General features: G+C 46.2%; 3 protein-coding genes across 3 annotated transcripts; all 3 read left to right on the plus strand.

Moving 5' to 3' along the window:
* The first annotated feature begins 2,264 nt into the window (after window positions 1–2,264).
* On the plus strand, window positions 2,265–29,693 carry LOC146019755 (guanylate-binding protein 1-like). Its single transcript, XM_083152287.1, has 13 exons — window positions 2,265–2,356; window positions 4,834–5,026; window positions 6,913–7,043; window positions 7,115–7,224; window positions 8,141–8,334; window positions 8,853–9,101; window positions 11,346–11,623; window positions 21,267–21,479; window positions 22,103–22,184; window positions 23,307–23,642; window positions 24,024–24,147; window positions 26,515–26,588; window positions 29,277–29,693. Exons 2-13 carry the CDS (start codon window positions 4,837–4,839, stop codon window positions 29,558–29,560), a joined length of 2,265 nt encoding a protein of 754 aa, XP_083008413.1. The 5' UTR covers window positions 2,265–2,356; window positions 4,834–4,836; the 3' UTR covers window positions 29,561–29,693.
* Window positions 29,694–39,212: 9,519 nt separating this feature from the next.
* LOC146019754 (maltase-glucoamylase-like) lies at window positions 39,213–185,470 on the plus strand. Its single transcript, XM_083152286.1, has 48 exons — window positions 39,213–39,305; window positions 43,592–43,712; window positions 47,953–48,032; window positions 59,371–59,491; window positions 65,400–65,509; window positions 69,090–69,244; window positions 73,883–74,054; window positions 74,742–74,841; window positions 75,036–75,148; window positions 77,553–77,678; window positions 79,558–79,689; window positions 81,015–81,131; window positions 98,136–98,249; window positions 99,073–99,157; window positions 102,774–102,891; window positions 107,408–107,579; window positions 111,781–111,897; window positions 117,667–117,821; window positions 118,235–118,319; window positions 118,975–119,031; window positions 119,690–119,814; window positions 120,696–120,784; window positions 121,524–121,573; window positions 123,305–123,472; window positions 125,993–126,154; window positions 126,767–126,970; window positions 128,440–128,597; window positions 129,625–129,793; window positions 130,652–130,748; window positions 131,745–131,857; window positions 131,946–132,071; window positions 135,293–135,421; window positions 135,785–135,895; window positions 136,533–136,595; window positions 138,047–138,163; window positions 152,934–153,018; window positions 153,539–153,677; window positions 154,562–154,695; window positions 160,874–160,908; window positions 161,967–162,083; window positions 166,002–166,150; window positions 173,771–173,855; window positions 175,219–175,275; window positions 177,918–178,042; window positions 179,249–179,337; window positions 180,760–180,809; window positions 182,702–182,872; window positions 184,951–185,470. The coding sequence occupies exons 2-48, from the start codon at window positions 43,592–43,594 to the stop codon at window positions 185,059–185,061; spliced, it is 5,478 nt and encodes a 1,825-aa protein (XP_083008412.1). The 5' UTR covers window positions 39,213–39,305; the 3' UTR covers window positions 185,062–185,470.
* Window positions 185,471–221,313: 35,843 nt separating this feature from the next.
* LOC146019756 (RING finger protein 112-like) lies at window positions 221,314–285,492 on the plus strand. The gene is made up of 12 exons (XM_083152288.1): window positions 221,314–221,592; window positions 225,621–225,815; window positions 228,503–228,640; window positions 231,254–231,358; window positions 234,543–234,593; window positions 249,559–249,615; window positions 251,497–251,583; window positions 257,468–257,591; window positions 259,139–259,269; window positions 266,947–267,000; window positions 267,382–267,477; window positions 284,297–285,492. The coding sequence occupies exons 1-12, from the start codon at window positions 221,317–221,319 to the stop codon at window positions 284,780–284,782; spliced, it is 1,800 nt and encodes a 599-aa protein (XP_083008414.1). The 5' UTR covers window positions 221,314–221,316; the 3' UTR covers window positions 284,783–285,492.
* The last annotated feature ends 2,866 nt before the right edge of the window (window positions 285,493–288,358 follow it).

The following is a 288,358-nucleotide window of genomic DNA, read 5'->3' on the forward strand; positions in this document are numbered from 1 at the left end:
CCACAGCCGGGGGGAGACTTTTTTTTTTTTCAAATTTTTATTAATTTTTACACACATAATGCAAGCACAATACAAACATTATAGACATTTAGACCACAAAAAATGAAACATATAGGGGGGATGCAGAGTAAAATACAGTTTTCCTATATACATCCCTCTATTTTACAATGATTACTTTTCCAGTTTAAAAAGGAGGAAAGGGGAGAAAAAAAAAAAAAAAAAACACAGTCCTGGGTAATATGTGCACAGTAGGAACCATAACGACAAAGGGAAAAGGGGGGGGAAAGTAAATAAAGAAAGGGATAGGGCTCCCAAAACGAACACCCGAAACCAGGGCTATTTTTGTGCAGGCTCCAGCAGGAACTGTGGCCCTTATTCTAGTTCACTCTTTCTGACAAAATATTTCTTAGATGGACAAAACCATGTGCACTGCAGGTGAGGCAGGTGTAAAACCCCACCCAAATCTAATTATCTCTGCACAAGTAACACCTGCCTCACCTGCAGTGCACATGGTTTTGTCCATCTGAGAAATATTTTGTCAGAAAGAGTGAACTAGAATAACGGCCACAGTTCCTGCTGGAGCCTGCACAAAAATAGCCCTGCCCGAAACCAGCCGGACACGGAGACGCACGGTACTGTGTGTACATCGTGCGGCTCCGCCTCCCGAATGCCGCTATTGGCCGCCTTGCGGCCTAGCGGCTCCTGATTGGCCGCTAGGCCGCAAGGCGGCCAATAGCGGCATTCGGGAGGCGGAGCCGCACGATGTAAACAAACACCGTGCGTCTCCGTGTCCGGCTGGTTTCGGTGTTCGTTTTGTTTTTTTGCCAAGACACTTACCTGGACTACGTCGCGCTGGGACAGGTGAGTATGGTTTCCTTCCACAGCTTCCCAAATGGATTTCGTCGGATCCGGACGGCGACAGCGACGGTCAACATGGAGGAAGAAGACGACACAGGACCAGAAGACGCCGACACAGGACATCAGGGCTACCTACGGAAAGAAGATCGGTAAGTATTAGTATGTGTGGGCTTTGTATGTAATAAAGTTTTATTTTAAAAGTGTATCAGTGTGTTTTGTGCACTATTTTTTTAACTGTAGAACTACAAGTGCCAGCGGGCCCTTTAATGCCCAGCAGGCTGGGACTTGTGGTTCTCCAAGTCCCAGCTTGCTGGGGAGGCTTGCTGGCACTTGTAGTGCCACAGTAAAAAACAATAGTTTAACCTTATTTTTACACCATTTATCAGCTCAATGCCCACCGCCCAGGGGCATCGAGGACAGTACCAGGCTTCAGCCTGGTCAGGTAAGTCCTGGAGGGGGGGGACCCCTTTATTGGGGGGGTCCCCACTCCCCCAGGGCCCCTGGCCAGGCTGACTGGTCGGTAGGGTTAATGCTTTGGCCGGGGGGACTTGCATAAAAAGTCTCCCCCCGGCTGTGGCATTACCCTGCCGGCTGGTTGTGCCTGGGACTGGTTCTTGAAATACGGGGGACCCCTAGTCATTTTGTCCCCTGTATTTTGGGAACCAGCCCCGGACCTGGAGCCTGGGGCTGGTTGTTAAAAATCGGGGAGCCCCTATTTGTCGGGTTCCCTGATTTTTAATTACCGGCTCCAGGCTCTGTCAGCCTGGTGCTGGTTTCGGCTGTGGGGGGGACCCCACGCCGTTTTTTTATTTATTTATTTTTCTATTTTTTTACACTGTAGCCTGCACGGATCTGACTGATCCGTGCAGGCTAAAACGCAAATAGAACAGGAAAATGGTGTTCTATTTTCCTGTCGTATTTGCGTGGGTGTTTCACACCACTTAGCAGCCGTATTGTCAGTATGGCTGCTTAGTAAATCAGAAACCACCATTCTTTTGAATGGTGATTTCTGTCGTATCCTATCGATGGTGTAGGACATTCGTATTTGTAAATACAAATACGAATGTTCCATCTTTAGGACTACGAATTGTTGTATTTTTGGGATTGTAAATCCCAAAAATACAAATTCGTAAAAAAAAGGTGTATTTCTGCCTACAAATACACCTTTTTTCTACGAATCCATTTTGGTAAATGTCCCCCGTACTATCTCGTCTCCTCTCCGGGCTCCTACCTGGAGAAGAGGAAAAAAACAGGAGGCAAGTATAGTATCTCTTAATAATTATCTGAATCTGGTAATAGGAGACCTGGCAGGTTATATGGTTATATGGTGTCAGCTATGTGTTTGTACTGTGCTCCTTCCTTTCACTTTCGCTATCTGAGAAATACAGGGTGGAACTGACGGTAAGAGACAGGCTGCTGTATTACAGTAACACATAGTAGCACAGGTCTGCTGGGAGAGAGGCACAGGACAGACGCTCATACATCTCATAGGAGACAGGTAAGGAATAATTTCATATACCCTGCAATGCAGACCTGGGGTCCCAGCAGCTGTGTGCTGTGTAATGTACAGTATAAAGCAGGGGTGTGCTGTGTAATGTACAGTATACAGCAGGGGTGTCCTGTGTAATGTATACAGCAGGGGTGTCCTGTGTAATGTATACAGCAGCAGTGTTCTGTGTGGTCAGTGGCTGGGGTGGCACTGACTAGTGTCAGAGCCTGATGTACACACACACATACCCAATATGTTGCAGAAGCAGCCTGTAATCTGTTGGGCACTGTCTGCTTCCTCCTCATGGCAGTGGGGTATGTTGGGGTATGAGTGGGCGGGATGCCGTTATTTGGTCTACAGTATGATGGTAGACAGTCATTAGGTCAACACCACTAAGTCGACATGGTTCTAGGTTAAAAGGTCATTAGTTCACCAGGTCGTTAGTTCGACAGTGTCTAGGTCGACAGTCAAAAGGTCCACACGGGGATTTCTCACTGTTTTTTGAGCCGACATGTGCCGACAGGCGGTGTTTCATGCCCTACCATCCACTAGGGCATGGTGGGAGAATAAAATAGTGTGCTGAGCGCAGCCAGGCACTGTTCCCAATGCATTGCGAGCGCAAGGGGATGTGATGCACTTTAAACTGTGTCCATGTTGACTGTGTTGACATTCAGGTAAAAATAAATAAAACCCCCATGTCGACCTTTTGACTGTTGACCTAGACATTGTCGAACTAATAACCTGTCGAACTAACGACCTGTCGAACTAGTGGCCTTTCGACCTAGACCCATGTAGACCTTTTCCAATGTCGACCTAGACCCATGTAGACCTTTTCCAATGTCGACCTAATGGTGTCGAACTAATGACTGTTGACCATCATGCTGTAGACCAAATGATCCCAACCCGAGTGGGCGCGCCATGTGCCCCCCTTGCCCTGCCCCAGCTTCTGCTTCATGTTGGCTGCTCCCAGTTGATATGTATAAGATAGAGATATGTTCTATGTGTTACTGTAATCATTTCCTGAAGCACAGTATACTGGAGTAGCACAGGTGAGGACATACCTCCCCACATTCGGGAATGCTCCAATCGGGGTTCACAGTATTGCAGCTACCGAGAGCCACACCCCCCATTTACCGGCACATTGGGGGCATTCCCAGCACTCAGCTAAGCAAAATAGCGAGTGACAGTGAAAGCTGTGGGGGCTTTTAAGGTTCGAAGAGGGGAATGTGTTCTTATTACCAGAGCCCACCCCCAGTATACTTACCTTGGTCCGGGAGGTGGGTCTCTCTTCCTCCTCAGCACCATCTTCCCAGTGACAACACTGAGTTATGGTGACAGGAGCTTTCTCAGTGACTTATTATTTAATGACCATAATGGGGCTTATTGCACCTGCCCCATCATAAGGCATTAGTGTATCTGTGTCCCATTGAGCTCACACCACACAACCTGCACCCATTAGCTGGCACTGCAGAACAGCAGGATTCACTGGGAATCACAGCGGCAGCCATTTTCCTGGTGATTTCCACATGCACGCGGGCACCATGTTCTCGGAGACCTGCCAATGTGCAGTAGAATCCAGCTTACTGTGCTGCCAGAGAGCAGGGGTCCTGTACACTGGCCCTCACCTCTCTTACAGCAGCAATGCTATAGAGTTGATTAACATCCCTCACCTCAGAGCACCATCGCACATCACAACTAGGGTGGCCAATCCCGGGATCGGGATTGGCGGGATCTCGGGATTTGGCCTAAAAAACGCTGGGACTTGAATCCCGGGATTGGACCTTCCAATCCCGGGATTCCGGGATTGGCTGTTTATGTGCATATCAAAGCCGGGCAGCGTCTGAGCGTGCGCTCAGACGCTGCCCAGGAGTTCCCGATCCCCGGCCTGCAGTCTGGAGCGGGTATGGGCAGTCCAACCTGCGCAGCATGACCTCTGAGGGTCACGCTGCGCAGGCCGCACCGCCCATATCTGCTCCAGAGTGACCTCTCAGCCCTCACCATAGTCCTCAAGTTGCAGCTTCGGCTGCCACCGACGCCGTCACCCGCCTGCTCCTCTCGTTCCCGCTGCCTGCACCCGCTGATGTCTGCCCTGTTTCTGGCCTCCCGCCCTCCCATGCTCTCATGTAAGTAAATATGTGTGGGGCGGCCAGAGTGGGGGGGGGGCAGGGCTCCTTTTTTGCCTATTCTACCCGTGCATACCGCTTGGAGATTCCCGGGATTGAGAAAATGCCCCGGGATTGGCATCCCTAATCACAACCAATCAGCATATACCTTTCCTTTATCGAGCACAGACTTTATATGGACAGTTAGAAGCTGATTGGTTCCACATCGCCTCCAGTCTATTTCGGTATAAGGATTGATACGGTATATCTCCCCCATTGTAAAATAACTCTGAGGTGACGGATCCTGTAATAGAACAATGGGCTGTCAGAACATAATTGTGTTACATCCGAAATGTGTCATCTTAGTGTTACGTTATCCCATAGGCCATGACGTCTACCATTCCAAAGATGGCCGCCCCCATCTGTTTAATTGAGAATCCTGCTGGTAAGAAGTTGAAAGTGAATCCTGAAGCCTTACAGATACTGCAGAGGATTTCCCAGCCACTGGTTGTGGTGTCCATCATAGGACCGTACCGAACGGGAAAGTCTTATTTGATGAACAAGTTATCAGGACGAGGTCAGTATATTACCATATTGTTACAGTTATTGTTATATATATATATATATAGGGGATGTGATGCGGTCAGCATCCTGGCAGTGGGGATGCTGCATTCTCAATACCAACATCGGTATCTCAGCTACCGACAGAAGACCAGCGCCAGAACCACCCGACTATGAGTATACCGGCGCCAGAATACCGACCCCCACTAACGAGCCGGTGTTCCATCTGACTGGGACGCGCATCTAAATTTTCTGGTGGCAGGGGACGCTTCAGGGAGACGGGCAGGGTTAGGGTGGAGCAGGGAGGTGAGATCGGGTGGCAGGGAACTCTGTAGTAAGGAAACGCACGCGAGTCTTGTGTGTACGTGTCCCCATCTGGCGGCTGGTGGGAGCTGGCAGCTGGCGAATCCACCGCCAGCCCACTGTAAGAATGAAGGGCGCTCCATCTGCAGGTGGGACTTAGATTAGGCTGCGCGGGAGGGAGGTTAGGGTTAGGCTGTGGGGATGGAGGGGTAGGCACTTAGAAAGGGAGGTTAGGGTTAGGACAGGGGGTTGGGGGGCAGGTTTAGGTAGGGTATGACGATAAGGGTTAGGCTAGGGATGGCCATCGTTGCCATTGCCATCGATGGTTGCCATTGATGGCAATTCTGCAACAGGCCATCGATAGTGGTAAACTATGCAATGGCTGACCAACAATATTTTTAAATATCGATGGTCATCCATTGTGTTTGATTGATTGGCCTGTGGGCCAATCAAAACACGGGGGCGGGGCTTCACGGGTGTCGGAGCTATGCTCCGTGTCCCGGCACTTTGGAAAAAAAAAAAAAGCAAAACATCGTTTTGCTCTTCCATCGATGGAGGGAAACCATCTGGTTCTCCCCCATCGATGGCAAAAGTATTCGTCATCGGCCATGAACCATCGATGATTTCGAATCATTGATGGTCGATGGCCATCCCTAGGTTAGGCTTAGGGGGGAGGGGGGGGGGGGCAAGCAGAGGGTACGTTTACCTATCTGACCCTGTATCCCATATTTATGTAGCATGTGCTATAGTGGGGATTGTATTACAGATACGTAACATTCCATAGTAGCAGAGAGAAGGTATATATGAGCCTAGAATCCAAGATATTTGGGGTCCAACTGTTACATAATAGACTGGATGCTAACAAATGTAGGTGTCTGTGTCATTATTTCTATGGAGCTACAAGGTGTCTGCAGCGCCGTACAGAAATTATACATCAATACATACATCAATACATAGAACATTAATAAGCACAGCAATACATAGGACATCAATACATAAATCAATACATAGCACATCAATACATACATCAATACATAGGACATCAATAAGCACAGCAATACATAGGACATCAATACATAGGGCATCAATACATAGCACATCAATACATACATCAATACATAGGACATTAATAAGCACAGCAATACATAGGACATCAATACATAAATCAATACATAGCACATCAATACATACATCAATACATAGGACATCAATAGAACCAAAGGTTATGTTTTACATGTACATGGATAACGAGCAGGACCCTTTTTCCTCTATATGACTGTTTCACTCCTTTCAGCAGCACCTAACCCCAGGTCTCTGCCCCCCTAATGATGACTTCAGTATCCTGTCCCCTGATGTATCATTGTGTTGTACTGTGAGCCGTTTCCTTGTTTTCCCTCATTTCTGTATTGCCAGGCGCTGTGGAACCCCTTTGGCGCCATATACATGACAATACTAAGACAATAGAACAAGATGAAATGTTTCCTTTCCTGTATTCTCCATTATTAGCAGTAATATTATTATATTAGGGTCAGGGCTTCTGCCACATGATCTGGGTTATGTCCTTGCCGGGAATGTCTCTTGTACTGCGCTCTTCCATAGGCGGCTTCTCTTTGGGACACACGGTTAAAGCCAATACAAAGGGCATCTGGATGCAGTCAGTTCCGCACCCCAAGCAGCGCGGCCACACCCTGGTACTGCTGGACACAGAAGGGCTGGGCGATGTGGACAAGGTAACCCACGAACCTACGTGAGGTGTAAGCTCTTGGGTCTCTCAGCGATGTCATCAGTATTTGTCTTGCAGGGGGACAAGCAAAATGACCGTGTTATCATGTCTCTGGCGCTGCTGATGAGCAGCGCTGTCATCTATAACAGCCGGGATGTAATAAACCAGGACGCCGTGGAGAAGCTGCAGTATCCTTTATTACGTATTCTGGTTAAAGCCTGTCAATATGACGGCTTGCACAATGTCATTTCACTTTGAGCTGTGACAGTTTTTAGCCACAAACTCTCCACTACCCCCCCCCCCATCTGCTCCTACCTCCAATCTCCCAAGCTCCCTCTCTCTATATCCAACAAATTTGAAACAGATCAGTGTCCCTGCAAAAATAGTTTTCGCTTTCTGTTATGACATCTTTCAGCACACAAAGGAGTCATTTGGTCCGTCGAATGGCCTCTAGTGGTCACTGGTAATATTTCACCTCATAGTGGTGATGAATAGCTAGCGATAGATAGATAGATAGATAGATAGATAGATAGATAGATAGATAGATAGATAGCAGGGGCGTAACTAACTATTTAGCGCCCCCCGCCGCACGTTTATTTGGCGCCCCCCACCTAACCTGCCCCCCCTTCTTTCCTGCGGTCTGCGTTTCGCCCGGCTCTCTGTCGGGACCTTCCTGACGTCACGGCTCCGGCCGGCTCCTGCTGCTACAATAAAAACAGACTCTTAGAAAATGGCTGCCCCCATACTGCAGACAGAAAACTGTCTGCAGTATGGGGGCAGCCATTTTCTAATTGTCAGTTTTCATTGCAGCAGGAGCCGGCCGGGACCGACAGAGCCGGGCGAGACGCAGACCGCGGGTAACTATAGCCCCGCAGCCCCCCTGGCGGCGCCCCCAATTTCTCTGCGCCCCCCCACCACCGCGGGGGCTGCGGAGCTATTGTTACGCCACTGATAGATAGATAGAGATGAGACTACAACTGCGATTCCCAAGGCCTGTTATGTGCAGACAAACACAGTGAGGGAACATTGACTATAACACCCCCCTATATCCACAGGAGGGTGCTCAGGACAGAAGACCAGTGTCTTTCCTTGACAATCTCGCAGCTCTGTTACTGAGCTACATCAGCGCATTCTGCAGAGTGCAAATGTCCAGGAGGACGAGGATCAGGAGAAGTCAGAAGACAGGGCGGCCCCGTACTTTCTCTGGGTCGTGCGAGATTTTACCCTGAGATCAGAGCTGGGAGGCCGTGCAGTCAGCTCTGATGAATATCTGGAGGAATGTCTTAAGGATTTACCGTGTATGTACCGGACACTAACACCAGTGATAGCTCAGTGTCGCTGTGTGATATGATGTGATTGATCTTTTATCATCATTTTGAAAAAAATCTTATTTAATTTGAAATCATTATTTTCCATATCAAATCCATAATGCTCATTCCCTCAGTATTCCTGGACACGGTAAGTCATGACTCCCGGTTGGTTGGTTTTTAACCACTTGGCGGCATGGTCACAATGTTTTCCACCACACCAGGCAAGGCGTTATCTGATCTGGTCACTAACGATGTAACCAGACAGATACACAAGTACTGCTCTAAGAGAGGTCTCCCAGGATCCTCTGCTTCCCTGCACCCTCCCACTGTGGCTGCCATGCCGCCAATCACAGCTGATTGGTCAGCGTGGTAGGACCACCCACCCAGCGCCTGCAGACACCTACGAAATTTAAATCCCTCCCAAAGTTTTCTTGGATTCTGTGTTGTGCTGGATTAGCTGAGTTTGTAAAACTTGCTAATTGTTTGTGTTTTGTGCTTTATTGCAGCTGTTAAAACCCTGAAGGCAAGAAGCAAGAATGATATGCGAAGCGCCATCCGATCCCATTTTCCCAAGCGCAAATGTTTCTTATTTGAGCTTCCCTCCTCGGACAAAGAAGTCCTGAATCGCATGGACCGCGTGCCTGACACACAGCTCCAACCAGCGTTCATCAAAGAGACCAAGGCCTTCTGCAAGTTCATCCTGGAGGAAGTGCCGGCAAAAAGACTACGACCAGGAGAACCCATCAATGGACCCAGTGAGTCTACAGCAGGTCTAGGAGCACCTTGGCGGTGATCCCGAGTGAGGGGTGATCTGGGTCAGAACATTACCATACCACTCACCTCTGGCTAGTTGTCTGGCCAGAAGGCCTGGTTCATGTATTCTTTTCAAAGTCAGTCCAAAGTAACATAGTAACATAGGGCCTTATTCTGGAGATACAAGCACTTAAGGCGCTAGAATCTGATAGGAGTATTTCCAGACAGCAGCGGAGGCAGTGTGTGACCCCCGTCCAACCTCCATACTGACCACAGGATGCTGCGGTCCGGAGGCTGGGCTTCCCCCATTGATGTAAACAGGAGCTGAGTCAGATGAATGTGACAGGTAGCAGGTGGGATGAAAAAGACGTTAGTCCATCGAGTTCAACCTATCTGACTTGTAACTACTGACGTGTAAGTCATATCTATAGGATTCCCTTAGTGGGCAATAATGTATCCAGTTTTGATGTAAATTCATTAACAGTAGTCACTGTAACCACCCCACCGGCAATGAGTTCCAGAATGTTACTGCTCTAATGGTGAAGAATCCTCTTCTTAATTCAGTATGGAATTTCTTTTCCTCGAGCCTCAGTACATGCCCGCGTGTCCTAAGTATAGGCCTGTTAGTGACCAATCATCTCCCAGTTCCATATGATTCCCAGTCCTGTATGTGAACATACTAATCATATCTCCTCTCAACCTCCGTTTCTCCAGTGAAAACATATTCAGCCTGGTTATCCTATCTTTGTATTCTAGTGATTCAAGACTTTTTACTAGCTTAGTCGCCCTTCTCTGTACCTGTTCCAATTCATTTATGTCCTTTTTAAGGTGCAGTGCCCAGAACTGGACATAGTAATCTGAGTGTGGTCTCACCAATGCCTTGTCATCCCTTGTCATCCCTGAGTGTGGTCTCACCAAGGCACTATCACATTGGCATCCCATGAATCCATTCCCCTATTAATGCATGCAGCGTCCGGTTTGCTTTTGCTGCTGCACTGGAGCACTGTGCACTATTACCCAATTTTTCATCTATGATGACCCCCAGTCCTTCTCCACTGCAGAATTCCCTATAATAACTCCATTTAGCCTATAAGTAGCTTGTTCATTTTTGTTCCCATAATGAATAACTTTACATTTATCAACGTTAAACGGCATTTTCCACCTTTCCGTCCATCTTTCCTGTTTAATTAAGTCACATTGTAGTGTATCCACGTCCTCAAATTAGTTAATTTCCTTACTCAATTTCATGTCATCCGCAAATATTGCAAATTTACTTGCAATGTCACTTCCTATATCATTAATGAATATATTAAACAAGGTGGGTCATAATATTGAACCTTGGGGGACTCTACTTTGGACCTTACCCGATTGTGCAACCAGTTTTTAATTAATTTCCACATTTTATCTCCTAACCCTAAGTTGCCTAGTTTTATTAATAACCTTTTGTGAGACATCGTGTCAAAAGCTTTAGTGAAATCAAGAAGTATTACAACAACAGATTTCCCTAAGTCCAGCCCCCTACTGACTTCCTCATAGAAGCTTATTAAATTAGTCTGACATGATCTATTTTTGAGGAACTCATGCAGAGCCTTACTTATCACTTTCTCCTGTTCTAAGAAATTTTGGATACTATCTCTTATTATTCCTTCTAATATTTTCCCCACAATGGATGTAAGGCTGACCAGCCTACAATTTTCAGGGTTAGTTTTGCTGCCTTTCTTCCATATTGGTACTATGGTAGTTCATTAGCGCCAGTAGCGCCAGTCCCTCGGTACCGTCCCAGAGTTTAACGATTCATCGAATATCAGATATAATGGTAGTGCTATGACAGAAGTCATGCAATAGAGTGTGGTGGTGGTGTTGCCACAATTGCAACATGTATTAATGGATTATTTCTACTACTTGCTAGGTTGTTTTAAAACACTGATATGGCATCCCATTTATCTATTTGTTCTAGCTCTTTGCTCAACCCAGCTCATAAATGTCATTTTCCGAATGCATGGCAGTTATGAGCTGATTAGCTCCTCATTTCTGATGTGTATTAAATAGCTAAAGCTCTTTGATAAATAGGCCCGCATAGTATTATAGTGTTCTTGTTGGCCAGTCATCATTAGTCAGTAATGATCTATTTATCACAGTGTCTTGGAGGTATATCAACACATACTGTATAACGGACACACAAAAACAATCATTGACTGAACATCCGTATTGTACATAGTAATTGTGTATCTCTCTTTGCGTCTCAGCTTTTGCGCACCTGATGACATCCTACATTAATGTGGTAACTACAGCTGATATTTCCTGTCTGGAGCGATCTGTGTCCCAGCTGTCACTGGAGGAGAACACAAAGGCGTTACACAGATCTTCTGATCTCTATAGCAATAGGATGAAGGATCAGTTTGTGAACACTGAGCGAGAATTCCAGCAGTTACATGAAGCGTCACTAGAGGGCGCTGTCCAGGAGTTTAGGAATCTGTATGTGAAACATGAGAAGACACTGGCGGCATATGAGGAGCAGCTCAAGGTGAAGCATTGTAGCGCTTGTGAAAAGTTGACATGGGCAAGGTTGACAGTCAAAAGGTACAGTCGACATGGACACCGTATCGCCATGCTTTGGGCATAGTGCCTCGCTATGGTCAGCACACTACTATATTCTCCCGCCACACCCTAGGGGTGGGCTCAAATAAATGTCAGCTCAAAATAAGGTAAAAAAACCCATGTTGACCTTTTGACTGTCAACCTAGCCCATGTCGACCTAATGCTTGTTTTGTCCTAATGACCTGTTGACCAAAGCCCATGTTGACCTTTCCATGTGTCGATCTTGGACCAAGTTGACCTTCAGTGGTTGACACAATGCATGTCGACCTTAGTGCTGTCGACCTAATGACCGTATACCGGAGCTGACATCACACACCCTCCCCTCACACACTCAGACACTCCCAGCGTTCCGGACACTCCCAGCATTTACCCTGACACTACCAGCATTTTCCCTGACACTACCAGCATTTACCCTGACACTCCCAGCATTTCCCCTGACACTACCAGCATTTACCGGGACACTCTCAGCATTTCCCGGGACACTCTCAGCATTTACCGGGACACTCTCAGCATTTACCGGGACACTACCAGCATTTACCCTGACACTCCCAGCATTTCCCCTGACACTACCAGCATTTACCGGGACACTCTCAGCATTTACCGGGACACTCTCAGCATTTACCGGGACACTCTCAGCATTTACCGGGACACTACCAGCATTTACCCTGACACTCCCAGCATTTACCCTGACACTACCAGCATTTACCGGGACACTCTCAGCATTTACCGAGACACTCTCAGCATTTACGTGGACACACAGCATTTCTTCTGAGAATTCCAGCGTTTCCCACAGACACTCCCAGCATTTCCCCTGGACACTCCCAGCATTTCCCCTGGACACTCCCAGCGTTTCCCACAGACACTCCCAGCATTTCCCCTGGACACTCCCAGCTTTCCCCCAGACACTCCCAGCATTTCCCTGGACACTCACAGCATTTCTGTGGATACTCCCAGTGTTTCCCGGAGAATTCCAGCGTTTCCTCAGAGAATTCCAGCATTTCCCCCGGACACTCTCAGCGTTTCCCCGGACACTCCCAGTGTTTCCCCCAGGCACTCCCTGCATTCCCCTGACACTCCCAGCATTTCCTCAGACCCTCCCAGCATTTCCCCTGGACACTCCCAGCGTTTCCTCCAGGCACTCCCAGCGTTTCCCTGGACACTCCCAGGATTTCCCCCAGGCACTCCCTGCATTTCCCCCAGGCACTCCCTGCATTTCACAGTGGATGCACACCAAGAGAAGGGAATATTTCATAGAGAAGAAATATTCTGTTTTGATTTTTAAAATTTAAACTTTTATTGATAAATTCAAGGTAAAAAAAGGAGGAGACAGCTATCCTGTGCAGATTTTTTAACAAACAGAACCCACAAGATGATCTCCTTCTATTGCTTGTGACATTTTTTGGAGAGGTTAAAATTGAACATACATACATACAGCATATAGGGGGAAATTTACTAAGAATACGAATGCAAAAAGTTGCATTCGTCTCTTAATACAAATTAATACGACAGCATACTTCGTATGCAAAGTCGTGTTCCGGAGGGGGATTTACAAAGCGGTCATATACGACTGCTTTGTAACCCTCCGATGTCGTATTAATTCGTATTAGCTGGCCGTATATACGGCCGCTAATACGAATTAGTGTAGGCAGCCTGCACGGATCAGTCAGATCCGTGCAGGCTTCAAGGTGTAACAAGCACCAGGTTGAAAGAGCCGGGGCCGGTAATTAAAAATCAGGAAACCCGACAAATAGGGGTTCCCCGATTTTTAACAACCAGCCCCAGGCTCCAGGTCCCGGCTGGTTCCCAAAATACGGGGAACAAAATGAGTAGGGGTCCCCCGTATTTTAAGAACCAGCCCCAGGCCAAACCAGCCAGCAGGGTAATGCCACAGCCGGGGGACACTTATGATATAAGGTCCCGCGGCCAAAACATCCCTACTGACCAGTCAGCCTGGCCAGGGGCCCTGGGGGAGTGGGGACCCCCCCCAATGAAGGGGTCTCCCCCCCTCCAGGACTTACCTGACCAGGCTGAAGCTTGGTGCTGTCCCCGGTGACCCTGGAGCGGAGGTCACCGGGCTGATGGCAGTGTAAAAAAAAGAATAAACTATTGTCTAATACTGGGGAACTATGAGTCCCAGCAAGCCTCCCCCGCAAGCTGGGACTTGGAGAACCACAAGTCCCAGCCTGCGGGGCATTAAAGGGCCCACTGGCACTTGTAGTTCCACAGTATTAAAAATAGTAAAATAAAACACACTGACACACACTTAAAATAAAACTTTAATACATCCAAAGCCGTCGCTGTCGCCGTCCGGGTCCGACGAAATCCATGGAGGAACCTATGGAAGAAAACCATACTCACCTCTCCCAGGGCGACTTAGTCCAAGGGGGTCTTTGCAAAATAACAAACCGAAAAGCCGATCCACACCGAACAGCTGAGCCGCACGGTACTGTGTACATCATGCGGCTCCGCCCCCGAATGCCGCTATTGGCCACCTTGCGGCCTAGCGGCTCCTGATTGGCCGCTAGGCAGCCAATAGCGGCATTCGGGGGCGGAGCCGCACATGTACACAGAGTACCGTGCGGCTCAGCTGTTCGGTATGGATCGGCTTCTCGGTTTGTTATTTTGCAAAGACCCCCTTGGACTACGTCGCCCTGGGACAGGTGAGTATGGTTTTCTGCCATAGGTTCCTCCATGGATTTTGTCGGACCCGGACGGCGACGGCAACAGCAACAGCAACGGTCGACATGGAGCCAGAAGACGACACAGGACCAGAAGACCAGGACATCAGGACCAGGGCTACCTACGGGCTCAAGATAGGTAAGTATCAGTATGTACGGGCTTTGGATGTATTAAAGTTTTATTTTAAGTGTGTCAGTGTGTTTTATTTTACTATTTTTAATACTGTGGAACTACAAGTGCCAGCGGGCCCTTTAATGCCCCGCAGGCTGGGACTTGTGGTTCTCCAAGTCCCAGCTTGCGGGGGAGGCTTGCTGGGACTCATAGTTCCCCAGTATTAGACAATAGTTTATTCTTTTTTTTAGACTGCCATCAGCCCGGTGACCACCGCTCCAGGGTCACCGGGGACAGCACCAGGCTTCAGCCTGGTCAGGTAAGTCCTGGAGGGGGGGGGGACCCCTTCATTGGGGGGGTCCCCACTCCCCCAGGGCACCTGGCCAGGCTGACTGGTCAGTAGGGATAATGTTTTGGCCGCAGGACCTTATATCATAAGTGTCCCCCGGCTGTGACATTACCCTGCTGGCTGGTTTGGCCTTGAGCTGGTTCTTAAAATACGGGGGGACGCCTACTCATTTTGTCCCCAGTATTTTGGGAACCAGCCCCGGCCATGGAGCCTGGGGCTGGTTGTAAAAAACCGGGAAACCCCTATTTGCGGGGTTCCCGGATTTTTTATTACCGGCCCCGGCTCCTTCAGCCTGGTGCTGGTTACAGCCGTGGGGGAGACCCCACGCTGTTTTTTTTGTCTTTAATTTATTTATTTTTCTATTTTTTTACACTGAAGCCTGCACGGATCTGACTGATATGATGGATCTGACTGATATGATGGATCTGACTGATATGATGGATCTGACTGATCCGTGCAGGCTTCTGCCGAATAGGACAGGAAAATAAGTTGTATTTTCCTATCCTATTTGGCCGGGCATTTCACGCCAATTAGCAGCCGTATTATCAATACGGACACTTAGTAAATCAGGAACCACCATTCTTTTGAATGGTGATTCCTGTGGTATTCTATCGATGGTGTAAACATTCGTATTTGTAAATTCAAATACGAATGTCCCATCAATATGAATACGAATATTTGTATTTTTTGGCATAGTAAATGCCAAAAATACGAATACACCCAAACAATTCGTATTTTCCTAGGAAAATACGATTTTTTTTTTTTTCACAAATTCATGTTAGTAAATTCCCCCCATAATGTAACGTGCAAATGCACGAAAGAAAGAAAATGGTGTTTTTAGGGATTTAAAAGGGGTTTCCCTTAGGCTGGTTACAAGATGACACTGTGTTTGCGTTAGGTTCTTTGTGAGAGAAAAAATACAATTTATTTTATTCCGTCCTTTTCATAGGGTGGGTTTTACTGGGATTCTGGCCCTCTCTCACAGGGCTGTTAGTACTGCTAGTGGTGTGTAGTGCAGGTTTTTCCCAGTTTCCCGTTTATTTGGGATTTTTTATCACCGGATGGTTATATTGTTACAAGTTAAATCACCTTTAATTTGTTTATCAGGTATTCGGAGTAGAATTCACCAGACAGTTGTCTTGTCACTGTTTTTCTGGCCTCCTTTCTCCTAATATATTTAGGTGATTTATTGCCGTCTACTGGATATTTTTAATAGTACATGTCAATAAGTATACTTCTGAGTGTCTTTGAATATTGCTTATAATATACTGCACCACGTCTCCTGGGCTTTTTGATGTATTTCTTATATGCAGATGATATGGGATTGCTGAACGGAAATAGTAAAATAAATTAAATTAAATCCACGATTTAAACCGAAAGTTATATGAGATACAGAGTCCGGGGCAGACACAGTAAACCCCGAACTTTCGGGTTGCGGCCAAAAAGAGCCGCAATTGGCCGGAAAACACTATGTGACCGGTGTGATGACGTCATGCGCCGGTCACATGGGCGGGAGGCCGGAAGAAAGGGCGGAAACAGCATCACCAGTAAGGGCAAGACTGGTGAATGCCCATTGGAGGAGCGGCGCCATGTGATATTCAGCTAGTAAATGATTGGCCACCCTATACCAATAAATATAACAAGCAGGAGACACTCGGCTTGCAGCTTTGAGGAAGCAAAACTTGTGAAACACATGTTAGCCTGACCGCTGGCTACATAGTTGCTAAACATATGAAATGTATCAATAATGACATTATGACAGTATGATGTGTTTGTAGTTAGATACAACGTTCTGTGAGAGATAGTCAAAGTATACTAGGAGTGAATACCACCCTGGCTCTGCTCAATGCAGAGAATATTCTCACCAACCACTAGATGGCAATAAACAACAACAATTATTGAACTGGTGAAAATAAAACTAACACCCAACAACATAGCTTTGAATAATTGAATATTTAACCCAGGGCAAATGAATGTCAACATAAGTGGGTAAATTTAATGTACTTATATGGCAGAATACATGATCATTTAAAGGTGTTAGCCTAACTGTTTAATTAACATCATCAGTAATAGCTCAGTGAGAGAGAGCTATACCGCAACAAATACCGATATTTTTTGCAAATATTTTTGCATATAAGAAAATATTATAGGGCAGAGCCCATTATCCAGCTTACTCCAGCAGCAATAATAGCTCAGCAATCCAGTGTCATCTGCATATAAGAAATACATCAAAAAGCCCAGGAGACGTGGTGCAGTATATTATAAGCAATATTCAAAGACACTCAGAAGTATACTTATTGACATGTACTATTAAAAATATCCAGTAGACTGCAATAAATCACCTAAATATATTAGGATAAAGGAGGCCAGAAAAACAGTGACAAGACAACTGTCTGGTGAATTCTACTCCGAATATCTGATACAGTGTCGGACTGGGGCATGAAGGGCCCACCAGGGAAATGCACTCACAGGGGCCCACCAAGGGGCGTGGTCTTTTTGAAGGGGTGTAGCCACCTGACCAGAGAGTAGTGGCTATACACTATGCGATTTTGGGCAAATTTCATCCGATTTCTGCACTTTGGGATGATAATCAGGCAAAATCGGCCCAAAATCACAAGTGTGTGACATCTGATCCATAAATCCCCCACCCTGATAATAATGCACATAGGTCCCACAGATAATACAGCAAATAGCCCCCCCAGATAGTACAGGTGACGGATGGCTTCCCGACAGTCGGGATCCCGACTGTCGGAGCCCCATTCCACTCCCGATAATACAGCACATAGGTCCTCCACACACAGATAATAGTACAGTACATAGGTCCCCCCGGCGGGGTACTGGATGCGGCTGGAATAGCTGACACGCTGCTCAGAGTTAAGCAGCATGTCAGCTCTTCAAGCTACTGTACATCCAGCCCCGTTAGCATTACTGCCTCACAGTGCTGAGGTCATGGGTTTGATTCCCACCATGGCTCTAACTGTGCGGAGTTTGTATATTCTCCCCGTACTTGCATGGGTTTCCTCCGGGTATTCTCTGTAAAGCGCTGCAGAATATGGGTGCGCTATATACAGTAAGAAACTGTTAATAAATAATAAATAAATAAACTGAACCCTTCAATAGGGCCATATAATACCTTTTTGAAACCAGTGGACAGCACCAAGTAATTGTAGTGATAATACACACATGTGGATAGTTTAAACCTTTGAGTGCTAAGTGAATGTGTCAAAATTGGTGTGAAAATTGCCAAGCAAACATTTGTATTCATCATAATGACCTGTAAAGTCACCTTATATAGGAAATACAATCTATTTTTACACAATTATTTATTTTAATTTATATAACAAATGTGAGCGATGCTGGTATTTTTAGCAGATATTTTGTGCATCTCGTATAGAGATGTCAGCACTCAAAGAGTTAAATTTCATCCTAGTGCTGGAATCCTCTTCCTGTATTTTGATATTAGGGTAAAAAGGCAAGACAATAAGGAGGGAATTGGTACTTGTTTCCTAGCACGGCGCCCACTAAGCAAATAGCTTAGTGGGCTATTCTGCGTCGGAAAATCGCATCACATTGCATTGCATGCCGCTTTTGCATGTGATTGGATCGCATGCGATGCGATTTTCCTATGTAATTTCAGCACTCCTATTTTTAATGGACGGACAATGCGATCGCATGCGATCGCATGGTACCGCAAAATCGCATGCGAATGTATAGGGTACTATACCATTTAATGTACTATACAGTTGTATGAGATGCAATGACATTTACCCCCCCCCACCACCACTATCCACGCCACCCCGAAGTGTGGGGCGAGGGGCGGCGGAACGCGTCCTCCCGACCTTTTCATACCCCCACTATCCACGTCGGCGTGAATTTGATCTTATATAGTGTGGCGAGCGCAGTGAGCGGACACTGATTACGTTACATGTATTTGCTGCGCTCGCCACGCTTCAGGCTCGGTGGCTCTCTGCGCTCGCCACACTATATAAAATCAACTCCACGTCCACGTGGATAGTGGGGGCATGAAAAGGTCGGGAGGATGCAGTCCACTGCCCCTCGCGGGGCTCGCTGTGCTCCCCACGCTTCGGGGTGGCGTAGATAGTGGTGGGGGGCCTAAATGTCATTACGGGGGAAATTTACTAAGATGTGAGTTGTATTTCACATGGGAGGTTGCTATGGGCAACCAATCAGATGTTATCTTTTATCTTCTAGAAGGTGCTAAAATAATGAGAAGTAGTTTCTGATTGGTTGCCCATAGCAACATCCCATGTGAAATACAACTCACATCTTAGTAAATTCCCCCCCTACATCTCATACAACTGTATAGTACATTAAATGGCACCTTATACAATCTCATGCGATCACATGCAATTTTGCGGTACCATGCGATGCGATTTCACTACGGTAACGTACATAGGAAATCGTAATGCGACAGGCATCAGTCCTTAATTTCCTTACACGTGTTTTGCGTTAAGCTTGAGCACAGGCAAAACCTTAATGCGAAACACGTGTGGGGAAATTAAGGAAATGGTGTCTCCTCCAGCAGCAGCAGAGGAGATCTGACAAAATCAGCTTTGAACTTGGCTGTACAGATGACTGACAGTGTATACTATGACAGTTAACCAACTAGCTCTCCTGCTGGGACACGCAAGTAACATTTATCTACACAACACTGCAGATATCACTGTTACTAATATATATTTTCAGTACCTCAATTAGCTTAGTCATAATTTGAGTTCTTTGTGTATAGAGTGCTGCAGCTTTTCTCACTTCCTGTTTAATTGAAACTAAAAGGATTTTTGTTACATGCTTGATTAATGTGGAGTAGATCAGACTTATTTATACAGCAGCCAGAGACAAAATAGAATCATTATATATTTGATGCTTAAAAAAAAACCTGACATTTGATGTGTGTCTATATTTATGCATGTGAATGTTATTTTTAATAATAAATGGCTAATTTGCATATTTAATATCGGTGAATAACTTATGCTCTGTTTCCCAGGGACTTTATGCCCGACAGTTCTCTCTAATTTGTGGTCTAATAAATGGATTACCATGAAAACCAGAAGGTTGTGATAGCATACCCCTGATTTTTGTTTTCTTGTATCCATTTCTGTACTCTCTCATTCGACACCCCAGTGTTATTATTATTATTATTATATTTTTATTTATAAGGCGCTACAAGTGGTACGCAGCGCCGTACATATAGATACATTAAGTATAATTTGAATTCTCTGCAATGCTTAAACAGTAACAGGGATACTGGTATTCAAGTGTGGAAAAGCAGAAGTACCCTGTATCTGGATCCCATCTGTTCTCTCATTTGTGCTAATAAAAGGCAGTATTTTCAAACTTCACTGGGTTGCCAGAATTGTATCTGCTCTTTGAAGCCGAAAAGTGAAAGGCCCTGCCAGTACCTAGGAGGGTGACCTCTAGGGAATACTGGGTACAGTACTAAGCCAGAGCGGTATTGCACAAAAAGTAGAAACAAACGGATCTCTGTTTTATCTATACTTCCATCTTGGAATTCACCATAAATTAGTCGATTTATCTGCTATGAGTCCGCAGAGCGGATTAATGCTTTATACTGTATTTCTCCATTATTGAAGGTATTTGACCCTTCTCCCCACTAGTACTCAGAGGGTAAAGGAGATTCTGTTCACCTAATTTCCGCCTGATTACTCAGAGCTTGTGTTTGTATAAAGTATTTGTTGTTTGTTTGCCTCAAATTATCTTAAACTTAAGCCGTATTAAAAGTTATATTTTAAATGAACAATATTACAATAAGAGTGTCCCAGCAAGGATTTCTGTCTTCTGTGCCTTCCGAACTTTTTTTGCTCATAGTTCTTAGTAACTGAAATGTGGGAGCACCACCAACCCTTCATTTAAACTATTTCAATAAGTTCTTATATATGTTACAAGTTGGTATTCTCTATGATAAATACGCAGTTTGTGCAGCTCCATTTCCTGCTGCATTTTCACGGCAATTAGCAGCCGTATATTGCATAGGCCACTTAGTAAATTAGGTCTCACCATTCAACTGAATAGTGTTTCCTATTTGTATTCTTCCGATGGAATATAAATGCGTGTTTGTGAATACAAATATGAATGTGCCATAAATAGGAATACAATTAGGCGTATGTGCGGCATAGTAATTGCCCAAAATATGTGTAGGTATTCGTATTTGCATATGACTGCCTACGTATATGCCTAAAATAGGTGTATTGTTGTTGGTAAATCCCCCCCCCCCCCCCTGTGGCTTGCACAGGGCACCGCTAGGTAAATGTGACCCCTAGTATCACTCTGCTTATGGGTCTACGTCGGCCCCCAGCCCTGAGCTCTTGGCTTGATAACCGATAGGAGGTCGCAGCCGATGGTTTCTCACTTCCTGTTTTTCTCTATTATACTTTCCCATTTCTGGAAGCAGGACGACGTGATGAAACTTAGAGATGAGATCTGGAAGAACCATGAAGATTCCTCCAGGGAAAAATGCAAAGCTGTCCTTGAGAAGCTCAAGTCTGGCATGGATAAGTGTCTTAAAGCAGAAAAATACCACGTTCGAGATGGGCATAGCAAGTTTGTCACAGACAAGAACCGAATGGTAAAGAAATATAACCAAGAACCCAACAAAGGCGTAAAGGTAAAAATAGGATCCAGTCTTACATATATGGGGCTCTGTAGCTCTGGTTATGGGTCACTCATTAGTCCGATCTCACTATGCAGCCGGCTCCTCATCCAACACTCGGATCAGTCTCAGCTGCACATAACAATGTGCTGTGGGTGAAGGGGAATAGCCTGCCTGGGCGCAGGGTGGCTGTCTGGGTGTAGGGTGGCTGCCTGGGTGTAGGGTGGCTGTCTGGGCGCAGGGTGGCTGTCTGGGCGCAGGTTGGCTGCCTGGGTGTAGGGTGGCTGTCTGGGTGTAGGGTGGCTGTCTGGGTGTAGGGTCACTGCCTGGGCGCAGGGTGGCTGCCTGGGCGCAGGGTGGCTGCCTGGGCGCAGGGTGGCTGCCTGGGCGCAGGGTGGCTGTCTGGGTGTAGGGTCGCTGCCTGGGCGCAGGGTGGCTGCCTGGGTGTAGGGTGGCTGCCTGGGCGTAGGGTGTCTTCCTCTGCATCCATCGTGCAGGGTCCACTCCACCATCCAGGGTCCCGACACCTGTACAACTGAGAAATGTATTATGGGAGATTCTAGGCACTGCTAATGCTGCCTAATATTTACTATGTATAATAACATCTAATACTAATAATAAATGTTTTCTGTGTGAAGGCTGAAGACGTTCTTCAGGAGTATTTGAAGGAGTTAGAGGACATAGAAACTATAATCCGACAGACAGACAACACTCTATCAGGTGAGACGGTGTCATATATTCTCCTAATTCTCCACAACAAAGCAATTACTGTAGGTCCAGGCTGAACCTACCATTAGGCAGCTGCCTAGGGCGCTGGGATCTGGGGGGGGGGTTGGAGTACCAAGTTCACCTAGCGCAAATGTAAGGATGTTGATAAGGAAGACATCATGGTTGTACTTAATGAAGGTGGCGGCTGTGAACTTTTGAGACTCCGCCTCCACCCTTTATCTCGGGGTGCTGGAGAGTGGGTATTGGTTGCAGTGTGGGGTTGTGGGGGGGTTCAGTAGGTTGAAGTTTTGCTGGGGTGCCAAAAATCCTTACAGCAGCTGTAACTGGGGGAGTCTAAGTATTACTTGGGAATGGATCATTAGATCACCAGCATTATGGTCAACAAACATTTGGTCTACACCATAAAGTCGACATGCATTTAGGTCGACATGAGTTAAGGTAGACATGCAGGATGATCGACATGACATTAGTTCAACAGGGTCATTAAGTGGACATGGGTAAGGTCGACATTGTCATTAGGTCGACATGGGTAATGTCGACATTGAAAAAGTCGATTTTTTTTTTTAACCGGAATGTCAAAACAGTCAACACAAACTCGCTGCACTCGCCATGCTCCAGGCACGGTGCCTCGCTACACTCGGCACACTATTTTATTCTCCCACCACGCCCTAGTGGATGGTAGGGCATGAAATACTGGCTCTTGGCATATTTTGGCTCAAAAAACAGTAATAAACTAAGAACTAATGACCCTGTCGACCTTACCCATGTCGACCTTCCAGCATGTCGACCTTAAGTCATGTCGACCTAATGCTTGTCGACTGCTGGTGACCCAATGACTGTGTCCCATATTACTTATGGCACTGCCATGATTATTCACAGTGATAACCGCTGTCAGTGCGAATTAGATCCTGGACGTAAGTCTTTTACATGTGGGGACGACTAGCACATTGTCAGATTCTGGAGCCGCCGGGGACTGCGGCCTGCAATAGGCTGTTAGACCAAGCTATAAAAAAGTTCATTAATAGGCCCCTTAGACCGTACTGACAGCTTGCGATATAGAGAATACAGCAGGGTGTAATATCTGCTGTTATGTGTTCATCTCTCTGCTTCCAGCTAAAAAGCCCAAACTAACCCATGTGACCGACCCACATGACTGCACCCAGCTGACGCAGTATATTCAGAGTTATCAGCTGCCGACTGGGCGCTTCCGCCGTGTCCTCATACAACTCTTCGGCTACGCTGGCCATGGGAAGTCCTCTTTTGTTAACTCCTGCCTCTACGTGGTGGGCCACAACAGCTACAAGGACCAGGCCGGAGAAGCCACTTCATATGGAGGGAAAACCATAGACCGGAGAAGGTATGAGCTGACGGATAGTATCACCGTCGTAGACAATCGTGGATTTGCCAAGTTGGACTCCCCCGAAGCCTGGGAGATCTATGCCCAGCTCTGTAAGTTCTTTCTTCTCGAGCATTAGATATGGAAGACTATTTACTGTATGATGGTAAGAAGAGCTTGTCTGTGAGGCTCTCACCGGAGAAAGACAAGGCCAACACTGGAGGAATCAGGGAGTTCTCCAGAGCTCAACTTTATGCACTGAGGTTATGGGTTAAATTCCCCCCATGGCCATAACTGTGCGGAATTTGTATATTCTTCCTGTGCTTGCGTGGGTTTGCTCCGAGTACTCCCTTGCCTGCCACTTTCAAAATATATAATAGTAAGTTAATTGTGTCTCTTCCATCTGGCCATGTGGACCTCTATGGGCATAGTGGCTCAACCATATGTGAGAGGAGTTGAAAAATGTCTGACCGATGTTGTTTTCTTTCCCCAAGGTAATTTTGTGCCTTTTGATGAGATTGTTTTGTGGAAGAAGAGTCTAAAGGAGAGGATCGACGTGTTGACACAGGAAGGAAGTGAGGACACCACTGATGTGATCGTGCCCGCTCTGATATACAGGTACATTTGTAAGCCAGCGTTGCCCATCCCCTGCACTTTATAGCAATGGGCCCTTCCTGGTGCCGCTGGCAGGTAGGTGTCACAAATAATGCATTGTCCATTTAAGGCCTAATTACATGTTTGGAAATAATGTCCGGGAGATGATAGCAGTAAAATCAAAGCCCAGCGCCTATGGGGTGCTGTCGTATGGTTGACCGTAAAATGTTTAACCACTATTGGTTGACAGGTCAAAGGTTGACACACCAAATAGGTCGACATGAATTAGGTTGACATAGGCAAAAGGTCGACACAATCACAAACGTGTTTTTAACAATTTTTTTTTTAGGAAAGGACTTGTTCACACGAGGCACCATGCCCGAAGGGACATGGCTCACTTATACTGTGTCCATGTCTACATAGAGACTAAAAAACTCATGCCGACCCTTCCCAATTTGACCTTTTTTGTGTGTCGACGTTTTTCTATGTCAATCTTTTTGATTAGTCGACCTTTGACCTGTAGTCGACCTAATGACTGTCAACCCTTCTTACTGTTGACAGGTTGACCCATACCTGCACCTACCACATCACAAGGGGGTGTGTCCTGCTCTACACAATAAGTGTGTCCAGCGCCACCCATGAGGTATAGCTATTGTTGCTCAGAGGAGATGCCAGCGCCACCCATGAAGTATAGCTATTGTTGCTCAGAGGTGTGTCCAGCGCCACCCATGAGGTATAGCTATTGTTGCTCAGAGGAGTGTCCAGCTCCACCCATGAGGTATAGCTATTGTTGCGCAGCTATTGTTGCACAGCTATTGTTCACAGAATGCTACAAGAGGGGTTGTGTATGGGTGGCACAACGCTGACACAATGTCGACATTCCACATGTTGACAGTTGGTATGTCAACAATGCAGTATTCTATAGTCTGATCTATTAACCCTAATCCTAACCACAGTCTAACTGTAATTCTAAGCCTAATAGTAAAAGTAGGGTGTTTACATTCTGTCTGTCAGCATTCACAATGTCAGCATTATAACAATATCGCCATTCAGACAGTGTTTATATTCTGAAAGTCGACATTTAGAGTCCACATATTGAATTTATAAACCTTAAGTGGGAACTCTTTATTAACATTGGCCCTTATTCAGATCCGATCACAGTGCAAATTTGTTCTTAAAATTGGAAAAACCATGTGCACTGCAGGGGGCCAGATGTAACAGGTGCAGATAGAATTAGATTTGGGGTGAGTTATTTTGTTTCTGTGCAGGGTAAATACTGACTGTTGTTTCAAATTGGTCCACTCCTTTGTAACCCTGAAAGGGGCTGGCAAATAATAATAATAATAATGATAATTATTATTATTAGTCTAAATATAAATTATAATAATCAATTATTATTATTATTATTATTATTATTATTATTATTATTATTATTATTATTGGTACTCTTTACCTAGAAGGGCGCCCACGATTTTGATCATAGGCATCGCAGGTAAAGAAATTGCGTCGGTCGCATCGCATGCGGGCCCAAAATCGCATGCGATGCGACAGACGCGATGACCGCGATTTTGCATAGGGAACAATGTTAAATGGCCCACAGACCCCAAATAGGCACCCTGAAGTGTGAAATGGCCCCCCCAATTGTTAACGCCACCCCACGATTAACGTGAACCCGAAGCGTGGCGAGCGCAGCGAGCCCGCGAGGGGCGGCGGTACGCGTCCTCCGACCTTTTCACACACCCACTATCCACGTCGGCGTGGAGTTGAGAATAGAAAGTGTGGCGAGCGCAGCGAGCCACCGAGCCCGAAGCGTGGAGAGCGCAGCGAGTCCCGCGAGGGGACGCGGATACCTTCACAGGTATCCGCGTCCCTTTGCGGGCTTCACAGGTGTCCGCGTCCCCTCGCGGGGCTCGCTACACGGACACCTGTGAAGCCCGCGAGGGGACGCGTATAACTGTGAAGGTAACCGCGTCCCCTCGCCACGCTTCGGGCTCGGTGGCTCGCTGCGCTCGCCACACTTTCTATTCTCAACTCCACGCTGACGTGGATAGTGGGGGTATGAAAAGGTCGGAGGATGCGTACCGCCGCCCCTCGTGGGCTCTTTGCGCTCCCCACGCTTCGGGTTCACGTTGATCGTGGGGTGGCGTTAACAATTGGGGGGGCCATTTCACACTTCAGGGTGCCTATTTGGTGTCTGTGGGCCATTTAACATTGTTCCCGATGTAAAATCGGGTCAATTGGGCCATTTAACATTGTTTCCTATGCAAAATCGCGGTCATCGCGTCGGTCGCAACGCATGCGATTTTTGGCCGCATGCGATGTACACGCGATGCCCGGGATGGGCTCCCTTCTAGGTAAAGAGTACCTTATTATTTGTCCACTTTTTTGCAGTTCAGAACAATCCCTCAGTGAGCAGGAACACGACAGCATTAAAGATTTCCTAAAACAAGCCCAAAAACTGACTGGTAAGTAAGTGCCCGTTACTGTGATCTTATCCTGTAATACAGTAGCTGCAAACAGGAGCTCGCTTGTAATTCATTTGTTAAGGATACAGAGAATTACTAACGATGGGTCCACGTTTGTTCCCTGTGAGATCGCTGCCAATAAGCACTGATATCATTCTCCCAGACAGGAAAAAAATCCAGGGGGGGAATTTACTAAGCTGAAATGGCTACGAATACACCTATTAGTAGCCTGTTATGGCCGTATATGGCCGTAAATTCGTATATTTTTCTAATTTACTGTGGCGATATATACGCCCATTCGTATCCGTATTCCAGGCATAGTTGTATTCCTATTAAGGAATACGAATGCAGACGCGATTGTAAGAATACGAACCACCATTCATTCGAATGGTGATTCCAAATTACTGACCAATCAAACTGGCCATCCTGTATTGTGACCCGAAAATTCGGCTGAAAAATACTCCTAGTTTTCCAGCTGTATTTGGGTGAACTGCTAATTCCCCGTACAGTTTGCACCTATCAGATGTCAGCTGTCCGGTCTGTTCCCGTATAGGGAACAAGCAAAGCTAAGACACCAGAGAGTGTGTTCATTTTGGGTGTAGCTTCCTAATCATTCAATGGTCAGCGACCCAAGGCTGCGAATTGATGTTTATTCAAAACATCCATTCACAGGCGTGCGGGCGACTTGGCGAGCGGGGGGGGGGGGGGGGAGCAGGCGGCTGTGTGGGTGGTGGGTGGCATTTAATCCAATTTGCAGCGGTGGGTGTGGACCAGAATAAGGTCCTTACTGGGAACCACAAAGTAAAACAACACCACGACTGGTACTGTAAATGTATGAGCAATATATGAGTACTTTAGCTTTATTCAGTAAATCTTATATCATTTAGTATATTTGGATCATTTATTTTCTTATGTAAAAGACGATATATCTTCACTTTGTGTAAATGTCTTGTATGTCCTTGAGCTATACAGCCAATATATCCTATTCAGATTGGAATTAAAAGTTACATTTTAAATCTTGGATCTTGGATCGAAATACATACAAAATCCCGGCGGTCAAAATCCAAGCGTTCAAAATCCCGACGCCGGAATCCCGACTGCCGAAATCCTGACAAGGGGTGGACGTGGATCGCCCCCCGCTTGCGGCGTTGGGATTTCAACTGCATCCCCTCGGATCTTTATCCAACCTGATAAAAGTGTGCCTCCAACAATCTCGTTGGTAATGGATAATTGCCTTTTGCAATTTCTTTTGTGAGTACTAGATTATTTGATTTCCTGGGGCACCTCCAGCACCAATAGACGGTCTCTTATATAGAGAATTAGATTTTTGTGACTGCTGGTTTCTACATAAAGAAATATAATCCGTCCTCGTCCTGTGCAGGATACTTCATTTCTAGTGATCACCAAAGGTCAACAGGTGACACAAGAAATAGGCTGACATGGCGAAGGTCCTCAGGGTCGGAAGCATTATGTCGACAATAGTAAGGTTGACAGTCAAAAGATTGACATGAGTTTTTCACATTTTTTTCACCCAAAACAGGCGGTATTTTATATCCTGCCGACGAATAGGGCGTGGAGGGATAATATATTAGTGTGCCCAGTGCAGCGAGGCACCGTGCCCGAATCCTGGTGAGAGCAGGGAGCCGTACGGGGGGGACACGGTACACTGATACGGAGTCCATGTCTACTTACGTCGATAATCGGGACGCAATTTTTTTATTTTTTTTTAAACTCATCTTGACCTTTTGATGTTCCCATTGTTGACCTAATGCATGTGTCAACCTTCCAAACGTGTCAATCTTAGTCACGTCGACCCATTTCATGAGTCCTCCTGAGCCCTGTTGACCTTTAGCTGTTGACCTAATGTTTGTCGACCTTCATAGTGTCGACCAATTGACCAGTGCCAAATTAAGCCTTCGGGGGGGCCCGGGGTACTTTAGACAGGGGGGCCCCCTTGCACTTGTCATTACTGGCTGCAAACTGCATGGGGGAATATTACACTGTCAAAACACAGAGTACAGGCAGAATAAACTTCAATGGTCAACTGCAGGGGGGGGGGGGGATATATATATATATACACACACACACACACACACACACACACACACATACATACCACATGAAAAGCCTGTGTTTGTCCCTCTGCAACTTACTCTGTATGCTGTAGGACTGTAGGAGACCTAACAGTCCCAGTACTGCCTCTGATTAAAAACCGTCCCATGACTAGGCTGCTGCTGCTGTGCTCCATGGGCCTGAGAAGCATGTAATGAGCTCCACCAATCAGAGCTCAGCACAAACCTCTCAGCCTCTGCCCTCTTGTGCAAAGTGTCATGGGACTTAGTCAACTCCCAGTAATGCACTGCACACTTGTGCAGTCAGTGTGCCTTGGCTCCCGATGCTCAGCACCATTAATCATTGTCACATTGGTAGATAGGTGAAGCTGCAGCACTACCCCACTACCATGCACAAAACCTTTAGCTAGCTAGAGGGGGGCCCAGGTATACTGACTCCTTTTGCCCCTGCTTTAATCCAGCCCTGTCTGTGACCCATACCCGTTCTCTGTGTGGCTGAGCAGAGGACCGGGAAATAGGAGCGCAATACTCGGTGATAGGCACATGGTATTGCATAATGAAGGCAATCATCACCATCATGACAAATGCACTGTAATAATGTGTCCTCCTCTGCCAGGGATCCTGCCCTTCATCATCCTCACCAGGAGCGCGAGCGGAGCTGCGTCCAGTTTACAGGAAACTTTCACCCAGATGGGGATGGAAAACATCTACTGTGTAGAGAACTACCTCCAGTCTGACCCCAACGCCCTGCGGTCGAAACATCTCAACTTTCTGACTTTTCTCAAAGACGTGCTGGACTGCGTTGATTTCCACCTGCAGCAGTGCGCCCGCTTCCAGACTCAGCGCCGTAATTGGATGCGCATCCTTATGGAGATGGCCGGTACCATGAAAGATGACTAGCAGTTCGAGAAACCTTTTGTACCTATCAACCTAACTCTTGTTGACCATTTGGCCGATTGACTGTCTACCCAGACAACTGAAATTTTTTTAAAAATACCCTGAATTGTCAAGGTTTTTATTTTCCCTTTATTGATGAGTGTTATATTTTCAAAAATATTTACAATAAATAATATTTTTGAATTTCTACTGTATGTGATCGATCCCGGACTCATCAATAATAGACCAGTAACATGCAAAATTCATATTCGTATTCTTAATACGAATGAACACGACTGGCATAAACAAATTCGTATTCTGGAGGGAAATTTACAAAGCAGCCATATTTGACTGCTTCGTATTTTACGATGGCGTATGGATTTGGATTTTTGCTGATACAAATTTGTATCAGGAGCCTGCACGGATCAGTCCGATCTGTGCAGGCTGCAGTGTAAAATAAAAGCCTGTCATGGTTTAAAAAAATCAGGAAACAATTGAAATAGGGTTCCCCTTATTTTTTTAAATCAGCACCAGGCCCAAGGGACGGTCCTGGTTCCCAAAATACGGAGGACAAAATGAGTAGGGATCCCACATATTTCAAGAACCAGCCCCAGGCCAAACCAGCCAGCAGGGTAATGCCAGAGCCGGGGGGAGACTTTTTATACAAGTCCCCCCAGCCAAAGCATTTACCCCCTGACTGGTCAGCATGTGCAGGGGTCCTGGGGAAGTGGGGACCACCCAATGAAGGCCTCCTCCAGAACTTAACTGCCCAGGCTGAAGCCTGGGGCTGTCCCCGGTACCCTGGCCTGTGGGTACCTGGCTGATAGTGGTGTAAAATTAGAATAAAACCATTGGGTTCTGCTGTGGAACTATGATCCCAGCAAGCCTGGACTGCATACTGGAACTTGGAGAACCACAAGTCCCAGCATGCAGCCCATTAATGGGCTTTCTGGAAGTCTTCGTTCCATAGCAGAGCCAATAGTTAAAAACACACTGACACCTGTTAAATAAAACTTTATTACATTCTGAGCTCTTTCATACAGATACTTACCTATCTTGACCCCATAGGTAGATCTACCTCAGTCCGTCAGCTGGTCCTGAAGAAATCCAAGGGGTATCTGTGGAAGGAAATTATACTTACAAGGGTCCTCCGGCATAGATCGGGTCCTCTTCTGTCCATGTAGCATCCAGGGGACTTGGCGAAACAACAACCCGCCATACATGAACCCCACAGACTGAGGTGGAGCCGCCCTATGAGTTTGTTTACATCGTCCGGCTTCTCCTCCCGAATACCGCTATTGGCCGCCTAGTGGCCTAGTAACTCCTGATTGGCCGCTAGGTGGCCAATAGCACTATTAGGGAGGAGGAGCCGCACGATCTAAACAAACTCATCGTGCACCCCCTCCTCAGTCCGTGTGGTTCGCGTATGCCTAGACAGGTAAGTTTTGGAGGGGTTGTGGAGTGGGTTTAACCGCACAAGATCAGGTGGTTGTCACATTCAATTTCGGGAAATGTATAGACCCCCCCCCCCTTTTTAAGTACTCTTTCTGTGACCTAGTCACAATTTTAGAGGTTATTGGGGTGTGCTACCACTGGACAAAGGTTATCAAGGAAGAAAAGAAGAGATGTGTCACTATGTGGTGCACCAAGGAAAGTACTCCTAAAATTTAACTTTTATCAGATTAATAAAAAAAAAAAGTGACAATAACAAAACAGACGTACTGTACATTCATTAATGGAACAAACATGTTACAAAAATTAATAAAAAAGCTGATGTGGGTGTTTCCGTGCACTAATATTTGTTTTATATTAGTCTCTTGTTTTGTGCATGTATGGATAGTGAAAATGCTATGCTTTCCAGCACGGTCACTGATACATGTAATAACATATTGGGGAATCCCTTCTTTTTATGTGACTGTCATAAGCCTGTGTAATTATAGGTCTCTTCATACTCAGCCTGACCTCTGTATAGATTTCAGCATGTAAAATTTAACAAATCGTCGACAGTCGGGTAAAAAAACAGTGAAAAAGACCATGTCGACCTTTTGACTGTCGACCATGCCCATGTCGACCTAATGCTTGTGTCCAACTAATGTCCTGTCGACCTAGACCCATGTTGACCTTACTGCCTGTCAACCTAGTGGTGTCGACCCAATGATTGTCGACCTAGTTGCTATAGACCCAATGATCCCAACCCCTCTCACCAATTAGCGAGCTACGGATACCCATAGGACTGCATATACGGAGATTTCCACCTCTAATGCATACAGTATGTAGCAGTACTTGATTAAATGACTAAGCTGACAGGGAGTGATATATCACCAGTGTGTAACACGTCAGGTTGTCAGTGTAGGTCCGTATCACTAGTGTTTAAGACGTTAGGTTGTCAGTGTAGGTCCGTATCACTAGTGTGTAAGACGTTAGGTTGTCAGTGTAGGTCCGTATCACTAGTGTGTTATACCTTAGGTTGTCAGTGTAAGTCCATATCACTAGTGTGTAAGACCTTAGGTTGTCAGTGTAAGTCCGTATCACTAGTGTGTAAGTCGTTAGGTTGTCAGTGTAGGTCCGTATCACTAGTGTGTAAGACCTTAGGTTGTCAGTGTAAGTCCGTATCACTAGTGTGTAAGGCGTTAGGTTGCCAGTGTAGGTCCGTATCACTAGTGTGTAAGACGTCAGGTTGTCAGTGTAGATATGTATCACTAGTGTGTAAGACATTAGGTTGTCAGTGTAGGTCCGTATCACTAGTGTGTAAGACGTTAGGTTGTCAGTGTAGGTCCGTATCACTAGTGTGTAAGACGTCAGGTTGTCAGTGTAAGTCCGAATCACTAGTGTGTAAGGTGTTAGGTTGTCAGTGTAGATCCGTATCACTAGTGTGTAAGACATCAGGTTGTCAGTGTAGGTCCGTATCACTAGTGTGTCAGACGTTAGGTTGTCAGTGTAGATCCGTATCACTAGTGTGTAAGACGTTAGGTTGTCAGTGTAGGTCCGTATCACTAGTGTGTAAGACATCAGGTTGTCAGTGTAGGTCCGTATCACTAGTGTGTAAGACATTAGGTTGTCAGTGTAGGTCCGTATCACTAGTGTGTAAGACGTTAGGTTGTCAGTGTAGATCCGTATCACTAGTGTGTAAGACGTTAGGTTGTCAGTGTAGGTCCGTATCACTAGTGTGTAAGACGTTAGGTTGTCAGTGTAGATCCGTATCACTAGTGTGTAAGACTTTAGGTTGTCAGTGTAGGTCCGTATCACTAGTGTGTAAGGCGTTAGGTTGCCAGTGTAGGTCCATATCACTAGTGTGTAAGACGTTAGGTTGTCAGTGTAGGTCCGTATCACTAGTGTGTAAGATGTCAGGTTGTCAGTGTAGGTCCGTATCACTAGTGTGTAAGACATTAGGTTGTCAGTGTAGGTCCGTATCACTAGTGTGTAAGACGTTAGGTTGTCAGAGTAGATCCGTATCACTAGTGTGTAAGACGTTAGGTTGTCAGTGTAGGTCCGTATCACTAGTGTGTAAGACGTCAGGTTGTCAGTGTAGGTCCATATCACTAGTGTGTAAGACATTAGGTTGTCAGTGTAGGTCCGTATCACTAGTGTGTAAGACGTTAGGTTGTCAGTGTAGATCCGTATCACTAGTGTGTAAGACGTTAGGTTGTCAGTGTAGGTCTGTATCACTAGTGTGTAAGACGTTAGGTTGTCAGTGTAGATCCGTATCACTAGTGTGTAAGACGTTAGGTTGTCAGTGTAGGTCCATATCACTAGTGTGTAAGACGTTAGGTTGTCAGTGTAGGTCCGTATCACTAGTGTGTAAGACGTTAGGTTGTCAGTGTAGATCCGTATCACTAGTGTGTAAGACGTTATGTTGTCAGTGTAGGTCCGTATCACTAGTGTGTAAGGCATTAGGTTGCCAGTGTAGGTCCATAACACTAGTGTGTAAGACGTTAGGTTGTCAGTGTAAGTCCGTATCACTAGTGTGTAAGACGTCAGGTTGTCAGTGTAGGTCCGTATCACTAGTGTGTAAGACGTTAGGTTGTCAGTGTAGGTCCGTATCACTAGTGTGTAAGGCGTTAGGTTGCCAGTGTAGGTCCATATCACTAGTGTGTAAGACGTTAGGTTGTCAGTGTAAGTCCGTATCACTAGTGTGTAAGACGTCAGGTTGTCAGTGTAGGTCCGTATCACTAGTGTGTAAGGCGTTAGGTTGCCAGTGTAGGTCCATATCACTAGTGTGTAAGACGTTAGGTTGTCAGTGTAAGTCCGTATCACTAGTGTGTAAGACGTCAGGTTGTCAGTGTAGGTCCGTATCACTAGTGTGTAAGACATTAGGTTGTCAGTGTAGGTCCGTATCACTAGTGTGTAAGACATTAGGTTGTCAGTGTAGGTCCGTATCACTAGTGTGTAAGACGTTAGGTTGTCAGTGTAGATCCATATCACTAGTGTGTAAAACGTTAGGTTGTCAGTGTAGGTCTGTATCACTAGTGTGTAAGGCGTTAGGTTGTCAGTGTAGGTCCGTATCACTAGTGTGTAAGACGTTAGGTTGTCAGTGTAGGTCCGTATCACTAGTGTGTAAGACATTAGGTTGTCAGTGTAGGTCCGTATCACTAGTGTGTAAGACGTTAGGTTGTCAGTGTAGGTCCGTATCACTAGTGTGTAAGGCGTTAGGTTGTCAGTGTAGGTCCGTATCACTAGTGTGTAAGACGTTAGGTTGTTAGAGTAGGTCCGTATATGTTTTAAGGCATATAAGCTATGTGTCTGTGAATATTCTCCTAATCCAGATACACTGTATCACTGAAGTGTGCTATCTCATAATATGCACAACTTGCTATCAGAGTCTATTCTGGGTGTAGTATAATACCACCCCTCCTGTAGGTATTATCAATTTCTAGCAAAACATTTTGACTATACACAATCTAGGCTAATAGACATCTCTAGGACAGGCACATTTTTGGCCTCTTCTCTATCTGTCTACAGCAGAGATGGGGAACCTGGGCACTCCAGCTGTTGTTAAACTACACATCCCAGCATGCCCTGAAACTGTTTTAACAGTAAATGCGGGAGAATTCACAGAAATCACCAAGGCTAATCTTTTGTGGTAAAACTGTAGCAGAGCATGCTGGGATTTGTAGTTCCACAACAGATGTTAGTAATTTGCCCATAGTGTTTCTTACCTAGGACAATAAACTTGTAACACACGTATCTCCCAGTGATATATCTTATTAATATTTCTATAAAGTAGTAACTAAATATAGTAAACAACCAATGATGTACGACACCCTTCAATATATAATCAGAGTACATTTCGCATATAATTCCTAATTCAGACCTACAATGGACGTCTTGACGAAATTACAAGACGATAGTAGTCAATCCTAGAAAATGTCTGGCAACATACAATGCTTACATTGGTAAAGAGAGAAAGCATGTGTAAGTGGCGCACTTTAGATAATAGTAAATAAAATATAGCTTTTAATATATTTGGATGAAATAATATTATTTAAAAACTTGAACTTTTCTACACCTTTGACGCGCCTTGACAAAGTGGCTATAGGCACCAAAACGTTGGCCATACATGTGACCATCTTAATACACTACTTTGATCACGTAGTTGTTGAGTGCTGAATTTTTCTTTCTCAGATAGAAACAGGGTGATCGGGGCTGGAGCTGACATCACAGGACGTCTCCTTCTCTGAAACTCCCAGAAAACATCCAGTTACCCCCCCCCCCCCAAACACCATCTTCCTGTCAATCACTCCACGTATGCCTACCATAAAAAAGTAGTAGGGTTTAATTGCACATACGTACTATGGGTCATACAGATATCGATAATCGCTCAGCTTGCGACTTCACAGCCTTGTGATCAGGTCTGAATAACCCCATAGATTTGTGTAGCAGCTAAGTACTGTGTGTGACCTTCATATGCAGCCAGTACACAGCTAACTATAACTTGCTGTTTACATCGTTGCACGCCAGATAATGAACTAAGAGATATTATCCATGACAACTATTTTCCATGCTATTGATCTGTACCGTTCGTCCTGCAGATATTATATGGCTTACTGATTGTCCAGCGCATACAGCGGCCTTAGGAGTATATATAGCGTCTCTTACAGTGTAAACGTCTCTTCAGTTAGCTTAGTAACAGAAAGGAGGAGAAGAGACCTAGAAGCAAGGTTAGTACATAGCATATGTTATTTATGTATATGTACATACTGCATTTATGCTGAGTACCATTAATGTACATAAATAGACAATAATATAAAATCTAACGAGGCAGCAACGTGTCAGTAATGCAGAACCTGTAATAGAGCAGAACTTCCTATGCAGAAACTGGCTGAATAACGCTTTGTATAGAAGATATTAGCAATATAGAGAAAAGCTGGTATATATAGTATATATTATATACTATACTTGGTGATCCCTTGTCAGCTGAGTCCAGAAAAACAACACAACATACGCACTTAGGGGGTCATTCTAGTCTGTTCGGTCCCCGGTGTTGTGCTCAGCGCATGTGCAGGGCTGCTGTGCGAATGCCTTCAATGATTTGCATAGTCACCAAGGCATTCCCACCGGGGGGGGGTGGGGGGGGTTGGTGGATCCAGGCAGACAGGGGGCTGGTTGTGCCCATGCTGACATCGGCCTCCCGCCCCATTCTCGGACCGGACAGCACAAATCTAACTGCTTGCCCCCATACATTAGTCCGACTTGTCCTAAGGACTAGTCGGACCTGATTCCCCCCTGCAGCTCCCCGGGAGGGCGACATACGATTTGGCACTTGATGTGCCAAGTTTTGCAAATGATACATTGCATGCGATGTATCATTTGCAACTCCCGGGAAACTGCAAGGTGGGGGGAGCAGGGGGGTGGGGGACATTGGGGTGGTGGGCGGGGGATGCTGCGAGGCAGCTTGGGGGGGGGGGGGAGGCGGACGCTGCAAGCGGTGCAGGGGCAGCGGACGCTGCGGGGGACCCAGGGGTAGATTTATTATAGCGGCGCCTATCGAGCCGCTATAACAGTTCCTGCTTCGCCTCATTAGCGAGGCGAAGCAGGAGGGGACACTGACAAGATTTATTAAGATCTTGCCGCCGGAGTGGGGGAGCGCTAACTCCCCCCTCCGGCGATGTCCCTCCTGGAGACAGTGCATCAGTTAATACTGATGCGCCGTCTCCTTCCCCCCCGGCCGGCCGCACTGGGCATGCGCAGGATCTCGCTAGTGTCGCGAGATCCCAGCGCAGCTCAGCGCCAGCAGCTGGGACAGAGCTGTCCCTGCTGTTAGGTATAGTTCATCGCCGCCTGCAGCTGGCGAAGTCGCCAGCTGCAGGCGGTGGAACGGTCAGCGATGCTGACCGTTCATAAATCTGGCAGGAGGCAGGGGTGCAGTGCAAAATATCGCCCCTGCGCTATGCCTACTGCCCCACACCGCCGGCGTTAGAGTAAACGCTCGGCGGGTGTGATAGATCAGGGGAAGCGCTATCCCCTGCTATAACGCACGGTAATAGCGCAGATTCGGGCAGGGGGAGCCGGAGCAGGGAGCTGTCAATGCTCCATCCGGGCAGGGGGGGTGGGGGACACAGACGGCAGTAACATCATAGAGCCGGGCAGGGGGAGCCGGGAGCTGTCAGTAGTGGAGAAAAAAAAAAAAGCCCATGGGCAGCCTGTGATTGGCTGAGCGCTCTCTCAGCCAGTCAGCAATTGGTTGAGAGAGAGCTCAGCCAATCACATTCATTCATTGTATGGGCTTTTTTTTTCAGTACTGACAGCTCCCGGCTCCCCCCGCCTGGCTCTCTGGGGTAGATTTATGAAGTGGCGCTGTGGGCTAAATGCGCTATCCCCGTGCGCTGAAGCAGGGGATAGCGCATCTCCTAATCTATCATACCTGTGGTGTGGGTGTTCTAACGGCGGCGATGGGAGGGCGGGGAGATAGCGCATGTACTATTTCTAGTACAGCGCTCACCATTGAAACCTAATTTATGAACGGTCAGCATCGCTGACCGTTCCGCCGCCTGCAGCTGTCGACTTCGACAGATGCAAACGGCGATGCCCTATGCCTACAGCAGGGACAGCGCTGTCCCTACTGCTGGCGCTGAGCTGCGCTGGGATCTCGCGTGAGTAGCGAGATCCCGCGCATGCGCAGTGAGCCGGCTGGGGGGAAAGGAGACAGCGCATCAGTGTTAACTGATGCACTGTCTCCAGGAGGGACATCGCCGGAGGGTGGCGTTAGCGCTCCCCCGCTTCGGCGACAAGATCTTAGTAGATCTTGTCGGTGTCCCCTCCTGCTTCGCCTCGCTAATGAGGCGAAGCAGGAACTGTTATAGCGGCGCTCTTAGCGCCGCTATAATAAATCTACCCCTATGTCACTGCCGCCTGTGTCCCCCGCAGCGTCCGCACTACTAGCGCTGTGTCCCCCCCCTACCCGGACGGAGCATGACAGCTCCCTGCTCCGGCTCCCCCTGCCGCCTTCCTTGCCGGCGTCTCCCGCCCCCTCCCTCGCCGGCGTCCTTAGAGTCCCCACGGCTGCACATAAGATTTATCTTATGTGCAGCCGGTCCGACGTCCCGACTCTGACCCGATGCGCACGGGACCGCGCATCGGGTCGGACCGGGTGTCAATACATGCGATTTGGCCCGATTTAACTGCCCGATCCATCTGGATCGGGTGAAATCGGGGCCAAATCGTATAATGTATGGCGGCCTATGCACATCGTGAGCGGGTCGTCAGTGGCTCGTCCGACCCGCTCACGGTGACGCGGGGGGGGCACGACCCGCTCACGATGTGCACCGTGAGCGGGTCCGATCCGATGGCGACCCGCACCCGGCTGTATGGTCGTCATTGAGATCCTACCTGCAGCAGGTAGGATCTCAATAACGACGACCGACCCGCGGGACCGCGCATCGGATCGGTATCGGTCCACACCAGGACAGAAAAGGGCCCAATCAGCACACAATCTACATCCAATTGGTCGGAATTGGATCTAGATTGAGGGGATCGGGCCCTAGTCGTCCTGGTGTGTACCCAGCATAAGTCAGTCAAGACTTGCGAGCAGGGGGAAAAAATCAGTCAATCGACCATCTAATGATGAAGTAGTACAAAACAAAAAGAAGAACAAAAGAACAAAGTGGTGGTAGGCATGAAAAAGAAAAATAATTGAATAATCCAGTAAGATTAATATTTGAGTGTGGTAATAATAGCTTTCAACATAATTCGTTCCCAGACACTCCAGGTGAGGAGAAACAGCTTGTTCTCTTTAGGAAAAAAGTTCCTTTATTCCTGTAAGGTGTAGATACAGTACTGTACATAATAAGTGGTACAGATATAGATATAGATGTAAGGTAATAAATGTACCACTTATTATGTATATCTACACCTTATAGGAATAAAGGAACTTTTTTCCTAAAGATAAAAAGCTGTTTCTCCTCACCTGGAGTGTCTGGGAATTAATTATGTTGAAAGGTTTTATTACCACACTCAAATATTAATTTTACCGGATTCTTCAATAATTTTTCTTTTCTTCTCCCCCATCCACACAGCAACTAGTGTGCGGTGCATGATAGCTATAGCTGGACAGTGTGGTACAGTAGTAGTAGTAGTAGTAGTAGTAGGTACAGTAGTCAGCTGGCTATAGGCTATTGGACCCCGCCACTATATCAGGAGTAAACTTTGCACACTGCTATTTATTGACCTGGCCAAACAAATCTCAGACGCGTCCAAAGTCTGTGCCTCTGATCTCACTCAGGTGAGAACATAACCCAAAACATTATTCCACACACCCATTCCTGACACCCAGGTAAGAACCTATTACAGAGACATTATTATATTTATTATATGTTATTATATTGGTTCTTCCAGGATACCGTGGTCAGGCTGAGAATCGCTCTGGTTGTGTCTTTTCCAACTGACCCCGGGTTAAATATTTTCAAAACATAATGCTATTATCAGGTAATCAGTGGCAGAGAGAACGGGTGACCTGGGCGCCCTCATCTCTGCTACATTAGCGCATGACATTCATCCTGTATTTCACAGCGTAATTAAATACACCTCTAATATTTTATCTTCTGCTTTGGAGCACATTTATATTATACTTTAGAGATATAGAGATCAGTAATGAGTGGTGGTAATTCGCTAGTCTACAGTTATAGTACAGGGGTACCCTTTCCCGGCACCCCTCCTTCTCCTGCTGTCCCTCTCTATTATCACACCCACACTCTGCTGTGTTTCTCTGAAACAGGTGGGAGGAGTCAGAACTCAGACTGCCCTTATATGGCAACATGATGACATCATTTTTTTTATCAGCAGCTGATGTTGTTATTATTATAACTGTTGTTGCTGTTATTACTATTATTATTATTATTATTATTATTATTATTATTATTATTATATGGGTCTGGAGCTGCACCTTGTCCTGGCTCCCTGGGGATAGGCGTAAACTGCATAATCAATATATCAGAATTAAATGCTAGAACATTAACACAGATGGTAAAAATAGACCTGGATCAAAATTGATGGACTCCGGTAACCCCCACTAATCTCTTTCCTGTTGGATATTCCATCCCCTTTTAATGCTATAGCTTTACCCAATGGGGTCATTCTGGTTTGTTCACTCCCCCGCACGTTCGCACAGGGGAGCAATGTTTTGTTTCTGTGCATGCATGTAATGATTTATGCACATGTGCAGGCTCTCTTGGCGAACGGACTCGCGGACTTGCATAGTCGCCGGAACATTCACACGGAGCAATGCGAGGGGATATGGCGGCGGGCGGCGGGGTAGGCCCTCTGGGACTCGCTAAGCATTTTGCAGCTTACCGAGTCAACCAGAATCAGGGCCTCTCTGTATTCAATATAACTAATGTATTGATAGTTGTTAATTAACACATTTCAAATATTTTTATATAAAATACTTTCTCCACAACTTTTATTTACCTTGTTAAATTTCAATTCCCTTTTCTGTTCATATCAAAATTTATTGTCACGTCCGGGGCTGTCAATGGTCACCGTGGAGGGGAACTAGGCAATACCGGCTTTGGTTATGTGCGATATTTAGGCCCCTATAATTAATGCAAGAGATACGACTCCTAAAAGTCATGTCTATAGACGTGTCATATGAGTCCATGGCATACGTGTCCATGTCATATGTGTCCATGTGATATATGTCCATGTCATACATGTCCATGTCATACTGTAGCAATCCCAGTAACACTTTCTGGCTATACTCAGCTTGTAATAGCAAAACCCCACCAACAGGCAAAGGGAACACAAAGTAATGTGGCATCAGCTTTGGGCCTAATTCAGACCTAATCGCTCATCTGCAAATTTGCAGATAACTGTGAGAAGAAAGCCGCCCAGACAGAAGGAAACCTGCCCTGAGCAAGACATCACAGACAGTGGCGTCACTACCCGGGTGGGGGGATGAGGTCCACACCTGGGTGCCACCCTTGAAAGTGATGTAGGCCACGCCCCTGGAGTGAGGAAGATGGAAGCCACATCCCCTCTGGCATACCCCCCTTTTCAGCCAAGGTGGGGATAACAGTGCAGAGTGTCAGCCCGCCTGTTGACAACTCTTGTCCCAGACCCTCCCAGAAAACTCCTGGGCATGCCTGCGCTTTTCCTTTAAGAAAACATCGGTACTCTTTACCTTGAAGGGCGCCCATCGCGGGCATTGAATGCACTAAAAAAATCGGGTGCGATGCGACCGACGCGATGCCCGCGATTTCCCATAGGGAACAATGTTAAATGTCTCAATCGACCCGATTTTCCTGTTCAATGCCTCAATTGACCCGATTTTTCCATAGGAAACAATGTTAAATGGCCCACAGTGGCCAAATAGCCACCCTGAAGTGTGAAATGGCCACCACAATTGTTAACGCCACCCCACGATCAACGTGAACCCGAAGCCTGGCGAGCGCAGCGAGCCCGCGAGGGGCGGCGGTACGCGCCCTATGACCTTTTCATACCCCCACTATCCACGTCGGCGTGGAGTTGAGAATAGAATAGTGTGGCGAGCGCAGCGAGCCACCGAGCCCGAAGCGTGGCGAGCGGACGCGGATACCTGTGAAGCCCGTGAAGGGACGCGTTTACCTGTGAAGGTATCCAGCTGCGCTCGCCACACTATTCTATTCTCAACTCCACGCCGACGTGGATAGTGGGGGTATGAAAAGGTCGTAGGACGCGTACCGCCGCCCCTCGCGGGCTCGCTGCGCTCGCCACGCTTCGGGTTCACGTTGATCGTGGGGTGGCGTTAACAATTGTGGGGGCCATTTCACACTTTAGGGTGCCTATTTGGCCTCTGTGGCCCATTTAACATTGTTTCCTATGGAAAAATTGGGTCAATTGAGGCATTGAACAGTAAAATCGGGTCAATTGAGAAATTTAACATTGTTCCCTATGGGAAATCGCGGGCATCGCGTCGGTCGCATCGCACCCGATTTTTTAGTGCATTTATTGCCCGCGATGGCCGCGATTTTTTACCTGCGATGACCACGATCAAAATCGTGGGCGCCGTGCTAGGTAAAGAGTACCAAAACATCTGGTCACCACCCACAAACGGCGGCTTCCTGTCAGACAAACGGCGAGAGGATTGCGATTAGATCCATGCTTTCTTTGCTATTAGGGCTCTCCCATGGACGCTGCGAGTGGTATGCATGTGCAGTCATTCCATAATCCATGTGAATTCGCTCAACATCAAATAACTGTGAATAACCCCCCTTGTCATGTCATGTCATTGTTTTCATACATTCATTAATGACAGAAATTTATTTGCTCTTTTTGTTTTTTTTAGATAAATATGATTTTAATTAAAGAGTATTTTAGAAAAGTATATACTTAGTTCAGCTGCACTGTACAGGCAACAATCCGGAGCAGAGGTTTCCTTATGTAGTATTAGAGGCTAATTTGGGCTACCCTTACCCCGCTGAGGCTGGGAGGGTGTAACGCTATGAGGTCCACAGGTAGCTGCTCCTCTAAATGGTAATGATGTGACTCTCGGCTTGTAGAACATCTGGCGATACTCCAGAAGGTTAACTTAAAGCAACCTTGGATTTAGGTTGAATGTAAATAGCAAAGATTAAAATGTATCATAAGACAAATATTCTGACAAATGTACATAATGTCCCCAGTAGAAGTGCTGCTTATACACATAATGACCATCACAAAGTCCTGGGCTATGCACACACTGGGGAATCATTACATGGCGAGCGGCTGTTATCTGGGAGTGTCAGGTAATACGCAGGCGTGGCCTGGTGTGTGAGGGGAAGTCATGTGACATCAGCTCCGCCCCCGATCAGCCTGATTCTATCACAGCCGCTGAGTAAGTCCTGGGCTACACACACACTGCACACACTGGGGAATCATTACATGGTGAGCGGCTGTTATCTGGGAGTGTCAGGTAATACACAGGCATGGCCAGGTGTATGAGGGGAAGTCATGTGATGTCAGCTCCGCCCCCGATCAGCCTGATTCTATCACAGCCGCTGAGTAAGTCCTGGGCTACACACACTGCACACACTGGGGAATCCTTACATGGTGAGCGGCTGTTATCTGGGAGTGTCAGGGAATATGCAGGTGTGCTCTGGTGTGTGAGGAGAAGTCATGTGACGTCAGCTCCGCCCCTGATCAGCCTGATTCTATCACAGCCGCTGAGTAAGTCCTGGGCTACGCACACACTACACACACTGGGGAATCCTTACATGGTGAGCGGCTGTTATCTGGGAGTGTCAGGTAATACACAGGCATGGCCAGGTGTATGAGGGGAAGTCATGTGATGTCAGCTCCGCCCCCGATCAGCCTGATTCTATCACAGCCGCTGAGTAAGTCCTGGGCTACACACAGACTGCACAAACTGGGGAATCATTACATGGTGAGCGGCTGTTATCTGGGAGTGTCAGGTAATACGCAGGCGTGGCCACGTGTGTGAGGGGAAGTCATGTGACGTCAGCTCCACCTCCGATCAGCCTGGTTCTATCACAGCCGCTGAGTAAGTCCTGGGCTACACACAGACTGCGCACACTGGGGAATCATTACATGGGGAGTTTGTTGCAAATCTTAATTTGTCCTTTGTTTCTCTATTTTCTTTCTTAGATGGGGAAAAAAAGAAAATGTCGTTCTGAGAAGATATCACTCATTGTGCTATTTATTTCAGTCACACAACTATCGATAGTGTTTGCTGTTCCAACAAATGAACCAGGACTCAAGGAAAATGGTAATAAATGGATCACAAACAGACCAGTTAGTGTATATGCAAACATATAAGAACTACTGTATCTAGCACATTGCATGGAATTACTGGGATACAGTCATTTAGTCTACAATAAGTTGGTCTACAAGCATCGGGTTGACACCATTAGGTCGACATGGGTCTAGGTTAACATCGGTCAAGGTCGACATGGGGTTTTGACTGCTTTTGAGCTTTAGGTCGACAGGTCATTAGGTCAACACAATCATTAGGTCAACATGGTCTAGGTCGACTGTCAACAGGTCGACATGGGGTTTTGACTGCTTTTGAGCCGGCATGTGCCGACAAGTGGTATTTCATGCCCTACCATCCACTAGGGTGTGGTGGGAGATTACAGTGTGCCTAGCGTAGTGAGGCACCGTGCCCGAAGCATGGCGAGGGGAAGGTACTACTGTATCCTGGATAGTTCATGGGATTACTACTGTATCCTGCACAATGCATGGGATTACTACTGTGTCCTGCACAGTGCATGGAATTACTACTGTATCCTGCACAATGCATGTAATTACTACTGTATCCTGCACAATGCATGGAATTACTACTGTATCCTGCACAATGCATGTAATTACTACTGTATCCTGCACAATGCATGGGATTACTACTGTGTCCTGCACAATGCATGGAATTACTACTGTTTCCTGCACAATGCATGGAATTACTACTGTTTCCTGCACAATGCATGGAATTACTACTGTATCCTGCACAATGCATGGAATTACTACTGTGTCCTGCACAATGCATGGAATTACTACTGTATCCTGCACAATGCATGGAACTTCTACTGTATCCTACACAATGCATGTAATTACTACTGTATCCTGCACAATGCATGGAATTACTACTGTATCCTGCACAATGCATGGGATTACTACTGTATCCTGCACAATGCATGGAATTACTACTGTATCCTGCACAATGCATGGAATTACTACTGTATCCTGCACAATGCATGGAATTACTACTGTATCCTGCACAATGCATGGAATTACTACTGTATCCTGCACAATGCATAGAATTACTACTGTATCCTGCACAATGCATGGAATTACTACTGTATCCTGCACAATGCATGGAATTACTACTGTATCCTGCACAATGCATGGAACTACTACTGTATCCTACACAATGCATGTAATTACTACTGTATCCTACACAATGAATGGAATTACTACTGTATCCTGCACAATGCATGTAATTACTACTGTATCATGCACAATGCATGGAATTACTACTGTATCCTACACAATGCATGGGATTACTACTGTATCCTGCACAATGCATGGGATTACTACTGTATCCTGCACATTACATGGAATTACTACTGTATCCTGCACATTACATGGAATTACTACTGTATTCTGCACAATGCATGGGATTACTACTGTGTCCTGCAAAATGCATGGAATTACTACTGTATCCTGCACAATGCATGGAATTACTACTTTACCCTGCACATTACATGGAATTACTACTGTATCCTGCACAATGCATGTAATTACTACTGTATCCTGCACAATGCATGGAATTACTACTGTATCCTACACAATGCATGTAATTACTACTGTATCCTGCACAATGCATGGGATTACTACTGTGTCCTGCATAATGCATGGAAATACTACTATATCCTGCACATTGCATGGAATTACTACTGTGTCCTGCACACTGCATGGAATTACTACTGTATCCTGCACAATGCATGGAATTACTACTGTATCCTGCACAATGCATGGAGTTACTACTGTATCCTGCACAATGCATGGAACTACTAATGTATCCTACACAATGCATGTAATTACTACTGTATCCTGCACAATGCATGGAATTACTACTGTATCCTGCACAATGCATGGAATTACTACTGTATCCTGCACAATGCATGGAATTACTACTGTATCCTGCACAATGCATAGAATTACTACTGTGTCCTGCATAATGCATGGAAATACTACTATATCCTGCACATTGCATGGAATTACTACTGTGTCCTGCACACTGCATGGAATTACTACTGTATCCTGCACAATGCATGGAATTACTACTGTATCCTGCACAATGCATGGAGTTACTACTGTATCCTGCACAATGCATGGAACTACTAATGTATCCTACACAATGCATGTAATTACTACTGTATCCTGCACAATGCATGGAATTACTACTGTATCCTGCACAATGCATGGAATTACTACTGTATCCTGCACAATGCATGGAATTACTACTGTATCCTGCACAATGCATGGAACTACTACTGTATCCTGCATAATGCATGGAATTACTACTGTATCCTACACAATGCATGTAATTACTACTGTATCCTGCACAATGCATGTAATTACTACTGTATCCTGCACAATGCATGGGATTACTACTGTGTCCTGCACAATGTGCATGGAATTACTACTGTATCCTGCACAATGCATGGAATTACTACTTTACCCTGCACATTACATGGAATTACTACTGTATCCTGCACAATGCATGTAATTACTACTGTATCCTGCACAATGCATGGAATTACTACTGTATCCTACACAATGCATGTAATTACTACTGTATCCTGCACAATGCATGGAATTACTACTGTGTCCTGCATAATGCATGGAAATACTACTGTATCCTGCACATTGCATGGAATTACTACTGTGTCCTGCACACTGCATGGAATTACTACTGTATCCTGCACATTGCATGGAATTACTACTGTGTCCTGCACAATGCATGGAATTACTACTGTGTCCTGCACAATGCATGGGATTACTACTGTGTCCTGCACAATGCATGGGATTACTACTGTATCATGCACAATGCATGGGATTACTACTGTATCCTACACAATGCAATCAATTCACATCCGGGAAACTTGCAGCTTCCATTTGAGTTTTTCTGCAATTTTATTTGTTTATTTATTCAATTTTGTATCAAATATTTTATTTCTTTTGATACTGGAACATTGTAACACTGAAACAACCTGAATGCAGTAACTGTATATTTCATTTATTACTGATACGCCTTTCAGATATATTCCATTGTCCCAGGTTTTTGCACATAAATGCGCATCAACCAGAGATTTTGCGAAGTCTGAAAGGTGTTGACGTTTTGAAAGTTGGCATTTAAAAGGTGTCTGTATTTTGACTGTCTGCCAATGCTTGTCTGTATTTTGAATGTCAAGAAAGTATACTGAGCCCATACTCTGCTATCAATATAGTAATATTGTATAGTAATATAGTAATTAAGGCTAAAAAAAGACATTAGTCCATCGAGTTCATCTTCTTAACTTGTAACTACTGACGTGAGTAAGTCATATCTATAGGATTCCCTTAGTGGCCAAGAATTCTGTATATCCAGTTTTGATATAAATTCATTAACAGTAGCTGCTGTAATCACCCCACCGGTAATGAGTTCCAGAATGTTACTGCTCTAATGGTGAAGAATCCTCTTCTTAATTCTGAACGGAATTTCTTTTCCTCGAGCCTCAGTACATGGCCGCGTGTCCTAAGTATAGGCCTGTTACTGACCAATCATCTCCCAGTACCATATGATTCCCATTCCTGTATTTGAACATACTAATCATATCACCTCTCAATATTGAGTTTGAGGTGGCGAGAAGACATTCATAGACTCGGCCCAAAACCAGTGGTGACAACTTTGGGGTTGATAGATTTGAGTATCATCCGCATATAAGTGATACTGAAATCCGAAAGAGCTGATTAGTTTGCCAAGAGAGGAAGTATAGATTGAGAAAAGCAGAGGACCTAAGACTGAGCCTTGCGGAACTCCGACTGACAGAGGTAGTGAGGAGGAAGTAGAGTCAGAGAAGCGAACACTGAAAGAGCGATCAGATAGGTGAGATGTGAACCAGGAAAGGGCTGTATCATTAAGACCTAGGGAGTGTAGTGTTTGTAAGAGAAGAGAGTGATCCACAGTGTCAAAGGCAGCAGAAAGATCTAGAAGAATAAGTAGTGAGTAATGGTCTTTAGACTTGACAGTTACCAGATTATTCACCACTTTAGTCAGTGCTGTCTCAGTGGAGTGTTGGGAACGAAAGCCTATTACATTTCTCCCATTGCCTCTCTCCACTTTGTATCTCTCCAAGCTTTGATATACTACATATATTTCTGTACAATAATGATTTTGGAATATTTATATTGGCGAATAATGAGTCTCTCACTGATATACATTTATTCCTATGTCTTTATGCATTCAGGACAAGCGAGGGCTGCACAGTGCTCTGATATCGCGATCAATGACCGGATAGACTGCTTCCCAGAGCCCGGAGCTTCCGAGGTATAGTAACGCTCTCTATAAGCACTGACTGGTAGCGCTCCTGTATCTGGAGCCTTATTACTGCTACGTTTCCAGCTTCCCAGAGCCCGGAGCTTCTGAGGTATAGTAACACTCTCTATAAGCACTGACTGGTAGCGCTCCTGTATCTGGAGCCTTATTACTGCTACGTTTCCAGCTTCCCAGAGCCCGGAGCTTCCGAGGTATAGTAACGCTTTCTATAAGCACTGACTGGTAGCGCTCCTGTATCTGGTGCCTTATTACTGCTATGTTTCCAGCTTCCCAGAGCCCGGAGCTTCCGAGGTATAGTAACACTCTCTATAAGCACTGACAGGTAGCGCTCCTGTATCTGGAGCCTTATTACTGCTACGTTTCCAGCTTCCCAGAGCCCGGAGCTTCCGAGGTATAGTAACGCTCTCTATAAGCACTGACTGGTAGCGCTCCTGTATCTGGAGCCTTATTACTGGTACGTTTCCAGCTTCCCAGAGCCCGGAGCTTCTGAGGTATAGTACCGCTCTCTATAAGCACTGACTGGTAGCACTCCTGTATCTGGAGCCTTATTACTGCTATGTTTCCAGCTTCCCAGAGCCCGAAGCTTCCGAGGTATAGTAACGCTCTCTATAAGCACTGACTGGTAGCGCTCCTGTATCTGGAGCCTTATTACTGGTACGTTTCCAGCTTCCCAGAGCCTGGAGCTTCCGAGGTATAGTAACACTCTCTATAAGCACTGACAGGTAGCGCTCCTGTATCTGGAGCCTTATTACTGCTACGTTTCCAACTTCCCAGAGCCCGGAGCTTCTGAGGTATAGTACCGCTCTCTATAAGCACTGACTGGTAGCGCTCCTGTATCTGGAGCCTTATTACTGCTACGTTTCCAGCTTCCCAGAGCCCGGAGCTTCCGAGGTATAGTAACACTCTCTATAAGCACTGACTGGTAGCGCTCCTGTATCTGGAGCCTTATTACTGCTACGTTTCCAGCTTCCCAGGGCCCGGAGCTTCCGAGGTATAGTAACGCTCTCTATAAGCACTGACTGGTAGCGCTCCTGTATCTGAAGCCTTACTACTGCTATGTTTCCAGCTTCCCAGAGCCCGGAGCTTCCGAGGTATAGTAACGCTCTCTATAAGCACTGACTGGTAGCGCTCCTGTATCTGGAGCCTTATTACTGCTACGTTTCCAACTTCCCAGAGCCCGGAGCTTCCGAGGTATAGTAACGCTCTCTATAAGCACTGACTGGTAGCGCTCCTGTATCTGGAGCCTTATTACTGCTACGTTTCCAGCTTCCCAGAGCCCGGAGCTTCCGAGGTATAGTAACGCTTTCTATAAGCACTGACTGGTAGCGCTCCTGTATCTGGTGCCTTATTACTGCTATGTTTCCAGCTTCCCAGAGCCCGGAGCTTCCGAGGTATAGTAACACTCTCTATAAGCACTGACAGGTAGCGCTCCTGTATCTGGAGCCTTATTACTGCTACGTTTCCAGCTTCCCAGAGCCCGGAGCTTCCGAGGTATAGTAACGCTCTCTATAAGCACTGACTGGTAGCGCTCCTGTATCTGGAGCCTTATTACTGGTACGTTTCCAGCTTCCCAGAGCCCGGAGCTTCTGAGGTATAGTACCGCTCTCTATAAGCACTGACTGGTAGCACTCCTGTATCTGGAGCCTTATTACTGCTACGTTTCCAGCTTCCCAGAGCCCGGAGCTTCCGAGGTATAGTACCGCTCTCTATAAGCACTGACTGGTAGCACTCCTGTATCTGGAGCCTTATTACTGCTACGTTTCCAGCTTCCCAGAGCCCGGAGCTTCCGAGGTATAGTAACACTCTCTATAAGCACTGACTGGTAGCACTCCTGTATTTGGAGCCTTATTACTGCTACATTTCAAGCTTCCCAGAGCCCGGAGCTTCCGAGGTATAGTAACGCTCTCTATAAGCACTGACTGAAAGCGCTCCTGTATCTGGAGCCTTATTACTGGTACGTTTCCAGCTTCCCAGAGCCCGGAGCTTCTGAGGTATAGTACCGCTCTCTATAAGCACTGACTGGTAGCGCTCCTGTATCTGGAGCCTTATTACTGCTACGTTTCCAGCTTCCCAGAGCCCGGAGCTTCCGAGGTATAGTAACACTCTCTATAAGCACTGACTGGTAACACTCCTGTATCTGGAGCCTTACTACTGCTACGTTTCCAGCTTCCCAGAGCCCGGAGCTTCCGAGGTATAGTAACGCTCTCTATAAGCACTGACTGGTAGCGCTCCTGTATCTGGAGCCTTATTACTGCTACGTTTCCAGCTTCCCAGAGCCGGAGCTTCCGAGGTATAGTAACACTCTCTATAAGCACTGACTGGTAACGCTTCAGTATCTGGAGCCTTATTACTGCTACGTTTCCAGCTTCCCAGAGCCCGGAGCTTCCGAGGTATAGTAACGCTCTCTATAAGCACTGACTGGTAGCGCTCCTGTATCTGGAGCCTTATTACTGCTACGTTTCCAGCTTCCCAGAGCCGGAGCTTCCGAGGTATAGTAACACTCTCTATAAGCACTGACTGGTAGCGCTCCTGTATCTGGAGCCTTATTACTGCTACGTTTCCAGCTACCCAGAGCCCGGAGCTTCCGAGGTATAGTAACGCTCTCTATAAGCACTGACTGGTAGCGCTCCTGTATCTGGAGCCTTATTACTGCTATGTTTCCAGCTTCCCAGAGCCCGGAGCTTCCGAGGTATAGTAACGCTCTCTATAAGCACTGACTGGTAACACTCCTGTATCTGGAGCCTTATTACTGCTATGTTTCCAGCTTCCCAGAGCCCGGAGCTTCCGAGGTATAGTAACGCTCTCTATAAGCACTGACTGGTAGCGCTCCTGTATCTGTAGCCTTATTACTGCTACGTTTCCAGCTTCCCAGAGCCCGGAGCTTCCGAGGTATAGTAACGCTCTCTATAAGCACTGACTGGTAGCGCTCCTGTATCTGGAGCCTTATTACTGCTACGTTTCCAGCTTCCCAGAGCCCGGAGCCTCAGAGGTATAGTAACGCTCTCTATAAGCACTGACTGGTAGCGCTCCTGTATCTGGAGCCTTATTACTGCTACGTTTCCAGCTTCCCAGAGCCCGGAGCTTCTGAGGTATAGTACCGCTCTCTATAAGCACTGACTGGTAGCACTCCTGTATCTGGAGCCTTATTACTGCTACGTTTCCAGCTTCCCAGAGCCCGGAGCCTCAGAGGTATAGTAACGCTCTCTATAAGCACTGACTGGTAGCGCTCCTGTATCTGGAGCCTTACTACTGCTATGTTTCCAGCTTCCCAGAGCCTGGAGCTTCCGTGGTATAGTAACGCTCTCTATAAGCACTGACTGGTAGCGCTCCTGTATCTGGAGCCTTATTACTGGTACGTTTCCAGCTTCCCAGAGCCCGGAGCCTCAGAGGTATAGTAACGCTCTCTATAAGCACTGACTGGTAGCGCTCCTGTATCTGGAGCCTTACTACTGCTATGTTTCCAGCTTCCCAGAGCCTGGAGCTTCCGAGGTATAGTAACGCTCTCTATAAGCACTGACTGGTAGCACTCCTGTATCTGGAGCCTTATTACTGCTACGTTTCCAGCATCCCAGAGCCCGGAGCTTCCGAGGTATAGTAACGCTCTCTATAAGCACTGACTGGTAGCACTCCTGTATCTGGAGCCTTATTACTGCTATGTTTCCAGCTTCCCAGAGCCTGGAGCTTCCGAGGTATAGTAACGCTCTCTATAAGCACTGACTGGTAACACTCCTGTATCTGGAGCCTTATTACTGCTACGTTTCCAGCTTCCCAGAGCCCGGAGCTTCCGAGGTACAGTAACGCTCTCTATAAGCACTGACTGGTAGCACTCCTGTATCTGCAGCCTTATTACTGCTACGTTTCCAGCATCCCAGAGCCCGGAGCTTCCGAGGTATAGTAACGCTCTCTATAAGCACTGACTGGTAGCGCTCCTGTATCTGGAGCCTTACTACTGCTATGTTTCCAGCTTCCCAGAGCCCGGAGCTTCCGAGGTATAGTAACGCTCTTTATAAGCACTTACTGGTAACACTCCTGTATCTGGAGCCTTATTACTGCTACGTTTCCAGCTTCCCAGAGCCTGGAGCTTCCGAGGTATAGTAACGCTCTCTATAAGCACTGACTGGTAGCGCTCCTGTATCTGGAGCCTTATTACTGCTATGTTTCCAGCTTCCCAGAGCCCGGAGCTTCCGAGGTATAGTAACGCTCTCTATAAGCACTGACTGGTAGCGCTCCTGTATCTGGAGCCTTATTACTGGTATGTTTCCAGCTTCCCAGAGCCCGGAGCTTCTGAGGTATAGTACCACTCTCTATAAGCACTGACTGGTAGCGCTCCTGTATCTGGAGCCTTATTACTGGTACGTTTCCAGCTTCCCAGAGCCCGGAGCTTCTGAGGTATAGTACCGCTCTCTATAAGCACTGACTGGTAGCGCTCCTGTATCTGGAGCCTTATTACTGCTACGTTTCCAGCTTCCCAGAGCCCGGAGCTTCCGAGGTATAGTAACACTCTCTATAAGCACTGACTGGTAGCGCTCCTGTATCTGGAGCCTTATTACTGCTACGTTTCCAGCTTCCCAGAGCCAGGAGCTTCCGAGGTATAGTAACGCTCTCTATAAGCACTGACTGGTAGCGCTCCTGTATCTGGAGCCTTATTACTGCTATGTTTCCAGCTTCCCAGAGCCCGGAGCTTCCGAGGTATAGTAACGCTCTCTATAAGCACTGACTGGTAGCGCTCCTGTATCTGGAGCCTTATTACTGCTACGTTTCCAGCTTCCCAGAGCCCGGAGCTTCCGAGGTATAGTAACGCTCTCTATAAGCACTGACTGGTAGCGTTCCTGTATCTGGAGCCTTATTACCGCTATGTTTCCAGCTTCCCAGAGCCCGGAGCTTCAGAGGTATAGTAACGCTCTCTATAAGCACTGACTGGTAGCGCTCCTGTATCTGGAGCCTTATTACTGCTACGTTTCCAGCTTCCCAGAGCCCGGAGCTTCCGAGGTATAGTAATGCTCTCTATAAGCACTGACTGGTAGCGCTCCTGTATCTGGAGCCTTATTACTGCTACGTTTCCAGCTTCCCAGAGCCCGGAGCTTCCGAGGTATAGTAACACTCTCTATAAGCACTGACTGGTAGCGCTCCTGTATCTGGAGCCTTATTACTGCTATGTTTCCAGCTTCCCAGAGCCCGGAGCTTCCGAGGTATAGTAACGCTCTCTATAAGCACTGACTGGTAGCACTCCTGTATCTGGAGCCTTATTACTGCTACGTTTCCAGCTTCCCAGAGCCCGGAGCTTCCGAGGTATAGTAACGCTCTCTATAAGCACTGACTGGTAGCGCTCCTGTATCTGGAGCCTTATTACTGCTACGTTTCCAGCTTTCCAGAGCCCGGAGCTTCCGAGGTATAGTAACGCTCTCTATAAGCACTGACTGGTAGCGCTCCTGTATCTGGAGCCTTATTACTGCTACGTTTCCAGCTTCCCAGAGCCGGAGCTTCCGAGGTATAGTAATGCTCTCTATAAGCACTGACTGGTAGCACTCCTGTATCTGGAGCCTTATTACTGCTACGTTTCCAGCTTCCCAGAGCCCGGAGCTTCCGAGGTATAGTAGCGCTCTCTGTAAGCACTGACTGGTAGCGCTCCTGTATCTGGAGCCTTATTACTGCTATGTTTCCAGCTTCCCAGAGCCCGGAGCTTGCGAGGTATAGTAACGCTCTCTATAAGCACCGACTGGTAGCACTCCTGTATCTGGAGCCTTATTACTGCTACGTTTCCAGCTTCCCAGAGCCCGGAGCTTCCGAGGTATAGTAACGCTCTCTATAAGCACTGACTGGTAGCGCTCCTGTATCTGGAGCCTTATTACTGCTACGTTTCCAGCTTTCCAGAGCCCGGAGCTTCCGAGGTATAGTAACGCTCTCTATAAGCACTGACTGGTAGCGCTCCTGTATCTGGAGCCTTATTACTGGTACGTTTCCAGCTTCCCAGAGCCCGGAGCTTCCGAGGTATAGTACCGCTCTCTATAAGCACTGACTGGTAGCGCTCCTGTATCTGGAGCCTTATTACTGCTACGTTTCCAGCTTCCCAGAGCCCGGAGCTTCCGAGGTATAGTAACACTCTCTATAAGCACTGACAGGTAGCGCTCCTGTATCTGGAGCCTTATTACTGCTACGTTTCCAGCTTCCCAGAGCCAGGAGCTTCCGAGGTATAGTAACGCTCTCTATAAGTACTGACTGGTAGCGCTCCTGTATCTGGGGCCTTATTACTGCTACGTTTACAGCTTCCCAGAGACCGGAGCTTCCGAGGTATAGTAACGCTTTCTATAAGCACTGACTGGTAACGCTCCTGTATCTGGAGCCTTATTACAGCTACGTTTCCAGCTTCCCAGAGCCTGGAGCTTCCGAGGTATAGTAACGTTCTCTATAAGCACTGACTGGTAGCACTCCTGTATCTGGAGCCTTATTACTGCTTCGTTTCCAGCTTCCCAGAGCCCGGAGCTTCCGAGGTATAGTAACGTTCTCTATAAGCACTGACTGGTAACACTCCTGTATCTGGAGCCTTATTACTGCTATGTTTCCAGCTTCCCAGAGCCCGGAGCTTCCGAAGTATAGTAACGCTCTCTATAAGCACTGACTGGTAGCGCTCCTGTATCTGGAGCCTTATTACTGCTATGTTTCCAGCTTCCCAGAGCCCGGAGCTTCCGAGGTATAGTACCGCTCTCTATAAGCACTGACTGGTAACACTCCTGTATCTGGAGCCTTATTACTGCTACGTTTCCAGCTTCCCAGAGCCAGGAGCTTCCGAGGTATAGTACCGCTCTCTATAAGCACTGACTGGTAGCGCTCCTGTATCTGGAGCCTTATTACTGCTACGTTTCCAGCTTCCCAGAGCCCGGAGCTTCCGAGGTATAGTAACGCTCTCTATAAGCACTGACTGGTAGCGCTCCTGTATCTGGAGCCTTATTTGTGCTACGTTTCCAGCTTCCCAGAGCCCGGAGCTTCCGAGGTATAGTAACGCTCTCTATAAGCACTGACTGGTAACGCTCCTGTATCTGGAGCCTTATTACTGCTACGTTTCCAGCTTCCCAGAGCCCGGAGCTTCCGAGGTATAGTAACGCTCTCTATAAGTACTGACTGGTAGCACTCCTGTATCTGGAGCCTTATTACTGCTACGTTTCCAGCTTCCCAGAGCCTGGAGCTTCCGAGGTATAGTAACGCTCTCTGTAAGCACTGACTGGTAGCGCTCCTGTATCTGGAGCCTTATTACTGCTACTTTTTCACATATGTGTCTGATAACTATTTAACTACTGTATTAGAGGAAATTTACTAAGCAAAATACGGTTGGATTTGCCGTATTCGTATACTAATGTTGAATTACATTAGCTTTTTACGGCCGATATTACCAGTCCTATTTGTATTCCTGTAGTTATACGAATAAATACGCCATCAAAAGAATATGACTTGTATTTTACATTTACTCCCATGTTAATTTACTAACAATTCATATTTACAAATACATACGTAAACCAGGTGTAAACAAGTAGAAATAATCAAAAATTACGACTGATAAATTCTCCATGATTTCCTGGCGTATTTCACATCTTCACTATGTTCACATGTGAAATGATTTAAATATTAGCCCGCAGCTACTCCCATGAACAGATGTGCGTCCTATAAAATCCCTTTAAGCACCCACATATACCCACACACGCACACATACACACACACATACACACACACAAGCACACATACATACACACACACACTTCTCTGCTTGTTACATAGATGGGTACTCATTTATACATGGAGAAGTTTTCATAGTGGGCTGTGGGCTACCTGACTCCTGACACACGCATCAAAGAAGACGTCGGTGTCATGAAACAGAACATCAGCAGCAGCTTGTGCAGGTTCCTCGGGAGCTGCGGATCCCTCGTTTCATTTGTGCCCACTGGCGAATGATGCGCTTATACAGATGTTCCTGTTTCATTGTACCTACATTCTCCGTCTGTAGGATTGTATTACCATACCTCCCAACTTTGTAGCTGCAGAAATAGGGACACGCGTCCAAAAAGGGGGCGCGGCTTATGTAAATGAGGGGCGCAGCTTATTCAAATGAGCCGCATCCCCGTTTTCGGCCGGGAATAGACGCTGTGCGCATGCGCACAGCGTCTATTCTGTCAAATTGAGGGGGCTCCCATTTGCCCCCCCGCAGCGGGACACCTCCGGCCGCGGGTGGGACAGCAGGACAGGACCCGGTAATCGGGACTGTCCCGCTGAAATCGTGAGTGTTGGGAGATATGTATTACACTGGAGCAACATCAAATGTGACAAAAAGACGATACTCAGAGGCTTATTATAGAAATGATTGTGTAAATGAAAATATAAATTATAATGAAAAAATTCTATAAATAGTATGTATTAATTTCTATTAATTCACTTGCGGGCTTCTGGTGCTGTGGTGTCACTAAGCCCGATGGTTTGAACCTTGTTTTGGGCCCCCAAGGGCACGCTACAGGTGTGTACACACGTTATGATTTTGTGTGCTAGATTGTGCACTATATCTTACCATGTGTATGCACTATCCGACGTACGATGCGCGCTCCCGCCGGTCGTATGGGAGGGAGCTGCTCGGATGAACATGCAACTCAATTCTGTCTAGAAAGCATAAGATAGTATAGTGTAGTATAGCTGTGACGACATATGGGATTCAGTGAAAATCCCGACTGTCAAAATCCCGACAAGGTCAAAATACTGACATTTAAAATCCCGACAAGGTCAAAATACCGACATATAGAATGTAGACATGTGAAAAAGTCAACATGACTTTTGGTCGACAGGTCGTGAGGTCGACATGGGTTTTTTCACTGTTTTTTGAGCCGACATGTGCCGACAGGCGGTATTTTATGCCCTACCAGCCACTAGGGCATGGTGGGAGAATAAAATACTGTAGTGTGCCGAGCGCAGCGAGGCACTGTGCTCAAAGCATTGTGAGCGAAACGCGCGATGCGAGGAGCTGAGGTTGACTTCCAAATGTGTCCATGTCGACTGTGTCGACATTCGGGTCAAAAACAGTAAAAAATCCCATGTCGACCTTGCGACCTGTCAACCAAAAGTCATGTTGACTTTTTCACCTGTCTATGTTGGTATTTTGACCTTGTCGGGATTTTGACCTAGTCGGGATTTTGACCTTGTCAGGATTTTAAATGTCGGTATTTTGACCTTGTCAGGATTTTAAATGTCGGTATTTTGACCATGTCGAGATTTTGACCTTGTTGGGATTTTGACCGTCGGTCAATAGGTGTCAATGGGCTGCGAGTGTTCGGAGCCCTGCTAGCAGGTTAACGCCACCCCGATGAGCTCAATCCCCTACCCCTGTGCATGGCTGCAAACATGTTTGCAACCATGCACACAGTGGGAAAATAACTCACCATCGAATGATTTTCCCACTTCTAGCAAACGCGAGTAAGTCTAGACTTACTCAGCGCTGGTAAGGCGGTGAGGAGAAGGCGGGCGCTGCTGATGGCAGCAGCCCTCCCTCTCAAAGTCTGGAGAAGGCCTGCGTTTTGTGGAAAAATCCCAGAAAATGCATGGTTATCGCCGCATGGTGTCAATTATTTCGCTGGCTGTCTTTGTACGGACAGCGTGCCGTGTGCATGTGTGGTTGCAAAAAATCGCCCCCCCCCCCTGTCACCGGCTGACTCAGGTCACAGATAAGCAGCCCCATGCTCATTGCTGCTGGCTCATTCCGACTCATACCGCTCACTGCCCGACCCCTCCAGGTGCTCACCCCCACTCCCTCCTGGAGCTCACCTCCGGTGCACACACATGCGGCTGCAGGGACACTGGCCGCCTTTACTCCACCGCTCCCTCCTGGCGCTAACCACCGCTCCCTCCTGTAGACACAAATGCTACTGCAGGGACACTGGCCACGGCACTGGCCGCACTTACTCCCCCCGCAGCTGCTCGCTGACAGTCTGCAGGGACACTGGCTGCGCTTACTCCGCTGCCTCCTGCGGACATCCACATGGCTGACAGGCTGCAGGAACAGTGCCGCGGCACCCCTGTCACAGCGCTGCGGCTCCCCAGGGAGCCGCGGCGCACAGTTTGGGAACCGCTGTCTTATGCACATTAACTTATGTATGATATTTTAAGTACAAATCTTATGCCACTGGGACTAGGAAATAGTATACAATATCATACGAAACATAAATCGTACCGTGTGTACGCAATTTAAGACTAGAAAGGAAGAAAAGGAGTGGAAGCACCGCGCTATTTAATTAAAAACTGAGTTGCACCATGTATGGAATACACATGTATATATAAATATAAAAATATAAAAATCTTTTTATTATGGTAATATATATTCTTTGTAGAAATTGTATGAAGACAAACTGGGTGGCCACCAGTTAATGAAAATCAATAACAACAACTGTACACATTAATATAATAACTTCATTTGTTATACTAAAAAATATACAATATATTAAAAATAAGAAATCTGAAAATGTTTTGATACTCTAGTCCAGGGGTGGCCAAACCTGTCCTCAAGACCTACCAGCAGTGCATGTTTTCCAGGCAACCTTTGGATCTATAGTAGGAATGAATGCAGCAGGTTTGAAAATGTGACAGTTAGTAATGACTACAGCTGTACACCAGCTAGGTGATCTGGGGAATGTGACAGTTAGTAATGACTACAGCTGTGCACCAGCTAGGTGATCTGGGGAATGTGACAGTTAGTAATGACTGCAGCTGTGCACCAGCTAGGTGATCTGGGGAATGTGACAGTTAGTAATGACTGCAGCTGTGCACCAGCTAGGTGATCTGGAAAACGTGGACCGTTGGCAGATCTCGAGGACCGGTTTGGCCACCCCTGCTCTAGGCAATGGATGCTCTGTTAGTACTGTATTAATGTTGTATTTCTTTGTGCAAATAAACAGTTCTCTCAAAGTCAAATGAGGTATGAGTTTACTTGCCAATAATTAGATGCTATGGATGAGTGACAATAATGCCGCTGGTTCCTGCCGTGATGCCGGGACTCGACACCCATGGCAGGTGTCCAAGTGGAAGTGGAAGAGCTGGAAGTGGCGTATGGCATCTGTGCCAGGGGTTTAGATGGTCTGAATGTTGGCCGCATGCTCACCTCTCAGATGGTTTGTGTCTGGAGGCACAGCGTCTCACACCCTGTGGTGTACCTCAAACCTCATCACCCCCTTCGCGGAATCCGAGTCACAGCTGTGTAGTCTGTCATGTGTCACCAAGATTTATCATTGGACCTTTCTGTAGCAGAATACACTTTGCATGGCATGTATGTCCCACGGTGTAATCTTATTCTTGTTGCTGATTACAGGTGAGCTGCAGACAGCGAGGCTGCTGTTGGGTTCCGTCTAATGCCAACGCTGAGCCGTGGTGTTTCTATTCACAAAGCCACGGATATGAAGCAGAGAGTGGCAAGATCACCACATCCAAAGGTAAAACATGGTACCATAGGGTATATATATATATATATATATATATATATATATATATATATATATAGACAGATAGGGAATCCCAGCAAGCAGGACCCCAAACACGGCACTGGAAGGTCTTTGTAAACAAGTGGACTTTTATTTTCTCAACGTTTCGCGGGATTTAACCGCGTCGTCAGGAGAAACAAGCAAGACAATGGTACATACTCACTACTCACCTTATGTAGAGACCAGCACGCTGCATCCCCCGCCCACGCACCGCAAATCACGGAGACCGTCCACACCTGTAAGTGGCGCACAGAATGACATCATGCAGCCACAACAGGTCTGAGTTGCTTAGCAACCAGTGTATCTCCGAGATCAGCAGAGCCGGCCGGCGTTAGCAGAACAATGCAAGTCCCCACATAGGTGTTTAAAATATACATTTAGATAATACACAAAAAGAATATATATTACAGTAAAAATAACTGAAAAGACAGAAATACATATAAATACAATTAAAAATGACATTTAGTAAAATGTCACCACATACACATAAAAAACAATTAAGAACCAACAGTCAAATAAATTCAATATTTCAATTAGACACAGTGCTGTGTGTCGAGTACATCTAGTAGATAGTAGATCTACATCAAAGTATTCCAAGCAATACGCTCATTAAGGCCCCTTGGAGACACAGTATCAAGTCTGTATATCCAAGATGCCTCCAAGCGCAACAATTTTTTATTGCGATCACCCCCCCTGATATTCTCTGGTACATGATCAATTATTAAGTATTTGAGAGAACATAGCTGATGACCATGCATTTTGAAATGCACAGCCACCGGCTGATCACAAGGTTTCCCCATCAAAGCTGCTTTAATGGCAGATCTATGTAAAGCCATTCTTTCTTTAAATTTCCTGGCGGTTTTGCCTACATAATAAAAGCCACACGGGCAGATGATAATGTAAACCACGAATCGGGATTCACATGACAACACATGGCGTATTTTATATTTGAAGGCATTATGAGGATGCTTAAAAGTGCCACCAGTGATTAAATAACCACAGGTTACACAATTAGGACACCTATAACATCCAGGTTTTTTAGCAGAAAAAGTATTGAGTGTTTTATGATCACTTATATCGGTATGTACCAATAGATCACGGAGGTTTCTACCTCGACTGTAACAGGACAGGGGTCTAGTATTTTTAAAGCATTCCAACTTTTTATCAGAGGCTACAATTGGCCAAAGGGATCGGGTTGCAATTGGCAGTACAGGACTAGACGTGTCAAAGGTAGTAACTAATGGAAAAATTGCTTCTTTGGATTTTGACACAGGTTTTAGAAGATCTTTACGATGTAAGCCTAAAACTTTACTTTTGGACATTTGTAGCTGATTAAGGGGGTACCCACGTTCACGGAACTTGTCAATTACTTTATCCAACTCAGATGGGAGGGATGACCAGTCACTGCTGATCCCCGCCACCCTCACCATCTGTGAGTACGGAAGCCCTTTTTTCAGGGGGGGTGGGTGATGACTACTAGCTACCAATAGGGTGTTCCTATCAGTCTGCTTGGAAAAAACTGATGTCTTAATTTGTCCATTATTAATGCTTACAAGAACATCCAGGAATGCAATTTCTAAGTTACTACATTTAAAAGTAAATTTGATGGGAGAATCTAATTCATTGATTTCCTGCATCATGGCCAGGAAGGTGCTCTCACCACCACCCCATACCATGAACACGTCATCAATATATCTGCAGAACATCTGGATGTGTGGTCTGTGGCGGTGTGCAAAGAATACACTCTGTTCAAAACCGAACATGTATATATTTGCATATGATGGTGAGACCGCCGCCCCCATAGCACATCCAGATGTCTGCAGATATATTTTACCATCGAAAACAAAATAATTGCGGGTAAGGATAAGCTCCAATAATGTCAGATATAGTGTAACATCAAACCCGAAATTTTCAACCTTGTGACACAAAAAATCTTTAACTGCCCTCAACCCTTCTCCATGCGGAATTGAGGTATATAAACTTGTGACATCCATAACACATAACAGTGTATCTGGTGCCACAGTGCCCAATTCTAATGGACAAATTAAGACATCAGTTTTTTCCAAGCAGACTGATAGGAACACCCTATTGGTAGCTAGTAGTCATCACCCACCCCCCCCTGAAAAAAGGGCTTCCGTACTCACAGATGGTGAGGGTGGCGAGGATCAGCAGTGACTGGTCATCCCTCCCATCTGGGTTGGATAAAGTAATTGACAAGTTCCGTGAACGTGGGTACCCCCTTAATCAGCTACAAATGTCCAAAAGTAAAGTTTTAGGCTTACATCGTAAAGACCTTCTAAAACCTGTGTCAAAATCCAAAGAAGCAATTTTTCCATTAGTTACTACCTTTGACACGTCTAGTCCTGTACTGCCAATTGCAACCCGATCCCTTTGGCCAATTGTAGCCTCTGATAAAAAGTTGGAATGCTTTAAAAATACTAGACCCCTGTCCTGTTACAGTCGAGGTAGAAACCTCCGTGATCTATTGGTACATACCGATATAAGTGATCATAAAACACTCAATACTTTTTCTGCTAAAAAATCTGGATGTTATAGGTGTCCTAATTGTGTAACCTGTGGTTATTTAATCACTGGTGGCACTTTTAAGCATCCTCATAATGCCTTCAAATATAAAATACGCCATGTGTTGTCATGTGAATCCCGATTCGTGGTTTACATTATCATCTGCCCGTGTGGCTTTTATTATGTAGTCAAAACCGCCAGGAAATTTAAAGAAAGAATGGCTTTACATAGATCTGCCATTAAAGCAGCTTTGATGAGGAAACCTTGTGATCAGCCGGTGGCTGAGCATTTCAAAATGCATGGTCATCAGCTATGTTCTCTCAAATACTTAATAATTGATCATGTACCAGAGAATATCAGGGGGGGTGATCACAATAAAAAATTGTTGCGCTTGGAGGCATCTTGGATATACAGACTTGATACTGTGTCTCCAAGGGGCCTTAATGAGCGTATTGCTTGGAATACTTTGATGTAGATCTACTATCTACTAGATGTACTCGACACACAGCACTGTGTCTAATTGAAATATTGAATTTATTTGACTGTTGGTTCTTAATTGTTTTTTATGTGTATGTGGTGACATTTTACTAAATGTCATTTTTAATTGTATTTATATGTATTTCTGTCTTTTCAGTTATTTTTACTGTAATATATATTCTTTTTGTGTATTATCTAAATGTATATTTTAAACACCTATGTGGGGACTTGCATTGTTCTGCTAACGCCGGCCGGCTCTGCTGATCTCGGAGATACGCTGGTTGCTAAGCAACTCAGACCTGTTGTGGCTGCATGATGTCATTCTGTGCGCCACTTACAGGTGTGGACGGTCTCCGTGATTTGCGGTGCGTGGGCGGGGGATGCAGCGTGCTGGTCTCTACATAAGGTGAGTAGTGAGTATGTACCATTGTCTTGCTTGTTTCTCCTGACGACGCGGTTAAATCCCGCAAAACGTTGAGAAAATAAAAGTCCACTTGTTTACAAAGACCTTCCAGTGCCGTGTTTGGGGTCCTGCTTGCTGGGATTCCCTATCTGTCTACACAATTTCTACAAGGGCACGGAGGCTATTGATTATTGAGGAGAGAGTGCCAGTCCGAGTCGTGGATATATATATATATATATATATATATATATATATATATATATATATATCTCCAGGGGGAAATGTACAGGTCAGCCTGCCCCAAAGCTGTCCCTAGCTGATTTCATGCCCTAGATTAGATTTTTGTTGGTGCACAACGCAGCGGGCCCGGTGCCTCGCTACGCTCTGCACACTAATTTATTCTCCCTCCAGGGATGTCGTGGACACCCACGGAGGGAGAATGTGTCGGGATTTCGGCGGTCGGGATTCCGGCGTCGGGATCCTGAATGCCGGGATCCCGACCGCCGGGATTTTAACTGCATACCTTAAAATGCCAGGTAAAAGCGGGGTAGTTCACACTAACAGTGTGAACATAGTATAATTCACACTGAACCAAACAGTAGTGCCCTTTATACATGTTACGCCACACAGTAGTGCCTTTTATACACATTACACCACACAGTAGTGCTCTTTATACACGTTATGCCACACAGTAGTGCTCTTTATACACATTACACCACACAGTAGTGCTCTTTATACACGTTATGCCACACAGTAGTGCTCTTTATACATGTTATGCCACACAGTAGTGCTCTTTATACACATTACACCACACAGTGGTGCCCTTTATACATGTTATTCCACACAGTAGTGCCCTTTATACACATTACACCACACAGTAGTGCTCTTTATACACGTTATGCCACACAGTAGTGCCCTTTATACACATTATGCCACACAGTAGTGCTCTTTATACACGTTATGCCACACAGTAGTGCCCTTTATACACATTACACCACACAGTGGTGCCCTTTATACATGTTTTTCCACACAGTAGTGCCCTTTATACACATTACACCACACAGTGGTGCCCTTTATACATGTTATTCCACAGAGTAGTGCCCTTTATACACATTACACCACACAGTAGTGCCCTTTATTCACATTACACCACACAGCGGTGCTCTTTATACACATTATGCCACACAGTAGTGCCCTTTATACACATTAAGCCACACAGTAGTGCTCTTTATACACATTATGCCACACAGTAGTGCCCTTTATACGGATTCAGTATGAAATCCGGCGGTCGGGATCCCGGCGTTCAAAATCCCGACGCCGGAATCCCGACCGCAGAAATCCCGACAAGGGGGGGATGTGGATCGCCCCCCCCCCCCCCCTGCGGGCTCGTTGCGCTCGCCACGCAGCGGGCCCGGTGCCTCGCTACGCTCGGCACGCTAATTTATTCTCCCTCAACGGGTGTCGTGGACACCCACGGAGGGAGAAAGTGTCAGGATTTCGGCGGTCGGGATTCCGGCTTCGGGATTCTGAACGCCGGGATCCCGAACGCCGGGATTTTAACTGCATCCCCTTTATACATGTTATTCCACACAGTAGTGCCTTTTATACATGTTATTCCACACAGTAGTGCCCTTTATACACATTGCACCACACAGTGGTGCCCTTTATACATGTTATTCCACACAGTAGTGCCCTTTATACATGTTATGCCACACAGTAGTGCCCTTTATACACGTTATGCCACACAGTAGTGCCCTTTATACACACTGCACCACACAGTGGTGCTCTTTATACACGTTATGCCACACAGTAGTGCCCTTTATACACGTTATGCCACACAGTAGTGCCCTTTATACACACTGCACCACACAGTGGTGCCTTTTATACACGTTACATCACACAGTTACTGCTCTCTACATGTTGGAGCCTCCCAATTTCCAAAGCAAAACCAACCCCTTCCCCCTTGACTATTACAATTTACTGACCATAGCCCCCACCCCATCCGCACCAGTTACAAAATTAAGTTGCAATAATCATGGTCCCTATTATACCGGCCTGGCTGCTGCCCTTTCTCCTGGTGCAGCCAGAAATTGGGTAAGCAAGCCCTAGGCATGTGCCTGATGGGGAATCTGCCCCTGTAAATACAAATCATCCACCTTTCTGTTCATTAGGATCCACTCCCCTCCTTCTCCCCCTATTGTCATTATTGTATATTCTGTTCCTCAGATTGCGCAGTGATACTTAGTATGGTGGAATTGCTGAATACATTGTTTCTTTACAAGAAATAATGAAAAATAGCGTTTATGGTGTGTGTGTGTGTGTGTGTGTGTGCGTGTGTGTGTCTTGGAATTTGTCCTGTTGCAGACATAATGCAGCGTTTACTGATGTGAAGTTTCTTCTGGAACAGGAAATAGACAATTCCCGCTGTGTAGAAGAATAACAAAGCCTCTGTTACAGGGTTTGATGCTCGTCTGAGACGGCTGCCGACACCAAAAGTGTTTGGGACAGAAATAGAGGAACTCCTGCTCTCTGCGGAAATACAGTCCAAGAACCGCTTCCGATTTAAGGTTTGCTGATTAACCATATTTCATACTACGGGGCCTGAATCAGAGATGGTCACTAATCAGATGCAGAATTTCAACAAGGTATCCTAGGTGCTTACCAGGGGCCCAGCCAGGGCCGGCCTTAGGCATAGGCACACTAGGCAATTGCCTAGGGCATTTGGAATTCCTAGGGGCATCAGCAGCTTCTGCTGATTAAAATGATATGCAGCATGCCTATATTCTGTGTGAGTGAGGCTGTATCTGCATATGAAATAGTGTATCCATGGAAATCACTGTAACATAGCATTCCGTATGCAGGTACAGCCACAGTTGCACACAGAATATAGGCATGCCGCATATCATTTTAATCATCGGAAGCTCCTTGTGTGTGCTGGTCATAACAATGCAAATAAGACGAATTTTCAGCAAAAAAGGCACCCAACGTTAGCAGAAGGGCCAGGAGCTGCATGGCCTATTGAGACAAGATGTATGAGGAAACATCTGAATCCAAGCAGAGGCAGAGTTCACAGTATTAGCGGCTGTGCGAGTCCGGTCTGCGGGTGGGTTGGTTGTGCAATAGTGTTCGGCATATGTGTAAGGGGCATTATGTGTGTCATGTATAAATGCATTAATAATGTGCGACATATGTGTAACAAGCATTATGTGTGTCATGTGTAATGGGCATTTTGTGTGTCATGTGTATAAGGGCATTAATAATGTGAAACATATGTGTAAGGGGCATTATGTGTGTCATGTGTATGAAGGGCATTAATAAAGGTTGGCATAATGTGTAAGGGGCATTACGGTTATAAGGACATAAATAATGTGTGTCATGTGTAAGGGGCATTACGGTGTGGCATTATCAGGGGTGCCGAGAGAAAGGGGTAGGGGGTACAAATTACCCAGGCCAAAGCCTGATGGGAGGGCCCAGTGGGGGCCCTGGGCCCCCTCCCCTTAAGTGACAGCAGCAGCTGCAGCTCTTCTCCTCTGCCCAGCACACACTGCTTTGTGTTGGGTTGCAGTGTGGCCATGGAGGTGGTTAAAATACAATATTTTCTCAGGATTTTTTTCTAAGGGTATAATTTGATGAGTAATGTATATAAGGTAAAGTGGTACTACAATGTGATGTAACATGAATAAGGGACACTCTCACATGATATAATGTGAATAAAGTTGCACTACTGTGTGGCATCATTTGAATTTGGGGTAAAATTGTGTGGCCATGCCCCTTCCCAGCAAGAACGCACCCCTATTTGGGCTGCGCACCAAATGTGTGCACTGTTTCTATTTAAAATATTGCAGGTAGGAGCACCAAAATGATGACTGCTATGATGAGGGTTGATGGTGCTGGGAAAGGGGAGCAGTGTCAGACGCGGAACTAGTGGCGGTGCTAGGGGGCACCAGTCAAAATCTTGCCTAGGGCATCATTTAGGCTAGGGCCGGCTCTGGGCCCAGCAGGTCACAAGGGACTCCATAAATATATCCTCACGACTATCATGTGATGTCATGACATCACAAAGACCCACCCACACTCCCAAAGTCCCTTTAATGTTAATGATAGGATAAAATTTATTTGGACACACAGAATGGTCTCATCCCCTGTATGTGGGCAGTCAGGTTACTGTATATGTGACACAGAATGGTCTCATCCTCTGTATGTGGGCAGTCACTGGTTGCTGTACATGTGACACAGAATGGTCTCATCCGCTGTATGTGGGCAGTCACTGGTTGCTGTACATGTGACACAGAATGGTCTCATCCTCTGTATGTGGGCAGTCACTGGTTGCTGTACATGTGACACAGAATGGTCTCATCCGCTGTATGTGGGCAGTCACTGGTTGCTGTACATGTGACACAGAATGGTCTCATCCTCTGTATGAGGGTAGTCACTGGTTGCTGTACATGTGACACAGAATGGTCTCATCCGCTGTATGTGGGCAGTCACTGGTTGCTGTACATGTGATCCAGGTATGAGGCTACTTCCAACTTACCTAGAGCCTGATTCAGATCTGTGCACAATGCTGAGGGTCTTGCCTAGGTCTAAATCCAGCCCTCTGTCCCAAATTGAGCAAATATTGAAAGACTGCACATGCGTACCATACACACCGCGCATGCGGGATGGTGAATAATAAAGCGGCCGGAGATTGACTATCAGGAAGCCGGGTTTGTGGGTGGTTACGGGATGTTTTCTGGGAGTGTCAGGTAGAACGAAGGCGCGCCCAGGCGTTATCAGGGAGGGTCTGTGACGTCAGCTCCGGCCCCGGTCAGCCGGGCTCAGCCGCAGGTTAGTGGCAGCCTCAGAGCTCCTGACATTTGCGCAGAATGCAAAATCCTTTTAGTGATGCCAGTTATTATCCATTCGCAATTCAATTGCCGATTTGATCGGGGCGGGTTTTCTTTCTTAAAGAAAAGCACACTGGGCACACTGGGCCTAATTCAGTGTCGCTTGCTGCTTAGCGAGCAGCTTAATGCTGCACGCCGCCCAGCCAAGTATCGCTGCCTGTAACATGGCAGTTAGGAGACGATTGGCTGCTACTTTGGGGTGGAATGCACTAATGCCCTTATTCAGGTTGGCTGAATTTGCACGGGGAACGATGTGCATGCGCAGCAGCATTTCTTTGCCTGCGTATACCCAGCCTTTTGTGCGGGGGGGGGTGGAGAGGGGCGTGGGGTGCCGGCCTGGGCCATCAGCATGTGTGAACGCCTAGCATTTCATGGGCGTTCCCATGAAAATGCTGGGTGTACACATGCTAATGTGTCCGTGACACACGTGTGTGGGGTGTCAGCCACCCACCCAATTCCCTGCATTTTTACAGGTCTGGACCACCCTTACATATGTGTGCGATTTCTACATCATTCGATGGTCGGCGACCAGCCATAGATGGGGGAGGCTCTCACTGGCGTGCGAATGGATGTTAGTGTAAAACATCCATTCATGAGCCTTGCAAACGCATCCCGCCTGCGAATGTGTGGTGCCGGCTAACCAATCACAATGGTGCAAATTTGTGCCCGAGTGAGTCAACCTGAATAAGGGCCTAAGTATTGCATCTGTGCTGCGGTACATCCCACCACACATGGTGTACATACCTTAGGAATGCAATTGTGGGGGGCTGGGAGGGATCCGATTAGATCCCTCTCAGGGGAAAATCTAATGAGAAGCCCATAGGTTCTCTAGGTAACACCATGAAGAACTGGTGTTACCCACCACTGTGATGTCCCAGAATGCATTGCTTCCTGGTGCTCAGTGCATGTGGGAACTGTGGCCAAAGTATGGAGACGAACATTTCGATGTTTTGGGGTGTATTTTCCCTATAGCACATCCCATCCTTTATCTCTCTCCACTCTCCAAGCCTTAGTACATGTACCTCAATATGTAGTACGTTTCATGATTAATGTTTACTTCTAAATAAGAAATATATTCCCCTGTAATATACTGTATATATATATATATATATATATATATATAAATATATATATATATATATATGTGTAATTCCCTGTGAGATATATATATATATATATATATATATATATATATATATAATAAATATATATGTAATTCCCTGTGATATACTGTATATAAGGCTATTTATTTTCTCTGTAGATCACAGACCCGTTGAATAAAAGGTTTGAGGTCCCTCACGAGCACGTGGAGAGTTTTACTGGAACAGCGGAACCGAACCCAAACTACAACGTGGAGCTGGTAGAGAATCCCTTTGGCATTAAGGTTGTGAGGAAGACACCCGACGTCAGAGTCCTGTAAGTGCCACGTTTCTGCAATCAGAGTTCTGTAAGTGCCACCACGTATCTGCCGTCAGAGTCCTGTAAGTGCCATGTATCTGCCGTCAGAGTTCTGTAAGTGCCACGTATCTGCCGTCAGAGTCCTGTAAGTGCCACATATCTGCCGTCAGAGTCCTGTAAGTGCCACATATCTGCCGCCAGAGTCCTGTAAGTGCCACGTTTCTGCCATCAGAGTTCTGTACGTGCCATGTTTCTGCCATCAGAGTCCTGTAAGTGCCACGTTTCTGCCATCAGAGTCCTGTAAGTGCCACATATCTGCCGCCAGAGTCCTGTAAGTGCCACATTTCTGCCATCAGAGCTCTGTAAGTGCCACATATCTGCCGTCAGAGTCCTGTAAGTGCCACGTTTCTGCCATCAGAGTTCTGTAAGTGCCACGTATCTGCCGTCAGAGTCCTGTAAGTGCCACGTATCTGCCGTCAGAGTCCTGTAAGTGCCACATATCTGCCGGCACCTTATATCAATGCACCAACATCTAGGCCGCAATCATCTTAGTAGCTGATAAATCTGAGGTCAGACAAGTGATATGTAACAGATGTCACTGTAATTATTATTCATGGAATAAAAGCTAAGCCCTTATGAAATAGCAATGGGCCTCATTCTGATCCAGATACAACAGACATCGCAGCTGCCGTCCAAAATCCATTCGCAAGTCACCATGAAATGATTTTCCCAGCCTGAGTAACTCAGACCCTTCCACAGCGGGGGCGGAGATGACATCACAGACCCTCCCTGATATCGTCTGGCCACGCCTGCATTTCCCTGACACTCCCAGAAAGCTGCAGGTTGCCACCCACCAACACTGGCTCATTGTCAGTCATATGGTGAGGGGATTGCGAATAGGTCATGCACTATTTTTGTTGCTATTTCGGCTTGTACTTGGCTTGTGCGCTGAAATCTGAATTATTGAAAAGGAAATCGTATTGGATCTATACCCGAAATCTGTACACAGTCAGTTGTGTCCCTGTCTGTATGATGGGAGTAATTCAGACCTGATCACACGGCTGCTAATCTTCGGAGCCAAGCGATAGCGAAATCCTTCCTTGCATTAAGGTTTACGCTGTGCGAATGGATGTATACGGAGGCGAATCTACTGCAAAAATGTCCAAAACCCATCGTTAGATGCTCCCCATGGAATGATATCTCTAATTGGCACCAGTCATCGCAGGCTCAGAGCAGCCACTCGGCGGTGCGATGGAAACAGACATATCCGGCCTGGAGCCGACGTCACCTCCTGTAATACGCACAGACATATCCGGCCTGGAGCCGACGTCACCTCCTGTAATACGCACAGACATATCCGACCTGGAGCCGACGTCACCTCCTGTAATACGCACAGACATATCCGGCCAGGAGCCGACGTCACCTCCTGTAATACGCACAGACATATCCGGCCTGGAGCCGACGTCACCTCCTGTAATACGCACAGACATATCCGGCCTGGAGCCGGCGTCACCTCCTGTAATACGCACAGACATATCCGGCCTGGAGCCGACGTCACCTCCTGTAATACGCACAGACATATCCGGCCTGGAGCCGACGTCACCTCCTGTAATACGCACAGACATATCCGGCCAGGAGCCGGCGTCACCTCCTGTAATACGCACAGACATAACCAGCCAGGAGCCGACGTCACCTCCTGTAATACGCACAGACATATCCGGCCTGGAGCCGACGTCACCTCCTGTAATACGCACAGACATATCCGGCCTGGAGCCGGCGTCACCTCCTGTAATACGCACAGACATAACCGGCCTGGAGCCGACGTCACCTCCTGTAATACGCACAGACATATCCGGCCTGGAGCCGGCGTCACCTCCTGTAATACGCACAGACATATCCGGCCAGGAGCCGGCGTCACCTCCTGTAATACGCACAGACATATCCGGCCTGGAGCCGGCGTCACCTCCTGTAATACGCACAGACATATCCGGCCTGGAGCCGGCGTCACCTCCTGTAATACGCACAGACATATCCGGCCTGGAGCCGGCGTCACCTCCTGTAATACGCACAGACATATCCGGCCAGGAGCCGGCGTCACCTCCTGTAATACGCACAGACATATCCGGCCTGGAGCCGACGTCACCTCCTGTAATACGCACAGACATATCCGGCCTGGAGCCGACGTCACCTCCTGTAATACGCACAGACATATCCGGCCAGGAGCCGGCGTCACCTCCTGTAATACGCACAGACATATCCGGCCTGGAGCCGACGTCACCTCCTGTAATACGCACAGACATATCCGGCCAGGAGCCGACGTCACCTCCTGTAATACGCCTGCATTATCCTAGGCACGCTGAGCAATTTTCCGCAAATACCCAGCATTTTTCCAGGTGCTCCCATGGAAGGCCCGATATCCACCCTCAGACTCCTACTTCCTGTCAATCACTCTGTGAGCGGCCCGAGATGAAAGTATCAGTATCAGTATTTCATTGCAGCCGGGTGTCGCCTGATTGCATCATTCTATGTAAGATGAGGTTGGCACCAGGATATAACACATTGTATAAGTAATGATCAGGGCCGGTTGTGGTGGTACCTGTCGTTCGGCGCTGTCTATTTAAATCTGGCGGCGGAGGCAGCGGGGGTCCCTGCAGTCCATTAAAAATCACGAGCGCTATCCGCCGGGCTATGCGGAAGCGCTTCCAGTGTGAAAACACTGGCACCACGTTGATTGGCTGAGATCAGCGTGCGCCGTGCTGCCAGAGTTATCACACTAGAAGCGCTTCCGCATTGCCCGGCGGATAGCGCTCGTGATTTTTAATGGACTGCAGGGACCCCCGCTGCCTCCGCCGCCAGATTTAAATAGACAGCGCCGTAGGACAGGTACCCGGGCGGCACAAAATGCCGCCCTCCAGTGGCCGGCGCCCTAGGCAAATGCCTAGATTTGCCTAGTGGTGGCGCCGGCCCTGGTAATGATACAGCCATTGTGCTGCTGTGCATTTCATTTTGTAGCTGAGGACCAGGGCTTTCCAACGAGCCCAGCCCCATGTCTCTAGCCCCCCGGGAACCGGAGATATCGCCTGGCAAAGCTGTAACGTTTTTTCTCCATAGGATAATATGGGACCCGTCAATTCCGACCCCCACCCGGTTCCAACGGCTGCCAGTTCCCCCCCTGGCATCACAGAAGCTTTAGGTTCCAAATCGCTGGGCCTTCAATATGATACCAGGCTGGTCCATATCGGTCAATCGGTTCCAGAGATATTGCGTGTAAACCGATTTTTTTATTTTTGAAATGTAATTTCATGGCTGTTCATGTTCTGTGAGGGCAGATTACTCTGGAACCAAACATTCCAGTTTCACTGGACCAAAATCATTCAAAGCCCACTCAAAAGTTATTCAATATGATACTTGTCTCATGTAAATGGGTCAGTTGGTTCCGAAGATATAGCCGATTAAATGAGATAACTGGTTAAAGGGGGGAGGGGTGGTTTTCTCTCCCCCTCACACCAGAAAATGCAGGGACTAGGCTGGTGTAAAGGGGGCCAACCTGGGAATGCATTTTCTGGTGTGGGTATTATTCCAAATAGCCGGTACCTGCAGTGCTCTGAATACAGCCAGGCTCTGCCACTGTCAGTGGCTATCACTTCTGCCTGGCGGCGGCTGTCCCACATTTACCGCGAGCATGTATTACCCTTGGCAATGAGCATGTAATCCCACATGGCAACGAGCATGGAACCTCTGGCAATGAGCATGGAACCCTTGGCAATGAGCATGTAGATAAGCAGCACTTATGTAGCATAATTTTTAATAGGCATTATGGTGTTTGGCATAACACATAATGGACATAATGGCGTGTAACTTAACGTGTAATGGACATTATGGTGTAAATGTTTAATGCAAGCCTTTGCCGGACAATGTCCCTGTTTATGAAGCGTCTTGTGAATTTTGGCTTAATCTGTGTGGCATTATGTGAATTATGGCTCAATCCGTGTGGCATTATGTGAATTCTGGCTCAATCCGTGTGGCATTATGTGAATTTTGGCTCAATCCATTTGGCATTTTATGAATTTGGCTCAATTCGTGTGTTATTATGTGAATTTTGGCTCATTCCATTTGGCATCATGTGTAAGGGGCAAGTATAATGGGGTCTAGTATTTTGTTGCATAATGTGTAGAAGTTGTTGTACACTACACTCAAGGACACGCCCCCTGTTGAGTGGCCACACCCCCTTTTCTGGATCGCGCCTTTGGGGCGCGCACAACTACATCCTTCACTTTTGTTGCCATGGTGGGCCTGCGTACTTTAAATGCCAGAGCCTATTTTTAATCCCATTCCCACTCTCTCTCTGTCGCTCTCTTAGCATGGCACCACTAACACCGCCCCTCCCCCACCTAAACCCTCTTTTATCATGGTGCCCCCCCTGTCATTTTATCCTGGATCCGCCCCTGCTGCTGTGTAACATTATCCTATATTACATCAGTATTGGTGGGTATTGGTTCTATGTAAGATGAGGTTGGCACCAGGATATAACACATCGTATAAGTAATGATACAGCCATTGTGCTGCTGTGTCACATTATCCTATATTACATCAGCATTGGTGGGTATTGAGGTTGGCACCAGTATATAACACATTGTATATTCCCTGCTCCGCTAGGTTTGACACCACCATAGGACCCCTGCTGTATGCTGACCAGTTCCTGCAACTCACCATTAAACTACCCAGCAGCAATATATATGGATTGGGGGAACACGTCCACCGGCAGTACAAGCATGATACGTTCTGGAAGAAGTGGTCTATATTCGCCAGAGACGCCTTCCCCAATGGAGTAAGCACCGATCACTATAATCCGTTACTGAATGCTTGTAACATCGTATGACTGACACGGACAAAAGTATGAAACACGCAAACAGTAGACATGGCAATGGTCCACACATGCAAACAGTAGACATGGCAATGGTGCACACATGCAAACAGTAGACATGGCAATGGTGCACACATGCAAACAGTAGACATGGCAATGGTGCACACATGCAAACAGTAGACATGGCAATGGTCCACACATGCAAACAGTAGACATGGCAATGGTCCACACATGCAAACAGTAGACATGGCAATGGTGCACACATGCAAACAGTAGACATGGCAATGGTGCACACATGCAAACAGTAGACATGGCAATGGTGCACACATGCAAACAGTAGACATGGCAATGGTGCACACATGCAAACAGTAGACATGGCAATGGTGCACACATGCAAACAGTAGACATGGCAATGGTGCACACATGAAATGGTCCATCTGGGTTTTTTGGGGGAAATTTTTTCAGTTTTTTATGCTTTTACATTTCCATACCTTATACATGGACTCGGATGGGAGCAGCTGTTTCCTGAGTAATGTAACGTGTAGAACAATACTGTATCTGAGACATAGCGCAGTACGACAGTTGTGCACATATTAATATCTAGTATATATAATGTACAGTATGACACTACTAATGGGATTTACTCCGCAGGACGGATCTAACCTATACAGCGCACAGACGTTCTTCTTGTGCCTGGAAGATGAGAAGGGATCGTCCTTCGGGGTGTTTCTAATGAACAGCAATGCGATGGGCGAGTATTTCTTTTTCATTTTGCTGGAACATTCTAGTTGGCGCATTTGTGGCCTTTTCATTGGTCAGGAACACCCAGTAGTGTAACACAGGGGTCATTGTGAACGTAATGTATATAACAGTCACACCGCCTCGTTATATTACTGTATACTGTAGTAACGCTATTGTTATATACCATACAATTTCCCTGTACAGAGGTGATCGTCCAGCCGGCCCCGGCCGTTACTTATAGAACAATCGGAGGAATTCTGGACTTTTATGTGTTTGTCGGTAATACTCCAGAAGAAGTGGTTATGGAATACCTGGAGGTAACCATTATTCTATAGATTATAGAGCACTGCAGTGTTGCTACAGAACTTATTGTGGGGGTCATTCTGATTGACGCGCATTCCTGCAAGTTCGGCCCTACCCCGATGTTTGTGGGAATGGGCTATTATGCCCAGTGGTGTAACTACTGTAAGGCAGACCCCCCGTTGGGGTTGGGAGAGGAAGCAGCAGCGGGGGCCAGGCGCCAGCCAGTGCCGTCTTTCCCATTGGGCACGATGGGCAGTTGCCCGGGGGCCCTAGGACCTAGGGGCCCCCGGCCCAGCCCAATGGGAAAGATGGTGGCCGGGGTCCGGGAATCCGCTCACCCTCGCTGGGGGATCCGGGCAGGGGGATCAGGGCGGTGGCGGTAGCTAGAAGCCTGATTCGGCGAAGCTCTATTTGCCGGCGGGGCGGGAAGCGCTGTTGCATTTGAATAGACTGGCCGGACGCTGATTGGCTGAATTCAGAAAATCAGCATCAGGCCAGTCTTTGAAAAGGCAACAGCGCTTCCCACCCCGCCGGCAAATAGCGCTTCACCTCCTAGCTAGCAGTGAATTTAATTTCGGGGGTCCGTGTGCCGGGGTTCTGATCACCCTCACTGGGTGATCCGGCAGGGGGATCAGGGCATCGGTGGCGGTAGCTAGGAGCCCAAAGCGGCGAAGCGCTATTTGCCGGCAGGGGGGGCGAGAAGCGCTGCTGCATTTAAAATGACTGGCTGAATTCAGCCAATCAGCATCCGGCCAGTCTTTTCAAATTCAACAGCGCTTCCCGCCCCCGCCGACAAATAGTGCTTCGCCGCTTCGGGCTCCTAGCTACCGCCACCGCCGCCCTGATCCCCTTCCCCAGCGAGGATGGTCGGATCCCCGCCACCCGGCCACCATCTTTCCCATTAGCGCTATTTGCCGGTGGGGCGGGAAGCGCTGCTGCATTTGAAAAGACTGGCCGAACGCTGATTGGCTGAATTCAGCCAATCAGCGTCTGGCCAGTCTTTTCAAATGCAACAGCGCTTCCCGCCCCGCCAGTTAATAGCGCTTTGCCACTTCAGGGCAGGCTCCTAGCTACCGCCGCTGCCCTGATCCCGCTGCCCGGATCCCCCAGCGAAGATGATCGGATCCCCGGCCGCCGGAAGCTGACTGGCTGCCGCACGGAGCCAGAGAGGTGAGGGTTGGGGAGGTGACTGTGGGCTCCTGGGCAAACTAATTTGGGGGGGGGTCCAGTGAACTAGGTTGCCCAGGGGCCCTTCCTAATGTTAAGACGGCCCTGCCTACTTGGCGCACTGACATGCTGCTGCTGCCCGTTGGCTGAGCATCGGAGGATGAGTCAGCACTGGCGCTGGCGCGGCCGTGACACAGACAGTCACAAATCTCCACTGATTCCATTGAACAGTACACAGAGACGGCTATTGGTGTACAGGATGGGCGGCGGGTTGTTGGGGGGCGGCCTGGGACGGAGGGGAAGCAGCAGTCCACTCTCTCTCTGCCTCTCTCCTGCTTCTCCGTAATGTGTATGATGTGATGCCATCACACGCTGGGGAAACACGCTGGAGAGGAGCCGGGAAGCCAGCCGAGAGGGAGCAGTCAGACAGTCCCACCCAGTCCAGTCCTCACACTTGTTATTGTTATAATAGAGGTGCAATTGTTATACCAATATTACCAAAATGGCGGACGTCGGGCGGTCGGACGGGCAGAGAACCTCGCAACTTACAGAGCCAAACAGAATGACCCCCTGTATGTACAAAACTCACATTAAAAGCCAGGAGTAAAAATAGTTCAGAGTTCAGGGGCAAGTGCCATGCCCATATCGAGGGCAAAATTAGCATGTTACAAGTGATATGCTGACGTGTTGACATATCAAGCATTATTGTGTCGACATGATCAATGTTGGCACTTTCTACCCCATGCGCTCTCGAACAGTTTTGAGAATTTTGAATGTGGTTACCTTGTCACTATCACTATCTCCAGTACCTTTTTTTATATTCACTAGTTTACTGCAACTTATAATACCTTGCCTATAAGTCCAGGAGCAATGGACTGAGTACCGGTCAGGACACAGTGCTCTATGGTACATGGGATGTAGACAGGGGCGTAACTAGATATTTGTAGGCCCCAGAGCAAAAGTTTTTAAGGGCCCCCTAGTTAGCAACTGATGGTGATTCATGTATGTAAAACATATTACTTAGACAGTAAAGATGGGGCCCCTTCAGCTCTGGGCCCCATAGCAGCTGCACCCCTTGCACCTATGGTAGTTGCACCCTTGGATGTAGATGAACATCTGATGTCCATTCACTCTGAAGCTGCGTGTACTGTAGGCATTACAATTACAAATCATTATATTAGCATTGTAAGATTTTACAATGTCATCATGCCTATAAACTAATGCAAATGTATATTTCTTTTATTCTGCTAGTTTATCGGAAAACCATACATGCCGGCATACTGGACTCTTGGTTTTCACATCAGCCGCTGGGGATATAAATCTCTCAATGAGGTGAAAGAGGTGGTTGAGAGAAACAGAGCCATTGATATACCCTATGTAAGTAACATAAGGACATACTGTATACACCTACAGGCCTTTTTGGGTCTATACGACCTACCCTAAAGTCTTCAGAGATAAGTTATGTGCTCCCAGTTCCAAGAAAAATATCAAAACATTTCCACCTTGCAGCCATCACTGGTGGAGAGCCGTAAGCTCTCCACCTTCAAATGCAAAACCATTGACCATTGTTGTAGAACCATCGCATTTCCACCATCAATTACACACTAATTGAAAAGTGTTGGAGAGCGATCAAATCTCCATTACCAATCACAAAACCATGGGCCATTGTTAGATAACATTGCATCTCCACCATCAATTACAAAACCATTCACCATTGTTGGAGAACCATCGGATCTCTACCATCAATCACAAAACCATTCACCATTGTTGGAGAACCATTGAATCTCCACCATCAATCGCAAAACCATTGACCATGGTTGGAAAACCATTGCATCTTCACCATCAATCAAAAAGCCATGGACCATTGTTAGATAACACTGCATCTCCACCATCAATTACAAAACCATTCACCATTGTTGGAGCACCATCGGATCTCTACCATAAATCACAAAACCATTTACCATGGTTATAAAACTATTGCATCTTCACCATCAATCACAAAGCCATTGACCATTGTTGGAGAACCATCGCATCTCCACAAATGATAACCATCACTATGCAATACCCATATGATATAATAAGCATATAATATATTTTAAAAAAATTATAAATAAAAAAGGATGATGGATTATGGAAGCAAAGTACCAATTTGAAGAGGAAATGAAATGGAACCAAAAACTAGGACCCAAAGATCTACAATGGCTTTATCCAATTTACGATCTTTTCTGTATTGCTGATCCACTGTCAAAAATGCTGATCATAGGCCATTGATGATCAGTGATCTGCCTGGGAAAACAAGTAAAGGTCCATACACACTGGGCGATTATGTCCAGCATGTATGGACAGCGATGACCGCTTTCATCGGTGTGGGGAAAGCCGCTCGGTGTATACGCACTGCATACACACTGAGCGTTTTTCCCCCTGCCCAGCGCTGTCAGCGGGGGGAGGGCAGCTTTGCATAGCGCAGAGCTATGCAAAGCCTTCCTCAAATACCAGCAGATGAGCGGCTTTCCCGGTGATGATGCGGGAGCGCGCAGCAGCGCTCAGCGTTCAACGCCGGGTCATACACACTGGGCGGCTTGGAGCTGAAAGCCGCTCAAACTTGCTGTTTTGAGCGGCTTTCAGCTCAAAGTCGCCCAGTGTGTATGGACTTTAACAATTCCCAGATTTGCTGATTCCAATTTGTTTGAAATCGGCGTATCGTTGAATGTCCTTGATTCCCCAACACAGGCATCAGAGGATAGGGGAATTGCCAAAATCGATCCCAGATGCCTTTACACAAGGTCCTAGCCTTTCTATAAATACAAGCAAGTATACATAGTGAAATATATGGGTATTATGTGTTTCCCAAGAACAGCACAATGATTATGTTTGATAAAGTATGAATGTTACTAGCAGTCTGACAAGGCATTGGAACGCAGCGTGACCAATCAATAGACTTTTATTTTGCAAAAATGTCACAAAAAATAACCATAGCATGTGACCTTATGAGGTCACACAAAAATGACCAAATGTACAAAATATTATCCTGGTCTCCTTCATTTCAGACTGTACAATGCTTCATTATCTTTATACACATTTAAAAGCAATAGTGATGCATGTCAGGAATAAAAACCTTTATAACATTTGTTCTTTCAAATGAAGTTGTATAAATGGCTATTGTCTACCGCTGATGATCCGCTGATCGATGTACTGCGCAAAAGTCAGACGGATCATTGGTAAATGTGTTTATAAATATATGTTTCGCCATTTTTAGGACGTACAATTTACTGACATTGACTACATGGAAAACAAAAAAGATTTCACCTATGACAAAGTCAATTTTGCGGATCTTCCTCAATTTGCTGATGATCTACATAAGAACGGGCAGAAATATATCATCATTCTGGTAAGTTTACAATAGAACTGACTACTTTCCGGTCAGAAACACACAAGACCCAGGAGATAAAGTTGACAGTTGTTTATAAGTACGATCACGAAAAATGGATCAGTGAATTGGAGGGGGGTGCGGGGGGATTAGGGCGGGGGCATGTGAATCCAGGACATTCCAGTGTCGGAAATCAAGGACAATATTATTAATAATAATAATAATAATAATAACAATAATAATAATAATGGTACTTGTGGATTATCACGGCTCCCATCACATGCCATCGCATGCCATATATAGTGGCATGCGATGCGATTTTTACAGATTTTTGCAGTTTTTTGTCAAAATCGCATACGATTTTGCACTGAAAAGCATCCAAATGCATTGGAATTAGTATCAAACATGTTCAATGGCCCCCAAATGGCATTTTTGAGGCTGTACCACCCCCACTATCAACGCGAACCCGAAGCGTGGTGAGCGCAGCGAGCCTGCGAGGGGCGGCGGTACGCGTCCTACGACCTTTTCATACCCCCACTATCCACGTCGGCGTGGAGTTGAGAATAGAAAGTGTGGCGAGCGCAGCGAGCCACCGAGCCCGAAGCGTGGCAAGCGCAGCGAGCGCAGCGAGCCCCTGTGAAGGTATCCGCTTCCCCTCGCGGGGCTCGCTGCGCTCGCCACGCTTCGGGCTCGGTGGCTCGCTGCGCTTGCCACACTTTCTGTTCTCAACTCCACGCTGACGTGGATAGTGGGGGTATGAAAAGGTCGGAGGACGCGTACCGCCGCCCCTCGCAGGCTCGCTGCGCTCACCACGCTTCGGGTTCGCGTTGATAGTGGGGGTGGTACAGCCTCAAAAATGCCATTTGGAGCCATTGAACATGTTTGATACTAATTCCAATGCATTTGGATGCTTTTCAGTGCAAAATCGTATGCGATCGCATGCGATGCAATGCAATTTTTTCGCATACGATGGCCATCGTGGGAGCCGTGATAATCCACAAGTACCATAATAATAATAATAATAATAATAATAATAATAATAATAATAATAATAATAATAGTACCAGCCAATCAGCTGCTATCTGCCATGTTACAGGATGACAGTTAGGAGCTGACTGACCAGATCATCTCTCCTATACAATATGTATGTAGGCAAAGGTGACACTAGAACCATTATACTTAATGTCACCGTACCCGCTGCCAGTACTACTGGCATGTTGTAGTTGCGGGAGCCTGGTATGTACATTGGGGGAGATTACACGGATGTCCTGGATGTTATGTAGGTCTATAAGGGTGTAACTCATCACATATTAGATGTTATCTAATGCTCTGTTCTACCCTTGCAGGATCCAGCTATTGCCAACGCACCACTAATAAACGGCCCGTATGAGGCGTATGAAAGAGGCCAAAGGCTCGGTGTTTGGGTTAATGAGTCAGATGGGAGTACCCCCATTGTTGGAGAGGTACAGTGTGTTACTCCTGTTATAACACCTGGCAATTTACAGGACACATAAATAGAACCAGTAACATTTATGGTTATCTACTGTATGTAGCCATTTTCAGTTCTTATGTCTGGTAGAAAGAGTAATTTATTGTGTAGGAAAAATGTCACACTGCAATACAAACGTCGTTGTTTCCTCTATTTTTATTTTATCCTCTTATTTTTGCACTTTTGAACCTTTTTCGGATAGACGCACATGGGGTAATGTAACAAAACTGTCTCATTTGTAAGCAGAACAAATGTTATCACATATATGATGGTAGGAGCTGCTGGGACATGGGCGGAGCCACAACACATGGGAAGAGTCACATCCACATGGGCGGAGTCACAAACACATGGGCGGGGTCACACACACATGGACAGAGTCAGGGGAATGAGGGCTGGCTGCAGTAATGAGTCAAGCCTGCAGAAAAAAATAACAAAAAAATAACAAAAAAATAAAATAAAAACAAATACGTGTTGATGTTCAAAGGAAGAATAAAGTCCATTTATGGGGATGATACATTTCTGTGGTATTTACAGAATGCGCTGTGTTAGTCTAAATATATTCTGAATACATTGTTGCTATTAATGCTATGATAATCTGCACTAATAATACATTGACTGTCTGTCTACATATAATAATACATGGTTTTATACTGTGCAGGTCTGGCCGGGAGTTACAGTATACCCGGATTACACTAGTGATGTCTGTACTAATAATACATTGTCTGTCTGTCTACATATAATAATACATGGTTTTATACTGTGCAGGTCTGGCCGGGAGTTACAGCATACCCGGATTACACTAATAATGTCTGTACTAATAATACCCCCACCCCCCACATTCGTGCTCTCTCACAGTCTTGCCGCTTTCACCTACGCAACATCTCACGCATCAGACCATTCCTCTCCACTGACGTGACCAAAATTCTCATTCACTCTCTTGTCATCTCCCGCCTTGACTACTGCAACATCCTTCTCTCTGGGCTACCTCTCACCCGCCTCGCACCTCTCCAATCCATTCTTAACGCTGCTGCTAGGCTCATCTTCCTCTCCCGCCGCTCTACCTCCGCCTCCTCCCTCTGTCTATCTCTTCACTGGCTCCCCATTCCTTTCCGAGTTCTCTTTAAACTCCTCACCACCACCTACAAGGCTCTCCTCCTCCACCGCTCCATACCTCTCTTCACTGATCTCTATCCACACTCCATCCCGTCCTCTTCGCTCCATCACTGACCGCCGACTGACCTCTGACCTAATCACCTCCTCCCACTCCCGTGTCCAAGACTTCTCTCGCGCTGCCCCCCTGCACTGGAACACCCTCCCGCCACCCATCAGGCTTTCTGATTCCCTTACCTCCTTCAAGCGCTCCCTCAAAACCCACTTTTTTCGACTAGCCTATCCCTCCTCCTAACCTCTTTTGATCCTCTTATCCTGCCTCCGTTCCCCTCCGTTCCTACTTATCCTATTGTTTTTCGTTTGTCCACCCACCTCCTTTTAGTATGTTAACTCTTATGAGTAGGGACCTTCTTCCTCACGTACTCACCCTACCTCATTACCTCACCTGTGCTCCTGTCCTGTTCTTCCCTTCCTCTACTTCATCTTCAGTCTCCTTGACAATTTTGACACCTACTTCTGAACTGATGCTGATTTTAGTTCTACCAGCTATACCCCTATTTATACTGTATTTTTCAACAAACCCTGTACGTTACCTCGTCATTTTTTTGTTTGCTATGTACGGCGCTGCGGACACTTTGCGGCGCCTTATAAATAAACGTACTACTACTACTACTAATAATACATTGTCTGTCTGTCTACATATAATAATACATGGTTTTATACTGTGCAGGTCTGGCCCGGAGTTACAGTATACCCTGATTACACTAGTGATGTCTGTACTAATAATACATTGTCTGTCTGTCTACATATAATAATACATGGATTTATACTGTGCAGGTCTGGCCGGGAGTTACAGTATACCCGGATTACACTAGTGATGTCTGTACTAATAATACATTGTCTGTCTGTCTACATATAATAATACATGGTTTTATCCTGTGCAGGTCTGGCCGGGAGTTACAGTATACCCTGATTACACTAGTGATGTCTGTACTAATAATACATTGTCTGTCTGTCTACATATAATAATGGTTTTATCCTGTGCAGGTCTGGCCGGGAGTTAAAGTATACCCTGATTACACTAGTGATGTCTGTACTAATAATACATTGTCTGTCTGCCTACATATAATAATACATGGTTTTATACTGTGCAGGTCTGGCCGGGAGTTACAGTATACCCGGATTACACTAGTGATGTCTGTACTAATAATACATTGTCTGTCTGTCTACATATAATAATACATGGTTTTATACTGTGCAGGTCTGGCCGGGAGTTACAGTATACCCTGATTACACTAGTGATGTCTGTACTAATAATACCCCCCACCCCCCACATTCGTGCTCTCTCACAGTCTTGCCGCATTCACCTACGCAACATCTCACGCATCAGACCATTCCTCTCCACTGACGCGACCAAAATTCTCATTCACTCTCTTGGCATCTCCCGCCTTGACTACTGCAACATCCTTCTCTCTGGGCTACCTCTCACCCGCCTCGCACCTCTCCAATCCATTCTTAACGCTGCTGCTAGGCTCATCTACCTCTCCCGCCGCTCTACCTCCGCCTCCCCCCTCTGTCTATCTCTTCACTGGCTCCCCATTCCTTTCCGAGTTCTCTTTAAACTCCTCACCACCACCTACAAGGCTCTCTCCTCCTCCACCGCTCTTTACCTCTCTTCACTGATCTCTATCCACACTCCCTCCCGTCCTCTTGGCTCCATCACTGACCGCCGACTGACCTCTCACCTAATCACCTCCTCCCACTCCCGTGTCCAAGACTTCTCTCGCGCTGCCCCCCTGCACTGGAACAACCTCCCGCCACCCATCAGGCTTTCTGATTCCCTTACCTCCTTCAAGCGCTCCCTCAAAACCCACTTTTTTCGACTAGCCTATCCCTCCTCCTAACCTCTTTTGATCCTCTTATCCTGCCTCTGTTCCCCTCCGTTCCTATTTATCCTATTGTTTTTCGTTTGTCCACCCACCTCCTTTTAGTATGTTAACTCTTATGAGTAGGGACCTCCTTCCTCACGTACTCACCCTACCTCATTACCTCACCTGTGCTCCTGTCCTGTTCTTCCCTTCCTCTACTTCATCTTCAGTCTCCTCGACAACTTTGACACCTACTTCTGAACTGATGCTGATTTTAGTTCTACCAGCTATACCCCTATTTATACTGTATTTTTCAACACACCCTGTACGTTACCTCGTAATTTTTTTGTTTGCTATGTACGGCGCTGCGGACACTTTGCGGCGCCTTATAAATAAACGTACTACTACTACTAATAATAATACATTGTCTGTCTGTCTACATATAATAATACATGGTTTTATACTGTGCAGGTCTGGCCCGGAGTTACAGTATACCCTGATTACACTAGTGATGTCTGTACTAATAATACATTGTCTGTCTGTCTACATGTAATGATACATGGTTTTATCCTGTGCAGGTCTGGCCGGGACTAACAGTATACCAGGATTACACTAGTGATGTCTGTACTAATAATACATTGTCTGTTTGTCTACATATAATAATACATGGTTTTATCCTGTGCAGGTCTGGCCGGGAGTTACAGTATACCCTGATTACACTAGTGATGTCTGTACTAATAATACATTGTCAGTTTGTCTACATATAATAATACATGGTTTTATCCTGTGCAGGTCTGGCCGGGAGTTACAGTATACCCGGATTACACTAGTGATGTCTGTACTAATAATACATTCTCTGTCTGTCTACATATAATAATACATGGTTTTATACTGTGCAGGTCAGGCCGGGAGTTACAGTATACCCTGATTACACTAGTGATGTCTGCACTAATAATACATTGTCTGTCTGTCTACATATAATAATACATGGTTTTATACTGTGCAGGTCTGGCCCGGAGTTACAGTATACCCTGATTACACTAGTGATGTCTGTACTAATAATATATTGTCTGTCTGCCTACATATAATAATACATGGTTTCATACTGTGCAGGTCTTGCCCGGAGTTACAGTATACCCTGATTACAATAATGATGTCTGTGCTAATAATACATTGTCTGTCTGTCTACATATAATAATACATGGTTTTATACTTTGCAGGTCTGGCCCGGAGTTACAGTATACCCTGATTACACTAGTGATGTCTGTACTAATAATACATTGTCTGTATTTCTACATATAATAATACATGGTTTTATACTGTGCAGGTCTGGCCTGGAGTTACAGTATACCCGGATTACACTAGTGATGTCTGTACTAATAATACATTGTCTGTCTGTCTACATATAATAATACATGGCTTTATACTGTGCAGGTCTGGCCGGGAGTTACAGTATACCCTGATCACACTAGTGATGTCTGTACTAATAATACATTGTCTGTCTGTCTACATATAATAATACATGGTTTTATACTGTGCAGGTCTGGCCGGGAGATACAGTATACCCTGATTACACTAGTGATGTCTGTACTAATAATACATTGTCTGTCTGTCTACATATAATAATACATGGTTATATCCTGTGCAGGTCTGGCCGGGAGTTACAGTACAACCGGATTACACTAGTGATGTCTGTACTAATAATACATTGTCTGTCTGTCTACATATAATAATACATGGTTTTATCCTGTGCAGGTCTGGCCGGGAGTTACAGTATACCCTGATTACACTAATGATGTCTGTACTAATAATACATTGTCTGTCTGTCTACATATAATAATACATGGTTTTATACTGTGCAGGTCTGGCCCGGAGTTACAGTATACCCTGATTACACTAGTGATGTCTGTACTAATAATACATTGTCTGTCTGTCTACATATAATAATACATGGATTTATCCTGTGCAGGTCTGGCCCGGAGTTACAGTATACCCTGATTACACTAGTGATGTCTGTACTAATAATACATTGTCTGTCTGTCTACATATAATAATACATGGTTTTATACTGTGCAGGTCTGGCCTGGAGTTACAGTATACCCGGATTACACTAGTGATGTCTGTACTAATAATACATTGTCTGTCTGTCTACATATAATAATACATGGTTTTATACTGTGCAGGTCTGGCCCGGAGTTACAGTATACCCTGATTACACTAGTGATGTCTGTACTAATAATACATTGTCTGTCTGTCTACATATAATAATACATGGTTTTATCCTGTGCAGGTCTGGCCGGGAGTTACAGTATACCCTGATTACACTAATGATGTCTGTACTAATAATACATTGTCTGTCTGTCTACATATAATAATACATGGTTTTATCCTGTGCAGGTCTGGCCGGGAGTTACAGTATACCCTGATTACACTAGTGATGTCTGTACTAATAATACATTGTCTGTCTGTCTATATATAATAATACATGGTTTATACTGTGCAGGTCTGGCCGGGAGTTACAGTATACCAGGATTACACTAGTGATGTCTGTACTAATAATACATTGTCTGTCTGTCTACATATAATAATACATGGTTTTATACTGTGCAGGTCTGGCCCGGAGTTACAGTATACCCTGATTACACTAGTGATGTCTGTACTAATAATACATTGTCTGTCTGTCTACATATAATAATACATGGTTATATCCTGTGCAGGTCTGGCCGGGAGTTACAGTATACCCTGATTACACTAGTGATGTCTGCACTAATAATACATTGTCTGTCTGTCTACATAATAATACATGGTTTTATCCTGTGCAGGTCTGGCCGGGAGTTACAGTATACTCGGATTACACTAGTGATGTCTGCACTAATAATACATTGTCTGTCTGTCTACATATAATAATACATGGTTTTATACTGTGCAGGTCTGGCCGGGAGTTACAGTATACCCGGATTAAACTAGTGATGTCTGTAATAATAATACATTGTCTGTCTGTCTACATATAATAATACATGGTTTATACTGTGCAGGTCTGGCCGGGAGTTACAGTATACCCTGATTACACTAGTGATGTCTGTACTAATAATACATTGTCTGTCTGTCTACATATAATAATACATGGTTTATACTGTGCAGGTCTTGTCGGGAGTTACAGTATACCCTGATTACACTAGTGATGTCTGTACTAATAATACATTGTCTGACTGTCTACATATAATAATACATGGTTTTATCCTGTGCAGGTCTGGCCCGGAGTTACAGTATACCCGGATTACACTAGTGATGTCTGTACTTATAATACATTGTCTGTCTGTCTACATATAATAATACATGGTTTATACTGTGCAGGTCTGGCCGGGAGTTACAGTATACCCGGATTACACTAGTGATGTCTGTACTAATAATACATTGTCTGTCTGTCTACATATAATAATACATGGTTTTATCCTGTGCAGGTCTGGCCGGGAGTTACTGTATACCCGGATTACACTAGTGATGTCTGTACTAATAATACATTGTCTGTCTGTCTACATATAATAATACATGGTTTATACTGTGCAGGTCTGGCCGGGAGTTACAGTATACCCGGATTACACTAGTGATGTCTGTACTAATAATACATTGTCTGTCTGTCTACATATAATAATACATGGTTTATCCTGTGCAGGTCTTGTCGGGAGTTACTGTATACCCGGATTACACTAGTGATGTCTGTACTAATAATACATTGTCTGTCTGTCTACATATAATAATACATGGTTTATACTGTGCAGGTCTGGCCGGGAGTTACAGTATACCCTGATTACACTAGTGATGTCTGTACTAATAATACATTGTCTGTCTGTCTACATATAATAATACATGGTTTTATACTGTGCAGGTCTGGCCGGGAGTTACTGTATACCCGGATTACTCTAGTGATGTCTGTACTAATAATACATTGTCTGTCTGTCTACATATAATAATACATGGTTTTATACTGTGCAGGTCTGGCCGGGAGTTACTGTATACCCGGATTACTCTAGTGATGTCTGTACTAATAATACATTGTCTGTCTGTCTACATATAATAATACATGGATTTATACTGTGCAGGTCTGGCCGGGAGTTACAGTATACCCTGATTACACTAGTGATGTCTGTACTAATAATACATTGTCTGTCTGTCTACATATAATAATACATGGTTTTATCCTGTGCAGGTCTGGCTGGGAGTTACAGTATACCCTGATTACACTAGTGATGTCTGTACTAATAATACATTGTCTGTCTGTCTACATATAATAATACATGGTTTTATACTGTGCAGGTCTGGCCGGGAGTTACAGTATACCCTGATTACACTAGTGATGTCTGTACTAATAATACATTGTCTGTCTGTCTACATATAATAATACATGGTTTTATACTGTGCAGGTCTGGCTGGGAGTTACAGTATACCCTGATTACACTAGTGATGTCTGTACTAATAATACATTGTCTGTCTGTCTACATATAATAATACATGGTTTTATACTGTGCAGGTCTGGCCGGGAGTTACAGTATACCCTGATTACACTAGTGATGTCTGTACTAATAATACATTGTCTGTCTGTCTACATATAATAATACATGGTTTTATCCTGTGCAGGTCTGGCTGGGAGTTACAGTATACCCTGATTACACTAGTGATGTCTGTACTAATAATACATTGTATGTCTGTCTACATATAATAATACATGGTTTTATCCTGTGCAGGTCTGGCTGGGAGTTACAGTATACCCTGATTACACTAGTGATGTCTGTACTAATAATACATTGTCTGTCTGTCTACATATAATAATACATGGTTTTATCCTGTGCAGGTCTGGCTGGGAGTTACAGTATACCCTGATTACACTAGTGATGTCTGTACTAATAATACATTGTCTGTCTGTCTACATATAATAATACATGGTTTTATACTGTGCAGGTCTGGCCGGGAGTTACAGTATAACCGGATTACACTAGTGATGTCTGCACTAATAATACATTGTCTGTCTGTCTACATATAATAATACATGGTTTATACTGTGCAGGTCTGGCCGGGAGTTACAGTATACCCGGATTACACTAGTGATGTCTGCACTAATAATACATTGTCTGTCTGTCTACATATAATAATACATGGTTTATACTGTGCAGGTCTGGCCCGGAGTTACGGTATACCCTGATTACACTAGTGATGTCTGTACTAATAATACATTGTCTGTCTGTCTACATATAATAATACATGGTTTATACTGTGCAGGTCTGGCCCGGAGTTACGGTATACCCTGATTACACTAGTGATGTCTGTACTAATAATACATTGTCTGTCTGTCTACATATAATAATACATGGTTTATACTGTGCAGGTCTGGCCGGGAGTTATAGTATACCCAGATTACACTAGTGATGTCTGTACTAATAATACATTGTCTGTCTGTCTACATATAATAATACATGGTTTATACTGTGCAGGTCTGGCCCGGAGTTACGGTATACCCTGATTACACTAGTGATGTCTGTACTAATAATACATTGTCTGTCTGTCTACATATAATAATACATGGTTTTATACTGTGCAGGTCTGGCCGGGAGTTACAGTATACCCTGATTACACTAGTGATGTCTGTACTAATAATACATTGTCTGTCTGTCTACATGTAATACATGCTTTATACTGTGCAGGTCTGGCCGGGAGTTACAGTATACCCTGATTACACTAATGATGTCTGTACTAATAATACATTGTCTGTCTGTCTACATATAATAATACATGGTTTTATCCTGTGCAGGTCTGGCTGGGAGTTACAGTATACCCTGATTACACTAGTGATGTCTGTACTAATAATACATTGTCTGTCTGTCTACATATAATAATACATGGTTTTATCCTGTGCAGGTCTGGCCGGGAGTTATAGTATACCCAGATTACACTAGTGATGTCTGTACTAATAATACATTGTCTGTCTGTCTACATATAATAATACATGGTTTATACTGTGCAGGTCTGGCCGGGAGTTACAGTATACCCTGATTACACTAGTGATGTCTGTGCTAATAATACATTGTCTGACTGTCTACATATAATAATACATGGTTTTATCCTGTGCAGGTCTGGCCGGGAGTTACAGTATACCCTGATTACACTAGTGATGTCTGTACTAATAATACATTGTCTGTCTGTCTATATATAATAATACATGGTTTATACTGTGCAGGTCTGGCCGGGAGTTACAGTATACCCTGATTACACTAGTGATGTCTGTACTAATAATACATTGTCTGTCTGTCTACATATAATAATACATGGTTTATACTGTGCAGGTCTTGTCGGGAGTTACAGTATACCCTGATTACACTAGTGATGTCTGTACTAATAATACATTGTCTGACTGTCTACATATAATAATACATGGTTTTATCCTGTGCAGGTCTGGCCCGGAGTTACAGTATACCCGGATTACACTAGTGATGTCTGTACTTATAATACATTGTCTGTCTGTCTACATATAATAATACATGGTTTATACTGTGCAGGTCTGGCCGGGAGTTACAGTATACCCGGATTACACTAGTGATGTCTGTACTAATAATACATTGTCTGTCTGTCTACATATAATAATACATGGTTTTATCCTGTGCAGGTCTGGCCGGGAGTTACAGTATACCCGGATTACACTAGTGATGTCTGTACTAATAATACATTGTCTGTCTGTCTACATATAATAATACATGGTTTATCCTGTGCAGGTCTTGTCGGGAGTTACTGTATACCCGGATTACACTAGTGATGTCTGTACTAATAATACATTGTCTGTCTGTCTACATATAATAATACATGGTTTATACTGTGCAGGTCTGGCCGGGAGTTACAGTATACCCTGATTACACTAGTGATGTCTGTACTAATAATACATTGTCTGTCTGTCTACATATAATAATACATGGTTTTATACTGTGCAGGTCTGGCCGGGAGTTACTGTATACCCGGATTACTCTAGTGATGTCTGTACTAATAATACATTGTCTGTCTGTCTACATATAATAATACATGGTTTTATACTGTGCAGGTCTGGCCGGGAGTTACTGTATACCCGGATTACTCTAGTGATGTCTGTACTAATAATACATTGTCTGTCTGTCTACATATAATAATACATGGATTTATACTGTGCAGGTCTGGCCGGGAGTTACAGTATACCCTGATTACACTAGTGATGTCTGTACTAATAATACATTGTCTGTCTGTCTACATATAATAATACATGGTTTTATCCTGTGCAGGTCTGGCTGGGAGTTACAGTATACCCTGATTACACTAGTGATGTCTGTACTAATAATACATTGTCTGTCTGTCTACATATAATAATACATGGTTTTATACTGTGCAGGTCTGGCCGGGAGTTACAGTATACCCTGATTACACTAGTGATGTCTGTACTAATAATACATTGTCTGTCTGTCTACATATAATAATACATGGTTTTATACTGTGCAGGTCTGGCTGGGAGTTACAGTATACCCTGATTACACTAGTGATGTCTGTACTAATAATACATTGTCTGTCTGTCTACATATAATAATACATGGTTTTATACTGTGCAGGTCTGGCCGGGAGTTACAGTATACCCTGATTACACTAGTGATGTCTGTACTAATAATACATTGTCTGTCTGTCTACATATAATAATACATGGTTTTATCCTGTGCAGGTCTGGCTGGGAGTTACAGTATACCCTGATTACACTAGTGATGTCTGTACTAATAATACATTGTATGTCTGTCTACATATAATAATACATGGTTTTATCCTGTGCAGGTCTGGCTGGGAGTTACAGTATACCCTGATTACACTAGTGATGTCTGTACTAATAATACATTGTCTGTCTGTCTACATATAATAATACATGGTTTTATCCTGTGCAGGTCTGGCTGGGAGTTACAGTATACCCTGATTACACTAGTGATGTCTGTACTAATAATACATTGTCTGTCTGTCTACATATAATAATACATGGTTTTATACTGTGCAGGTCTGGCCGGGAGTTACAGTATAACCGGATTACACTAGTGATGTCTGCACTAATAATACATTGTCTGTCTGTCTACATATAATAATACATGGTTTATACTGTGCAGGTCTGGCCGGGAGTTACAGTATACCCGGATTACACTAGTGATGTCTGCACTAATAATACATTGTCTGTCTGTCTACATATAATAATACATGGTTTATACTGTGCAGGTCTGGCCCGGAGTTACGGTATACCCTGATTACACTAGTGATGTCTGTACTAATAATACATTGTCTGTCTGTCTACATATAATAATACATGGTTTTATACTGTGCAGGTCTGGCCGGGAGTTACAGTATACCCTGATTACACTAGTGATGTCTGTACTAATAATACATTGTCTGTCTGTCTACATGTAATACATGCTTTATACTGTGCAGGTCTGGCCGGGAGTTACAGTATACCCTGATTACACTAATGATGTCTGTACTAATAATACATTGTCTGTCTGTCTACATATAATAATACATGGTTTTATCCTGTGCAGGTCTGGCTGGGAGTTACAGTATACCCTGATTACACTAGTGATGTCTGTACTAATAATACATTGTCTGTCTGTCTACATATAATAATACATGGTTTTATCCTGTGCAGGTCTGGCCGGGAGTTATAGTATACCCAGATTACACTAGTGATGTCTGTACTAATAATACATTGTCTGTCTGTCTACATATAATAATACATGGTTTATACTGTGCAGGTCTGGCCGGGAGTTACAGTATACCCTGATTACACTAGTGATGTCTGTGCTAATAATACATTGTCTGACTGTCTACATATAATAATACATGGTTTTATCCTGTGCAGGTCTGGCCGGGAGTTACAGTATACCCTGATTACACTAGTGATGTCTGTACTAATAATACATTGTCTGTCTGTCTATATATAATAATACATGGTTTATACTGTGCAGGTCTGGCCGGGAGTTACAGTATACCAGGATTACACTAGTGATGTCTGTACTAATAATACATTGTCTGTCTGTCTACATATAATAATACATGGTTTTATACTGTGCAGGTCTGGCCCGGAGTTACAGTATACCCTGATTACACTAGTGATGTCTGTACTAATAATACATTGTCTGTCTGTCTACATATAATAATACATGGTTATATCCTGTGCAGGTCTGGCCGGGAGTTACAGTATACCCTGATTACACTAGTGATGTCTGCACTAATAATACATTGTCTGTCTGTCTACATAATAATACATGGTTTTATCCTGTGCAGGTCTGGCCGGGAGTTACAGTATACTCGGATTACACTAGTGATGTCTGCACTAATAATACATTGTCTGTCTGTCTACATATAATAATACATGGTTTTATACTGTGCAGGTCTGGCCGGGAGTTACAGTATACCCGGATTACACTAGTGATGTCTGTACTAATAATACATTGTCTGTCTGTCTACATATAATAATACATGGTTTATACTGTGCAGGTCTGGCCGGGAGTTACAGTATACCCTGATTACACTAGTGATGTCTGTACTAATAATACATTGTCTGTCTGTCTACATATAATAATACATGGTTTATACTGTGCAGGTCTTGTCGGGAGTTACAGTATACCCTGATTACACTAGTGATGTCTGTACTAATAATACATTGTCTGACTGTCTACATATAATAATACATGGTTTTATCCTGTGCAGGTCTGGCCCGGAGTTACAGTATACCCGGATTACACTAGTGATGTCTGTACTTATAATACATTGTCTGTCTGTCTACATATAATAATACATGGTTTATACTGTGCAGGTCTGGCCGGGAGTTACAGTATACCCTGATTACACTAGTGATGTCTGTACTAATAATACATTGTCTGTCTGTCTACATATAATAATACATGGTTTTATCCTGTGCAGGTCTGGCCGGGAGTTACAGTATACCCGGATTACACTAGTGATGTCTGTACTAATAATACATTGTCTGTCTGTCTACATATAATAATACATGGTTTTATCCTGTGCAGGTCTGGCCGGGAGTTACAGTATACCCGGATTACACTAGTGATGTCTGTACTAATAATACATTGTCTGTCTGTCTACATATAATAATACATGGTTTATACTGTGCAGGTCTGGCCGGGAGTTACAGTATACCCTGATTACACTAGTTATGTCTGTACTAATAATACATTGTCTGTCTGTCTACATATAATAATACATGGTTTATACTGTGCAGGTCTGGCCGGGAGTTACAGTATACCCTGATTACACTAGTGATGTCTGTACTAATAATACATTGTCTGTCTGTCTACATATAATAATACATGGTTTTATACTGTGCAGGTCTGGCTGGGAGTTACAGTATACCCTGATTACACTAGTGATGTCTGTACTAATAATACATTGTCTGTCTGTCTACATATAATAATACATGGTTTTATCCTGTGCAGGTCTGGCTGGGAGTTACAGTATACCCTGATTACACTAGTGATGTCTGTACTAATAATACATTGTCTGTCTGTCTACATATAATAATACATGGTTTTATCCTGTGCAGGTCTAGCTGGGAGTTACAGTATACCCTGATTACACTAGTGATGTCTGTACTAATAATACATTGTCTGTCTGTCTACATATAATAATACATGGTTTTATACTGTGCAGGTCTGGCCGGGAGTTACAGTATAACCGGATTACACTAGTGATGTCTGCACTAATAATACATTGTCTGTCTGTCTACATATAATAATACATGGTTTATACTGTGCAGGTCTGGCCCGGAGTTACGGTATACCCTGATTACACTAGTGATGTCTGTACTAATAATACATTGTCTGTCTGTCTACATATAATAATACATGGTTTTATACTGTGCAGGTCTGGCCGGGAGTTACAGTATAACCGGATTACACTAGTGATGTCTGCACTAATAATACATTGTCTGTCTGTCTACATATAATAATACATGGTTTATACTGTGCAGGTCTGGCCGGGAGTTACAGTATACCCGGATTACACTAGTGATGTCTGCACTAATAATACATTGTCTGTCTGTCTACATATAATAATACATGGTTTATACTGTGCAGGTCTGGCCCGGAGTTACGGTATACCCTGATTACACTAGTGATGTCTGTACTAATAATACATTGTCTGTCTGTCTACATATAATAATACATGGTTTTATACTGTGCAGGTCTGGCCGGGAGTTACAGTATACCCTGATTACACTAGTGATGTCTGTACTAATAATACATTGTCTGTCTGTCTACATGTAATACATGCTTTATACTGTGCAGGTCTGGCCGGGAGTTACAGTATACCCTGATTACACTAATGATGTCTGTACTAATAATACATTGTCTGTCTGTCTACATATAATAATACATGGTTTTATCCTGTGCAGGTCTGGCTGGGAGTTACAGTATACCCTGATTACACTAGTGATGTCTGTACTAATAATACATTGTCTGTCTGTCTACATATAATAATACATGGTTTTATCCTGTGCAGGTCTGGCCGGGAGTTATAGTATACCCAGATTACACTAGTGATGTCTGTACTAATAATACATTGTCTGTCTGTCTACATATAATAATACATGGTTTATACTGTGCAGGTCTGGCCGGGAGTTACAGTATACCCTGATTACACTAGTGATGTCTGTGCTAATAATACATTGTCTGACTGTCTACATATAATAATACATGGTTTTATCCTGTGCAGGTCTGGCCGGGAGTTACAGTATACCCTGATTACACTAGTGATGTCTGTACTAATAATACATTGTCTGTCTGTCTATATATAATAATACATGGTTTATACTGTGCAGGTCTGGCCGGGAGTTACAGTATACCAGGATTACACTAGTGATGTCTGTACTAATAATACATTGTCTGTCTGTCTACATATAATAATACATGGTTTTATACTGTGCAGGTCTGGCCCGGAGTTACAGTATACCCTGATTACACTAGTGATGTCTGTACTAATAATACATTGTCTGTCTGTCTACATATAATAATACATGGTTATATCCTGTGCAGGTCTGGCCGGGAGTTACAGTATACCCTGATTACACTAGTGATGTCTGCACTAATAATACATTGTCTGTCTGTCTACATAATAATACATGGTTTTATCCTGTGCAGGTCTGGCCGGGAGTTACAGTATACTCGGATTACACTAGTGATGTCTGCACTAATAATACATTGTCTGTCTGTCTACATATAATAATACATGGTTTTATACTGTGCAGGTCTGGCCGGGAGTTACAGTATACCCGGATTACACTAGTGATGTCTGTACTAATAATACATTGTCTGTCTGTCTACATATAATAATACATGGTTTATACTGTGCAGGTCTGGCCGGGAGTTACAGTATACCCTGATTACACTAGTGATGTCTGTACTAATAATACATTGTCTGTCTGTCTACATATAATAATACATGGTTTATACTGTGCAGGTCTTGTCGGGAGTTACAGTATACCCTGATTACACTAGTGATGTCTGTACTAATAATACATTGTCTGACTGTCTACATATAATAATACATGGTTTTATCCTGTGCAGGTCTGGCCCGGAGTTACAGTATACCCGGATTACACTAGTGATGTCTGTACTTATAATACATTGTCTGTCTGTCTACATATAATAATACATGGTTTATACTGTGCAGGTCTGGCCGGGAGTTACAGTATACCCGGATTACACTAGTGATGTCTGTACTAATAATACATTGTCTGTCTGTCTACATATAATAATACATGGTTTATACTGTGCAGGTCTGGCCGGGAGTTACAGTATACCCTGATTACACTAGTTATGTCTGTACTAATAATACATTGTCTGTCTGTCTACATATAATAATACATGGTTTATACTGTGCAGGTCTGGCCGGGAGTTACAGTATACCCTGATTACACTAGTGATGTCTGTACTAATAATACATTGTCTGTCTGTCTACATATAATAATACATGGTTTTATACTGTGCAGGTCTGGCTGGGAGTTACAGTATACCCTGATTACACTAGTGATGTCTGTACTAATAATACATTGTCTGTCTGTCTACATATAATAATACATGGTTTTATCCTGTGCAGGTCTGGCTGGGAGTTACAGTATACCCTGATTACACTAGTGATGTCTGTACTAATAATACATTGTCTGTCTGTCTACATATAATAATACATGGTTTTATCCTGTGCAGGTCTAGCTGGGAGTTACAGTATACCCTGATTACACTAGTGATGTCTGTACTAATAATACATTGTCTGTCTGTCTACATATAATAATACATGGTTTTATACTGTGCAGGTCTGGCCGGGAGTTACAGTATAACCGGATTACACTAGTGATGTCTGCACTAATAATACATTGTCTGTCTGTCTACATATAATAATACATGGTTTATACTGTGCAGGTCTGGCCCGGAGTTACGGTATACCCTGATTACACTAGTGATGTCTGTACTAATAATACATTGTCTGTCTGTCTACATATAATAATACATGGTTTTATACTGTGCAGGTCTGGCCGGGAGTTACAGTATACCCTGATTACACTAGTGATGTCTGTACTAATAATACATTGTCTGTCTGTCTACATGTAATACATGCTTTATACTGTGCAGGTCTGGCCGGGAGTTACAGTATACCCTGATTACACTAATGATGTCTGTACTAATAATACATTGTCTGTCTGTCTACATATAATAATACATGGTTTTATACTGTGCAGGTCTGGCCAGGAGTTACAGTATACCCTGATTACACTAGTGATGTCTGTACTAATAATACATTGTCTGTCTGTCTACATATAATAATACATGGTTTTATACTGTGCAGGTCTGGCCGGGAGTTACAGTATACCCGGATTACACTAGTGATGTCTGCACTAATAATACATTGTCTGTCTGTCTACATGTAATAATACATGGTTTTATACTGTGCAGGTCTGGCCGGGAGTTACAGTATACCCTGATTACACTAGTGATGTCTGTACTAAGTGGTGGGTTGATGAATGTCTGGAGTTTTACAAGCAAGTGAAGTATGACGGTATATGGATTGTAAGTAATGATAATAAACGTGTATATACATATTAATCTGATATTTGGAAATAATTAGATTTACTGCAAAATCTGTTATTCCGCTCAGTATACGCAGCATTACAGTCCTTTGTGGGTCACTATTCTTTAATGTGACCGTTGGTGAATGTGACTATTGAATGTGACTGTTGGTGAATGTGACTGTTGGTGAATGTGACTCTTGAATGTGACTGTTGTTTTATGTGACTGCTGTTGAACGTGACTGTTGTTGAATGTGACTGTTGTATGTGACAGTTGTTGTATGTGGCTGTTGGTGAATGTGGCTGTTGGTGAATGTGACTGTTGGTGAACGTGACTGTTGGTGGACATGACTGTTGAATGTGACCGTTGTTGAACGTGACTGTCGTATGTGACTGTTGTTGAACGTGACTGTTGGATGTGACTGTTGAATGTGACTGTTGTTGAATGTGACTGTTGTATGTGACTGTTGTTGAATGTGACTGTTGTATGTGACTGTTGTTGAACGTGACTGTTGGATGTGACTGTTGAATGTGACTGTTGTTGAATGTGACTGTTGTATGTGACTGTTGTTGAATGTGACTGTTGTGTATTACTGCACTATTGCATATGAGGCCATCAGAATAACACATGGTGCAAATGGACAATGAATCTACTTTGAGGCCTTGAACTAACGCTGTCCTATATGAGAATATATTAGTATATATTAGTGGCATATTTCCATAGAGACGTTGCCCTTATTGCCCTGTATTAGTAGAATACTTGCATTGAGACGTTGCCCCTGGTTACTAATGAGAAGTTTCTTATTCACTGTATTTCTGAACAGGATATGAATGAAGTTTCCAACTTTGTTCAAGGATCCAGCAAAGGCTGTGCATATAACAATCTGAACTACCCCCCATACACACCCGGTGAGACTATGTAACATAATACAAGAAACCTTTCATAATAATCAAATTTTTACAATTATGAGACAACTAGTTAAAAGAGAAGATGAGGAGATCGTCGCCAGAGGACCCAGGGTACTGAGCTGAATGAAGGGTCCCTTGTAAATGACTTCCAGGGAGGTAGGGGGTCTTTTATACGCAGGGGAGGGTTGGATAATGGAGTGGCCTTAATATTCGTCATTTTCCAGTGGAAGGGCAGCTTGTTTGACTGCAGATATTGCCATTATCTGGAAATAGATTTGTTAGCCTTCAATAGTATAAAAACATAGAGTCCCAACTTTGAGGAGGTGCTGGGAACTTGGGGATCAGAGATCAGGAGCCAGAGCACTCCATTGACAAAAAATATAAAACTGTACACCAGACATTTGGAGCTGGAGCAGGGACTGGCTGCTGGAAGGCTGATATCTCTGGTTCTGGGCATGATAGAGACAAGCCGCTAGTGTTGACAGAAAAAGGGAGAGTCCCAGCTTTTGGAATATCTCCAGTTTCCCATGGCCGATTTTCTAAATTCTGGTATCCCTGGAAAAAGGGGATCCTCAGCTATCAGAATAGGGACCTCGCACACCTGGGGCTCCTGGGAAAGTGCCCATTAAGCCCATATGAAAAGACGGCCCTGGCCCATACTACGTATTTGCAGACTATATAGAAGGGAAGAGTGCTCCAGACCAGGGGTTCTGAAACTCAGTCCTCAGGACCCCACACAGTTCACATATTCCAGGTCTCCCGGCAGGTGCACAGATGCATTCATTACTCACTGACACATTTTAAAAGATCCTCAGGTGGAGCTAATTATTTAATTTGTGGTTCTGTGAGGAGACCTGCACTGTGTGGGGTCCTGAGGACCGAGTTTGAGAACCTGTGCTTTTGACTATTCTAAAATGTTTTAATAATCATTAAATACAAAATTCCATGAATGTAATGAAGAGATGGCACACAATAAAGAGTGCCCCAGACAAAAAGAGAGAACTACTTACACTCAGAGGAGCACCTCCACATGAGTGACACTGAGATCTTAGAGGAACACCTCCACGTGAGTGACACACTGAGATCTCAGAGGAGCACCTCCAACTGAGTGACACACTGAGATCTTAGAGGAGCACCTCCACGTGAGTAACACACTGAGATCTCAGAGGAGCACCTCCACGTGAGTGACACACTGAGATCTTAGAGGAGCACCTCCACGTGAGTGTCACACTGAGATCTCAGAGGAGTACCTCCACGTGAGTGACACACTGAGATCTCAGAGGAGCACCTCCACCTGAGTGACACACTGATATCTCAGAGGAGCACCTCCACATGAGTGACACACTGAGATCTTAGAGGAGCACCTCCACCTGAGTGACACCCTGAGATCTCAGTGGAGCACCTCCACATGAGTGACACACTGAGATCTTAGAGGAGCACCTCCAAATGAGTGACACATTGAGATCTTAGAGGAGAACCTCCACTTGAGTGACACACTGAGGTCTTAAAGGAGCACCTCCACGTGAGTGACACACTGAGATCTCAGAGGAGCACCTCCATGTGAGTGACACACTGAGATCTTAGAGGAGCACCTCCACATGAGTGACACACTGAGATCTTAGAGGAGAACCTCCACGTGAGTGACACACTGAGGTCTTAAAGGAGCACCTCCACGTGAGTGACACACTGAGATCTTAGAGGAGAACCTCCACTTGAGTGACACACTGAGGTCTTAAAGGAGCACCTCCACGTGAGTGACACACTGAGATCTCAGAGGAGCACCTCCATGTGAGTGACACACTGAGATCTCAGAGGAGTACCTCCACGTGAGTGACACACTGAGATCTCAGAGGAGCACCTCCACCTGAGTGACACACTGATATCTCAAAGGAGTACCTCCACGTGAGTGACACACTGAGATCTCAGAGGAGCACCTCCACCTGAGTGACACACAGATCTTAGTGGAGCACCTCCACATGAGTGACACACTGAGATCTTAGAGGAGCACCTCCACGTGAGTGACACACTGAGGTCTTAAAGGAGCACCTCCACGTGAGTGACACACTGAGATCTTAGAGGAGCACCTCCACATGAGTGACACACTGAGATCTTAGAGGAGAACCTCCACGTGAGTGACACACTGAGGTCTTAAAGGAGCACCTCCACGTGAGTGACACACTGAGATCTTAGAGGAGAACCTCCACTTGAGTGACACACTGAGGTCTTAAAGGAGCACCTCCACGTGAGTGACACACTGAGATCTCAGAGGAGCACCTCCATGTGAGTGACACACTGAGATCTCAGAGGAGTACCTCCACGTGAGTGACACACTGAGATCTCAGAGGAGCACCTCCACCTGAGTGACACACTGATATCTCAGAGGAGTACCTCCACGTGAGTGACACACTGAGATCTCAGAGGAGCACCTCCACCTGAGTGACACACAGATCTTAGTGGAGCACCTCCACATGAGTGACACACTAAGATCTTAGAGGAGCACCTCCACATGAGTGACACACTGAGATCTTAGAGGAGAACCTCCACTTGAGTGACACACTGAGGTCTTAAAGGAGCACCTCCACGTGAGTGACACACTGAGATCTCAGAGGAGCACCTCCACATGAGTGACACACTGAGATCTTAGAGGAGCACCTCCACATGAGTGACACACTGAGATCTTAGAGGAGAACCTCCACGTGAGTGACACACTGTGGTCTTAAAGGAGCACCTCCACGTGAGTGACACACTGAGATCTTAGAGGAGCACCTCCACATGAGTGACACACTGAGATCTTAGAGGAGCACCTCCACATGAGTGACACACTGAGATCTTAGAGGAGAACCTCCACGTGAGTGACACACTGAGGTCTTAGAGGAGCACCTCCACGTGAGTGACACACTGATATCTCAGAGGAGTACCTCCACATGAGTGACACACTGAGATCTCAGAGGAGCACCTCCACCTGAGTGACACACAGATCTTAGTGGAGCACCTCCACATGAGTGACACACTGAGATCTTAGAGGAGCACCTCCACATGAGTGACACACTGAGATCTTAGAGGAAAACCTCCACGTGAGTGACACACTGAGGTCTTAAAGGAGCACCTCCACGTGAGTGACACACTGAGATCTCAGAGGAGCACCTCCACCTGAGTGACACACTGAGATCTTAGTGGAGCACCTCCACATGAGTGACACACTGAGATCTTAGTGGAGCACCTCCACATGAGTGACACACTGAGATCTTAGAGGAGCACCTCCACGTGATTGACACACTGAGATCTTCCTCAAGTCTACCTTGCATAATTGTAGATAATCTATATTACATATACATATACTTTTGCTCTGGTCCTCTCCCTATTTCCCTTTTTTCTCACCAATTAATTAATATGTATATGTAAGCCTAGTTAGCAAAATGAAAGCTAGGCATTAATTGTAATGTCACCTCACCTAGTATCTGTAATAATGGTTGTCTGCAGTTGATTCTCTTGTAAGAGCCTCAGTAAAAGCTGCAGATGGATATATCACAGAATAGACACATTTATAACTCAACCAAAATAATATTTGTGAGATTTAAAACAATAAAAATGTTCCTTCTTTGTCTTCTTTTAAAAGCAATTTTGGATAAACTAATGTTCTCCAAGACCCTGTGCATGGATGCACAACAAGCGTGGGGATCCCACTACGATGTCCATAATTTGTATGGCTATTCAATGTGTCTTGCTACAGATGAGTAAGAATTTGTTTTATTTTTATTATCAAATGTATACAGTGTACAATTTACATCATGATGGGGCATTATACTACCAATTAACCTTGTTATTAATTTGTGAGAGATTGCTATGCTGAGTGCAAATCTGACCTTATCTCCCTATACACATCCTTTTCATTCTGCTAATGCACTCCCCTATTATTATATTATTATTATTATTATTATTATTATTATTATTATTATTTATATTATTATTATTATTATTATTATTATTATTATTATTTTAAAAGTATTTTGTAATTAGACGCTATGGACCTTTAGTGGTGCCATATAAATAAAAGATAATAATAACAACAATAATAATAATAATGATGATAATAATAAAATTATGCACATATAGTATACTGTCTTAGGTGGTGTAGTAACAATCCAGTTGAAGTAAAATGTTTTTCTTTTAATCATTGCAAAAATGTAATATTTACTGTTATGCAAAGATAGCATTCAGGATAGATTTCTATTACCAGGATTCTCCAAACTCCCTTTTATCAGACCAACAATATGTTGTTGGGATTTTAAACCAGAGAATAAGGTGGCGAAAGTTTGAGCCAGAGGAATGGGTACTTAAGTATTCGCAGGGCGCCCATTACATAGTTTGCGTAGTGGTGTATTGAAGATACCAATACACCACTATGCTGGCTACGTAAACTACGTAACTTACGCAAATTACGTAACTTACTTAAACTACGTAATATACGTAACTGGAGCTGTGCTAATACATAATGGATCATATCCCCACTATCCACGTCATACCCCCATCATCCACGTGATCGTGGAGTTAAATTTATAAAGTGTGGCGAGCGCAGCGAGCCCAAATCGTGGCCAGCGCAGCGCGCTCCGCGAGGGGGCGCGGATATGCGTCCCCTCACAGGGCTCGCTACGCTCGCCACGCTTCGGGCTCAGTGGCTCACTTTGTAAAATTAACGCCACGCCCACGCTGATATTGGGTGTATGATGTGGATAGTGGGGATGTGATTGTGTTAGTGGCTGCGGTGTGTGTGTAGTGTGTGTGTGCCTTTGTAGTGCATTATACTTACCTTAATGATGACCCCGGTGCCACCATTCCCCGCCTCCAGCACTCGGCTCCCCATCCACCATGACAGTCCCCGCAATGTACACAATTAGCGTAGTGCCGGTGAGGGAGCAGGGAAACCATGTGATGCTCCTCCAGCGGCATTGCACTGAATTACATACATTGCTGTAAGGACCCATATGTGTCTCCTCTGGCCGCCCGCCCGCCGGGATCTCCACCCTCCTGCCAGCCGCCGAAGCTCAGCCGCCAGTAAAGGTGGCCATACACACGCAGATTTATCTGCAGATCTGTCTGGTTGGAACAAAAACATGGTTATGGATGAGAGCAAATGACAGTTGACCATTTGCTTGGAAATGCTGGAAAACTGACAAACTGTCACTCATCCAGAACCATGTTTTTGTTCCAACCAGCCAGATCTGCAGATACATCTTTCTAGTGTATGGGCACCTTTAGTTACATATTAGCCGGGCGCATAGCAATGGCTACCATGACAATGTAGCCTAAGGTACGTTGTCAGCGTAGCGTAGCCGGGAATGGCTGCATCAGCATTACCTACTTGAGTGTCACTGGTGCAAAAGGAGGTGGCGCATAGGTGCGCCAATTTCAAAGTGGAACTGGCATTGAAAGGATCATTGTGAACTCATGGGGAGGGGGCATGTCTTTACCCCCATTTTTGCCAGAACTGTTGCCTGTTTGCAGTGTAGAGTCCTTCAATGTGACAGGAGCTGAGTGCTGCATGTTATGTTAAAGTGCATGAACTGTCTCCTGTCAATAAGGGGGAGCCTGCATTTTTGTGTCACCCCTCCTCATTTGGTACCCTCACCTGCGTTGTTCTGCCACTGAGTGGTTGCTTAGTCCCATGCCTGCCCCCTAAATACAATTGTAAGAAATTAAGGTACTGTTTATCTAGAACGGCGCCCATCGCGGGCATCGCATGTACATCGCATGCCATTATAATGGCATGCGATGCGACCGATGCGATGCCCGCGATTTTACATAGAAATGCATGTTAAAATGTAAATCGACTCGGTCGCATCGAATACGGCCAAAAAATCGCATGCGATGCGACCGACGCAAAATATTAAATGGCCCAATTGACCCGATTTTACATATTTGGGGCCACAGACCCCAAATAGCCACCCTGGGCCCCCCCAATTGTTAACGCCACCCCACGATCAACGTCAACCCGAAGCGTGGCGAGCGCAGCGAGCCCACGAGGGGCGGCGGTACACGTCCTCCGACCTTTTCATACCCCCACTATCCACGTCGGCATGGAGTTGAGAATAGAAAGTGTGGCGAGCGCAGCGAGCCACCGAGCCCGAAGTGAGGGGACGCGGATACCTGTGAAGCCCGCGAGGGGACGCGAATACCTGTGAATACCACGCTTCGGGCTCGGTGGCTCGCTGTGCTCGCCACACTTTCTATTCTCAACTCCACGCCGACGTGGATAGTGGGGGTATGAAAAGGTCATACTGAGTGGAAGTTACACGGCCACCAGCCCCATCCTTATTTCCCCAATTAATTGTTTTTACATCAATAAATATCCTTTGCACCAACCCAGCATTTCCTCAGATTATTGACCACACGTTGGCAACATTTAAACCCATTGGTACACTACAGGTTACACTCCAGGTAAACTCATCCCAACATTCAAGGGGTGCTTAGAGGCCAATTACCGGCTGTATAAGCACCTTAGAAGGTGAGCGCAGTACCTCCCCACCTGCAAAACTTTGTAACTAGAGTCTGGACCACTCTGGGTCTGCAGCCCCTTCGCACAGAGGTAATTCGAGCGCTATACTCATCCATTTTACCCAGTTATTATAATTGTTTGGTGGGGGAAAAATCAGTGGCAGTGGCTGCCTGTCTGTCTATCCTGCTGTTGGTCCTGGGGTACACTGGTTTTGGCTTATTCTGCCCTTCTGGGTCAATGACACCCCCATATCCAGTGGACTTATTCTGTATCCTATGGCTGTTGGCTTCCCCATAGAAACCTTAAGTTGTTGGTGATGGACTGGCATTTTCCCCATCTAAGCCTTGAGTTGCTGGCGATGAGCTGGTATTTGCCCCCACAGAAGCCTTGTTTGTTTTGCACTCCTGCAAATTTAAACCAGGACATCATTGTTTTCTAAATAGAAGAAGAAGTGGTGGCAGGAAATAACATCATTGTAATAATGCAAAAAAAGATGGAGACACACTTCAGCGCTATCCTGGACACATATAGATGTACTGTAAATGGGAGACAAAACACTCCAATGTTTTTCCCCACTCTGGAGAATAGTGTGGTCTCAGTGGTCCTCAATCTTTTGAGATCTTCCTCTGATTCGCTGTAAAATCCCTCAGAGAACACACTGACCTTAAACAAGGTCCCTATTATCACGTAAAGGTATCTTTCTTGTTAGGAAAGAACCCTCTGTACAAAGTTCCTCCACTTAGTCTGATATCCTTAGGCACTGTCTGTTATGTAGGGTGATATATACTGACCTCATCCAAAGGCCCTTTGTTCATATAAAGGTATCTCAAGCCAATAATAGACAAGGATCCTTATGGACCAAGACTCACCTCACTAGGGCCTTTATTCAGATCTGATCGCAGTACAAATTTGTTTGGAAAATGGGCAAAACCATGTGCTCTGCAGGTGGGGCAGATGTAACATGTGCAGAGAGAGCAGCGTAAATACTGGCTGCATTATTTTTACACTGCAATTTAGATTTCAGTTTCAACACACCGCACCCAAATTTAACTCTTTCTGCACATGTTACATCTGCCCCACCTGCAATGCACATGGTTTTGCCCATTTTCTGAACAAATTTGTACTGCAATCAGATCTGAATAAGGGCCCAGGTGGCCCTATATTCGTATCTTTGGGGTACTCCACGTACTTCCACCAGTCAAAAAAAGTCTCCAATCAGAGGGTGGTCGATCATCAAAAAGATTTTATTCCAGTAAAAACATGAAATAAAATGTGCAAAAATAAAACGGTAAAAAAAAAATCCACACAGAGCTGTAAATGATCCAGAAACCTCCTCCCCTGTTTCCAGATCAGGAAGAAGAGGGTTACCAGATAAAACAGTAACAGGACTGACCATCTGCTGTGTGCCCCTTCTCTCACCAGTAGATGGCGAGACCTGTTACTTTTATCATCTGGTAACCCTCTTCTTCCTGGTCCGGAAACAGGGAAGGGTTTTTTGGGTCACTTCCATCTCTGTGTCTATGTTTGTTTTTTTAACCGTTTTATTTTTGTTAATTTTATTTAATTATTTTTTCATCTTTTTTGCGTTTGTGTCAATTTGGGAGTCTGGTGACCCACGGACACACATGCAGCTGTCATCCAGGGTGCGGCTACCTTCTTATATCTATTATATCTATCTGTTGTTAGAACGTTGGCACGGCCACCTTCTTATATCTATCTGTTGTTAGATCGTTGTACTAATGTCTTTTCAATTTCAGAGCCATCAAAGCTGTTTTCCCTGGAAAAAGAAGCATAATATTCTCCCGATCTACGTTCGCTGGAGCGGGCAAATACTCAGGGCATTGGCTTGGAGATAATGCAGCCAATTGGAATGATATTAAATGGGCAATACCAGGAATGCTTGAGTTCAATCTGTTTGGAATACCTTATGTAAGGGCATTATCATTACATAAATAACAATTGGTCATCTAACCGAATTAGCTGGAAATTGTGTAGAGCATCTTGACCCAATTTATTATGTGTCGGATGTTTCTTAGAGCAACAGCAGAATAGGGTACAGATAGTATTGCTCTGAAGTCATTGGGTTTCACCTCAGCAGAATTCAAAACATCCAGATAAGGTCCCACAATACGGTAGTCTGTACCTCCACAGCCGCCAACGTGTTTTGACCAGAACGACCTTACTCTCTGTATATGCTGACAATACGCCTTACACATATGGCCACTTACGGTACCAGGCTTGTTATTTTAACAGTTTGAACTCAGCAATAAATGTATCAGTGTTACACTATGTGGAGGTTCAAGTTACGTTTTTGAGGGCATTCGAAGAAAGGGGTGAAGAAATTCATGAACCCTCATTGATTCACATGCTGTTGATTTGGCCTGAGTGGTGCCTGTAGTTGGTACAGAGAACTTATCATATGAAATATATCCCTACCCCAGCAATGTTGTTGTGTGAGATCCCTTTCTGTTTGTTTTTGAGGTGATTGTAGATTTGTATAACCCTCAAGAGTAATTTGTGGACTAGGACTAACTACACATCCAGTAATGATATCCCAATGGGCCCACTATTATTTCATTGGGCAGTTTTAAATGAGAAAAATTCGCCCTGTTTTATAGCGAATTTGTGCTTTTTTCGCCTCGGACGGAGCATTTTGCTCTCCAAAAGCGAGCAACCCTATTCAATGTGAAATATTCGCCGTCTTTCTAAGTGATTTTCGCCGTGTCTCGCCGTGTAGCAAATCTCCATCTTTTCATGCAGAGCTGGAATGTGAACTTTTAAACTAAAAGGTTTTTTTTCTGTGAAGGGGCATGTTATTTTTATTCATGTGCTTATATATATATTTAATAAAAAAAAAAATATTTTTGTAATTTTTTTTTTTTTTTTTTTACACAGAGCAGCCAGCAGGGGGCCGGAGTGCTCGAGCCGCTCATTAGATATTCATATATTCACTGCATCCGATCATTACATATGCACGATTGGGTGCAGTGAATACTGGGTCCCCCGCTGGCTATAGGGGGGGGGGGGCAGCTTGTGCTTCCTGGGTCCCGGGGAGCCCCCTCCCTTCCACATATGTTCTGGGGCAGCCAGGGAGACTTTAATCTCTCTGGCTGCCACCGTCCCACTACTCCCTGCCAGCTCCCTGCCGCGGACGCTCGTCCGCTGCAGGGGTTAAGACTCGCCGCGAGTGGAGGCGAGTCTTAACCACATTGAATAGAGGGAGCAGGAGTGGCAGCGAGCCCTCCGGAACACGGCGAGTGCATGGCGAGAGAAAAAATCTCTCACCATGCACGGAGAATTATTCACATTGAATACTGCCCATTGTGACATTTAGGCAGGAGGTGATACTGCAGCTGCTATGAATGAAGCGCAGAAATTCCATCCCCATCTGCATTCTGCGCTTAATGGCATATAGATGCTGGGTGTATATGGGAACATAACATACAGTATATTATACAATATATTATTCCTGCACTCAGTGGAGTATAGATGCTGGGTGTATATGGGAACATAACATACAGTATATTATACAGTGTATTATTCCTGCACTCAGTGGAGTATAGATGCTGGGTGTATATGGGAACATAACATACAGTATATTATATAGTGTAGTATTCCTGCAGTCAGTGGTGTATAGATGCTGGGTGTATATGGGAACATAACATACAGTATATTATACAGTGTATTATTCCTGCGGTCAGTGGTATAGATGCTGCGTGTATATGGGAACATAACATACAGTATATTATACAGTATATTATTCCTGCAGTCAGAGGTGTATAGATGCTGGGTGTATATGGGAACATAGCATACAGTATATTATACAGTGTATTATTCCTGCAGTCAATGGTATAGATGCTGAGTGTATATGGGAACATATCATACAGTATATTATACAGTGTATTATTCCTGCAGTCAGTGGTGTATAGATGCTGGGTGTATATGGGAACATAACATACAGTATATTATACAGTATATTATTCCTATAGTCAGTGGTATAGATGCTGGGTGTATATGGGAACATATCATACAGTATATTATACAGTGTATTATTCCTGCAGTTAGTGGTATGGATGCTGGGTGTATATGGGAACATATCATACAGTATATTATACAGTGTATTATTCCTGCAGTTAGTGGTATAGATGCTGGGTGTACAGTATATGGGAACATATCATACAGTATATTATACAGTGTATTATTCCTGCGGTCAGTGGTATAGATGCTGGGTGTATATGGGAACATAACATATATTATACAGTATATTATTCCTGCAGTCAGTGGTGTATAGATGCTGGGTGTATATGGGAACATAGCATACAGTATATTATACAGTGTATTATTCCTGCAGTTAGTGGTATAGATGCTGGGTGTATATGGGAACATATCATACAGTATATTATACAGTGTATTATTCGTGCGGTCAGTGGTGTATAGATGCTGGGTGTATATGGGAACATATCATACAGTATATTATACAGTGTATTATTCCTGCGGTCAGTGGTGTATAGATGCTGGGTGTATATGGGAACATATCATACAGTATATTATACAGTGTATTATTCCTGCGGTCAGTGGTATAGATGCTGGGTGTATATGGGAACATATCATACAGTATATTATACAGTGTATTATTCGTGTGGTCAGTGGTGTATAGATGCTGGGTGTATATGGGAACATATCATACAGTATATTATACAGTGTATTATTCCTGCGATCAGTGGTGTATAGATGCTGGGTGTATATGGGAACATAACATATATTATACAGTATATTATTCCTGCAGTCAGTGGTGTATAGATGCTGGGTGTATATGGGAACATAGCATACAGTATATTATACAGTGTATTATTCCTGCAGTTAGTGGTATAGATGCTGGGTGTATATGGGAACATATCATACAGTATATTATACAGTGTATTATTCGTGTGGTCAGTGGTGTATAGATGCTGGGTGTATATGGGAACATATCATACAGTATATTATACAGTGTATTATTCCTGCGGTCAGTGGTGTATAGATGCTGGGTGTATATGGGAACATATCATACAGTATATTATACAGTGTATTATTCCTGCGGTCAGTGGTATAGATGCTGGGTGTATATGGGAACATATCATACAGTATATTATACAGTGTATTATTCGTGTGGTCAGTGGTGTATAGATGCTGGGTGTATATGGGAACATATCATACAGTATATTATACAGTGTATTATTCCTGCGATCAGTGGTGTATAGATGCTGGGTGTATATGGTAACATATCATACAGTATATTATACAGTGTATTATTCCTGCGATCAGTGGTGTATAGATGCTGGGTGTATATGGGAACATAACATATATTATACAGTATATTATTCCTGCAGTCAGTGGTGTATAGATGCTGGGTGTATATGGGAACATAGCATACAGTATATTATACAGTGTATTATTCCTGCAGTTAGTGGTATAGATGCTGGGTGTATATGGGAACATATCATACAGTATATTATACAGTGTATTATTCGTGCGGTCAGTGGTGTATAGATGCTGGGTGTATATGGGAACATATCATACAGTATATTATACAGTGTATTATTCCTGCGGTCAGTGGTGTATAGATGCTGGGTGTATATGGGAACATATCATACAGTATATTATACAGTGTATTATTCCTGCGGTCAGTGGTATAGATGCTGGGTGTATATGGGAACATATCATACAGTATATTATACAGTGTATTATTCGTGTGGTCAGTGGTGTATAGATGCTGGGTGTATATGGGAACATATCATACAGTATATTATACAGTGTATTATTCCTGCAGTTAGTGGTGTATAGATGCTGGGTGTATATGGGAACATATCATACAGTATATTATACAGTGTATTATTCCTGCGGTCAGTGGTGTATAGATGCTGGGTGTATATGGGAACATATCATACAGTATATTATACAGTGTATTATTCCTGCAGTTAGTGGTGTATAGATGCTGGGTGTATATGGGAACATATCATACAGTATATTATACAGTGTATTATTCCTGCGGTCAGTGGTGTATAGATGCTGGGTGTATATGGGAACATATCATACAGTATATTATACAGTGTATTATTCCTGCATACAATAACCAACATTTTCTCCTTAGGTTGGTGCAGACATCTGCGGCTTCTTTGAGGACTCCCCGGAAGAGCTCTGCCGACGATGGATGCAAGTTGGTGCCTTTTATCCATTCTCCAGAAATCACAATGCAGAGAACTACAAGGTAATGATGGAGCACGAACAGGATTTATACCTAAAAGTGATGGGAAGGGGGTGTCACTGCTCATCTATATCACCGATTGTCACACAGCCCTGATGGCCATATTTATTATGGAATACATATAGATGACTCTCGCCAGGATGCCGATTGTCAGAATACTGATGCTGGTATCTCGACAGGGGTACGGGGTGTGTACTTATCTTCCCCCTGCCTCCCCACACCCTGACATTCCCTCCTCGCTACTGTTCAACCATAACACTCCTACCCCACTTTCTAACCCTCCCCTCTCGTGCCCAACCCTAACCTTCCTAACCCTCTGGCTAGTGCCCAACCCTAGTAAAAGGGTTTTTGCAGTAGAGTGCAAGATAAGACTGATTATGTCTTACCTGAGGCACACTTATATGATGTATTAATGTAGTATTATCGATTTAAAATATAACTTTTATTTTGTCTTACTTTTTTTAAAGGAAGGGTGACTTTTGTCAGTTGTGTGATGTTGAGAGTTTTTTAGGGGTACTCCTGTCCCAACCAGGGCTGCCAAGAGAAATCCTGGGCCCCGGTACAACAACGTCACGGGTCCCCCCTTGAGTGGCGAGCTACAGAAAAGAGGTGTGGCCATTAAAGGATATAGGGGTGTGTACCACACCATATACCCTTTATGCAACACAATAGTAGACCCCTTATACTTGCCCCTTACACATTATGCTACACAAAATTCAAATCGATTACTTGCCGCCCTGTTCGTATGCAGCAGTGTGGACAGAAGCGTGGGGTGGTGGATATGGGTTGCGCCCATATGAGTAAGGGGTCTTGGCCACGGATGGGCAGATAGCGGCAGGGTCCCTGCGGAGGATGGGAACTAGGTAATAGCTCCCATCCTCCGCAAGGACCCCACTGCTGTCTGCCTATCCGTCACAGGGACCCTCTGCCCCCCTGCGCTGCCCAGACCCCTATGCCATACAGCAGGGGTGGCCAGCCCACGGCTCCTCTCTCCAAGATCTGTGGCTGGCACGATCATCCCCATTTGAAGCACCGCCTCTGGAGTATAAGGATCCCAAGCTCACACACGCAGCAGGGAAAGCGGCAACAGTTCTTTCAACCTGCTGGCAAGAAGCAGCAGATGCCACTACTTGCAGTATCGCCGAGCTGAGCTGCCGGTATCTGCTGCGTCCCCCAAAGCTTCAGATCCGGCGCCAAGAGCAGATGCATTGTGATGGCCAGCGGTATGTGCACCTGGAGGGAGAGGGGGGATTGTGTCCATTAAACCTCTTTAATCTCATGTGATCCTGCGCAGTATGGTCCCACCCAGATCGCATTCCATATATGATCCGTCATAAATGGGCCCCATGTAGCCTGTTCCCTTCACACACATTGGAGGTCATTCTGATTGACCACAAAGCTGCAAAATTTGCAGCTTTGCGGGTCATCTAAATACCTCCGATTTCACGCATGCAAACGGATGTTTTACATCATCATCGATTTGCAGCTTGTGTGCAGGGCAGTGCGGTCGCCGACCATCAAATCATTTCTCAAGCGCTCGCAGATCTGTCAGTCTCTGCTGTCTTAGATCTGTGGCGCTCCTGTACGAGAAGAGGGCGGGCAGCTGACATCCGGTGACATCAGCTGCCCTCCCCCGGCACCCACGTCATGGGAGTTCCCATCGGCGCAACCCATATCCACCACCCCACGCTTCCGTCCACACTGCTGTATGCGATCGGGGCGGCAAATAATCGGTTTGCTCGCTCACACAAAGTGGCTGCACATGCACAACATCGCTCCCCTGTGTGACCGTGCGGGGGAGCGCACCAACCTGAATGAGGGCCATAGCCTGTAACACACACACATAGCCTGTTCCTTCACACATACAGTACATAGCCTGTCACACACACACATATACATACATAGCCTGTTACACACACACATATACATACATAGCCTGTTACACACACATATACATACATAGCCTGTTACACACATATATACATACATAGCCTGTCACACACACACACACACACACACACACATACATACATAGCCTGTTACACACACATATACATACATAGCCTGTTACACACACATATACATACATAGCCTGTCACACACACACACACACACACACACATACATACATAGCCTGTTACACACACATATACATACATAGCCTGTTACACACATACCCACATATATATATACATACATACAAAGCCTGTTACAAACACACACACACAGCCTGTTACACACACACACACACACACACACATATATACATACACAGCCTGTTCCTTCACACATACAGAACATAGCCTGTAACACACACACACATAGCCTGTCACACACACACACACACACACACACACATATATATATATATATATATATATATATATATACAAAGCCTGTTACACACACACACATAGCCTGTTACACACTCACACACACACATATAGACATACATACATACATAGCCTGTTACACACACACACACACACACAGCCTGTTACACACACACACATATATACATACACAGCCTGTTACACACACACACACACACACACACCCTGTTACACACACATATATCCATACATACACAGCCTGTTACACACACACACACACACACACACACACACACGCTTTTTGTCTGTTCCCCCTGTCCATAGCCATGCATTGCGGGCGGCATTACCTTTTGAATGTGGGTAGGTGTGATAATTTTGACAGGCGCCCAGAATTAAAGTAAAATTCAATTTATTGATGGATAAATATTCATTGAAAAACAATCAATAAAAGACAATAAAATGTAGAGAGAAAAAAATTTAAAAAATATGTCGAAAAATTCTAATTTCTTGTAGGAACAGATAAAAGGTGAATCCTTACCCCTAGGGGTATTTGGAGCCAGCAAGGGATGGAATGTGGCAGGGATGCAGTCCGGAAGTGCACCCTGCTGTGGCCCCAAATACCTATGCACTGTGGTAGGTACACCTAGAATCCGTCAGTCCGTTAGTCACTTGTGCCGACGCGTTTCGAGCCTCTGGTGCATTTCGAGCCTCTGATGCTTGGCAGTGCCTTGGAAGAAGAGCACCAGAGGCTCGAAACGCGTCGGCACAAGTGACTAACGGACTGACGGATTCTAGGTGTACCTACCACAGTGCATAGGTATTTGGGGCCACAGCAGGGTGCACTTCCGGACTGCATCCCTGCCACATTCCATCCCTTGCTGGCTCCAAATACCCCTAGGGGTAAGGATTCACCTTTTATCTGTTCCTACAAGAAATTAGAATTTTTCGACATATTTTTTAAATTTTTTTCTCTCTACATTTTATTGTCTTTTATTGATTGTTTTTCAATGAATATTTATCCATCAATAAATTGAATTTTACTTTAATTCTGGGCGCCTGTCAAAATTATCACACCTACCCACATCCAAGTATCCATACAAGGTCTGAGGGAGACCTAACAAGTGATAATTAAAAAGGCTGCCTGAGAAGGAGCGCAGGACCTGAGACTCAAACACATTTTTTCCAAATTATCTACCGGCATTACCTTTTGAACCAGGAACTTGGAGCAGGAGCAGGAGCAGGACAGCCATCGCTGACCGGGCTTAGGCGAAATCATGGGCGTGGCCTAATCGCGGACCCGTGGCCACGCCCCCTTTAAAAAAAAAAACTTTTTTTTTTTTTGTGTGTCGGGACCCGGGCCCCCCTGGCAGGCCCGGGTAAAATGTACCCGCCCCCCCTGCCTCTCGGCGGCCCTGGTCCCAACTCAATGTATTGTTCCAATACAGAGAAACATTAATTTTTATTCATATAGTATCAAGCATAGGTTTTACTCATACGATCTAAAACATATAATTTTGTTCTCCAGTCGTGAAAATGTACTCTTCAATAAGCGGACTATTAATTTGTGGATGCCCCTTGTGAGTTACGGTATAAGCTATCATGTATGTATCTTATTTTGTCATATGATACGTATGTGGGGCAATCCTACCTGCTTCACAACTCTTGTTTGTGCACAATTTCTTGTATCCCAGATATATCAATTTAGCACACTGGTTTGCCATGCTGGATATGAGGAAAGTAGTGTGCTTTTGTATCACAAAATATCCCTTCTGCTTTCTGGTATCTTAGGCTAGTATCAGATACCAGATGAGAGAGAGAGATGAAGTTGTGTTTCCAAACACTAATGGTTTAGATAGAGGGCAGTGTCGGCTTCTGCTTGACGTTACCGATTGCTCAGGACGTCCCTGTTGCTTTATTAGCAGCGCAGGGTGTCCACCCGGCTATCTGACTGAGAGTGCCTTGCTGCAGAAAATATAGGAAACAGGGATTTTATTGCCTATATCCCTGTCTGTAAGAAAAGGGGTCTGAGGTAATATGAGGTATAGAATGTTCTGCTGTCGGGCATCAGCATTGATTGCCTCAAATGCCGGATGAGAGACACTCAGCCAATTACTCTCAGTGTGAAGTGATAGGTCAAGGTAGTAACTTCTGCTTTTCTGAAAGTATTCCCTGTCACTCTCTGTCACTCTCTCTGTTACTTTTGGTATTGCAGAGAATAGTGTCATTTCATAGTTCAATGGCAGTTGTTTTGTAAATCATAAATGTTCAATCTAGCTGATTAAGCACAATTGGCAGCCGTAGTTGCACACCAAGCACTCACTATGATAACACTAAATCAGGGTTTATAGCTTCCTGTCAAATACAGAAAGTTCAGACAGCAGATTGGAAACAATTGTTGTACTATGTGTGCTGAGAGATACTCTAAATTGTATCAAATTTGTTGCAATAGTTTCATATAGCCTTAACCTTCCTAACCCTCCCCTCTAGTGCCCAACCTTAACCTTCCTACCCCGCTGCCTAACCCTCCCCTCTAGTGCCCAACCCTAACCTTCCTACCCCGCTGCCTAACCCTCCCCTCTAGTGCCCAACCCTAAACTTCCTACACCACTGCCTAACTATCCCCTCTACTGCCCAAGCCTAAGCTTCCTACTCTGCTGATTAACCCTCCGGCTAGTACCCAACTCTAACTTTCCTAACCCGAGGCCTAACCCTCCCCTCGAGTGCCCAACCCTAAACTTCCTACCCCGCTGCCTAACCCTCCCCTCTAGTGCCCAACCCTAAACTTCCTACCCCGCTGCCTAACCCTCCCCTCTATTGCCCAACCCTAACCTTCCTACACCACTGCCTAACCCTCCCCTCTACTGCCCAAGCCTAACCTTCTTACCCCGCTTCCTTACCCTCCCCTCTACTGCCAAACCCTAACCTTCCTACCCCGCTGCCTAACCCTCCCCTCTAGTGCCCAACCCTAACCTTCCTTCACCTTCTGGCCTAACTTACCCTGTGACTTACGCTCAGATGCAGGTAGTTGAGATTCTCTCATTGGCATCCTCATCGTTGGGAATTTGGCGCCGATCTTCTGGCTTCTAGTTGGGATGCCAGCATTACTATTCTGATTGCTGGTATCCCAATCGCTGGGATTCTAACCAGATCTCTATACAATAGTATAACACAATAATAATATATTTTATATTATGATATATGTGTATGTATGTATCTATATATGTATGTATGTATGTATGTATGTACAGTATGTATGTATGCAGTGATACTTTTCCATGTGAACGGTTCATTGCTCAGTAGAAAAGTCTGAGGGTGACTTGTATGTTCAGGACAGCGCCCACAAAGTCCCAGAGAAGGGAGAACCCGAGAATCCTGGAAGAATTGTATCACAAGTGACAGATATATTACACTGTTATGTAACCATTACTTTATGTCTCAGTCGCAGGACCCGGCTTCCTACGGTGCAGATTCCCTGCTCGTCCGCTCATCGAGACATTACCTGAACATCCGCTACACCCTGCTGCCATACCTCTATACTCTGTTCTACAGAGCGCACACTAGGGGGGAGACGGTGGTCCGGCCGCTGCTGCATGAGTAAGTCACCATTATAAATATTCTAAGGAAATGCTGTGCGCTTATAATGAGGGTATTAGATACATATCACAGTAACGGTGCTTAGGATAAAGGATTTTTCTTAGCACATTATACAGTATGTTGCACAATGTAGATTATAGGCAGATTATTAGAGAACTATGGGTCCTATTTACTAAGCCTTGGGCAGAGAAAGAGTCCCAGCCAATCAGCTCCTAGCTGCCATAATACAGGCTGTGTTTGAAAAATGACAGAAACTGATTAGTTGCTAATTTATCTCCTTCCCAGGCTTAGTAAATAGACCGCTAAGTAGCCTGACATTGGTTTGTACACATTTATAATGACATTCAGTTGAAGTATGATGTGGGTGTGTATAATAATAATAATAATAATAATAATAATAATCTCTGTTCTAGATTCTACTCCGACAGCCAGACCTGGGCAATAGATCAGCAATTCTTATGGGGATCTGGTCTTCTGATTACCCCCGTTCTAAATCCGGTATGTAAACTAGTTTAAAAGAAAAAAGAAAAGAAAAACTAGAACCTTATTCTGACGTTGTAGCAGCTCCTGTTAAAGATCCAGATGGTAATTCAACGTCATATGATCGACATTGCCAGAATGTGAACACAAGAAAAAGGTTGAAGTAGTAGTCGACACGAGAATCGGTCACCATGAGTTTTTTACCATTTTTGCTTTCACTATTTGTGGGACTTTTTCATGTTTTCCACATTGACTCGGAAACGGTAAAGTGGGCCAAAGGGTGGACGCAGTTCGCTTCCTTTATTCAGCAATCGTGTAATGCAATATATATTCCTGGGCATTCCTTTATAAGGTCAGTAGTGTGAGCCGTGAGGATTGGGGGGGGGGGGGTCCTTGGAGAGAAGCCCATAGTCTACAGATGTCATCGCCTATTGGGTACAAGCTCTGAAAGTAATGATTTCTGGAGCTTACGGTATATGGAGAATGCAGCTAATCCTCTGGAAATACCATTTTTCATCCTGACTCCAATCACCTACTAACCTACAATGCAGACTGCTGTAATACTCTGTGCTTACTTACATGTAACCATTTACACGCTCCGTATTGTACAGTGTGGAAAGAAGAAACACAATAACTGTCTTATATAATTGTCTCTGTTACTTTACACATCTAGAACTCGGAATATGTGTCCGCCTACATCCCTGACGCCGTGTGGTACGACTATGAAACAGTAAGTGACCACTTCCATTCATATGAAGTCATTTAGCATGGAACTTTAGGCAGGGCCAGCTCTAGCTGGGCTCCACAACCTGAGGGGCCCCTGAGTCTATCACAAAATGAAGGATGACTCTGAGGCGCCCTTGTAGGACGTAATGCACACAGAAGGTGCTGAACCGCCAGTAGGCTGATGTTTTCCTTAGGGTGCCGCCGGGGGCAGGGAGCAGCACAACTGGCCACCAAATAATAATTCCTATCACTAACCTGCATGTGCGCCCCGCCCCCTCGCTGACTCTCTCGGCTCCTCCCCTGACGCTCCCTCCCATCCCGTACAGAGGTAACGGTGCTCCGCTCTGGCCTCAGCATCTGCTCCGACACGTGGATACTGTAGCTCTGACACGTGGATACTGTAGCTCTGACACGTGGATACTGTAGCTCTGACACATGGATGTATCTGATTGTAGTATTGTTGAATCTCTAGTATATGACACACTCGTCCCCTCATCCAACAACCTGAATTAACTCTCTAATTCCATGGAGATATTCTAGAATGCAAAAATCAGTGCACACTGCTGATAGAGGAATCAGAAATGTATCATTATTTATCATCATTACCACAGTCAGGAAGGTACTACTGATACTGTAATAATGTCCCCTGATCGTCCTCACAGGGGGAGAAGTCCTCATCCAGAAAGCAGCGTGTGACCATGTACCTGCCGGCAGACAAGCTGGGATTACACCTGAGGGGAGGCTGCATCTTCCCCACGCAGAAGCCGGCCCGCACCACGGAGTACAGGTGGGAACAGCCACATATAGTATGTAACTAGCCTGCGGCCCTATCGCCTATCCCAGAGATTGCACAATGCTATTATTATGGTGCACCTGCAGGATAGGTGTAACACGGCTTCCTACACCAGGGGTGAGATTTAATAGGATTATGAGATTCAGAAAGTGAGAGATTTGGTGAGAAATCTCCAGGTTTTTTAAAGCGGCAATCATTTACACTGCAAAACCAGTTGTAAATCTAGGTGTAAATGATTGCCGCTTTAAAAAAAAAATGGAGATTTCTTCCCAAATCTCACTTTTTTGATTCTCTCATTCTATTAACTCTCACCCCAGATCTTCTGTCTCCTATTCTCAGTATACTTGTCTCATTCAGTCATTATAATTCGAGCTGTGCGGTTCTCTAGAAACCCTAACCCACCGGATGTCAGGTAAGACATGTGGGATGGTGATATGATCAGTATAGATGCAGGCGATGATGCGGATGATGAGATCTTCTGCGATGGCTCAATTAGTAACTTGGGTTTGTTGAAATAATTGTGCGCTACTAGTCTTCCTGTTCTCCGGGAAGGGGGGCTTCATGTCCTTTCCCAAGATGGCAGATGAGATCCCTACTGAGCAAGTGTATAGTCTCCCTGGGACAGTGTAGAGTGACATAGTGGGAGACAAAAGCTCCCTGCTTAGCTCCCAGGAGAGACCTTGAAGGTGGGGCCCCCTCAGCTCCTAGCCCCATAGCAGCTGCAGTATGTACCGTTAAATCAGTTTTCATTTAAAACACGCTATACAGTATCTATGCTTATTCCTCCCTTGTTTGGAAATAAATATGTTTATATATTTATATATCATATAACTTGCATTTTGGTTTATTACTTTTTTACTATCCATATGTTTCAGTCGTAAAAATCCTCTTGGACTTATAATTGCGCTGGATGATACCAAGTCTGCCAAGGGGGAGTTCTACTGGGATGACCTAGAATCTAGAGGTATATGCAAATAATTGCTGTGTTCCGTCTTGTAGCTGCAAGAAATTATGAATTATTATATGATTTCAATATTATTACAATTATATAAAACATCTCAAAATAATATATAAAACTAATTACATAACAGCACACTGAATTCCCCCCATAGAGGTTTTCAACTCAACAGTATAATAATTAATCAAACTCTCTATTGTCTAATGCGCTCCATACTCCAAACACACAATACTTCAAACAAGAAATAAAACGGACAACAGATTGGCGTCTCAATATTTCATCTTTTTTCTTTTCCTTTTTGCATTTATACACAGTGTATGTCTATGGACGAACAGATATTCAGAAATAAATAAAGTAATAATAAGGCAAATTAAATATTTTCAATTTACCAGGTAAATACGTGAAACATTACATACTGTATCTGAGACTTTCTCTTTGATGGGGATTTATTTGGATATTTTTTATTATATTTTTGGGTCAGCTTCTAGAGCCTTGTATTTTGTAATTAATCACCAATACCAGGTGCTTGGTGGCATTTTCTCTTTAACATCAGAGGTCGGAGATCATAGTAAAAGTAAGAAAACCGCTATGTTTAAATATTAAAAACCCACAGAATATTAATATTATTAAAAATAGAGGTCAACCTTCAATGCATATATGACAAACTTTATGGACATGATATTACATATCACTGTATTAATCTGACGGGATTATTCCCATTTTGTTTCTTTTTTGATTTCCCCAGGCACCATAGAATCAGGCACCTATATTTTATATAGCTTCTCTGTTACCAATGTAAGTATTTGTCAACTAAATCCAAAAAACATTTGTTTGTATGTGGTTAGACCAACATAAGGATTACATATGGGGTCCAATCAAACACTATGGGATTTATTCAACTGGGTGTTCACTTCAAAAGCGCTCAACTTGTAACTTCCTGGGATATGCAGGCTCCCGATACCTACGGTATTCAATAAAAGTGCAACTTTATCAAGTTGAATAAGAACACTGGAAGATACCATGTACGAGGACTTCCGTGCAGGTCACTGTAACACCTCTGCCATATAGAACTGTAGAGAAGAACATTAGCGCAGCAATCTCTGCGGAACAAGCGGAAACCTCTACAGATGTACGATCTGCAATGAGACGTCTATATTCATACAATTAGAAAGAGAAGAAAAGTACTCTCATTATGTATTTAGGATCCAAGTTCTTATCATAGATTCACATTTTTGATATGCCTAAATGTCAGTAATTTTACTTAAATATGAAATTGATCAAATATTGAGAGAATGAGTATCTGAAATTTAAGGTGAAATAGTTTGAAATCAACTTGTATATACCTTTTATAAACACGGTTATGTTGATTAATATTTGTACACTTAATACATTGTTTAATACATATATCTTTTCATATATGTCACAAATTTGCTTGGAAACTTATTCGCCTAACTGCATACAGTGTGCTACTGCCATAATAAGAAAAAAATCCTGAATATGATGCGTTTTTTTAGTGACCATATTGACATCACTGTATATGTTAATTGTTTGTTGGTGTGTGTGTGTGTGTGTGTGTGTGTGTGTGTGTGTGTAGGTATTTTCTTACTTTAATCGAATCAAAGTTAAGTTTTATAAATACTAACAAAGTTGTGCTCCCCAAAAAGTACTTTTCTTCTCTTTCTAATTCTACTAATAATTCTTAAGGCCCCCATACATAGAGCCGACTTGTCCTAAGGACAAGTCGGACCCAATTCTCCTCCGAGCCGCCTGGCAGCTCCCCGGGAGGCTCACATACTATTAGGACTTGAGGTGCCTTTTTTTACATGTGATAAATAACAGGGAGCTGCAGGGCGGTGAGGAGCAGTGGGGGCGGGCAGCGGCGGTGGCGGCGGCTCTCAAATGAGTGGCCGGCTGGGGAGGAAGGAGTGGGGCAGCAGCGTTAATCAGACTCACTGTCCAGCGCCGCAGCGGGCGGGTAGCAGCAGCGGCTATTATATCTTTAAAATAATGTGTCAAATGACTCTCCGGCTTTTGATTGGCTGAGATAGAGCACTCTCAGCCAATCAGCGGCTGCAGAGGGAGGCCACTGATTGGCTGGGAGTGCTCTATCTCAGCCAATCATTAGCCGGGCAGTCATTTGACATGCTATTTTAAAGTTTTAAACTGGACACAGTGGACACTGATGATCATTCCGGACCCGACGCCATGTCATGAAGAAACGATTTGGTCCGATTTAACGGGCCGATTGATCGCAATCGTCCGAAATCGGACCAAATTGGCTCGATGTATGCCCACCTTCACTCTCTGGGGAGCACCTCCACAATTTAATAACAGATACTGAGGTACCAACCAATCTTTAATGCGGACTAACAAACCATAAAACATTATTGTGATCTCCATACAATTGTGCGAGAGGCTTGTGCACTGGTATTTTCCCAATTCGCCTTTCCCCGTGTTACACATCTATATTAATGTCTGTTGTACTCAGTGCATTCTATGGGGATCGAGTTAATCTTTGTGTTTCAGAATATTCTGAGACTGGAGGCGACCAGGGCGGCATATACGGACCCCAACAATCTGAAGTTTGAAGAAATAAAAATCCTTGGCCTCCCCAGGGGCAGCAGAGGGGTGACAGTACGGAAAGATGGCGTTGTGCAACCCTCGGGTCATTCCTTTACATATGATCATTACCAGGTGGGTGTCATCACGGTATCTCAGGTGTCTGTCTCCTTCATCCAATGGCATCTTTCCTTCTGTCACATGATCCCCTTCCTATTCCACGCATGTGGAGCTCCTTCCGTGTAGAATGCATGAAATAGATACAATGTAGAATGGAATCTGGGAAATGCTCCCAATGCTACGAGAAACCAGGTATCACCCAGCCCCTGGGTCAGGCTGGCATTACTCACACCCCCAGTGACTTACATGGTACCCACTCAATTGAATATTTTACCCATAAGACTATAGTTCCGAAGGCTGACAGAGGCATCCCACTAATTCAAATACCTCTCCCCCTACCCCCAAACCCTAGCCCTCCTTCCCATTCAGCCCAACCCTGTTCCTTCTTCTGTAGTTCCTAATCCTAACCCTCCCCCCTCATCCTAACCCTAACCTTTCCCATTTGTGCCTAATACTGATCCACCCCTGCATCCTAACCCTAACCTTCCCCCTTAGTGCCTAACCCTCCTCCGCATCCTAACCTCCCCCCACTGCTTCCTAACCCTAACCTTCCCCCTTAGTGCCTATCCCTAACCCTCCCCCCACATCCTAACCCTCCCCCCACATCCAAACCCTAACCTTCCCACTTAGTGCCTATACCTAACCTCCCCCCTTATTACCTAACCCCCCCCGCATCCTAACCCTAACCTTTCCACTTAGTGCCTAACCCTCCCCCGCATCCTAACCTCCCCCCACTGCATACTAACCCTAACCTCCCCCCTTATTCCCTAACCCCCCCGCATCCTAACCCTAACCTTCCCACTTAGTGCCTAACCCTCCCCCGAATCCTAACCTCCCCCCACTGCATCCTAACCCTAACCTTCCCTCTTAGTGCCTATCCCTAACCCTCCCCCCACATCCTAACCCTCCCCCCACATCCAAACCCTAACCTTCCCACTTAGTGCCTATACCTAACCTCCCCCCTTAGTCCCTAACCCCCCCGCATCCTAATCCTAACCTTCCCACTTCGTGCCTAACCCTCCCCCGCATCCTAACCTCCCCCCACTGCATCCTAACCCTAACCTTCCCTCTTAGTGCCTATCCCTAACCCTCCCCCCACATCCTAACCCTCCCCCCACATCCAAACCCTAACTTTCCCACTTAGTGCCTATACCTAACCTCCCCCTTAGTCCCTAACCCCCCCCCGCATCCTAACCCTAACCTTCCCACTTAGTGTCTAAACTTAACCCTACTCCCGCACCCTAACCCTAACCTTCCCCCTTAGTCCCTAACACCCCCCCGCATCCTAACCCTAACCTTCCCACTTAGTGCCTAACCCTCCCCTACATCCTAACCTCCCCCCACTGCATCCTAACCCTCCCCCCCACATCCAAACCCTAACTTTCCCACTTAGTGCCTATACCTAACCTCCACCCTTAGTCCCTACCGCCCCCCGCATCCTAACCTTCCCACTTTGTCTAAACCTAACCCTACTCCCGCACCCTAACCCTAACCTTCCCCCTTAGTCCCTACCCCCCCCCGCATCCTGACCCTTACCTTCCCACTTAGTGCCTAACCCTCCCCCGCATCCTAACCTTCCCACTTTGTCTAAACCTAACCCTACTCCTGCACCCTAACCCTAACCTTCCCCCTTAGTCCCTAACCCCCCCGCATCCTAACCCTAACCTTCCCACTTAGTGCCTAACCCTCCCTTGCATCCTAACCTCCCCCCACTGCATCCTAACTCTAACCTTCCCTCTTAGTGCCTATCCCTAACCCTCCCCCCACATCCTAACCCTCCCCCCCACATCCAAACCCTAATTTTCCCACTTAGTGCCTATGCCTAACCTCCACCCTTAGTCCCTACCCCCCGCATCCTAACCTTCCCACTTAGTGTCTAAACCTAACCATACTCCCGCACCCTAACCCTAACCTTCCCACTTAGTCCCTAACCCCCCCGCATCCTAACCCTAACCTTCCCACTTAGTGCCTAACCCTCCCCCACATCCTAACCTCCCCCCACTGCATCCTAACCCAAACCTTCCATCTTAGTGCCTATCCCTAACCCTCCACCCACATCCTAACCCTCCTCCCACATCCAAACCCTAACTTTCCCACTTAGTGCCTATACCTAACCTCCCCCCTTAGTCCCTAACCCCCCCCGCATCCAAACCCTAACCTTCCCACTTAGTGTCTAAACCTAACCCTACTCCCACACCCTAACCCTAACCTTCCCCCTTAGTGTCTAAACCTAACCCTACTCCCACACCCTAACCCTAACCTTCCCCCTTAGTGTCTAAAGCTAACCCTACTCCCACACCCTAACCCTAACCTTTCCCATTTGTGCCTAATCCTGTTCCACCCCTGCATTCTTACCTCCCCCTTAGTCGCTAAGCCTCCCCCCGCATACAATCCCTAACCTTCCCCCTTAGTGTCTAAACCTAACCCTCCCCCACATCCAAACCCTCCCCCCGCATCCTAACCCACTTATTACCACAGTGCCCATGTATCACTGCAGAGCGCGGCTCCTCAATGCCTGTATCCCGTGTTCCGCAGGTTCTGCACATCACCGGTCTGCAGCTGGAGCTGGGTCAGTCTTACACTGTGGAATGGGATCAGCTTGGATCCGGTAATCAGGAAGACTCAGAAAAGATTGATTGTCACCCGGAACCTAACGCTAGTGAGCAGAAGTGCATCAGCCGTGGCTGCATCTGGCAGGTGGGGCAATAGCATTATTAATGCACAATGAGGCTAATATACTTATAATAATCTCTCTATCTGATCGTTGGCTTGTTTCAACCTTTTGCCAATGTTGACCTACAGCATGTCGACCATTTGGTGTAGCCCTAGGCACTGTAGATCCTGCCATCTACACCTGTAAATTTGCCCCAGTCCTTGCCCCATGGGCCCTGCATTTGGCAGTGTGGCTCCATTCTGGAGACCTGGCTGAGAGCAGCATCAGGGTTCTTCTCCTGGTCCCTTCATAACATGATGTAGGCCGGGTGGGGCAAGTGTCTGGCAGGGAGAGCAGTGTTACCCGGCTATGGCGCTGCATAGGGGGCAATATAAGATCACTCAAACATCTAGGGCAAGATGTGCTCTCATAGTAGGGCAGATGTACTAAGAGAGAGATAAAACACAAGGCAATCACCTACTGTCACTTTTCAAGGACTGTCTGCAACATGGCAATTAGGAGCTGATTGGCTGGTACTTGCTCACTCGCCGAGGCTTGGTACATCTCCCCCAGTGTATGTCTATGGTCATTGATTGCATTCTCTCACTTGGGATGTTTGCTGACTATTACCGTACTGAGGATGTTCTCTATTCCAGGCTGCCAGTACCCCGGGCGCACCGTACTGCTTCTATCCGTTAGACTACGGTTATGTGGTAGAGAAGGAAGTAACCACAGATACGGGTATCACCGTGGATATATCCCTGGGCCCCAGAATGGTGCAGCGTTACAGTACGGCCGCCGCCATCAACAAGCTGCAGGTGGTGGTAACCTTCCACGAGAACCACATGCTCCAGTTCAAGGTAAAGGACATTGCTAGGGATGGGCGCACATGCTTCACTTCAGGTGGCTCAGTGGGAAAGAGCGCTTTCCCCAGTGTGTATAGCTCTATCATCCCCCCCTGTAGTATATCTTCTAAATTAACATTTTACTTTCCTGCTTTTCTCCCCCAAAAAATCCTTGCATTAACAGATAAAGAATTTTAATTTAAATTATGGATGGCCATCAACCATCAATGATTCTAAATCATCGATGGTTTATGACGATGTCGAACACTTTTGCCATCGATGGGGGAGAACCAGATGGTTTCCCTCCATCAATATCACAGCAGAACCGGTTTCCCTAGGAGCCGTGACACAGAGCATGGCTCTGCACTGCCACAACCCTGAAGCCCTGCCCCACAATCTGATTGGACCATGGGCCAGTCAGTCAACGAGAATGGATGACCATAAATAGCTAAGACTTTCGATGCATGGTTATCCATCACGCAGTTTGTTACTATGGATGGCTAGTTGCAGTATCGCCATCAATGGCAACCATTGTTGCAACCATGTCTATCCCTAATTCAGATGCCCTTGTTTTTCTACAGTCTTTTGCATAGTAAGGGTGCGATGTACTCAGCATTGCATGCACAGAACGTTTCATGACCTTTATGATTCTGCTAATTTACCAAGTTAAATGCCTGCCCAAACTGAATATACAGTTGAAATATTATATTTTGATTGGGCCAAAGGGTAGAACTTTCTATTTATATCGTTTTCAGGAAACACCAAATTTTTTAGGGAGAAAAATCCATACCCTAAGAAATAATAAAATAAATGTTTCATAAAAATATAGTTATCCATTGATGGCCCAAATAACCTTATAATTGTGTGCTTTTAAAATGCTTTTGTATTAAAAAATTTTTTACAGAGCAATATTTTTTTTATTTTTTTATTTCAATTTAAACCAATCAAATCAAAAAGTAAAAAAAAGTAGAAATAATTATTTAGGGGTAATTTGAAGTGACTTAAATATTTTTTTAAATTAGAAAAAGCTATTTTTTTTTCATTTAGCAAAAAGTAATAAAAAAAGGAGAAACATTTATGTTAAAGTAATGTAAGGCCACTTAATTAAAAAAAATGTTAAAAGCTATTTTTTTTTTTCATTTTTAAATAAGTACTTTTCATTATGGGTGGACAAAAAAAATGAAAAAGTTAATTTTGAGGTAATAGAAGCCCAATTTTTTCTAACCTAGTAACAACATTTATTTGTTCATTAAGCTAATCAAAAATTTCTAGTTTCCAAATTAGTAATTACGGGTGTGTCCCAGAGGTTCTGAACCAAGTGCTGCCCTTTTTTTCTTAAAATTTATGCAACGTTGCATCTGCTGTGCCTTTGCATAGACAGACATTTATTTGGTCTCCTAATTCCGTTGTTCTCTGCTCTGAGTGGCTGTTTCATATAAGAAATCATGCATTCTAGTTTATATTATTGGGTTTTTCTTACTTAGATCTTTGATCCTAACAACAAAAGATATGAGGTTCCTGTACCCCTGAATAAACCCGCCAGTCCCACCAGTACGGAGCAAGAGCGGCTTTATGAGGTTGTTGTTGTTAAAGATGGAAAGTTCGGACTACAGATCATCCGGAAGAGCAACCGCGCGGTTGTGTAAGTAAGAATGACTAACTACTCCCAGGGGTACCAAATTTTTAAGAAGAGAACTATTTTCCAGAACAGTTTGACCACCATTGAATTTAAGAGTTACTGAATTTTGCTGTAACAAGCAGGCCCTCTTGGCATACCAGGTGCCGTGCAACTCTACTAGCGATTGGCGTCTTTCCTAGGCAAAAATGCATCCTAGTCGCAATGCGCTGGGACTAGGATGCACCAAGAGACTGCTCAGATTAATGTGATATGCAACACTTAAATTCATCTGTGTCCTTTTTTTTCCCATGCAATGCTCTGCTGTGATTTATAGATATATTGCAACCAGAGCTGTAACGAGACAATTTAGTGCATTGTGACAGAAAGAGAATTGGCGCCACTACTCCTTGTATTAAAAAAGAGGCTGCTGTATGCCAAAGGCACACCTAACAATATTGGTGTGGCTTCATGGGGAAGGGGTGTAGCCACAGAATAGTACCAATTCACATTATGCCACACTGTAGAATACGTTAATCACATTACACCACACAGTAGTACCCCTTATACTCAATACACCACACAGTAGAGCCCTTTATACAGATTACACCACAGAGGAGCCACTTATACACATTTTGCCACACATTAGAGCACCTTATACATATTATGCAACACAGTAGAGCCTCTTATGCACAATATGCCAAACAGTAGAACCCTTTATACATATTACATCAGGTACAGCTCATCCAACTCACTCATCCCTCTTATCATCATAATCATTATTCTTGTATCTTCCTCCACTTCAATCCCCCTCTTGTGGAGCAGCAATGATGCTGCTTACTTAGTTGTGTAAACCAACAGCCCTGGAAGGTGCAGGGAGCAGCCAGGAAGGGGGAGTTGAGCGGCAGGAGGATGAGCCGCGTTGCTTTGCTGCCGATCTTCAGGTCTTGCAGCGCTGGCCAGTTAGCTATGTGATGTATGTACTGTGGATCTACATTTACCTGTAGATATTTGTATAAACAACCTATAATAATTATTTTGATGTTTCCTTTAGTTGGGATTCCTATTTACCCGGAATGACCTTCGAAGATATGTTTCTTCAGATTTCCACCCGGCTTCCGTCAGATTATATCTTTGGACTTGGGGAAACTGAGCATAGAACATTCCGGCATGATATGGGATGGAGAACAATCGGCCTATTCCCTAAGGATCAGCCTCCAAGAGTCAGTATATACATTCAATCATTCATAAATAATCATTTTTAGTTGGGCAGATATGTGATATGGGTTCCTGCACCTGTGGATAAGAAAGTCCCCCACCACTAGTCTCCAGATATGTACAGTTGGCTTCTTATCATCATCATCAATTCACACTTGCAAAAAGAGTGTCTGGGAACTAGAGATATATGCCGACCCCATGTTTTGGTTTTGTCGCTGGATCCATCCTCGTGTTTGGATTCACATATCGGTTCAGTTTAAAATCTATACATTAAAATTATAATTATTGAAACAAATTGATGAAAGCATCTAAAGTCATACACTGTCTGCAATCCAGAACCCGATATTTGAATTTAAAATCTAAATTCCGACCCAAAGATCCAAGCCAATTTGAATTCGTAAAGGATCTCCTTGGAAGATCTGGATGGGTTTTTAGTGGATACACAATATTTGGGTGGAATTGGATTTCTGGAGAACTTCCTGTCTCTACTGGGAACAGGTCCAGCTTTGCATTGCTCGCAGTGCTCTCGGAACCTTGCCTATGGGAGACGCCCATTACAGCCCGGATGCATCTATCTGGTCATACTTGTAGATATGTACATTGCTTGTATACTCTCAGATCCGGAGCACGTGCAGAGCAATAACATGCATACACGCTCTGCAATTAGGCTCTGCATCAGCCTCTGTAGCCTCTAACGCACCTCTGCGTGACAAGAGTAGTCTCTAACGCACCTCTGTGTGACGAGAGTAGTCTCTATCGCACCTCTGCGTGACAAGAGCTGCATTCTGTATTATGTCAGACTATCGATCTATTCACGTTCTAACACTCATATAAATGCTATATACTGTACTGCATTCTTCCAGGACCACCTCAATGCGTATGGCACTCAACCATTCTACATGGGGTTGGACAATGACGGGAATGCACACGGAGTACTTCTGCTGAACAGCAATGCTATGGGTAAGGGAGATTTTACTTTTCTGGGTCACTGACTGTGTCATGCAGTGTGAGGGGAATGGAGTTATCGTGTACAGGATCCCAACATGGCTGACATGCCAATATAAAATGCAAGTTAAAGTATTTTAACAATAGGGGCACTGTAACTTTAAACATGCCACTGTAGGATCAGGATTGAATCGCACATCAAGCAGAACACATTATACAGTACAGATCTCTACTATATAGCCTTCCCGGCAGAGTCTATATTTCTGTTCCAAATCACTAAACGGGAGCGCGCTTTGGGATCCAATCGTCATCAAATGCGGCTGAAAAACATTCTTTTTTATTCGATTTTGAATATATTGTCAAAATCAAATAGAATGTTCATCAGAATCGCTCTGTGTGTATGCTATATAAATGAGATATACTGTAGGTCACTGGTAGAATTTCTTCACTAATAAATCATTTTTCATATGTAATGCTGCACCATATGTACTACTGTACTGTATGTACTGTACTGTATGTACTGCTGTACTGCATGTACTGTATGAAATGCTGTACTGTATGTACAGTATGTAATGCTGTACTAGATGTACAGTATGTAATGCTGTATTATACGTTCTGTACTGTATGCACTGTATGTACTTCTGTACTGTATGTACTGTACTGAATGTACTGCTGTACTGCATGTACTGTATGAAATGATGTACTGTATGTACTGCTGTACTGTTTGTACTAATGTACTGTATGTACTACTGTACTGTATGTAATGCTGTACTGTATGTACAGTATGTAATGATGTATTGTATTGTATGTACTGTACTGTATGCACTGTATGTACTGCTGTACTGTACTGAATGTACTGTATGTACTGCTTGTATGTACTGTACTGCTGTACTGTATGTACAGTATGTAATGCTGTACTGTATGTACTGCACTGTATGTAATGCTGTACTGTATGTACTGCACTGTATGTAATGCTGTACTGTATATACTGTACTGTATGTGTATTTCCAGATATGAGTTTGCAGGATTTGCCAGCGTTAACGTACCGCACTACCGGCGGGATTTTGGACTTTTATGTAGTTTTGGGCCCCAAACCAGAAGCTGTCGTCCAACAATACACAAAGGTGAGATTTGATCATTAGAACGATCACGTTTATGTATATGTCTTATTATAGTACCTAACTATATTCCATGTCTATTCCTTTTCTGCAGCTTATTGGCCGCCCAGTTATGCCAGCCTATTGGGCGCTGGGATTTCAGCTGTGTCGCTATGGATACCAGAATGATGCAGAAATCTTGACCCTGTACAATGACATGAAACGTGCGCAGATTCCTTACGTGAGTTTTAAAAACTGATTGTAGAAGATTAGTCCAATGAACCCGATTTATTCCTCATGCATCATGTATCTGTATAGCACAATATATACAAGGCAGTGTCACCGCTGTATGATACAAGGCAGTGTCCCCACTGTATGATACAAGGCAGTGTCCCCACTGTATGATACAAGGCAGGGTCCCCACTGTATGGTACAAGGCAGTGTCCCCACTGTATGATACAAGGCAGTGTCCCCACTGTATGATACAAGGCAGTGTCCCCACTGTATGGTACAAGGCAGTGTCCCCACTGTATGATACAAGGCAGTGTCCCCACTGTATGGTACAAGGCAGTGTCCCCACTGTACGATACAAGGCAGTGTCACCACTGTACGATACAAGGCAGTGTCACCACTGTATGGTACAAGGCAGTGTCCCCACTGTACGATACAAGGCAGTGTCACCACTGTACGATACAAGGCAGTGTCACCACTGTATGATACAAGGCAGTGTCCCCACTGTATGGTACAAGGCAGTGTTCCCACTGTATGATACAAGGCAGTGTCCCCACTGTATGATACAAGGCAGTGTCCCCACTGTATGATACAAGGCAGTGTCCCCACTGTATGATACAAGGCAGTGTCCCCACTGTATGGTACAAGGCAGTGTCCCCACTGTACGATACAAGGCAGTGTCACCACTGTACGATACAAGGCAGTGTCACCACTGTATGGTACAAGGCAGTGTCCCCACTGTACGATACAAGGCAGTGTCACCACTGTACGATACAAGGCAGTGTCACCACTGTATGATACAAGGCAGTGTCCCCACTGTATGGTACAAGGCAGTGTTCCCACTGTATGATACAAGGCAGTGTCCCCACTGTATGATACAAGGCAGTGTCCCCACTGTATGATACAAGGCAGTGTCCCCACTGTATGATACAAGGCAGTGTCACCGCTGTATGATACAAGGCAGTGTCCCCATTGTATGATACAAGGCAGTGTCCCCACTGTATGATACAAGGCAGTGTCCCCACTGTATGATACAAGGCAGTGTCCCCACTGTACGATACAAGGCAGTGTCACCACTGTACGATACAAGGCAGTGTCACCACTGTATGATACAAGGCAGTGTCCCCACTGTATGGTACAAGGCAGTGTTCCCACTGTATGATACAAGGCAGTGTCCCCACTGTATGATACAAGGCAGTGTCCCCACTGTATGATACAAGGCAGTGTCCCCACTGTATGATACAAGGCAGTGTCCCCACTGTACGATACAAGGCAGTGTCACCACTGTATGATACAAGGCAGTGTCCCCACTGTATGATACAAGGCAGTGTCCCCACTGTATGATACAAGGCAGTGTCACCACTGTATGATACAAGGCAGTGTCCCCACTGTATGATACAAGGCAGTGTCCCCACTGTATGGTATGCAGCTGTACAGATACTATATTTGTTTTGGCTCTCTAGGGGTCCCAGACTCTTTCCGTAGAATACCCCCACAGCCCAAGGGAGACAGGAATAGCCCCCTTTATTTTCAGAATAGAGACCTGTAACCCTTCATAAGGAGGCCATGGTATAAAAGGAGGACAGTTTCTAGCGTCTAGTGTCCCCTCGCATGTCTTGTTGCGCTCCTCATTCTACAAAAACGTGAACAAATGGTCAGAATATTGCGCAAACAAACACCAGTGCTGCCTGTGACCACACGAGGTCATCACCAAAGATCCTCAGAGTACATGCCACCTCTCAGATGTTCCATGAGGGGAGGTAAGTATGCTGTTACCACTAGTATCACCACAGGTGTATGGGCGTTACTGCTGTTACCACTGTTACTGCTGTTACCTCTGCTGTTACTGTTGCTGCTGCCATCACTGTTGCTGCTGCTGTTACCCCTGTTGATGCTGTTACCAATGTTGCCGCTGTTGCCAGGGGCGGATCCAGGAGAAAATGACAGGGGAGCACCATGATAGGTGACAGTTTGGGAGGGGGAGGGGGGGTGTTAGTGGTGCCAGTGTACATGCTAAGGGAGCAGTGAGAATGGGATTAAATGGCAGAGGGAGAGCGAGAATGGGATTAAATGGCAGAGGGAGAGCGAGAATGGGATTAAAAATAGGCCCTGGCATTTACAGTACACCGGCCCACCTTGGAGACAAAAGTGAAGGATGTAGTTGTGCACACCGAAGGCACGCTCCGGAAAAGGGGGTGTGGCTACTCAAAAGGTGGTGTATCCTTAAGTGTATCCTTAAGTGTAGTGTACCACACCATATACAACTGCTACACATTATGCAACAAATACTAGACCCCATTATACTTGCCCCTTACACATAATGCCACACGGATTGAGCCAAAATTCACATAATGCCAAACATATTAAGCCAAAATTGCGCGCCAAAGCGCCCATTAGAGGTTTACATCATAATGCCCATTCCATGTTAAGCCACACAGCATAATATCCATTACATATTATGCCAGACACCGGCTGCCCGGCTGTATTCAGAGCACTGCAGGTCCCGGCTATTTGAAATAATACCCCTTTCACACCAGAAAATGCAGGGACTTACCCGGGAATATTGTCTCAGGATCATGCAGGGACGGGTTGGCCCATTTTACACCAGCCTAGTCCCTGCATTTTCTGGTGTGAGGGGGAAAGAAACCCCTCCCCCTTTAACCGGCTATATCATCTGAACCAACTGCCCATTTACATGAGATCAGTATCACACTGAGTGGACTTCAAATGATTTTGGTCCCATAAAACTGGGCCGTTTGGTTCCAGAGTAATCTGCCCTCAAACAACATGAACAGCCATGAAATTACATTTCAGAAATAAAAACATCAGTTTACCCGCAATATCTCCGGAACGAGTTGACCCATATGGACCAGCCTGGTATCAAATTTGAAGGGCCAGCAATTTGGGTACGAATGAAAATGAGAATCTGTGACATGGGGGGGGGGGGGGGGGGGGTGGGACTGGCAGGGGGTTGGAGTTAGCGGGTCCCATGTTATCCTATGGGGAAAATGTTCCAGGTTTGCCAGGCAATATCTCCAGGCGATATCTCCGGTTCCCAGGAGGCTAATGACCCGGGGCCAGGCTCGTCGGAAAGCCCTAATCCTCAGCTACAAAATGAGCTGACCCCCCTGAATCCGCCCATCGCTGTTGCTGCTGCTGCTACCGTTGTTGCTGCTGTTCCTTAGTACACCTGCAGGCCCGGTTACTGACCCCTGTATAATGTGTCCCCAGGATGTGCAGTACGCTGACATTGATTACATGGAGCGTCAGATGGACTTCACGCTGGGTGAGAACTTTGCAGGATTGCCGGCTCTGGTTGACCAGATAAGATCAGAAGGAATGAGATTTATTATACTGCTGGTGAGTGATATGTATGTAAACAGAGAGCGGTAAAGTAGAGAAGGCAATCGGGGGATAACGGTACATATTCCATGTTGGACCTGTATTAAGACTTCTGTATTCCAATATCTGTATTCCTAGCATGTGAGCCCAAGTTGTGTCACCTAGTAACCCATGCTGGAGATTTGTGACTCATTATAAGAACTCCTAAATATATCTATATTATTAATGCTATTATCAGGAACCCATATGGTGTCACCGATTACTCAGTGCTGTACAGGGTACATCTGTAATTCGCACCAATATTGACACTATACATAAGTGTGACGTTGTATGTAATGATAATGTTGTGCTAAATATACTAAGTATGTGTGTTACCTATAGGATCCAGCCATTGCCGGGAATGAAACCAAACCCTACCCAGCGTATGACCGAGGCGTTCAGGATGATGTGTTCATTAAATGGGCGGATGGGAGCGGTATAGTGTGGGGAAAGGTAAGTACACACCGCCCAGGCCAGGATCATTATCTGTCATATAGTATGGCCAGCTGCAACTCTACAAACCAGTCATGTCCAAGCTACGGCCCTCCAGCTGTTGTGAAACTACAATTCCCATCATGCCTTGCCACAGTTTTGCTATTAGGGAATGCTAAAACTATGTCAAGGCATGCTGGGATGTGTGGGTTCACAACATCTGGAGGGCCACAATTTGGACATGCCTGCATAAACATCATCGTACTTTCTTTTGCTGAAACTTTATTTACATTGCACACCCTTTACCAATGTTACACCGCACAGAAGTGTCTCTGTTTCTCATTTCACTACACAGTAGTAACCCTTATATGCACAATGCCACAGATTAAAGCCCCTTATTCACAAAATGCCACACAGCAGTGCTGACCATTACAGCAAATTATGCCACACAGTAGTACTCCTTATACTGTACATGTTACCCATTGAAGGAGATGGGTGAAGATCTCAGTGCCTCCTGAAAGACAGCGCCTAAGGCATTTTCTCCCATCATGCAACTCTGCTGTGTTTTATTGTTCAAAATTTGAGTCTCCATTGAAGCCCTTATCTGCTTAATATTAATAATATGTTATAATTTGTTTCTTTTTTGCATTTCGTTAAGGTCTGGCCAGATTTGCCTAATGTCAAGGTTGATAATTCTTTAGACTGGGATACACAAGTTAAGGTAATAATATTTTACTAATGGACGAATTTATAGGGAACTCACACAGGAAATATCTGATTACCTATTAGGTGGCCGTACCGTACGGCCCGGAAATTAGCGCGCCCTGCGCTCAGAGACAGGGGCGGGGCCAGGCAGACAGTTGTGTACAATGTATTGAGTTTGAGTTTACCTGAAGGGTAAAAAAAAAGGGGCAGACTAGATGGGCCAAATGGTTCTTATCTGCCGTCACATTCTATGTTTCTATGTATGAGACCGAGGTCTTATGTTTTGGCACTGACTTCAGTTACTGACTGTAGTGATATTGTAATATATAATTGTACATTTGGGGGTAGGTTTACACCGATGATCAGCAACTTTCTGCCATGGATTTAAGGTGATAACAGAAATAAATGCTAAACCAGGTTTTGACAAATCACGGGATGGTAAGTCTGTTTCTTGAAATCCGCAGCGGATATGAGACCCAATTCAGACCTGATAGCAAGGCTGTGAATTTATATGATGAATGATAATTGACACACTGCGCATGAGTACGACGCCGGCCAGCGATGGAGTACTGCAGCTATACTATACGCATGGAGCTTAGTGACAGGAAGTAGCGTCTGGGGTGGAGAACGTCCGTTTAGTGGGAGTGCTAATAAAATATTAGGCGTGCTGGAAAAATGCTGGGAGTGTCCTGGAAAAGGCAGGCGTGCCCAAGTGATTCAGGGGAGGGCGTGTGACGTTGTATACATCTATTTACACAGCGAGAACATGGATTCGCAAGGTGGGATTTCCCTCTAGCAGGCCGGAGTCTCAACTGAACGCTGGCCACTGCAAACTCGCGGCTTTGCGATCTGGTCTGAATCGGGCCCAATGTCCTAGCCAATGTATATGTATGGCAGTTCTGAGATCACCTAAAATAAGTAGAAGAGCAGAAACTATTATCATAAATAGTAATAAATGGAAACATTGATTGTAGAAAGTTTAAATTGCAAACATTTTATTGAGTCCTGTTGAACCTTTATTTCTACAGCTCCATTATATTACATAGGGTTCTGGGATAAAGGGCTGTGGGCGACAGTGACTAGGCCGACACGAAGAATGGTTGACACTTTTATTGGTGTCTATGTCGACATGGACACCATATTATTGTACTGTGTCGCCTCGCATGGCTCGCTACGCTCGGAACACTGTTATAATCTAACTCTATGCTCACTTGGATTGTAAAGTATGAAGTCGGTCTAATCAACAAAAAACATGGAAAACTTGCATCAAACATTTCCGTGTAGACAATGTCCATGTTGTCCTTAAGCTTCTGTCATTGTCGACCTAGAAGTGGTCGACCTAGTCGCTGTTGACCTAGACATTGTCGACTCAGGGACCGGATACCGTTACTTAGCATTGACGTGACTGAATGTACTTGCTATAGGCTATACTGAAATTCCTATTATTATTATCATTTATTATTGTAGCTTTACAGAGCCCACGCTGCCTTCCCCGACTTCTTCATGGAAAGGACAGCAAAATGGTGGGAGCGCGAGATCGAGGAATACCGCCAACAGTATATTCGGTTTGATGGACTCTGGATAGTAAGTTAACACGCCATACTCATTTACTGTAGGAACCAATAGCCAATAGCCATAATTCAGCGTGGTGCGGGACATGAACACTGACAGAGGACGCACTGCTTTATAGAGCTAACCATAATACAGTGTGGTGCTGGACATGAACACTGACAGCGGACGCACTGCTTTATAGAGCTAGCCATAATACAGCGTGGTGCTGGACATGAACACTGACAGCGGACGCACTGCTTTATAGAGCTAGCCATAATACAGCGTGGTGCGGGACATGAACACTGACAGTGGGCGCACTGCTTTATAGAGCTAGCCATAATACAGTGTGGTGCTGGACATGAACACTGACAGCGGACGCACTGCTTTATAGAGCTAGCCATAATACAGCGTGGTGCTGGACATGAACACTGACAGCGGACGCACTGCTTTATAGAGCTAGCCATAATACAGCGTGGTGCGGGACATGAACACTGACAGTGGGCGCACTGCTTTATAGAGCTAGCCATAATACAGCGTGGTGCGGGACATGAACACTGACAGAGGACGCACTGCTTTATAGAGCTACCCATAATACAGTGTGGTGCGGGACATGAACACTGACAGCGGACGCACTGCTTTATAGAGCTAGCCATAATACAGCGTGGTGCGGGACATGAACACTGACAGCGGACGCACTGCTTTATAGAGCTAGCCATAATACAGTGTGGTGCGGGACATGAACACTGACAGCGGACGCACTGCTTTATAGAGCTAGCCATAATACAGCGTGGTGCTGGACATGAACACTGACAGCGGACGCACTGCTTTATAGAGCTAGCCATAATACAGCATGATGCGGGACATGAACACTGACAGCGGACGCACTGCTTTATAGAGCTAGCCATAATACAGCGTGGTGCGGGGCATGAACACTGACAGCGGACGCACTGCTTTATAGAGCTAGCCATAATACAGCGTGGTGCTGGACATGAACACTGACAGCGGACGCACTGCTTTATAGAGCTAGCCATAATACAGCATGATGCGGGACATGAACACTGACAGCGGACGCACTGCTTTATAGAGCTAGCCATAATACAGCGTGGTGCGGGGCATGAACACTGACAGCGGACGCACTGCTTTATAGAGCTAGCCATAATACAGCGTGGTGCGGGACATGAACACTGACAGCGGACGCACTGCTTTATAGAGCTAGCCATAATACAGTGTGGTGCGGGACATGAACACTGACAGCGGACGCACTGCTTTATAGAGCTAGCCATAATACAGCGTGGTGCGGGACATGAACACTGACAGCGGACACACTGCTTTATAAAGCTAGCCATAATACAGCGTGGTGCGGGACATGACCACTCACAGCTGACGCACTGCTTTATAGAGCTAGCCATAATACAGCGTGGTGCGGGACATGAACACTGACAGCTGGCGCACTGCTTTATAGAGCTAGCCATAATACAGCGGGGTGCGGGACATGGCCACTGACAGCGGACGCACTGCTTTATAGAGCTAGCCATAATACAGCGTGGTGCGGTACATGGCCACTGACAGCGGACGCACTGCTTTATAGAGCTAGCCATAATACAGTGTGGTGCGGGACATGAACACTGACAGCAGACGCACTGCTTTATAGAGCTAGCCATAATACAGCGTGGTGCGGGACATAAACACTGACAGCGGACGCACTGCTTTATAGAGCTAGCCATAATACAGCGTGGTGCGGTACATGGCCACTGACAGCAGACGCACTGCTTTATAGAGCTAGCCATAATACAGCGTGGTGCGGGACGTGAACACTGACAGCGGACGCACTGCTTTATAGAGCTAGCCATAATACAGCATGGTGCGGGACATGAACACTGACAGCGGACGCACTGCTTTATAGAGCTAGCCATAATACAGCGTGGTGCGGGACAGGAACACTGACAGCGGACGCACTGCTTTATAGAGCTAGCCATAATACAGCGTGGTGCGGGACGTGAACACTGACAGCGGACGCACTGCTTTATAGAGCTAGCCATAATACAGCATGGTGCGGGACATGAACACTGACAGCGGACGCACTGCTTTATAGAGCTAGCCATAATACAGCGTGGTGCGGGACAGGAACACTGACAGCGGACGCACTGCTTTATAGAGCTAGCCATAATACAGCATGGTGCGGGACATGAACACTGACAGCGGACGCACTGCTTTATAGAGCTAGCCATAATACAGCTTGGTGCGGGACATGAACACTGACAGCGGACGCACTGCTTTATAGAGCTAGCCATAATACAGCATGGTGCGGGACATGAACACTGACAGCGGACATACTGCTTTATAGAGCTAGCCATAATACAGCGTGGTGCGGGACATGAACACTGACAGTGGACACACTGCTTTATAGAGCTAGCCATAATACAGTGTGGTGCGGGACATGAACACTGACAGCGGACACACTGCTTTATAGAGCTAGCCATAATACAGCGTGGTGCGGTACATGGCCACTGACAGCGGACGCACTGCTTTATAGAGCTAGCCATAATACAGTGTGGTGCGGGACATGAACACTGACAGCGGACGCACTGCTTTATAGAGCTAGCCATAATACAGCGTGGTGCGGGACATGAACACTGACAGCGGACGCACTGCTTTATAGAGCTAGCCATAATACAGCGTGGTGCGGTACATGGCCACTGACAGCGGACGCACTGCTTTATAGAGCTAGCCATAATACAGCGTGGTGCGGTACATGGCCACTGACAGCGGACGCACTGCTTTATAGAGCTAGCCATAATACAGCGTGGTGCGGGACATGAACACTGACAGCGGACGCACTGCTTTATAGAGCTAGCCATAATACAGCGTGGTGCGGGACAGGAACACTGACAGCGGACACACTGCTTTATAGAGCTAGCCATAATACAGCGTGGTGCGGGACATGAACACTGACAGCGGACGCACTGCTTTATAGAGCTAGCCATAATACAGCATGGTGCGGGACATGACCACTGACAGCGGACGCACTGCTTTATAGAGATAGCCATAATACAGCTTGGTGCGGGACCTGAACACTGACAGCGGACGCACTGCTTTATAGAGCTAGCCATAATACAGCATGGTGCGGGACATGAACACTGACAGCGGACGCACTGCTTTATAGAGCTAGCCAAAATACAGCGTGGTGCGGGACATGAACACTGACAGTGGACACACTGCTTTATAGAGCTAGCCATAATACAGCGTGGCGCGGGACATGAACACTGACTGCGGACGCACTGCTTTATAGAGCTAGCCATAATACAGCATGGCACGGGACATGAACACTGACAGCTGGCGCACTGCTTTATAGAGCAAGCCATACAGCGTGGTGCGGGACATGAACACTGACAGCGGACACACTGCTTTATAGAGCTAGCCATAATACAGCATGGTGCGGGACATGACCACTCACAGCGGACACACTGCTTTATAGAGCTAGCCATAATACAGCGTGGTGTGGGACATGAACACTGAGAGCTGATGCACTGCTTTATAGAGCTAGCCATAATACAGCATGGTGCGGGACATGAACACTGACAGCGGATGCACTGCTTTATAGAGCTACCCATAATACAGTGTGGTGTGGGACATGAACACTGACAGCGGACGCACTGCTTTATAGAGCTACCCATAATACAGTGTGGTGCGGGACATGAACACTGACAGCGGACGCACTGCTTTATAGAGCTAGCCATAATTCAGCGTGGTGCGGGACATGAACACTGACAGAGGACGCACTGCTTTATAGAGCTACCCATAATACAGTGTGGTGCGGGACATGAACACTGACAGCGGACGCACCGCTTTATAGAGCTAGCCATAATACAGCGTGGTGCGGGACATGAACACTGAGAGAGGACGCACTGCTTTATAGAGCTAGCCATAATACAGCGTGGTGCGGGATATAAACACTGACAGAGGACGCACTGCTTTATAGAGCTACCCATAATACAGTGTGGTGCGGGACATGAACACTGACAGCGGACGCACTGCTTTATAGAGCTAGCCATAATACAGCGTGGTGCGGGACATGAACACTGACAGCGGACGCACTGCTTTATAGAGCTAGCCATAATACAGCGTGGTGCGGGACATGAACACTGACAGCGGACACACTGCTTTATAGAGCATGCCATAATACAGCGTGGTGCGGGACATGAACACTGACAGCGGACGCACTGCTTTATAGAGCTAGCCATAACACAGCGTGGTGTGGGACATGAACACTGACAGCGGACGCACTGCTTTATAGAGCATGCCATAATACAGCGTGGTGCGGGACATGAACACTGACAGCGGACGCACTGCTTTATAGAGCTAGCCATAACACAGCGTGGTGTGGGACATGAACACTGACAGCGGACGCACTGCTTTATAGAGCTAGCCATAATACAGCGTGGTGCGGGACATGAACACTGACAGCGGACGCACTGCTTTATAGAGCTAGCCATAATACAGCGTGGTGCGGGACATGAACACTGACAGCGGACGCACTGCTTTATAGAGCTAGCCATAATACAGCGTGGTGCGGGACATGAACACTGACAGCGGACGCACTGCTTTATAGAGCTAGCCATAATACAGCGTGGTGCGGGACATGAACACTGACAGCGGACGCACTGCTTTATAGAGCTAGCCATAATACAGCGTGGTGCGGGACATGAACACTGACAGCGGACACACTGCTTTATAGAGCATGCCATAATACAGCGTGGTGCGGGACATGAACACTGACAGCGGACGCACTGCTTTATAGAGCTAGCCATAACACAGCGTGGTGTGGGACATGAACACTGACAGCGGACGCACTGCTTTATAGAGCTAGCCATAATACAGCGTGGTGCGGGACATGAACACTGACAGCGGATGCACTGCTTTATAGAGCTAGCCATAATACAGCGTGGTGCGGGACATGAACACTGACAGCGGACGCACTGCTTTATAGAGCTAGCCATAATACAGCGTGGTGCGGGACATGAACACTGACAGCGGACGCACTGCTTTATAGAGCTAGCCATAATACAGCGTGGTGCGGGACATGAACACTGACAGTGGACACACTGCTTCATAGAGCTAGCCATACAGCGTGGTGCGGGACATGAACACTGACAGCGGACGCACTGCTTTATAGAGCTAGCCATAATACAGCGTGGTGCGGGACATGAACACTGACAGCGGACGCACTGCTTTATAGAGCTAGCCATAATACAGCGTGGTGCGGGACATGAACACTGACAGCGGACGCACTGCTTTATAGAGCTAGCCATAATACAGCGTGGTGCGGGACATGAACACTGACAGCGGATGCACTGCTTTATAGAGCTAGCCATAATACAGCGTGGTGCGGGACATGAACACTGACAGCGGACGCACTGCTTTATAGAGCTAGCCATAATACAGCGTGGTGCGGGACATGAACACTGACAGCGGACGCACTGCTTTATAGAGCTAGCCATAATACAGTGTGGTGCAGGACATGAACACTGACAGCGGACGCACTGCTTTATAGAGCTAGCCATAATACAGCGTGGTGCGGGACATGAACACTGACAGCGGACGCACTGCTTTATAGAGCTAGCCATAATACAGCGTGGTGCGGGACATGAACACTGACAGCGGATGCACTGCTTTATAGAGCTAGCCATAATACAGCGTGGTGCGGGACATGAACACTGACAGCGGACGCACTGCTTTATAGAGCTAGCCATAATACAGCGTGGTGCGGGACATGAACACTGACAGCGGACGCACTGCTTTATAGAGCTAGCCATAATACAGCGTGGTGCGGGACATGAACACTGACAGTGGACACACTGCTTCATAGAGCTAGCCATACAGCGTGGTGCGGGACATGAACACTGACAGCGGACGCACTGCTTTATAGAGCTAGCCATAATACAGCGTGGTGCGGGACATGAACACTGACAGCGGACGCACTGCTTTATAGAGCTAGCCATAATACAGCATGGTGCGGGACATGAACACTGACAGCGGACGCACTGCTTTATAGAGCTAGCCATAATACAGTGTGGTGCGGGACATGAACACTGACAGCGGACGCACTGCTTTATAGAGCTAGCCATAATACAGTGTGGTGCGGGACATTAACACTGACAGCAGACGCACTGCTTTATAGAGCTAGCCATAATACAGCGTGGTGCGGGACATGAACACTGACAGCGGACGCACTGCTTTATAGAGCTAGCCATAATACAGCGTGGTGCGGGACATGAACACTGACAGCGGACGCACTGCTTTATAGAGCTAGCCATAATACAGCGTGGTGCGGGACATGAACACTGACAGCGGACGCACTGCTTTATAGAGCTAGCCATAATACAGCGTGGTGCGGGACATGAACACTGACAGCGGACGCACTGCTTTATAGAGCTAGCCATAATACAGCGTGGTGCGTGACATGAACACTGACAGCGGACGCACTGCTTTATAGAGCTAGCCATAATACAGCCTGGTGCTGGACATTAACACTGACAGCGGACGCACTGCTTTATAGAGCTAGCCATAATACAGCGTGGTGCGGGATATAAACACTGACAGCGGACGCACTGCTTTATAGAGCTAGCCATAATACAGCCTGGTGCTGGACATTAACACTGACAGCGGACGCACTGCTTTATAGAGCTAGCCATAATACAGCCTGGTGCTGGACATTAACACTGACAGCGGACGCACTGCTTTATAGAGTTAGCCATAATACAGCGTGGTGCGGGACATAAACACTGACAGCGGACACACTGCTTTATAGAGCTAGCCATAATACAGCGTGGTGCGGGGCATGAACACTGACAGCGGATGCACTGCTTTATAGAGTTAGCCATAATACAGCCTGGTGCTGGACATGAACACTGACAGCGGACGCACTGCTTTATAGAGCTACCCATAATTCAGCGTGGTGCGGACATGAACACTGACAGCGGATGCACTGCTTTATAGAGCTAGCCATAATACAGCATGGTGCGGGACATGAACACTCACAGCGGACGCACTGCTTTATAGAGCTAGCCATAATACAGCGTGGTGCGGGACATGAACACTGACAGCGGACACACTGCTTTATAGAGCTAGCCATAATACAGCATGGTGCTGGACATGAACACTGACTGCGGACGCACTGCTTTATAGAGCTAGCCATAATACAACGTGGTGCGGGACATGAACACTGAGAGAGAACGCACTGCTTTATAGAGATTGCCATAATACAGCGTGGTGCTGGACATGAACACTGACAGCAGACGCACTGCTTTATAGAGCTAGCCATAATACAGCGTGGTGCGGGACATGAACACTGACAGCGGACGCACTGCTTTATAGAGCTAGTCATAATACAGCGTGGTGCGGGACGTGAACACTGACAGCAGACGCACTGCTTTATAGAGCTAGCCATAATACAGCGTGGTGTGGGACATGAACACTGACAGCGGACGCACTGCTTTATAGAGCATGCCATAATACAGCGTGGTGCGGGACATGAACACTGACAGCGGACGCACTGCTTTATAGAGCTAGTCATAATACAGCGTGGTGCGGGACGTGAACACTGACAGCAGACGCACTGCTTTATAGAGCTAGCCATAATACAGCGTGGTGTGGGACATGAACACTGACAGCGGACGCACTGCTTTATAGAGCATGCCATAATACAGCATGGTGCGGGACATGAACACTGACAGCGGACGCACTGCTTTATAGAGCTAGCCATAATAACGCATGGTGCGGGACTGGAACACTGACAGCAGATGCACTGCTTTATAGAGATAGCCATAATACAGCGTGGTGCGGGACATGAACACTGACAGCGGACACACTGCTTTATAGAGCTAGCCATAATACAGCGTGATGCGGGACATGAACACTGACAGCTGACGCACTGCTTTATAGAGCTACCCATAATACAGCATGGTGCTGGACATGAACACTGACTGCGGAAGCACTGCTTTATAGAGCTAGCCATAATACAACGTGGTGCGGGACATGAACACTGAGAGAGAAAGCACTGCTTTATAGAGATTACCATAATACAGCGTGGTGCTGGACATGAACACTGACAGCAGACGCACTGCTTTATAGAGCTAGCCATAATACAGCGTGGTGCGGGACATGAACACTGACAGCGGACGCACTGCTTTATAGAGCTAGCCATAATAACGCATGGTGCGGGACAGGAACACTGACAGCAGATGCACTGCTTTATAGAGCTAGCCATAATACAGTGTGGTGCGGGACATGAGCACTGACAGAGGACACACTGCTTTATAGAGCTAGCCATAACACAGCGTGGTGCGGGACATGAACACTGACAGCGGACGCACTGCTTTATAGAGCTAGCCATAATACAGCGTGGTGCGGGACATGACCACTCACAACTGACGCACTGCTTTATAGCGCTAGCCATAAAACAGCGTGGTGCGGGACATGACCACTCACAGCTGACGCACTGCTTTATGGAACTAGCCATAATACAGCGTGGTGCGGGACATGAACACTCACAGCTGACGCACTGCTTTATAGAGCTAGCCATAATACAGCGTGGTGCGGGACATGAACACTGACAGCTGACGCACTGCTTTATAGAGCTAGCCATAATACAGCGTGGTGCGGGACATGAACACTGACAGCGGACACACTGCTTTATAGAGCTAGCCATAATACAGCGTGGTGTGGGACATGAACACTGACAGCGGACGCACTGCTTTATAGAGCTAGCCATAATACAGCGTGGTGCGGGACATGAACACTGACAGCGGACGCACTGCTTTATAGAGCTAGCCATAATACAGCGTGGTTCGGGGCATGAACACTGACAGCGGACGCACTGCTTTATAGAGCTAGCCATAATACAGCGTGGTGCGGGACATGACCACTCACAGCTGACGCACTGCTTTATAGAGCTAGCCATAATACAGCGTGGTGCGGGACATGACCACTCACAGCTGACGCACTGCTTTATAAAACTAGCCATAATACAGCGTGGTGCGGGACATGAACACTCACAGCTGATGCACTGCTTTATAGAGCTAGCCATAATACAGCGTGGTGCGGGACATGACCACTCACAGCTGACGCACTGCTTTATAGAGCTAGCCATAATACAGCGTGGTGCGGGACATGACCACTCACAGCTGACGCACTGCTTTATAAAACTAGCCATAATACAGCGTGGTGCGGGACATGAACACTGACAGCTGACGCACTGCTTTATAGAGCTTGCCATAATACAGCGTGGTGCGGGACATGACCACTCACAGCTGACGCACTGCTTTATAGAGCTAGCCATAATACAGCGTGGTGCGGGACATGACCACTCACAGCTGACGCACTGCTTTATAAAACTAGCCATAATACAGCATGGTGCGGGACATGAACACTGACAGCTGACGCACTGCTTTATAGAGCTAGTCATAATACAGCCTGGTGCGGGACATGAACACTGACAGCGGATGCACTGCTTTATAGAGCTAGCTATAATACAGCATGGTGCGGGACATGACCACTCACAGCTGACGCACTGCTTTATAGAGCTAGCCATAATGCAGCGTGGTGCGGGACATGACCACTCACAGCTGACGCACTGCTTTATAGAGCTAGCCATAATACAGCGTGGTGCGGGACATGACCACTCACAGCTGACGCATTGCTTTATAGAGCTAGCCATAATACAGCATGGTGTGGGACAGGAACACTGACAGCGGACGCACTGCTTTATAGAGATAGCCATAATACAGCGTGGTGCGGGACATGAACACTGACAGCGGACACACTGCTTTATAGAGCTAGCCATAATACAGCGTGGTGCGGGACATGACCACTCACAGCTGACGCACTGCTTTAAAGAGCTAGCCATAATACAGCGTGGTGCGGGACATGACCACTCACAGCTGATGCACTGCTTTATAGAGCTAGCCATAATACAGCGTGGTGCGGGACCTGAACACTGACAGCGGACACACTGCTTTATAGAGCTAGCCATAATACAGCCTGGTGCGGGACATGAACACTGACAGCGGACGCACTGCTTTATAGAGCTAGCCATAATACAGCGTGGTGCGGGACATGACCACTCACAGCTGACGCACTGCTTTATAGAGCTAGCCATAATACAGCGTGGTGCGGGACATGACCACTCACAGCTGACGCACTGCTTTATAGAGCTAGCCATAATACAGCGTGGTGCGGGACATGACCACTGACAGCTGACGCACTGCTTTATAGAGCTAGCCATAATACAGCATGGTGTGGGACAGGAACACTGACAGCGGACGCACTGCTTTATAGAGATAGCCATAATACAGCGTGGTGCGGGACATGAACACTGACAGCGGACACACTGCTTTATAGAGCTAGCCATAATACAGCGTGGTGCGGGACATGACCACTCACAGCTGACGCACTGCTTTATAGAGCTAGCCATAATACAGCGTGGTGCGGGACATGACCACTCACAGCTGATGCACTGCTTTATAGAGCTAGCCATAATACAGCGTGGTGCGGGACATGACCACTCACAGCTGACGCACTGCTTTATAAAACTAGCCATAATGCAGCGTGGTGCGGGACATGAACACTCACAGCTGACGCACTGCTTTATAGAGCTAGCCATAATACAGCGTGGTGCGGGACAAGAACACTGACAGCTGACGCACTGCTTTATAGAGCTAGCCATAATACAGCGTGGTGCGGGACATGACCACTCACAGCTGACGCACTGCTTTATAGAGCTAGCCATAATACAGCGTGGTGCGGGACATGAACACTGACAGCGGACGCACTGCATTATAGAGCTAGCCATAATACAGCGTGGTGCGGGACATGAACACTGACAGCGGACGCACTGCTTTATAGAGCTAGCCATAATACAGCGTGGTGCAGGACATGACCACTGACAGCGGACGCACTGCTTTATAGAGCTAGCCATAATACAGCGTGGTGCGGGACATGACCACTCACAGCTGACGCACTGCTTTATAGAGCTAGCCATAATACAGCGTGGTGCGGGACATGACCACTCACAGCTGATGCACTGCTTTATAGAGCTAGCCATAATACAGCGTGGTGCGGGACATGACCACTCACAGCTGACGCACTGCTTTATAAAACTAGCCATAATGCAGCGTGGTGCGGGACATGAACACTCACAGCTGACGCACTGCTTTATAGAGCTAGCCATAATACAGCGTGGTGCGGGACAAGAACACTGACAGCTGACGCACTGCTTTATAGAGCTAGCCATATTACAGCGTGGTGCGGGACATGACCACTCACAGCTGACGCACTGCTTTATAGAGCTAGCCATAATACAGCGTGGTGCGGGACATGAACACTGACAGCGGACGCACTGCATTATAGAGCTAGCCATAATACAGCGTGGTGCGGGACATGAACACTGACAGCGGACGCACTGCTTTATAGAGCTAGCCATAATACAGCGTGGTGCAGGACATGACCACTGACAGCGGACGCACTGCTTTATAGAGCTAGCCATAATACAGCGTGGTGCGGGACATGACCACTCACAGCTGACGCACTGCTTTATAGAGCTAGCCATAATACAGCGTGGTGCGGGACATGACCACTGACAGCTGACGCACTGCTTTATAGAGCTAGCCATACAGCATGGTGCGGGGCATGAACACTGACAGCAGACACACTGCTTTATAGAGCTAGCCATACAGCGTGGTGCGGGGCATGAACACTGCTTTATAGAGCTAGCCATAATACAGGCTGTTCGCCAAATCGCATGAAAAATGCTTTTTTGTGCATTCGATTTTGCATTTGATCATGTGATTTATCGAATGCACCGTTCAATAAAAAATTTGGTGGGATTGCATGATCAAAATGCGAATGCATCAAATGCGTTATAAAACACACCAGATTATCGAACCGATCTTGAAAAATGTAAATAGATGGCTGGCCTATCTGGGGGATACATAACCAGGCAGCCATTGTAACTCCCTACACTCCTGTTTGCTTTGTGACTAGAGCAGCAGCATAATGGTGGGCAGTGGGGCAGTATAATGGTGGGCACATGGGCCTGCTGCAATATAATGGTGGGCAGTGGGGCAGTATAATGGTGGGCACATGGGCCTGCTGCAGCATAATGGTGGGCAGTGGGGCAGTATAATGGTGGGCACATGGGCCTGCTGCAGCATAATGGTGGGCAGTGGGGCAGTATAATGGTGGGTACATGGGCCTGCTGCAACATAATGGTGGGCAGTGGGGCAGTATAATGGTGGGCACATGGGCCTGCTGCAGCATAATGGTGGGCAGTGGGGCAGTATAATGGTGGGCACATGGGCCTGCTGCAGCATAATGGTGGGCAGTGGGGCAGTATAATGGTGGGCACATGGGCCTGCTGCAGCATAATGGTGGGCAGTGGGGCAGTATAATGGTGGGCACATGGGCCTGCTGCAGCATAATGGTGGGCAGTGGGGCAGCATAATGGTGGGCAGTGGGGCAGTATAATGGTGGGCACATGGACCTGCTGCAGCATAATGGTGGACAGTGGGGCAGTATAATGGTGGGCACATGGGCCTGCTGGAGCATAATGGTGGGCAGTGGGGCAGTATAATGGTGGGCACATGGGCCTGCTGCAGCATAATGGTGGGCAGTGGGGCAGTATAATAGTGGGCACATGGGCCTGCTGCAGCATAATGGTGGGCAGTGGGGCAGTATGATGGTGGGCACATGGGCCTGCTGCAGCATAATGGTGGGCAGTGGGGCAGTATAATGGTGGGCACATGGGCCTGCTGCAGCATAATGGTGGGCAGTGGGGCAGTATAATGGTGGGCACATGGGCCTGCTGCAGCATAATGGTGGGCAGTGGGGCAGTATAATGGTGGGCACATGGGCCTGCTGCAGCATAATGGTGGGCAGTGGGGCAGTATAATGGTGGGCACATGGGCCTGCTGCAGCATAATGGTGGGCAGTGGGGCAGTATAATGGTGGGCACATGGGCCTGCTGCAGCATAATGGTGGGCAGTGGGGCAGTATAATGGTGGGCACATGGGCCTGCTGCAGCATAATGGTGGGCAGTGGGGCAGTATAATGGTGGGCACATGGGCCTGCTGCAGCATAATGGTGGGCAGTGGGGCAGTATAATGGTGGGCACATGGGCCTGCTGCAACATAATGGTGGGCAGTGGGGCAGTATAATGGTGGGTACATGGGCCTGCTGCAACATAATGGTGGGCAGTGGGGCAGTATAATGGTGGGCACATGGGCCTGCTGCAGCATAATGGTGGGCAGTGGGGCAGTATAATGGTGGGCACATGGGCCTGCTGCAGCATAATGGTGGGCAGTGGGGCAGTATAATGGTGGGCACATGGGCCTGCTGCAACATAATGGTGGGCAGTGGGGCAGTATAATGGTGGGCACATGGGCCTGCTGCAGCATAATGGTGGGCAGTGGGGCAGTATAATGGTGGGCACATGGGCCTGCTGCAGCATAATGGTGGGCAGTGGGGCAGTATAATGGTGGGCACATGGGCCTGCTGCAACATAATGGTGGGCAGTGGGGCAGTATAATGGTTTGCACATGGGCCTGCTGCAGCATAATGGTGGGCAGTAGGGCAGTATAATGGTGGGTACATGGGCCTGCTGCAGCATAATGGTGGGCAGTGGGGCAGTATAATGGTGGGTACATGGGCCTGCGCGGCCAGCCACTTGCAGCGGTGCAGCATTCTGTGCAATAGGCCATATTATAATGCTGTGCAGTGTTGTTTACAAAGGGATTTGCGATACGGGGGCGGGGCTTGATGACGTTTTAAAGTAGACAATTGTGCATATAGGACCTGATTCTGGTTCACTTGCAAAAGTAAATTCTCTCTCTAATGGGCAGAACCGTGGTGCGTTGCAGGTGGGGCAGATGTAACATGTGCAGAGAGAGTTAGATTTGGGGAGTTATTTTGTTTCTGTGCAGGGTAAATACTGGCTGCATTATTTTTACACTGCAATATACAGTAGATATCAGTTTGAAGTACAAACCCCACCCAAATCTAACTCTCTGCACATGTTACATCTGCCCCACCTGCAGTGCACATGGTTTTGTCCATTAGAGAGAGAATTTGCTTTTGTGAGTGAACCAGAATCAGGCCCATAAAGATTTACTGTTTCTATATAATAAATGCAAGGATAATTGTGTCTATAATCACTTCCTTGTAAACATAATGACATCTAATATACTGTATATTATTTATCTCTATTTATGCAATGAAAGTCTGTAATAGTGAAAGGTTCATGTTCCACCAGAGAATCGATATAGACACACTTACTATAAGGCACATTATACTATAAAGTCATAGGTGCATATAATTCCGTCTGCAGATTAATATAACTTTTATAAGCAATCTGTGGATCCATTGAATAAGCTTGGAGCAATTATGGGTAATTCAGGGTCAAACACACGTGTCACTGGGTGCACACATATGATACGTGGACATGGAAGCATTGTAGGCTTGTAGATTGCATCACTGGCTACTCAGAGTGGATTGTATGCCGATATACTGTATATCTCTGATGGATTCAGGGCCGGTGTACGTCTTCTCAGTCCTGTAGGCAAAATTTAACCTATTGCCCCCCCCCCCCCTCCCCCCCCAACCCCACATTGCCACCAATACCCTCTTTCTATACCCTCTAACATCCGAAGGGCAGAAAACGGTACTGTACTGACCAAAAAGGTACAGTTGGAGAGTATGTCTCATGTATACAGTATGGTAACGTGGGCTTTCTCTCTCTTATGTATATTAGGATATGAACGAGCCCGCCAGCTTTGTGCATGGATCCGTAACTGGTTGCAAAAATGACACCTTAAACAATCCTCCATACATGCCGGGTAACTACAGTACATCAATTATACTTTCATTATGACTTAGAATACCATTATGTAAATTATAACGTATGGGTGACGTGTCAGAACCACCCTGTGTGAAGGAGGAACTGTTGTCAGATCTGTCCTGCTAAATCTTATTGGAAAATGGCAGCAATTAAGAGACAACACTGGTTTTCTAAAAGGTCTACGTTCCCCCCAGTGACATCACCCATTAGAAAGGGAGTGACATCATGTACAGTAAGCCACACCCCTTATTATATAATGTTTCTAGGGAGTGGCTTCATGGACCACCCTAAACACTATTTGGTCTCACTTCTGCTTGGTGACAACATCTAAATGGATGGCATTAAAATAGCATAGCATGTATTATTATTTTGGTATCACCATCTTTGATGTCACCCAGTTTGTCCTCCCAAACTTTTTTTTTGTTTTTCCTAATGACAATGGAGAAAGGGGACATGTAAGCTATATTCAGTCAAGTCATGTCACAAGGACAATAATATATGATTCTGTTTATATTTAGCCTTGGAGTCCAGACACATGGGACTATCGCACAAGACCCTATGCATGGATAGTACTCAACATCTTCCCAATGGAGAGACCGTTAACCACTATGACGTGCACACCCTGTATGGGTGGTCCCACTCTAAGCCCACATTTGAGTGAGTTTTTACAATGTCCAATCTTCTATTTACAGGATTTAGACCTAAATTTGTATATGGCAAATTTTGGTACTTTATGTAATATCTGGGCTCCCGTTTTTCTTATGAGACCGCGTCCGCTCGCCACGCTTCGGGCACGGTGGCTCCCTGCCCTCGCCACGCTATATAAAATCAACTCCATGTGTAGTTGGATAGTAGGGGTATGAAAAAATGGGGTGCATTTAACATGGGAGCCCAGATAATACATAAGTACCCAAATTTCCTTTTATTTTTTTTCATAGGCCATTGTTATTATCATTATCGATAATTATTGTCTAGGACAGCTGTACATTGTTTACATTTTAAGGTGCAAAGGTGTCACCCTATGGTGTCAGCAAATTGTTACCTTAATTTCTCTGTTAGTTTATACAGTATACCACCTATTTTCACAGGTGGCCCTATGGCTGTCATACCTGTAGGGCAGCATAGGGTAGAGGATTTTAGGGGGCAGAGGGTGACATGTTGGTGAGGGTATGTTAGAGGGTAGAGGGTGACATGTTGGTGAGGGTATGTTAGAGGGTAGAGGGTGGCATGTTGGTGTGGGTGTGTTAGGGGTAGAGGGTGGAAAGCTGGTGTGGGTGTGTTAGACATAGTGAATTGCATGTTGGTGTGAGTGTGGTAGGGGGTAGAGGGTGACATGGTGGTGTGTGGTTGTTAGGGGGGTAGAGACAACTGATGAACCCCATAAATGCACCCCATGGTAAATGAGGCAACAGATTTTCAACTCATTGTGTGTGCTATCACTGTGGCCCCATATTAAGAAAACTGCCCTACTACCACCACTAACTACATTGCATTCAGTACAAACACAAATGTTGACCATTGTACATTGCCATGTTTTCCAGTGCTCTGCGGAAAATCACAGGAGAACGTGGTATAGTTATCTCCCGCTCTACATACCCAACTTCCGGACAGTGGGTGGGGCACTGGCTTGGTGACAATACAGCGGCATGGGATCAAGTTGCCAAATCCATTATTGGTGAGTGTCCCATTCAAGAAATGGGTGTGCCTGGAAGATGAGGTTTCTCAGTGTAAAACATTAAGTGCATTAATGAGGGGACCCAGTTTAGTAGCAGGTGGTGGTGACTGCTGAATTTCACTTTATACATGTGTCCTCATAATGTGTTGAGGTGTTTATTACGGCAATGCTTGTCTCCGTTAAGCAAATGAATGTAAGCTCTGCATGTTTCCTGTCCTTGGACAGTCAGGTAGAGCTGACTGCAGAAGCAATATTGCTTTCAGTTATTGCTGGGACTCTCTCATTAGTCATTCAAGGTCTACGTTGATACTGTATGTATAAAAGCAGAGCACTGTGCAATATGTTTTGAGCACCATCTATCTACAGTGTATAGCTTGGCCTACTGTACCTATGCTTTACTTTTATTTACAAAGTTAATTCATTCTGTACATATAAATTTACCTTGGGATCATTATGGAATAATATATTATTGTTAACTCTAATTGGATTAGGGAAGTAGCACCCAATTCACGTATTAAATATGAATCTGCTCATACACCCTGATATATGGTCTCCTATCAGCATTTTTTCCATGACACCCCCTAGACTTAAATATTTTTATTGATACATTTTTTTTTAAAATGGAGTAAACTGCGCTGACTGGTCACGTCTAGCGTCAGTTATGTGGAGTTGTGCTTCTGATTGGCCACATGTGCTACGACTGGCAGTCACTTGCACTGCTTTTGCCTATCACTTTGACCATAAGTAATTTGATTTGGTGCTGTGCCACCAGCCACAGGAGCCCCCACAAGAGCCCCGCAGCACCCCAGGGTGCCCAGGCACACCGATTGAGGACTGATGTAATTATCTTTCTGCATACACATCTCATATGTCCTGTCCTTGCTGGACCAATGTCAGATGACAATACTCCTAACAGTAGAACCTGATATATGTTATATCACATCTTCCTTCCTACTGTTTTTATTTTATTTTATGATACCTCAAATCAGTGATATTATGTATTACCATTATAGTCAATTAATGTTCAAAAGGTTATAGAAAGGCAATACCCGCACCAGGACTAATGCTCAGTATATTTTTTTCTTTTTCAAATCGGCCCCTTATTATTTATTTTATTTTAGTGTAGGTAATTGTATTATAACAGGGGGTGCAGCCACAGACTGTTGAGTTAGACGTAAAGGGGGGAAGGATAGAGAAGGAGTCTGTTTATGGGGCACTAAGAGTAGTACTAAATGTTAAAAAATTAACTTTTATTAGTTTATGTTAAGATTATGATCTGTTGCCACAGCGAAAATTTTAGAAACTTTTCGTAGATAGGGTGTAAGAAGAAATTCTTAATTAAAATAAACTGTGTCCAGTTCGGCTAGATGTGTGTGTCTTTATTTATTTCTTTTCTTACTTTGTAGTATACTTGGGAATATATCCATGTGGTTATAGAATATATTTTGGTTAGATAGATACTTTGTTCTTGTTGCAGCTAGTCAGGAAATCTGAGCTCTGTTATAGCCCTTTTACACCACCTCAAAACCCCGGGTCTTTGGCGGGTCAGACCCTGGTCAGAGGCGGTGTAAATGTGTCACGCCGTGTCCCTTTACACTGGACTTCTACCCAGGTCCTGAACTGGGTAGAACATGGCCAGGACCTGGGTAGAGGATGGTGTAAATGGGTACGCCGGGTTGGATGACCCAGCTCCTATTTACATCAATGGGAGGCGTACAACCTGCGGACCGCAGCGTCCGCAGGTTGGACAGGGGGAAGCATGATGATGTCAGATGATGGCAGATGATGTCAGCTCCAAGCGCCGCCTCCATCTACACTGCGGGTGGGCTCCGCATTGTAAATGGAGCCATTAAAGGCTTTTTGGTGTAAAAGGAGTATTATTAGTTTCTCTTTCAAATGTAACATTTATAGTTTCACCAGACATATTGGCTCAGTTCCCAGTTCCTGCTATATTTCTAATAACACTTCCAACTTATATTCCACATGAGTATCTATATAGTTGACAAGTAGTGATTTATGTAGGTAGCGGGCAGTTATTTGTACTGTATATCCGTCTTTTAGTGTAGTTAAATTGCCTGTTGGAGATTTGTTATGTGTGCTCTCACTTATGTATTTTCACAGTATTGTTAACTCTCAATTATAATTCCTGCAGGGCACCTGGACAGATGCTACCTGCTAATTGATTAGTATTTTAACTGTATGCTCCTTGGATAGAGCCAAGTTAATCAGAATTTATTAACTAGCACATATACACTGATGTGATATACACATGCACAATGATAAATTATTATTATCTCTTATATTGCATTGGTACTACTAGTTGTATATTTAATGTATGTCCCGCAAATCTCTGTTCAGGCTAATGACACATAGGTGTTACCCCACGGATTGGGCTATTAGTTTAGACACGTGCACGTTGAATAGAGTGCTAATATAAGCGAAAAAGATGGGGTTCTGGAAAAAATGGCGCTGAATGAAGAATATATCTGTACTTATCTTTACATGGAGATTCTTCTGGTTGATGGTATTTTTTGCTTGAGATTTTGTCTCCAGAGCGGTAAGAATATGAAAAGATAAGATTTGGAAAATAGAGCGATATGATGGTCTATTTTTTCACTGAAGGGTTAATCAAGAGAACGTCCAGTGTCAGCAAGGGGGCGTACCTTACTTACACTGGAATGATGTAAATTACACATATAATGGTATCTTTTAGATGATGGGTGCGTACTCGTACTCACGGCGTATTAGATGTTGACACTCCTCAAAAGGTTTCTTTTAGATGTCCTCGTTCAAAGAAAGTGTGCAATTCTTTTGTCATAAAAATAATTTATTTTCATAAAAAACACACCAAAATTAAAATGTTTAAAAAATGTGTCTTTCACTCCTATGGTGTAATGAGGGAGGTAAGGAGATGGGGTCCTGATCCACGGGGTAGTGCCGGTATACACCCAGATGTCAAATAGTGGGATCTTACCTTCTCTCCAACCATCACCCCAAACACTTTTTTGATAGAAAGGCACCGTCCTCCTGCCAACGCGTTTCGAGCTATTGCTCTTTATCAAGGCATGGCTTGATAAAGAGCAATGTTTTCTCTTAGCTCGGAGTGTTCATTTGGTATATTTATTTTGAAATTCATTTACTCAGTTCTTGCATTTTATATTCATTATGTATGCGGTATATATAAAAAATTATGCATTTGGCGGCAAGTTGGTGACACGATCGACGAGTGGGCTGATTGATCTTTATTTTAATCTTTTTCTTTTTTTTCTCTCTCTCTTCCCCTTTATTTTTCTCCTTCCTAATCTTTTTTGGATTTATATTCTGTATTGTATTTGATTCAATTGAATTATAATTATTAATTCAAAGTTATTCTTATTACCATTTCATTTGTATTGTAATTGTGATATTGGGTATGATTTTTGTATCGGGTTGGATTTCATCCAGTTATTCCCAAGTCCCCATCCTATATTGTCTTCCAGTGATTCTCCTGTTAATATCTTCTTGTATATTATTATTGGTGTCAATTATTAGTTTGTGAGCTTGTTTTATTTGTCAGCATATCTGTTTGTTTGATTGTTTGTTTATTTGCCCTCTTATAAAGGCATATGTATTGTGATTGGAGCCCCTATTCATCCTGGCTCCTCCTATTACAATATAATTAATAAATATAATTAATGTTCCCATAATGCTATCTGCTAGTTGGTATTTTTTTATTCTAAGAAACTATTGAGTGAGGGAGTGATATTTGTGCTGGGTCTATGAATATCATTGTCCTAATGTGACGGTTGTGGCTTAGACTTTATGTTAATCAAAGGTGAAATGAAATAAAATAAAATTAATAATATAATTAGTGAAAAGTTCAAATCTATTGTTGTGAACTTGTTTTAAGTGCATAAATTGTTGCAGACATTAAATTATATAGGTGGTAGGTGAATCCATATGTGTGTCACAGAACTAAAATAGTTGCAACAGATCACAATCTTAACATAGACTAATAAAAGTAAATTTTTAAATAAACATTTAGTACAACTCTTAGTGCACCATAAACAGACTCCTTCTCTATTCCCCCCCCCCCCCCCCCCTATAGTCTATTAATGAACAGACTACCTGTTTTCAACACTATTTGTGTTGCTATTTTTCCCACATACGATTTGAACTTCCTGTTCTGAATAAAACAATGATGACATATTACATCAGCATCCAGATTGGGAATTTCCCAGGAACGCAGATATTTTTGCTTCAATAACATTTAGTTAAACTTCTCATCATTCACAAATAATGCAGAGGTCTCGGTTATCAGGTTCTCAAACTCGGTCCACAGGACCCCACACAGTGCATGTATTGCAGGTCTCCTCTCAGAATCACAAGTGAAATAATTAGCTCTTTTAAAATGTGTCACTGAGTAATGAGTGCACCTGCCGGGTGACCTGGAAAACGTGAGCTATGTGGGGTCCTGAGGACCAAGTTTGAGAACCACTTTGCAAACACATGCTAACCACCAGCCACATCGCCTAAGCACATGCACAGTCCTCCGAGTCCACCATCAACAGAGGGATGGAATTTGCTACTCTACAAGCAGGTCTGAATCAGCCCCTTAAGGCCTGATCCTGAGACCGATGCTCTCTCCCCAGGACGCACATAACAATCTTTACCATACAGTGCTGCGCACACGTGGATCAATACACTGCTGCCATTGAGGCTTTCTTCCTGATATGTGTGAAGTGGGCGGACGCTGGTCAGTACCACACCAGAGATCTGTCTCACGGGAGTGTCGTTCACGTAACTGAGGTTCTGAGTGAGACGGCTTTCTGCTGGATCCTGATATGTGTGAAGTGGGCTGACGCTGGGCAGTACCACATCAGAGATCTGTCTCACGGGAGTGTTGTTCAAGTAACTGATGCTCCGCGAGGTTCTGAGTAGGGCGAATGTTTCTGCTGGATCCTGATATGTGTGAAGTGGGCTGACGCTGGTCAGTACCACACCAGAGATCTGTCTCACGGGAGTGTTGTTCAAGTAACTGAGGCTCCTCAAGGTTCTGAGTAGGACGGCTTTCTGCTGGATCCTGATATGTGTGAAGTGGGCTGACACTGGTCAGTACCACACCAGAGATCTGTCTCACGGGATTGTTGTTCAAGTAACTGAGGCTCCGCGAGGTTCTGAGTAGGGCGAATGTTTCTGCTGGATCCTGATATGTGTGAAGTGGGCTGATGCTGGTCAGTACCACACCAGAGATCTGTCTCATGGGAGTGTCGTTCACGTAACTGAGGATCCGCGAGGTTCTGAGTAGGGCGAATGTTTCAGATGGATCGCTAGCATCTGACACTCCCAGAAAACGGCGGCTTCCTGCCAGTCAGCTTGTAAACATCTTGAGAATAGACCAATCGCTGGATTTGGTCACTGTTTAGGTGCCCATACACTAGTAAGATTTATCTTCAGATCTGGCTGGTTGGAACAAAAACATGGTTATGGATGAGTGACAGTTTGTCAGTTTTCCAGCATTTCCAAGCAAATGGTCAACTGTCATTTGCTCTCATCCATAACCATGTTTTTGTTCCAACCAGCCAGATCTGAAGATAAATCTGCGTGTGTATGTCCACCTTTTGACCTCACGCATGTGCGCTACATACACATGCGCAGTTTTTCTATAATTGATAATCGATCGCCATGCGAATTCGCTCAACAGTGATTGGGTCTGAATACACACCCCCCCCCCTGCGTGTCTCTGTGATCATCCAACAGCGCAATGTTTTGTAGGATTTGCAGATCAGAGACTGAATAATGTAACACAGTGATTTTCAACCTTTTTACCTTGCGGCACACAAAATAAGAGTTTAAAATTGCCAAGGCACACCATGAGGTCCCCACAGGGCAAAACACATCGGCCCCCACAGGAAAAAAACAAACCTATTGCCCCCCATATAAAAAACAATCACACTGGTCCCCACAGGTAACCCAAATAAAATACATTGGCCCTTTAAATATAAATAAGAGACCAGTAAATAACAGTTGAACTGTTGGGGGCTGTAAACTGTTTTGGGCATCTCTAGATCTGGGGGCACACTTGAGAACGGCTCAAGGCACACTAGCATGCCATGGCACGGTGGTTGAAAAACACTGATGTAACAGTTACAGCGGCTGCGGGACCAATATAAATACTGATTTGCTGTTTTATTTGCAGGTATGATGGATTTCAGTCTTTTTGGAATTTCATATGTAAGTAGTAAGCCACATGCCCGGATGTTCTGGTCATTTGTAATGTGCGAATTGACTCTGAATTATTACCATTTGTTATATGAGTGTGTATTGCATTTTAAGATTACACAGCTGCATCTGCCCCAGAGGTTGTGTGTATATGGGGGAGAGTTGCGCATCTACATGCAGCCATCACTGTGACCATTACACTACAGACTACACCACTGAGGATGAGATTCAGTCTTCTCAGTGACAATGGGTCTCATTCACCCCAGCCAGCAAGGTAGCAATATCTGCAGATAGACAAAACCATGCTGCACTGCAGGTGGGCAGATGTAACAGGTGCAGAGAGTTAGATGCGGGTGGCCTGTGATCAAACTGAAATCTAAATTGCAGTGAAAGAATAAAGCAGCCAGTATTTACCCTGCAAAGAAATAATATAATTCCCCCAAATCTAACTCTCTCTGCACCTGTTACATCTGCCCCACCTGCAGCACAGCATGGTTTTGTCCATCTGCAGATATTGAAGCCTTGATAACATGACATGACTATATTATTGGGGGGCGGGGAATAAAATTGTCAGAATCGGGCTGCTGGGCAGTGTAAATGGGTAACCAGGGTCGAGTGGCCCAGGTCACGTTTACACTATAGGGTGGAGGGAGCTTCAGCTCCAAGAGCTGCCTCCCCCACTCCTCTCGATGGTGTGCTGCCGCTCTGCCCCCTCCCCCCCCCCCCCGATGATGTGCCACCGCTCTGCCGCTTCTCATCCCCACCCCTGTGTTTCTATATGGCTAGTGAACCGCATTCCCACGCACTGCATATCACAAAGTATACCATCAGGCAACTGCCTGATGGTATAGACGGCCCTGCTCCAATGGGATGATGCCATTTGCCTGCATTGGTTATTAGGCCCAATGACCCCTATGGCTAAATGCATTTTTAAATTGTATTAAAATAAATATTTTTGTGTTTGATTAAAATGATAAAACAAACTGTATAATAAGGTGATATGTATCCAGCTGGTAATTGGAAGAATATTGTTTCTAAAATAAATAATTGGTTTCTATTTTTTGGTATAGACTGGAGCAGACATCTGCGGATTCTTCCAAGACACCAGCAGAGAGTTATGTGCCCGCTGGATGCAGCTCGGAGCATTCTACCCATTTTCAAGAAACCACAATGGAATAGGCTGGAGGGTACAGTATAATGCAGTTATCCGATCCAGTATAATGCAGTTATCATATACAGTGTAATGCAATTATCTGATACAGTATAATGCAGTTATCATATACAGTGTAATGCAATTATCTGATCCAGTATAATGCAGTTATTATATTCAGTGTAATGCAATTATCTGATCCAGTATAATGCAGTTATCATATACAGTATAATGCAGTTATCATATACAGTGTAATGCAATTATCTGATCCAGTATAATGCAGTTATCATATACAGTATAATGCAGTTATCATATACAGTGTAATGCAATTATCTGATCCAGTATAATGCAGTTATCATATACAGTGTAATGCAATTATCTGATCCAGTGTACTACAGTTATCTGATCCAGTGTAATACAGTTATCTGATATACTATACTATAGTTTTCTGATATAGTGTACTACAGTTATCTGATCCAGTATACTGCAGTTATCTGATATAGGGCGAGATTCTCTAAGCTTCAAAAGTGAAACAATTAAGAGTGATAAACAGCCAGCCAATCAACTCCTGCCTGACAGTTTTTTAAACACAGTCTGTGACATGGCAGGTAGGAGCTGATTGGCTGGCTGATTATCACTCTCCATTTTATCACTTTTGAAGTTTAGAGAATCTGACCCATAGTGTACTACAGTTATCTGATCCAGTGTAATACAGTTATCTGATACAGTATACTACAGTTATCTGATCCAGTATAATACAGTTATCTGATACAGTGTCCTGCAGTTATCTGATACAGTATACTGCAGTTATCTGATACAGTATATTACAGTTATCTGATACATTATACTACAGTTATCTGATACAGTATACTGCAGTTATCTGATACAGTATACTACAGTTATCTGTGATAGTGTACTACAGTTATCTGATCCAGTGTAATACAGTTATCTGATACAGTATACTGCAGTTATCTGATACAGTATACTGCAGTTATCTGATACAGTATACTACAGTTATCTGTGATAGTGTACTACAGTTATCTGATCCAGTGTAATACAGTTATCTGATACAGTATACTGCAGTTATCTGATACAGTATACTGCAGTTATCTGATCCAGTATAATACAGTTATCTGATACAGTGTCCGGCAGTTATCTGATACAGTGTCCTGAAGTTATCTGATACAGTATACTGCAGTTATCTGATACAGTATACTACAGTTATCTGATACATTATACTACAGTTATCTGATACATTATACTGCAGTTATCTGATACAGTATACTAGAGTTATCTGTGATAGTGTACTACAGTTATCTGATCCAGTGTAATACAGTTATCTGATACAGTATACTGCAGTTATCTGATACAGTGTCCCTGCAGTTATCTGATACAGTATACTGCAGTTATCTGATACAGTATACTACAGTTATCTGATACATTATACTACAGTTATCTGATACAGTATACTGCAGTTATCTGATACAGTATACTGCAGTTATCTGATACAGTATACTACAGTTATCTGTGATAGTGTACTACAGTTATCTGATCCAGTGTAATACAGTTATCTGATACAGTATACTGCAGTTATCTGATACAGTATACTAGTTATCTGTGATAGTGTACTACAGTTATCTGATCCAGTGTAATACAGTTATCTGATACAGTATACTGCAGTTATCTGATACAGTATACTGCAGTTATCTGATACAGTATACTACAGTTATCTGTGATAGTGTACTACAGTTATCTGATCCAGTGTAATACAGTTATCTGATACAGTATACTGCAGTTATCTGATACAGTATACTAGTTATCTGTGATAGTGTACTACAGTTATCTGATCCAGTGTAATACAGTTATCTGATACAGTATACTGCAGTTATCTGATACAGTATACTACAGTTATCTGTGATAGTGTACTACAGTTATCTGATCCAGTGTAATACAGTTATCTGATACAGTATACCGCTGTTATCTGATACAATGTACTACAGTTATCTGATACAGTGTCCTGCAGTTATCTGATACAGTATACAGTACTACAGTTATCTGATACAGTGTCCTGCAGTTATCTGATACAGTATTCTGCAGTTATCTGATACAGTATACTGCAGTTATCTGATACAATGTACTACAGTTATCTGATACAGTGTCCTGCAGTTATCTGATACAGTATACTACAGTTATCTGATACAGTGTACTGCAGTTATCTGATACAGTATACAGTACTACAGTTATCTGATACAGTGTCCTGCAGTTATCTGATACAGTATTCTGCAGTTATCTGATACAGTATACTGCAGTTATCTGACACAATGTACTACAGTTATCTGATACAGTGTCCTGCAGTTATCTGATACAGTATACTACAATTATCTGATACAGTGTACTGCAGTTATCTGATACAGTATACAGTACTACAGTTATCTGATACAGTGTCCTGCAGTTATCTGATACAGTATTCTGCAGTTATCTGATACAGTATACTGCAGTTATCTGATACAGTATACTGCAGTTATCTGATACAATGTACTACAGTTATCTGATACAGTGTCCTGCAGTTATCTGATACAGTATACTACAGTTATCTGATACAGTGTACTGCAGTTATCTGATACAGTATACAGTACTACAGTTATCTGATACAGTATACTACAGTTATCTGATACAGTATACTGCAGTTATCTGATACAGTATACTACAGTTATCTGTGATAGTGTACTACAGTTATCTGATCCAGTGTAATACAGTTATCTGATACAGTATACCGCTGTTATCTGATACAATGTACTACAGTTATCTGATACAGTGTCCTGCAGTTATCTGATACAGTATACAGTACTACAGTTATCTGATACAGTGTCCTGCAGTTATCTGATACAGTATTCTGCAGTTATCTGATACAGTATACTGCAGTTATCTGATACAATGTACTACAGTTATCTGATACAGTGTCCTGCAGTTATCTGATACAGTATACTACAGTTATCTGATACAGTGTACTGCAGTTATCTGATACAGTATACAGTACTACAGTTATCTGATACAGTGTCCTGCAGTTATCTGATACAGTATTCTGCAGTTATCTGATACAGTATACTGCAGTTATCTGACACAATGTACTACAGTTATCTGATACAGTGTCCTGCAGTTATCTGATACAGTATACTACAGTTATCTGATACAGTGTACTGCAGTTATCTGATACAGTATACAGTACTACAGTTATCTGATACAGTGTCCTGCAGTTATCTGATACAGTATTCTGCAGTTATCTGATACAGTATACTGCAGTTATCTGATACAGTATACTGCAGTTATCTGATACAATGTACTACAGTTATCTGATACAGTGTCCTGCAGTTATCTGATACAGTATACTACAGTTATCTGATACAGTGTACTGCAGTTATCTGATACAGTATACAGTACTACAGTTATCTGATACAGTGTCCTGCAGTTATCTGATACAGTATTCTGCAGTTATCTGATACAGTATACTGCAGTTATCTGATACAGTATTCTGCAGTTATCTGATAAAGTGTACTGCAGTTATCTGATACAGTATACTGCAGTTATCTGATACAATGTACTACAGTTATCTGATACAGTGTCCTGCAGTTATCTGATACAGTATACTACAGTTATCTGATACAGTGTACTGCAGTTATCTGATACAGTATACAGTACTACAGTTATCTGATACAGTGTCCTGCAGTTATCTGATACAGTATTCTGCAGTTATCTGATACAGTATACTGCAGTTATCTGATACAGTATACTGCAGTTATCTGATACAGTGTACTGCAGTTATCTGATACAGTGTACTGATGCAATATAATGCAGTTATATGATCCTCAGTGCAGATATAACATCACTCATCGTGTTTGCTCTTTAGGCCAAACCAGAATATAATGCTGACATTTATATATATTTATTTCTTCTGTAGAGACAAGACCCAGTCAGCTTTGATGGAGCATTTGAATCTCTCTCAAGAAATGTCCTGAATATTAGATATACGCTGTTACCTCACCTGTACACCTTATTATTTGATGCTCATACTAAAGGTTCCACCGTGGTGAGACCACTACTACACGAGTAAGTCGCTGACATCATTTGTTACTGTAATTAATGTTCTGGAAGGTGTAGTAACAAATGGCATAATGTGAGATAGGCGACTCGTCGGTGCTGGTGCTTCTGCAGTATAAACCGGCTCTAATATGACATTTACTAACATCAGTATTCTGGGTTTGTAGATTGTAGGATGAAAGTCAATAGGTCAATGCCATATACTCGATAAACATACGTTCCACAGGGTTAAAAAGTCCAAACAAGTGATGGACAATGGTCAACACATGAGAAGGTTGACATGAGGTTTTGGAGATTTTTAGACTTTTTTGGACTTTTGCATACTTGACCCTCCAGGTGGAGTCCAGTTGGGAATGGCACAGTGTTCCAAGAGCAGCAGTAGCAGAGCGAGGCATCTGGTACGAAGCATGGCGACACAATACAGGGGTACACGGTACACTGACTGGGGTCCACGTTCTCAGATCTACAAATTGACACCAAAATAAATTGAAAAACTCACTTCACCTTTTCTATGGCAAGATTTGCGTCAGCCGACCTTTTGTCACTGTTGGTCTTTTAATGTCCACGAGCTACTGTAGCTAGACAAACCTACTGCAGCAGTCTTATTTACAAGCATTGTCCTAGTAGGGAAAGCACCACGTGGCACCAACAGTAGCTGTAACTGCGGCAGGTATTATCCGGTGTTGGTGCAATAAAATGTCACTTTTATGCATCAGAGGATAGGAGTCACAGTAACAGCGCTGATCGCTATGTCTGTGTTATATGCATCAGAGGATGGGAGTCACAGTAACCGCGCTGATCGCTGTGTCTGGGTTTATACTGTACATCAGAGGATGGGAGTCACAGTAACCGCGCTGATCGCTATGTCTGTGTTATATGCATCAGAGGATGGAAGTCACAGTAACCGCGCTGATCGTTATGTCTGGGTTTATTCATCAGAGGATGGGAGTCACAGTAACCGCGCTGATCGCTGTGTCTGGGTTTATACTGTACATCAGAGGATGGGAGTCACAGTAACCGCGCTGATCGCTGTGTCTGGGTTTATACTGTACATCAGAGGATGGGAGTCACAGTAACCGCGCTGATCGCTATGTCTGGGTTTATTCATCAGAGGATGGGAGTCACAGTAACCGCACTGATCGCTATGTCTGGGTTTATGCATCAGAGGATGGGAGTCACAGTAACCGCACTGATCGCTATGTCTGGGTTTATGCATCAGAGGATGGGAGTCACAGTAACCGCGCTGATCGCTGTGTCTGGGTTTATACTGTACATCAGAGGATGGGAGTCACAGTAACCGCGCTGATCGCTATGTCTGGGTTTATTCATCAGAGGATGGGAGTCACAGTAACCGCACTGATCGCTGTGTCTGGGTTTATGCATCAGAGGATGGGAGTCACAGTAACCGCACTGATCGCTATGTCTGGGTTTATGCATCAGAGGATGGGAGTCACAGTAACCGCACTGATCGCTATGTCTGGGTTTATGCATCAGAGGATGGGAGTCACAGTAACCACACTGATCGCTATGTCTGGGTTTATGCATCAGAGGATGGGAGTCACAGTCCCCACATCCCCTCTTCTCCCACTACCGCGCTGATCGCTATGTCTGGGTTTATGCATCAGAGGATGGGAGTCACAGTAACCGCGCTGATCGCTATGTCTGGGTTTATGCATCAGAGGATGGGAGTCACAGTAACCGCACTGATTGCTATGTCTGGGTTTATGCATCAGAGGATGGGAGTCACAGTAACCGCGCTGATCGCTATGTCTGGGTTTATTCATCAGAGGATGGGAGTCACAGTAACCGCACTGATCGCTATGTCTGGGTTTAGGCATCAGAGGATGGGAGTCACAGTAACCGCACTGATCGCTATGTCTGGGTTTATGCATCAGAGGATGGGAGTCACAGTAACCACACTGATCGCTATGTCTGGGTTTATGCATCAGAGGATGGGAGTCACAGTCCCCACATCCCCTCTTCTCCCACTACCGCGCTGATCGCTATGTCTGGGTTTATGCATCAGAGGATGGGAGTCACAGTAACCGCGCTGATCGCTATGTCTGGGTTTATGCATCAGAGGATGGGAGTCACAGTAACCGCACTGATTGCTATGTCTGGGTTTATGCATCAGAGGATGGGAGTCACAGTAACCGTGCTGATCGCTATGTCTGGGTTTATGCATCAGAGGATGGGAGTCACAGTAACCGTGCTGATCGCTATGTCTGGGTTTATGCATCAGAGGATGGGAGTCACAGTAACCGTGCTGATCGCTATGTCTGGGTTTATGCATCAGAGGATGGAAGTCACAGTAACTGCAATGCTCACCTGTTTGCTTGCGGTGTCGGAGACCCGAAGTTTAAGATCTGGATCGACCCTTTCACACAGAAAATGCACCTTTGTATTTAATGAAATTCCCGGGTGGCACTGCTTCTGCTGGGAATTTAATTTTCTGTTTGAAAGCGCAGGGCCGAAACTAGGGTTTCCAGCACCCGGGCCAAGGCAGACATTTGGTGCCCCCCCTTCCCCTGACCAGGGGGGGAGGTACCAAATGACCGCCTTGGCTCTGGCGCCGGAGAACCCCCCCTCCCCGCTGACAACATACATACCTCCTGTGTGCAGCCAGCGGAGGTCTGGATAGCCGCTGTAGCGGCAGCTTGACTCCGTCCGTCTCTGCTACTAGCGCGGCGGCGGGAAGCACTGGTGATGACTTTGAAAAGACTCGCCGGACGCTGATTGGCTGAATTCAGCCAACCAGCATCCGGCAAGTCTTTTCAAAGTCATCACCAGCGCTGCCGCTTCCCGCCGCCACGGTAGTAGGAGAGAGTAGAGACGGACGGAGTCAAGCTGCCACTGCAGCAGCTACCCGGAACCCCGCTGCCTGTCACCGGACCACCGCTGGCTGTCCCCGGACCTGACAGCACCCCCCCCTCCAGCGCCCGGTGCGCGTGACCCCCCCAGCCCCCCCCCCCCCCTAGTTACGGCCCTGGAAAGCGGTATAATGGACGAAACCGTGCTACACTGCAGGTGGGGCTGATGCCCCCATCACTCCTATCCAAGGTCTCCGAATGCCTCACGGCCATCTCAGCCTGGATGACCCAACGCTTCCTGAAACTAAACATGGCTAAAACTGAACTTCTAATCTTCCATCCCCCGAACATCTACTCTTCTCCCACTATCTCCATCAGCATTGGTTAAACCGAGATCACCTCCACCGACCAAACGCGCTGCCTCGGTGTCATCATTGACTCCTCCCTCTCTTTCACCCCCCACATTCGTGCTCTCTCACAGTCTTGCCGCTTTCACCTATGCAACATCTCACGCATCAGACCATTCCTCTCCACTGACGCGACCAAAATTCTCATTCACTCTCTTGTCATCTCCCGCCTTGACTACTGCAACATCCTTCTCTCTGGGCTACCTCTCACCCGCCTCGCACCTCTCCAAACCATTCTTAACGCTGACGCTAGGCTCATCTTCCTCTCCCGCCGCTCTACCTCCGCCTCCTCCCTCTGTCTATCTCTTCACTGGCTCCCCATTCCTTTCCGAGTTCTCTTTAAACTCCTCACCACCACCTACAAGGCTCTCTCCTCCTCCACCGCTCCTTACCTCTCTTCACTGATCTCTATCCACACTCCCTCCCGTCCTCTTCGCTCCATCGCTGACCGCCGACTGACCTCTCACCTAATCACCTCCTCCCACTCCTGTGTCCAAGACTTCTCTCGCGCTGCCCCCCTGCACTGGAACAACCTCCCGCCACCCATCAGGCTTTCTGATTCACTTACCTCCTTCAAGCGCTCCCTCAAAACCCACTTTTTTCGACTAGCCTATCCCTCCTCCTAACCTCTTTTGATCCTCCTATCCTGCCTCCGTTCCCCTCCGTTCCTACTTATCCTGTTGTTTTTCGTTTGTCCACCCACCTATTTTTAGTATGTTAACTCTTATGAGTAGGGCCCTCCTTCCTAACATACTCACACTACCTCTTTACCTCACCTGTGCTCCTGTCCTGTTCTTCCCTTCCTCTACTTCTTCTTCAGTCACCTCGACAATTTTGACACCTACTTCTGAACTGATGCTGATTTTATTTCTACCAGCTATACCCCTATTTATGCTGTATTTTTCAACACACCCTGTACGTTACCTTGTCATTTGTTTTTTGTTTGCTATGTACGGCGCTGCGGACACTTTGCGGCGCCTTATAAATAAACGTACTACTACTACTATGTATCATGTGCAGAGAGAGATTTAGATTTGAGTGCGGTGTCTTTACACTGAAATCTAAATTGCAGTGTAAAAATAATGCAGCCAGCCTTTACTCTGCACAGAAACAATATAACTCACCCAAATCTAACTCTCTTTGCACATGTAACATCTGCCCCATCTGCAGTGCAGGTTGGTTTTGTCTATTTTCTAAACAAGCAGCTTATCAAATCTATATCAAGCCCTTAAGCCTGTACACACAGGGAAGTAGTGTAGCACAGATTGCTCAGCACATATCACCATACACACAGGCCATGCACCAGTGAAATGTGTTGAGCGATCTTTGCTAACCCAGGGTTTATAACGCACATGCAGGTGATCTAACTAGCTCTGATGGCATGTGTGTAATGAGCCGGCGATGGTGACGTGTGGGACCACTGATCACCATCACTATGGGACATACACACGGAGCGATCCGTGCTTAATTTCTAAGCAATCTAGATAGATTGCTTACAAAACATTTTATCACCATGTTTATGTCCATTTAATTACTTCATCTTTTTTTTAAAGAAATGTTGCTGTTATTACGCTGATATGTTTTTGTGTCAGTCTGTGTACACACTGAAAGCCTTCACCAAAGACTCTAAATGAATACACCAAACACATACAAGAGTGTGACACACTGCCGATTCCAAATATAGGAATTTAGGAACAGAGGTGTTAGGCATACCTCCCAACTATGTCAATATTAAAATAGGGACACGTCTGAAAAGGGGCGTGTCATATGCAAATGGAGGTGTGTCTTATGCAAATTAGGTCACGCCCCCGTTTTCAGACGCGAAACAGCATCTATTCTGTCAGATTGGGGGGGGGGGACTCCCAACGTGCCCCCCCCCCCCCCCAGCGGGACACTGCCGGCCGTGGGAGGGACATGGGAACGTCCCCAAAAACCGGGACGTTCCCACGTTTAGCGGGACAGTTGGGAGGTATGTAAAGGGAGGTACATGGAAGCAATGGTCTGCAGACATTTTTTATTTGTGTTTAATGTGCCTTTTCCTTATAATAAATTGTCCCTTTGTATGGAGTAGAGTTCCACTATGGCCTTTATTCTGGTTCACTCACAAAGGCAAATTCCTTCTCAAATGCACTGCAGGTGGGGCAGATGTAACATGTGCAGAGAGAGTTAGATTTGGGTGAGTTATTTTGTTTCTGTGCAGGGTAAATACTGGCTGCTTTATTTTTACACTGCAATATAGATCTCTCTTTGAAGTAAAACCCCACCCACATCTAATTCTCTCTGCACATGTTACATCTGCCCCCCTGCAGTGCACATGGTTTTGTTCATTTGTGAAGGAATTTGCCTTTGTGATTGAACAAGAATAAGGGCCTACTGTAGGTGTTTATTTTTTGGAGTTTCTTATAGCACACAAGAACCCCCAAAAAAAGGATTAGAAGAACTGCCAGTTGGTGTTATCCAAAAAGTTTATATTACATGCTTTGAAACACATTCATATATGCATACTTCCCAACTGTCCCGCTTAACGCGGGAATGTCCCAGTTTTTTGGGACGTTCCTGCATCCTGCCCGGGGCCGCCATTGTCCCACTGTGGGTGGGCATTTGGGAGTCCCCCACCCCCCAGCCTGAAGAGAATAGACGCTGTCTATTCAGCAACGCAGAGCGGCAAAATACGGGGGTGCAGCCTTAGGATGCATCATCCCATGAGGTCACGCCCCTTTTCATAGTCCACGCCCCCTTTTCGGTTGAAGCCGCTCATGTGTCCTGAGCCAGCAGGACCAAAAGTGGTATATGTGAGTGCAACCAGGAAAATAACAAATATTGTCCGTCAGACAATATCTGCACTTTGTACAATAAGGGAAGTATTGTGATTAATTGTAAAGGTGGCTGGATATATTTGGAATTGCCGGTGTGTCACAGGCTTGTTTGTGTTTGCTAAATTACTTCATCTTGTTTGCACTGCTCCATCTTGTTTGCACTGCTCCATCTTGTTTGCATTGCTCCATCTTGTTTGCATTGCTCCATCTTGTTTGCATTGCTCAATCTTGTTTGCATTGCTCAATCTTGTTTGCATTGCTCTGACCTCATAATCCGGCCACAGTTGAATACATTGTATTCAGTAGTTAATAATTTTGGAGTGTGATTGTCAACGAACTCAAACGGGGAAGTACATACAAACCCCACCCCTGTAGGGACTTCCTAGATCAGGGGTCCTCAAACTTTTTAAACAGGGGGCCAGTTCAGTGTCCCTCAGACCGTTGGAGGGCCGGACTTTAGTAAAAACAAAAACTATGAACAAATTCCTATGCACACTGCATATATCTCATTATCTGCCTATACAGGGTGTTTACATGCTTGAACCCCAAGGGTTAAATGCTCATTGCATTCCCAGCAGAAACAGCACTGCTGCCTCCTTCAGTCTCCCACCCCAGCGCTTGCTCGTGTCTAGGAACACAAGCGGTGGCCGGGAGCTGCGTGTACCATCTCTAGTTACACAGCTCCCCCGCCGCAGCCGCAGCCCTTTCTGCCTCACCTACCCACAGCACGGAGGAATACACGCCAGCACATACTACCAGCCTGGTGCTGTTCTGCCAAGGCTACCCAGGCCAGCAGCAGCCAGTGACCACCGGAAAACAAGAGGGAGGGGTTGCGCCCATGCACTGAGGAAGTGGTGTGCGTTTTTTTAATGTGGCCGCGCACCATTCCTCGACTTCTATATATCAGCGCATCTTCATGTTGGGGGGGGGGGGGTCAGGGAGCTTTCTCCCTTCTTACCTCCTGCTGCAGCCCGCCAGACATACAGCCCAGCGTCGGGGCTGCTTGTCCGCGGAGCCTGGTGTATGGCAGGAACGGAAACAGTAGCTGTTTCCCTGCCTCCTGCTGCAGCCCGACACACCGCACGTAGGTGGGCAGTCCTGCCCATGGGCGGGAGAGAAAGGTCCATGGGAGGGCTGCGTGCAGCCCTCCCGTGGCCATCTTTTTGGTGGAATAAAAACGGGCAGCAGCTGTGTTTGTATTTAAAGGCGCAGGAAGTCCGGCGGGCCATATAAATGTCCTCGGCGGGCCGCATGAGGACCCCTGTTTTAGATCTATAAGACAGCAGGACTTGCCACTGTGCCCCTGTGCTCTAAACTATACATTACATCCCTTACATTCTTCCATAGAGAATGAAATCTATCGTATTACAGTATACCTGCTGTACATATATGGTTTAATATAAATTAAGAAGTGATGGCAGATATGCTGGGACATGTAGTTCCATTGCAGCTATGGCTTGCCTACCTGCAGATCAATTTCATACAGTATATAGAGATTTCAGCTTGAACTACAAATGTATTTGTTGCTATTTAGATTCCTTTCCTGCGATACAAAGACATAAAACGCACAGCAGAAATATCTGTCTTTTATTTTAGGTTCACCGACGACCGGAACACCTGGGATGTGTACAAGCAGTTCTTGTGGGGGTCCGCATTCATGATCAGTGCTGTGGTGGATCCAGTGAGTACAGCTGTGAACCCCATTTTAGGGGCTAATTCAGCATGAATCGTTCATCTGAGAAGTTGCAGATAAGTGCGAGTAGATAGCAGCTGCCCAGACAGAAAGGGAAACCGGCCGTGCAAATCTGATCCATATGCAATTTGGGGACCATAGAACAGTGTTTGCCGTCTGTCTAAATGTGAGTAGGTCTGAGGCTGCCACTAATCTGTGACTGAGACCGTTTGGATGAGGCTGCCACTAATCTGTGACTGAGACCGTTTGGATGAGGCTGCCACTAATCTGTGACTGAGACCGTTTGGATGAGGCTGCCACTAATCCGTGACTGAGACCGTCTGGATGAGGCTGCCACTAATCTGTGACCGAGACCGTTTGGATGAGGCTGCCACTAATCTGTGACTGAGACCGTCTGGATGAGGCTGCCACTAATCTGTGACTGAGACCGTTTGGATGAGGCTGCCACTAATCTGTGACTGAGACCGTTTGGATGAGGCTGCCACTAATCTGTGACTGAGACCGTTTGGATGAGGCTGCCACTAATCTGTGACTGAGACCGTTTGGATGAGGCTGCCACTAATCTGTGACTGAGACCGTTTGGATGAGGCTGCCACTAATCTGTGACTGAGACCGTTTGGATGAGGCTGCCACTAATCTGTGACTGAGACCGTTTGGATGAGGCTGCCACTAATCTGTGACTGAGGCCGTCTGGATGAGGCTGCCACTAATCTGTGACTGAGGCCGTCTGGATGAGGCTGCCACTAATCTGTGACTGAGACAGGCTGAATGAGGCCGGCTTTTTTTTGGGGGGGGGGCGGGGTTGGGGGGGCTGACACCCAGAAAACATCCTGTCACTAACTCCAAAGGTTGACTTCCTGTGAATCAAGCTCCAGCTGCTTTGCGTATACAATCCGTATGGAATGTCTGATGCTATTTCATAGTTGCCTACTTCCTGGTAGTTCAGTGAGGCACGGGTTGGCAGAGCCACTGACAAGGCGGGATGGGGGCGGGGCGGCCAGCGGATCACCAGTGTGGGGGCGTGGCCATAGTGATCGCATCTTTGTGGCCCCGCCCCTCCACCGTGCAATACTGGTATTTCAGGCATTGCACAGCGGGGGGGGGGGGGGCTACAGTGAAGCAATCCGTCATTCGCGATATGTCTGGTTGTTCCAGTCATTTGGTAGTGGCCTAAAAATATGAAAGTCTTTTCATGGGCACTAATTCTATATTTCAACATTTAAAAATGATGAACTTTTTCAATGTGAAATTGAATAGAGATCCTCAGCTCCTTCATGCAAAGATTTGGGCCTAGAGAGTGAATATCTTCACAGTTGCTATGGTGACGCTTTCTTCCTCTGTTTAATCTTAGGGTGCAACAAGTGTAAATGCTTATTTTCCAAATGCAGTTTGGTACGACTATCACACGGTGAGTATGGCTGTGCATTTATATATATCTTATATTACAGGTTCTCAAACTCGGTCCTCAGGACCCCACGCAGTGCATGTTTTACAGGTCTCCTCACAGACTCACAAGTGAAATAATAAGCTCCACCTGTGTGTCACCTGCTGGGTGACCTGGATAACGGGAACTGTGTGGAGTCCTGAGGACCGAGTTTTAGAACCCCTGTTTTATATATTAATGAGATCTTTACCGGCACTCAATCCCTTCCAAGGTGAGTAGGTGCCACGTGCCTTCCAATGTACACCTCACCAACCTTGTGTGCACTATGTAGAGGGTCGGAGGTGTCTTGTATATTACATACAGAACATTTTCTAACACACTAGAATTAACTTACATAACAAGCGTCTGATAAAGATGCGGTTGGAGTTGCTGCATACTTGCCTACTTTTGAAAACTAATTTCAGGGAGATTATAGTTGGAAGTAAAATTTTGCACAGCGTCCCATTAAGGGGGCGGGTCATGCTGGGTGACATGAGGGAGATTGCTAGACTAATGACGGAGAGAGGGAGATTTCTGCTATATCAGGGAGTCTCCTGCAGAATGCAGGAGGGGAGGTAACTATGATGTAACAGTGTAATGTGGGCTGGGTGACATGAGGGAGATTGCTAGACTAATGAGGGAGAGAGGGAGATTGCTGCTATGTCAGGGAGTCTCCTGCAGAATGCAGAAGGGGAGGTAACTATGATGTAACAGTGTAATGTGCGCTAGGTGACATGAGGGAGATTGTTAGACTAATGAGGGAGAGAGGGAGATTGCTGCTATGTAAGGGAGTCTCCTGCAGAATGCAGGAGGGGAGGTAACTATGATGTAACAGTGTAATGTGGGCTCGGTGACATGAGGGAGATTGCAAGACTAATGAGGGAGAGATGGAGATTGCTGCTATGTCAGGGAGTCTCCTGCAGAATGCAGGAGGGTAGGTAACTATGATGTAACAGTGTAATGTGGGCTAGGTGACATGAGGGAGATTGCTAGACTAATGAGGGAGAGAGGGAGATTGCTGCTATGTCAGGGAGTCTCCTGCAGAATGCAGGAGGGGAGGTAACTATGATGTAACAGTGTAATGTGGGCTAGGTGACATGAGGGAGATTGCTAGACTAATGAGGGAGAGAGGGAGATTGCTGCTATGTCAGGGAGTCTCCTGCAGAATGCAGTAGGGGAGGTAACTATGATGTAACAGTGTAATGTGGGGTAGGTGACATGAAGGAGATTGCTTGACTAATGAGGGAGAGGGAGATTGCTGCTATGTCAGGGAGTCTCCTGCAGAATGCAAGAGGGGAGATAACTATGATGTAACAGTGTAATGTGGGCTAGGTGACATAGGGAAGATTGCTAGACTAATGAGGAAGATTGCTGCTATGTCAGGGAGTCTCCTGCAGAATGCAGGATGGGAGGTAACTATGATGTAACAGTGTAATGTGGGCTAGTTGACATGAGGGAGATTTCTAGACTAATGAGGGAGAGAGGGAGATTGCTGCTGTGTCAGGGAGTCTCCTGCAGAATGCAGGAGGGGAGGTAACTATGATGTAACAGTGTAATGTGGGCTAGGTGACATGGGGGAGATTGCTAGACTAATGAGGGAGAGAGGAAGATTGCTGCTATTTCAGGGAGTCTCCTGCAGAATGCAGGATGGGAGGTAACTATGATGTAACAGTGTAATGTGGGCTAGGTGACATGAGGGAGATTGCTAGACTAATGAGGGAGAGAGGGAGATTACTGCTATTTCAGGGAGTCTCCTGCAGAATGCAGGAGGGGAGGTAACTATGATGTAACAGTGTAATGTGGGCTAGGTGACATGAGGGAGATTGCTAGACTAATTAGGGAGAGAGGGAGATTGCTGCTATGTCAGGGAGTCTCCTGCAGAATGCAGGAGGGGAGGTAACTATGATGTAACAGTGTAATGTGGGCTAGGTGACAAGGGGGAGATTGCTAGACTAATGAGGGAGAGAGGAAGATTGCTGCTATTTCAGGGAGTCTCCTGCAGAATGCAGGATGGGAGGTAACTATGATGTAACAGTGTAATGTGGGCTAGGTGACATGAGGGAGATTGCTAGACTAATGATGGAGAGAGGGAGATTGCTGCTATTTCAGGGAGTCTCCTGCAGAATGCAGTAGGGGAGGTAACTATGATGTAACAGTGTAATGTGGGCTAGGTAACATGAGGGAGATTTCTAGACTAATGAGGGAGAGAGGGAGATTGCTGCAATGTCAGGGAGTCTCCTGCCGAATGCAGGAGGGGAGGTAACTATGATGTAACAGTGTAATTTGGGCTAGGTGACATGAGGGAGATTGCCAGACTAATGAGGGAAAGAGGGAGATTGCTGCTATGTCAGGGAGTCTCCTGCAGAATGCAGAAGGGGAGGTAACTATGGTGTAACAGTGTAATGTGGGCTAGGTGACATAGGGGAGATTGCTAGACTAATGAGGGAGAGAGGGAGATTGCTGCTATTTCAGGGAGTCTCCTGCAGAATGCATGAGGGGAGGTAACTATGAGTTGCTGTATCTGTTGCTAACATATGTTACTATGTATCAGAGTCTTGTGCCCACAAATCATATCAAGAACATACATTTTACATGTAATCTGAAGACATCTGTGGTATTATTTCTAGGGTGCTAAAGAAAATACCCGCGGTGGTTGGAGGGTGCTGCCGGCACCCATTGACCATATTAATCTTCATGTGCGCGGTGGCTTCATTCTGCCCCAACAGGCTCCAGCCTTCAACACACGTCTTAGGTATGTACTATGATAACGCGTGCATATGTCTAATTGCTTTATAACCCTTAGCTATAACGGCACACGCTGAAATAATTACATGCCAACACAAAAAAAATGTATGACAATGCTTTAATTGTAAGATAGCTTTATTACCCGGGATTTGCAAATGCAGACTAACACAAGAAACATAAAATCGATTGGCTTATACTTCAACAACAATTCTAAATTAAATCAAAATAGAAACCTATCAGTAGTCAGGGATTAAACCTCATTCATAGTTACCTCCAGCCACCATGCTTGCCTGTTCTTCCTCAACTGTCCCCCTCCTCCTTCTCTAGCTCTGATATTTATACCTTACTCACATTAATTAACTTATTAATTAATTAATCAATCATAAGCATTGAGTCTTATTGGCAAGATTTGCTTTCAATCATACTGTCATAATTCACCCATCACCCAACTTCCTTGTTACTAGGTAAAGTAAAAGGGGCCTTGGGGTCTATGCATGTGTGGCCCCGTTATCTGGTAGTTACCATTTTGTTGATAAGAACGTGGAGACATGGGGTGACATTTAATAGGATGAGAGTTTTAGTAACTTTTCAAAATCGCCCATTATCGCACGTTTTAAAATCAAATTTTTTGCTGCAAATTTGCATATTTAATGAGCTGCGTATTCCGGGCAAAAAAGTGCGATTAAGTGCGATTTTTAGTCATGAAAATGTGCGAATTTAAAAAAAAAGCATAGAGGTCCCCCTTATTTCTGAAACCAGCCCCAGACTCTTGGTCCGGTCCTGGTTCCAAAACCACGGGGGACAAAAAATCTGGGGGTCCCCCGTATTTTGAAACCAGCACCGTGATCCGACAGCCTGCAGTGTCATGCCACAGCCGGGGGACTCTTTTTACATAAGGTCCCCTGGCCAAACTATGAGCACTGTGGCTGGTCAGCCTTGGATAGGGTACCTGGAGGAGTGGGGACCCCCCAATAAAGGGGTCCCCCCCATGCTTCACCCATCCAGGGTTGTCACCGGCAGCCCAGGGCTTTGGTCGCCGGCCTGATAAGGTTAAAACAGTCATTCATAACATTGGTCTATACAGGTGAACTACAAGTGCCAGCAGGCCTCCCCCACATTCACCAAGCAGACTGCACCGGCCGGTCGTCAGTGTCATATTTCATTCTTGTGTCATTATATTTTGTTAAAAAACATCTTTAAAACTTTTTTCTAGCCGGTTGAATCCGCTGAAGCTTCTGGTTGCTTTAGATGATAACGAAACTGCCCACGGACATCTCTTCTGGGACGATGGCACAAGCATCGGTGAGTGCCCGCACCTTACACCAATGCCGCTTATTTCCCTATGAGCTCCGGATTAGATCTGCAGAGAGGAGGTTATGGGATGAGAGAAGGGAAAAGTGAAGAAGTCTTATAAGGTGGCCATGTATCAAACCTTGTAGAGAGAGAGATAAAGTACCACAGCTATCTGCAATGTCTGGATGTACAGTATGTGTACTCGGAAGCGGTGTCATCACAACCAAAATCATTGTCATTTATTTCGGAATGACTCAGAACGATCTGACATTTCTCACCGTGGCAGATGGACTAAGCCTTAGAGAGTGATAAAGTAGCAACTAATCAGCTGCTGTCACTACACAGCCTGCAACATGGCAATCAGGAGCTGACCGGCTGGTACATTGGGTTCTATGGGCGTCATGGAGAGAGGTCAAGTGGCAGCCAATCAGCTCCTATCTGCTGTGTTACAGACTTGGGCCCTTATTCTAATCTGTGCGGTACGGCCCGCGTGCGGCCGTACCGCCGATGTTTTCACTCTGCACATGCGCAGAGGTCACTCTGCGCATGTGCAGGCGAAATCGCCGCACACAAAAATTATACGCCGCAAAGGGGGCGTATAGGGGCGTGAGGGGCTTGATAGCCTCATTTACCTATGTATACGCCCAGCGTTTCATGGGCGTTCCCATGCAAACGCGGGGCGTATGCATGGTAATGAGGCTATGACGCCAGTGATGGGGGCGGAAAGCTGACATCGCCGGATGTCAGCTCTCCGCCCCCAAACAAGCTTTCACACGGACAAGTGTCCGTGTGGTCTCAGCTTGCGTGAGCTGGTGGAGCGTGCGGCCCTGCCTTCGATGGTCGCCGACCATCGAATGCAGGGGGCAGCTCCCACCATGGTGGAGGCGTACGCCCCACCATTTTTCATGCGGATCGCCAGCCGTCCGCGTACGGACGGCCGTGGCGATCCGTATTGTAGGCGGGGATTGATTTGTGCGGCCGGAGCAACGTATGCGGCTCCGGCCGCACAGATCTGAATAAGGGCCTTGGTTTGAAAAGTGACAGAAGAGATGATTGGCTGATGCTTTATCTCTCTCCAATTTATCTACATCCACTTTATTACTCTTCATTTTATCTCCAATGCTGTTATTTTTTACAGAGAACAACCTTTTTCTTTATGTATCTGCATTCTACTGTAGTTGTTATGTTCATGCAGATGTAATTATCAATATTTGGACATATTATAGTGAATTTATTGTATAGATCATGTATTTAGGTACAATGCCTCTATAGTGCTCATATATATATAGAACTGTATATATACTGCTGTAGACTATCGCCTGCAGATCATCCCAGCCCAATACTTTGGCAGAGACTATAATAGGGTCAGGAATCGCTGTGTGCAGTGTTTGTGATATTTGTGTAATACGTGATGCTCTTTTGTTTCTTAAGACTCGATAGAACACGGCGTCTACATCTTGTATGAATTCCATGCAAGCAAAGTAAGTCTCTGTAATCTATATTACTGTTCTTGTCATGTACATGTGAGACGATGCTGTATACAGACAACCGGCTATGAGCTAAGACTGGGAATCAAACACTTTATGCTGTACTGTAGAGATCATTAATAATAATAATAATAATGTTGGCCACTCATAAAAATTTATTAAAAACCAATTAACAATTGTCACGGACCCACCGGTCGCCTGTTCAGATACGTCAATCTGAGCAGCTCCGGCCGTGACTGGGGTTCACTTTGGACACTTTGAGGTACGCCGCCACCAGAAGACTTGATTTAGCGCTTTCAAATTTCCGCAAGGTACACCTTGCTCGCACCTGACCACACAATGCAATATAAAAATGGTAACGCGCCGTTGTAGCGTTCTCTTCTTTGGCTTACAGGTCCTAAGAACACAACATCAGAACTGGGAATATGTATTATTTATTCCTAGAAATACTACAGAGTTTTAAGTGATAAAAATGGTTACAAGATATTACAATGATTTTAAAAGTACACACAAGAGAAATGCAATTCAGAAATAAAAGGGAATTAAAAATGACAGAACTATATCTTACACCCAAGTACTCATTCTGCAGTGGGAGGTTCTCCACATGAAATCAAATGGTCGCTTCCAGCCAGCTTGCTGTTCCCCCAAGAAGTACCACTCAAATATTGACAAGAGAAACAGTTATAACAGCAGGCTCCCTCACCCCTCCCACAATTGGGATTTTGACCATTTCCTTGCCGGTCACTAGGGAATGTCTCTGGATGAATGAAGAATTGGTCCACTGCTTTGAAGTGGTTTGGTACACATTCCACAAGTGATAAGAGATCTTAGTTGAGGGGGTGGAGCACCTTTGGCCTGTTGCCTAGGAATTATTGTTTTAACCCCCAATCTGGTTTATGAGGGGTCTCAGACCTTATCTGACATCCTAACTACAGAGAACTATACAGATGGTTACCTGAGGGAATGTCCACCATGCTTACACTTTGCAGGGGGAAATGGCAGGCAAAGCCCCCCCCCCCCCCCCCCTTTAGGTCACATTAAGTTTACACCCATAATACAAGACATGCCCTGATCTCCCACATAATAATAGCAGACATGATTTTACAAACAATACTAGAAATACATTGATCTCACACATAATAATAACAGGAGGCATGCTTTATTCGGCATATCACCTAACCGGATCGCGACAACAATGAAGGAATGTTTCTCCTTTAATATAATTAGTGAATGGTTTTGATCTGTAAAAAACAAATAATATAAAAAAAAGTTCCCACTAATCCTATATAATTAAATACCACGCTGCCCCTCAACTCTATGGGGGGAATTCAAGTGTTTTGCACACCGGTGGGCACTAGATGGTGCTCGACGTAGCAATTCACACAGCACTGACATTACTCTAATGTTGTTCATCATTGGGACGGGCTTATGTGAGGAATATAAGTGTTGTGTGCAGCCACTAGATGGCGCTCAGAAGAGCAATCCAAGGGTTGCACCATGTGGGCATGCACAGCCGCTCATTCAACCTGAGGTTTCTGTACTTTGTAATGTATAAGCATTGATAGGGCTTTAGTGTTCTACTCGGGGGCATATTTATCATGGGTGCACTGTGCACACGGGCCCCTGAGTTCCAGGGGGGCCCACTTCACACCCATTGTTATAATACTCACCCTCTGGATTCCAACAATGGCAGCAGCAGCGCTGGTTAAACCACCAGATAAATGGCCACCGCAGCCCGGCCGGAGGAGGCTGCACACCGGCCTCCTCCTCTCGTAAAACGCCCCTGGTTCTATCCTATGTGGTTCAGTAATAACAATTGTGAATGGTAATTGGATGTGTAGATCAAAGGCCGGAAGCCTGACTAATAGCATCTGTCTTTATTGAAGGATTCCATTGTCTTGGACGTAACACATAATAATTACACGGACCCGAATAATCTGATCTTTGATGAAATTAAACTATTGGGATTGAAAAAAACAATTACCAATCTGATTGTGAGAAAAGATGGCGGAGTCCAACCGTCCTCCCCCCGGCTGTCATATGATGGCGCTAAGCAGGTAAATAGCACATATGTATGTAGATGGTACAGATTTACTAAGCGCCAGGGTGTTATAAATGGCTGCCGCGAGGTAACTTCTTACCTATATTTTATGGTAAGTATTAGAATGAATATATGTTACAGCAGAGAGTGTGACCATCGGCCATAGGGCCTAACTCTTGTTGGCTCGGTAAGCAGCAGAAGTCGTTACGCCCACCCCTCCGCCCCTGCCACCGAATCCCCTCGGTTCCAATGCCATCAAATGATTTGTCCTGCCTTCGGTTGGTGGGTGGCTGATGTCACAGGTGCTGACATCCTGTGATGTCAGCATCCCACTCCCAGCAGGCATCAGCGCACCTCCGTTCCCATGGACCTGGTGGGAACCCTCTATGATACATGAAAAGGACAACAATGAAATGTAAAAGGACAGTTTGGGGTTTTTCACCAGGCAGAACCAGATAACCCATAATGCTAAGCAGGTTATTTTAGGGTTTTTTCTAGATTTATTTGCTTTAATTTAGATCTGCAATAACCATTTTGTTCCCCTCGCCCAGTTTTGCAGCAACTGCATTAAGAATTTGTTGTTCAGACACCCTGGGTAGGATTAGCACGTGCTTTCCCCCTTCTTTTACTGCATTTTCGTATACATTAAAGCCTGCACGCTGGGGTACCACTGCAGGAGGTATCTTCATAAAAAGATGGCGATACCCTATAGAAGTCTATAGACTTCTCTCCACAGAGCTCTCCTTTGCATTAATAATTCCATATGCTAGTGTATATGCGATTATTATGGATGTGGTAGCTGGCAAATGCCAGCCAAATGGGGTCGCAGATGTTAGTGTAAGGAAGCCGGTATGTGCGTGTGGTGGTGGGCAGCTGTGCAGTCCACAGTTGGGACCGCTGTTTAGGACAGTCACGGCGCACCCTACACTGGCTCTGTTGACCTCCTCGGGCAGATGACCGTTTTCTGCGGAAAGTTAGGCTTCTCCTTTAATTGCAATGTTAGAAGGAGCAAGTTAGGCCCACTCCAACCCCAATGCAACCAGGTTTTAAGAGATGACAAAACTACGGGGAGAGGTAGTGCCAAAAGGAGATCTAGCCAACCGGCGCTACCTGGGAGGAACACCCTGCCTGATGGCACCAGGCAAAAGACGGGGAGTGTGACCCAGTCACAGACACCAGAAACAGATGGACCGGGGTGCCACCAACTAAAAACATGCCAAAGTAAATGCTGAGTACACAACAAGAAATGGTACCCCAATACAGGCGTAAACCCACAACCGTCCGCCTCTCTGCACCTGGGATAGAAGTGTCCGGGCAGCCCTGCTCTGATGCCCCGACACTCTGCTGTGGTGGTGCCGCAGCAGCAGCGCTGACAGTTAGAGCTTCCTGCCCTATATCTCTTACATATTTATTGTCTGTTATTTGGCTGTTTGTCCGGTATGAATTCAGACTATTGGACCGATTTGGGTGAAACCAATGTGAGATGGCTTGATTGGGTCCAGATTAGGTTCATGGCCACTAAGACCCCAAATCTTGACCGCAGTGTGGGTCCCGGGGCCAAAAAAGGGGTCTGGTCACTTCACAAATTGGGTCAGGGAAGCAAGATTTGTCCAAGTTGCATAACATAGAGGGGGTAGAGGACATGTGGCTTAGGGAAACAAATGTGGTCCGATCCAGGAACCGACCACAGAGAGGTGTATGCTGGGTACGCCATGGGCGTGGGGAGTATGTTCAGGTCCTTACACTGGATGGAATTGGATGAGAACTTCAGAGAGGGGTGGCAAATGGTCTAGAATGCCATTGGAGTGTCCAGGACCTCTGCCCCATGCCAACTTGGTGTATGCTGGTCAGACCTTTCACCCCCGGGGATTGTGTTTTGGGCTCCCTGGGTGAAAGGTCTGGTCAGATGGATGAAAAAAACTTAAAAAAAAATAAAAATAAACGATTGCTGCCCAGAGAAAGTCTGGGGATTAGGGCTACAGGTGAAACCCCATCAACACAAATGTGACCAGGTGACTAGACATTACCGATACCTGTTACCAGCGCCCCTACCTGGTACTGCCTAATGTGCACATTATACTCTCACCCCTGCAGGTGGCACATATAACTAACCTCCGCCTACTGCTGGGAGAGTCCTACACTCTGGAACTCAGTGATAACTACAGATCTGATCGTCATGCAGCAAAAGATAAGGCAGGGATGTAACGGCACCAAGACAATGGACCTCTATGATCCCTGGTGTATAGATAACAGCGATGGTTGGTGTATGATAATCCGAGGGTGCATCCGGGGTAATGGGAAATGACACGCTACAGTAGAAGAGAAGAAGAGAGAACATTCCGAATCCTCAAACATATTCCTATGGGGGCACCCGAGGTCTCACAACTAATGTTACAGATGTAATAATAAGAAGAAGAGGTACTTGTGTATTTTGGCGGCGCCCATCGCATCGTATACCATAATGCATGCGATGGTATGTGATGCGACGCGATTTCGGTGGTTAGTGTACGATGGCATACAATTTTCAAATTGTATGCCATTGTACATGGCATACAATGCCATACGATGCGATGCGATTAAGCATTGTATAAGCACCCTAATGGGTGCTTATACAATGTTAAGCACCCTAATGGGTGCTTACAATGTTAAATGCACCCCCACGCCACCCCCCCACTATAAACGTGAACCCGAAGCGTGGCGAGCACAGCGAGCCCACGAGGGGCTGTGGTACGCGTCCTACGACCTTATCATACCCCCACTATCCACGTCGGCGTGGAGTTGAGAATAGAATAGTGTGGCAATCGCAGCGAGCCACCGAGCCCGAAGCGTGGCGAGCGGACGCGGATACCTGTGAAGCCCGCGAAGGGGCACGTTTACCTGTGAAGGTATCCGCGTCTCTTCGCGGGGCACGCTGCGCTCGCCACGCTTCGGGCTCGGTGGCTCGCTGGGCTCGCCACACTAATCTATTCTCAACTCCATGCCGACGTGGATAGTGAGGGTATGAAAAGGTCATAGGACGCGTACCGCCGCCTCTCGCGGGCTCGCTGCGCTCGCCACGCTTCGGGTTCACGTTTATAGTGGGGGGGTGGCGTGGGGGTGCATTTAACACTGTAATCACCCATTAGGGTGCTCAAAAGCACCCTTTAGGGTGCTTATACGATTTTTCATCGTATAGGGGGTCAAAATCGCATCGCATCGCATGCCATCGGGGTACATGGCATGCGATGCAATGGGATACGATCATCGTACGATGCACAAATCGGGCGCCGCCAAAATACACAAGTACCGAAGAAGAAACTGAAAATATCTAATTTAAAGTCTTTATTAGGGTTGAGATAAAGTAAAGATCTCTGAATACTGACTATAATGATAATAATTAATTGGCGCTACATATTTACCAAATGACAATAATGTTAAATAAATACTAAAAATACATAAAGGGAAAACTCAGTAGGCAGATATTGGGGGTTATTCTAGTTCACTCGCAAAGGCACAAACACTCTCTAATGGACAAAACCATATGCACTGCAGGTGGGGCTGATGTAACATGTGCAGAGAGAGTTAGATTTGGGTGGGGTTTATACCTCAAACTGATTTCTATATTGCAGTGTAAAAATAAAGCAGCCAGCATTTACCCTGCACAGAAACATTAAAACACCCAAATCTAATTATCTCTGCACATTTAACATCTGCCCCCCTGCAGTGCATATGGTTTTGCCCATTAGAGAGTGTTTGTGCCTTTGCGAGTGAACTAGAATAACCCCCATTATCTGAGCATTAATATATGTAATTCCTGTGAAATAGTTCTTGTGTATAATTCTGTATGTACTAATAAATATGTATGCAGATTATCAGTCTACCCTGTGTGTACTGTGCGAAGTGTGTTGTCTACTAAATGGAAAAAAAAGTTTGAAGGAAAATGATGTTACAATGTATCACCGGGGAAAATTTACTAAGAACACAACTACGACTAAATAGGGCAGATTTACTAAGCTTAATGCCGCCGGATTCGTATTTGTATTTAGTGGCCGTATTCCAGAGTTTCCCTTGCCCAGGCTGAAGCCCGGTGCTGTCCCTGGTGCCCCAGGGCTGTGGGCACCAGGCTGAGGTTTGTGTAAAAGTAAGATAAGTCTATGGGCTTCTATTGCTGCCTCTGGTCTGCCACAGACTCCTACCCTCCCTCCCGCTCCATGCTGCTCCTCCTCCAGCAGTATGTCACAGCCAGGGAAGTCCCTCCAGCTGCTGGGGGGGAGGAAATGCCGGGGACCGCTGCAGAGCCCAGGAGGTGACGGAGACCCCCCCCGCACACCAAATCACAGGTATTGCGGAGGCCTCCGTCACCACACCACGATGCTAGCCGCATATGTTAGTACATATGCGTTAGCATCGTAGCGGGGGCGTGGCGAGGGGCGGCCATGTATGTTAATACATCGCACCCATTACCGGTGCTTTGTACTGATAATAACAGGCAACATTGCTGTCTCTTATACTGAGGAAATTACCGGTGTGGGTACTGCTCTGTACTGGTAATAACAGGTAACGTCGCTGTCTCTTATACTGAGGTAATTACCGGTGCTGGGTACTGCTCTGTACTGGTAATAACAGGTAACATTGCTGTCTCTTATACTGAGGTAATTACGGTGTGGGTACCGCTGTGTACTGGTAATAACAGGTAACATCACTGTCTCTTATACTGAGGTAATTACCGGTGCTGGGTACTGCTGTGTACTGGTAATAACAGGTAACATCACTGTCTCTTATACTGAGGTAATTACCGGTGTGGGTACCGCTGTGTACTGGTAATAACAGGTAACGTCGCTGTCTCTTATACTGAGGTAATTACCGGTGTGGGTACCGCTGTGTACTGGTAATAACAGGTAACGTTGCTTTCTCTTATACTGAGGTAATTACCGGTGTGGGTACTGCTGTGTACTGGTAATAACAGGTAACGTTGCTTTCTCTTATACTGAGGTAAGTACCGGTGCTGGATATTGCTGTGTACTGGTAATAACAGGTAACGTCGCTTTCTCTTATACTGAGGTAATTACCGGTGCTGGGTACTGCTGTGTACTGGTAATAACAGGTAACGTCGCTGTCTCTTATACTGAGGTAATTACCGGTGCTGGGTACTGCTGTGTACTGGTAATAACAGGTAACGTCGCTTTCTCTTATAGGGCGGGATGTTATAACATCCGCGGCCCCCCTTCGCCGGACATCGCATTTTTAATAACGGCATATGCTGTAACATATGCCGTTATTAACACAAGGGACAGCTCTTGCGGTAAGAGCTGTCCCTTGCGATGCGGTGCCGGTGCTGGACTTCCGGGTCTGTGACCCGGGAGACCATCTGCGCATGCGCAGACCCCGGCGCCGGCCGCAGGGCACGCTGGGAGGGATCCGTGACGGATCCCTCAAACAGCGCTGCGGTAAGAAGCCCATAGGCTTCTGCAGGGATTCGCCAGCTTTTGCTGGCGATTCCCTCCGCAGCGCTGACACTGCGGAGGCACAATATAGCATATAGAGATGCGGTAGAAACCCCGAAAACGGGGTTTTTACCGCATCTCTGCTATATAGAATCTCGCCCATACTGAGGTAATTACTGGTGCTGGGCACTGCTGTGTACTGGTAATAACAGGTAACATCACTGTCTCTTATACTGAGGTAATTACCGGTGCTGGGTACTGCTGTGTACTGGTAATAACAGGTAACATCACTGTCTCTTATACTGAGGTAATTACCGGTGCTGGGTACCGCTGTGTACTGGTAATAACAGGTAACGTCGCTTTCTCTTATACTGAGGTAATAACTGGTGCTGGGCACTGCTGTGTACTGGTAATAACAGGTAACATCACTGTCTCTTATACTGAGGTAATTACCGGTGCTGGGTACTGCTGTGTACTGGTAATAACAGGTAACGTTGCTGTCTCTTATACTGAGGTAATTACCAGTGCTGGGTACCGCTGTGCAGGGCCAGATTAACAATGGGCCTGATGGAGCTACAGCTCCAGGCCCACTCTCCAAGTAGGCCCATTTTGTAGCTGAGGGCCAGGGCTTTCCAACAAACCCAGCCCGCATTGCTAGCCCCCCCGGAACCGGAGATACCACCAGGCAAAGCTTGAACGTTTTCCCCATAGGATAACATGGGACCCGCTAATTCCACGGCTGCCAGTTCCCCCTCCGGCATCACAGAAACTCAAGGTTGATCTCAGTCAAACCCAAATCGCTGGGCCTTCAATCTGATACCAGGCTGGTCCATATGGGTTCATTGGTTCTAGAGATATTGCAGATCAACTGATTTTTTCATTTCTAAAATGTAATTTCATGGCTGTTCATGTTGTTTAAGGACAGATTTCTCTGGAACCAGTGGCGTAATGATGGAGGGTGCAGGGCTTGCAATTGCTATGGGGCCCGGCAGCTTGGGGGGCCCCAAGGCAATCCCCTGCACCCTTTTTATTATTTCTCCCCCAACTGCGTATTGAACATGCCTGCAGCGCAGCCCCAGTGAGCAGTGGACAAGACACTGCGCCGAAATCCATGAGAGGGATGGAGCAGGGAGGCCGCGCCGGGGAGTGGAAGACCCGGCGCGGTGATTGACAGCAGGAGACTGCGGCGTGGTGTGGAAGAATGAAACTGTGAGGGAGATGAAGCAGGAAGGCCGCGCAGGGGAGAGGAAGTCCCGGCGCAGTGATTGACAGCAGGAGACTGCGGCGTGGGGAAAAACTGTGAGGAAGATGAAGCAGGAAGGTCGCGCTGGGCAGAGGAAGACCAGGCGCGCCGCGGACAAGTGATACCAGGACTGCTGCGGGAGGGAGAAGCTGCGAGCGGGAAGAACAATAGACACCGCGCCGGGGATAAGAAGGTAACACAGCACTGGGGAGAAGGAGGCGTGGTGAGTGCCTGTGAATGGGAGCCCTGGCCTGCGCTGCCCACTTGAACTGAGGGGTGCACGCAGCTACACAGCCCCCCCTGTACTTGGGAGAGATGGGGTGGATTAGATGGGGACAAAGTGATGGCTGTTGCAACCTTTCAATCCACTCCCCCAACTCTCTTCATCTATCCCCATCATGGCATCCTTTACTCTCTCCCCCTTTAGTCCTCTTTTCCCACCCCCTCACTTCCTCTTCTCCCCCATTTCTCATTTTTTACCCACCCCTCTTCTCCTTCCTCTGCTCCAGTGGTGAAACTATGGAGGGTGCAACTGCTATGGGGCCGGCAGACAGCATGCACTCCCCTGCACCCTCACAAAGGAGCCTCTGTTGCCTGTATGAAGTGGAGAGTAAGGAGCCGGTAGGGTATCGCGCCATTTCGGGTGGGCCCGTAAGTCCGGGAGAGTGACTGCTAGGGAGGGGCTGCCGACTATACTCTCCCCGCCGCCTACACCCACTGCGGTCGCCGCTGCCATCCCACCTACCTAACGCTCCCCCACTAATGACAGGGGGTGGACCCAGATAATGTGTAATGGAATTTGCGGTGTGTCCCATATTGTGTAATGGGCTTTGCGGTGTGTCCCATAATGTGTAATGCGCTTTGCGGTGTGTCACATAATGTGTGAGGGGCTTTGCGTTGTGTCACGTAATGTGTGAGGGGCATTATCGTTTGAAGCGAGGCCACACACCTTTTTTATAAGAATGTGTGCATTCTTTATTTTTTAAATATCTATTGGAGGGGTACATTTTTACTGTTCGCACTAATGGTGGCCACACACGGTGCGATGTGCACTGGTACAGACCCGAGTTAGGGGGGCCCCATTATAAATTTTGCTATGGGGCCCACAAAGTTCTAGTTACGCCTCTGTCTGGAACCAAACGGCCCAGTTTCACAAGACCAAAATCATTCGAAGCCCACATGATAATGGGTCAGTTGGTTCCAAAAATATAGCTGGTTGTTTAAAGGGAAGGGGGGGGGGGGGGGTTCTCTCCTCCGCACACCAGAAATTGCAGGGACTAGGTTGGTATAAAAGGGGCCAGCCCAGGAATGTCCCGGCATGATCCTGGGACCACATATTCCCGGGTAAATCCCTGCATTTTCTGGTGTGAAAGGGGTATTATTTCAAATAGCTGGGACCTGCAGTGCTCTGAATACAGCCGGGCAGCCCCCCGCTCTCTGCTCAGCTGTCAATATCTGTTGTCCCCCCTTGGCAATGAGCATGTAATCCCACATGGTACTGAGCATGGAAACTCTGGCAAAGAGCATGTAGGTAAGCAGCACTTATACCCCCCCATTATCCACGCAACTCCGACTTTTTCATTACCCCACTATCCACGTCGGTGTGGAGTTGATTTTATATAGTGTAACATTGCTGTCTCTTATACTGAGATATACTGAGGTAATCTCTTATGCTGGGTACTGCTGTGTACTGGTAATACACAGCAGTACCCTCCCTCCTGTTCTCAGTGCACTCTTCTTGTATTTCAACTACAGCGCTCTTACTCTTCTACAATCTATACCTGCATCTGTTCTCATTCACTTCCTATATCTCAGCTGTATTGTGTACTAAGACTTGTGCTTTAATTGTGTTATGTCTAGTTCTGTGTACCCTGTACTGTTCTTTTGTGTTCTATATGTACAGTACTAGCTGGTGCAATCACCATGTGGCGCCGCTGATTGGCTGCCTGGGTGCTGCACAGCTCAGTTATTATATGTTCCCCATGTCTGTGTCCCTCATTAGAGTACATCTAGTATATATATCTCAGGGTTGCCGACTTTGAGATTCTCCTCTCCGGGAGAAGCCCGGAGAGGAGAGATTCAGCAGACACTCAGGGGGCGGGGCTTGCGAGTGTCATCACTAAGCCCAGCCCCCATGCTGGTAAAGCAGCTAATTCACGGATCTCCGTGGAGGGGGCGGGGCTAAATGACGTGATTTTGCCGTTTTAGCTCCGCCCCCTCCTCTGAGACCCGAGGATTGCGGCATTTTAATGCCGCGATCCGAGGGTCAGCGGGGGTCCCCCCTGAATCCGGGAGGGTTGCCCACCCTTCCGGGGGGCCGGGAGGGGGACCCGATTTTCGGGAGACTCCCGGAAATTCCGGGAGGGTCGGCAACCCTGATATATCTGTACTGTTACTGGCTAGCTAGCTGGCTGTGCAATCACCATGTGGCATCGCTGAATGGGTGCTGCACAGCTCGGTAATTATGTTCTCCATGTCCGTGTCCCTTATTAGAATGCGTTTTGTGCATATCTGTACATGTGATGTATATCTGTACTGCCATTGTTGCCTGTTCCTTGTACTGATAACCCTTTGTATTGCAGTATGTGCACTGTTATTTTTAATGTCTGTAAAGCGCCTTGAGTCCTGTTGGAGAAAGTGCGCTATATAAATAAAACTTACTTACTTACTTACTAATGTCTCTGTCTCCTGAGGTAATATTACACTTTATTTAATATTTCTATCCTGTAACAAGTATTGAGTGTGTGATGCCTGTTATTGGGTGTGTGATGTTTGTTATTGTGTGGTTACATTACAGCACAAAAGGTATGTCACTCACTAAATAGGTTACTATGGTAACAGGAAATTCCGAGCTAGAAAACTTTTTTCACTTTCGGTTTCCCAGAAATGCAGCGATTGTGCAGAAGCAGCCAGGCGTGTTCTCCTTTAGTCACATACACACTGATAATAGCCGCGTAACTTACCGCTACTCCTTATTTGTATGATAAACACATTAACCCTTAGTCCCCCACTTATCATTTAATATTTAGCTGCAAATATTTGTGTCCCCCGAATGTAATACGCAGGGATTGCATCAGAAATCATCGACTCTGAACTGTCCTTTGTTCCCCACATTAAATCTGTCTCCAAATCATGTTACATGCATCTAAAAAACATATCCAAAATACGACCATATCTCACACAAGACACGACCAAATCTCTTATCCATGCACTCATTATATCCCGCATTGATTATTGCAATGGTCTCCTAACTGGTCTTCCCAAGAACAGACTCTCACCACTGCAATCAATTTTAAATGCTGCTGCTAGGCTGATCTTCCTCATCGTCTGCTGATCCGCTCTGCCAGTCCCTCCATTGGTTGCCTGTATCTTACCGTATTCAATATAAAACACTTCTACTTGCATATAAAGCTATTAACCATACTGCACCAGCATATATCTCTTTACTTATCACAAAATATCTCCCATCTCGGGCACTCCACTCTGCACAAGATCTGCGTCTCTCTTCTGCACGGATCACTAGCTCCCATTCACTATTACAGGACTTTCATCAGGCTGCTCCCACCCTATGGAATGCCCTTCCACGCACAATAAGACTCTCCACTAGCCTCCAAACTTTCAAGCGTTCCCTGAAAACTCACCTCTTCAGACAAGCCTATCATATTTAGTTCTACATGCATAACCCTCCGAGGCACTAATGTATTACATAGCTTCCCTTCTGGACTTGTAACTGCTATGCTATTACTGGTGCCTGTCCTTATGTTTCCCCCCTATATCCCTATAGATTGTAAGCTTGCAGCAGGGCCCTCCTACCTCCAAGTCTGTCTGTTGTTACCCAGTTTGTCTTATCACTGTCTACTATTGTAAAGCGCAACGGAATCTGCTGCGCTATATAAGACACTGTAACGGAATCTGCTGCGCTATATAAGACACTGTAACGGAATCTGCTGCGCTATATAAGACACTGTAACGGAATCTGCTGTGCTATATAAGATACTGTAACGGAATCTGCTGTACTATATAAGACACTGTAACAGAATCTGCTGCGCTATATAAGACACTGTAACGGAATCTGCTGCGCTATATAAGACACTGTAACGGAATCTGCTGCGCTATATAAGACACTGTAACGGAATCTGCTGCGCTATATAAGACACTGTAACGGACTATGCTGCGCTATATAAGACACTGTAACGGAATCTGCTGCGCTATATAAGACGCTGTAACGGAATCTGCTGCGCTATAAAAGACACTAACGGAATCTGCTGCGCTATATAAGACGCTGTAACGGAATCTGCTGCGCTATATAAGACACTGTAACGGAATCTGCTGCGCTATATAAGACACTAACGGAATCTGCTGCGCTATATAAGACACTGTAACGGAATCTGCTGCGCTATATAAGACGCTGTAACGGAATCTGCTGCGCTATATAAGACGCTGTAACGGAATCTGCTGCACTATATAAGATGCTGTAACGGAATCTGCTGCGCTATATAAGACACTGTAACGGAATCTGCTGCGCTATATAAGACACTGTAACAGAATCTGCTGCGCTATATAAGACACTGTAACGGAATCTGCTGCGCTATATAAGACGCTGTAACGGAATCTGCTGCGCTGTATAAGACACTGTAACGGAATCTGCTGCGTTATATAAGACACTGTAACGGAATCTGCTGCGCTGTATAAGACACTGTAACGGAATCTGCTGCGCTATATAAGACACTGTAACGGAATCTGCTGCGCTATATAAGACGCTGTAACGGAATCTATTTCTATTTTTGAATAACCTGAATGTGAAAGCACTGAGAAGCCCACTTACAGCCATTATGTCTCTATTTCCCACGACACCTAATGTGCCCAATACCTTCAGCTTAAGCCAAGACCTGAGTGATCGTCAAACCAATTTAAAAAATGCCTTGAAAATATGATGACAAAAGATCTAACACAGATCGACACTACCCAAGAGGACTGGGTTAATGACATCCATACCCTTAAAAATGTCCTGGCTAAACAAACAAGGACATTTTGGAACAAGGCGACTTTTGAAAACTATCTCAAACAACAGATAACACCAAGAGGTTTAAGACCTAAAGTTTTTCCCTCTTTTGATCTGGCCAACGAATCCCTCAAAAATGAATGGGAACATACCCTCAAAGCCTGTTCATTTGGTCTAATTAATATCCTGATAAAACATGACGAAAAAATACTCAATAAATGTACCCAGGAAATTAACACACTGAGTGATAAACTTAAAAGTTTTGAGAGCCTTGACAAATTCCAGAAAGCCTATCACAAAATTAAGGCGGAACTAGAAAACATTGAAAAAGAGGTTGTGAGTCGCAAAAAGAATAAACTCCAACGAGATCTTAATGATTTTAAAACCAATAAAATCTATAGATGGAACACCTACAACAGGAGAAATGCCACCAGTAACAACACAGGGTATACCACCTCTGACGTTGACTCATCAGACAGTGAACATTCTGAACAACGATCCAGACGCAGTAATTTTTTAGGGGTCAGTCCCAGGGATCTCAGAGAGAACCTGGGACGAGATTTAGGAGGACCCGGAGGGGAAAGAAGGGGCAAAAGAGGACCAAGAAATTGGAGAGAGGACCATCAGGACACCAGGCGATACAAGAGATAAACCCTGGTGATTCCCTCAAAATTATAAATCTGACCAACCACACATTAAGCGAAGCCCAAACCTCAGTCCTGAATAAAGGTCTGAGTTTTTCCCCTACCAGATCACTGGATCGTTTCGAATATCAAAAAGATCTGAATCTCTATGTGAGAAAGATATTATTAAAAAAGTTCTTTGCCAAACGTACTGACATTGTCTCCAACTCAGAACCCCCCCGGTTGAATGATAATGACCCTCTGCAGCCACAGATTGATCAAATTTTTGATCAATGTGACATGGGCATTTTGGAGATTCTAGAAAACCTGGCTGATGAGGACCAAACAGAACCCTATGACACCAATCCATCGACCTGTGCCGACACAAATGTGTCAACACTCAAAAAGAAATCTGTATTTCTGCCAGATTTTTCTATTTGCCCACAGGCCAAGGTGTATCTTGAAATGGTGAGCAGAGACCTGGATCAGATCGAATATAATAAAAAATCTTTTCGATTTGAAGATAATCTGAGTACCTCAGAACGCCAGGCTCTCAAAGAGATCAAAGAGTGGGATGACACCATAGTTAAGCCCTCTGACAAAGGGGGGAACGTGGTACTATGGCCCAGACATCAGTACAAAAAAGAAATTGACCGGCAACTAGGGGACAGAACTTGTTACCAAAAACTCACGTTTAATCCAACTGAGAATTATTTGGAATACTATCAAAAAATACTGGAACGAGCAAAGAATGATGGCACCATCACTAAAAAACAGTATGATTTCCTTGAGGTCAAACATGTAAAAATACCTACCTTGTATCTGCTCCCCAAGGTACACAAAAACGAGACCAACCCACCAGGGAGACCCATAGTGTCCGGCATGGGAGGATTAACAGAAAAAGCAAGTCAATTTGTGGACTGTCATCTGAGGAGATTTGTAACATCACTGCCCTCCTATGTTCGGGACACTATGGACGTCCTCAATAAAATACAAAACATTACTCTAGACCAACACACCTGGCTTATTACCTGCGATGTGGAGAGCCTGTATACCAGCATCATCCACAGATATGGTATACAGGCAGCAGAGTATTTTTTGAGCATGGATAAAAATGTACCCCTGAACAACTTTGTCATCAAGTTACTACAATTTGTATTAACCAAAAATTACTTTGTATGCGAGGACCAGTTCTACCTCCAGGTACAGGGGACTGCGATGGGGAGCACTTGTGCCCCCACGTATGCCAACCTGTACCTGGGGTGGTGGGAACGTGAGAAGGTATTTACAGAAGAGCATGAGACATACACTAAGCACATACCAGTGTGGCTTAGATATATAGATGACCTCCTTATCATATGGGAGGGTGACATCGGTCTCTTCTGGGAATTCCTTGGGATACTCAACCACAATGACCTCAATCTTAAACTTACCTGCAATGTCAGTCAGGAGAGGGTAGAGTACCTGGATTTGAGCATAAGTATTGAACCGGATGGGTCAATCACTACGGATATGTTTCGTAAAAAGACCGCGACGAATACACTACTGCATCATCAAAGTGCACATTTTCCCCCGGTCATAAAAGGTCTCCCCAAAGGGGAATACCTACGAACAAAAAGAAACTGCTACAACAAAAGAGCTAATGAACTGGATTTGCGGCTTAAAAACAGAGGCTACAGCAATAGGTCTATTCATAAGGCCAGAAAAGAGGTTGGCAAATATAAAAGAGAACAGCTCCTCATTCCTAAGGAAAAACCTGCACATGTAGCTGAAGAAAAAATACGCTTTGTGGGCACCTTCTGCAAAGAATGGAAGGAAGTTCAAAAAACATTGAATAAACATTTAGATGTCCTGAAAACAGATACTGATCTGAAAGACATCCTAGGTGAAAAAGTTGACATAAGCTGGCGTAGGAGTAACAATCTGAGAGATACTCTTGTCCACAGCCATTTTGAAAAAATTACCACCAACAAAATCACAAAGAAAGGGTCCTTCAAATGTGGCACATGTAGAGTATGCGCTTACATGGTGCCACGAGACACCTATACTGACAAATTCGGTAAATTGTGGAGAATACGAGAGTATATTACATGCAATACCGCAGGGGTAATTTACAATCTTGAATGCCCCTGTGGTAAACAGTATGTTGGTAAGACCCGTAGGCCATTAAAGAAGAGAATCTTGGAACATCTACTTAGTATTAAAAACGCATCCAAAGACAAACAAAAATTTAAAACTTTAACACCAGTGGCCAAACACTTTCTCAAATTTCACCATGGCAGTCCAAATGGCTTAAAAGTCTACGGTATGACTAATATCGTTATGAACATCCGTAGAGGGGATTGGGATAGGGAACTTCTAAAACATGAAACCAGACTGATATTCCTGATGGGATCCATGACTCCCATCGGTCTAAATGAGGAGAATAACTACACAGTCTTTTTATGAGCTTAATATTATTCAGACAGAATTTTTCCCTCCTCATCCTATTCTTCTGATGTTTTTCTTCCCTCCCTTTTTCCAGCATATTCATATTATAATATAGACATTTTCCTGCAATCCAATGTCTATTATTTTTCAATTTATTCAAATTAAAGATCTTTTTATTAACGGAGCTCAACATGTGACCACGAATCATAAAGATTGAATACACATCCCGCTCCTTCTCTCTATCACTCTCTATCCCTGCTGTAACGGAATCTGCTGCGCTATATAAGACACTATAACGGAATCTGCTGCGCTATATAAGACACTGTAACGGAATCTGCTGCGCTATATAAGACACTGTAACGGAATCTGCTGCACTATATAAGACGCTGTAACGGATTCTGCTGCGCTATATAAGACACTGTAACGGAATCTGCTGCGCTATATAAGACGCTGTAATGGAATCTGCTGCGCTATATAAGACGCTGTAACGGAATCTGCTGCGCTATATAAGACGCTGTAACGGAATCTGCTGCGCTATATAAGACACTAACGGAATCTGCTGCGCTATATAAGAAACTGTAAATAAATAAATAATAAATAATAATAGAAATCTCTGATCCCTCCAGCACCGCCGCCGGCCCCTTCCCCAATTGTTTCCTAAGGGTTATGTGATGCTGCCCAATGTATCAACATTGGGCCCCATCGCATCGGGTCCCTGGGCTACCGCCATTCTTGCCTATGGGCTACAGACTGCCCTGTCTGCGGTGCAGTGAGTTCGGTGGGTGGTCAGTCGCAGACCCCCTGGAGCCTGGCTCAGCACATTGCAGTGACGGGCTCCTCTCTGAGCAATAGGATTACAATGCGATCCTGGGCAGTAAGAGTCCACCCAGATGGTAGTGTATATGCGATCTGTAATATATGGGCCCCTTAGCCTTAATATAAAAATAATAATACAGAGACCAATTTCTTTTTTTCTTTTCTTTAATCTTTATTGTATCAAATTTTCACATAACAATCCAGGGGAGAAGACGTTCCCTATAAAGACATTCAGTACATGTATCCAAATAATAAACAAACACAAATAAAAAAGAAATACAATACAAAACCTCCCAATAATTGGACAATGACAGACATGTTCTCATCTTAATCAAATCTTCTATATCTATATATGAATATAAATCGTAGTACAGCAAATGATATTGAGTACCCCTGCGCACCCCCTTGCTGCTAAGGTCTCCCTCCTAGATGCTTTCTACTATGGATCCCGGTGGTCTGACATCACTTCCGGTTACGATTCCCGGAAGTGTGCAGCGTGTGGTTCACTGAAGGGAAAAAGCCTTCCGCCGGAAGTGGGGTCCAATAACAGAAGTCCGTGTTCATAATCGCCCTGTGAAGTAATGCGCGTCACCTCGCGGGGCTCGCTGCACTCACCGCGCTTCGGACTCTATATAAAATCAACTCCACAACGACATGGATAGTGGGGGTATGAAAAGGTCGGATGACACGTACCGCCGTTCATCGTGCGTTCATCGTGGGGTGGCGTTAACAATGGGGGGGGGGGCATTTGACCCATTAGGGTGTTTATGCAATGAAAATTGGGGTCTGGAGGGCATTTAACATTGCTTCCAATGTAAAATCGGTTCTGAGGAAGCCGCTGAGGGCAACCAAAAGGCGGGGAAACGCGTCAACCAAAGGATATTATTTTTAAACCATCCGGTACATCTCTATACCTGCAAGCTCCAGAAATAGCTGCACCTCTTGGATAAGCACCAGCAGCTGGGAGAGGACGGAGAAGCGACCAAGTGCAGGTATCTTTTCCAATAATAGTCTGGCCAGACATGGACTGATAAATGGAATAATACCAAAGGAACATTACTAACAGTGACCTGTTTTCTAAAAAGTACTAACAAAAGACCTTTAACGCAAACAGACCCTGAGGTTACTAATCCCCCCTAACAATACTATTGGGACTTTTATGTTGAATGTTGTCTGTCTGTGGGCAGTATTCAATGAGAAAAGTTCTCCGTGTTTTGTGGAGAATTTGTGCTTTGTTCGCCTTGGACGGAGCATTTTGCTCTCCAAAAGCGAGCAACCCTATTCAATGTGAAATATTCTCCGTCTTTCTAAGTGATTTTCGCCATCTCTCTCCGTGTAGAAATTCTCCATCTTTTGATGGAGAGCTGGAAAGTGAACTTTTAAACTAAAAGTTTTTTTTTTTTTAATTTTGGTGTCAAAAAATCAATTATTTTTTTTCTGTGAAGGGGCATTTTTTTTTTTCTGTGAAGGGGCATGTTATTTTTATTCATGTGCTTATAGCACATGAATATATATTTAATTTTAAAAAATATATATTTTTTTTAATTTTTTTTTTTTTTTTACACAGTGCAGCCAGCAGGGGCTCCGGAGCGCTCGAGCCGCTCATTAGATATTCATATATTCACTGCACCCGATCGTTAATATGCACAATCGGGTGCAGTGAATACTGGGTCCCCCGCTGGCTATAGGGGGGGGCAGCCTGTGCTGCCTGGGTTCCGGAGAGAACCCCTCCCCTCCACAGTCCTCTGGAGCAGCCAGGGAGACTTTAATCTCTCTGGCTGCTTCCGTGTCCCGGCTCCCTGAAAGCTCCCTGCCGCGGACGCTCATCCGCTGCAGGGGTTAAGACTCGCCGCGAGTGGCGGCGAGTCTTCAAAACATTGAATAGTGGGAGCAGGAGGCTCCGGAACATGGAGAGTGCATGGAGAGCGAAATAAAACGCTCTCCATGCACGGAGAACTTTCACATTGAATACTGCCCTATGTCTAGTGCGAAGGGCACCGTCTAACTATTTTATTAATAATAATTTTTTTAGCCTTTATTTTATGCTACATTAGCCAGTGATTTATATATAATAAATGAACATAATTAATGTATAAATCTGTCTAGCGCAGTTTTCTCTTTTTCTTCTTTGTGTGCAATCTAAAGGGTCAAGCAACCCTTTTTAAACTGCAGCTGGAATTATATTTTATACTGTGCATCAATTATAAGAACTGAGTGGTTTACCCCCCCCCCCCTTTTTCCAATGTATAATCGGGTCTCAGGGACCATTTTACATTGGTTCCAATGTAAAAATCGGGTCGATCGCATTGCATGCGATTTGGTTGCATGCGATGTGATTGACCAGATTTTTTTCAGACCCGATGGATTCAATTAAAATTGCAGGCGCCGTGCTAGGAAACAGGTACCTAAAATAGTGTGCCAAGCGTATCGAGTGCAGCGAGCCATGTGAGGTGATGAGGTGCTACGTTTCAGTGTCAATGTCGACTGTGTCAACATTCAGGACCAAAAAGTGGGAAAAAAACACATCGACCTTTTGACTACTGACCTAGCCCATATTCACCTAATGACCCTGTCGACCTAACCCATGTTCCACTACACTCATGTCGGCCTTACCGCATGTCGACCTTCATGCATGTCGACCTAATGGTGTCAACCTAATGGCTGTCAACCAACATGGTGGTGACCTAATGAACCAGTGTCCATATCCCCCATGACTTTGTTCTTGGCCTCGTTTCTACTTCCTCTCTGCCTCCCTGGTCTATCTCTGTGCATCTGTTGCTCCTCCAGCCACCAACATCACCAGTATTCCAGTCCACATTTACCTCTCCCTGACCTCCCTCCTCCTATCCTGACTTCTGACATGCTCACCCCACCGGCCATAATGTTACCCTTTCCCCGGCTCCCAATGTCCCATGTCTAGGTGACCTCTCTCCTTCTATCCTGACTTCTGATATGCTCACCCCACCTGTCATAATGATGTCCTTTCCTCGGCTACCAATGTCCCATATCTAGGTGACCTCTCTCCCCTTCTATCCTGACTTCTGAGATGCTCACCCCACCCCTCATAATGAGGTCCTTTCCTAGGCTCCCAATGTCCCACGACTAGGTGACCTCTCCCCTCCTATCCTGACTTCTGATATGCTCACCCCACCTGTCATAATGAGGTCCTTTCCTCGGCTACCAATGTCCCATATCTAGGTGACCTCTCTCCCCTTCTATCCTGACTTCTGAGATGCTCACCCCACCTGTCATAATGATGTCCTTTCCTCGGCTCCCAATGTCCCACGTCTAGGTGACCTCTCCCCTTCTATCCTGACTTCTGAGATGCTCACCCCACCCCTCATAATGAGGTCCTTTCCTCGGCTCCCAATGTCCCATGTCTAGGTGACCTCTCTCCTTCTATCCTGACTTCTGAGATGCTCACCCACCTGTCATAATGATGTCCTTTCCTCGGCTCCCAATGTCCCACGTCTAGGTGACCTCTCCCCTTCTATCCTGACTTCTGAGATGCTCACCCCACCCCTCATAATGAGGTCCTTTCCTAGGCTCCCAATGTCCCACGACTAGGTGACCTCTCCCCTCCTATCCTGACTTCTGATATGCTCACCCCACCTGTCATAATGAGGTCCTTTCCTCGGCTACCAATGTCCCATATCTAGGTGACCTCTCTCCCCTTCTATCCTGACTTCTGAGATGCTCACCCCACCTCTCATAATGATGTCCTTTCCTCGGCTCCCAATGTCCCACGTCTAGGTGACCTCTCCCCTTCTATCCTGACTTCTGAGATGCTCACCCCACCCCTCATAATGAGGTCCTTTCCTAGGCTCCCAATGTCCCACGACTAGGTGACCTCTCCCCTCCTATCCTGACTTCTGATATGCTCACCCCACCTGTCATAATGAGGTCCTTTCCTCGGCTACCAATGTCCCATATCTAGGTGACCTCTCTCCCCTTCTATCCTGACTTCTGAGATGCTCACCCCACCCCTCATAATGATGTGCTTTCCTCGGCTCCCAATGTCCCATGTCTAGGTGACCTCTCTCCTTCTATCCTGACTTCTGAGATGCTCACCCACCTGTCATAATAATGTCCTTTCCTCGGCTCCCAATGTCCCACGTCTAGGTGACCTCTCCCCTTCTATCCTGACTTCTGAGATGCTCACCCCACCCCTCATAATGAGGTCCTTTCCTAGGCTCCCAATGTCCCACGACTAGGTGACCTCTCCCCTCCTATCCTGACTTATAATATGCTCACCCCACCTATCATAATGAGGTCCTTTCCTCGGCTACCAATGTCCCATATCTAGGTGACCTCTCTCCCCTTCTATCCTGACTTCTGAGATGCTCACCCCACCTGTCATAATGATGTCCTTTCCTCGGCTCCCAATGTCCCACGTCTAGGTGACCTCTCCCCTTCTATCCTGACTTCTGAGATGCTCACCCCACCCCTCATAATGAGGTCCTTTCTTAGGCTCCCAATGTCCCACGACTAGGTGACCTCTCCCCTCCTATCCTGACTTCTGATATGCTCACCCCACCTCTCATAATGAGGTCCTTTCCTCGGCTACCAATGTCCCATATCTAGGTGACCTCTCTCCCCTTCTATCCTGACTTCTGAGATGCTCACCCCACCTCTCATAATGATGTCCTTTCCTAGGCTCCCAATGTCCCATGTCTAGGCGACCTCTGTCCTCCTATCCTGACTTCTGAGATGCTCACCCACCTGTCATAATGATGTCCTTTCCTCAGCTCCCAATGTCCCATGTCTAGGTGACCTCTCCCCTTCTATCCTGACTTCTGATATGCTCACCCCACCTGTCATAATGAGGTCCTTTCCTCGGCTCCCAATGTCCCATGACTAGGTGACCTCTCCCCTCCTATCCTGACTTCTGATATGCTCACCCACCTGTCATAATGAGGTCCTTTCCTCGGCTCCCAATGTCCCATGTCTAGGTGACCTCTCCCCTCCTATCCTGACTTCTGAGAAGCTCACCCACCTGTCATAATGATGTCCTTTCCTCAGCTCCCAATGTCCCATGTCTAGGTGACCTCTCCCCTTCTATCCTGACTTCTGATATGCTCACCCCACCTGTCATAATGAGGTCCTTTCCTCGGCTCCCAATGTCCCATGACTAGGTGACCTCTCCCCTCCTATCCTGACTTCTGAAATGCTCACCCACCTGTCATAATGAGGTCCTTTCCTCGGCTCCCAATGTCCCATGTCTAGGTGACCTCTCCCCTCCTATCCTGACTTCTGAGAAGCTCAACCCACCTGTCATAATGATGTCCTTTCCTAGGCTCCCAATGTCCCATGTCTAGGTGACCTCTCCCCTCCTATCCTGACTTCTGAGATGCTCACCCCACCTGTCATAATGAGGTCATTTCCTAGGCTCCCAATGTTCCATGTCTAGGTGACCTCTCCCCTCCTATCCTGACTTCTGAGATGCTCACCCCACCTTTCATAATGAGGTCCTTTCCTCGGCTCCCAATGTCCCATGTCTAGGTGTCCTCTCCCCTCCTATCCTGACTTCTGAGATGCTCACCCTAACTGTCATAATGAGGACCTTTCCTCGGCTCCCAATGTCTCATGTCTAGGTGACCTCTCCCCTCCTATCCTGACTTCTGAGATGCTCACCACACCTGTCATAATGAGGTCCTTTCCTCGGCTCCCAAGGTCCCATGTCTAGGTGACCTCTCCCCACCTATAATGACTTCTGAGATGCTCACCCCACCTGACATAATGATGTCCTTTCGCTCCCAATGTCCCATGTCTAGGTGACCTCTCCCCTCCTATCCTGACTTCTGAGATGCTCACCCCACCTCTCATAATGATGACCTTTCCTCGGCTCCCAATGTCCCACGTCTAGGTGACCTTTCCACTTCTATCCTGACTTCTGAGATGCTCACCCACCTGTCATAATAATGTCCTTTCCTCGGCTCCTATTGTCCCACGTCTAGGTGACCTCTCCCCTTCTATCCTGACTTCTGAGATGCTCACCCCACCCCTCATAATGAGGTCCTTTCCTAGGCTCCCAATGTCCCACGACTAGGTGACCTCTCCCCTCCTATCCTGACTTCTGATATGCTCACCCCACCTGTCATAATTATGTCCTTTCCTCGGCTACCAATGTCCCATATCTAGGTGACCTCTCCCCTTCTATCCTGACTTCTTAGAATCTCAACCCACCTGTCATAATGATGTCCTTTCCTAGGCTCCAAATGTCCCATGTCTAGGTGACCTCTCTCCTCCTATCCTGACTTCTGAGATGCTCACCCACCTGTCATAATGATGTCCTTTCCTAGGATCCCAATGTCCCATGTCTAGGTAACCTCTCTCCCCCTATCCTGACTTCTGACATGCTCACCCCACCTGTCATAATGATGTCCTTTCCTAGGCTGCCAATGTCCCATGTCTTGGTTGACCTCTCTCCTCCTATCCTGACTGCCGAGATACTCACCCCACCTGTCATATTGAGGTCCTTTCCTAGGATCCCAATGTCCCATGTCTAGGTGACCTCTCCCCTCCTATCCTGACTTCCGAGATGCTCCCCCCACCTCTCATAATGTTGTCCTTTCCAAGCTCCCAATGTCCCATGTCTAGGTGACCTCTCCCCTCCTATCCTGACTTCCGAGATGCTCACCCCACCTCTCATAATGAGGTCCTTCCCTAGGCTCCCAATGTCTCATGTCTAGGTGACCTTTCACCTCCTATCCTGACTTCCGAGATACTCACCCACCTCTCATAATGAGGTCCTTTCCTCGGCTCCCAATGTCCCATGTCTAGGTGACCTCTCCCCTCCTATCCTGTCTTCCGAGATGCTCACCCCACCTCTCATAATGAGGTCCTTTCCTAGGCTCCCAATGTCCCATGTCTAGGTGACCTCTCTCCTCCTATCCTGCCTTCCGAGATACTCTCCCCACCTCTCATAATGATGTCCTTTCCTCGGCTCCCAATGTCCCATGTCTAGGGGACCTCTCTCCTCCTATCCTGACTTCTTAGATGCTCACCCACCTGTCATAATGATGTCCTTTCCTAGGATCCCAATGTCCCATGTCTAGGTAACCTCTCTCCCCCTATCCTGACTTCTTACATGCTCACACCACCTCTCATAATGAGGTCCTTTCCTAGGCTCCCAATGTCCCATGTCTAGGTGACCTCTCTCCTCCTATCCTGACTGCCGAGATACTCACCCCACCTGTCATATTGAGGTCCTTTCCTAGGATCCCAATGTCCCATGTCTAGGTGACCTCTCTCCTCCTATCCTGACTTCCGAGATACTCACCCCACCTCTCATAATGATGTTCTTTCCTAGGATCCCAATGTCCCATGTCTAGGTGACCTCTCCCCTCCTATCCTGACTTCCGAGATGCTCCCCCCCCCTCTCATAATGTTGTCCTTTCCTAGGCTCCCAATGTCCCATGTCTAGGTGACCTCTCCCCTCCTATCCTGACTTCTGAGATGCTCACCCCACCTCTCATAATAATGTCCTTTCCTAGGATCCCAATGTCTCATGTCTAGGTGACCTCTCTCCTCCTATCCTGACTTCTGAGATGCTCACCCCACCTGTCATAATGAGGTCATTTCCTAGGCTCCCAATGTCCCATGTCTAGGTGACTTCTCTCCCCCTATTCTGACTTCTGACATGCTCACCCCACCTCTCATAATGAGGTCCTTTCCTAGGATCCCAATATCCCATGTCTAGGTGACCTCTCTTCTCCTATCCTGACTTCCGAGATACTCACCCCACCTGTCATATTGAGGTCCTTTCCTAGGCTCCCAATGTCCCATGTCTAGGTGACTTCTCCCCTCCTATCCTGACTTCTGAGATGCTCACCCCACCTCTCATAATGAGGTCCTTTCCTCGGCTCCCAATGTCCCATGTCTAGGTGACCTCTCCCCACCTATCCTGACTTCTGAGATGCTCACCCCACCTCTCATAATGAGGCTCCCAATGTCCCATGTCTAGGTCGCCTCTCCGACTCTCCCCAAACATTTTCTCACCACATTCGGTCCCTCATCCAATTCTCCTAATGCTTCAAGGATCAGGCTCATTCTTACCCTGGAATCCTCTTGAACCAGAGATCGGGAACCTTGGCTCTCCAGCTGTTGTTGAACTACACATTCCAGCATGCCCTGCTTACATTTGCGAGCGCTGTAGAAATCATAAGATGGTCAGTGACAAGCTACGAATGGATGTTTATGCAGAACATTAATTTGCATACGTGTGGGTGCAATCTGCGAGCTTCCACTTAATGACTTACCACTGACCAGGCACTGTATAGCTGTATAGCTACAATGATGAGATTCAGCACAAATTACATTATAGGGTCCCCTTTTGACTAAGGCGATGTGCAGGGGGGTCTCTGGGGAAATCGAGGGACTTGCCCATGTTTCTGGCAGGCACATTTGTTGCTACTGACATCTCCCTGTACCACCGTACACCCCTACTGTAACCCTGCACTAGTGACCCCACTGACTGACCCTGCCTGCAGATTATATAATGTGTTCTTTCCGCAATGTCACTACCTCTATGATGAGCGATATTCTGTGTGATTGGATGATAGACACAAACACTTTCACTTTCTGTATTGTGATACTATATATATCAGAGAGCAACAATAGGGCAAACAGAGACGGCAGGGTGAGTACAGAGACTGCCTGCTTATAGCACAGTGTGAGAGGATGGGGGGGCGGCTGCTAATATTACAGTGTGAGAGGATGGGGGGACGGCTGCTTATAGTACAGTGTGAGAGGATGGGGGGACGGCTGCTAATATTACACTGTGAGAGGATGGGGGGACGGCTGCTAATATTACAGTGTGAGAGGATGGGGGGGGGCGGCTGCTTATATTACACTGTGAGAGGATGGGGGGGGCTGCTTATATTACAGTGTGAGAGGATGGGGGACGGCTGCTTATATTACAGTGTGAGAGGATGGGGGGGCGGCTGCTAATATTACAGTGTGAGAGGATGGGGGGGGGGCGGCTGCTTATATTACACTGTGAGAGGATGGGGGGGGGGCTGCTTATATTACAGTGTGAGAGGATGGGGGACGGCTGCTTATATTACAGTGTGAAAGGATGGGGGGACGACTGCTAATATTACAATGTGATGGGGGGACGGCTGCTAATATTACAGTGTGAGAGGATGGGGGGACGGCTGCTTATAGTACAGTGTGCGAGGATGGGGGGACGGCTGCTTATAGTACAGTGTGCGAGGATGGGGGGACGGCTGCTTATAGCACAGTGTGAGAGCATGGGGGGGCGGCTGCTAATATTACAATGTGAGAGGATGGGGGGACGGCTGCTAATATTACAATGTGAGAGGATGGGGGGGCGGCTGGTAATATTACAGTGTGAGAGGATGGGGGGACGGCTGCTAATATTACAGTGTGAGAGGATGGGGGGGCGGCTGCTAATATTACAGTGTGAGAGGATGGGGGGTGGCTGCTAATATTACAGTGTGAGAGGATGGGGGGACAGCTGGTAATATTACAATGTGAGAGGATGGGGGGACGGCTGCTAATATTACAATGTGAGAGGATGGGGGGACGGCTGCTAATATTACAATGTGAGAGGATGGGGGGACGGCTGCTTATATTACAATGTGAGAGGATGGGGGGAGGCTGGTAATATTACAGTGTGAGAGGATGGGGGGACGGCTGCTAATATTACAGTGTGAGAGGATGGGGGGGCGGCTGCTAATATTACAGTGTGAGAGGATGGGGGGTGGCTGCTAATATTACAGTGTGAGAGGATGGGGGGACAGCTGGTAATATTACCGTGTAAGAGGATGGGGGGGTGGCTGCTAAAATTACAGTGTGAGAGGATGGGGGGACGGCAGCTAATATTACAGTGTGAGAGGATGGGGGGACGGCTGCTAATATTACAGTGTGAGAGGATGGGGGGGCGACTGCTAATATTACAGTGGGAGAGGATGGGGGGGCAGCTGCTAATATTGCAGTGTGAGAGGATGGGGGACGGCTGGTAATATTACAGTGTGGGAGGATGGGGGGTGGCTGCTTATATTACAGTGTGAGAGGATGGGGGGGCGGCTGCTAATATTACAGTGTGAGAGGATGGGGGGACGGCTGCTAATATTACAGTGTGAGAGGATGGGGGGGCAGCTGCTAATATTACAGTGTGGGAGGATGGGGGGTGGCTGCTTATATTACAGTGTGAGAGGATGGGTGGTGGATGGCTGCTTATAGTACAGTGTGAGAGGATGGGGGGACGGCTGCTAATATTACAGTGTGAGAGGATGGGGGGGCGACTGCTAATATTACAGTGTGAGAGGATGGGGGGCAGCTGCTAATATTACAGTGTGAGAGGATGGGGGGTGGCTGATAATATTACTGTGTGAGAGGATGGGGGGACGGCTGCTAATATTACAGTGTGAGAGGATGGGGGGACGGCTGCTAATATTACAGTGTGAGAGGATGGGGGGGCAGCTGGTAATATTACAGTGTGAGAGGATGGGGGCGGCTGCTTATATTACAGTGTGAGATGATGGGGGGACAGCTGCTAATATTACAGTGTGAGAGGATGGGGGACGGCTGCTAATATTACAGTGTGAGAGGATGGGGGGACGGCTGCTTATATTACAGTGTGAGAGGATGGGGGGACGGCTGCTTATATTACAGTGTGAGAGGATGGGGGGACGGCTGCTTATAATATAGTGTGAGAGGATGGGGGGACGGCTGCTGGTAATATTACAGTGTGAGAGGATGGGGGGGCGGCTGCTAATATTACAGTGTGAGAGGATGGGGGGATGGCTGCTGGTAATATTACAGTGTTAGAGGATGGGGGGTCAGCTGCTAATATTACAGTGTGAGAGGATGGGGGGACAGCTGCTTATATTACAGTGTGAGAGGATGGGGGGACGGCTGCTGGTAATATTACAGTGTGAGAGGATGGGGGGGACGACTGCTAATATTACACTGTGAGAGGATGGGGGGACGGCTGCTAATATTACAGTGTGAGAGGATGGGGGGACGGCTGTTAATATTACAGTGTGAGAGGATGGGGGGACGGCTGCTTATATTACAGTGTGAGAGGATGGGGGGCGACTGCTAATATTACGGTGTGAGAGGATGGGGGGACGGCTGCTTATATTACAGTGTGAGAGGTAGGGGGGGCGACTGCTAATATTGCAGTGTGAGAGGTAGGGGGGGCGACTGCTAATATTACAGTGTGAGAGGATGGGGGGGACGGCTGCTAATATTACACTGTGAGAGGATGGGGGGACGGCTGCTAATATTACAGTGTGAGAGGATGGGGGGACGGCTGTTAATATTACAGTGTGAGAGGATGGGGGGACAGCTACTTATATTACAGTGTGAGAGGATGGGGGGACGGCTGCTAATATTACAGTTTGAGAGGATGGGGGCTTCTGCTTATAGTACAGTGTGAGAGGATGGGGGGACGGCTGCTAATATTACAGTGTGAGAGGATGGGGGGACGGCTGCTTATATTACAGTGTGAGAGGATGGGGGGACGGCTGCTAATATTACAGTGTGAGAGGATGGGGGGACAGCTGCTAATATTACAGTGTGAAAGGATTGGGGGGACGGCTGCTTATATTACAGTGTGAGAGGATGGGGGGACAGCTGCTAATATTACTGTGTGAGAGGATGGGGGGACGGCTGCTTATATTACAGTGTGAGAGGATGGGGGGACGGCTGCTTATATTACAGTGTGAGAGGATGGGGGGACGGCTGCTAATATTACAGTGTGAGAGGATGGGGGGACGGCTGCTAATATTACGGTGTGAGAGGATGGGGGGACGGCTGCTAATATTACAGTGTGAGAGGATGGGGGGACGGCTGGTAATATTACAGTGTGAGAGGATGGGAGGATGGCTGCTAATATTACAGTGTGAGAGGATGGGGGGACGGCTGCTAATATTACAGTGTGAGAGGATGGGGAGTCGGCTGATTATATTACAGTGTGAGAGGATGGGGGGATGGCTGCTTATATTACAGTGTGAGAGGATGGGGGGATGGCTGGTAATATTACATTGGGAGAGGATGGGGGGATTGCTGCTTATATTACAGTGTGAGAGGATGGGGGGACGGCTGCTAATATTACAGATTGAGAGGATGGGGGACGGCTGCTAATATTACATTGTGAGAGGATGGGGGGATGGCTGCTTATATTACAGTGTGAGAGGATGGGGGGACGGCTGCTAATATTACAGTGTAAGAGGATGGGGGGCGACTGCTAATATTACAGTGTGAGAGGATGGGGGGACGGCTGCTAATATTACAGTGTGAGAGGATGGGGGGACGGCTGCTAATATTACAGTGTGAGAAGATGGGGGGACGGCTGCTAATATTACAGTGTAAGAGGATGGGGGGCGACTGCTAATATTACAGTGTGAGAGGATGGGGGGACGGCTGCTAATATTACAGTGTGAGAGGATGGGGGGACGGCTGCTTATATTACAGTGTGAGAGGATGGGGGGCGGCTGCTAATATTACAGTGTGAGAGGGTGGGGGGAAAGCTGCTTATATAACAGTGTGAGAGGATGGAGGGACGGCTGCTAATATTACAGTTTGAGAGGATGGGGGGACGGCTGCTAATATTACATTGTGAGAGGATGGGGGGACGGCTGCTTATGTTACAGTGTGATAGGATGGGGGGACGGCTGCTAATATTACAGTGTGAGAGGATGGGGGGACGGCTACTAATATTACATTGTGAGAGGATGGGGGGATGGCTGCTTATATTACAGTGTGAGAGGATGGGGGGACGGCTGCTAATATTACAGTGTGAGAGGATGGGGGGACGGCTGCTAATATTACAGTGTAAGAGGATGGGGGGCGACTGCTAATATTACAGTGTGAGAGGATGGTGGGACGGCTGCTAATATTACAGTGTGAGAGGATGGGGGGACGGCTGCTTATATTACAGTGTGAGAGGATGGGGGCGGCTGCTAATATTACAGTGTGAGAGGATGGGGGGACGGCTGCTTATATTACAGTGTGAGAGGATGGGGGGATGGCTGCTAATATTACAGTGTGAGAGGATGGGGGGACGGCTGCTAATATTACATTGTGAGAGGATGGGGGGATGGCTGCTTATATTACAGTGTGAGGATGGGGGGACGGCTGGTAATATTACAGTGTGAGAGGATGGGGGGACGGCTGGTAATATTACAGTGGGAGAGGATGGGGGCATGGCTACTTATATTACAGTGTGAGAGGATGGGGGGTGACTGCTAATATTACAGTGTGAGAGGATGGGGGGACGGCTGGTAATATTACAGTGTGAGAGGATGGGGGGGCGACTGCTTATATTACAGTGTGAGAGGATGGGGGGACGGCTGGTAATATTACAGTGTGAGAGGATGGGGGGACGGCTGTTAATATTACAGTGTGAGAGGATGGGGGGACGGCTGCTTATATTACAGTGTGAGAGGATGGGGGGACGGCTGCTAATATTACAGTGTGAGAGAATGGGGGACGGCTGCTAATATTACAGTGTGAGAGGATGGGGGGACGGCTGCTGGTATTATTACAGTGTGAGAGGATGGGGGGACGGATGCTAATATTACAGTGTGAGAGGATGGAGGACGGCTGCTAATATTACAGTGTGAGAGGATGGGGGGACGGCTGCTAATATTACAGTGTGAGAGGATGGGGGGGCGACTGCTAATATTACAGTGTGAGAGGATGGGGGACGGCTGGTAATATTACAGTGTGAGAGGATGGGGGGACGGCTGTTAATATTACAGTGTGAGAGGATGGGGGGACGGCTGCTTATATTACAGTGTGAGAGGATGGGGGGACGGCTGCTAATATTACAGTGTGAGAGAATGGGGGACGGCTGCTAATATTACAGTGTGAGAGGATGGGGGGACGGCTGCTGGTATTATTACAGTGTGAGAGGATGGGGGGACGGATGCTAATATTACAGTGTGAGAGGATGGGGGACGGCTGCTAATATTACAGTATGAGAGGATGGGGGGACGGCTGCTAATATTACAGTGTGAGAGGATGGGGGGACGGCTGCTAATATTACAGTGTGAGAGGATGGGGGGACGGCTGCTTATATTACAGTGTGATAGGATGGGGGGACGGCTGCTTATATTACAGTGTGAGAGGATGGGGGGGCGGCTGCTAATATTACAGTGTGAGAGGATGGGGGGACGGCTGCTAATATTACAGTGTGAGAGGATGGGGGGACGGCTGCTAATATTACAGTGTGAGAGGATGGGGGGACGGCTGCTAATATTACAGTGTGAGAGGATGGGGGGACGGCTGCTTATATTACAGTGTGAGAGGATGGGGGGATGGCTGCTGGTAATATTACAGTGTGAGAGGATGGGGGGACGGCTGCTAATATTACAGTGTAAGAGGATGGGGGGCGACTGCTAATATTACAGTGTGAGAGGATGGGGGGACGGCTGCTAATATTACAGTGTGAGAGGATGGGGGGACGGCTGCTTATATTACAGTGTGAGAGGATGGGGGGCGGCTGCTAATATTACAGTGAGAGGGTGGGGGGAAAGCTGCTTATATTACAGTGTGAGAGGATGGGGGGACGGCTGCTAATATTACAGTGTGAGAGGATGGGGGGACGGCTGCTAATATTACATTGTGAGAGGATGGGGGGATGGCTGCTTATATTACAGTGTGAGGATGGGGGGACGGCTGGTAATATTACAGTGTGAGAGGATGGGGGGACGGCTGGTAATATTACAGTGTGAGAGGATGGGGGCATGGCTACTTATATTACAGTGTGAGAGGATGGGGGGCGACTGCTAATATTACAGTGTGAGAGCATGGGGGGACGGCTGGTAATATTACAGTGTGAGAGGATGGGGGGACGGCTGCTAATATTACAGTGTGAGAGGATGGGGGGACGGCTGCTTATATTACAGTGTGAGAGGATGGGGGGACGGCTGCTAATATTACAGTGTGAGAGGATGGGGGACGGCTGCTAATATTACAGTGTGAGAGGATGGGGGGACGGCTGCTGGTAATATTACAGTGTGAGAGGATGGGGGGACGGCTGCTAATATTACAGTGTGAGAGGATGGGGGACGGCTGCTAATATTACAGTGTGAGAGGATGGGGGGACGGCTGCTAATATTACAGTGTGAGAGGATGGGGGGACGGCTGCTAATATTACAGTGTGAGAGGATGGGGGGACGGCTGCTTATATTACAGTGTGAGAGGATGGGGGGATGGCTGCTGGTAATATTACAGTGTGAGAGGATGGGGGGACGGCTGCTAATATTACAGTGTGAGAGGATGGGGGGGTGGCTGCTAATATTACAGTGTGAGAGGATGGGGGGGTGGCTGCTAATATTACAGTGTGAGAGGATGGGGGACGGCTGCTAATATTACAGTGTGAGAGGATGGGGGGACGGCTACTAACATTACAGTGTGAGAGGATGGGGGGACGGCTGCTAATATTACAGTGTGAGAGGATGGGGGGACGGCTGCTAATATTACAGTGTGAGAGGATGGGGGGACGGCTGCTAATATTACAGTGTGAGAGGATGGGGGGACGGCTACTAATATTACATTGTGAGAGGATGGGGGGATGGCTGCTTATATTACAGTGTGAGAGGATGGGGGGACGGCTGCTAATATTACAGTGTGAGAGGATGGGGGGACGGCTGCTAATATTACAGTGTAAGAGGATGGGGGGCGACTGCTAATATTACAGTGTGAGAGGATGGTGGGACGGCTGCTAATATTACAGTGTGAGAGGATGGGGGGACGGCTGCTTATATTACAGTGTGAGAGGATGGGGGCGGCTGCTAATATTACAGTGTGAGAGGATGGGGGGACGTCTGCTTATATTACAGTGTGAGAGGATGGGGGGATGGCTGCTAATATTACAGTGTGAGAGGATGGGGGGACGGCTGCTAATATTACATTGTGAGAGGATGGGGGGATGGCTGCTTATATTACAGTGTGAGGATGGGGGGACGGCTGGTAATATTACAGTGTGAGAGGATGGGGGGACGGCTGGTAATATTACAGTGGGAGAGGATGGGGGCATGGCTACTTATATTACAGTGTGAGAGGATGGGGGGTGACTGCTAATATTACAGTGTGAGAGGATGGGGGGACGGCTGGTAATATTACAGTGTGAGAGGATGGGGGGGCGACTGCTTATATTACAGTGTGAGAGGATGGGGGGACGGCTGGTAATATTACAGTGTGAGAGGATGGGGGGACGGCTGTTAATATTACAGTGTGAGAGGATGGGGGGACGGCTGCTTATATTACAGTGTGAGAGGATGGGGGGACGGCTGCTAATATTACAGTGTGAGAGAATGGGGGACGGCTGCTAATATTACAGTGTGAGAGGATGGGGGGACGGCTACTAACATTACAGTGTGAGAGGATGGGGGGACGGCTGCTAATATTACAGTGTGAGAGGATGGGGGGACGGCTGCTAATATTACAGTGTGAGAGGATGGGGGGACGGCTGCTAATATTACAGTGTGAGAGGATGGGGGGACGGCTACTAATATTACATTGTGAGAGGATGGGGGGATGGCTGCTTATATTACAGTGTGAGAGGATGGGGGGACGGCTGCTAATATTACAGTGTGAGAGGATGGGGGGACGGCTGCTAATATTACAGTGTAAGAGGATGGGGGGCGACTGCTAATATTACAGTGTGAGAGGATGGTGGGACGGCTGCTAATATTACAGTGTGAGAGGATGGGGGCGGCTGCTAATATTACAGTGTGAGAGGATGGGGGGACGTCTGCTTATATTACAGTGTGAGAGGATGGGGGGATGGCTGCTAATATTACAGTGTGAGAGGATGGGGGGACGGCTGCTAATATTACATTGTGAGAGGATGGGGGGATGGCTGCTTATATTACAGTGTGAGGATGGGGGGACGGCTGGTAATATTACAGTGTGAGAGGATGGGGGGACGGCTGGTAATATTACAGTGGGAGAGGATGGGGGCATGACTACTTATATTACAGTGTGAGAGGATGGGGGGTGACTGATAATATTACAGTGTGAGAGGATGGGGGGACGGCTGGTAATATTACAGTGTGAGAGGATGGGGGGGCGACTGCTTATATTACAGTGTGAGAGGATGGGGGGACGGCTGGTAATATTACAGTGTGAGAGGATGGGGGGACGGCTGTTAATATTACAGTGTGAGAGGATGGGGGGACGGCTGCTTATATTACAGTGTGAGAGGATGGGGGGACGGCTGCTAATATTACAGTGTGAGAGAATGGGGGACGGCTGCTAATATTACAGTGTGAGAGGATGGGGGGACGGCTGCTGGTATTATTACAGTGTGAGAGGATGGGGGGACGGATGCTAATATTACAGTGTGAGAGGATGGAGGATGGCTGCTAATATTACAGTGTGAGAGGATGGGGGGACGGCTGCTAATATTACAGTGTGAGAGGATGGGGGGGCGACTGCTAATATTACAGTGTGAGAGGATGGGGGACGGCTGGTAATATTACAGTGTGAGAGGATGGGGGGACGGCTGTTAATATTACAGTGTGAGAGGATGGGGGGACGGCTGCTTATATTACAGTGTGAGAGGATGGGGGGACGGCTGCTAATATTACAGTGTGAGAGAATGGGGGACGGCTGCTAATATTACAGTGTGAGAGGATGGGGGGACGGCTGCTGGTATTATTACAGTGTGAGAGGATGGGGGGACGGATGCTAATATTACAGTGTGAGAGGATGGGGGACGGCTGCTAATATTACAGTATGAGAGGATGGGGGGACGGCTGCTAATATTACAGTGTGAGAGGATGGGGGGACGGCTGCTAATATTACAGTGTGAGAGGATGGGGGGACGGCTGCTTATATTACAGTGTGATAGGATGGGGGGACGGCTTCTTATATTACAGTGTGAGAGGATGGGGGGGCGGCTGCTAATATTACAGTGTGAGAGGATGGGGGGACGGCTGCTAATATTACAGTGTTAGAGGATGGGGGGACGGCTGCTAATATTACAGTGTGAGAGGATGGGGGGACGGCTGCTAATATTACAGTGTGAGAGGATGGGGGGACGGCTGCTGGTATTATTACAGTGTGAGAGGATGGGGGGACGGATGCTAATATTACAGTGTGAGAGGATGGGGGACGGCTGCTAATATTACAGTATGAGAGGATGGGGGGACGGCTGCTAATATTACAGTGTGAGAGGATGGGGGGACGGCTGCTAATATTACAGTGTGAGAGGATGGGGGGACGGCTGCTTATATTACAGTGTGATAGGATGGGGGGACGGCTGCTTATATTACAGTGTGAGAGGATGGGGGGGCGGCTGCTAATATTACAGTGTGAGAGGATGGGGGGACGGCTGCTAATATTACAGTGTTAGAGGATGGGGGGACGGCTGCTAATATTACAGTGTGAGAGGATGGGGGGACGGCTGCTAATATTACAGTGTGAGAGGATGGGGGGACGGCTGCTTATATTACAGTGTGAGAGGATGGGGGGATGGCTGCTGGTAATATTACAGTGTGAGAGGATGGGGGGACGGCTGCTAATATTACAGTGTAAGAGGATGGGGGGCGACTGCTAATATTACAGTGTGAGAGGATGGGGGGACGGCTGCTAATATTACAGTGTGAGAGGATGGGGGGACGGCTGCTTATATTACAGTGTGAGAGGATGGGGGGCGGCTGCTAATATTACAGTGAGAGGGTGGGGGGAAAGCTGCTTATATTACAGTGTGAGAGGATGGGGGGACGGCTGCTAATATTACAGTGTGAGAGGATGGGGGGACAGCTGCTAATATTACATTGTGAGAGGATGGGGGGATGGCTGCTTATATTACAGTGTGAGGATGGGGGGACGGCTGGTAATATTACAGTGTGAGAGGATGGGGGGACGGCTGGTAATATTACAGTGTGAGAGGATGGGGGCATGGCTACTTATATTACAGTGTGAGAGGATGGGGGGCGACTGCTAATATTACAGTTTGAGAGCATGGGGGACGGCTGGTAATATTACAGTGTGAGAGGATGGGGGGACGGCTGCTAATATTACAGTGTGAGAGGATGGGGGGACGGCTGCTTATATTACAGTGTGAGAGGATGGGGGGACGGCTGCTAATATTACAGTGTGAGAGGATGGGGGACGGCTGCTAATATTACAGTGTGAGAGGATGGGGGGACGGCTGCTGGTAATATTACAGTGTGAGAGGATGGGGGGACGGCTGCTAATATTACAGTGTGAGAGGATGGGGGACGGCTGCTAATATTACAGTGTGAGAGGATGGGGGGACGGCTGCTAATATTACAGTGTGAGAGGATGGGGGGACGGCTGCTAATATTACAGTGTGAGAGGATGGGGGGACGGCTGCTTATATTACAGTGTGAGAGGATGGGGGGATGGCTGCTGGTAATATTACAGTGTGAGAGGATGGGGGGACGGCTGCTAATATTACAGTGTGAGAGGATGGGGGGACGGCTGCTAATATTACAGTGTGAGAGGATGGGGGGGTGGCTGCTAATATTACAGTGTGAGAGGATGGGGGGACGGCTGCTAATATTACAGTGTGAGAGGATGGGGGGACGGCTACTAATATTACAGTGTGAGAGGATGGGGGGACGGCTGCTAATATTACAGTGTGAGAGGATGGGGGGACGGCTGCTAATATTACAGTGTGAGAGGATGGGGGGACGGCTGCTAATATTACAGTGTGAGAGGATGGGGGACGGCTACTAATATTACAGTGTGAGAGGATGGGGGGACGGCTGCTAATATTACAGTGTGAGAGGATGGGGGGACGGCTGTTATATTACAGTGTGAGAGAATGGGGGGACGGCTGCTTATATTACAGTGTGAGAGGATGGGGGGACGGCTGCTTATATTATAGTGTGAGAGGATGGGGGGACGGCTGCTAATATTACAGTGTGAGAGGATGGGGGGACGGCTGCTGGTAATATTACAGTGTGAGAGGATGGGGGGACGGCTGCTAATATTACAGTGTGAGAGGATGGGGGACGGCTGCTAATATTACAGTGTGAGAGGATGGGGGGACGGCTGCTAATATTACAGTGTGAGAGGATGGGGGGACGGCTGCTAATATTACAGTGTGAGAGGATGGGGGGACGGCTGCTTATATTACAGTGTGAGAGGATGGGGGGATGGCTGCTGGTAATATTACAGTGTGAGAGGATGGGGGGACGGCTGCTAATATTACAGTGTGAGAGGATGGGGGGACGGCTGCTAATATTACAGTGTGAGAGGATGGGGGGGTGGCTGATAATATTACAGTGTGAGAGGATGGGGGGACGGCTGCTAATATTACAGTGTGAGAGGATGGGGGGACGGCTACTAATATTACAGTGTGAGAGGATGGGGGGACGGCTGCTAATATTACAGTGTGAGAGGATGGGGGGACGGCTGCTAATATTACAGTGTGAGAGGATGGGGGGACGGCTGCTAATATTACAGTGTGAGAGGATGGGGGACGGCTACTAATATTACAGTGTGAGAGGATGGGGGGACGGCTGCTAATATTACAGTGTGAGAGGATGGGGGGACGGCTGTTATATTACAGTGTGAGAGAATGGGGGGACGGCTGCTTATATTACAGTGTGAGAGGATGGGGGGACGGCTGCTTATATTATAGTGTGAGAGGATGGGGGGACGGCTGCTGGTAATATTACAGTGTGAGAGGATGGGGGGGCGGCTGCTAATATTACAGTGTGAGAGGATGGGGGGGCAGCTGCTAATATTACAGTGTGAGAGGATGGGGGGACGGCTGCTAATATTACAGTGTGAGAGGATGGGGGACGGCTGCTAATATTACAGTGTGAGAGGATGGGGGGACGGCTGCTAATATTACAGTGTGAGAGGATGGGGGACGGCTGCTAATATTACAGTGTGAGAGGATGGGGGGACGGCTGCTAATATTACAGTGTGAGAGGATGGGGGGACGGCTGCTAATATTACAGTGTGAGAGGATGGGGGGACGGCTGCTAATATTACAGTGTGAGAGGATGGGGGGACGGCTGCTAATATTACAGTGTGAGAGGATGGGGGGACGGCTGCTAATATTACAGTGTGAGAGGATGGGGGGACGGCTGCTAATATTACAGTGTGAGAGGATGGGGGGACGGCTGCTAATATTACAGTGTGAGAGGATGGGGGACGGCTGCTAATATTACAGTGTGAGAGGATGGGGGGACGGCTGCTAATATTACAGTGTGAGAGGATGGGGGGACGGCTGCTTATATTACAGTGTGAGAGGATGGGGGGACGGCTGCTAATATTACAGTGTGAGAGGATGGGGGGACAGCTGCTAATATTACAGTGTGAGAGGATGGGGGGACGGCTGCTAATATTACAGTGTGACAGGGATTGCAGCTGAAGAACAAGGAGTAGAATTGTGATAATGTATCAGCCAATCAGCTACTACCGTACATGTTGCAGGCTGTGCATGAAAAGAGACTGGAGCTGATTGGTTGCTACATTATCTCTCACATTTTTCTGTCTTCATACTTTGAGAAAAAGAAATCTTAATAGTTTAATTATAATAATTAGTAAATTTCCTTTAAAACAAACTCTGCTCCTTCCTTTCATCATATAAGACCCAAAATCTCACTATTTACGCACAATCATCTGTTATCACGGACTCAGCTTAAGGGGGCTGCAAAAGGGGTTTGTGACTATATCAATGCTCTATGAAATGAGTGGAGTGAGATCTGGTCTTGCTCAGCAACCCTTCACTCTCTCTTTCTACTTGCCCCTATGACAGTTGGAGCCCAGCAGCTACTGTCTCCAAGGTTCAGGAAGGGTATAACTGCCCTGGATATGAATTTAAGGTATATCAACTTATGTTAAAATTTAATGGCGTTTAATAGGTAAGTATAACATCAGAGAAAACACACTACATATAATAGGTTTCAAATATTCATAAATGTCAATTAGTAGAGGGGGGGAGATAAAAAAATATTTTTGATAAAAAAATTCAAAATATCTGCTGAGTGCACTGTCAGGAGCATATGTATAGTCACCCTTCTTGTGTCCACCAGTCCTGGGGAAGTCCAAGCTTGTAATTGTAGTGGAGTAGATGTATCCAGTGAGTCGGGAGGAAATAATGTCTTCTTTATCCTTATGGAGATTTCACCGGGTCCTTGGGAGGTGGCGGGCCTCCAAACCCTTTGTTGGCCACGGTAGAGGAAGGGATCAGAGCCGCTTGCTCAGATGGTACAATCCTAGAAAAAGCTGCATTTCAGCAGCGAAACGCGTAGGTTCTTGCTCATCCACTGTCCTATCAACAGGAGCAGTCACCCAATCTATGTCCGGAAGTGTTTGACTTCTATCCATCGGAGACTTACTATCACAGTACCATCTGAGCAAGCGGCACTGATCCCTTCCTCTACCGTGGCCAACAAATGGTTTGGAGGCACGCCACCTCCCAAGGACCCGGTGAAATCTCCATAAGGATAAAGAAGACATTATTTCCTCCCGACTCACTGGATACATCTACTCCACTACAATGACAAGCTTGGACTTCCCCAGGACTGGTGGACACAAGAAGGGTGACTATACATATGCTCCTGACAGTGCACTCAGCAGATATTTTGAATTTTTTTATCAAAAATATTTTTTTATCTCCCCCCCTCTACTAATTGACATTTATGAATATTTGAAACCTATTATATGTAGTGTGTTTTCTCTGATGTTATACTTACCTATTAAATTCCATTTAACCTTAACATAAGTTGATATACCTTAAATTCATATCCAGCGCAGTTATACCCTTCCTAAACCTTTTCTTGCTTTATATACCCATTTATCCTAACTGTTGCTTGGCAAAGCACACTTATTTCAAAGTGACTATATATATATATATATATATATATATATATATATATATATATATATATATATATATATATATATATGTATATATATATATATATATATATCTGTATTAGGGTTGTCATGGAAGGGGCTGCTGGTGTCTGCACGCTAGAGGAGGATATTACCTGTTCCGTGTGTCTCCAGGAGCTCGCTGACCCAGTGTCCATCGCCTGCGGGCACACCTTCTGCAGAGCCTGTATCACTGCCTACTGGGCCACCGCGCAGCCACAAGGACACCTCTGCCCAGAGTGCCGGACTGTCTGTCCCAAGGACCAGCTCATACCGGCCTATCGGCTCAAACATCTGGTAATGAAGGTCCAGCTTGCCAAAGAAGAACGGGCCAATCAAGAAAGAATGGTATTGTGCAATGCATATTAATTATTTGCTTATTTATTTACAATGTCTTATATAGCGCAGCAGAAACCGTTACAGCATCTTATATAGCGCAGCAGATTCCGTTACAGCGTCTTATATAGCGCAGCAGATTCCGTAACAGTGTCTTATATAGCGCAGCAGATTCCGTAACAGTGTCTTATATAGCGCAGCAGATTCCGTAACAGTGCCTTATATCGCGCAGCAGATTCCGTTACAGCGTCTTATATAGCGCAGCAGATTCCGTAACAGTGTCTTATATAGCGCAGCAGATTCCGTAACAGTGTCTTATATAGCGCAGTAGATTCCGTTACAGCATCTTATATAGCGCAGCAGATTCCGTTACAGTGTCTTATATAGCGCAGCAGATTCCGTTACTTGTTCTTATATAGCGCAGCAGATTCCGTTACAGCGTCTTATATAGCGCAGCAGATTCCGTTACAGTGTCTTATATAGCGCAGCAGATTCCGTTACAGCATCTTATATAGCGCAGCAGATTCCGTTACAGCGTCTTATATAGCGCAGCAGATTCCGTAACAGTGTCTTATATAGCGCAGTAGATTCCGTTACAGCATCTTATATAGCGCAGCAGATTCCGTTACAGTGTCTTATATAGAGCAGCAGATTCCGTTACAGCGTCTTATATAGCGCAGCAGATTCCGTTACAGCGTCTTATATAGCGCAGCAGATTCCGTTACAGTGTCTTATATAGTGCAGCAGATTCCATTACAGTGTCTTATATAGTGCAGCAGATTCCGTTACAGCATCTTATATAGCGCAGCAGATTCCATTGCAGCATCTTATATAGTGCAGCAGATTCCGTTACAGTGTCTTACATAGCACAGCAGATTCCGTTACAGTGCCTTATGTAGCGCAGCAGATTCCGTTACAGTGTCTTATAAAGCGCAGCAGATTCCGTTACAGCATCTTATATAGCGCAGCAGATTCCGTTACAGTGTCTTATATAGCGCAGCAGATTCCATTACAGCGTCTTATATAGTGCAGCAGATTCCGTTACAGTGTCTTATATAGTGCAGCAGATTCCGTTACAGCATCTTATATAGCGCAGCAGATTCCATTGCAGCATCTTATATAGTGCAGCAGATTCCGTTACAGTGTCTTACATAGCACAGCAGATTCCGTTACAGTGCCTTATGTAGCGCAGCAGATTCCGTTACAGTGTCTTATAAAGCGCAGCAGATTCCGTTACAGCATCTTATATAGCGCAGCAGATTCCGTTACAGTGTCTTATATAGCGCAGCAGATTCCATTACAGCGTCTTATATAGTGCAGCAGATTCCATTACAGTTTCTTATATAGCGCAGCAGATTTCGTTACAGTGTATTATATATCGCAGCAGATTCCGTTATAGTGTCTTATATAGCGCAGCAGATTATGTTACAGTGTCTTATATAACGCAGCAGATTCCGTTACAGTGTCTTATATAACGCAGCAGATTTGGTTACAGTGTCTTATATAGTGCAGCTGATTCCGTTACAGTTTCTTATATAGTGCAGCAGATTCCATTACAGCGTCTTATATAGTGCAGCAGATTCCGTTACATCGTCTTATATAGCGCAGCAGATTCTGTTACAGTTTCTTATATAGTGCAGCAGATTTTGTTACAGAGTCTTATATAGCGCCGCAGATTCCGTTACAGCGTCTTATATAGCGCAGCAGATTGCGTTACAGCGTCTTATATAGTGCAGCAGATTCCGTTACAGTTTCTTATATAGCGCAGCAGATTCCGTTACAGCATCTGATATAGCGCAGCAGATTCCGTTACAGTGTCTTATATAGCGCTGCAGATTCCGTTTTAGTTTCTTATATAGTGCAGCAGATTCCGTTACAGTGTATTATATATCGCAGCAGATTCCGTTATAGTGTCTTATATAGCGCAGCAGATTATGTTACAGTGTCTTATATAACGCAGCAGATTCCGTTACAGTGTCTTATATAGCGCAGCTGATTCCGTTACAGTTTCTTATATAGCGCAGCAGATTCCATTGCACTTTTCAATTATAGACAGTGATAAAACAAACTGGGTAATAACAGACAGACTTGGAGGTAGGAGGGCCCTGCTGCAAGATTACAATCTATAGGGACATAGGAGGGAAACACAAGGATATGCACAAGTAATAGCATAGCTTGTAGGTCCAGAAGGGAAGCTATATAATACATAACTGCCTCAGAGGGTAATGTGTGCGGTATATAAATATGATAGGCTTGCCTGAAGAGGTGAGTTTTCAGGGAACACTTGAAGGTTTGGAGGCTAGTGGAGAGTCTTATTGTGCGTGGAAGGGCATGACATAGGATGGGAGCAGCCCGATGAAAGCCCTGTAATAGTGAATGGGAGCTAGTGATCCGCTCAGATGAGAGACGCAGATCTTGTGCAGAGCGGAGTGGTCGAGATGGGAGATATTTTGTGATAAGTGCAGAGATATAAGCTGGTGCAGTATGGGTAATAGCTTTATATGCGAGTAGAAGTGTTTTATATTGAATACGGTAAGATACAGGCAACCAATGAAGGGACTGGCAGAGCGGATCAGCAGACAATGAGCGTCTTGCAAGGAAGATCAGCCTAGCAGCAGCATTTTGAATGGATTGCAGTGGCGAGAGTTTGTTCTTGGGAAGACCAGTTAGGAGACTATTGCAATAATCAATGCAGGATATAATGAGTGCATGGATAAGAGATTTGGTAGTGTCTTGTGAGAGATAGGGTCGTATTTTGGATATGTTTTTTAGATGCATGTAACATGATTTGGTGACAGAATGAATGTGGGGAACAAAGGACAGTTCAGAGTCGAGGGTGACCCCTAGTCAATGAGCCAATGGGGTAGGGTAGATTGTCGAGTTTTCAACAGTGATGGAGATATCATGGATGGTAACTGTTCTTAGTTGGTTGGAATATAAGTAATTCCGTTTTGGAAATATTGAGTTTGAGTTGGCGAGAAGACATCCAAGATGAGATGGCAGAGAGACATTCAGAGACTCGGCCCAAAACTACTGGTGACAACTTTGGGGTTGATAGATTTCATCCGCATATAAATAATACTGAAATCCGAAATAGCTGATTAATTTGCCAAGCGAGGAGGTATAGATTGAGAAAAGCAGAGGACCTAAGACTGAGCCTTGCGGAATTTCAACTGACAGAGGTAGTGAAGAGGAAGTAGAGTCAGAGAAGTAAACACTGAAAGAACGATCAGATAGGTAAGATGTGAACCAGGAAAGGGCAGTATCATTAAGATCTAGGGAGTGTAGTGTTTGTAAGAGAAGAGTATTATCAACAGTGTCAAACACAGCAGAAAGATCTAGAAGAATAAGTAGTGAGTAATGGCCTTTAGACTTAGCCGTTACCAGATCATTCACCACTTTAGTCAGTGCTGTCTCAGTGGAGTGTTGGGAACGAAAGCCTGACTGAAGCTGGGCTAATAGGGCATGGGAGTTAAGAAAGTGTGTGAGGCGAGAGTAGACAAGTCTCTCCAGTAGCTTGGAGAGGCATGGGAGCTGAGAGGTAGGACGATAGTTAGAGAGTTAGGGTCAGAATTGTGTCTTTTCAGAATAGGAGTAATCACTGCATGTTTGAGCAAAGAAGGAAAAGTACCAGTAGCAAGAGAGAGATTGCATATGTTAGTTAAGGTTAAGGAACCCTTTGAGTGCCAAATCAATTTGTAAAAAATAGGAGTGCAAAACAATAAAACGTATTTATTCATCATAATGACCGGTAATGTTACCTTATATAGAAAATAGAATCCATTTTTTACACAACATTTTTTTATTTGAATTTATATAACAAATGTGAGCGATGCTGGGATTTCTGGCGGATACTTTTCACATCTCTTACAGAGATGTGGCCACTCAAAGGGTTAAATACAGGTTCTTTGATGTGTTGCTGGCACAGATGGAACAGAGAATGTTTTAGTTAGTGAACAGATTTCTGCAAAGTGGGACTCTCCATAAACTGGTAATAATACCCCCAAGAAATATCATATCTATCGGTCTTCTGTCACCAGGCGGCCGCGTCTGCTGTTCAGCTGGTGTACACTGATCCCGAGGGCCGGCTGCAGGTAGATGACTCCGCAGTACAGAGCTGTTTCCTGGCCGAGGAGATAGCGGGTTACCCGGTGTGCCTCATCTGTGTGATCGGGGAGAAGCGCTGGGGCAAATCCACTCTGATGAACTACATCCTGAGAGCGCTTCACAGCCTGGTGAGAGATGGTGACTGTGGGAAACCCCTGGTGGTGCTTTGTATGGGGGGGTCACAGTCATTTGTGTACACTGCAGCCCCCTGTCTAGGAGCAACATGAATCTAAGGACCTTGTTCAGAGTCGTTCGTTGGCCTGCGTGCATTCGTACAGGGCCAATGTGTGCACTTTGTGCACACACCCATCTTTGTGGTCAGAGGGCGTGAGGAGGACATGGGGGCGGGGGGGCACCGGGCTGGTCCATTAGCATATGGGAACACCCAGCGTTTCATGGGCGTTCCCACTTCCCCCCATGCGTCCACGCTTATATGAGTGACTTCAGAGTCATTTGTATATGGGTCGCCGGCCATCAGACGATGTGGGCGGATCCCACAAGGCTGTGAATGGATGTTACTGTGTATCATTCATTCGCACGCCCTGCGAGCAGATCTCTATTGTGGGTGGTGGCCGGCGAGCGCAATGAACCATACGAGGGGATGCGGTGCTACGTTTCAGTGTCCATGTCGACTGTGTCGACATTCGGGTAAAAAAAAACCCACAAAAAATCCCATGTCGACCTTTTGACTGTCGACATTTCCCATGTCGACATAATACCTGTGTCAACCTAATCCCATGTCGACCTTACAGCATGTCAACCTCATGGTGTCGACCCAATGTTTGTCGACCATCTTCTTGTAGACCCCATAAACCATACCCGCCAAGGGGTGCCCGGATAGCCCCGGGCTTCAGCCCTGGACAGGAGAGGCTTGGAGGCGATCTCTTTTTTTGCAGGGGTCCCCACTCCCCAAGGGACCTCACTGATCTGTGCCTGGATCTCACCCACGATACCCATAGAGGGGGAATGAAATAGTGTGCCGAGCGTAGCAAGCCCGCAAGGGGGGGGGGGGGCAATCCATGGCTGCACAACTGGTGACCCCTTCACACTACACAAATTACCGGGTAGAACTGCTTCACCCCGTAATTTGCTGTTATGTCCAACAGGGGGTATAAATTACAACAGGGGGTATAAGTTACAACAGGGGGTATAAATTACAACAGGGAGTATAAATTACAACAGGGGTATAAGTTACAACAGGGGTATAAGTTACAACAGGGGTATAAATTACAACAGGGGTATAAGTTACAGCAGGGGGTATAAGTTACAGCAGGGGGTATAAGTTACAACAGGGGTTATAAGTTACAACAGGGGGTATAAGTTACAAAAGGGGGGAAAAGTTACAACAGGGGTATAAGTTACAACAGGGGGTATAAGTTACAACAGGGGGGATAAGTTACAACAGGGGTATAAATTACAGCAGGGGGTATAAGTTACAACAGGGGGTATAAGTTACAACAGGGGGTATAAATTACAACAGGGGTATAAGTTACAACAGGAGTATAAGTTACAGCAGGGGTATAAGTTACAACAGGGGGTATAAGTTACAACAGGGGTATAAGTTACAACAGGGGGTATAAGTTACAACAGGGGGTATAAGTTACAACAGGGGGTATAAGTTACAACAGGGGGTATAAGTTACAACAGGGGTATAAATTACAGCAGGGGGTATAAGTTACAACAGGGGGTATAAGTTACAACAGGGGTATAAGTTACAACAGGAGTATAAGTTACAGCAGGGGTATAAGTTACAACAGGGGGTATAAGTTACAACAGGGGGTATAAGTTACAACAGGGGGTATATGTTACAACAGGGGGTATAAGTTACAACAGGGGGTATAAGTTACAACAGGGGTATAAGTTACAACAGGGGTATAAGTTACAACAGGGGGTATAAGTTACAACAGGGGGTATAAGTTACAACAGGGGGTATAAGTTACAACAGGGGGTATAAGTTACAAAAGGGGGGAAAAGTTACAACAGGGGGTATAAGTTACAACAGGGGGGATAAGTTACAACAGGGGTATAAATTACAGCAGGGGGTATAAGTTACAACAGGGGGTATAAGTTACAACAGGGGGTATAAATTACAACAGGGGTATAAGTTACAACAGGAGTATAAGTTACAGCAGGGGTATAAGTTACAACAGGGGGTATAAGTTACAACAGGGGTATAAGTTACAACAGGGGTAAAAGTTACATCAGGGGGTATAAGTTACAACAGGGGGTATAAGTTACAACAGGGGTATAAATTACAGCAGGGGGTATAAGTTACAACAGGGGGTATAAGTTACAACAGGGGTATAAGTTACAACAGGAGTATAAGTTACAGCAGGGGTATAAGTTACAACAGGGGGTATAAGTTACAACAGGGGGTATAAGTTACAACAGGGGTATAAGTTACAACAGGGGTATAAGTTACAACAGGGGTATAAGTTACAACAGGGGGTATAAATTACAGCAGGGGGTATAAGTTACAACAGGGGTATAAGTTACAACAGGAGTATAAGTTACAGCAGGGGTATAAGTTACAACAGGGGGTATAAGTTACAACAGGGGGTATAAGTTACAACAGGGGTATAAGTTACAACAGGAGTATAAGTTACAGCAGGGGTATAAGTTGCAACAGGGGTATAAGTTACAACAGGGGGTATAAGTTACAACAGGGGTATAAGTTACAACAGGGGGTATAAGTTACAACAGGGGGTATAAGTTACAGCAGGGGTATAAGTTACAATGGCTGCATTCTCATGCACAGTATTTGTGATAATAGCAAATCAAGTAAATAAAATAATTGTTGTATTTTCCCCTATAGGAGACAGGGCAGCCGGTCAGCCTGGGGGAACTCAATGAGCCCCTCACAGGGTTTGCATGCTCAACTGGAACGGACAGTCTGACCAAGGGGATCTGGGTGTGGAGCAAACCGTTCATCCTGGAGAGGAACGGGGACAAGGTGAGACTGTGTCATTATCTCATAGATCAGTTACGCCTCCATGACAAGATATACAATAAATATAACTTGAAAACAGGAAAGCAGTCATATAAAAGACATTCTGGTACTTATGGAATATCTGGGCTCCCGTTTTTCTTATAAGACCGCGTCCCCTTGCGGGGCTCGCTGCGCTCACCACACTATATAAAATCAACTCCATACGTAGTTGGATAGTAGGGGTATGAAAAAATGGGGTGCATTTAACATGGGAGCCCAGATAATACATAAGTACCGACATTCTCTGTGTTACTGACAAAGGCTGACATGTATGTGCCACGCCAAATTCCCCATGACAGCTGATTTCTTCTCCCCCATTCTACTTATCCCTTATGAATAGGTTCTCAAACTCTGTCCTCAGGACACCGAACAGTTCACGCTTCCCAGGTCACCCACTAGGTGCACAGGTGTATTCATTACTCACTGACACGTTTCTTACTTCAGCCAAGAGGTACACGGGTGTATTCATTACTCACTGACATGCTTCTCAGTTCACCCAGCAGATGCACAGGTGTATTCATTACTCACTGACACGTTTCTTACTTCAGCCAAGAGGTACACAGGTGTATTCATTACTCACTGACATGCTTCTCAGTTCACCCAGCAGGTGCACAGGTGTATTCATTACTCACTGACATGCTTCTCAGTTCACCCAGCAGGTGCACAGGTGTATTCATTACTCACTGACATGCTTCTCAGTTCATCAATAAGGTGCACAGGTGTATTCATTACTCACTGACACGCTTCTCAGTTCACCCAGCAGGTACACAGGTGTATTCATTACTTACTGACATGCTTCTCAGTTCACCCAGCAGGTGCACAGGAGTATTCATTACTCACTGACATGCTTCTCAGTTCATCAAGAAGGTGCACAGGTGTATTCATTACTCAATGACATGCTTCTCAGTTCACCAAGCAGGTGCACATGTGTATTCATTACTCACTGAAATGCTTCTCAGTTCATCCAACAGGTACACAGGTGTATTCATTACTCACTGACATGCTTCTCAGTTCACCCAGCAGGTGCACAGGTGTATTCATTACTCAATGACATGCTCTCAGTTCACCCAGCAGGTGCACAGGTGTATTCATTACTCACTGACATGCTTCTCAGTTCACCCAGCAGGTACACGGGTGTATTCATTACTCACTGACATGCTTCTCAGTTCATCCAGCAGGTGCACAGGTGTAATCATTACTCACTGACATGCTCTCAGTTCACCCAGCAGGTGCACAGGTGTATTCATTACTCACTGACATGCTTCTCAGTTCACCCAGTAGGTGCACAGGTGTATTCATTACTCACTGACATGCTCTCAGTTCACCCAGCAGGTGCACAGGTGTATTCATTACTCACTGACATGCTTCTCAGTTCACCCAGCAGGTACACAGGTGTATTCATTACTCACTGACATGCTTCTCAGTTCACCCAGCAGGTACACGGGTGTATTCATTACTCACTGACATGCTTCTCAGTTCACCCAGCAGGTGCACAGGTGTATTCATTACTCACTGACATGCTTCTCAGTTCACCCGTTAGGTGCACAGGTGTATTCATTACTCACTGACACGCTTCTCAGTTCACCCGTTAGGTACACAGGTGTATTCATTACTCACTGACACACTCCCCAGGTCACCCAGTTGGTGCTTAGGTGTATTTAATACTCATTTATACATTTCCCAGGTCTCTCAGTATGTGCACAGGTGTATTCATTACTCACTGGCATGCTTCTCAGTTCACCCAGCAGGTGCACAGGTGTATTCTTTATTCATTTACATGCTTCTCAGTTCATCCAGCAGGTGCACAGGTGTATTTATAACTCACTGACACACTCCCCAGGTCACCCAGTTGGTGTGTAGGTGTATTTAATACTCATTAATATGCTTCCCAGGTCTCTCAGTATCTGCACAGATGTATACATTACTCATTTATACGTTTCCCAGGTCACCCAGTATGTGCACATGTGTATTCATTACTCAGTGACACACTTACAGTGATGGTAATATGTGTCCCTCTTCTGTGGCATTACACTGCCGGCTCCTGGATTCTGGTGTTGGTTGCTTAATTATGGGGGACCCTATTTTTGTCCCCTATATTTTTATCACCAGGAACGGTTCAAGAGCCTGGTGCTGTTTCTTGAAATACAGGGGACCATATTTTGGAAACCAGGGCTGGATGAAAGAGCCGGGAGCTGGTTATGCTGGGGAGGTGCATTGGAGGAGTTATCAGCCTTATTATCCGGCATAGAGGGCCTGATTCTCTTTTGGTAGTAAAGCAAGAAAAAGCAAGTAACCATGTTTTCTGTGCAGGGTGAATACTGGCTGCGTTTGCATGTAGCCCACAAATGATACAGTTTCCTCTGTATGATGTTCTCCAAATTATTAGATTTAAAAAAAAAAAGAAAGAAAAAAGAGGCCGGACCTCATGTAATACAGGTTTCTTTTTTTAAAGTTATAAAGAAAGAATAAATAAAAATAATACATCCAGATAATATATTTATTGGTGCTGTATATACATCTAGTGTTGGCGAGCGTGTCCGTATGTACAGTATATGACTCTGTGTCCTCCCTCCGCAGATGGCCGTGTTTGTCCTGGACACAGAGGGGTCGCTGGATATAGAGAGTGACCGAGAAACCAGCATCAAGCTCTCCGCGCTGTCCATGCTGCTCAGCTCCTACCTGGTACTAGCTCCATGTTCTGTCTATGTGCTTTCTATGGGGAGTCTGTGTGGGGGTTCTCTATGGGGAGTCTGTGTGATGAGTCTCTATGGGGAGTCTGTGACTAGTCTCTATGTGGAGTCTGTGTGACGAGTCTCTATGGGAGTCTCTATGGGGAGTCTGTGTGCCGAGTCTCTATGGGGAGTCTGTATGGGCAGTCTCTATGGGGAGTCTCTATGGGGTGTTTGTGTGATGAGTCTCTATGGGGAGTCTGTATGACAAGTCTCTATGGGGAGTCTGTGTGACGAGTCTCTATGGGGAGTCTGTATGGGCAGTCTCTATGGGGAGTATGTGTGCCGAGTCTCTATGGGGAGTCTGTGTGATGAGTCTGTGTGATGAGTCTCCATGGGGAGTCTGTGTGATGAGTCTCTATGGGGAGTCTGTGTGATGAGTCTCCATGGAGAGTCTGTGTGATGAGTCTCTATTGGGAGTCTGTGTGATGAGTCTCCATGGGGAGTCTGTGTGATGAGTCTCTATGGGGAGTCTCTATGGGGGGACTGTGTGATGAGTTTCTATGGGGAGTCTATGTGATGAGTTTCTATGGGGAGTCTGTGTGACGAGTCTCTATGGGGAGTCTGTGTGCCCAGTCTCAATAGGGAGTCTGTGTGATGAGTCTCTATGGGGAGCCTATGTGATGAGTCTCTATGGGGAGTCTGTATGGGCAGTCTCTATGGGGAGTCTCTATGGGGTGTTTGTGTGATGAGTCTCTATGGGGAATCTGTATGACAAGTCTCTATGGGGAGTCTCTGTGACGAGTCTCTATGGGGAGTCTGTATGGGCAGTCTCTATGGGGAGTCTGTGTGATGAGTCTCTATGGGGAGTCTATGTGATGAGTCTCTATGGGGAGTCTGTGTGACCATTCTCTATAGGGAGTCTGTGTGACAAGTTTCTATGAGGAGTCTGTGTGACCAGTCTCTATGGGGAGTCTGTGTGACTAGTCTCTATGGGGAGTCTATGTGACCGGTCTTTATGGGGAGTCCCTATGAAGAGTCAGTGTGCCGAGTCTCTATGGGGAGTCAGTGTGACGAGTCCCTATGGGGAGTCTATGTGGCGAGTCTCTACTTGGAATCTGTGTGACTAGTCTCTATGACGAGTCTGTATGGGGAGTCTTTGTGCTGAGTCTCTATGGGGAGTCTGTGTGCCCAGTCTCAATAGGGAGTCTGTGATGAGTCTCTATGGGGAGTCTATGTGATGAATCTCTATGGGGAGTCTGTGTGACCATTCTCTATAGGGAGTCTGTGTGACAAGTTTCTATGAGGAGTCTATGTGACCAGTCTCTCTGGGGAGTCTGTGTGACTAGTCTCTATGGGGAGTCTATGTGACCGGTCTTTATGGGGAGTCCCTATGAAGAGTCAGTGTGCCGAGTCTCTATGGGGAGTCAGTGTGACGAGTCCCTATGGGGAGTCTATGTGGCGAGTCTCTACTTGGAATCTGTGTGACTAGTCTCTATGACGAGTCTGTATGGGGAGTCTTTGTGCTGAGTCTCTATGGCGAGTCTCTATGGGGAGTTTGTATGATGAGTCTCTATGGGGAGGCTCTGTGGGGAGTTTGTGTGATGAGTCTCTATGGGGAGTCTGTATGACGAGTCTCTATGGGGGGTCTGTGTGACGAGTCTCTATGGGAGTCTCTATGGGGAGTCTGTGTGCCGAGTCTCTATGGGGAGTCTGTATGGGTAGTCTCTATGGGGAGTCTCTATGGGGTGTTTGTGTGATGAGTCTCTATGGGGAGTCTGTATGACAAGTCTCTATGGGGAGTCTGTGTGACGAGTCTCTATGGGGAGTCTGTATGGGCAGTCTCTATGGGGAGTATGTGTGCCGAGTCTCTATTGGGAGTCTGTGTGATGAGTCTCTATGGGGAGTCTGTGTGATGAGTCTCCATGGGGAGTCTGTGTGATGAGTCTCTATCGGGAGTCTGTGTGATGAGTCTCCATGGGGAGTCTGTGTGATGAGTCTCTATGGGGAGTCTCTATGTGGGGACTGTGTGATGAGTTTCTATGGGGAGTCTATGTGATGAGTTTCTATGGGGAGTCTGTGTGACGAGTCTCTATGGGGAGTCTGTGTGCCCAGTCTCAATAGGGAGTCTGTGTGATGAGTCTCTATGGGGAGCCTATGTGATGAGTCTCTATGGGGAGTCTGTATGGGCAGTCTCTATGGGGAGTCTCTATGGGGTGTTTGTGTGATGAGTCTCTATGGGGAATCTGTGTGACGAGTCTCTATGGGGAGTCTGTATGGGCAGTCTCTATGGGGAGTATGTGTGCCGAGTCTCTATGGGGAGTCTGTGTGATGAGTCTCTATGGGGAATCTGTGTGATGAGTCTCCATGGGGAGTCTGTGTGATGAGTCTCTATTGGGAGTCTGTGTGATGAGTCTCCATGGGGAGTCTGTGTGATGAGTCTCTATGGGGAGTCTCTATGGGGGGACTGTGTGATGAGTTTCTATGGGGAGTCTATGTGATGAGTTTCTATGGGGAGTCTGTGTGACGAGTCTCTATGGGGAGTCTGTGTGCCCAGTCTCAATAGGGAGTCTGTGTGATGAGTCTCTATGGGGAGTCTATGTGATGAGTCTCTATGAGGAGTCTATGTGACCAGTCTCTATGGGGAGTCTGTGTGACTAGTCTCTATGGGGAGTCTATGTGACCGGTCTTTATGGGGAGTCCCTATGAAGAGTCAGTGTGCCGAGTCTCTATGGGGAGTCAGTGTGACGAGTCCCTATGGGGAGTCTATGTGGCGAGTCTCTACTTGGAATCTGTGTGACTAGTCTCTATGACGAGTCTGTATGGGGAGTCTTTGTGCTGAGTCTCTATGGGGAGTCTCTATGGGGAGTTTGTATGATGAGTCTCTATGGGGAGGCTCTATGGGGAGTTTGTGTGATGAGTCTCTATGGGGAGTCTGTATGACGAGTCTCTATGGGGGGTCTGTGTGATGAGTCTCTATGGGGAGTCTGTATGACGAGTCTCTGTGGAGTCTGTGTGACGAGTCTCTATGGGGAGTCTCTATGGGGAGTCTGTGTAATGAGTCCCTATGAGGAGTCTGTATGGGGAGTCTGTGTGATGAGTCTCTATGGGGAGTCTGTGTGATGAGTCTCTATGGGGAGTCTTTATGGGAAGTCTGTATATGATTTATCACAATGTCTGCAATCTCTAATTTCCAGATATTCAATGTTAATGCCAATTTGAGGACTACAGAGCTGGACTATCTGGAGGTAAGATGTTCTGGATGTGTCAGACATTTATATATGAATATCCTACCTAGCTGCCTAGTTTCTGGAGTTAAGGGAGGAGTACAGCTCACCGGGACTCAGCTGATATTACAGAAGAACCGGCTGTGAGATGAGTATCTGCTGCTGGGAGCCAGGGCTCTATCATTCTGCGAGGGGTGTGGATTATTGGATAGACACCGCCTCCTTAACTGCAGCCTATCCCTAACCCTCCCCCATCACAGCCTAAACCTAACTGTACCATCTTAATGCCTAACCCCTAACCACCCCCCCATCACAGCCTAACCCTAACCATACCCCCTTAATGCCTAACCCTCCCCCCCATTACAGCCTAACCCTATCCAACCGACTTAGTGCCTAACCCTTAACTCTCCCCCATGACAGCCTTACCGTAACCGTACCCCCTTAGTGCCTAATTCTCCCCATCACAGCCTAACCATAACCATACCCCTTAGTGGCTAACCCTCCTCCTAACCCTAACTGTACCCCCTTAGTGCCTAACCCTCACCCCATCACAGCCTAACACTAACCCTCACCCCATCACAGCCTAACCCTAACCATACCCCCTTAGTTCCTATCCCTAACCCCATCACAGCCTAATCCTATCTGTACCCCCGTAGTGCCTAACCTTCCCCCATTACAGCCTGACCGTAACCATACCCCCTTAGTGCCTTACCCTCCCCCATCACAGCCTAACACTAACTGTACCCCCTTAGTGCCTAACCATAACCTTCCACCCATCTTAGCCTAACCCTAACCGTACCCCCCCACACCCATTACAGCCTAACTCTATCCGTACCCCCTTAGTGCATAACTCCTAACCCTCTCCCCATCACCACTTAACCCTAACTGTACCCCCTTAGTGCCTAACCCTTAACCTTCCCCCCATCACAGCCTAACCATAACCATACCCCCTTAGTGCCTAACCATAACCCTCCACCCATTACAGCCTAACCCTATCTGTACCCCCTTAGTGCCTAACTCCTAACCCTCTCCCCATCACAACCTAATCCTAATTGTACCCCCTTAGTGCCTAACCCTTCCCCCATCACAACCTAATCCTAACTGTACCCCCTTAGTGCCTAACCCTTCCCCCATCACAACCTAACCATAACTTTACCCCCTTAGTGCCTAACCCCTAACCTAATGAAAACCTTCATTGACATCCGGTCCCGCGCACATCACGTGGGAGACTGAGGATCGCTCCGGCTGCAGGTGAGATGTGCTGCATTGCTGGCTGGGATCATGGTGGTTATTCTGGTTGACTTGGTCCGATGTGAAATCACACCCTTGTGAGTCAACCAGAACCCGCCCTGCGAATGGTGGTATGCTGGCCCACCATTCACATGCCGGGTTCGTGATGTCAGCTGTCTGCCCCCGGTGCCCATCTCATCCGGTGATTATCTTGGGAACACCCAGCTTTTTTTGGGAACGCCCTTGAAAGTCTGGGCATTCCCATTGGCGAGTACCCCGGCCGCCGCCCCACGCCCCACCCACCATCTGCAATGTTGGGTGCGTGGTCCCACACGCACGCGGCATTTTCACATGTGTCTGCACATGCGCATATGCTAAACATCAACTTCGCATAGGAGCGTACGGACCTGAATAAGGTCCCATATGTGATGTATTGTATGCAAAAGAACCGTATACGATATATGGAATTAGATTCTTCGGTACTTGTACGGTTTCACGGCGGCATTTACGTAGTCAGCGCACAGTCCCTGTCAGAATCAGCGTAGTGTTCCCATGGCCGCTTAAGTAGTTAGCGTAGTCAATCTAGCGCCCCTTGCGTAGTCAGCGTCCCTGTCAGAATCAGCATACCGCAGCGCGGCTAGCCGGATCTTACGTAGTCAGCGTCCCTGTCATAATCAGCGTACCACAGCGCGGCTAGCTGGAGCTTATGTAGTCAGCGTCCCTGTCAGAATCAGCGTACCGCAGCGCGGCTAGCCGGATCTTACGTAGTCAGCGTCCCTGTCAGAATCAGCGTACCGCAGCGCGGCTAGCCGGATCTTACGTAGTCAGCGTCCCTGTCATAATCAGCGTACCACAGCGCGGCTAGCCGGATCTTACATAGTCAGCGTCCCTGTCATAATCAGCGTACCACAGCGCGGCTAGCCGGATCTTACATAGTCAGCGTCCCTGTCAGAATCAGCGTACCACAGCGCGGCTAGCCGGATCTTACGTAGTCAGCGTCCCTGTCAGAATCAGCGTACCGCAGCGCGGCTAGCCGGATCTTACGTAGTCAGCGTCCCTGTCAGAATCAGCGTACCACAGCACGGCTAGCCGGATCTTACGTAGTCAGCGTCCCTGTCAGAATCAGCGTACCACAGCGCGGCTAGCCGGATCTTACATAGTCAGCGTCCCTGTCAGAATCAGCGTACCACAGCGCGGCTAGCCGGATCTTACATAGTCAGCGTCCCTGTCATAATCAGCGTACCGCAGCGCGGCTAGCCGGATCTTACATAGTCAGCGTCCCTGTCATAATCAGCGTACCACAGCGCGGCTAGCTGGAGCTTATGTAGTCAGCGTCCCTGTCAGAATCAGCGTACCGCAGCGCGGCTAGCCGGATCTTACGTAGTCAGCGTCCCTGTCATAATCAGCGTACCACAGTGCGGCTAGCCGGATCTTACGTAGTCAGCGTCCCTGTCATAATCAGCGTACCACAGCGCGGCTAGCCGGATCTTACATAGTCAGCGTCCCTGTCATAATCAGCGTACCACAGCGCGGCTAGCTGGAGCTTATGTAGTCAGCGTCCCTGTCAGAATCAGCGTACCGCAGCGCGGCTAGCCGGATCTTACGTAGTCAGCGTCCCTGTCATAATCAGCGTACCACAGCGCGGCTAGCTGGAGCTTATGTAGTCAGCGTCCCTGTCAGAATCAGCGTACCGCAGCGCGGCTAGCCGGATCTTACGTAGTCAGCGTCCCTGTCAGAATCAGCATACCGCAGCGCGGCTAGCTGGAGCTTATGTAGTCAGCGTCCCTGTCAGAATCAGGGTACCGCAGCATGGCTAGCCGGAGCTTACGTAGTTAGCGTAGTCAGTCAGCGTACCGCAGCATTGCTAGCCAAACTTACGTAATCAGCGTCCCTGTCAGAATCAGCGTACGGCAGCATGGCTAGCCGGAGCTTACCTAGTTAGCGTAATCAGTCAGCATTCTGTCTCCACTAATTTCATTGTGTCAGTTATGGCTGCTGAAGCATTAACCATCTTTAACCTGCCGCAGACAGAGGAGGAGCCGGTGGAGTTTTTACAACACCACCAGGGGCATCCTATGAGGCTTAATGTAAAGGAGCAGATGTGGTGCTGCCACATATGAAGCTGTGGGAAGAAGGTCAATGTCCGATCTGCACAATGGTTTCATGAATGTCACCTGACATTTATGACCCTTCTGCGGCTCATATTTTCTTGGGCAGAGGAGCTGACAAGCATTAACTTTTGTGAGCGCCACTTCAAGATTTCCAGAAAAACCGCTGTGATTTATAACAACCTTATGCGGGAGGCGTGTACCCTCAATTTGATGTTGCAGCCCTAACGCCGGATTGGCGGGCCTGGCAAAATTGTTGAGGTGGATGAAAGTTTGTTTGTGCGGCGCAAAAATCATGTTGGACGCATCTTGCCTCAGCAGTGGCTCTTTGGTGGCATATCCCATGAGACAGGTGAATGTTTCGTAACACCAGTGGCCAGCCGTGATGCCAGCACCTTGATGCCTGCCATCCAGACACATATTGACCCGGGTACCACCATATACTCAGACTGTTGGCGTACAGTGTGTACAACACAGAACAACTTGAGCAGACAGGGTACCAGTGTGCACGCATCAACCACCGTAGCGTTGGACCCAGACACTGGGGTTCATACACAAATCATTGAAAATCATTGGGCACTGGGCGTCATTACCTTGACTCCTACCTGCAGGAGTTTATTTGGCGCAAAACCCTTGGTGCAGAGAACGCTTTCCTGCGCATTTTACATGCACTAACTCTGGTGCCAATGGCCGACAAATCATCCGACACAAATGCAGACACAGCTGCGTCAACATCAGCTGCCTTTGAAGGGAATGCAGAAAGTGAAGAATGACTGTTTTATAGTTTCTTGGACTTGTTATTTGATATTATTGATCATTGTTTTTTTTCTTCTTTATTGTTCACTTAAATCCAGTTGCCAGTTAACACATGTTGTCATTACTGTTTCAGATGTATGATATGCCAGGTGTGACTTTTTTCTTTAAACACCCCTTCAGCCCGAAGCGTGGCATCCCCCCGACCTGTTCATACCCCCACTATCTACGTCGGGGTAGAGTTCATTTTATAAAGTGTGGCGAGCACAGAGAGCCCCGCGAGGGGACGCGGAATACACATCAAGTAATCCGCATCCCCTTGCGGGGCTCACTGCGCTCACCATGCTTTGGGCTTGGTTGTTTGCTGCGCTCGCCAAACTTTATAAAATCAACTCCACGGCAATGTGGATAGTGGGGGTATGAAAGGTCGGGAGGACATGTAATGTGTCCCCTCACGGGGCTCGATGCACTCGCGCTCGCTTCGGGCTGGCGTGGATAGTGGGGGTTTAAAAAGGAGGCATTTGCCAGTATGTAACATGGAGCACTGGCAAATGCGTCCTTTATTGTGCATGAGATGCACTTGCGTGCCGCACCCCCCGCATCCCCTAACCCTGTCTCCCTGAAGTGGACACGGGCAGGGTTGTCATACCCTGCCGCAAGAATTACTGAGAAGCACAAGCGTATGAGACGCTTATGCGTCTCGAGCAAGAGATCTGGCGGTTACCGGAGCTGTGTGAGAGGCGCTCACTAGGCTTGCCAGGGACACCGGGGATAGAGCTGCAGCTTGCGGAGACAGTACGGTGACTACGCTGCCTGACGGGGACACTACGCTGACTATGCAGGGCTGCCGTGGGGACACTATGCTGACTACGCAGGGCTGCCACGGGGACACTACGCTGACTACGCAGGGCTGCCGTGGGGACACTATGCTGACTACGCAGGGCTGCCGTGGGGACACTATGCTGACTACGCAGGGCTGCCGTGGGGACACTATGCTGACTACACTGGGCTCCCGATGGGACACCATGCTGACTACACAGACACTACGCTGACTACGCAGGGCTGCCGTGGGGACACTACGCTGACTACGCAGGGCTGCCACGGGGACACTACGCTGACTACGCAGGGCTGCCGTGGGGACACTATGCTGACTACGCAGGGCTGCCGTGGGGACACTATGCTGACTACGCTGGGCTCCCGATGGGACACTATGCTGACTACACAGACACTACGCTGACTACGCAGGGCTGCCGCGGGGACACTACGCTGACTACGCAGGGCTGCCGTGGGGACACTACGCTGACTACGCAGGGCTGCCACGGGGACACTACGCTGACTACGCAGGGCTCCCGATGGGACACTACGCTGACTATGCAGGGCTGCCGTGGGGACACTATGCTGACTACGCAGGGCTCCCGATGGGACACTACGCTGACTACGCAGGGCTGCCGCAGGGACACTACGCTGACTACGCAGGGCTGCCGCGGGGACACTACGCTGACTACGCAGGGCTGCCGCGGGGACACTACGCTGAATACGCAGGGCTGCCGTGGGGACACTATGCTGACTACGCAGGGCTCCTGATGGGACACTATGCTGACAACACAGACACTACGCTGACTACGCAGGGCTGCCGCGGGGACACTACGCTGAGTACGCAGGGCTGCCGCGGGGACACTATGCTGACTACGCAGGGCTGCCGCGGGGACACTACGCAGGGCTGCCGCGGGGACACTACGCTGACTACGCAGGGCTGCCGCGGAGACAATACGCTGACTACGCAGGGCTGCCGCTGGGACACTATGCTGACTGCGCAGGGCTGCCGCGGGGACACTATGCTGACTGCGCAGGGCTGCCGCAGGGACACTACGCTGACTACGCAGGGCTGCTGCAGGGACACTACGCTGACTACGCAGGGCTGCCGCAGGGACACTACGCTGACTACGCAGGGCTGCCACGGGGACACTACACTGACTACGCAGGGCTGCCGCGGGGACACTACGCTGACTACGCAGGGCTCCCGAGGGGACACTACGCTGACTACGCAGGGCTGCCGCGGGGACACTATGCTGACTACGCAGGGCTGCCGCGGGGACACTATGCTGACTACGCAGGGCTGCTGCGGAGACACTACACTGACTACGCAGGGCTGCTGCGGGACACTACACTGACTACGCAGGGCTGCCGCGGGGACACTACGCTGACTACGCAGGGCTGCCGCGGGGACACTACGCTGACTAGGCAGGGCTGCCACGGGGACACTATGCTGACTACGCAGGGCTGCCGCGGGGACACTACGCTGACTACGCAGGGCTGCCGCGGGGACACTACACTGACTACGCAGGGCTGCCGCGGGGACACTACGCTGACTACGCAGGGCTGCCGCGGGGACACTACGCCGACTACGCAGGGCTGCCACGGGGACACTACGCTGACTACGCAGGGCTGCCGTGGGGACACTATGCTGACTACGCAGGGCTGCCGTGGGGAGACTATGCTGACTACGCAGGGCTCCCGATGGGACACTATGCTGACTACACAGACACTACGCTGACTACGCAGGGCTGCCGTGGGGACACTACGCTGACTACGCAGGGCTGCCGCGGGGACGCTACGCTGACTACGCAGGGCTGCCGTGGGGACACTATGCTGACTACGCAGGGCTGCCGTGGGGAGACTATGCTGACTACACTGGGCTCCCGATGGGACACTATGCTGACTACGCAGGGCTGCCGTGGGGACACTATGCTGACTACGCAGGGCTGCCGTGGGGACACTATGCTGACTACGCTGGGCTCCCGATGGGACACTATGCTGACTACACAGACACTACGCTGACTACGCAGGGCTGCCGCGGGGACACTATGCTGACTACGCAGGGCTGCCGCGGGGACACTATGCTGACTATGCAGGGCTGCCGCGGGGACACTACGCTGACTACGCAGGGCTGCCGCGGGGACACTACGCTGACTACGCAGGGCTGCCACGGGGACACTACGCTGACTACGCAGGGCTGCCGTGGGGACACTATGCTGACTACGCAGGGCTCCCGATGGGACACTACGCTGACTACGCAGGGCTGCAGCTGGGACACTACGCTGAATACGCAGGGCTGCCGTGGGGACACTATGCTGACTACGCAGGGCTCCTGATGGGACACTATGCTGACAACACAGACACTACGCTGACTACGCAGGGCTGCCGCGGGGACACTACGCTGAGTACGCAGGGCTGCCGCGGGGACACTACCCTGACTACGCAGGGCTGCCGCGGGGACACTACGCTGACTAGGCAGGGCTGCCACGGGGACACTATGCTGACTACGCAGGGCTGCCGCGGGGACACTATGCTGACTACGCAGGGCTGCCGCGGGGACACTACGCTGACTACGCAGGGTTGCCGCAGGGACACTACGCTGACTACGCAGGGCTGCCGCGGGGACACTACGCTGAGTACGCAGGGCTGCCGCGGGGACACTACCCTGACTACGCAGGGCTGCCGCGGGGACACTACGCTGACTAGGCAGGGCTGCCACGGGGACACTATGCTGACTACGCAGGGCTGCCGCGGGGACACTATGCTGACTACGCAGGGCTGCCGCGGGGACACTACGCTGACTACGCAGGGTTGCCGCGGGGACACTACGCTGACTACGCAGGGCTGCCGCGGGGACACTACACTGACTACGCAGGGCTGCCGCGGGGACACTACGCTGACTACGCAGGGCTGCCGCAGGGACACTACGCTGACTACGCAGGGCTGCCGCGGGGACACTATGCTGACTACACAGGGTTGCCGCAGGGACACTACGCTGACTACGCAGGGCTGCCGCGGGGACACTACGCTGACTACACAGGGCTGCCGCAGGGACACTACGCTGACTACGCTAGGCAGCCATTGGGCTTCCCTGACAACCTAGCTTAGGCTGCCACCGTGAAACCACACAAGTACCGATCCTTCTGCCCGAGAATGTCCTGGGCGGCACAAGGTGGCATTATATGCGAGTTCTCCCCTCAGAGAAGTCGCACAAGTGTATGGCTACTTTTATAATTCTTTGTGTGTTGAAACAGAAGGTGAAAGCAATTGTTGCAGGGACACTGATCTGTTTCAAACTTGCAGGATATGGGGAGAGGGAGCTGTGAGGACAGAGATTAGAGGCAGGAGCAGATAGGGACTGGGGGTACAATGTATAGTTTGAAGGCTAAAAACTGTCACAGCTCAAAGTGAAAGTACATTGCAGCAGCCGTCCCGGTAGTGAAAAAATAATAATAACTAATAATAATTTCCTACAGGGAGCTGACAGGCCCAGGACTGGGGTATATAAGTATAGTCTGTCATAAACAGTTCACATTTCCCTTGAAGCAGTGTAGTGATAGAGTAGTCAGTGAGGCAGATACCGGAGGTCTCACCGGGCACAACGGGGTTCCAGGAAGGGAAGGAGGGCCCGGCCTATTCTGTCCGTCCCGGGCCCCACATTTTATAGAAACATAGAATGTGACGGCAGATAAGAACCACTTGGCCCATCTAGTCTGCCCCTTTATTAAACATGTTACCTTAAACGATATCTGATCCTTATTTCTTTGTAAGGATATCAAATATGCCTATCCCAAGCATGTTTACATTGTACTACTGTATTTGCGTCTACCACCTCTGATGGGAGGCTATTCCACTTATCTACTACTCTTTCTGTGAAGTAATTCTTCCTCACATTTCCCCTGAATCTTCCTCCCTGTAGTGTTAGTGCATGTCCTCGTGTTCTGCTGCTCCTCTTCCTGTGACTAATGTCTCCCACCTGTACCTTCCTCCCCCTAGTGTCAGTGCATGTCCTCGTGTTCTGCTGCTCCTCTTCCTGTGACTAATGTCTCCCACCTGTACCTTCCTCCCCCTAGTGTCAGTGCATGTCCTCGTGTTCTGCTGCTCCTCTTCCTGTGAGGAATGTCTCCCACCTGTACCTTCCTCCCCCTAGTGCCAGTGCATGTCCTCGTGTTCTGCTGCTCTTCTTCCTGTGAAGAATATCTCCCACCTGTACCTTCCTCCCCCTAGTGTCAGTGCATGTCCTCGTGTTCTGCTGCTCCTCTTCCTGTGACTAATGTCTCCCACCTGTACCTTCCTCCCCCTAGTGTCAGTGCATGTCCTCGTGTTCTGCTGCTCCTCTTCCTGTGAGGAATGTCTCCCACCTGTACCTTCCTCCCCCTAGTGCCAGTGCATGTCCTCGTGTTCTGCTGCTCTTCTTCCTGTGAAGAATATCTCCCACCTGTACCTTCCTCCCTCTAGTGTCAGTGCATGTCCTCGTGTTCTGCTGCTCCTCTTCCTGTGACTAATGTCTCCCACCTGTACCTTCCTCCCTCTAGTGTCAGTGCATGACCTCGTGTTCTGCTGCTCCTCTTCCTGTGAAGAATGTCTCCCACCTGTACCTTCCTCCCTCTAGTGTCAGTGCATGACCTCGTGTTCTGCTGCTCCTCTTCCTGTGACTAATGTCTCCCACCTGTACCTTCCTCCCTCTAGTGTCTGTGCATGTCCTCGTGTTCTGCTGCTCCTCTTCCTGTGAAGAATGTCTCCCACCTGTACCTTCCTCCCTCTAGTGTCAGTGCATGTCCTCGTGTTCTGCTGCTCCTCTTTCTGTGACTAATGTCTCCCACCTGTACCTTCCTCCCTCTAGTGTCAGTGCATGTCCTCGTGTTCTGCTGCTCCTCTTCCTGTGAAGAATGTCTCCCACCTGTACCTTCCTCCCTCTAGTGTCAGTGTATGTCCTCAAGTTCTGCTGCTCCTCTTCCTGTGAAGAATGTCTCCCACCTGTACCTTCCTCCCCCTAGTGTCAGTGCATGTCCTCGTGTTCTGCTGCTCCTCTTCCTGTGAGGAATGTCTCCCACCTGTACCTTCCTCCCCTAGTGCCAGTGCATGTCCTCGTGTTCTGCTGCTCTTCTTCTTGTGAAGAATGTCTCCCACCTGTACCTTCCTCCCTCTAGTGTCAGTGCATGACCTCGTGTTCTGTTGCTCCTCTTCCTGTGAAGAATGTCTCCCACCTGTACCTTCCTCCCTCTAGTGTCAGTGCATGTCCTCGTGTTCTGCTGCTCCTCTTCCTGTGAAGAATGTCTCCCACCTGTACCTTCCTCCCCCTAGTGTCAGTGCATGTCCTCGTGTTCTGCTGCCCTTCTTCCTATGAAGAATGTCTCCCACCTGTACCTTCCTCCCTCTAGTGTCAGTGCATGTCCTCGTGTTCTGCTGCTCCTCTTCCTGTGAAGAACGTCTCCCACCTGTACCTTCCTCCCCCTAGTGTTAGTGCATGTCCTCGTGTTCTGCTGCTCCTCTTCCTGTGACTAATGTCTCCCACCTGTACCTTCCTCCCTCTAGTGTCAGTGCATGACCTCGTGTTCTGTTGCTCCTCTTCCTGTTAAGAATGTCTCCCACCTGTACCTTCCTCCCCCTAGTGTCAGTGCATGTCCTCGTGTTCTGCTGCTCCTCTTCCTGTGACTAATGTCTCCCACCTGTACCTTCCTCCCTCTAGTGTCAGTGCATGACCTCGTGTTCTGCTGCTCCTCTTCCTGTGACTAATGTCTCCCACCTGTACCTTCCTCCCTCTAGTGTCAGTGCATGACCTCGTGTTCTGCTGCTCCTCTTCCTGAAGAATGTCTCCCACCTGTACCTTGTTATAACCCTTGATATATTTGAAGATTTCTATCATGTCCCCCTTTCCCTTCTCTGCTCTAAAGTATACATATTAAGATCTTTTAGACTTTCCAGGTAAGTTTTGTGATGTAGGCCATGCACCATTTTAGTTGCCCTTCTCTGTACAGTCTCTAATGTATTTATATCCTTCTGGAGATATGGCCTCCAGAACTGAACACAGTATTCCAGATGAGGTCGTACCAATGACCTATACAGTGGCATTATTACTTCTTTCTACTGCTGATACCTCTCCGTATGCAACCAAGCATCTGACTTGCCTTCTTCATTGCTTACATTGCCTCCCTGCCTTTAAGTCCCCTGAAATAGTGACACCTAGATCCCTCTCTTCCTCAGTAGTTTCCTTTATAGTGCCATTTATACTATATTTAGCAGGGTTGCCTACTTTTGAAAAATAATTTCAGGGAGAAAAGTAATTGCATGAGGGGCGGGCCTTGCGTCGCCAGGGGGCGGGCCTTGTGGTGTCAGGGGGCGGGCCTTGTGGCGCCAGGGGGCGGGCCTTGCAGCGCCAGGGGGGTTCAATCTGCACTTCCTTCCATTGCACCCCATTCACTCTTTCCTGGCTTTTATCTGCACCCCCTTTCCTGTCATTGCTTTTATATGCACCCCATTCACTGTTTCCTGCCTTTCATCTGCACCCCCTCCCTTGCTCACTGGCTTTTTTCTGCACCCCAAAGACTGTTCCCTGGCTGTTATCTGCCCACCTTCCCTTCTCACTGGCTTTTTTTGCACCCCAAAGACCTGCCTTTTAACTGCACCCTGTTCACTGTTCCATGGCTTTTATATGCACCCCTTCGCTGCACCCTGGATTTTATATGCAGCAATGAATGTAGCAACCATAACGCCTGCCCGCCCCCCAAATATTACCAGCACCCCCTTCACTGCACCATGTCTTTCATCTGAATGTAGCAACCATAACGTTGCAGCAGGAGTGTGGGCTCAGTGCTGGGGATGTGCGGGCTCTGCTGAGGGTGTGCATCTGTAAAGAAAGAGACAGAGCCATATACTTACATACGCATGCTGCACGGAAGCCTCCTTTCGCTTTCTCCCGCAGCTCAAGCTCAGTCAGCTTCACTTCCGCGGTCCGCGATGGCTTCTGCGCAAGATAACGGCGATGACGTTGCCAACGTGATGACGCGGCGTCATCGATGATATCTAGCGCATGCGCAGTAGCCAATGCGGAGAAGCGAAGCGATGCTGCGGGAGAAAGGGGCTCTCTTCCGGGAGTCCGTGAGATATCCCAGAATTCCGGGAGTCTCACGGACATTCCGGGAGAGTCGGCAACCCTGATATTTAGTCTTTGGATTTTTGCAACCCAAGTGCATGATTTTGCATTTTTTGGCAATAAACTGTAGTTGCCATGCTCTTGACCATTCCTCTAATCTACCTAGATCATCAAACATTTGTTTTACCCCTCCTGGTGTGTCTACCCTGTTGCATACCTTTGTGTCATCTGCAAAAAGGCACAATTTACCCTCAATTCCATTTGCAATATCACCAATAAAGATATTTAAAAGCACTGGTCCAAGTACAGATCCCTGGGGTACTCCACTTGTAACCTTTCCTGCCTTTGACTGTACTCTAACAAAAACAGAAAAATAGAAAAGTCCCAAGGCGCAATCGATCCTTGCAGCCTCACTTTCAAATGGAGGACCACCCAGTAATCCTCACTCGCCAACTCTCCAGAACAAATAAGAAAGTGCAGGCGCTTGACTTGTATGCTCCGTGATGTGATTGTTTCTCACGTGAAAAATAAACAAAGAAGAAAATGTGTATCAGTGACACAAACTCGGGTACTTGTGTATTTTGGCAGCGCCCATCGCATCGCATACCATAACGCATGCGATGGTATGCGATGCGACGCGATTTTGTTCGATAGTGTACGATGGCATACAATTTTCAAATTGTATGCCATTGTAAATGGCATACAATGCCATACGATGCGATGCGATTAAACATTGTATAAGCACCCTAATGGGTGCTTACAATGTTAAATGCACCCCCACGCCACCCCCCCCCCCACTATAAACGTGAACCCGAAGCGTGGCGAGCGCAGCGAGCCCGCGAGGGGCGGCGGTACACGTCCTACGACCTTTTCATACCCCCACTCTCCACGTCGGCGTGGAGTTGAGAATAGAATGGTGTGGTGAGCGCAGCGAGCCACCGAGCCCGAAGCGTGGCGAGCAGACACGGATACCTGTGAAGCCCGCGAAGGGACGCGATTACCTGTGAAGGTATCCGCGTGCGCTCGCCATGCTTCGGGCTCGGTGGCTCGCTTATACGATTTAGGGTGCTTATACGATTTTTTATCGTATAGGGGGTAAAAATCGCGTCGCATCGCATGCCATCCGGTACATGGCATGCGATGCGATGCGTTCATCGTGCGATGCACATCAGGGGCGCCGCTATAATACACAAGTACCGAAACTCGTACCGAAACTCACTCTGCAGTGGAGTGGGACAGGTTGTAGCGGTTTCTTTAAAGGTTCACCACGGTGATGAATAAAAATATGTACCAAAATTAGATGTCAATAAGCTCAAATTGTGTAATTTGATTGTGTAATTTAAATTCTGTGAATTTTCTCGTTGTTGATGGATAGGCTTTACACATGGGACAATCGCCACATCTGTGGAATCCATTATTTCGGATCGACATAATACCCTTTTCCATATATGCACTGTTTACCAATTGATCCCTCAGATTAGATGCCCGTCTATATATGAATTTTGGTGTCTGTGGTAAAATATTCACTAGAATCGGATCCTCCAGCAGCAATCTCCAATTCTTTTTAATAATTTTTTTCTATTGACCTATGATAGGCATTATATTGCATGCTGAAGGCAATTGTATAACTTGTGTTCTCTGAGGGAATGGTTGGTTTATCCTTAGATCTGGTTTCCTCCATAGCTCCATCTAACAATGTAGTGTTGTAACCTTTATTCATGAATTTATTTCTCATCTTTATTGCACTGCTTTCAAAAGCAGCCTGGGGGAGTGTAAGAGGAGTGATAACAGGACCGACTCCACAAAGATACCTTGATAGGTGTATCTTATCTACATCCATAGTGAGTACGGTACGCAGTGTCCTTGTTCATTCCTGCTACTTTGATTGTCTGATGATTACTCTGGTATTTGAGTTAAAAAGATACGCTTGGAGACTCCTGAATTTTCAGTGAGTACGGTATGCATTTGAGCTTATTGACATCTAATTTTGGTACATATTTTTATTCATCACCGTGGTGAACCTATAAAGAAACCGCTACACACCTTTGACTGTACTCTGTTTACTACAACTCTGTTTTCTGTCCTGCAACCATACTCTTATCCATTCAAATATCTTAGAATCCAATCCCAAGCTTTCAAGTTCATTTAACAGTCTGTGATGTGGGACAGTGTCAAAAGCCTTACTAAAGTCTAGATAAGCTACATCTACAGCCCCACCTTGATCTATTACTTTAGTCACCCAGTCAAAAAAGTCAATAAGATTTGTTTGACATGATCTTCCCCCAGTAAACCCATGCTGATTCGGATCCTGTAAGTTGCTGGTTTTGAGATATTCTACAACTCTTTGTTTTAAGAGTGTTTCCATCAATTTCCCTACTACTGAGGCTCACTGCTCGATAGTTGCTTACCTCTTCCTTGCTTCTACTTTTGTGCAGTGGGACTACATTTGCTGTTTTCCAGTCCTCTGGGACTACTCCAGTAGCTAGTGACTGGATGAATAATTCTGATAATGGTTTTACCAGCTCCCCTTTAAGCTCTTTTAGTATCCTTAGATGTATCCCATCTGGCCCCATTGATTTATCCACTTTCAGTTTTGAGAGTTCTGTGAGGACTTTTTCCTCTGTAAATGTACTTGTCTCTCCCTCAGTTTTCTGACTATACTTGCAACTTAACTGTGGCCCCTTCCCCTCTCTTTCAGCAGTGAATACTGATCAGAAATAATTATTAATATGATCTGCTATTACATTGTCCCCCTCAAGAAAACTTCCACTCTCTGTCTTTAGTCTTATTATTCCACTTTTTGTTTTTCTCCTTTCAATTATATACCTAAAAAAAGTTTTGCTGGTTAAAGTTTTGATGGCAGCCCTGGCTGGAGGAGATCAATTACCGCATATGTGTAGGTGTTATACTGTACAATAAATAAACTGTATGAACCCCCAAACTGTGATTTATTACATGACCTGTGTTCTTGTTACTGTCACCCCAGATGTATCTCCATGTCGCTGAGCTGACAGGAAAGGCCTTTTCCCTGCAGACGCTACAGGTAAGTGACACTGACTGTGCTCGTTCTGGGCAATCAGACAGAACCCAGCAGATACCATGGGCACACACTGCCAGATGCCAATTATCGGATCAGTCAGGTATGCCAACCTTCTGATAATCTATGAACAATCGCAGACCATGCAATTCTTGGCCCGATCAGCAATAATGAAAGAATCAATCTGATAATCACATAATGGGCCTAATTCAGTCCTGATTGCTGCTGTTCGAATGTGCAGAATCCAGCAATCAGGGAGGTGCCAGCCCGCTATAGTGAGATCCCGCCTTGTGAATGATTGTGCCCGCTGTGGGCATACTGTAGATGTGTTACGGATAGTGAAAAATTGTCAGTCAAGCGAAAATGACCAGAATCCTTCGTTTGGCGCTAACCATCAAAAGATTTTTCTACTGGGCACCAGTCATCGCAGGCTCAAGGCAGCCAGAGACTTAATTACAGGCATTTCCGACCTCTTAGTTTGGATATATTTAAGTAAGGAGACATTTTAGGGTGATGGTGGTGTGGGGTGCGGTGCCCCTGGGCTGGTTTGGCTGGGTCGCTCTAGTGCGGCACACCCTTACATTCTATTAACACTTAGCATTTTTTTTTTCTCACTAACACTATGGGGGTTATACTGGTTCACTCACAAAGGCACAATCACTCTCTAATGGACAAAACCAAATGCACTGCAAGTGGGGCTTTTGTAACATGTGAAGAAAGAGTTAGATTTTGGTGGGGGGTGTACTTCAAACCGATATTGCAGTGTAAACATAAAGCAGTCACTATTTCCCCTGCACAGAAACAAAAGAAACTCACTAAAATCTAACTCTTTCTGCACATGTTACATTTGCCCCACCTGCAGTGCACATGGTTTTGTCCATTAGAGAGTGATTGTGCCTTTCCGAGTGAATCACCCCCCTATGGGTGAAATGTAATAGGGTGAGAGAATCAGAAAGTGAGAGATTTGGTAAGAAATCTCCAGGTTTTTTTTTTTTAAAGCGGCAATCATTTACACTGTAAAATCAAACTGATATTGCAATGTAAATGATTTCCGCTTTAAAAAAAACTTAACAAATGTCTCACTTTCTGAATTTCTCATCCTATTAAATTTTCCCCCATTTCTTTAATATTTTATGTATACTTCATGGTTTTCTTTTTTTTTTTTTTTTTTTCACTCTTTATATAGAGCGTCAGCTTCCTATCACATATTTATTAACACTATAGTATCTCACTGGTGTGCCGCACTAAGCTTTCTGGCTTATGCTGTTTTTTGGGGTGCTGCACCTAGATATAACGCTAGGGACCCCCAATATACAGAGAAGCCTTGACGTGGCTTGGGGGCATATCATACACCTGCGCAGGTATATGTAACCAATATCTCTGAATTCTATTATTATGTAGTGTTCTACACTGGTTACTATTACCACTCAGTGAGCTGGGGGAAACCAAGGATTTTCCTCTTATCCAGAATCATCCCTCCCTCTCATAGACCTGAGTGGTAATACTAAGCTAAATGAGCATCTACCTGGAGCTGATGTCACACACCCTCCCCTAAAATGTTTGGGGGCACCTGTGTTTTCTCTGACACTCCCAGAGGGGTTTATACTTAACATCCCCATTAAATGGCCAGTTACCACACCCAGATGCCTGCTTCCTGTCAATCACCTTTTGAACGGGCTAAAGTGGCAGGGTGCCTTCATTGGCAAGGCATTACGCGCGCGTGCATTGCAGCCCATATGCATGTAAGGTGTATCAATAATCAGCTGCTGTTCGTACAACAACGTCCAGGTGTGAATTAGGCCCAATGTGTGTCCGGCTGTATCCTGCAGAAATGTTCCTCTGGTATCTCCTGCCAGCGCTGACACTGTTCCTCTGATTCTGTAACAGCACCTGGTTCTCCTGCTGCGAGACTGGAATAATCCAAATAACTGCGGCAGAGAAGCTGCTCGGGACTATATTCAGCACGAGATGCAGGTAATCTTATCATAGTCTTATTTACATGGAAAAGTTGTGATTTGACCTGAATAAGAAACCTGCAAAAGCGTTTGATCTAAATCAGGGGTCCTCAAACTATTTGGCTCTGGGACCCCATCAGACAATAAAAATAATGACAGGACCCCAGAAAGTAACTGTAGAAGGTCATCACATCACCTGTGTAGGTACATGCACCATGGTGGAGGCAAAAAATGATGTGAGGAGTCTAAAATAATAGATAATTCAACAGATTTTTCAGATTTGGGACCCCATGCTGAGAAGGTTGGGACCCACTTTGGGGTCAGGACCCACAGTTTGAGAACCGCTGATCTAAATCAATATCTTCTGTTCCGGCAAGACACCTAAAGTTTCGCTTTTTAGATGAAAATAACGAAACTTCGATCCAGTTATAATTATGTCAGGATGTCTAATGCTGCTTTCACACTACAGAAACGGGTAATGACACGGTATTCTTACATGGGACTTTAAAACGGGTCTGAGCCTTAAGACCTTTCACATTGCAGGTGAAAATCGTTTTAAAAAGCATTTATTACCATTCCCTCATTCAACCCATTTAACCCCCAAGGGACACGTTTCAAGCCATAGAAATAGAGTCGTTCACACTGCCAAAAAAAAACTGCTCTGAAATGGGTAGGACACTGCTTTTTAACCGTTTAACTAATACCGGTATTTGTTAAACGGTTAGAGCATCCTGGAACTTTCACACCACAGCTCTAACCGTTTAAAAAGGCTAAAAAAACGGCAATTTACCATTCAAGTGTGAAAGGGGTATAAGGGTATAAGGGTGGTTTATTAATATGCTTTAGCATAGTAAACAAAGAGAGTACGAGCTTGTCCTAGTGCAAAGGTTTAGGTGCAGTATTATATACACTTCTGTTTAATGTCTTTACTTGTGGCAGTTTATTTTATACATGAATTGGTCTGAAAAACAGTTTTGCATCCCCTATTCAGGGAACATGATTGGGCTGCATTACAGCATTTAATTATGCAAAAAATGTGCAAATATAATATCAGTTAAATACGTTAAATTTCATTATGCTGTAATAAACAAATACATCTAATGTTTTGAAAAATAAATTCAAGAACATCCATACAAAAATTACAGGTTTCAAAGATGTTGCACATACAGTATTGTCTTATTGTATTTTATGTTGTGTTTTGAGTTCAGTTTTATACAGACAGCTTGTGATTGATGTCCACTATTATAAGACTGTTATATTGGGTCAGTAAGGACATACACAGGAAATAAAGTATTGCTGATCAATCCTGCCTAGTAATTAACACAGTGAGTGGCATATACTGTATATACTGCTGGACACCACAGATATAATGAATAACTCTCAATAGCATATCCAGTAGACTTTGTTGTTATTTTCAATACACACAATATATCTGATTTTAGAATTATGGCTTGACAGTTGCTGTGTCTAATTTGTGCATTGCATATGGGTGTGGTATGACCTGTCGACAGTGACCATGTTGACATTCAGTATGTCCTCATGGATATGTCAATATGATGAACTGTCAACAAACCATCCCTGGTTGAACAGTGGTCTCTTACCATTTCTCACTGGCAGCTCCAGCTTCTCAGTAGAGCTATAATACTGAGATACACATTCCAATGAGTATCTCTCCCCCATTGCCAAATTGCCCACCTTGGTCTTCTGGCACATGCTCCCAGCATAGGGGATGCAAAACTGTTTTCCAGACCAATTCATGTTTAAAATAAACTGCCACAATTGAAGTGTTTAGAATATTATAGCTAAATAACAGAGCGTAATGCAGTGATGGCTAACCTTGTCACTCCAGTTGTTGTTGAACTACACATCCCAGCATGCCTTGCATCAGTTTAAGCATGGCCAAATAGTAAAACTCTAGCAGGGCATGCTGGGATGTGCAGTTCAACAACAGCTGGAGTGTCAAGGTTAGCCATCACTGGCATAATGCATTGTTTGCCTAACTTACTTTAGCATTCAGTAAAGCGTTGGATATTAGAAGACACAGACGTAGACTATTCTATTAAGGGTTGTCACAGCGAGTGTTTGAGGATCCGTCTCAGGCGGTGGTCTCAGTAAGGACTGCACAGGGGACGCTTGTAACTTGGCTGGAAGGATGTAAGACCTATGCATATATCCCGACCGTGAGTTTGGCTGAACTCCTTGGCGAAGGCGCGGAGTCTAACTGCCCGGCGGTCTTCGCCATTGACCCCCGCAAGGGAGTTTGGACTTCGCTGCGTCCGGACAGCAGGTCGCGGCCTTTCGCCAGAAGTACTCACAGAAGGCCAGGTGCAACTGATACTGGATGTAGGTCGAGACACTGGAACTGGACGTTGGTCGAAACACTGGAACTGGGCGTTGGTCGAGACACTGGAACTGGACGTTGGTCGAAACACTGGAACTGGACGTAGGTTGAGGCAGGAGAAGGGAGAACAGAAATAGCCACCTGGGCGGATAACTTCGGGAGCAAACTGGAACACAAAGGGCCGACTTGGCAGGGTAACTTAGTATGCCGACTTGGTGCAGATAACTTGAACTGGGAATAACAGAACTGAAGATAGCCAACCTGGCTTCAGGGTGAATGGAACCAGGGGTAACGGAGTGTACAGGAGCGGGGCTAGAATGGGAGCACTGGATAGACAGGAAACAACCAGGGTCTGATTCAGAGGACTGGAGTGCTTTGCAGCTTCTGACAGTAGCTCAGAGCTGAGTGCATGCAACTTAGAAGTTGCACCAGGCACTCTGCAGCTGCTGGGATTTATGAACCCAGCAGCACAGGGATAGGTTAAGGCTGATTGACAGAGGGCATAAGAGCCCCACCCCCGTCATCAGCTGACTTAATCAAGATGGCGGTGCCCAGCCGTCGGAGCTGTTCCCGCAGCACGGGCACCACCGGACCTCTGGAGAGCCACTGAGCCCCTGCCACCCGTCAGACCTCCACCCCCGGCCAGACCCCCTGCAGCCACCAGGATCGGAGGGAGCGGTGCAGTGAGTAGCCGCATCTCCCGCCCACCGATTGACGGGCCATGACAAGGGCAAACAAAAGGGATTTACCCTGATTTTTTTGCGCCAAGTTTTTTTTCCCTGGTCACTTCAATTACAGAGCATCCTCTCCAAAAAAAAACACACTTTCGGGTGAAAACACGATATTCACAATTGTGACCATGAAAACGGGTCAGTTATCAGGGATTTTTTTCTCCTGCCAAAGTCAGTAACTGTAAACAAGGAAAGAGAAGAAACTCGGGTGGGGTGCACTCTTAATCCCCAATCTAAGTAGCTCAAATGCTCGAAAAAAGTTTTACATATATTTTTTATATTTTTTAATGCCAAGTGAAAAAATTAATTAATTAAATGAAAAAGAGTTTATTTAGAAAAAGTTTTTTAATGTGCTTTAATTACTTTAATAAAATCTAATGCTGCGCAAAAATTTTTGTGTCAGAGTAATTTTTATTAATTTTTTAAAAAATTTTAAACTATTTTGTATAATTATTTTATATACATACAAAATATATGCCTTTGTTTGCGAATGATTTTAAGCAATAATGATAGGGCTGGTATCAATAGTTGTTATAATAAATTAACCTGTGTGTACCACTATATTTGATTAATCTCAGCACCACCACTATAACGATGATGGGGCTGGATCAAAAATTGGTGCAATAATTGCCGTATGTGTACCACTATATGTGATCCATATAAGCACCAGCAATGTATAAAACTGACCTTCATAAATCCTTAATGCCTATACCATTTGGCATTATAGTTTTGTTCTCAATTTGGAACGCTGCCGGGTGAACAAGCTTTTGCGAAACGTGCGTCCCAGATCCCCAGATTGTCAGATGCGTTCACGTGTGCACACGTGACCGCAGGAGCGGCTTCCAGGCTGAAGCTTCAGAGACGAGACGAGTGCTCCTGGCGTCCCTGCATCACAGAGATCCAGGGCTGGTAACGTAGACCTCTCCCTGCAAGGCAGCCGTGCGCTGTCAGTGCCGGCTGAGCTTTGGCTATGGGACTTTGGTCTTTTCTTTTTCTTTTCACTTCATTCATTTAAAAACTGTAAATCGGAGAATTGACTGTCTCTTTATTGTAATAGAGTCTTTTGACTGTTGCATGAGATAATTGTGTCCAAATTTGTAGCACTCTCCAGTTGTAACATTTATTGGCTTAAATCGGCTGCACTCAGACTGGTTCTGGGTGTAATTTTGTACTGAGAATCGTTTAAACATTATATAATTATAACTGTACAAGCTAGTTTTGACACTTACAGGGATTGGCTGCTCTGCCCAGAGGCAGATACAGCCGATAATTGTGCATTAAATCAATTAATTGCACCTGTTCTTGACCACATAGTGCTTGTCCCAGTGCTTCAGTAAAAACAGAGAGTTTTCAGTGTAAATGTGTTTTTGTGAACATGACTTTAGTTCAGTGGTGACTGGCATGCATGTGGATGCGCATGAACATATAAGCAATGCCAACTGAGATATACTAATTGGTCTGTCTATCTTGGAGTGAGTTTTCTTGCTGCAAAACTGTGCCATTTATTTCTTTTTACAACTGTGTCTGTGAGCATTACCAGGCTAATTGGATAAGTTTTCATGTGAATACCACTAGACTAATTGGCTAAATTATTTACAACAATCAGTCAATCATAAAGTGAATTAATGCATGAGTGCAAATGTAAATAGTGTGTATATACTTTATTTGATTTATCATTTTTTATTTTGCTGACTAATGATTATAATCCTTATCTCATTCCAAATTGAGAACAAAACTATAATGCCAAATGGTATAGGCATTAAGGATTTATGAAGGTCAGTTTTATACATTGCTGGTGCTTATATGGATCACATATAGTGGTACACATACGGCAATTATTGCACCAATTTTTGATCCAGCCCCATCATCGTTATAGTGGTGGTGCTGAGATTAATCAAATATAGTGGTACACACAGGTTAATTTATTATAACAACTATTGATACCAGCCCTATCATTATTGCTTAAAATCATTCGCAAACAAAGGCATATATTTTGTATGTATATAAAATAATTATACAAAATAGTTTAAAAAATTTTAAAAAATTAATAAAAATTACTCTGACACAAAAAAAATTTTGCGCAGCATTAGATTTTATTAAAGTAATTAAAGCACATTAAAATACAAATAGACTTTGAAAAAAACTTTTTCTAAATAAACTCTTTTTCATTTAATTAATTAATTTTTTCACTTGGCATTAAAAAATATAAAAAAATATATGTAAAACTTTTTTCGAGCATTTGAGCTACTTAGATTGGGGATTAAGAGTGCACCCCACCCGAGTTTCTTCTCTCTCCTTGTTTATAATTAAACTCATTCTTGCTCGGGGGTGCACCACTGACCATCACTTTTCTTAAAGCTACGGCTTGCTGCATAGGCTGGTAGGTGATGTTAGCAATAAATTATTTTTTATTATAGTCAGTCTCTCTTCCCAATCTTCCTATCTCTTCCCAAAATTACTTCCAATCTTTCGTGCAGACCCCTCCCACCCAATTTCTTGTAAAGTCAGTAACTGCACTAGGACAAGGTTGTACTCTTTTTTTTTTTTTTTACTATTCTAAAGTAAATTAATGAACCACTTTAAGACGTCCTGACATAATTATAACTAGATCGGAGCTTCTTCATACATTTCGTTATTTTCATCTAAAAAGCGAAACTTCAGGTGTCTTGCCGGAACAGAAGATATTGACTTAGAGCAAAAAGCTCTTGCACGTTTCTTATTCAGGTCAAGTCACAACCTTTCCACACTAACCCCGATTTTGAATATTTACATTTCAACTTTTTCATTCCCCCAATATATATATATAATTTTATTTTTAATTTTTAATTCAGAGGCTAACTAGAAGTGGACAATATGGCAAGATATTGCCGACTCTAAATAGTCCATCAGTAAGCGGATTCCTGCTGCCTCACCCTGGAAAACAATTCCTGACATCATCCCTTGGGTGCCTGGCAGGTAAGACTCTAATGATACAACACTAGCTGGTTACATCCTTTGAGTTGTCTGTAACAGGGCCAAATTAAATCAGGGGCAAAAGGGGTCAGTACCCCTGGGCCCCCCTCTTTTTTTTAGCTAAAGGGAGGGTGCATGGGAGTGGGGTAGTGCTGCAGCTTCACCTGCAGCATTACTGGGAGTTGACTAAGTCCCATGACACTTTGAATAAGAAGGCAGAGGCTGAGACGTTTGTGCTGAGCTCTGATTGGTGGAGCTCATTACATGCTTCTCAGGCCCACGGAGGACAGCAGCAGCAGCCTAGTCATGGGAGGGTTTTTAACAAGAGGCAGCACTGGGACTGTGAGGTCTCCTACAGTCCTACAGAGTAAGGTGCAGAGGGACAAACACAGGCTTTCATGTGGTAAAAAACGCACTCTGACCGAACTCTTATCCAACCGAGTTAGTCAGAATTAGGGCCATAGTCTGCTGTCCTATATCCTAGAAAAAATACTAAACAATGCGCTATAATGGGAAACGCTTATTGTATTATTGTTAAAAAATACTCTAAAACCTGCGATCTCTTCTTTTTTTGAAAATCAGAGTAATTTCTGCTATATATCTCACCACCAGTAGAGGTCACTAGAACCTAGATTCAGCTAAATGTTATCGACTGTTTAAAGTAGACAATTATAGCACAAGATGTAGGGTCCCAATTATCAAATTATCAAAGAGGGAATGCCTTTAAAAATGCGATAAACGCCCGCTATCGGCATTTGTAAGTATCCATTCAATGTATTAAGCCACTACCGCATTGATTTCAGAGAAATCACCGGGGCATTTATTGCATGTGTTGTTTTACTGCAGTTCCCATCTTTTATCTGCTAATTGCCCAATTCCCTATGAAAGGGCAGCAAGCTCTTCCCCTGCTAAATAGTCACACACCCATCCTGTATTTGGGGGTAGTTCTGATATTTCTGGATCTGAGTTTTCCTAGAGCTTTACATGGAATCTAATGACTTGCAATTGGTTCACCACATTCTGCTGTAACTACGCCACACATCGCCCACTTTTCTGTCCACATCTTCAACTGCCATCGCTCGAACTTGCCAAGGCCCATGCAATGTGCAGGAGACTGGCCCAGCAATGGGTGGGTGTACGTGCCAATACTAATACTGGCAGCTGCGGCTGAGAATGGGAACACACTGAGTGGCATAAAGCAGTATGAATACTCACATTAGCAAAATGGCTGCCCTGGTGTGTTGCGTCCGACTCTTCCCTTATATAGGGTGGTCTCCCTCAGGCACCCCCCACCCCTGATTATTTGCAGCCCCTCTATAGCTGTAGCATTGTCCCCTTCTGTATCTGTGTGGCTTCTCCCCTGCACTCACTCTCATTATTTAGGCAGAGTTGAGAGTCAGACCAATGCTGCCTGGCATTCACCGGTGCATCTCAATGTGCTGCCACACTACCAGCCTCAGTCCTGGAGGTGAGTATTCAGGCAGTGAGAATAAGTGATGTCAGGCCTCCGTCTGTCTCTCCAGCCAATCACCACGTTTCTTTGTTCGCAGATATGGATGAAGATTTCAGGAGATATCTCATGTCATACATCTCCGACCTTCTGAGAGAGATTTGGCAGCACCGTAAAACTGAGACCAGTGGGAAGAAAATCACCTGTGCCCAAGTGGGAGAATATCTGACGGTCTGTATTATAGGCATGCTGGTCGGAGTTACATATAAGACAGTACTCAGGGCTTAAATGGGTTTTTAATAAACTAGAATATGAATTAGGAAATACATAAGAAAGGTGCCCACCGATCCCTACACACTGCCCGGTTGGCCGCAAGTCCCCGCAGGATGCCTGCCAGTCCTCACCTGCTGCCCAGCTTTCCCAGCTTTTTAGTTCCATCCTTCATTAACAGCGCTCCAGTGTGTACAGGTGATCTGTGCTGAGGGGGATATCCCTCCAGTATGTACAGGTGATCTGTGCTGAGGGGGATATCCCTCCAGTGTGTACAGGTGATCTGGGCTGAGGGGATATCCCTCCAGTGTGTACAGGTGATCTGTGCTGAGGGGATATCCCTCCAGTGTGTACAGGTGATCTGTGCTGAGGGGATATCCCTCCAGTGTGTACAGGTGATCTGGGCTGAGAGGATATCCCTCCAGTGTGTACAGGTGATCTGTGCTGAGGGGATATCCCTCCAGTGTGTGCAGGTGATCTGTGCTGAGGGGATATCCCTCCAGTGTGTACAGGTGATCTGTGCTGAGGGGATATCCCTCCAGTGTGTACAGGTGATCTATGCTGAGGGGATATCCCTCCAGTGTGTACATGTGATCTGTGCTGAGGAGATATCCCTCCAGTGTGTACAGGTGATCTGTGCTGAGGGGATATCCCTCCAGTGTGTGCAGGTGATCTGTGCTGAGGGGATATCCCTCCAGTGTGTACAGGTGATCTGTGCTGAGGGGATATCCCTCCAGTGTGTACAGGTGATCTATGCTGAGGGGATATCCCTCCAGTGTGTACATGTGATCTGTGCTGAGGAGATATCCCTCCAGTGTGTACAGGTGATCTGTGCTGAGGGGATATCCCTCCAGTGTGTACAGGTGATCTGGGCTGAGGGGATATCCCTCCAGTGTGTACAGGTGATCTGGGCTGAGGGGATATCCCTCCAGTGTGTACAGGTGATCTGGGCTGAGGGGATATCCCTCCAGTGTGTACAGATGATCTGTGCTGAGGGGATATCCCTCCAGTGTGTACAGGTGATCTGGGCTGAGGGGATATCCCTCCAGTGTGTACAGGTGATCTGTGCTGAGGGGATATCAGTTAAGTGTGTACAGGTGATCTGGGCTGAGGGGATATCCCTCCAGTGTGTACAGGTGATCTGTGCTGAGGGGATATCCCTCCAGTGTGTGCAGGTGATCTGGGCTGAGGGGATATCCCTCCAGTGTGTACAGGTGATCTGTGCTGACAGGATATCAGTCCAGTGTGTGCAGGTGATCTGTGCTGAGGGGATATCACTGCAGTGTGTACAGGTGATCTGGGCTGAGGGGATATCCCTCTAGTGTGTGCAGGTGATCTGTGCTTAGGGGAAATCCCTCCAGTGTGTACAGGTGATCTGTGCTGAGGGGATATCCCTCCAGTGTGTACAGGTGATCTGGGCTGAGGGGATATCGCTCCAGTGTGTACAGGTGATGTGGGCTGAGGGGATATTACTGCAGTGTGTACAGATGATCTGTGCTGAGGGGATATCCCTCCAGTGTGTACAGGTGATCTGTGCTGAGGGGATATCCCTCCAGTGTGTACAGGTGATCTGTGCTGAGGGGATATCCCTCCAGTGTGTGCAGGTGATCTGGGCTGAGGGGATATTACTGCAGTGTGTACAGGTGATCTGTGCTGAGCGTATATCCCTCCAGTGTGTACAGGTGATCTGTGCTGAGAGGATATCATTCCAGTGTGTACAGGTGACCTGGGCTGAGGGGATATCCCTCCAGTGTGTACAGGTGATCTGTGCTGAGGGGATATCCCTCCAGTGTGTACAGGTGATCCGGGCTGAGGGGATATCCCTCCAGTATGTGCAGGTGATCTGTACTGAGGGGATATCCCTCCAGTGTGTACAGGTAATCTGGGCTGAAGGACTATCACTGCAGTGTGTACAGGTGATCTGTGCTGTGGGGATATCCCTCCAGTGTGTACAGGTGATCTGTGCTGTGGGGATATCCCTCCAGTGTGTACAGGTGATCTGTGCTGAGGGGATATCCCTCCAGTGTGTACAGGTGATCTGGGCTGAGGGGATATCCCTCCAGTGTGTACAGGTGATCTGTGCTGAGGGGATATCCCTCCAGTGTGTACAGGTGATCTGGGCTGAGGGGATATCCCTCCAGTGTGTACAGGTGATCTGTGCTGAGGGGATATTCCTCCAGTGTGTACAGGTGATCTGGGCTGAGGGGATATCCCTCCAGTGTGTACAGGTGATCTGTGCTGAGGGGATATCAGTCCAGTGTGTACAGGTGATCTGGGCTGAGGGGATATCCCTCCAGTGTGTACAGGTGATCTGTGCTGAGGGGATATCCCTCCAGTGTGTGCAGGTGATCTGGGCTGAGGTGATATCCCTCCAGTGTGTACAGGTGATCTGTGCTGAGAGGATATCAGTCCAGTGTGTGCAGGTGATCTGTGCTGAGGGGATATCACTGCAGTGTGTACAGGTGATTTGGGCTGAGGGTATATCAGTCCAGTGTGTACAGGTGATCTGGGCTGAGGGGATATCAGTCCAGTGTGTACAGGTGATCTGGGCTGAGGGGATATCCCTCCAGTGTGTGCAGGTGATCTGTGCTGAGGGGATATTCCTCCAGTGTGTACAGGTGATCTGGGCTGAGGGGATATCCCTCCAGTGTGTACAGGTGATCTGGGCTGAGGGGATATCCTTCTAGTGTGTGCAGGTGATCTGTGCTGAGGGGAAATCCCTCCAGTGTGTACAGGTGATCTGTGCTGAGGGGATATCCCTCCAGTGTGTACAGGTGATCTGGGCTGAGGGGATATCGCTCCAGTGTGTACAGGTGATGTGGGCTGAGGGGATATTACAGCAGTGTGTACAGGTGATCTGTGCTGAGGAAATAGCCCTCCAGTGTGTACATGTGATCTGTGCTGAGGGGATATCCCTCCAGTGTGTACAGGTGATCTGGGCTGAGGGGATATCCCTCCAGTGTGTACATGTGATCTGTGCTGAGGGGAATCCCTCCAGTGTGTACAGGCGATCTGGGATGAGGGGATATCCTTCCAGTGTGTACAGGTGATCTATGCTGAGGGGATATCCCTCCAGTGTGTGCAGGTGATCTGTGCTGAGGGGACATCCCTCCAGTGTGTGCAGGTGATCTGGGCTGAGGGGATATGCCTCCAGTGTGTGCAGGTGATCTGGGCTGAGGGAAAAATCCCTCCAGTGTGTGCAGGTGATCTGGGCTGAGGGGATATCCCTCCAGTGTGTGCAGGTGATCTGTGCTGAGGGGATATCCCTCCAGTGTGTGCAGGTGATCTGGTCTGAGGGGATATCCCTCCAGTGTGTACAGGTGATCTGATCTGAGGGGATATCCCTCCAGTGTGTAGATGTGATCTGTGCTGAGGGGATATCCCTCCAGTGTGTACAGGTGATCTGGGCTGAGGGGATATCCCTCCAGTGTGTACAGGTGATCTGTGCTGAGGGGATATCCCTCCAGTGTGTGCAGGTGATCTGGGCTGAGGGAATATTACTGCAGTGTGTACAGGTGATCTGTGCTGATGGGATATCCCTCCAGTGTGTACAGGTGATCTGTGCGGAGAGGATATCACTCCAGTGTGTACAGGTGACCTGGGCTGAGGGGATATCCCTCCAGTGTGTGCAGGTGATCTGTACTGGGGGGATATCCCTCCAGTGTGTACAGGTGATCCGGGCTGAAGGGATATCCCTCCAGTGTGTACAGGTGATCTGGGCTGAGGGGATATCCCTCCAGTGTGTGCAGGTGATCTGTGCTGAGGGGATATCCCTCCAGTGTGTACAGGTGATCTGTGCTGAGGGGATATCCCTCCAGTGTGTGCAGGTGATCTGGGCTGAGGGAATATTACTGCAGTGTGTACAGGTGATCTGTGCTGAGGGGATATCCCTCCAGTGTGTACAGGTGATCTGTGCTGAGAGGATATCACTCCAGTGTGTACAGGTGACCTGGGCTGAGGGGATATCCCTCCAGTGTGTGCAGGTGATCTGTACTGAGGGGATATCCCTCCAGTGTGTACAGGTGATCCGGGCTGAAGGGATATCCCTCCAGTGTGTACAGGTGATCTGGGCTGAGGGGATATCCCTCCAGTGTGTGCAGGTGATCTGTGCTGAGGGGATATCCCTCCAGTGTGTACAGGTGATCTGGGCTGAAGGGCTATCACTGCAGTGTGTACAGGTGATCTGTGCTGAAGGGCTGTCACTGCAGTGTGTACAGGTGATCTGTGCTGTGGGGATATCCCTCCAGTGTGTACAGGTGATCTGTGCTGAGGGGATATCCCTCCAGTGTGTACAGGTGATCTGTGCTGAGAGGATATCACTCCAGTGTGTACAGGTGACCTGGGCTGAGGGGATATCCCTCCAGTGTGTGCAGGTGATCTGTACTGAGGGGATATCCCTCCAGTGTGTACAGGTGATCCGGGCTGAAGGGATATCCCTCCAGTGTGTACAGGTGATCTGGGCTGAGGGGATATCCCTCCAGTGTGTGCAGGTGATCTGTGCTGAGGGGATATCCCTCCAGTGTGTACAGGTGATCTGGGCTGAAGGGCTATCACTGCAGTGTGTACAGGTGATCTGTGCTGAAGGGCTGTCACTGCAGTGTGTACAGGTGATCTGTGCTGTGGGGATATCCCTCCAGTGTGTACAGGTGATCTGTGCTGAGGGGATATCCCTCCAGTGTGTGCAGGTGATCTGGGCTGAGGGGATATCCCTCCAGTGTGTGCAGGTGATCTGTGCTGATAGGATATCCCTCCAGTGTGTACAGGGGATCTGTGCTGAGGGGATATCCTTCCAGTGTGTACAGGTGATCTGTGCTGAGGGGATATCCCTCCAGTGTGTGCAGGTGATCTGGGCTGAGGGGATATCCCTCCAGTGTGTGCAGGTGATCTGTTCTGAGGGGATATCCCTCCAGTGTGTGCAGGTGATCTGGGCTGAGGGGATATCCCTCCAGTGTGTGCAGGTGATCTTTGCTGAGGGGATATCCCTCCAGTGTGTGCAGGGGATCTGTGCTGAGGGGATATCCCTCCAGTGTGTAGATGTGATCTGTGCTGAGGGGATATCCCTCCAGTGTGTACAGGTGATCTGGGCTGAGGGGATATCACTGCAGTGTGTACAGGTGATCTGTGCTGAGGGGATATCCCTCCAGTGTGTGCAGGTGATCTGGGCTGAGGGGATATTACTGCAGTGTGTACAGGTGATCTGTGCTGAGCGGATATCCCTCCAGTGTGTACAGGTGATCTGTGCTGAGAGGATATCATTCCAGTGTGTACAGGTGACCTGGGCTGAGGGGATATCCCTCCAGTGTGTACAGGTGATCTGTGCTGAGGGGATATCCCTCCAGTGTGTACAGGTGATCCGGGCTGAGGGGATATCCCTCCAGTATGTGCAGGTGATCTGTACTGAGGGGATATCCCTCCAGTGTGTACAGGTGATCTGTGCTGAGTGGATATCCCTCCAGTGTGTGCAGGTGATCTGGGCTGAGGGGATATCCCTCCAGTGTGTGCAGGTGATCTGTTCTGAGGGGATATCCCTCCAGTGTGTGCAGGTGATCTGGGCTGAGGGGATATCCCTCCAGTGTGTGCAGGTGATCTGTGCTGAATGGCTATCCCTCCAGTGTGTGCAGGTGATCTGGGCTGAGGGGATATCCCTCCAGTGTGTAGATGTTATCTGTGCTGAGGGGATATCCCTCCAGTGTGTACAGGTGATCTGTGCTGAGGGGATATCCCTCCAGTGTGTACAGGTGATCCGGGCTGAGGGGATATCCCTCCAGTATGTGCAGGTGATCTGTACTGAGGGGATATCCCTCCAGTGTGTACAGGTGATCTGGGCTGAAGGACTATCACTGCAGTGTGTTCAGGTGATCTGTGCTGTGGGGATATCCCTCCAGTGTGTACAGGTGATCTGTGCTGAGGGGATATCCCTCCAGTGTGTGCAGGTGATCTGGGCTGAGGGGATATTCCTCCAGTGTGTACAGGTGATCTGTGCTGAGGGGATATCCCTCCAGTGTGTGCAGGTGATCTGTGCTGAGGGGATATCCCTCCAGTGTGTGCAGGTGATCTGGGCTGAGGGGATATCCCTCCAGTGTGTACAGGGGATCTGTGCTGAGGGGATATCCCTCCAGTGTGTACAGGTGATCTGGGCTGAAGGGCTATCAATGCAGTGTGTACAGGTGATCTGTGCTGTGTGGCTATCACTGCAGTGTGTACAGGTGATCTGTGCTGTGGGGATATCCCTCCAGTGTGTACAGGTGATCTGTGCTGAGGGGATATCCCTCCAGTGTGTACAGGGGATCTGTGCTGAGGGGATATCCCTCCAGTGTGTACAGGTGATCTGTGGTGAGGGGATATCCCTCCAGTGTGTGCAGGTGATCTGTGCTGAGGGGATATCAGTCCAGTGTGTACAGGTGATCTGGGCTGAGGGGATAACCCTCCAGTGTGTACAGGTGATCTGGGCTGAAGGGCTATCACTGCAGTGTGTACAGGTGATCTTGGCTGAGGGGATATCCCTCCAGTGTGTACAGGTGATCTTGGCTGAGGGGATATCCCTCCAGTGTGTACAGGTGATCTGTGCTGAGGGGATTTCCCTCCAGTGTGTGCAGGTGATCTATGCTGAGGGGATATCCCTCCACTGGGTGCAGGTGATCTGTGCTGAGGGGATATCCCTCCAGTGTGTACAGGTGATCTGGGCTGAGGGGACATCCCTCCAGTGTGTGCAGGTGATCTGGGCTGAGGGGATGTCCCTCCAGTGTGTGCAGGTGAACTGGGCTGAGGGGATATTACTGCAGTGTGTACAGGTGATCTGTGCTGAGCGGATATCCCTCCAGTGTGTACAGGTGATCTGTGCTGAGAGGATATCATTCCAGTGTGTACAGGTGACCTGGGCTGAGGGGATATCCCTCCAGTGTGTACAGGTGATCTGTGCTGAGGGGATATCCCTCCAGTGTGTACAGGTGATCCGGGCTGAGGGGATATCCCTCCAGTATGTGCAGGTGATCTGTACTGAGGGGATATCCCTCCAGTGTGTACAGGTGATCTGGGCTGAAGGACTATCACTGCAGTGTGTTCAGGTGATCTGTGCTGTGGGGATATCCCTCCAGTGTGTACAGGTGATCTGTGCTGAGGGGATATCCCTCCAGTGTGTGCAGGTGATCTGGGCTGAGGGGATATCCCTCCAGTGTGTAGATGTGATCTGTGCTGAGGGGATATCCCTCCAGTGTGTGCAGGTGATCTGGCCTGAGGGGATATCCCTCCAGTGTGTACAGGTGATCTGGGCTGAGGGGATATCCCTCCAGTGTGTAGATGTGATCTGTGCTGAGGGGACATCCCTCCAGTGTGTAGATGTGATATGTGCTGAGGGGACATCCCTCCAGTGTGTACATGTGATCTGTGCTGAGTGGATATCACTGCAGTGTGTACAGGTGATCTGGGCTGAAGGGCTATCACTGCAGTGTGTACAGGTGATCTGTGCTGAGGGGATATCCCTACAGTGTGTGCTGGTGACCTGGGCTGAGTGGATATCCCTTTAGTGTGAAGAATAAATGTAGGACATTATGTCAGCACGTCTGTTGAGTAATGTTGTAGAGGGGTTTATTACTGTATATAAATTACATTCCAGGATCCTGTTTTTTTATTGTTTTGCAGGTTGTTTGCAGCGCGCTGAAGAATAAAAATTATGGCTTTAAATCCCCTATGAAGGTAATAATATGGTAGTTTATACTACATGTTCATGATTTCACCACTGGGGGCACTCTTTCATTGCAGTCTGGGTAAAGTACAATTGCTGCACTACAGAGGAACGGGCCTGGTCAGGGCTTATTCCTGTCTATGTGGAGATGCAGATTAGAATGACACATAGCCTGGTATACAATGCTTAATAGTAACCTAAAGGGATATAACTGGAGAGCTGGGCACGGATGATGTCACTGATGATGTATCACACTGTAATGTTATAACATCTCACACTGCACATGTTGTATTATTATTATACTGCCCATAACACACCGCACCTTATACACAAGTCAAATTATCCTGCTGAAGTCATGTCTGGTCATCTGTACAATATGTCTGTCTCACCAGATGATCAATGCATTTGAAAGTGAAAAGATCTTGCTTGCCAATGCAAACACCTTGGTTGACATCAAGCATAGAATTCAGGATTACATGAAGAGAGAGGTAAATGAGCTGTAACTTTATACAGTATGTATATGTGTGTATAGAGAGAGAGAAAGAGAGAGACAATGACGCCACAGCTTATGGCAGAGCCTAGGGGAATAAGATGGCACTCCACGGATTTCGATAAATAAGCGTATTTTCATTTAGAAGTCCATAGTGAAACAAATCACATCTACATCAAGGTTTCAAGGCTTTCTTGCCTTTTCATTAGGATGTGCGACAAAGGTGCATATAGTGCACAGCACAGCACAGCACAGCACTATATGCACTTTTGTCGCACTTCCTGATGAAAAGTAAAAAAAAACATTTTGTATCCCAATTGCACACAGAGTGAGAAATGACTACATGCCAGCATGATGGGGCCCACACCCCGGACCCATAGCCAATATTAGGGACCCCCAGTGACACAGAGACGCCTTGACGTACGTCCTGGGGGCTTAGCCCTATATCTGCAGATATATGCAACCAAGATCTCTGTATTATCTGATTATTATGTGTATATTTCTCACTCAGTGTGCAATTGGGATACAAAATGTTTTTTCCTAACCAGAATTACCCCTCCCTTTTGTCACCTGAGTGACATCACAATCTGATTGAGCAGCTTACCAACAAATGTGTCATCCTGATAAAAAGGCAAAGAAGCCTTGAAACGTTGATGTAGATGTGATTTATTTCACTATGGACTTATAAAAGAAGATACTCTTATTTATCCAAACCTGTGGAGTGCCGCCTTATTCCCCTAGGCTCTGCCGTAAGCCGTGGGGTCATCGTGTATATATATATGTATGTATATATATATATATATATACATATATATATAGATAGATAGATAGATAGATAGATAGATAGATAGATAGATAGCCATATAAAAAGACAGCGGCGACTAATTATTGTAAATGAGATAAATTAGATAAAAAACAGAATATTTAATGGGATGACAGTAAAAGGGTATACAAATGGACATATATTGCGCGGTAAAATAGTTAATGGTAAAGGTAAAAAAGTATAACTAAAAGATATATATATAATAATTATATATCTATACAAAAAATAAACAAGACTATATTGCTGATAAAAATAAGGTGCTTAACTTATGAGGTGGTAGGAGGTAGGTACCCCAACGTGTTTCATTGATGTGACTTCATCAAGGGGTCAAATAAATATATATATATATATATATACTAGGTGATTCATCGCGCCCTACAGGCGCTCTTCACACCGTCGTAAGGGGCTGCGCCCTCTTAATTTGTGAACATTTGTATATGAGAAAGATGGTTAGAATTGTATGTAAGATGCCTGTATTGCAACTTGAGTTATAGGTGAAATGTGTTAAATAGAGAGCATATGATGTGGAAGGGGGGTGTGTATTGTTTTGTTTAATTAAAAAGCGGTTACAGAGTAAGATGTACATTGATAGTGTGGAGGGTACAGTGACATTTGTGGGTGTGGGGGTGGGGCTGTGTGTGCATGTTGTTTAGGTGTGTGTGTGCAATAGTATAGTAGGGTGTTTCTGAGTCAGCGGCTCCCCACTGGTGGAGGTCACGACACAGGAAAACAGGAGGCTGGGTAGTGATAGGGGTGTGTGGACATAAGGGGGACTAAAGAGGAGAGTGGGAGATACTGTGCAGCTTCTGCCAGTGGGTGAGGGTCCAGCGTGGCAGTACAGGAGTACAGGATGGTGGCCCTGAGTCAGTGTCTCCTCCTACTGGGTGGGAGTTAGGGTACATGAGAGCAGGAGGCTGGGCTATGAGGCATGATAGGGGCATGTGGGCAACACAGCGTCAGCGACTCGCCAGTGGTGGAAGTTACGGTTCAGGAGAGCAGGAAGCTGGGTAGTGATAGGGGTGTGTGAGTATACGGGGGACTAAAGAGGGGCTTAGGGGTGCCGTGAATTGTGGGAGGGGCGTGGGGGGTGCCGTGAATCAAGGGAGGGAGGGGGCGCAGGTGTCCGCGAATCGCGGGAGTGGGCGGGGGTCAGCAAAGCGTGGGAGGGGGCGTGAATTGCGGGAGGGGGGGTTGCGAATTGCGGGAGGGGGGTGTGCGGGGGTGACGTGAATCGTGGGAGGGGGCGTGAATCGTGGGGGGGGTGCGCGGGGGGTCCGTGAATTGCGGGAGGGGGGGCACAGGGCGCGATAAATCACCTAGTTGGTTATATATTCTTGTAGAAGGATGGTAGGATGTTGCTGTCATTCAGAATGCATTTACATAAACACTAATAGTAGCAGTAAAAGATCTGACTTAAAACACCTACAGTAAAACAGAACAGGTGTTATATATTATACAAAGAATTGGTTGATGATGTGTAGGTTGACGTGCACATAGTTGTCACTGTAAAAAAATTGCTACAAAAAAAATCAACACAGAAAGGTCAACACATGTAAATGTTGACATAAGTGTGGCACTTCATTGGTGTCCATGTCGACACATGAGAATGAATATGAAAACATTCAAAAAAGAAAAATAAATCTTCAAAAACTCATGTCAACCTTTTTCATTGTCGACCATAGCCGTGTCAGTGTTTTGCATGTGCCATTTAATTCTGGGGTTGCCGTGAATCGCGAGCGGGGGTGAGGGGGGAGGGAGGAGGTGAGGTGTGTCCGCGAATCACGGGAGAAGGGGTCGTGGGTGGATGCCGTGAATTGCGGGAGGGGGGTGTGGGTGCCGTGAATCGTGGGAGGGGGGAACGCGGGGGGTTGCAGTGAATCGTGGGAGGGTGGGTCGCAGGGGCGGGGGGTTGCCGCAATGACGGGGGAATCGCGGTAGGGGGGGTCGCGGGGGGTGGGGGGGTACCGCGAGGAAGGGGGGGCCTGGCACAAATCGTGGGAGGGGGGGGGTCGCGGGGTGCCACGAATCGCAGGAGGGGGTGTGTCACGGGGTGGGGCCGCAAATCGTGGGAGTCGCCGCGAATTGGGGAGGGGGTGCTGTGAATCGCGGGAGGGGGGTCGCCGGGAGGTGCCGCGAATCGCCACAAGAAAAAATCAACACAGAAAGGTCAACACATGTAAATGTTGACATAAGTGTGGCATTTCATTGGTGTCCATGTCGACACATGAGAATGAATATGAAAACATTGAAAAAGTGAAAAATAAATCTTCAAAAACTCATGTCAACCTTTTTCATTGTCGACCATAGCCATGTCAGTGTTTTGCATGTGCCATTTAATCGTGGGGTTGCTGTGAATGGGGGGGAGGGACACATTGCTCTGTTTCTGGACTTTCTTCTTAATTTATGGATTACCATCACCTGTGCTTAAACACCTTTCTTATCAATTACCCTGTTTAAAACAGGTGATGACAATCATAAATTAAGATGGAAGTCCACAAACAGAGCATTCTGTCCCTCCTGGAGAGGGTCATGTTGGGAGGTATGGAGGTGTGGGGCGCTCACCTGGAGTGTCTGGTGAGTAGCTGTGTCTTTGCTGTGTAACATGGCAGAGGGTGTCTGGCACTGTCTGTGGGCTCACTGGGCTGGTTCTCTGTCGTGTGAGTCAGTCATGTGAGTCAGAGGCTCCACCCAGCGTTACAGCTTCAGACACACTTTGAGTGACAGATGTAGCCAAATATATAAGAGATATATATATAGGGATCAATATGAAATCCCGGCGGTCAGAATCCCGATGGTCGAAATCCCGACCACCGCAATGCCGACAAGGGGGGGACGTGGATCGCCCCCCCTTGCGGACTCGTTGCCCACAAGGGTGGCACACAGCGGACAGTGACGCAGTGGGCACGCAGTGGGCACGCAGCGTGCCCGGTGCCTCCCTACGTTCGGTACACTATTTTATTCTCCCTCTATGGGTGTCATGGACCAGCACATGCGGATTACACCATCAGAAAATAATCACACTCAAGGTATTGAGATGGTGCAAGCTTTCGGGCTTTAATGAGCCCTTCGTCAGGCAGCAGCATAAAATATACACATATGAGCTTACCTTTATATACAGAAAGAAGAGGTGAAGGTAGTTCCGCCTCGCCACGGGTCCCGGCGTGTGTTCCACGCAGTTACTTCCGGGTCCGGCTATCCCAGGCATCCCCACGAGAGCGTCACGCCTCCGTTACCCGGGCGACGCGGCACCACCTGTAAACAAACAAGAAGAATACATTAAAACAGCAGCGTCTGGCTCAAGAACAACTTGGAATACATAAAAAGTGCATCACAGTGTTAAAATACATGATGTTATGCATGGTAAGCATTTTGTGGCCATACTAAGACGCAAAAGGATAAATTTAATTAATAAACACATTCAGGTTCAAATGATCGTTAAGCCCTTTAGGCTTAACAGTATCTAAAACAAAAATCCACTTTGATTCACATTGCAAAAGGGCTTTATGCCTATGACCCCTTCTTTTATTTTCTGGAATGTGGTCAATAATTATGTGTTTAAAATTAGACATGTTGTGTTTCTGTTCAGCAAAATGCCTCGCCAGGAGCTGGTCAGAGGGCTTGCCTGCTAATGCTGCCCTGATGCTAGTCCTATGCATTGCCATTCGCTCTTTCAAGGTTCAAATGGTCTTACCGATGCAGCACAGCCCACACGGGCATTTAACCATATATAATACATAGGTACTTGAACAGGTTAGTGCATAGCGAATAGAATATCTCTTCCCTGAATGGGGGTGATAGAAATATTTGGAGGGTACCATATGTTGACACGTAGTACATCCAGTGCATTTGTGACAACCTGGATCTCGTTTGCGTACCCTACTATCGATGTTTACAAATTCGCTAACATCTGTGTGGAGCAGCCAGTCTCTAATACTTTTACCTTTTTTGTAGCATGGCATTAGTCTAGAATGTTTAAAACACTTCAAATCCTCATCGTCACGTACTATCGGCCACAGCTTTTTACTCCAATCACTGATCTCTTTTTGGGCTGTAGAATAACTCTGCACCCAATGTATGCGTTCAATGGTTTTATCAGGGGCAGACTTGTTGGAAGGTATTAATGCAGCTTCTCTCCTAACTGTCTCAACCTTCGAAAGGGCGGTATTCAAGATGTTGTCTGAATAGCTCCTTTCTTTGAATTTTTTAGTCATACCAACAAGCGTGTCCCCTAGCATCTCTGAGTCACTGGTTATGCGCTTAGCCCGCAGGTATTGTGAATAGGGTAATCCACGTATCGTGGCTGGGGGATGGTAACTATCAGCCCTAAGCAACATGTTTCTATCTGTGCTTTTGGTGAATAATTTGGTCACAATTTTTGAGTCAACAATGCAGATATTAACGTCTAGGTAGTTGATCTCTTCAAGGCTAGATTGGTAAGTAAATTTTATCGGGCGATCAAATCTATTAATCTTCATCATCAAAGTCTCAAATTCATCCAGGCGTCTTCTCCAAAAGAGGATGACGTCATCTATATATCTCTTATAGAAAAAAAAATGTTTCTCTTACTTCACAGTTAAAAAAAGAAGTCATTTTCAATATCTACCATAAATGTATTCGCTTAAGCGGGGGCCACAGGAGATCCCATGGCACACCCGCTTACTTGTAGGTAATACCCATTGCAAAAATAGAAATAATTGCGGGTCAACACTAACCGGAGCAAGGTAAGAAAAAAAATCTAAATTTGGACCACAATAGAGTGGATTGCCCGACAACAATTTTTTAACAGCTGTTAATCCATCAACATGAGGAATGTTGGTATGATGTCCATGGTGCACAACCACATGCCACCAGGGACATCACCAAGCCCATCCAACTGTAGCAACAGATCAGTGGTGTCACGAAGGTAGGTATGCCCATCCTGTACACAGGGCTGCAAAAAGGCATCAAGGTATTCAGCAATGTTACTGAACAATGACCCCCTGGCCGATATTATCGGCCGCCCTGGGGGATTGTCCAACCTTTTATGTATCCTGGGCAGCGTGTACAGGATGGGTATCCTAGGTTGTTGTATTTTAAGAAAATCACCTGTCTCTCGTGAAATAACATTATCAACAATAGCCTGATCAATAATTGCAAATACCTCATGTTTATAAGTATCAGTTGGATCCTCATTATGCTTCAAATATACATTACCATCAGATAATTGTGCCTGAATTTCATCACAATATTGCTTAATGTCCTGTAGGACCACCCCTCCTCCCTTGTCCGCTGATCTGATAACTATATCTCTATAGCCAGTCAGATCCTTGAGGGCTTGCCACTCGGCCTTCGTCAAATTATTGCGTTTTTTTTTAAGCGTTCAGTTGTGAGTCCATCACCTGTGCGTCCAGTGCTTTCATGTAGCCAGCTAGGGCTGTGTTATGTGATACAGGGTCAAATGTTGACTTGTTCCGAAATATTTTGGGTTTAGGCAAAGTAGATTCTGTTGGAGTTCTAGGAACAACAGGAGCATTTTTTGTTCCAAAAAATTCCCTTAGCCTGAGTTGCCGACCTAGGTATTGCAGGTCGATTTTCCAATTCAAGCTGTTAAAAGGATTAGTCGGGACAAAACTGAGGCCTTTGTTTAAAACCCTAATTTCGGTGTCAGAGAGGGCCCGGCTTGATAGATTGAATACTTGATTTATTTGGTTTTCTGTCCTCTGCCTTTCTTTGGCTCTGCGGTGCCGCTGGCCTCCTCTCCGGATTTTTTTGAAGATGTGGCTCGGCCTCTCCCACGTCTGGTCGTTACCCCTAAAGGGGGTCTAACACCAGCTTTCGGTCTGTAGGAATCATCACCAGATGAAGGTACATCACTGGAATTGTCGCCATTGTTGTAACGTGCTTTCCTTGCTCTCTGAAAGCGATTGCGGTAACCTGTGTCAGCTTTTCCAGACAACCATTTATAGACCTGATGTTCAGTATAGTCACGGGTTACCGTCTCTAATTTCCTTCTTTTAAAGGCAACTAATTCCTGCTTATACACAGACACCTGTGTGTTTAATTTATCCCACCAGTCCGTGTTTTTATCCTGTAGTACAGTGGTTCCCAACCTTTTTTCTCTCCCGTACCCCTTGATTAGGCTTTTCATTGATAAGTACCCCCTCCTCTTATTTTGAAATACAGATGGGTCAGGTCCCATCCTGGCTGGCGGGTCGCCAGAACGTCCTCGCTGGCGACCCGCCAGCAGCCGCGCCAGCGAATACACTGAGACGCGCGTATATATATATACATATATCATACACTGTATGATCAGTGTGTGATATAGGTATGTGATATACAATGATCGGTGTGATATAGGTACATGATACCCAATGATCGGTGTGTGATATAGGTATGTGATACCCAATGATCGGTGTGTGATATAGGTATGTGATACCCAATGATCGGTGTGTGATATAGGTACGTGATACCTAATGATCGGTGTGTGATATAGGTACGTGATACCCAATGATCGGTGTGTGATATAGGTACGCGATACCCAATGATCGGTGTGTGATATAGGTACGCGATACCCAATGATCGGTGTGTGATATAGGTACGTGATACCCAATGATCGGTGTGTGATATAGGTATGTGATACCCAATGATCGGTGTGTGATATAGGTACGTGATACACAATGATCGGTGTGTGATATAGGTATGTGATACACAATGATCGGTGTGTAATATAGGTACGTGATACCCAATGATCAGTGTTTGATATACTGTAGGTATGTGATACCCAATGATCGGTGTGTGATATAGGTACGCGATACCCAATGATCGGTGTGTGATATACTGTAGGTATGTGATACACAATGATCGGTGTGTGATATAGGTATGTGATACACAATGATCGGTGTGTGATATAGGTACGTGATACCCAATGATCGGTGTGTGATATAGGTACGTGATACACAATGATCGGTGTGTGATATAGCTATGTGATACACAATGATCGGTGTGTGATATAGGTACGTGATACCCAATGATCGGTGTGTGATATAGGTACGTGATACCCAATGATTGGTGTGTGATATAGGTACGTGATACCCAATGATTGGTGTGTGATATAGGTACGTGATACCCAATGATTGGTGTGTGATATAGGTATGTGATACCCAATGATCGGTGTGTGATATAGGTACGTGATACCCAATGATCGGTGTGTGATATAGGTACGTGATACACAATGATCGGTGTGTGATATAGCTATGTGATACACAATGATCGGTGTGTGATATAGCTATGTGATACACAATGATCGGTGTGTGATATAGGTACGTGATACCCAATGATCGGTGTGTGATATAGGTACGTGATACCCAATGATCGGTGTGTGATATAGGTACGTGATACACAATGATCGGTGTGTGATATAGCTATGTGATACACAATGATCGGTGTGTGATATAGGTACGTGATACCCAATGATCGGTGTGTGATATAGCTATGTGATACCCAATGATTGGTGTGTGATATAGGTACGTGATACCCAATGATCGGTGTGTGATATAGGTACGTGATACCCAATGATTGGTGTGTGATATAGGTATGTGATACCCAATGATCGGTGTGTGATATAGGTGTGTGATACCCAATGATCGGTGTGTGATATAGGTATCTGATACACAATGATCGGTGTGTGACATAGGTACGTAATACACAATGATCGGTGTGTGATATACTGTAGGTAAGTGATACACAATGATTGGTGTGTGATATAGGTATGTGATACACAAGGATCGGTGTGTGATACACAATGATCGGTGTGTGATATAGGTACCTGATACACAATGGTCGGTGTGTGATATAGGTGGATCCGATACGATTTCCCGGCGGTCGGGATCCCGGCGGTCGGAATCCCGACACTGGAATCCCGACCGCCGAAATCCCGACAAGGGGGGGACATGGATCGCCCCCCCTTGCGGGCTCGCTGCGCTCGCCACGCAGCGGGCCCGGTGCCTCGCTACGCTCGGCACGCTATTTTATTCTCCCTCTATGGGTGTCGTGGACACCCACGGAGGGAGAAAGTTTCGGAATTTCGGCGGTCGGGATTCCGACCGCCGGGATCCCGACCGCCGGGAAATTAACCGCATCCCGATATAGGTACCTGATACACAATGATCGGTGTGTGATACACTGTAGGTATGTGATACACAATGATCGGTGTGTGATATAGGTATGTGATACACAAGGATCGGTGTGTGATACACAATGATCGGTGTGTGATATAGGTACGTGATACCCAATGATCGGTGTGTGATATAGGTATGTGATACACAATGATCGGTGTGTGATATAGGTACGTGATACCCAAAGATCGGTGTGTTATATACTGTAGGTACGTGAAACACAATGATCGGTGTGTGATATTGGTATGTGATACACAATGATCGGTGTGTGATATAGGTACGTGATACCCAAAGATCGGTGTGTTATATACTGTAGGTACGTGAAACACAATGATCGGTGTGTGATTTAGGTACGTGATACCCAATGATCGGTGTGTAATAGGTACGTGATACCCAATGATCGGTGTGTGATATAGGTATGTGATACCTAATGATCGGTGTGTGATATAGGTATGTGATACCCAATGATCGGTGTGTGATACAGGTACGTGATACCCAATGATCGGTGTGTGATATAAGTACGCGATACCCAATGATCGGTGTGTGATAGAGGTACGTGATACCCAATGATCGGTATGTGATACCCAATGATCAGTGTGTGATATAGGTACGTGATACACAATGATCGGTGTGTGATATAGGTACGTGATACACAATGATCGGTGTGTGATATAGGTACGTGATACCCAATGATCGGTGTGTGATATAGGTACGTGATACCCAATGATTGGTGTGTGATATAGGTACGTGATACCCAATGATCGGTGTGTGATATAGGTACGTGATACCCAATGATTGGTGTGTGATATAGGTATGTGATACACAATGATCGGTGTGTGATATAGGTACGTGATACCCAATGATTGGTGTGTGATATAGGTATGTGATACACAATGATCGGTGTGTGATATAGCTATGTGATACACAATGATCGGTGTGTGATATAGGTACGTGATACCCAATGATCGGTGTGTGATATAGGTACGTGATACCCAATGATCGGTGTGTGATATAGGTACGTGATACCCAATGATCGGTGTGTGATATAGCTATGTGATACACAATGATCGGTGTGTGATATAGCTATGTGATACCCAATGATCGGTGTGTGATATAGCTATGTGATACACAATGATCGGTGTGTGATATAGGTACGTGATACCCAATGATCGGTGTGTGATATAGCTATGTGATACCCAATGATTGGTGTGTGATATAGGTACGTGATACCCAATGATCGGTGTGTGATATAGGTACGTGATACCCAATGATTGGTTTGTGATATAGGTATGTGATACACAAGGATCGGTGTGTGATACACAATGATCGGTGTGTGATATAGGTACCTGATACACAATGGTCGGTGTGTGATATAGGTACCTGATACACAATGATCGGTGTGTGATACACTGTAGGTATGTGATACACAATGATCGGTGTGTGATATAGGTATGTGATACACAAGGATCGGTGTGTGATACACAATGATCGGTGTGTGATATAGGTACGTGATACCCAATGATCGGTGTGTGATATAGGTATGTGATACACAATGATCGGTGTGTGATATAGGTACGTGATACCCAAAGATCGGTGTGTTATATACTGTAGGTACGTGAAACACAATGATCGGTGTGTGATTTAGGTATGTGATACACAATGATCGGTGTGATATAGGTACGTGATACCCAATGATCGGTGTGTTATATACTGTAGGTACGTGAAACACAATGATCGGTGTGTGATATAGGTACGTGATACCCAATGATCGGTGTGTAATAGGTACGTGATACCCAATGATCGGTGTGTGATATAGGTATGTGATACCCAATGATCGGTGTGTGATATAGGTATGTGATACCCAATGATCGGTGTGTGATACAGGTACGTGATACCCAATGATCGGTGTGTGATATAAGTACGCAATACCCAATGATCGGTGTGTGATAGAGGTACGTGATACCCAATGATCAGTGTGTGATATAGGTATGTGATACACAATGATCGGTGTGTGATATAGGTACGTGATACCCAATGATCGGTGTGTGATATAGGTACGTGATACACAATGATCAGTGTGTGATATAGCTATGTGATACACAGTGATCGGTGTGTGATATAGGTACGTGATACACAATGATCGGTGTGTGATATACTGTAGTAATGTGATACCCAATGATCGGTGTGTGATATAGGTACGTGATACCCAATGATCGGTGTGTGATATAGGTACGTGATACACAATGATCGGTGTGTGATATAGCTATGTGATACACAATGATCGGTGTGTGATATAGGTACGCGATACCCAATGATCGGTGTGTGATATAGGTACGTTATACCCAATGATCGGTGTGTGATATAGGTATGTGATACCCAATGATCAGTGTGTGATATAGGTACGTGATACACAATGATCGGTGTGTGACATAGGTACGTTATACACAATGATCGGTGTGTTATATAGGTACGTTATACCCAATGATCGGTGTGTGATATAGGTATGTGATACCCAATGATCGGTGTGTGATATAGGTACCTGATACACAATGATCGGTGTATGACATAGGTACGTGATACACAATGATCGGTGTGTGATATACTGTAGGTACGTGATACACAATGATCGGTGTGTGATATAGGTATGTGATACACAAGGATCGGTGTGTGATACACAATGATCGGTGTGTGATATAGGTACCTGATACACAATGATCGGTGTGTGATATAGGTACCTGATACACAATGATCGGTGTGTGATATACTGTAGGTACGTGATACACAATGATCGGTGTGTGATATAGGTATGTGATACACAAGGATCGGTGTGTGATACACGATGATCGGTGTGTGATATAGGTACCTGATACACAATGATCGGTGTGTGATATAGGTACCTGATACACAATGATCGGTGTGATATACTGTAGGTACGTGATACACAATGATCGGTGTGTGATATAGGTATGTGATACACAAGGATCGGTGTGTGATACCCAATGATCGGTGTGTGATATAGGTACGTGATACCCAATGATCGGTGTGTGATATAGGTATGTGATACACAATGATCGGTGTGTGATATAGGTATGTGATACACAAGGATCGGTGTGTGATACACAATGATCGGTGTGTGATATAGGTACCTGATACACAATGATCGGTGTGTGATATAGGTACCTGATACACAATGATCGGTGTGTGATATACTGTAGGTACGTGATACACAATGATCGGTGTGTGATATAGGTATGTGATACACAAGGATCGGTGTGTGATACACAATGATCGGTGTGTGATATAGGTACGTGATACCCAATGATCGGTGTGTGATATAGGTATGTGATACACAATGATCGGTGTGTGATATAGGTATGTGATACACAATGATCGGTGTGTTATATACTGTAGGTACGTGATACACAATGATCGGTGTGTGATATAGGTATGTGATATACAATGATCGGTGTGATATAGGTACGTGATACCCAATGATCGGTGTGTGATATCACGGCGCCCAACGGCGTTTCGGGGTATATCCCCCCGTCTTCAGGGACTTAAGGAACAAACAGTATGTGCAAAACAAGCATATATATAGCATATGTGACACTCAAATAATTAAAACAAGAGTGCTCTCACCTGTCCGGCGTCGCCGCCCGCTCCGGGTGCTCCACGCTGTTTCCCCGTCGCGTCCAATGCACGTGGGACGGCGGCGCCGCACAGTGACATCACTCCGGCAGGGAATCAAGGTTGCTAGGCTACGCCTGGAGATGTAAACAAACGGCGGCCATCTTTTACAGCATTTGCGATTCCTGCACGCAAAGAAACATTTAAAAGTTACTGATTAAAATATCATGGTTAAAAACAACATAAGAACATTTGAGATTTATGGACAGCAGTAAATAATAACATCAAAAGATGCAATATTATAATCAAACTGATACGGAATTTACATAATGTTATGCATCCTTTAAGGTGGGAATTTCCACTACCTAAGGGTATAAGTGACCTACAGTAATAATGAAGCAAAAAACATGAAAAAACACTGAGGCAAATCTTTTCAAAGAAAGCACTGCAGTCCCAGGGCCTCATTCAGACCCCTAGGTGCGATGGTGTCTAAGGAATATATCCATTTGCTTTCTCTTTGCAAGAGAATTTTTGCCCTGTTCCCTCCCCTTAAAGTGGTAGGAACATGGTCTATAATAATAGCCCTTAGGCTGGGAATGGTATGCTTGTATTGGGCAAAATGCCTGGCCACAGGCTGTTCACTCGAGCCACTACTGAGTGCTTGTTTTATGGCGCTTCGATGCTGCGCCATACGCTCCCTAAACTGTCGTTGGGTCTTGCCCACGTATGACAGCCCACATGGACAAGCTAACATGTATATAACATACGTAGTAGTACAGGTGACAGCTTGCCTGATGTTTATACGTCTACCTGTATGTGGATGGTTAAATGTTTTGCTTGGTGTTAGGGTATTGCACGTAGTGCAACCCAAGCATCTAAAGCTTCCAGTTTTTTGGGTCAAAAAATGCGTATGTTGTTTTTTAAGGAGAGGGGTTACATCCAATTTGACTACTTTATCCCGGATGTTGTTACCCCTAGTGTAACTGGGCAACAATCTACTAGTTTTCAGGGTGGGTAAATCAGGATCTGAATTGATCATAGGCCACCATCGTTTGGCCTTTTTGATGACAGGATCTGTGTCAATTGTGTATTTATTAACCAAGGGTATCACTTCACCCATATTTTTCTTGGGTTTAGCGATCATAGTTTGTGGCCTGGGTATGGACAATACTTTCTCTTTAATTTTACCCAATTCAATGCGATCATATCCCCTTTCAACAAATTTTTCTATCATTTGGTTTAATGCTTCCACCGTCTGGTCCGGATCTGACGTGATTCTACGGACTCTGAGAAGCTGGGAATAGGGGAGTCCCTTTTTGAGGGATACTGGGTGAAAACTATTAGCTTTAAGAACAGTGTTCCTGTCCGTAGGTTTGACATAAATCGAAGTGGCAATCTGATTGTTGGAGACCTGGATGTTAATATCTAAAAAATGTATATTACTCTCACTGATATCAAAAGTGAGTTTAATCACACTATCAGTGAGATTATGAGCATCCAGAAGGTTGCTTAAAGACTCTTTTGTACCCATCCAAAAAATGATTAAGTCATCGATAAATCTTCGATACAATCGTATTTCCGATATCAGAATCCCATTTCTGTAAAATAAATCCTGTTCCACTGAAAACATAAATGCATTCGCGTACGATGGGGCCACTGAGGACCCCATCGCACACCCTGCTACCTGTAAATAGTATTTGCCATTATACAAAAAGTAGTTATGGGTTAAGACCATCATAAGACATTGTTGGTGATAAGTCGACGGACTGACTCCACACCTGCCCCATGCGGTATACAGGTGTAGAGGCTAGTCACATCTGCACTATACATGTGGAATTGAGGTGGTAAAGGTCCTATGTCTCCCAATGATTGTAATATCGCAGTAGTGTCCTTGATATACGACGGTATCTGTTGAATACAATGATTTAATATTGAGTCCAGATACACTGCGATGGGTTGGTATAAAGATTCGACCGCCGACACTATCGGTCGTCCGGGGGGTTTGTTCAGAGTCTTATGGACCCTGGGGACCGTATAGAATAGCGGGGTGCGTGGATGTTCAACTTTAAGTGCTGAACATAATTCACTAGTAATTTGTCCCTGTTGAACTGCCACATTCAGGACTGCATCTAGCTCTCTTTTATAGATGTTAGTGGGGTCGGATGTTAGGGGGCGGTATGTGGTTGACACTGATAGTTGTCGAAGACATTCTTGATGATAGTCAGTGACGTCCTGTACCACTACTGCTCCCCCTTTGTCCGCTCCCCTAATAATTATGTCAGTCCTTTCAGACAATGTCTTAAGGGCCCCTTGTTCTTCCTTGTTCAAATTATGATATCTGTTTACCAACCTGGGTGAGGCTGATGTCGCTGCAGGTTCCCCCATGATTCTAATGAAAGACTTAATGGTGTGGTTGTTACTTAGAGGATCAAACTTAGATCTTGGTAGCAGTTTTTTCAACTGTGATGGTATCTCGTCGCACGCTTGCTTTGGTGGTGGTGGTGCTGCTTTCCCAAAGTGTTCCTTGAGTTTCAAGGTCCTGTGAAGTTTGTATGTCTCCATTTTATGTTGAAATGGATCTGCCGGTGACGTGGGCACAAAGGACAGGCCATGTGAAAGTACCTGTGTCTCCATGGGGGTCAATTCTTTGGTGGATAAATTAAAAACCAGATCAGCTTTATTATATATATATATATATATATATATATATATATATATATATATATATATATATATATATATATATATATATATATATATATATATATATATATATACGCATACATACATATATATATTCTTCTCTCAACCCTCACGTTACTAATAATGACAATACTAGCCGAGCTGCCTCTTAACTTCTCACCCCATCTGCCTTGTTTAGTATCTCAAAATCAACTACCCCATCCCAAACCATTGTCCTCACTTTGGTTTTTACCTGGGCCTGGTCTTCACTCAGCTCTGTGCTGTCTCAGACATGAACACCTCCTATCTCTGACCACCTCCACTGATTTAGCAAATGCCATCCCTACATCACCTGCCAAGTCTTCTCTTACTAGATGGAACCTTGACCCGCTGGAACTCTCCGGTTTCTCCCACTGCTTGGCCTCTCTTTTCTACCTATCACTGTCCTTGTCTGTCCTATCCAGGCTTTCTCCATATACAACCATGCTCTCACATCTGCACTGTACTCTATTGCCTGAGCTGCCACTATAAGGCTGCCTATGCTGGTCCCCTCCTCTGTCTTTGGCTATACACTTTAATCTGCTTTCTCCAGTAAGGCCACCACTTCTCTAAATACTTCTGGAGAAAGTTTAACTCTCTCGCTGACTTCACATTCATAACAATGACCTCTCCCTCTCTAAGCAGCCTTGGCGGACAAAATGGTGGCTGGAATCCCCTTCAGCGACCCAACACCTTCTTCTCCAGTGGTCGAGGCGGACATTTTGAAGTGGGGGTATACAAAGGTGAAAGCTGCAGTTATGTGCACTTACGCACTGCAAAGTGGGCATGGCCGCTCAAAATTGGCATGTCTACATGTAGTGTACCACAGCATATACCCCTTATACACATTGGACCTTATTCAGGTCTACCAGCTTACACGCGTCCATGTCCCCCATGACTTTGTTCTTGGCCCCCGTTTCTACTTCATCTCTGCCTCCATGGTCTTTCTCTGTGCATCTGTTGCTCCTCCAGCCACCAACATGACCAGTATTCTAGTCCACATTTACCTGTCTCTGACCTCTCTCCTCCTATCCTGACTTCCGAGATGCTCACCCCTCCTCTCATAATGTTGTCCTTTCCTCGGCTCCCAATGTCCCATGTGTAGGGGACCTCTCCAACTCTGCCCAAACATTTTCTCACCACATTTGGTCCCTCTTATAATTCTCCTAATGCTTCAAGGATCAGTCTCTTTCATACCCTGGAATCCCCTTTAACCAGGAATGGGGAACCATTGGCTTCCCAGCTGTTGTTGAACTACACATCCCAGCATGCTCTGCTACAATTTTGAGATTTGAAAATGCTAAAACCGTGGCAGGGCATGCTGGGATGTGTAGTTCAATAACAGCTGAAGAACCAAGATTATTTGCTGATTGTCTCCTATATGGAATGGCGTCCAGCTTCTTATGTCTTTATCTTTTCTTGTTTTGTCCTGCAACATTTCCTGATCCCGTCTGTTTATTATTGTGCTGAACCTGCTTCTTGATCTTTATTAGACCCCCTCTGGATTTGGCATCCTGAAGATTACAGCACCTAAATTAAAGAATAAATTCACAGCTGAGGTTGAAGCCCGTCTCAGCGAGTACACGAGCCGCCTGAAAGGTGATGAAACACAGAAGCAGGAACTTGAGAATAAGCTGAGGATGAATATGATGCAAGAAGTGGAGGGACTATGTGCCCAGCACGAAAGTCGCAATATTAAGTATGCAGCACGAGTGGGTTTAGCAGTGGGGGGTCTAGCCCTGGTTGCGGTTGGAGGCGCAGTGGGAGGTGCTGTTGCTGGAGCACTTATTGTTGCAGAGCTGGTAGCTGTTGAAGTTGCAGTTGGGATTGGTGTACCTGTAGGTGGGGCTATACTGGGGCCCATTGGAGCCTGGATTGGACACCGCATAGGCCGTCTCTTTGGACGTAAGAAGAATGAAGACAACCAAGTATCTAATAATGAGGGTACCGAGAGAGAGAGGCTGTTGGGCAGCGAGTGACAATAACAGCAACCAATACTCGACTGATGGCTGAGCTGCCCACTGTCTCCTTCCCAGCACATTACTGTATATGGGACTATTACATAAGATTTGCTCTGGTTTTTGCAATCTGGACCTGAATTACGGAGCTCCTGCCATGTCCATGGGCAGGGAATGTTCTGTCACATTCTATCTATGACTGACAAGGTAGTAATGAGGAAAGTAGAAACTGTGATGGATGTCACCTGGGACAAGGAATGGAGGTTACAGCCACCACGTATGGTCCGGACCGTTCCAGTTTTTTGCTACATTTCCGGAAAGCGAGGCTGTAATCTCTCCCTCCTCCTCTCTCTCTCCCCATCTCCTAATTCAGGGCTTTCTGGGTTGGATGGTAAAATACAAAGTTCTTGTTAAAAACCTTCTGCCAATCATTGATTATATGTTTTTATATAAATGTATCTTCTTCATGTCAATGTTTATTGAACACTTCTGCATTATGGTTATGGCATAAATGGAGATTCTAGGGATTGCGAGTATCTGTGTAAGGCGTGTGATTGTATTCACTTGATACATATGTTTGTGTTAAGGGACAATAGAAAACTACTGTATATGTGTCAATGCCATTGTGAATGTTTATTGCTGAGACTGTTGAATCAGAGAAAAAAGTTTGTGACTTTATTGACCAAAATCAGCTGCGCAGTAATTTCCCTGAATAAATGATGTCTACATAACCTGTATAATTATCCCCGCGCCCTGTCCGGGGTTAAAGTGTGTGTGTGAGTGTGTGTGAGGGGAGGGTGGATCAGAGCTCCACCACCTGTAATGGTAGGCGGAAGTAGTTGGGTGGTAGCTGGCAGGGGAATGAGTTCCTCCACCTCTCCATGACCACTTTACGCCCCAGTGCCGGGACTAGTTCTCCTTACTGCCTCTCCGGTGGATTAGAACTGAAGCAGAGCAGAAGAATTGAATTTTACCTGGTAAAGTAGGAGATCATCACAACTCCACCTGTACACCCCATTCCCGGGCACCTATGGAAAATGATGAGCACCCACGGCCGGCCCGCCCACTGACAGCTGTTGCTCAGGAGTAATTGCTGCCTGCGATACAGACCCGACTTCAGGCAGAATCAGGACTTCCGGCAGCAGTGACCGCGACCGCTGAATTCAGGAATACCGGCCGTGCATGGACCCTCCAGGACATAGCGGTGAATGTAGACAAGTCCACCAGCTATACCTGCTGACCCCTGGGGCCCTGGTATACAGGAGCTGGCTTGTGCGACCAAAACCGCACTGGAACGTGGTGGAACGCAAAACCGCACATCACACTTTTGGATTTATGCCATGGAATGGGGTCATGTGGTCAGCCTAAAGATGGTCGACAGTCATTAGGTCGACACCACTAGGTCAACATACTACAAGGTCGACATGGGACAAGGTCGACAGGTGATAAGGTCGACACAAGCATTATGTCGACATGGTCTAGGTCGACAGTCAAAAGGTCGACATGTTGTTTTTTTTACCCGAATGTTGACACAGTCGATATGGACACAGGATTAAGTGCACCGCGTCCCCTTGCATGGCTCGCTGCGCTCGGCACACTATTTTATTCTCCCACCACGCCCTAGTGGATGGTAGGGCATGAAATACCGCCTGTCGGCACATGTCGGCTCAAAAATCAGCGAAAAACCCCATGTCGACCTAATAACTGTCGACCTAATGTTTGTGTCGACCTTATCACCTGTCGACATTGTCCCTTGTCGACCTAGATCTATGTCAACCTTGCAGTATGTCGCCCTAATGACTGTCGACCATCTTTAGGTCGACCAACCGACGGTATCCCCATGCCACTGAGTCCGGCTGCTGCACTGTAAAGGTGCCCACACACTGCGCGATGGTCGGATGCGTTTTGAACTTATTAGATCAAAGCACATCGCATGCAGTTCACATCGCACCCTGTTTTTGTGGGCTCGCAGTGCGTATCACAAAGTACAAACAGTATCCGCAGCCTGTACGTTTTGTACTACTGTAGATATAGCATCTAGTTCAAATTGCTCGCTGTTTTAGCGTATCCCATGCAATGTGTTCTAGTACAAAACACATGTAGTACAAAACGTACCGCGTGTGGGCACCTATAAGCGAGCACCCAACATACATGGTGGGGTAAGTGAAGCTGGCCATGCATCAGGAGGACCAGCATCTTTATCCAGATCGTGTCGCGATTTCCCGTTAACTCCCCGGCAGCTTCCCAGACACACGATAGATCCTATGTGGGTAATTTCACATAATATCTATTGTAAGATCGGCAACTCCCAACATACTGGTCATTAGCAGCATCTTCAGATCATGGGGTGATTCAGGTTGGTTTGCATAAGCAAACTCAATCTTTAATGGACAAAACCATGCTGCACTGCAGGTGGGGCAGATGTCACCTGTGCAGAGAGAGTCAGATTTGGGTGGGGTGTGTTTAAACTGATATCTCAATTGCAGTGAAGAATAAAGAAGACAGTATTTACCCTGCACAGAAACAGCATAACTCCTTCAAATTTAACTCTCTCTGCACATGTTACATCAGCCCCACTGCAGTGCATGCCTTGCAAACCAACCTAAATCACCCCACCGTGTGTGCATCACATTAGATCATAAGAGAGGGGCCCATGTATTATTTAATAGTTGCAGCGAATTCAGTTACCCACGAATATTAAGGATCTCCTGAATCTAAGACATAAGATCCCTACTGCGATCCCTCCTGTGCTGCCGCCGGCTGCATCCCCAGAGGTTACTATGGAGGGTGCGATGCTGCCCGATGTATCGGTATCGGGCAGCATCGGGTTCTGAGATGGCGGTAGCACATGACTGTAGCTAGAGGTTACACACCGCAATGCGGGTGGGGCAGTGGGGTCAGCCAGGGGTCAGCAGGTACTGTACATGCGCAGACCCCCGGCACCTGGCTAAGCGAGTGAAGTGAGCCGTGCTAGGGGACGTGGTCACTTATGTCGTCATAGACACCAAGAAAACATGAAAAACCTGTTTCATGTTGACCTTTCCCATGTTGACCTATTGGTTGTGTCGACCTTTTGACCCTGTCCACCTAAGGCATGGGTCTGCAAACTGTGGCCCTCCAGATGTTGTGAAACTACATGTTCCAGCATGCATTGCCACATTTTTTCCTATAAGAGCACGCCAACACTGTCAGGGCATGCTGGGACATGTAGTTCCACAACATCTGGAGGGCCGCAGTTTGAAGACCCATGACCTAAGGTATGTGGATCTTTTTTCATGTGTCAACCTATGGCCTGTCGACCAATAGTGGATGACTTATTGGCTGCCGTCCTTAATTGGGTCGACCGTATAACCCCTCCCCCTCTCATCCATACGCAGTGCTTGCTCCCGGTCAGGTTATAGGACTTACTTCTGGCTGCACCCACTCTGTGGAATCTCCTCCCACCCACAATAAGACTCTCCTCCAGTCACCAATCCTCCCAGTGTTCCCTGAGGACTCACCTCTTCAGGCAGCCTATCAGATTCCAGACCCGCCCATATAACCTTCATAATCTGTCCTATCCAATCACATCCCAACTGCACCAGCCACACATATCCT

Source organism: Crinia signifera, chromosome 7, assembly GCF_055691185.1.
Source record: "Crinia signifera chromosome 7, ASM5569118v1, whole genome shotgun sequence".
Classification (NCBI taxonomy): domain Eukaryota; kingdom Metazoa; phylum Chordata; class Amphibia; order Anura; family Myobatrachidae; genus Crinia; species Crinia signifera.

What these genes read in the sequence shown, in the direction of transcription:
- LOC146019754 (XM_083152286.1), top strand. Translation starts at nt 43,592, where the DNA reads ATGGGGAAAAAAAGAAAATGTCGTTCTGAGAAGATATCACTCATTGTG. An exon ending in AAGAGCAACCGCGCGGTTGT is followed by an intron (nt 128,598 to 129,624) that starts GTAAGTAAGAAT and finishes TGTTTCCTTTAG; the next exon opens with TTGGGATTCCTATTTACCCG. An exon ending in TGAGATTTATTATACTGCTG is followed by an intron (nt 135,422 to 135,784) that starts GTGAGTGATATG and finishes TGTTACCTATAG; the next exon opens with GATCCAGCCATTGCCGGGAA.
- LOC146019755 (XM_083152287.1), top strand. Translation starts at nt 4,837, where the DNA reads ATGACGTCTACCATTCCAAAGATGGCCGCCCCCATCTGTTTAATTGAG. An exon ending in GACGCCGTGGAGAAGCTGCA is followed by an intron (nt 7,225 to 8,140) that starts GTATCCTTTATT and finishes ACAATCTCGCAG; the next exon opens with CTCTGTTACTGAGCTACATC. An exon ending in ATGTCTTAAGGATTTACCGT is followed by an intron (nt 8,335 to 8,852) that starts GTATGTACCGGA and finishes GCTTTATTGCAG; the next exon opens with CTGTTAAAACCCTGAAGGCA.
- LOC146019756 (XM_083152288.1), top strand. Translation starts at nt 221,317, where the DNA reads ATGGAAGGGGCTGCTGGTGTCTGCACGCTAGAGGAGGATATTACCTGT. An exon ending in GGGCCAATCAAGAAAGAATG is followed by an intron (nt 221,593 to 225,620) that starts GTATTGTGCAAT and finishes TTCTGTCACCAG; the next exon opens with GCGGCCGCGTCTGCTGTTCA. An exon ending in ATCCCTTGGGTGCCTGGCAG is followed by an intron (nt 257,592 to 259,138) that starts GTAAGACTCTAA and finishes CTTTGTTCGCAG; the next exon opens with ATATGGATGAAGATTTCAGG.